Source organism: Serinus canaria, chromosome 1A (genome assembly GCF_022539315.1).
Source record: "Serinus canaria isolate serCan28SL12 chromosome 1A, serCan2020, whole genome shotgun sequence".
Taxonomy (NCBI): Eukaryota; Metazoa; Chordata; class Aves; order Passeriformes; family Fringillidae; genus Serinus; species Serinus canaria.
The window spans coordinates 43,592,721-43,881,078 of NC_066314.1; the positions used below are offsets into that span (position 1 = coordinate 43,592,721).

Here is a 288,358-nt window from a genome sequence, read left to right on the forward strand (position 1 = left end):
TGATCAACCTCCCATCTGCAACTTGGTCCTACAGCTCAAAAATGGCCTCTAACTCGTGGGGAGAGAACAAGCACAGCAGGTTGGCAGCAACAGTCCTTCAAATTTACAGAAACTCTGCTGATAAGATGCACACCTCCTGAGGCACAGGACAGTAATTTTCATACAGCTCTCCAGGAAACACAGATGAAGAACTCGAACCCTACAATCTTCAAAATGTGTAACATGAGAAGAACTCAGCTGCCATGGCCAGTTCCAACAGAGAAAAGGCACAACAAAGGCCCGGACACATTGTTCCATGCCATCAGGGGTCCTCAGCACTAAGTGCTTTGATCTCTGGGATTGGATATGACCAATTGTGTAGTATGGTCCTCCACAACATTCCTCTTTCTGAGCTGGAGAGATGGATTTGATGGGTGGACTGTTAGATGAGTAAGAAGGTAGATGGATGGTCACAACCAGAGGGTAGTGTTCAGTGGCTCAGAATCCCAAGGGACATCAGTGACTTGTGGGTCCATATAAAGAACAGCGTTATCATCTTCATCAATGCCATAGATGAAGAGGTCAAGTGCACCCTCAGCAGATTTGCTGATGACACCAAGCTGAGTGGTGTGATTGACACACCTAAGGATGGGATGCCATCCAAAGGGACCTGGACAGGCTCAAGAAATGGGTCCATGGAATCTCATGAGGCTTAATAAGACTGAGTGCAAGGTGCTGCACCTGGAGCAGCCCCTGGTATCAACGCAGGCTGAGGGATGGACAGATGGAGAGCAGCCCTGCTGAGAAGGACTTGGGGGTGCAGGTGGATGAGAGGCTGGACATGACCCAGCAATGGCACTCACAGCCCAGAATGCCAAAAGTGTCCTGGGCTGCATCCAAAGCACTGTGGGCAGCAGGGGAGGGAGGGGACTCTGCCCCTCTGCTCTGCTCCTGTGAGACCCCACCTGCAGGGCTGCATCCAGCTCTGGGGTCCCAGCAAAGGAAGGACATGGAGCTGTTGGGGCTCTTCCATGAGGTAAGACTAAGAGATCCAAGACTGTTCAGCCTGGAGAAGGCTTAGGGTGACCCAGCTGCAGCCTTCCAGTACCTGAAGGGAGCCTCCAAGAAAGATGAAGAGGGACTTGTTACAAGAGCATGTAGTGACAGAAAAAGGGGGAATGGCTTCAAACTGAAAGAGAGCAGGTTAGATTAGATATTAAGAAATTCTTTACTGTGAGGGTGGTGAGTGAATGAACAGGTTGTCCAGAGAAGCTGTGAATGCCCCCTTCCCAGAAGAAGCATTCAATGCAAGGCTGAGTGGGGCTTTGAGCAACCTGGTTTACTGGAAGATGTCCCTGTCCACAGAGGTGGCTGGAACTAAATGATTTTTAAGGTCTCTTTCAACCCTGACCATCATCTGATCCTGTGATTCTATGATACAGTCTCCAATTATGGAGCTAGGGGAGAGAAAGATCCAAGCAGCTCAGTTAGTGGAATCAAGAAGAACACAGAAATTCAGGGTCAGAGGCAGTTCTCAAATTTTTTTGTCTGGTAGTGATCCTCAGATGCTGAGAAAAAACTACAGAACTCAAGAACTTTATAACCCAAGCCTCATCTTGTACTCTCTTGGTGTCAGGGTGGCCTTGGAACTGCCACTGCAGAGTGGGCAAAGGCCTCCATTTAATCTGATCTTCTGGCTTGGCCAGAAGATCAGATTAAACTCAGCCTTGACCCCAGACTCAGAAAATACTAAATGCTAATGTCTAAAGAAGACCATTCTCACTAGGATACTTCTCTCACTTTAAGCAACGGGAAAACTCAAATTTGCAAAGTAATCATACAGGACTGGTTGGAAAAGAGAATTGCATACCCAAGGGCTAACCATAACAAAAAATAAAGACGTGGACAAAAGCTAAGAGGCATCTAGAATGCCTCCATCACCGGGCACTGATCGTGAAAGACGGAGGGGTACTGTGAAAAAGCAGGAGTATGCTGTCTTTCAATGCCTGCAGTATACACTTTGCTGTTCATTTTTCATAGTATAAAACAGCTGCTGTCTACCACATTATTGTTAGAATATAGTATTCTGTTGCATCTGCAAAACAGTCACTACTGACTCTTTGCTGCTTCTCTTTTGATTAGCTGCATCAATGTTAACATGAGAATATTTTAAAATGTGAACGTCCTTTATTTCCCTGCACTTGGGGTATGGTATCCAGTGTTTAATTCAGCAGGAAACAAATCACTCTTCAAAACAACAGCTAAAACTAAGCTGGGTCTTGTCTGCATGGAACTGGCCTTTTCAGGATGTTTGATTATGTATTTTCCATTTGATACGTGAAAAAGAACTAGCAGCAAAACACTGAAAACAAAGCTCAGAGAGGAAAGTTAATTTATTTGTCTAAAACATCAAACTAAGTTGAGATACCTTAGTTCAATCAAAGCTTCTTCAGTTTCCTCATATGCCTGAACTTCATAAACAAATATTCCAAGTCCGTCTACCTACAAAAATAGGATGGACAATTCTTGACCTTCTTCAGATATCAAGTTAATTTACAAGTCCTTGAAGACAGAAGAAGAATAGGAAGGGATCCTATATCCTAATACACTCCACCACATTCCCCAAGTGTACTGGAAAGGAGGAATATGAGCCTTCTTTGGAAAGGTGCATTGGAAGGCTTATGACCATCTCTTGGAGACAGGGTATGCATGTACATCACCATGATTGCCATGGTACAGAATCCTGGACTGCTCCTTTTACACACCATGCCCTATGATCTGAGAGTTGTAGTCTGCTGTCTCCATTCGCAGAATGTATGGGATGATGCTGTCAATCTGAACGTTGCCAATCAGTCCTGCGAAGAACAGCTCTTCAGTGATGGCAGCACTCATCAGCCTGAGAGCAGGCAATCGCAGAAGAAGTCTAGACAGTCTAGAAAACAAATTTGGTGAAAAGTGTTACTCAGCAAATCACAGATTTTGGTGTTGTTCTCCGTGACATTATTAGCAAAATAAGAGGAAAAAGAGACAAGGGACACGACTGGTCAAAGTTTGCTGTATCTAGTTCACAAAAGGCTTAAATATTTAAATCAGTATAGGAATAAATTTATGTTTAGTCATGTCTTGAACAGCACAGAAAATGTGCAAATGCCTGTCAACTACATGTACTATTTATGTTTGGATTTAAGACTAAATGAGGAAATATTCCAAATAGATGCAATTCAAATTGAATGTTACTTTTATTTTGGATATTTAGTTTTAGAAATTAATAATGAGATGAAAAATACTACACATAATGTGTATGACCACATGCAAAATATTTGAAGTGCTCTAAAGGTAATTCCTTAATTTTAATGAGGTAAGAAGAAAATGTATATATCTATTACATGAAAAACTGTACAAATCACTGACTCTGAAGAGAGAACCAAATCAAGTAAGCATCTGAGTTTACAGACCTGTAGGTGTCATCTGGATACGCCTTTGTAACATAGTCTTGGAACTCCATGTAAGCTTTTTCTTGAAATTTCTCAATCTGTACCACATTTTCTAGACCTGGGTGATCTGAAAAAAAAAAACCCTCTTCTTTGTTATACTTGTTCTACAGAAAATGAACTAACATCCATACAGACTATCCAGTTGCCAACATACTGAAATAATTATGTGGTAGCTGCAGCAACTCAGTTTTAGTGGTAGACACTACTTTACCTCCTTATATTTCTCTTTCTTTACATTTATATTTTACTTAACTTCCCATAAATAAAACCAGACATTTGAAAGAGTTCAAATAAATTCAGTGCTTGCAATGTTTATGTTAATCTTGGTGATACATCTCTGCTCTCTGTGTAGCAGTAAAACAGGATTGTTTCAACACACTACCTCCTGGAACACTGGATGCACAAATAATATTTAGGTGAAAAGTGAAGTATAAAATTAAAATCAGTGGAAGAAGCAGAGTAAAAAGCTGTGAACTGTTTCCTAAGACATGTAAAAAACACACTGAATCATAGAATACGCTGAGTTAGAGGGGACCCATCAGTATCAGAGTCCAACTCCTGGGCCTGCACAGGACACCCCAAGAATAGCATCATGTGCCTGAGAGTACTGTCCAAATGCTTTTTGAATTCAGATAGAACAGCCTGCTACATACAAGCCTTTCTCAACTATTTGGTGCCAAAATTTCAAATGTGCTAATCATAATTTTTAGCAGTGATTTGAACTTACTCAAAATGTAAGTGCTAAAATGAAAGGACATAACTGCCAAGTCACCCTCTGAAATTATTATGCAGTAATTCTGAACTCTCTACATGGTCTGTAATTTTGTTATCCATCTATCTGAATGTAAAAATTTTACTGTCACACTAGCATGACAAATCACATAGATGAAGAGTTGGAATTGATGTGCTAAAGGCATCACTTCATGCTGCTGCTTTTAAAGGCATGTCAGGAACACAGCAAGAAGTCAACTTCTGGAAACAGTAGTTTGAAGATCACTGCTTGTACACTTGCATCCATTTAGAAGGATGTCAAGTTGTCTTGGCACACCCTTTACACTAATCTCTTTGCCCAAGGCTGTCTTGTGGCAATCAAACAGCTGGCTTGGCACAGCTGAATCACCAGGGCTTACTAAAGCAGGAGATTCTGACCTTAGGGCTCTGCTGCACGCACAGCCCAGCCCCATCCTGCAGCACAGCAGTAAAATCCCTGCAATTATAATTTCTGGCCTGTGAGTCATTGCCAAGACATCCCTTCTGTTCAAGGTACCAAACATGACTTTCACGTGTATGAAGATTTTGTTATAAGGCTCAAGGGTCAAGAGTACTGACAACATATTGCCATTAAAGCAACTGCTCATTAGTAATGTGAATTTGAAAACACCAGCTAAAGAAAATTTCTCTCAATCATGTGACTGGACTACAGTCTTTTCCCAAGGTATTTTTCCTCCTACCTTTTGTGTTGTCAAATATAACTGGAAGGAGACAAACTTCAGAATAAACAAATAGGTAAATACTACTTTGCAAGTGCAAGATTCCTCAAGAAGTATTTTCTGGCATCTAACAGGATTGATTTTTCCACACAGGCCAGAGGATTCTATCATAAATCCTAGTGGACATAACTCTACAAAAATGGACTTGAGGTATTCTCCCACAATTTTGTTTCTTTCCTGAAGTAACCTCTGCCTGTTCTTTGTATAGGAATGCCATGAAAAGGATTATTTTGAGGTAAGAACACTTGCAGGAGAATTTTATCTCCTGCAAGTATTATTTATTAAAATTAAACCAGCAAACACCCTCTGAGCATCCACTTAAAGAAAAGTCTCTTCTGTAATAATGGTGTATTTGCAACTGTTCAATCCTCAGCAGAAAAGGAAAACTGCAAAGATTTTCAAGCTTGCTTAATACTGTGTTTAAACTTAGTGTGTTTAATGGTGAGTCCTGCTTATCAGGAAACTGAAATTGTTTCAGTGATGCAGTGAACTGTACAAGCAAACACACACAGAACCATGCAAGACTCTCCTGGTCATAAGGACTGACAGCAGGATTATGTTTAGAGTAAAACATCCAGGATCTGATTTTCTTTAGTGATCCACAATAGAAAAACATCACAATAGGAATTCCTCTGGAAATTTATCATCTTTTCTGAAGGGTTCTGACTCTGCTTATACCACCTTTCATTTGCATGAATGTTTGTCATGTCAGAAGTCTTCAATTATTGCTATATATACATAGACAGATAGATATAAAATTATATATATATAGGTAGATATAGAATTATATACTTAGGTAGCAATGTAAGATGCAGGGTTTTGTTTGTGCACTTTGAGAACACCATTAATTCCTGCTGATGCTGCCACTTTTACTGGTAGATACTACATATAGAAAAGACCATGCAAATCTGAGGGAAACTGCAAAGCAAGAACCTTACAATATATGAATTCTATCTATTAGAAAACCTGTTTAAAATTTACATTTTGGAAGTGTCCAAGTTCTAAAGGATTTTCTCACCTCAACAAATTTTTCTATGTAAGGGTGAACTGCAACTGAATGCAAAAAGAAAGTTCTTCTTGGACCTAATAAGCCTACAGAACTGAGAAGAACCAAATACCCAGATCTCCTCCACGTCCTACACTACTGACAGGGGTCATTAAGATTCTGTGAGCATTTTAACATCCACTCCAATCTTTTCTACAGGACATCAGCATCTACAAAAGGCAGAGCAACACGGATTAAGGAAGTTGCTGGTACTTTTAACACCTTCTAATGCGAAATGGAGTAACTGAAGAGTTACTTCCTAAATGTGAGAGTGAAGAACTCTTGGAGATAGAGGAAGTACTTGAGATTTGCCCATTTTTCTTTCATCAAAAGACTTGATTTGGTTTTGTATTAAATCCCAATTCTGAATGATGAATCTAAGGCCTGCAGGATACTGATATAATACCTAAATGCCTTTTGCGAAAAGTTAATTCTGCAACTTCCAAGTAAGAAAATTAATTTTGTATCTTTTTACATCCAGGCATAAGGGATACACAATGTAATTACTGAGTAAGTATCAACCATAACCAGAGGACTCTTTCCTCCTTACTGTAAACTAATCATCCAGAAGGGAAATAAAGTTATATTACCATCACTGTCTAAAGTATGCCTAGTAATGCTACTGAGAGTACATTAAGGAAATACTGTTTGGAAGACAGAAATAATAACATAAGTGAATGTTTGTAGTGCTCATTCACCAGAAATGCTATATGCATTGTCTGTGTGGGGGAGAGGTGATGTTTCTGTAATTCTGAATGTGAGAACTGATGCCTAGATAGTCTTTGTTATATTAAAATCCCAACTTCAATCCATCTCATCTGGATGTGCAAGAGCAACACTTCAGAAAATTTAACTGCAGGTCTTCAAAAAATGTACCCCAGAAAGGAGGCACAGAATTAAAAGCAACAAATAAATAAATGAAAAGAAAAAAAAAAAAAACAAAATAACCAAACCCAAAACAACAAAAAGCATGAGTGGCACAGCCACGAATAAAAATCTACACATAAAAAGAATCAAAGTCTCTCCCTGCAAAAAACATCCCCAAAGCAACAACAGTTGTTTACATTAGAAGATTAACCCTCCTCTTCCTACAGTCCTTACAAACCTTCCAAGATTCCTCAACAAATGAGGCAGTAACTGCATATAATGAAATAGGTATGCAGAAACAAATAGCACAGATGAAAATGTTACATTTGGAATGATTACATACCAGGACTGAAGAGGACGATTGCTTTCAAATATGCATATTCATATCCATCTAGACACAGTTTAACCATGCTGTTACAAAACTCTTGCAGTTTGAAGACATGCTCCATTACTAGTCTTCCTCTGTCTGTTGGCAGCTTATCTAAATCAAGACGCACATAAGAAAAATTCCCAAGTTAACACACATGCAAAAATGTGGTCCCACTGGAATTTGAAAAATAATTATTTTACTAGATTCAAACAAAGGGAAATCTACGCCATCTATAAATTCCTATTAGGTCTGAATAATCTTGACACCAGCAATTATGGAGTATTAACTCTCATTTTTTCCACCTCTTCCAATTAGGCTCTTCCTGCTAATGCTTCCAGTTATCAGGCATGTGCTAGAGCTTGAAATGATCAAGGAAGGAAGAGACTACTGGTAAGTAAAGTATACACTGCTACTGCTGACCTGTGCTCTGTGCCTAAGGATCAGGTGCCACATGGTAGGACAGTGTCCAGCTCCGTGGGTTGTTTAGTCATAGACCATGCCACTGCTGGGAAAGGAGAACTGTTCACCTCCCCTGATTTACGCTGAGGGGAATGTGGTTGGTGCAGAGCTGTCTCCGTTGAGTCAGCAATAGCAAAGCAGCCTGAAAACTCCATTCCCCGCAAAACCCATCAAACTAGAGTCTCTAGATTCCACAAAATTGGTATCTCTTGGAGATACTGCAGCTGGCAGACTGCACAACTGGTTCTTGCAGTGAACCTGGATTCCCATTTTAAATGGTAGAAATATGTATTTTTAATAATGATAAAAACTTGACTTACTATGACAATACCTTTTCTGGTAAACATACTTCAAATATTACATAGACTAAAATTTCCAGATCCCATTTTTCTCTTCTAGAGAGAATCAGAGATTTGTTAGTATCTGTAGCTGATCCAGCTGATCTCATGATCTCTATTTGATCCGTTTGTTTTAAGCTATTGTTATTTACAGGAGGATCTTGTGGATGTTTTTAAATAACAAAAAACCCTTGGAAATAATTATTTAGTTACCTTGTCATAAAAGAGGCCAATTGATATGTCCCTCATTTGAATGAAAAATATGCCAAAGATGCAGGACATTGGATTAGCAAGGAAAGAAGTATACTTAGTGGAGATCTGTTGAAGACATCCATGTAGACTAAAACTAACACATGGAAGTCAACAAGCCAAGTTATCTAAAAGAACTATATCACCAAGTTGGCATTCAGCTGCTTTGTGTCACACCTATGAAGAACAAGGACAGGTGGGTCATTTTTTACTTTGTATCCTTTATAGAGGAATCTTATTCATAGTACTCCTGTGTTCTTAACATTGATATTGCCCAAAATATTCCTAATTTGGGCTGTTGATATTAACAGACAGCAGAACACTATTAGACAATACAACACACAATCATTTTTTTAAAAGTGAGGTGTTGTTTTTTTATTTGGAGTGAAATATTGTATTATATATTATATATTACAGCTGACTTTTGCAAAAGTGCTAAAAAATTCTATCTTGGGGACTGTAGTTGCTAGTATCATTTTGTTTCAATACTAACATGAAATTCTTTAAACAGTAAATTTACAATAACAACTGAAGGATAAATAAAGAGCTTCTGTGCACTTCAAAACTCAAAAATATCAAGTAATTCCCCAAGTCTGGCATGTGCACAGTATACACCTTACCTTGTTGTAAACTGCCTTGAAGGTGATTAACAAAAGCAGCTAAGATCGTTGCCACATTCATAACTTGTGAGCATTGTGCTAGACCAAGCGTAAAAAGTTCATTCCAGCAGGATTTTACTAATGATATGCTGTTATCCTGTCTATTAAAAACACAATAATTTAACAAAACCAGCCATTTGCATTCACACATTTTTTTTAAATTTGAAGAACACTTCATAAAACATTAATCTAATTCAATCATTACAACCAACACCAAAATGAAGTTCTGATTAATTTTTCTTTGCATGCTGGAATTAAAACACCTTGTTTAAAGTGATTTTTGTAAAGCAATACATTTTTGTTTAAATGACCTAAAAGGAGACAGACTTCTATTACAAAAGCAAGCTGAAGTTACAGTAAATGACAACTGTCACAGTGTACTCCATCATGCTAGTTTTCTTAGGATTTGGGACAACATTTATATGCATGGACTAAAAAAGATGACACTGTTCCTGTATTGTGGATGTAGAACAGACTCACGGGTTTTGGTGGTTTGTTTTTTCCACTTGAAAACTGACAGGTTGGTATAATTTTTAATTGAAGATACAGGTGAAATGGAACATGTGTGATCAAGCTTCTGAGCTTCCTGACTGCTACCATCTGCATCCCTTTCAAGTTTGGAATAACATTTGAAATACGGGCTTCAAAGTATAAACACCAGTCATAAGGATTTATTTGCTGCAGCTTAAATTAAATATATCAATTCATATTCAGCCACTTTCATATTAGTAACCTAACTTTCAGTTATGCCAAGCATCTCTTAACTCACAGAGCTGAACAAGAGCTCAGTACCTTAGAAAGCAAATCCCACCAGAGAGGAGTCAAATTCAGGTACGACGTTTCACAGTTTTAGCCAGTGAATACAAATAATGGAAATTTAAAAGAAGTACAAGATCTATCAAAGAAGAAAAGCATATTAAAGCTAGGATTTCAACTACAAAAATACAGTGGAATGGATTTTTGACAAATGCAGATATAATCTTCAGGAACAGTTCTGATGATTTAGTGCAATACTAAGATGCCAGATGACTGGTGAACACAGACTTGTCCTTAACTGGGTTACAAAGAGCTTACTGAGAGCATTATGATTCAGTTCTTGTTATGGTAGATATGACACTGTACATGCAGCTTCTGCACATATTTGTCCATCTCCTTTAACATAATGAGAGGGACTGTACTGAGCACTATTGAAAACAGGGCGTCCTGGCTACTCCTCTGATAGATGTATAGAGATAAACATATCATCTACAGCATCTTTATGGCAGATCAAAGTTACACCAGAACCAGTTCTTAAGTGTGCTTAAGCAGCCTCACAAAACTAACAGGCTGTAACTAGCTTAGTGAAGGTTTCAGTATGAAACTCTCTTGTGAACAAAGATGCCCATGCAGGAAGATGAGCTAATCAATATCTGGCATCATTAAGTACATCATTAGGTCAAAGGCAACTATCCTGCTGTGACTAAAGGAGAATGTTGCCTGCGAAGGAAACAACCTAGGTACAATTATCCATCTTCCTTACAAAACCATTACTCATCATGCTCCATGAATTTCTCTTCAGTTTAAAAGTGAAATGAGTCACCCTTCTGAAAGCCAAAATTATAGGATATAATGTACTCTAACTATAAAGGCTGCATTAATGTCAAATAAATCTCCACTTGAAAATAGTTTGCATTTTAGGTGGTTCAAAGAAAAACTGAATTTATGTTATTTATATACTGTTGCCCATGATCTTGACTGGGTCTCTAAATGCTATTACAGGTGAATATTAACACTTTTATGGCAGCTTACTCTTCCACATTTTTTAAACAGAAAAATATATTGTGAAATAACAGATCAAAAGAGCAGATGCAGATTTTTCTAGCTAAATCTTTTTTGACAGAGGGGTCTTCTGTACTATATTTTATTTTTAAGAAGCAATTCCCATTTTCTGTTAGAATACCAATTTGTACTAATTTGCACTTGTCTCTCTGTAACAAAAACCTTTTGACATAATGTACTATGTTTATTTGCTATGCATTTTGTAATTCTGCAGGTCAACAATAACTACCAGAGTAAAACATCATATTTACCTATTTTTTTACTTCTACTATTCTTTATACAATATTACTTTCTCCTTCTCCAACACACAGGTTTAATTACACACAATACAGTATCTTTCCTTAAAAAGTGTAAATAATTTGGCTGAAGCATCTGAGTAAACACAAATGGTAATCACAGATCATCCTGCTTTTGACAGCTTTCCTGGAAAAGGGGACAATTCCTCATTTTAAAAAAGGAATTCTCTTTGCTGCCAGTCACAGGCTATTTTGATATTGAATTAAACAGAAACAGTGAGATGAGAACAAACTATCACGATTTATTCACCATTTGTGTCAGAGCTGATACAGCATCTGTATTTGTTTCATGTATCTTCATAAAATTACTTCTGAGTATAGGATAAATCAGTTTTTCCCATGCAGTTTGGACATTTTTTTTCATGATGATCAACAATGGACTACAAAATTGAACTTAAGTGATACACTGAATTCTGATGGAGAAGCAGGATGTTATACAAACTGTAAAAAGAACAGTTAGAACTACCTTTTGGTTACGGGAGACAATTATTTTTGGCAAATCTTCTGAAATTAGACAACTTCATTCTGAATGTCTGCTGAATCTAGCAAACCATTTTCTTCATGTAGGTTATTAAAGCCAAGATTATTACTAGTAAATCACCTTATAAGGATAAAAATTTTGGGGATTCAGACAGGACCTTCTTTTTGGTGATTGCCTAATAAGCATCAGGATGTAGCATAGAGGTGTAGCTATTAAAAAGCTGATAGAAATTCCTATTTTCTCAAAATATTTTAACAAGCAGCAGTGTGCAGCCATTTGACTGTTTTAAATCTACTCTTTTTTCTTACAAAACCCAACCAAGCCCTGAATTTGGACCCAAATTGGGAGTAGTTTTAATTCAGAAAATTTACCTTACAATTAAGATTTACAACAGTTTTAATTAATAGTTTTATATTTTTACAAGTCCCTGAAGAAGACAGCAAAAACCAGAAATTAAAAAGCACATATGCACAACGTAAGTGAATAAATGGAACACTTACCCCAAAGCTTGGAAAGATGGAATGGAACGTGCCCAGTGCATGGACAAGAAAAGCAACCTGGAGGCAGACTCACAAATATAGTGAACATTAAGATAATCAGGCATAGGAGAAGGCATGGTGAGCTGCAAAAAAAAAAAGTAGGAGGAAAAAAAGAAAAAAGGAGAAAGTTTAAGACAGTTATTTTACTTTCTTCATATTATGCTTAGGAAGAAATCAGTTCTTTGAGTTTCTTCTAAGTGAAAAAATAAAATTGTTCTTTAAATAAAAAAAGTATAATCCCAACAAAACTGAATGGCTCCCTTTTGCATTATTAGTCACACCATTACAGGCTGTATGTTAAATAACTACACAGCAACAAAAAGTTTGATTTGCTCATAGAGATTCATGTCTGGGACAAGTGGAGATGGAAAAACTCAAAACTCAACTTCTAAGACATTCGCAAAGAATAAGAGAGAAGAATCATTGTAACTGGAATGAACTTGCTTACATTAGAGGAGTTACAACTCCTGGAGAGAGAGAATGTGTGTGTGAGAATTCTAGTTCACAAAACTTTTTTTTTTTTAACTTTTAATTAATATTTTACAAAGAAATACAAGAGAAATCTTTTAGTGTTTAAGTAAAATACCTAATACACAGCTGCTCCCAAGTCCAAAAAACATAACCAACACATATCATAAAGGATCCTTCACAATGTTAGTAAGTAAAATTTATGATGTTACCTGCATATGTGAAGAAAGAGATTCCACCCTAAAAAGCTTACAATATGTAATTCTGTCTTCAGAAATTACTATTTTTAATATAATGTTTTGGCTAATGCAATTTAAATAAAAAAAACCCCTAACATTTGCATTACAGATGTTCATTTGAATGATCAAAAGAGATGCTGGTAAGAGGGGTAAAGTTTAACCAAATACCTGTTACTAAGTTTTCAGATGACCAAGCTTTTCGATTCATCCATGAAAAATAAGATTATGAAAAAAAAAAGATAGAAGGAATTCCTGCAAGCTTGTAAAATGAGAAATAAATCCCAAAAATATATGGCTAACTACCACAGCAACTGTATTTAAGTCAACTACTACCATGCTAAAATAGGGTATCTACACAAACAAGAAACTGACAAATACACTTAAAGGTCTCAAAATCCACTGCACATGGTATCAGATGCACCCATTAACAAGTGAGAATGTGGATGCTGACTCTGCTTCATGCAATGAAATGCAGACTCTGCTTCATGCAAATACTTTGTCTATGTAAATCCTTTTATACGGCTTACCCAGTATTTTTAAGGTAAGAAACCATAAAATAACCAGTGCAGCTAAACCACTGCAGAGTGCAGGACTTTCTCCCAAACAAAGAATTAACCAGTGAATAAAAGCAGCTCAGTAACTGGAAATTAATGCCAATACCTGAACAAATACTCCTCTAAGAAATTCCAAATAAAGCTTAGTCAGATTATTATTGTACATCACTATGTCAAAATAGTTATAAACAGTCAACAGCAAGAAAGTATTCAGTACCCTGAATGCTACATGAGCATCACTGAGTAGTGGCCCCTCTATTTCAACAATGTTCATGCTTGTTTCTCCACCAAGCAGCTGTGCACTGGTGTCAATGCTTTCAGAGTTCTGGCATGCCGTGCTCTCTCCTGGATTTAATGCTTTTGCAAGAGTATCAAATGCCCTGTAAGATCACAAACAAACAAAAAGCAAATTTCATTTTAGAGACCATTTCAATTTAAGAGGGACCAGCACAAGTCTGAAACCTGTATACAGAAGTCTGTTTCAAAGTGAGATTTGGAAAATAAAAGTCAGTAGCATGCTTTTCCTGACATTCCACTGAACTCTGAAACAAAAATTAGCAGCAGATCATGTTTACACTAGTTGCCAACAAATTCACAGTTTTGACATATTGGTTGTGCTGCTGAATCACAGTTTGCTTTTCAAGATCTCTTTAGTGATGTTCACTGAGAGTACTGGCATGAGCATTTTGAGGACATGATACCAGACTGCTGTTACAGTCACTTAGTGCATGTATAAATTTTACAAGCTTTTACTGATATGAAGCCCAAACTGAGTAAGATTTTTTTTGTTAAGTAATGAGTTGTAGTTCAATTTTTCAACCTTATTTGAGAAGTCTGCTTCAAAATATGTAAGAGAAAGCACTCCCATACTTTCAATACAACTCTTAGTACCCTCTGCTGCATGGCAATGACTCTTGGCTGTCACAAGCACAAATGCTAGAGGGTAGATGTCAGGACAAGCACAGATGTATTGCTCAATAATTGGCTGCTTGATAACAGGTGTTGTTTTTCTGCTCATAAATACACCTGAGAACTACAAGTGACACACCTTCAATCAAAAATACAGACTTGATCACTGCCTACAGACAGATGACATATCCTGGGAACAGCAACATTTCTATACAGTCTTGCATGAAAAAATTATGCATTGAGGCCAGAAAACTTTACAGAAGCTGATTATCAGCTTGTATGCAGAGCTCATTCTCAATTTATAGACATGTTTATTACCACAGTCTAAAATCACTGATTTAATGCCAAAATCTGGGCTAGAACTTGGCCAGCTTCTCTACCCCCACGCTCTCTAGCTACATGAATTCACTAACATGCTTAAAAAAAAACCAACAAAAAAACAAATGAGCTGTTTAACATAGCTACACACAACCAAATGAAATATCACAGGGAAAGAGCTGCTGAGGCCTCAAGGCTTGGGATGGTAAATGAACTATGTGTTGGTCCTCCCTAGCCTGTGTACCTTGATGTATACACATGAAGGTGACTGGGGTATAAAAGAGTGGACTATACAGACATACCTGGGCCATCTTCTGTCTCTGTATGCACAAAGGGAAGGCATGCATGGCTCAGCTCTAGAAACTATCCTATAGACTCCTGCTAGAAGATCTGAGTTTCAGGTCTTCCACAATTCACTTTGCAGTCTTTGGTAGAAGAGGCAAACACAGCAGCTCAGTGACAGCTGCTTTTAAAGAAGCAGGATCTCTGCAGGGTTCTTCATGTGGCAGGGACAGAAATTTAAGAGAACAAGACTTCCCCTTTCCCCAAAAGGTAAATGTCATATGCATCTGTCACTATTCTGTATTTATTCTAGCACAGGGTTGAAGTGCTAGAAAAATAGTGTGGGCACATACACTTAATCATGTCTGCCCATGACACTTTCCTCCCAAGTCACTCTTCATGTTGTTTTCAAAGAAATCTTCTCCCTCCTATCTCATAAACTGCCAGCAGTAAGCCAGCAGAAGTCAGCAGCAGCTTTGCTTCCTCACAGCTCAGTAACGTGAGTCCCTTCCTACACAAAGCCCCAACATGAGCAAGGTCTGTAAGGTAAAACACCACGAAAAGGAGAATCTAGAACAAAGCTTGCCTGGGAGCTATGAAAATCTGGTCCACAAAGTGAGAAAACAAGGCATAATCAACATTAAAATACATGGCATTGATATCCTTTGCTACAGATAATTTTGGTTCTCTTTTTGTCAGGCTCACTCATCAACAGACACATAAGACTGCAGATAAACTGTAAATAAATAATATCATGAAGGATTAGAGGACAAGGCACATAACATTACAACATAAAAGCAACAGGGTGCTTGCAGCAAAAGCTGTACTCTATGCCAGCAAAACTGACATCATAACTACTGCAAGCAATGAATAAAATACATTAATAGCATGGATGGGAGAAATGTGCTGTCTGAAGTCCCTTAAATTCTTCTTCCTCAATAAAGATCTGCATCTGTTAGATCATGCTGGCATAGGGCCTGACAGGGAACTTGGTAATTTAGAGAAAATTTTTAGTTTCTCTTGGAATAACAACTTCCCTTTCACAGCAGTATTTAACTTGGACCTCCTCACTGTACAGCTATTAGGTAACCTACTTGACAAGAGTACATTAAGTCAGAGCTCTTTCAAGCTCTCTGGCTGAGAGAACCAGATGCCTTTTCACAGACAGACTTTTAAAACTGAACAGAAACCCTGAAGCTGGTGAAAATAAGCATTTGGAATTGCCAGCAAATGCAAGATTTGAACCACTCTTTGAACAGCCATAGTATTGAATGATGGCTACCAGCACAAGTAACAATACCACTCACACAGCATATTCTAACATTCCTTACCAATTCAATTCATTCAATACCACTTACACAGCATATTCTAACATTCTTTACCAAGGAGGACACAGCAAAGGCCCAAATCAGCATCTATAAAAAGTCAGACTGGCTTTCTAAGCAGTAAAAATAAAGGAGCAGAAAAAATGTAATCTGCTTGCAATTACACAAAGCAGTAGAGACCACAGGGGAAATCAGATATTTCAGCTACTATATGCCCACCTTTTTCCCCTTAATGGATATACTCCACACACACTTTCAGAACAGAATGTAAAATGTACGTGGTGTGTAAAAGAATATTGCTGGGACAGCAGTCAGAAGCTTGCATGAGATGACAACCAAGGAAGAACAGGACTGTGATTGATGGAAAAACTGTGAATGTTCTGCATATACATCTTATACATATGCTCACCACAATGACTCAGTTAAAACCAGTGCTAAACACAAGTTTGTAAGATACTCAGTGAATGTATTAATATTGGTAGTGACAATTCTGTAACTTCTCTTGTGTAAGAGGAAAAAGCTTTTCAAGCTTTTAAGGTGATTAATAGTAACAAGCACTTAACACAGATGAGATCGCTTAAGAACAAGTTTTCCAGGATAATGCAAAGTACTAAAACTACAGTACAAGACCTAACTAAGGCCCACCTTAGTATGGCCAACCAAAAGGTAAGAAAATCAGCTGTAACATTTACACTGAAATTAATTTCAAGCACAAACAACTAAAAGGATTTATTTCTCTAATGGAACTTTCTTTTAATTTCACCTGGAAGAATCTTACAATATTTGCTTTCTACATGAGCTTACGCTGATATTACTGTTACTTTTAAAGCAGATAAATCTCCTACATTGTGATGATTTAACTAATTGCCTGGTCTGAATTGACAGAGACCTTCTCTTGAAAAGGACAGAATTTTTAAGTGTAACATGCCTTACCTTGTAACATCACTACTAGCTTGTTCTTCTTGCTTGAGTTCAGATAATGACGCATCTCCATTACTCAAATTTTCGATCATGGATAGCTCTGTACTGCTTTGTGACACGTCTTTGCATTTACTGAGATTTGCTAAAGAAGTCACCACATTTGCCAGTGTACTTAAATCTCCTTGACATGCTTCTACCTAAGGGGAAAGAACAGCTTTTAATTCTCAGATAATTGGCAGCAGTTAACCTGCAAGGGAAGAGCCTAGCTTTCACATAAATGAAGAAGAGAGCATATACAAAGATATACCTGTAAGAAAACTGCTTACAGTACATGAGTAACCCCAATACAGCAATCAGACACTGCACTGCATCTAAAATATGGAATATTTTGACATTTACTTGTAAAAGTAATAGCTATCTATTTCTTTCAGAAAGAATACTACTGATGGTAAGCAAGTGAAAAAGATTCATATCTCTGTGCACTAGTCTATCACCAGGAATATAAGACGGCTCTAGATTATATTTTTGGCATCTTCATTCACCATGTAAATGAGTCAGTAGTAGCAGGGTAGGAGAATGAGAAGAAGGAATGCACAAAAAGTCACCTTTATAAACAAGCATAAAAATAATTACGCTGTAGCCCTTTTGGTGTTGCAAAGGAAAAAAGTGATTCAGTACTGGCTAGCAATGCAGAGAGGCAGTAAAATGTGTTCCACTCTGTCCCAGGAAAAAAAAAAAAAAAAAAAAAAGAAAGAAAAGAAAAAAAGTACATTATTACAGACTAGTATGCTGCTGCCAACACCACACAGAGCAAGCAAAGCAAAATGCATGAAAACAGTATGAGGATGCTGTTGGTCACTCCTCACACAGGGTACCATTTGTTGTCATTCACCCCTAAAATGGGGCACCAATTTGACAACAGTCACACAACTGACACCAGTGTCAGCCCCTGGTTATATAAAAACTTCCCCTGACTGACGAGGACTCAAAAGATTAGCACCAAAGATGGTAGCAAGCATCAGCAGTTTATTAAAGCCTTCATACTCTCTCTGTTACAATCCCACAAGCAGCACCAAGCAATACAGGCTCCTTCCTCTCACAGCACAACCTGCTAGTTCCAATACCACCTCTCTCCTCCTAACTCTTCATACCTTTTCTCTCATGTGTATAACGCCTGCATGATTGGTCAATACACATCAGCATTCCATGCTTCTTCTCCTTCAAGGCTGTTCACCTGCCTTACAAGCTGCAACTTACCAGGGGCAAGACTGCCTGCAGCACTATCTCTATTCTCCTACAATCCATTCTAGCTGATAATTTAATGTCAGCTAGAAAAACACAAATGCTTCCTACTGTGCATATGTGAAGAAGCTACCACATGGCTTTGGTGGATCAGTAAGGGCAACAAAATGGAAACAAAGTAAAGACAGTTCACACATAAAATTGTCGATGAGACAGGTCTTATCAGCTTTGCCAAAAAAATAAATGATTCAGGAGAAAAAAATTGAACCATATTTACAAATGGCACTGTGATAGTGCCCTAAGAAGTATTGTGAACACCTCACTTTATTTGTATAAAAGAGCAAGCAAAGTGTCAGGATTACCCTAAAGCAAAAAATAAAATAATACTGCCCTTAAGGCTCCTAAAAATGTGAAGGAAGGGCATTTATTTCGTCGTGTTTTCAGTACTTTTACTGTGTGAGGCTAAGAGGATTCTTGTAAAGAGAAGTCATTTGTAGCAGTGGTGAATGTTGTAAAGCAGTCTTTTAAAAACTAATTTAACCAAATAGAGCACCCTTGTCTCCTTGCATATACAATTACAGCAATTAGCTCTACTTATTGTACCAGTCATATCAGCACATACCTTATCTGGAGTCATCAGCACAGTAGGTTCACTTTTTATTGCAGACGGATGAATGTTAACAAACATTCCTGATTCCAGCAAACCCGTTGATCTGACAGAAAACAGGACAAGTTTTAATTCTGATTAATTTTAATTTTTTTTCCAGAAAATAGAGATAGCCACTTCTGAATACAATTTACATACCTTGCTGTTTCATTGTCTGTTACAAAAGTTGGGGTTGCAGCTAATGGACTACGGAGATCTTTCCGAATGTAGATCTTTTCTGTAGAAGCTGCACAGTTCGAAGATTTTTCTCTTGACACTTCAATAGGTTTCCTCTCACACTGTACAGCTACAGAAATAATATCCAACTATTAAATCATCCTGAATTACAGAATAAGAAATAATACTTTTTTCTTTATTTAATATTTGTTTTTAATAATAATCCTGAAAATAGCTAATATATATATTAAATATATCCCATAATCAACAAGCTAACAAGTTGCATAAAACCAGCACACCAGCTTTGTGAGTTCTAAGTGAAATGATGTAGTAGTCAAAGTCTGAGATGGAACATATGCAACATTTTAAAGTGAAAATTAAGGGAGACATCCCCTCATTTTTAATTTGAATCGAAGTGGAAGCTTAAAGCTTCTCATTCTCTCAGTTTCACTATCTCACATTCTCACTTCCTTTGTAAAGGACTCATGGTATGTTTTTCCATGGATCATGGGTCTTTGTTGAACCCATGTAACTTCATTCACTTAAATAAGCTTCTCAAATTAGGACCTCAGGCAATACAGAGGGAAAGGTACATTCACAAAGTTGAGTTCAGACCATTTAAGATGGACAAGAAAAAAATCTGGACAAGAAAATCTGGACAAGACCCTGGCCCACAGTCACTGCCTTCAGAGAAGTGGATTTTTAATTTGAATGACTCATTGAAACAAGGTGGAATGAATTAGGGCTTTAGCCTACAGATGTATCACCTTGCTTTGAGCATTAAAATTAAACTTACAGTATTATCCCCTATGGGGAAAATGTGGAAATGTGAAAAATGTGTAACTTCAGATAAAAAATTAAAAACTTTTCAAGATAGCAGTAGACTGTGATGCTATTCAAATTTTTACACTGGTAAGTATCTTAAACCCCAAATGTTGCAATTTTAAGTATTGACAACCCACAAACAGTGCTTTAAAGGGTGGTAGATGGAGGCAAGTATTTCATCTTCCATTGTAAATGCTGTGCTCAGTAGCAGGGTCTCACTTTTCTGAGAAAAGGCCAAGGCTTCTTCAAGGGACAAATAACCCTCACTGAGGGAGCTACAGTCCAAGACCATGCTAAGTTTTCTTTCCCTTCCCCACCCCATTGAGAAATGAGACTTCTTATCACCAAACAGTCCTCTCTCCCACTCAGTATTGCCCCGTGACCCAGAGATTATTTTCCTGCCTTCTGATCCCTAAGCCCAGTGATTTTGCTCTGCTTAATAAGTCTTCTGTGGAGGGGCCTTTTCTTACTTACTGCCAGCTGAACTAGAGGGTAAAGATCCACTTTCACTGCCCCAGCTTTTCCTCCCTTTTTGAATTAATTTCCTCTGTGTTACTGATTTCTGCTGACAGAGGCAGGGCTGTAGGAGGAAATGTCCACAGAAGTTCAAGAGGGTCAGTAAAATAAGTGCAGGATGACAGAGAGCAGAGAACAAGACCAATACTGTATGTACTACAACAGTGTCACAGTATTAGGTCTGAAGAACTTTTTTGTGTGATTTTCTGTGTATTTAGTATTCTGATACTGCTGTGATATTGCACTACCACTACATCTAATGTATGGAAAGCTAGAAAGGAACTTGGAATCTGCAGGAATCAGTAAGAACTGAACGTCAGATCACTATGGATCTCTGCCCTGTGAATAACTGTCTCTGCAGAGCTTTGCCAAAAGTGAGCAGCAATCTCAGTACGGAAAAACTGAAAGGAAGGTAGAGTTCAAAAATTTAATTTACACATAAAAAAATTGAACTGCACAAAAAAATGCAGACATGTTTGATATTAGCCATGTAGGAGTAACAATTCATTCACTTCGATCACATGTGATGGAGCTTATTAAGCTTTTAAAGCAAACACCTGGAAGATTTTACTATTTCTGATACGCCAAACTTCCTTTAAAGGAAAAATATACACCGATTTTAAAACATATTTTAAAATCGGTGTATACAAAATAACAATTTGTATCCATACAAAGCATATCTTTTGTAGCACAAAGCAGCTGCCAGGTGAAGCAGTTTGCTCTTATTCAGACTTACAATCTTGTTTCATGCCAAAGGCGATGCATCTCTGCAGCCTACAGTACTGACAGCGATTGCGGTGGTGCTTGTTAATGACGCAGTCCTTCGTTCCTCGGCAGGAATAAACTAAATTCTTTCGTATGCTCCTTTTAAAGAATCCTTTGCATCCCTCACAGGTTACTGCTCCATAATGACGCCCTGGTTACAAAGGAACAGAAAATATGACATTAATTTTACAGTATCATATTCATTTTTTAGACTTGACATTTATTCAAGACAAAGTATTAGCTATTTTACCCAGAAAAGGAACACTTGTTTTTCCTCATGGGTTGTGGATCTTAAAATATACTGGGGTTATAAAACAACATAAAAAAAGAAAGTGAACCATTTTTCTAGTTCAAAGCACTTGTAAACAGGATTTTACAAACAGGCAAGTTGCTTATTAAATTACTTCCTTATCTGTTGACAGCAGTTTTATAAAAGGCTAAGAAAACAGGCTAGTAAAAACATAGCAAAAAAAATTTAATTTATAGATTTCTCTAGTAATTTTTCCTACAGACAAGCCCTGTGATTGCTCATTAGAAGTTCAGCTGTTGAAATTGTATGCCTTAAATCTAATGGAACCATGGAAAGTGCAAACATGGCATTTGACAGCATAAGGTAACCACTTCAAAGCTTTATTTTTACCTTTCATTTTCCTAACAGGGTAATGGTATGTCCCTAGTTCTTGCAGTAAAACATCAAGAATAATCTAGAATAAGTACAATTTTTTTTTTTGAAGACCAGTTCTGCAAGTTTTCTGTATAATATAAAAATTTCTAAGATATATTACAAAAAGTAAGTTTTATAATTATTTTAGAAGTAAATAATTTTGATTTTGCATAAAATTAAACATTAATAAAAAGGATTGCTGAAAGCTTGGCAGTTACAACAATTTCAATTTATGAATCCTTGAAATACCTATGGCACATTACAAAATAAATCACAAATATAACCTAATTTAGGAAAAAACATTTGAAGGGTCTTTCCTGAAGTTTCTAGAAATTCTGACAGGTTTTCTAGATTCCTTTATGACAACCTTTTTATCACTACTAAAATGTGAAATTTCAAAAGCATCATATGTATTAAAAGAATATTGTCTGAAACATTTTAGAGGCAGCTGGATCATGAATATTCATTCTGCCAAGTACCAGGGCTGCTTCTTCACCTACTCTTTTGATGTAGTGGGGTACTCTCTTGGATTCTGGCTTGGAAGTGTCTGCAAAGCAGCTTTAATGACAGTGCTTGTCCCAAGGCAGTCTCCCCAAAACCTGCAGCTGCTCAGAGGAACATGGCACTCTCCCCAGAGTCATTACCACTGCCCAGTATTCCAAGGCCAGCACAGGAGGAAAACCTCCTTGGATCTCCAGCCCCTTAAGGGAGAATCCAGCCCTCCTCCGGGGGTCAGAGAAGTTTTAACAATTAGAACACACTGGTCAGATCTTTGCCTTAGGTTTGGCAAAACTTTCCTTGACATAGGTGAGGTCTAACAAGTATTTAGAGCTTTAGCAACTGTATTTTTTATGTTAAACTTTGCCAATTTTTTGAAAAAAATATTTAATACATTTTACTTTCTAGCAAGTTTACTCCCTGCTGAAGGGAGACCTCATAGTGGTCTGCAGGTTCCTCACAAGGGGAAATGGATGAGCAGGCACTGACCTACTCCCTCCAGTGCCAGGACCCAAGGGATTGGCATGAACCTGGTCAGAGAGATTTTAGGTTATATGTTAGGAAAAAGGTTCTTCACCCAGAAGGTGGTTGGGCACTGGCACAGGCTCCCCAGGGAAGTGGTCACAGCACCAGCCTGACAGAGCTCGAGAAGAGTTTGGACAAGGCTCTCAAGCACAGAGTGTGATTCTTGGAGTGTCCAGTGCAGGGCCAAGAGTTGGACTTCAGTGACCCTTGAGGGTCCCTTCCAACTCAGGATATTCTATCATTCTATGTAAAACAACGACAAATTCTATCCACGGATACTAGAGTACCATTTAGTGAAATTCTCTACTGCATGTATAGAAATTTATACATGTATATGCATGCAAACTGTTACACCGCTTCAGAAGAATTTTAAACTGCTTTTATAAAATTGCACCACCTTGAGAAAAAGAAAGAAAAAATCAAATACCTGATGCTTTGTCTCCACACACAACACACAGATCAAACACTTTATTTAGGCCCTGTTCATTGGGGGAGTTATCCGTTAAAATCTGAAAAAAAGTGTGAAAGAATTTAATTTTTATTTTTCTTACCATCTAGAAATAGTAAATATATCTCATGCTAGTGGTTTTTGTCTAAGACAAGTGACTAAATCTACAAAGTATCATGTTTTCTTGATTACATCTAATGGTCTTCAAAGACATAAAGTCACTACCTGCCATGACACTGTGCTCTCTTTCAGGAGGGAACAAGAGTTTTATTTGTAATGCTTTTGAGAAGAATTCAAGATCTCATTTCTCTAAACACTACTTCTGCAAAATGGACTGACACTTTGAAAAACTTTTAGCATCTGCATACTCTTACTGTTTGTTCAATTTTATATTTATCAACTAATGGCTCATCGATAGTACAAAAGAGATGGAAGCACTGAGCAGATGGAACAAAAAACATTCCTTGCAAAGGCTACTAGACCTACACAGAGGTTTATTAACTTCTTTTTTTATAATACACATAAATATGGACCAAAAGTAAATGTACTCTGGACACAACCTTTAACTTCCAACTGGTATATAACTTGGCTTTCAGTAACAGTTTGACATTATCAAAATATTCTTGTCTTGTCTCATTCATTTCTCTCTGGTACCTGTAAAGCTTTGTTAAGCACATAATTTTAAAATCCGAGTACTATAGGGCAGGCATCAGAACATTCACTTAATCTTTGAAAACTATCCCACCACAACATAAATAAAGCACAGAAAAAATTCCATTTAAAAAAGGAACACACAAATCACACTAACAACCAAACATCATCTTGACATAGAAAAGAAAAAAATGTTCTTCTCATTCAAAAGAGAATATAGTTTAGAAGCTTGAAGAGTTGTAACTTCTACTGTGCCTGAAAGGGAAGCCAGACTCCACATTCTTGCTTTGCGTGCTCAGAACCTCTTGATAAAAAGGGAAGTAACCAAAACAGAAAGTACTCTCTCTTCCACAGAGAAAATTTAGAAATTGTGCTTTTTAGAGTTTGGAACATAGTACAGATGATGTATGTAGGAAAGTTTAACAAGCATCCTTTTTTCTAATTAGCCTTGTTACCAATACAGTCTCTGAGATTCATCTCGTATGTTTTCTTTAAAAAAAAAAAACAATTATATTGTTGCACTTTCGAAAAAAATTAAGATGATGAGTTAAAAGAATATAAACCTACTGATCCTTCCAAATTTCCAGTATTAATGTAATGTATTTTCATGATACTATAGAAAATATAACTTCTAAGTCCTTCCATAAATTAAAGGTGCACTGAAATGGGAAGTTCCGCATAAGGAAGGACTACAGAATTGGCCCATGAGGAGATAAAAACCCCAGACTCAGAGAACTTATTAACTGACCTTGAACATGAAGAATAAAAATTTATTATTAATATGAAAAAAAGCCACTGAAGTTAAAATAGATGATGGGAGAAAGGGTCTTGCCAAATGAGTCAATGTAAAGATAAGATGCAATAACAGAGAGATTTCTGAGAGAACAAACGAATGGGCATTTCAAGTGAAGAAGAAGAAGAACAGGTGAAATTGGAGACAGAAAGATCATTCCAGGGAGAAAATACACAAGATCCCAAAGGGATGCAGGTGAACAGCAAATGAATGGTACTCTGTATTTCATGAAATTTTAAATGGACAAAGGAAATCTCTTCCCATACATGTCAGAGGACAACAGAACAATTTAACTTGAGTGACAGAATACCCTGTTGCTTCTCAAACTGACCTATTTTGCCCAAATGATACAATCAGAACTACAGCTTTCAATTTTTTTTATAAAATTCCTCTTTTCCTGAATTTTGTCTTATAAACCAGTGTGGCATACTTCTCATCTCTTAAGGTGTCTTTAAAAATATTTTTTATGTGGACTACTCATATCCCACTGGTTTATATATTTGTGGAGGCTTACCTAAAATACAAAGTGTATGATAACACCAAGCAGGCTTCAGCACCTCTCAACAAGATTGGCTTTTGCTACTGGTCCCCTGTTCACAGTAATCAAATTCTTTAGAGCAAGGACCTAGGGTGTCCATTTGCAAAGAACTGTGAATTTCAAAACCAGTAGTTTGATATAATATAGAGATTCTTCCAAGCTTACACAACGTGTTGGTAGTGACAGTGGACTGGTTCACAGAAGAGCACAAACTGAATAGGTAAAGGGTCTGCAGCTCAAAAGAGGATTTTGTGGTGATCTATAAACCCCCCCCCCACAAATCCTTAATAGTATCTTCTAGTACAAGAGACACCTAACTAAACAATTCTCTCAGATGGTCAAATAATCTAACGTATTCTTAGCATACCATAGGATATTATACAGAATAAAGCTTACATGATCTATATAAATAACAAAAAAAGATTGTTTAACTTTAATAGCAGCTACCAAATATGATGGTCTAATTGCAGTCTCCAAATCAGGAGGCTGCTCTCTATCCTCAGCTAATGGTAGTAAAAGGATATCCTTAAAATTATCATTATTTACTTGGCCATCTTTTAACATTTTTTCTTAAGCAGCTGTTTATGGTCATAATGTGTAAGTGCTTGATACAGGACTAAATGGACTGCAGCTACCTGAATGTAGTCTGGCCTACAACTGTTGTATTGTAACAGCAGAATAAATGTGTCTGGGTGGGATACATGCAGTAACTGTACTTTAGCTGGATGCAGTAACATCCTACTTTTGACATTCTTCACATCAGTGCCATCCCGTCCCTGCCAGGCTGAGGATGTGGGACAGAAAGCTTGGAAGTTGGAGGGTGGCAACTTCAGAAGTGGCACATACAATGTGCATGGGATTAAGGTATACTGGGGACCAGCTAAGAGAGTTACAACCCTGCCTAGTTACACTACCACATTAGTAAACCCAAAATCATTAGTGTTATTTTCCTCACCCCCATGGAGCAATGTATTGCCCCACTACATAGTCAGAGCACTGCTGTGGACTACAATTCACACATCTGAACAGCAGTTGCAGCAGTGTGCAAAAAGGAAAACGAGCAAAGGGAGATGTTAAGCGAGAAGGACAATGAAGAAAAGTGAATGTTTTTCAACAATACGTGAAAACAGATGGAGAGTTAATGAGCAGAAATAAAGGACTGTTGGCGTGGCAGAATCTGGAAATGACAATAAAAATAACTGTAATCTTCCTCATGTCAATAAAAATAACTGTAATCTTCCTAATGTCATGAGCCAACATCTAAATTTTAAAAGCAAGAAATTTACTAAAAAATTTTTTTCATAATTTTTAAGCATCCACAGTGAGTCGTAGTGCAAGGAAAATTATACTTTAAAAAAAAACAAAAAGGAGAACCCAGACACACTTATTTGGAAATAAAACATCTTTTCTTATCCCATTTGAATGAAAAATATGAAATAAAGTGGATTATCTACCTGGATGTGTTGTGCAGATATATCAGGGGATGCAAAAAACAGTTGGTTGACACCTGCAGCATCTGGAGTTGCTAGGATAACTTTTCCTGGAGTGGAATCTTGTCTGGCAAGGATCACCTTGCTTGGGGTAGAGCCATCATGATTTGTTAAGATGAACTGCTTGCCTGCTGAGCTCTGATCAAGTGATGTAACAATCTGAATCTTCTGGCCCGTCTGCTGATCTGTGACAATCTAATAATACATTTACTCAATTGTTATGGTGATTTAACTTTTTGGACCCAATCCGGGCACTTGAAAAAAAAGGGATTTTGCCTTTCACATTTGAGAAGCAGGATCATCTTCCCCTCTGTCACACAAAAGCGAATTAAACTCAGGCAAAAACTTGGATTTTCACTGTATTTGAAACACATTTCAATCAAGGGTGTTTGAAGTCAAAACCTGAGCTTGTACTCAATTTTTACAACTGATGAATGTTTTTACAACACTACTGAAACTCTTGACAATTCTAACATCCAGAACTCAAGGCATGTCTGTAGCTGAGCTCTAAGACCCATGAGGTTGTAAGAAATCTTAAATCTTGAATTCACTGCTCTCTACATGAAGTGTTTGCAGCACCTCCAAGGTTTGGTTACTTAACAAAAAACTTCTTAAAACTACAAACGTAGATGTCCAAGTGAAAAAAGTAAGCAGCAAACAGCAGGAAAAGCAATTATATTGTTGCACTTGTATATACATTTTAGACTTCATTTTGTGGGGACCTTTTTTTTCATATACATTTCTAAATAAATTAGTGAAACAGAATCTTCTACCGTGCCTTTTTTTCTTTTCTTTTTTTATGGAAAAAGAACAGATCTACATGGTGGTATTTTTCCATTTTATCCCTGTTTTCAAGCACAAATACAGCAGAATTTTATTAAATAATCCTCTACTTTCCACCAACTTTGTCAGAAGATTATAATCCTCAGAGAATACAATCAAGATTCTATACATATTCCATTATAAATCTCACTTTTAGTCACTGCATATCTCCTTAAAAATGCCTATATGGAAAACTGCATGGTTTATTCTGAGACTAAGGAGAATTGTCCTACAAAGACTGTTTCCTGCAAACTATTTTGAATTACACATCAATAAAATAGCTCCTATTAACTTGTTTTTTAAACTGTAGGCAAACATTTATGTTTATCTACACATCCCTATTCATATCCCACATTCATATTACAGATATGAATTTTATTTTTATTACAGATTACATTTACTTAGTTGTCTAATATTTACCATAACTTGTTCCCCGTAACTGAGGTGCCAATATTAATTGTATTTCCTAGGTGGAGAACCATGGCACAAAGAAACTGAACAAGGCATAATTTCACATGAATTTTTTATCAACTTTGCTACTGCACCTTCACAACAGGCTTATTACTTTCTCTAAATGCCCAATACCTGTGTATAGTTTACATTTTAAAAAGATAAGCAGTGATGAGTATCCAATTTCAGCAGTTATAACACAATATTGCCACTTTCAAATATTCATAAATCATGAGTTTCATTGCACAAAACAAATGTGTTTCCTTCAGGTGGCCTTGTGCTCTTAACATTTTAACGGATCAAAAATCTTTTTCTCTACAATATATGACTAAAAGCAAATCTAAGACAAAAGTGCAGGTAAAATGATAAAATTCTAAATGCTGAAGAACAAAAATTATCATGGGATTTGGGGTGTAGGTGAGAAGACAATGCTAAAGCATGACAATAATTAATGACATAATAAATTTTCTGTTCCATTTTTTCATAAAGCCTCATGTCTGGGACCACATATGGCTACAGCCGACTATTATTTCGTTTTTAAGTTCCTTTAGGTTGGTCCTATATTCTTTAGAAGGCCAACTTCCTTGCCCTTTTCACTTCCCTTCACTCCTTAATTTCCTTTTCTTTCTTCCATTTTCCTCCATTTACAATCTTTATTTCTCCTGTGTAATTTTTGGCTATTTCCAAAGTAGCTGAAATTCCATTCCCCTTCTTTCCAAGCATCTATTTTATTTGGATTAGGAGAAATCCTATGTATACTATGCTCAACAGGTGCATAGATATACAAAAGCCAAACAGAACACTGTGCTGTTTTTTGAATTTCCAGACCTGCTCTTTGAAAGACACTCTTAACTAAAATCTGTCTCCCTATTGAATCTTAAAAGCACAACTCTAAGTACCCTAAAAAAGGTACATACTCCAACTAGTTAGCTTTACAAAAAGCACACCCAAAAACCAGCATGTCCCAAAGAGTAAAGACACAAACTTGAACTACAGCTGAAATTATTTTTGGGACATATATACTAAGTAATATTTTTTTCCTACTGTAGCCCAGCTGTGTAATTAAAAAAAAAAGTACTTGTAGATAAATATGGCAGGACAGTTGGCAGAAGGACCACTGATACTTCACCCAGTTCATTTCATCTTCTATTTAACAAATAGAGACTCAGTCTACAAATGGGTTCCTGCAATTCTAGGAGGATGCCCAGGCAGTTTTCACTACATGATATAGAAAGTATAGTGCTACATTAATATCCTCACAAAGCTATTCAACCTGCACAAGTGATTTCTGCACCTGACAAGCATCTGACAACTGACAGAGCCATAAGAGAAAGCAGTTTTAACAATTAAGCACATTCTTGACTGCAGCTGACCTCTTATGGCCATACACCTGCACAACCTCCACCTACACTGCAATGGGGACAGTGAAAAATGGAGTTCACCACAGCACAACTTGCAAAACATAAATGTCAAGGTAAGAGAAAAACATAGGCAGAGGGAAGAGGAAAAAACACTTATCTTCTCACCACGAATCCACCACGAATCAGTGACAACACATGATCTTTCTTAATAATCTGAAACTCAATATTGCTAAAACAATAATATTATAAAACAGGAATGTATCAATTCAGGATTGACTGCATAAAAAATACACTACCCTCATGTATTTCATATAAGCACCCTGATGATAATGGAGGATATTATTTTCCTTTATTGCTTTTAAGCCTTGTTCGTTAACAAGTTTTGATTTCCATTTGAACATCATTTCAATAAATTAAACACCTCAGTAATTGTGTGTTCCTATTTTATAAAAAAGAAAATGTCTAAACACAGACAACTAATATACTTGTTTATAACAGGTGCAATTTTGTGCAGAATGCCTGTTGAACAAACGTAACATTCAACTTTTCTCCCAGAAGAAATGCTAGCATTCCCTAAGAGTGACTAATGAAACATGCTTTAAAGAACCTTCTACTGAGGATTTTCTATTTCTTTGTTTCAGATAATTAGGTGCATTAAATAATAATAAAAGAAAAAATATTGATTGAAAATATATACTCAAAATTATTAAACGTAACATTTATGGTGGACACTCCACAGAGATACATTAATTCCTACAAACTACTTTGCTCTCACATAAATTCTTTCCTGAGCAAAGTCTTTATTACTAGGTTTGATGCTAATGATATGTTTGTAGATGTCTCTTGCAGGAAGGATGAGTGTATTGACTGAGTGTTGTTCCACACACATCAAGAGACAACAACCAAAGTGCTTACTACCCTTTTCGAAGACAGAATGGTGTTTAATTGATGAGCACAAATTAATTAATAAAAAGTACAGCTGTCCAGGAAGTGTAGAAACAGAGCAGAGGCAGCTGAAAGAATGAAGACCTACAGGATTGGTAAGACACATACCACAACTAGAGCACAGGTGGGGGGTAATAAATCTAAAAAAACCCCATCATGTATGGGGGTGGTTGTGAAGAGCCTTGAAAGGCTGAAAGCTCGAACTTAATGCACGAAAACAGGAGAAAATCAGAGGATAATGTTTAGAGTGAAGCTGGTAAAAAAAAAAAGCAGCCAAGATTATACTAGCAGCTGGCTCACTTAAATGTGTGCTTTTGTATGAACAACATATATCTGTGAATATTTTTTACATTTATTCTGCAGTTAATATTTTTCTCTACAATGAAAATTAAAACCAAAACTGACTTGCACTGACTTCTAAGACATGAAACTTAAAATTTCATTCCCCAAATGTTCCTACTCTCCATAAACAGATTTCTATGTTGATTTAAGTACCTACATTCCCAAAAACATCACTATCCTCACTTCAGCTGGAGGTTATTACTTGGCCAAGTTATGGATTATAATACCAAGAGATACAACATGGGTTGGGACAACCAAAAACCAGTATTCTTCTCAGACATTAAGTTTCTCTGCACTTTTTCATTACTTCAAAGATACAATGCAGTACATCCCTCCCTGCATCTGCTCCAAAATGTAGAAATCCTCCAACTTAGCTAAACTACCAAACAGACAAAATATTCAACTTTCAAGGAATAGTTTCACTTGCACAAAGTATTTTTCTGTTCAGTGATTAGGATTTTTGGGATGTTAAAATTCCTACAAGGGAAAAAGAAAAAAAGGAAAAAGAGAGGAAAGACTGGAATGCTGTTTTATTCCTGTTTTTGCTGAATATTTACATTAAAGCAAGTGACATGATGAAAACAAAAAAGAATTGCATGTGGCAAGTGGCAGAAGCAAATAGCTCATCTCTGCTTTTAAAATGCATCAGATGAAGCATACCTGTATACGCTGTGATAAAGACAGGCCCGAATCTGCAGGGACAATCTGTATTCGTTGTGGTGTCCCATCCATTAGTGTTTGAGTACCACTTTCCTGGGAATGTGTAACCTAGAAAGAAGAAACAAATGCAGTGGACTGACAACAGATATACTATTTTAATGGATCCACTACCTTAATGGATTAAACCTTCAGGTTTCATCAACTTCCAATTTCTCTGAACAAGGCCATGGAAAGTCTGACACTCTTATTCTATAAAAAATGTGAATGCTTGTAATCTAATTCAACACCTAATTTTTCTAATTAGAAAATTCTGATTTAAACCCATTTTGAAGTACCTTCCAATGTGAAATTTACAAATACTTTAGGTAAAGCAATTAATTGCTGACATGTCCATGTATACCAACTGAACTGAATACTTACAATTGTTGATGTTCATGAGACACAATACCTACCACCATAGCTGTGCTATGTTTGCAATAAATGTACTTAAATGGCTCACTTGAAGTGACAGAAGCGTTTTTTGTATGGAAATACAGCAACTGGCAGTTTCAATTCTGTTTTTCTGTTAAAGAATTCTATACTGGGGAACTATTAACAAAGGTAGGGAAAACTAATAAATTGTGTAAAGTTTGCAAACAGTGTATCTTGTATTAAAATCTCTGTGTGAATGCTCTCAAACACAATTCATGGAAGTGTTTTAACAATTACCAGTATTTTTAAAATTCTTCACAGCCTACAGCCAATGGCATATGGGGGAAGGCATTGTGTAATTCATTACATTATCTGTCATCAAAAATAAAGGACAGCTGCTATTTGTAGAGGCTCAATCAGAAAGGCCAGATTTTTTGCACTACAAAGAGAATTTCTCTTCACAGAGTTTACAGACACCTTCAAATTGGAATTTTTGCCTTAAATTCCCAGGTAACTCTGAAACCTTTTTGCTATTCACAAAACTGCCTGCAACATCCTACAAATTTCTATTACCAATAATTCCCGGTATTTACACCATTATACCAACACTTCTCTGCATCTTATTGCCCTCTGCCCCTCCCATTTAATATAGTGAATATATATATATATGTGGAAGTAAAGGCACTGTTTCGTAACAGTTTGTGAGGCTTTTTGTTCCTCCTGGATCTGCTTCCTGATTTTGCAACCATACCATTATCTAAATGCTAGTACCAGCAGACAAAAGCAGGTCAGAACACGCAGCTTGAGGTTGGTATGAGAGAAGGATGGGGTGGAGGGTAAGACTTCCCCTTCTAGCAGAAATACAAGCTCCCATCAGGCTATGTTGATTTTGAAATTTTGCCCAAAAAGGTGCTTGCTACTTTTGGTAGCAGTCTCATAATCTACTTGCTCCTCTGGAACAGGGCACCGATGCAGCTGAAAAGCAGCCCAGCAAACAAAGGCTATTCTTAGCACAGATCTTCACAGATCTTCTTCAGTCCAGTCTCCACAATGCTCAGAAGCAGATGCATCAGAGCAAATGAGTGAGGCTAATCTGCTGGGGAGATTACTTAAACTGCCAGCACCACCAAAAGAAATGCTTGTCAAACTACTGCCGAGTCATTTCTGGACACTGCTTTCTAAAAATACCCAATTTTTCTGAGTACAAGTACTTTTAAACAATATCTGCTTCTTTGCTTAAGGACAAAAAACTGTTCATCAAACCAGCAGCATTTTCAGTTCAAGAGAGGTCCTTTGAAGCACTGAAGTTGTGCATCAGCCACTCAAATTGAGAGGTACATGTGGTGATTCAGAAGCAATTAAAGTTTTGTGTGCATTTACCTTTGTTTTACAAAATAAGCTACATATTATAGAACTGCTTCACGTTTGCTCCCCTAAAATGTCATGATCCCCATGTACAACTACTTTTTAACCCCACAAAATGTCAGCTTGACAGTTTTACTTCTATGCATATTATAAGGGTTTTTTTTATTTCAGTTAGTATCGATAAGAGTAACTACAAAATTTGTTAAAAATTGTACTTTTTATATGTGTTACAGACTGTTTCAACAATGATACAGCTTTCCTCTGTTACAGCAAATTGGCAGGACTGTGGAAATTACTCAGCATATACTTAGTGTATGCAGCCAGAGATTAAAGAAAGAAGGCTCTTGGCAGACAGCTTTGCTACATGATTCAAGAAATGTGGTCTTGATATAGAAGTAGGAATTATCTTGCACTGAGCAAAAGATGAGTAGCAGATGGCAGAATCTGAGCAACAACAATCACTGCACAATGCCCCATACAGACATGGTTATATTTTGCTTCAATGTTTTGCTTTCATGTAAAAAGCCCTAAATTAACAAAAGTATGTTTGTGAACACCATTGTAAAATCGTTGTGGTAATTTTGTGATTTAAAATGCTTCATGAACAACAATTAATATTATTTTAAAAAAATCAAAATTTATGTACAAACCACTTCTGATCATTATTTCAATGAGACACAAAAGCATTTCCATTATCCTCAATAGTGGAACACTTTTTCCTTTCAGGTCTTCTTCCTTTCAGGTTCTACTCATGTAAATTTTTCTTGTAAATTTTATTAAAACTACTTCAACATTCAAGAATACTATAAATGCTAGCAAAAATACTGCTGAAGCTCTCTAGATCTTAAACTATGATTTTTCAGTGATTGGGAATGCCACTAAGCAATTATAGCCTGTAGGTAGGCAGGAATGTAAGTTATTGCATGGAGGCCCCTGTGAGACTGCTTTCCTTGCTGATTCCACCTTTCAGGCAGCACATTCATATATGGCATGGACCTCTGACAACAATTTTGGCTTAAGGAATCCCAGCTTGCACTGCCCTCAGGGATGCTTTTCAGTCCTTCCAACCATGTGCCTGATTGGGCTGCACCTCCTATGAAATAATTACACTGATCACAACCAAGAGAGTGACGAGCTTCCTCCCCTATGCTGCCATTTTTTTTTTTTCTAGTTTTGTCCACAGCATGATGACAAACAGAGCTTACATGAGCAAGACTAGCACAGTGAGAGAATAAGTGGCTTCGTGAGGACTGGGGAATGGTTAAGCTGCACTGCTGCCAAATACGGTGTGACCGTCTCAGACACAGTAAAACCTTGCTAAAGGACAAATCCTAATCTACACTGCTGACAAAACAACAGCCATGAAAACTGTAGAGCTGTGATTTCACCACGAACAGGAACAGCTACAGCTCACTGCAGCACTGCACCTTCACTCTCCCTGTTTTCTCCCCTGCCTTCCTTTGGCTACCAGCCATCTTCTTTGTGCTGGCTCTGGTAGCCACTGGACCCTTCTCAGACCCTACTCCATGCTAACCCAGCAGAAAACCTTCCACTTGTTTTGTACAGGTTATTAGCTTGCTGTTGGTGGGTAAATTAATAAGGAAAGAAACAGAAAAGGGACCCTCTCTCCCATGGTACTGAGATACGAAGTCAGCTCAGTGTCTCCTGGAACCACATTATGAAATTGAGAAACAACTCCCCAGAGGCTAAACACCCTCATCACACCATCGTCTGAGTGGAATGTATACTTCAGCTAGCTTTGATTAGCCTTGTACAGTCAAAACCAAACAAATTTTAAATGGAAATACAGCCCTACTTAGACCTCAACAAAGAATTATAGTCCCAAAAGAAAACTGCATTAAACATGCGTTCTTGCCTAATAAAGAAGACAAGTAATAACAAACAAACATCCTACATCCCATAAACCACTTATGTCCTTTGAGATAGCCTTTGCAGTACTCAGAACAACTCATATCAGAAAAACAAAAGCTGTGAGAATTTATTCAGAGTAGAATTAACCATCCCATCCCCCACTCCAACCTTTCCATCTGAAATCAATGCTGAGAGGAAATAAAATTACTTGAGAAATAAGTCTATGTCTAGACAAGAATTCAAGAGTGGATATTCAAGCTAAAAAATAACACTTATATAAGATAAATAAATTACTGCCTCTATCTAACTTAAAGTGGTGCTAATTTTAAATAGTCTATGCTATACTGAAAATTTCTAGATAATTATGTATACCCATATCCACACTCCCAAACTACCTGTGCATCTCTGGCAGTTCTCTGGCTGCAGTACATAGAATCTGCACACAGGTCACAGAGAACCAAACCTAGAAATTTGCAGAAAGAGGAGCTCAATCTTTCTTTTGGCATATAGCAAGCACATACATCTGAAAGTGTAGAACATGGCAAAACCTTACTAGTGAAACCAAAAATGACAAATGAAGTAATTGCATAGTTGTAAAGGAAAAGCTGTGTCCCAACTATTTAAACTAAAAGTTAGTAAAGCAATTACACAACCAGATGGCTCCCTGAAAACCACTATAGGCTCAGACAGCAAGCTGAAAAACTAGTGACTTAGTGGAAACACTGCTAGATTGTTGTTAATTTCTGTGGGGTGCACTTTGGCAAAAAAGGCTTTGCAGTGTAACTTTAAAATGGACATAGTAGGTTCTTCTGACTTCTGAGAGAAGTGTCCAGAAGCCTTGCCTGTATCAAAAATTTTCTTTTGTGATCTGGGCTTTGACATGTCAGTCTGTGCATTTTATTATTCAATTTCTCTTAAATAGGACTCAAAATTTATGTACCTCTCCCATTTGCTGTTCAAAAATTTGATGGGCCAGTTCCTCTATGGTTGCCATGATCTTTAATCACCAGAATTTCCTGTCAAAGAAAGGAAAGAAGATGCTTAACATCTGTAGTTTCAAAAGTAAAATATTCTGGGGAAAATATAGTTCACATAAGTGCGTTCACAGTTTTATGAAGATGACATCCCTGCAGAATTTAAAGTTTGCTTACACTATAAAAATAAATAATTTGCTATTTGAAAACCTTGTATTGTTTTATTAACTCACAAAGAGACTTCCTACTTTTCCTCTTCTGCTTTTCCAACAAGCAACAATAAAATCACTGTGAGAACAGGAGTCTGTTACTGACCATGATATCAGCAGGTCCATGTTTTAGATCTTAAAAAACTGGAACACAGACAGTTTTGGTTAATGCAAATCAAGAGGGGCAAATCTAACTTCTAGAGTCATATAGATTTTTTAGTATTAACAGGAGTGCTTGAAGGTAAATTTTGTGACTAACAGGCAGCAGTACTTGGGACATAGAAGATAAGTGTTTAAAAAAAAAGATGCTGTTTCATTATAAATACTGCAGCTACAGCATGAGCCCAAATCTTCCTAAGAAGAATTTTGTAGGGTTTAGCAGACACTGCCACATTAATGCAGTAGAAAAGATTCTGATGCATGCTTTCTTTATTTGTCAAGGCATACATTATGTATTATATTATTGAGATACAAATATTCACTAGGCACTACTTAAAAGGAACATTCACAAATTATAAAGCACCATATAAACAATTTTACAGACAAAAGCAAATTAAAAATACTGCAATAACTACCTCTTGTATGAACAAAGACACTAGTCTTACACTAATACTGGTTTTCATTCTTTAACTTTTCTGGAACTCCTAGGAATTACCAACTCTTCAATGAAACTCGAAACTTCCCCAATGAGCCATGCAAATAAAAAAATAACACTTTTAACTCAAATTTAACTCAAGCTAATTCTGCTCTTAAAATTGGAAAGAGAAATATTTTTTGACTAGAGCAAGAACTACAGGCCTTGGAGGTGTGCCCAATGGTATACTAAAGCCTAATTAATGTGTGAAAGGGGAAATACAGAAATATTTGTGCACTGTAGACCATTCTTAATCATTCACTAGCAAGCTGTATTATTAGTTAAATTAGGACAAAAGATAACAGGCATGCATATAGAGATATGATACTGAAGCTTATCCTGAAAAGCATTATCTCCTAGGAAGATCTAGGTGTCAGCATCCTTGCAGGAACACTCTATTAGCCCACTTCAGCATCCAGTAAGCTGCAGCACAATCACTATTGAAAGAGCACTTGGAATTTTCAAGGCAGGCAATGTGTCTTATCAATGTTTGCTTCTTTTAAATAAAATACTAGCAATAAAATATTGTACTGTTGACATATAGAGTGCCAGAAATGAGTGCTATTTCATTACACAGTTACAAAGAAATCACTTTGAGGTATTAATTTGCACCAGCTGGTTAGTTCTCCTAAATCAGATGCAACTGCCCTCAGACAAGATGTGAGCTAAGTAAAACAGCTTGAAGACTGAAAGTGATTTAAACTGACATGTTTCACCTTGGAGTAAAGCAGTGAAGGAATACATATGTAGTCAACTATGATGCACCAGTCGTAGGGAAACTGGCTCTCAGAGAGGCATAAAGCTGGCAGAGAATTTTTGAAACTTATCTAAAAGAGACTCATTTGAGCTGCACTTGCATGAACATAGGACATCAAGTACACAAACAAGACTGAACTCGTATGATGAAGAGGGAGCTGGAGAAAAGGTGGAACCTGTCCAACCTCTTCATGCTGTCTGGAACAAGCACAGGATGGTTCAACTTATGGATGCAGAACCAACTGTCAAAGCTACACAAATCATGAGTTTGAGCATGTGAGGCATGCACACAATGGAAAAGGAATGTACTCATTATTATTGTCAAGAATTTATATATTACTCACATGGTGTTTTATATTTGGACATTTGCACTTTCAATTTGCAAAGACACTCAGAAGCAGGTTCTTTTGTGTGTTGTTGCTTTATTTAACTCAGCGATCCCTAAACCAAAGGGCACTGACAAAATCAGTATTTGTAACGCCAGTACTCTGTACTAAAATATCTTAATTGAAATCACCTCCAATAAACCACGTAACTTTGCTCTGAAGAGCATGTATAACAGTGAAAAAAAATCAGCTTCAATATTTCAAGTATAAACACTTAGACAACATTTCATGTTGCAGATCTGGAGAGCTGAAATAAGCATTCCTATCCCATTTTCCATTTCTGGTTTATAATTTCCTCTTTTCATGTGCTAGCATACACATAATGCCTGAGAAATCAGTTCAAGCAACTGAACTGGCAGAAACTTCTTTCTTACTTGCCGAGTCAAGGAGTAATTTCAAAAGCAGTCTGAACAGAATTTACAGTTCACTTTCACGAGGGAGGTCCTGCTCACCCTGACCAAGCTGCAGTGGTCTTGGCCCCACAGTAGGAAAATTCAACTCACTAAAAGGAGAGAAAACTCAGCTGGCAGAAATGCACCATCTAGGTGCACAATGAACATCATCTAGGTAAGCACAATGAACTCGATTTCTTTTGCAGTCAGACTGATTCTATTGCAGCCAGAAGGGAGAATATGCTGTTAGAAGTTAAGAGAAGGAGGAAAAGAAGGACGATTCAAGAAGAAGGCAAACCTCCATACCATTGTTATTGGTGGGAATAAAGCAGGTAATTCAGTTGAACTGCAGCATGAAACTGTCCCCATTGCTTTTGGCCCAGCCTCCTGGCTGATGCGGGTCACTCTGGAGTCACACAAGCCCACAGGCACATGAGCAAGAAGCAAGGTCACCCCTTTCAGGAGCAGATATGTGTTAAGCTGTTCATCTTCCTCTGGGGACAGGGGAGCATGACAGGTCAAGGAGAACTAGCTACAAATTCTCAGCTAACTTTGGGACAGCTGTAAAAGGTTTTGTAGTTCTTATTTTGCTTACCTAGGGTATCTGTGCTAGACTTCACGTTAGGTATGCTTAATCACTCTTTAGATATCCCTGCAAGGAATTAAGCAGAAAAAAAACTGCTTCAGCTGTTTTTCTTCTATCATGTAAATTTTAAAATTTAGCACATTTTTCATCTATTTAAAACCTTATTTTCCTGAGTTACTCCAGCCAACACTCTCAGTGGCTAAATTATTTCATATTTTAATATGAAATATTAAATATATTCTAAATTCAAAGCTACCTGAAATTGAGAAATGCTCCCTAAACACCTCATAACCTTCATTTCCCAGCAAAGAAAATTACTTGGGGGATGAAGGAAAGGCCATGGATGTTGCCTACCCAGAGCTTAACAAAGCCTCTGACACCATCTGCCCCAGTATTCTCCTGGACAAACTAGCAGCTCATGGCTTGACCAGGGTTCCCTGGGTAGAGAACTAGCTTCCTAGCTGGGCCCAAAGTGGTAGTAAATGGAGCTCCATCCAGCTGGTGGTCAATCACCAGTGGTGCTCCCCAGGGCTCAGTACTGGGATCAGCCCTCCCTAGCATCTTTATCAATGACCCAGATGAGGGGATTGAGGGCCCCCTTGCTAAGTTGGCAGATGACACTAAGCTAGGCAGGAGTGCTGACCTGCTGGAAGGTAGGAAGGCTCTGCAGAGGGATCTGAGCAGGCTGAATCAATGGGCTGAGGCCTGGTCAACAGCAGCTGAATACAAGCCAGTGTGTGCCCAGGTGGCCAAGAAGGCCAATGGCATGCTGGCCTGGATCAGCACTGCTGTGGCCAGCAGGACCAGGACAGTGACTGTCCCCCTGTACTAGGCACTGGGGAGGCCACGCTTCAAACACCATGTCCAGTTCTGGGCCCCTCACTGCAAGAAAGACTCTGAGGTGCTGGAGGCAGTCCAGAGAAGGACAACAAGGCTGGAACATAACTTGGTTGTTCAGCCTGGAGAAATGGAGGCACAGCAGAAACTTACTGCTCTCTACAAGCACATGAAAGGAGTGAAGTTGCACCAGGGGAGGTTTAGATTAGATACCTGGAAAAAATTCTTCCTTGAAAGAGTAGTCAGACATTGGCACAGACTGCCCAGTGAAGTGTTAGAATTGCCATCCCTGGAAGTGTACAGCACCAGGCCTAGTGGCAACCACAGGGGCTCTAGGTTAACAGCTGAATTCCATCTTTTTTCAACCTTAATAATTCTAAGTATCATCAGTCTGAGTTTTGATCTTCAGTAACCGAAGTGATCTTCAAGGTGTTCTCATCTAATGTAAATCTTCTTGCTTTTGGAAATGCTCTTTTCCACGCTTGTCAAAACCATGCCACACACATTCAAAGGACACACCAGCCCACATATGAGAAATGTTTATTGTTAGTATAGGAAAGAAGAAGATGGAGTCAATTAATTGTCAGGTTTTTCCTTAGAATATTCTCTTCTCCTTTCAAAATAAATGAAACAAATCATGATAAACCAAATTTTATTCAGGTATTTAAGACTGATAACCACATTTTTACTTCCTTTCTAAAGTTATCTAAAACATTGAAAGGAGGAAACCTGGAATTCTACAAGACTGGAGACCACAACATAAAAAAGCTGCACATACTTTTAGGATCTGTTTTATAATGTCCAACAGTTAAAGAACTGTAATATTAGTTATATCATGACTAGAAGAAAGAAAGGAGAGCCAAGGCTCCTGCCAACACACAAGCATTATGCTGTTTACAAACACTGCCCAAATAATTTTTGCCTCATTTATATTTCACTTGGAATACTCCTGCAAAAATTATCTTCAACTGCTGCTGTTTCAACCAGCAAGCCTATAGCCACCTATAACAAGTACTACTCAACTGCTCTACTGGTTTCCCTTTTTCACATCAGACTAAGATCCTTGCTTTTACTTTTACCATAAAATTTCTGAAAAATGAAGTGGTAAGAAGTGCTTTGTCCCACGGCCATTTAGCCACTGACACCATCACAGCTTAAACTCTTACTTCCTTCTTTAACTTTCTACGATTATAATCTGACACACTGTAAAACACAGAACAAACATAACCTTTCTAAAATTTTCCTTTAAAAAGATATGTTGCTTACAACTATGTCAAATTAACAACATTAAGACTGTCAATATGATTAGACCACTGCCTCTGCAAATGTACAATACATTCTAGTTTGGCAGCCTTGTATTCCCCTAGTCTGTGATGATGCCTTTGTTTATTTTCTTATTTCTGAGAACAGGGAAAAATCCTCTTCTCAGAATATACATAGTACAGAAACATTTTGCTTCTATTGCTCTAGGCAGAGAGTAACACAAATATCAGCATCTGTACTTAGACTGATTAGACCCGCTTTACAAGGATGATCATTGCACTTGTTCTCAAATTTATTCCTTGACTGTTTGACAGCATTACGTGTCACATAATTAAATAAAAAAGGAGGCTGTTTCAAAAACATTTCAAAAATAATAATAAACAGATTTATATCTCTGTCTCTTTTCCTTACAAAAGTTCAATCCACCCATCCACCAGAAGCAGCATCTAAAAACAGGCATTTTTACAGAAGGAAGGCATTAGTCTTCCTCTTAAATATATTAAAGTGCATTTATTTCTTTTCAGACTCAAAATGCTACTAAAATCTTTTTGTCTTGTAAGTTACATATTGTTAGTTTATGTCCCTAGTAAATGAGTTAGTGAGCCTTCTTGACTCAGAATTATTTTTAAATGCATCACTATCATCAGTACAAACAGGGTGGTGGTGAATCTGGCACCATCGTTCCAATGGTGTTCCACTGCTACTTAAGATAAGCACTCTGTAGGCCACCATAGCAGTGGACAACTTTCATTGGCTTGCACCAATTAAACCCCTTGTCTCTACTTTTTCCTCAGCTTTTATGTGCCAGAGTTTTCTCAATGTTTTAGTCAAAATAACTTATGAAATACTTACATTTTAAAAGTATTTCAGGCTTACTTCAACTGAAATGCATCAGGAAACATTCCCACAAGAGCAGACAGCAATTTTGAAGGTTGGTAGTCAGAAGCACTAACCTCTCCACTAGTACAGTTAAGTTATACCCAAAAGACATCATCATTTAACTTAACCTTCTCCAGGGACAAAAGTTACACAACTTTAATTGTCCTAGTAGGAGGTTCCTATTAATAGTATTTTTAAATATTATATCCCTGTAGACTAAGGACTTTAAAAGTAGTACCAGGGAGTATATTTCTTTAGGTTTTGATGCTCAATTTGATATAAAAGACAACATCTCTCATTTTATTATATTACACTGTTGGTATAGCTGGCCCACTATCAAGTGCCTTGATTCTGATGTAAGGTCCTTTAAATGAGTAAGAACAAACCACATCAGCATGAAGACACAACATGAGAAAATTCTGTGTATTCCTAAGATCTTCAGTTTATTTTGGAAAAAAGTACCGCATAACCCTGACTAGTTTACTGGTACAAAACTAATGTCTGTAAAATTTTAGTAATTTAATTTACCTACTGGCACTGTTAAACTAGTTTGACTCTATGTATGGAATGAATAAGGATTCTTCTAATTACTATGTACAGAATGTCTCTTAATACAGGGGTCTTTCCTAGATGAAATCAACCTGTTAAACCAATGAAGTTACACAGGTATGTTCTAGATATTTTAGAGGTACAAGTACATTAACTAGTTATGACTGCAGAAGTTACTGTGAACTTTACTTTTTGTTCTTTTATCAATGTGCTGGTTTTGGCTGGGGGAAAGTTAACTTTCATCACAGTAGCTGGTATGGGGCTGTGTTTTGGATTTGTCATGAACACAGGACTGATAATACAGAGATGTTTTTGTTATTTCCCACAGTGCTTACGTGCAGCCAAGACCTTTTCTGCTTTTTGTGCTGCCACACTGGTGAGGAAGTTGGAGGTACATGGGAGATGGCTGGCAGATACAGGCAGGACAGGTGACCAAAGGTACATTTTATGCCATATGACATGCTCAGTATATAAAAATGGAAAGAGGAAGAAGGAGATGGAGCGCCAGCATTTGTCTCCCCAAGAAGGCATTACACATGATAGGGCTCTGCCATCACATCAGATACTCAGCCAGCAGCCTGCCCTGGAGATGGCTGAACACCTGCCTGTCAAATGGATACAGAGAATTATTCCTTGTTTCACCTTGCTTGTCTGTGTGGCTTCTGCTTTCCCTATTGAACTGTCCTTACCTCGACCCACGAGTTTTCCAGCTTTCACCCTTCCAATTCTCTCCCTAGTCCCATTGGTGGGTGAGCAAGCAAGTGGCTGCCTGGGTTAAACCATGATACACAGTAAAATACAGGAAGGTCAACACGACTTTTTAGGAAAGCTCAAAAAGTGAATATAACAGAAAACCAACTGCAAAAGAAGAAGAAACAATCTCTTTCTGTAGTCATACTACTTCAGTACTGAATGATTTCAATATACCTCAAAATCAACTAAGGATTTTAGCTCAGGTCATGACTTTGGGCTTACAGGTACTCTGTACCTTAAAATGGAAACTAGTCCTCACTTCCATTAGCAAACTAATCATATACTAATTAACAATTCAGCAGAGCCTGTGCCAAAGTTGTTTAATAAACTCCTACACATGAAACAGAATGCACTTAACGATCCCTCTATGATTAAATGTGCCTGAGTTAGTGCTTAAATTAAGTTAAAGACCCCCCAAGATTTCTTTATACATTAGAGCAGTATTCTGTAATGTTTTACAAATAGGGAACTAAACCAAGGAATTCAAACACATTTGTGGAACAAATGATGCTACTGTGTTCAGTGCTTCATATAGGAAAAACTCAATGAACGCAGCAAGCTAAACGAGCTGTTCTTGGATTATTGTTCTATAAACCACACTGTTCAAGAAGGTAGAACAGTTGGAGATTTAAAGGACTAAGATTCTCTTTATAAATGAACTGAGAAATATTTATGTGACCCTTCACACCCAGTTAGATACTGTTTTTTAAAATCACATGAGACCAAGATTTAGACATGGCATATATAAGGGGTAAGTAACAAGACAAAACTGAAGCAGCTGGACCTACAGGCAAACAAGGGAAAATGAGATGCTTGCAAAAGCATAAGGGAGTAATTAAAATGCACAGAGCAATACAGAAAAAGATGCATTTGTAGGCATGCCTGTGAAATTAATTTAAAATCAGTGCTCTCCCTACCTTTTCTTGTAAGCAAGTGCTGGGAAAACAGAATCACTGGGATAAATTTTCAGTTGACTAACAAATCATTTTTACAGTTTGGGCCACTAAAGGGATAATCCCACTTCTAGGCCTTGGCTTCTGCCTCTTTTATCATGGCAACTCTAGAACCTGCCCCATCAGCCACAGCTGAGGTGACTCAGCTCACTAGTCCCACAACCAGCTGGGAACAGGAGGAGAAAAGGCAAGGGCTGTCTGCAAGTGGAGTTTACTCACAGGAGCGCTGACTTCATGCCAGAGCTAGGTAAGGAGACAGACATTTAATCAGGTAACCTGCCCTGATTACTGTCAGCCACAGCCTGCATCTCTACCAGAAGCCTGCAAAAGGAAAAAATGAGAAAAAAACCCCAAACTGATTCCCTGCACCAAAGCTGAAGCTGCACTATGAATCAGGACCAGGAAGCTCATCTGACTGAAGACTTCCCCATTCACTGGATTAGGTTCAGCCAGGTGCATTCCAGCTGTCACAGAAAGATCACCTTAACACATCACAGCAAGGGCAAACCCTTCTTTCATAACACTTGGAGGCAATACATTCCCTATGGTACAATTACAGTATTTCATTAGAGTTAGCCCCACTGCTGGCTTTGTACCACTCTGCATCTGCCTTCATGGTTGTATAGCTGCAAACTCATCTTCTGACTTTATTCACCCTGCATCAAACAATCGTTACAACACAGGAAAAGCAAGTAGAACCAGAATGAAGACCACTTCTTTTTGGAAAAAAGCCCACAGTGTTACACCGGCTTATCCATAATGCCAAATTGCCCATTCAGGTGTTATGCAAGATGACCCTTTGGAGTATTGGGAGAATTCACTGAACTACAGCCACAGATGAGGTGGTTGATAGATGCATGAAGATACTCTACAGAAATCGGCAAACCTCTTCAACAATACTACTAATACGGGCCTTACAAACTTGCACATCTGCATATCCATTGAAACTTCCTTCAGATTAAAAGGAAAAACAAAACAAAAACCCCAACAAAGAAGCAAAGCCCTCATACAACAAATTGAGTTTTTCACACATCCTTCCAGTAAATCACTGTTGACATTGACCCATGTAAAATGTTCTGGGGGATGAACTGATCAAGAGCAGCCCTGCCAAGTACTTGAGGGTTCTCTTGGATGAGAGGCTGGACACAACAATGTAGACTGGCAGCCCAGGAAACCAAACATGTCCTGGGGCTGCATCCAAAAACACACGGCCAGCAAGTTGAGGGAGGGGATTCTGCTCCTCTGCTCTGCTCCTGTGGGGTCTCACAGACCACAGTGCTGCATCCAGCTCTAGGGTCCCAGCACCATGGAGCTGTTGGAGGGAGTCCAGAGGAGGTTGCCAAGATGATGAGAGGGATGGAACACCTCTCCTATGAGGAAAGGCTGAGAGAATTAGAATTGTTCAGCTTGGAAAAGAGAAGGCTTAGGGTGACCCAGCTGAAGCCTTCCAGTACCTGAAGGGAGCCTTCAAGAAAGATGAAGAGGGACTTCTTACAAGAGCATGTAGTGACAGGCCAAGGGGGAATGGCTTCAAACTGAAAGAGAGCAGGTTAGATTAGATATTAAGAAATTCTTTACTGTGAGGGTGGTGAGGGACTGGAACGGGTTGTCCAGAGAAGCTGTGAATGCCCCTTTCCTAGGAACATTCAAGGCCAGGTTTGATGGGGATCTGAGCAAACTAATGTAATGCATGGCACACCTGCCCATGGCAGGGCACTTGGAACTAAATGACCTTTATGTTCCCTTCCAACCAAGTAATTTTGCGATTCCCTGTTTTTTTCATTCAACTTTATTATCAACTACACAGGGTTAGATTTTGTTAGGTGGGTGTGGGTGTGTGTTTGTGAATTTTTTTTGTTCAGTTTGGGATTTTTTGATTCCTATAAACATAGGAAAGGCACTCTGAAAAAAATCTTCATATTAAGTCCAATTAAGAATCATGTTGACACACTGTCCTGCTAAGACTTCAAAGGAAACACATTACCACACTAAATAAGGTAGTTCTCACACCACAAAGTTACTGCTAAATTATAAACAGCAACCTCAACTTATTTGGAATGAAATAACCATTCATGAGGGCTCATATGACAATAGCAGAGGGTTTGGCATAAGTTTTTTTTTGTGGTGTATATTTTTCAAGTTTCCACTTTAACTTCTGACAAAGGCATTCAAATACTGAGCTTAGCCCAGTCTGGCTTACTACCAAGTTGAACAAAAGTAATTTAAGTTAAACAAATGTAAACAGACTTTTAGAGAAGGCCTGGCAAAGTCAACAAAATTAATCTAAATATTGATACAGAAAGGCAGTTCTTAGATCATAATCTTCAGGAAGGAATGCATTTCCTTTCAAAATCTGCAGCACTGCATCATCAGATACATGGGATTCAGACAGCACAAGCCATCTTCCAGTCTCAAAGAACTGGAATTTTAGAGAGTTTGGTTTTACAAAAAATAAATCCTTTGCTGATTTAAGATTTTGGAAAGTAATGCAGTGATCTCTGGAATTAAAAGCTGGTGACTGAAGGGTAAAAATATGGACAGGTCTGCATACACAAGAGTAAGAATTTAATTAAATGTACCTCTGCAGTTTTATCCATAAAATTCTACTGATATGATTCTGTTTTGCAGCAGGTTACTTTATCCCAGCAATGTACAGGCACAAGTTTAAAATGTTAAAAGCAGCTTGAAACACCGAGGCGGGGAAAAAAAAAAAAAAAATCTTTGCCAGAAAGTAACACAGGTACAGGTTAGTTTCCCCTGATGGCCACTGCTGGTTGCACACTGCAGCCTGTGTGTGACAAAAAGCAGAGAGCTGTGCCAGCCAGAGTCTGTGGGCAACCCTCCCCAGCAGACTGCTGCTTCACAGGGGATGGTAAACCCACCACAGGCTCCCTGATCTCCATCAGCCAAAATAACTCAGGTTAGCAAAGGTTACTATTAAAAGTACTTAAACCAGGATGGCTGCTGAAGCAGGACAGACACACACACCCTGTACCAGCTGCAGCACCTGCCAGCTGAGAGCCACACTTCGTCCACCAGCAGAACAAACATGGACAAGTTAAGATGCGACACCGTTCTAGTCCTTACATACAGTTAAACTCCTTATTTAAGCTTGAGGTATTGCTTTTTTCAGTTTTTTTTGACCCAAACATTAGACACAAATTACTTTCTTCAGGGAGACTGCTTTTCTTCTCTCCAAAGAAACTCCAGCAAATTCACTGGCTGCACAAACTTTAATTTCATAATATAATAAGCATAAAATAAATTAAAGCGAAAACTGAGTATAAGCACAGGAAACAAACTAATCTTACTATTGTAAATATGAGATTTCACATTATGGATCAAAGTCAGTTTTACTAGACAACCACATGAGCTATAAGCATTCTGTAGCTGTATTTCACAGGTGAGCTATATAACTGCATCCTACAATATAAGTGGGGTTTTGTTTGGTTTTGGTTCCCTGCACATCTGTCTCCTCCCCCTGACCTTTAGTAACAATACAATCATGAAATAATGTTGAAAGGTACTTCTGGAGGTCATTCAGTTCAACCCCTTTTCCCCAAAACAGTGTTAGCTTCAGACTTACACATGTTGCTTAGGGCTTTCTCTTCCCTGGCTAAGAACCTTAAACTGAAAAATTAAGGCAGGCTTTAAAAAAAGCACCAAAAACCATGAAAACCCCGAACAAAAAAAAACCCTCCTATCCCACCATCTAGCCTGGGATATAACTATTCTTAAAGACATCAGAACTCCTCTGAAACTTGTTCCCTTCAAGAGTACGTTTCACAAGAAAATACAACCAGTAAGAAAACCAGAAATATTAATCATAATTGAGGAGAAGAGTTTAAGCTAGCTAATTTATCTACTGTGAGCTTCTTTCTGTAATAAGTATTTTGATTTGTTGCAGAATGCAGCAGCCTTAGCAAGTGATGCCCAACCATTTGGAGCAGTGCACAGGAAACACAGAAGCAGGGGAGGACTGCACACCCCTGTGGGTGACCTCAGTTACCTTCCTTGATTACCACACGCGTGCACACATACAGCTGACCACCATCACATGAAAACACTTAGCCCTGTGATAAGAGAGCTTCAGCAATATCTCTGAGCTATGGAGAGAATCAGGCAAACATTTTACAGACCTTAAGACTTCACTCAAACAAACGCCCCTGAGTAAAGTTGTACAGCAAGGAGCAAGCCCGGGGCTAAATGCTCTGTTGGACATCTCATGTCACAGTTGCCAACCTCGGACTAAAGGGGGTGGGGAAAAAATTAATGGAATTATTTTTAGAAAAATAACTTACAGAAAAAGCCATACAAAATTAGCGTCACCAGATTAACCCTGTCTGAACTGGCACAGAAATTGTGACGTTTTCCCACTGATCAGATACTTCTATTTCTACTTATATAATGCTGATTCCAAAACCAGGAAGCTGTCCTATAGAAAACTACTTGCATTTTTTCCCCATCTTATTTTTTCATGACAAGTGTGGATGCAGCTCTTCCTGCTTTCCCAAGTCCACTCTGCTGACACTAGTAGTTTCAAATCAGAGATTTCATATAAGAATGAATGTGTAACTTGGTTTTTCAAAAATCATGTCCACACACTCGTCTTTCAGTGAAACCACTATCGAGACTTTTTTCCCCATCTTCTCTTACGTAAGTTCACCTGCACAACACATGGCATCTCCTCTATTCCCTTCACAGCCTGCAAATGTAAGCGCATCCTGGGGAATGCGGCCGCGCTTCTTATACTTAAAGCAATACATGGCAACAATGAAAAAATTAAGACTACACAAAGTCCGCAGCTTCGAAGAAATACTCTACCCAGCGATAAGGAGGAACAGAGACAGGGTCATCTGACCCAATAAAAATAATACCGAGTGTTATTCAGGACATACTACCTTAACCCAAATAAACCCAGAGAGCCGCCAGGGATATACAAGAAGGGTGAACCGGCGGGGCCGTCGGCAGGCAGAGAGTGGCTGGGGATTCGGGGAAGCTCAGGGTCACCCCCCGGGAATGCTGAGGCGCAGGGCTCGGGAAAAGGAGAAGCGTCGAGACCAAGCTATAGCGCAACGCCGGGGCCCTCCGTTCCCAGCCCTCCCCACCACCCCGGCTCGCTGCCCTTGCATCTCCCCTGCTCGCCGGTTCACGGGGCGGGGGCGCGGAGCCAGCGCCGTGCCCGCCCCCGCCGCGGCGCTCCGCACAAAATGGCTGCGCGGGCCCAGGGCCCAGCATGAGGGGGCATCGCCCATCGCCCGTCGCCGCCTCCCCCCGCAATTCCTCTGCCCGGCTCCCGCGGGAAGCGGCGGGTGGCGCCGCCCGGATGCGGGGCGGCGGGACACGCAAGCGGTTCCTGTAGGTGAAAGGTCGGGGGGCGCGGGGCCGCCCGGGGCCGGGCCGGGCCCCGGGGCGGGGCGGGCGCGCTCCGTTGCACGTTCCGCAGCGGTGGCGGCCGGGAGCCGCGCGGGCCCGCACCGTTACAGCGCGGCCGCCTCCGCTCCCCGTGCTCCCGCCGCCGGGCCGCGCCCGCTGCGGGAGGCGCCTCTCACCTGCCGGGGTCTGTCTCTCACCTGCGGGCCCGGTGGCCGGTCCGGCGGGTCTCTTTGGCTGCGGTGCGGCTCCGGCTCCCGGGGGTCAGAGTTCGCGACCCCGCCTCCGCTGCCGCTCGACCCCGCCCCGCCGCGGGCTCTGCGCCTGCGCAATGGCGCGCGGCGGTGAGGGCGGGGCCCTGGGCAGCAGCCGCTAACGGGACCGGGCCGGGCCTGGGCGCTGTGCTCGCCGGGCCCACAGCCGTGCGGGCAGGGCCCTGGGGGCACACGGGCGTCGCGGTTCGAACAGACCTTTAGGATAGCCCCGTCCAGCCGTCCCGCCACTGTAACACCTTAACCGCACCAGCCACCGCCACATCCCGACGCATCTTAAAACACCTCCAGGCACGGTGACTTCGACGTCCCTGGGCAGCCTATTCCAGTGTCCGATCGCCCTGACGGAAAAAAGATTTTTTTTTTATAATCTGGAAATCTCTGCTGGCTCCGCTTAAAGCCGCTTCTTTAGTTCTCTCACTACAGGCACGGTAGAAGAGACCAGTCCCTCGCCTCGCTATGCCCTTATAGGTAGTTGTGAGAGAGCCATGAGGGCCCCCCTAAGCCTCCTCTTCTTGAGACTAAACAAACCCAGCTCCCTCCAGCCTTCCTCATGAAGCTTGTTTTCAAGACCCTTCATGAACCTTGTTGACCACCTCTGGATGCTCCTTTTTAGAGTGAGGAGTCCAAAACTGAACACAGTTCTTGTGTTCTGCCCATTTAGTGGAGAGCACAAGTCTCCAAACCCCCACTGCAGCTCCCTGCAGAGAAATGGGACCAAGCAGCATTGAACATCACAGGTGCACAGCACAGCATTTGGGCTTTGGGGAGCTCAGTGGGCTCTCTTGGCTGAGGCAGAGCCGTAGGCAAGACTGGCAGATTGGGTCTGAAACATGCAGCATGATGGAGGCACATGCAGTGCCTTGCACAGTCACTGTAGCACTTCAACCAGCTGAGCCTGAAGGAGCTGTGCTTTGCCTTCGTGGCAGAAGCAAGTTCCATCCTTAAATGTCAACAGTGCCCTGGACAGCTCTTGGGAAGGCAATGGCCTGACTGCCAATGAGTGCCTGCTCCTGCTGGGGCAGTGCCACAGGAACAACTTGCTGCTGCTCTGGCTTGGTCTCAACATCTGTTTAGACCAAAGTTGTGTTAACTACTTACTTAGCTTTTGCTAATTATTTTTAATTACCTTGATTTTAAGTAAGAGATTTATACTTAAAATACAGCCTTTTCCTTCTTCCTCTTTCATCTGTTCAATGAAGATGGTCAAGTTGTGGTCAGAGATCAGCAGCAACTTTAAGATCATTTAGGTCACCGGGGCTGTATGTGCAATTTCATGATCTGACAATCATTTAGACCATTTAATGCAATTTCTACTGAATCAAATGACATAAGCATCAACATCTGAGCTGCAGCGATAGGAAAAAGCCCAAAGAATACAAGCAAATTTATGTGTTAACATTAATAAATTAATGCGCACTCTTATCTTGTCAGTTCCTATACTCTTCCCACTCCCAGTTCCTGGATACAAGCTGCACTTGGATCTATCAACCCTAGCTTGAGATCACTAGTTCAGTCAGTATTTGCAAGCATAGTATTTTGCTTTTTGATCAAAGACGTTCCCAAACACCAAATGCAAATGAACTCAGTGAAGAATTTTTAAGTCAGAAAAATTAACTTGCTAAGCAATTCCTTTAAGTGTCAAATGTTGCAGCACTCTCAATTTATAGTACTTGTCACTTCCCAAACTAGCTTGAGCTGCGCATCCACTTTCTAAATGATGGAGTTTAGCACAGTTTAATTTAACAATGCCAAGTAATTTGCACCAAATCTTATTTAAGCCAAGTATTCTGATATCCTCAGTACAGCAGAAATGTCACTGTAACTGGTAAAACATACTTTGGTTTTTTTTTTTTAACAAGTGACCCAATTCATTCTTGATCTGTATTCGAAGGCATGCCTCTGTAGCTGTGTCAGCCAGGATTGCAGGAGATGCATCCTTATCAACAACACACAGAAAAGCAAAACCTTTTCTGCTATTACTCCAAGTTTTCAAAAAACTGCTTTCAAACATACATTAGGAAGCAGCATAACTAACCTGACAGAAAAATCCCTTCCTTACATCCCTTCCTGCTAAAATACTTATAGAATTAAAGAATCATTTAGGTTGGAAAAGACCTCTAAGATAATAATTGAGTCCAACTTTTAGCCCAGCAACTGCTAAGACCAACACTTAAACCATATCCCAAAATGCCACATCTGCACACCTTTTAAATACCCCCAGGGATGGTGAGTCCTCTGCTTCCCAGGGCAGTCTGTGCCAGCACTTGGCAATCCTTGGGATGAAGAGCTTTTCCTAGTACCTAATCTAAACCTCCCCTTTTGCAGCTTGGGGCCATTTCCTCTTGTCCTGTTTCTTGTTATTTGAGAGAAGAAGCTGAGCAGTTGGCCTCAACCTCCTTTCAGGTGCTTGAAGAGATCAGTAAGGTCTCCAGACTAAACACCCCCAGCTCCCTCAGCCACTCCCCATCAGACTTGTGCTCCAGACCTCCCCCAGCTCTGTTGCCCTTCTCTGGACAAGCTCCAGCTCCTCAGTCTTTCTTTCAGTGAGGGGCCCAGAACTGACCGTGGTGTTTGAAGCGTGGCCTCACCAGTGCCCTGGTCCTGCTGGCCACAGCAGTGCTGATCCAGGCCAGCACGCCATTGGCCTTCTTGGCACAGCTGGCTCAATTTCAGCTGCTGTTGACCAGCACCCCCGGCTCCTCTTCCAGATACTTTGCCTGCCCCAAGCCTGCTGGGGTTGTTCTGACCCACGTGCAGGACCCAAGGCCAACAGAAGCTAGGATTCAGGCATACTTTGACTGACACAGCAGAACTACATTTTGCAAAAAGATGATTAATGTAACACCCTTTAACTGACCTTCACATTGGCTTAACCCCCTTAATGCTTTGGAATGATTTTTAAAGTAAGACTGATGTGCAGGTAATGGCAACAAATTCTGCTGTTTGAAAATCACTGAATACACAAATTATATAATACATAAAATCTGCAATTATTAAAAGAAAAGACACAGACTCAAATAATGTGAATTTATTTATACAAAAATGATGAATATCCACAGGAGTATTTACAACTTTAAACTGTTTTCAGTTACAAAATAAAAATTCTATTCTTCCATTTAGACAGTATGATTTAGGACTGCTCCAAATAAAATCCTATTTGAATGGTAAATAGGGGACAGCAGTTACAGCAAACAAATGCACTGAATATGTCTTTCCAGACATCTCACATTATGATGTGATAAACACAGTTGAGCAATTGAGTTTCCATGCACAAAATATTTATTAAAATGTGTTCTACAGCTGTTCAGATTGTTTAAAGTCCTTTGGGCACACAGTTTTAAGTTCAAGAGAATTCAAGATCCTAGAAGCTTTAATATATCTATGAATAACAATGTTAGAACTAATATTCAATGCTAATGTTTGTCTCATTAGCATTGAATGAGACAATGCTAACCACTTGTCTCATTCTACTAACCAATCTTAAAACTATAGATTCTAAGAAGAGGTAATAGGTGCCTAAAAACTTCTGATCTTGTTTTAGTGTTTAGCCAAATCAAGATGTGAATATTTTACTTTTGATGGTAGTGAATCAGATTGGGAGGTAGACTGGAGAAATGCAGCAAGTTTGAAAAGCAACCATCTGAAAATGTTATGAAAATGCTTATCTTGTGGGTTCTTCATATGACGCAAAGCACTAATGCAGGAGTAAGGAAAAGAAATATTCAAACACGTTTACAAAGACTATTTCACACAGAATGTGACTGCAATATGTACACTACTGTTTGTAAGGCTCTGTTCCAATCTATTTATGTCACACATTTTTTGATTGATCAACCACTTCTGGAAGTCCTCTGATTTCCACAGAACACTTTAAACTATTTTCTCCCTCTGCACCAAATCCTCCAGAGGTAGTTTGGCACCACACGAAGCAGAACTCGGGTACCTTACTCGGTGTGTTTTGACTTTTATTGCTCTGTTTTGCAACAGGGAAAATATCAAAGCATAAACTGAAATTAAATAAGCTTGCTCCTAGCCAAATTTCTGATTCATTTGCTGCTTCATGACTTGCCATCTTCATTGGTGTGAAGTCCCTACGAAAATATGAAGAAGCTCTTTCTTTTAAAACTATAAACTGGAAGAGACACATCACATCTATGTTATATTGATACCAGTCTTGTTTTGGATACAGTAAAAATCATGTCAGAATTCATTCCCTGAAGAGACATGGTAATAATTTACTTAGCTTCAGTCAGCAGTTGTTTTTGAAAATTAAGTAAAAGCCCTTTATATATAACAAGAGAAAAGTATTCATTTAGCACATTTGTATTACAATAAAAGAGAATAAAGGCTTTGATCAGACTCCTACTGCATTTCCAACACTATCTGGACAAATCTCTGGCATTCCTGAGGGAAGTCAGATCTACAGCCTTAAGTTCCTGATTCATAAGGTACTCTACTGAAATGCTGGAAGTCAATGAAATTTCTTATATAGTTAATATTAAGAATTTGACTTCCAAACCCACTATTAACTTCAGAGAAGCTCTTGGAAATTAAGCTTCTTCAGAGCTCTGTTAGTATCTTGGACCTGACCTTGAGGTATATTGAGGGAATAAGAGAATTTTGGTTTGCATTTTCATTCTTGGCCTTTTTGTGATAAATATTAACTATTCTACCATCTCTTTTCTTTCTGCTGTGAGGTCACAGAATAGCTATTAACAAAGAATTCAAACTATTAATTAAAAGTTAATTTCTCTTAATTTTGTTACCACAACTAGCTTGATTCAGGGGACTATAACAAGTGTTTCATACAATAAAATTAGCTGACTACATATGCATTGCATTTGACATTAAAATGGCTTTCTTTCATGTGGGTTTCATAGTTCTAGTTCCATTTATGCTATTACAGTGTTAACATTTTTTAGACGTTAAATAGACTAAATGCACCAGAATCATCAGTAAGTATTTCCTAATGAGGTATACCAATGACTTTCTTTAAGAAAAAAAAAACCCAAAACCCAAACACCTAAAGCTGAATTCTGTTTTAAAGTGTCAAACAGAACAAATAATATTGTAAACAAAAGGTATTTCAAAGAATGGTATGCATTTTCAATGCCTTCTGCACTAAAAAAGCTCTGTTGTCTCGGTATGGCAATTCCAGTTTAAACATAATATTTAAATATACAATAGTTTTAAAATTTTCAGAGAGGAGGGTGCACATATTTGTTTACTGTTCTTTGAACAATGGTTTATACAATACAGTGTTTCATAGTGTGTACAGAACTCATTTGACATGAAGTTTTAAAACAAATAAGATATCTCATATTTCATTATCAAAAATGTAGTTTTACTCTGAATTATTACTGGAAACATAAAAAGATAATTCATCTTGCAATTGCTGAATGGTAACTAATTTAGTCTCTTTGGCATCTGTAGTACTGTAACAGCTCTAGTGCCTTATCCCTGTTATTGCAAACTGGTTTTTAAAATATTTGTCCCTTTTCTGTTTTTTAATAATTGAACCGTATTTTGTTTTTGTAACACAGAATTTGTTGTACTGTTTTAATATACTGGTATGCAAGATTTCAACTGCCATTCAAGGAAAGGAGCATCAATATCAGACAACTTCTCATAAAGGAGCTTACATAGTCAACAAAGATCCCAAATCTGTGAAATTCCTATACCAATCTGTTCTTGCCAAATTGCAAAGTGAACATCAGCAACTCAAGAACCTATACACAAATCACGAGGAAATGTACAACTGCAACAAATCTGGTTCATGGGTTTGGTTTTTTATTTCAATAGAGCATAAAGTTCATAACCTGTTGACCAACAATCTGCCATTCTGAGGACACTTTGGACTTCAATGCACAAATAATTCTGCCCATTTAAGTAAACACTGGAATTTAATAAATAACACATTTTGTATCAACACAGAAATACATACAATTCTTTAGAAAAATATTATTTTACACTAAAAATGCAACAACTCCTAATCCTGACAAATATACAATTTTATATAGGTTGTGATGGCAGGATTCTGTTTTTTTGAACAGTTGCTGTAGTCTGTTTTATCACCATCCTTAGATATTTTCCTTTAAACTTGCAGACACAATGCTGACACTGCTATAATACAGTGCCTTCTTGAAAAGCTTCTATCCACCTGTTAGAAAATTAAACACTGTTAGGAAGTAGCTGATAAAAGAATAAATCTCAATGCTGTCACTAGCTGCAGATTCACACAAGAAGGAACATCATACATCCAGTTGGTCTGTGAGTGCAAATACCAAAGTCTATCCAATGAGTCCAGCCATACAAAGGTGCCTGGTACAAGGACATCTGACAGAAGCTTTTTTCTGTACCTCTCCCATACTGAAGTTACAGGCATGAAGAAGCGCTGAAGCTGGGAAATCAAATGCTCAAAAAGTAGGCTGTGCCAAGGTTCTGCATATCTTTAAAAACCCCCAATACTCCCTTCTCTTTTTCAGTGCAAACATGATCTGGGAGGAATCGGGACACTGCTGTAGCTGAGGCAGCCATCTGCATTACCCACACTCTCTGCTTCTGCAGCAGGTAAAAACCAAGCACTGGTGGGGCTGAGGGAGGAGGTCACATGGCACATGGAAAGGCAGGGAAGGGCTTAGAGGGCACTGGGGGAAGTCCCAGACAGCTGATCCAAGGTTTCTCAAACTGGAAATTCAAAGTTAATATTCAGATACTTTTACTCCTTAGAGCCATGGTTTCTTTTCCTACTTGGTTAGGAGGGTAATAAACATCCTCAGCTTCTCAAGAATGCAAAAATTAATGCTCCTGAAGCACTCCAATGCTACAGAACAAATGATTCTGTTTTCTAAGTGAGGGCTGAACTGTGTGTATATAAAGGTAAGACACCTACATAATAAGCATTTTTTTCCTGAGTGGAAATCTTGGAAGAACTGAATGAAACAAAGACTGTAATTATCTTTATCATGGAAATTCAAACTGCCTTGGTATTCACAGGGTATCTAAACATTAGTCAGAGATGCTGGCTCTTCCTTGCCCTGAGGATTTAATTTTGTAGCTGTGTGCATGTCCTTTGAATTCAAGCTTTTGGCACGAACATATTAATCATGACATGCTCACACATGTCTGCACACACAGCTCAAACATCTACCTTACTTTTTAGTAATATTTTAAGTATTTTCTATTGCCATGTATATATTAAAAACAAATAAAGTAGAATACAAAAGAAAAAAATCATAAATAGCTTAAGAATTGAACATAGCACTGGAATTTAAAACCACATTGAAAAGTAACCATCTGTTAAAATTTATTATTGCACTTAGACAAATAGATCAGATATTTCTTTGGTCCTGTCAGGAGAAAACAGTGTCCACTGATGCAAACAGGCCAAAGGCATGTTTTTGTTTTTCCTTTTAAGGCTGTAAAAAACAGCATTTATTCTGAAGGTTCAGCATAAATCTCCTAAGGATATTAAATACTTGGAGAAAGCTTGAAATTCAAAGTACTTAATCTTATTCCTAACCTCAGTAAAATACACTATGTCCAATTTCAAGCTTTCTTCTGATGAGAGAAGCCATTGTCTGAGTAGAAAAATAAACCTATTGAATGCCTGGAGGTTTTTTGGTTTGTTTTATATAGTACAAATGAGGACACAGCGGAAACAACAGGATAGTATCTTAATTAACAAAGAAGCATTTATGCACATCTGCACAAAATACTCCCAAAAATCAAATAAAGACTTCCAGATTTTCTTCTGTAGAGAAATGTCATTGAGCACATTCTCAGCTGTTCAAAATTTCCTGTTGTATTGGATACTTTCTTTTTAGAATGTTCCTATTTGCAGAAAACTAAACCTGCATCCATTTGAATGTTTAAGTACTAATAATGGACTTGTAAGTGCATCAAATCTATTTAATAATGTAAAATTCATTTGGGGAAATGGCAATGAAACCAGTCAGATAAGAGGTGTGTAAGAAAATTAGCTTGCATGTATTCCTTCTATGCTTGTTTCTAGCTTACTTTATGGATCATATGATGAATGTTTTCCACTGATTAATGACCAAGCTTCCAGGTTATTTATTTACATGAAACCAACACAATACATAGCTTGATAAATGTGACTCCAAGTCCAGACAGGACTTGAAATGAAACAGCTTGTGTAAATGCTCTTTGAATGCAAGCTCTGGTCTGACTGCATGCCTAGGTGCTCATGGGCATCAGCTCACACACTTCAAACCTTGGCCCCCAAGTTTTAGTGTTTGCTTTATTTTTTACTGCCATAAATTGATTAACTAATATGAACAGGTGGAATTAAAAAAGAAGCATATCAGTTAATTTTCTGGATTTATCCAAATGTAACATTCAATTTTCACTTGAGTAGGTCAGCGTGAGAGGAATGGTGAGGCAAAAGAAAGATTTCTCATTTTATCTTTGACTTTCTCTTTCTACACTCAGTCTTTTGCAGAACAGAGTCTGCTTCCTTCATTTCAGATGCCCTAATGAAACCAGAACCTTATGTTTAAATAATTTAAAACTTTCATTTACCTATGATATAATATGGACCTTTTATATATATGCTATATGTGTGAATATTAACATTCATCAGTTCTGAATTTTCTAGAAATATGTAACAGAAATAAATTGAAATAGTTTCTTACTTTTGAGCTGAATGGGGATCATCTGCCTTGAATATGTAAAATAAAGTGTTTTTGTGCAGTAAATGGAACACTCTAGACTCTGAGTTTTCACCTTTTACTTCACTGACTGTGAATCCAAGTAAAGGCTGGCTCTCTAATGCTGCCACATCCTATGTAACAGGGAAAAAAGGGAAAAAATACAAAATTAGAGCTTGTAAGACACACTAAGGCATGCATTTAGACTTCACACACCGTACCACTGCAGCAGACAATAGAACAAATTGTTATAAACATACACAAGCAGAATTCTGCTTTTTCTATTCTCCAGGGATGAGTCAGGGGACAGGAAATAAAACCTCACAGACTTCAACATCACTGATCCTCTTTTCATTTCCCTGATAGCATCTCCCTTGGCTTTCACTGCATGGTCCCTTCATTCTGCCTGGCAAGGACTTCTTGTACCAACAGGTCAGCCACCAGCTGGCAGCAGACCAGAGGCCCATCAGTGCCCTCTGCAGCAAGCTCAGAACTGAAGTGGGACGCTATTAACTGCATATGCTGAGTACGCTGAAAGGACAAGCTACAGAGGCAACCTGTGCTCCCAAGCACGGAACTCAAGATCCAAATCTTTAAATGGCTAAACTCATCTCTCTTTCTTTTGCTGGAAATTAACAGGATTGGGCAAAACAAGTTGCTGAGTGTTCACTAATAGTCAACTAGAAAAGACCCTTCCTCATTTACCTCAGTTACCTTTTTTTTTTAAATACTCTTGTCTTTTTATTAATGGATACAATACACAGCATTCTTGGAAAGGAAAAAAGAAGTATTTTTATCCTGTGCAAGTTCCAAAACAGTGGAAGGCATTGTAGGCAAGGTCCTGCAATGCTTATGAACAGAAGGAAAAAAAAAAATAGCTACCTCCCTCCCCCCCAAATTTACATAAACACTGACACGTCAGGTGAAGACTTTGGTAATTGCCTCTACAGTGAAACAGAATTGTTCTGTGACAGCAGCATTTTTTGATATTGGAAAAGAGTCATGTAAGGCTGAGTAATCTGTTTTACTGTCTCAGGTCTTCATAACACTAATAGGTGATTTCTTTACCATTGATCTTTCTATCACTTGGAACCAATGGAAATAGCTTAAGTGACCAAGGCAACACTGCACCTTCCCTTTAGACTCTCTAAATAATGTCTCCTGCACTGGCTCACCAAGATGAAAACTAAGGATGGATATTCCTCAGTTTACGAAAACAGGAAAGAGGTAATTCTGTAACTGTGAACTACAAACTGAACCTACTCTGTAAGGTTGATATCTCAGAGGAACAATGCAAAAGAAAATTTAAGGTGACTCACAGACTTTGCTCTTTTTTACTTCTGCCAATTTCCTTTGCAAAGGCCAGAAGAAACACAATGCTCTAAAATGATTTTCTAATTGATGTAAAAGTAATTGTTTTCTATATACTTATTTAAACTGTTTTTAGAACTACTTGGGTTGGGTTTATTTTTAGTATTGCCAATGCTGTTGGAAACAACATCACAGGTTTTAGACATAATTCCAAGTTCTAAAATAAACGTTGGCAGGAACAACCCAGGAAAAAATCTGAGCACAAATCAGGAAATAACTAGAGTGGGGGTAGTGTGGAGTGAAGGAGGATAATTCTTTACATGGCCAGGATAGGTTGGGCCTTACATTTTGAAAGAAAGTGAGGGATAGCAATACCTTAAAACAAGTGCTTTGGATATTTTGCTCTTGAAAGCTAGTAGTAAACTATAACAAACAATACAAAAACCTGAAGCCCAAGATGAATGCATCCATATCTGTTACAAAAGATCCTAAGAACATTCTAAGAGGCAATAAAATACATCCTCAGCACATGTTGGGATATTATATATATGTACCATATATACATATATATATGTTGAAGGTTATTCCACACTGCAATAGGGCCAATTATTCTAAATAAAAAATCAAATGCCCTGACATAAGATGCATTTCTTTTATATCAAATAACAACTTCAGGCTGAAGACAACAGTTTCAGGAGAAGTAAAGAGATTTAGCTTACTCCTTTTGTAAGCATTCAAAATACCTTATGGAACTGCAGAACAAGATAGTTCAAGATGCTTTTATAATGTTGCCTCTGCCACTAGCACACTAGTACTGTGATGTATGCAAACAGATCCCCCATATATTCAACTGACTCAGAGAATACCTGCAACTGAGCAATGGTGTGCAATGGAGAGGTAGTCAAAGCTAGATCTGGAATCAGAAACACCATAGCTATATCAATATATTATGGTATCAAGCTCACTGGGCCTTTTCAAAATGCATCACAATCAGATCAAATTGTCTAAGGTGATCTAATTTTATAGCTTTTTTTCTAGATCATTCTTTGTTACAAAGACAAGTAAGTATTATCATTGGATATTTAGTTTCTAATATGTGGTCTCTTACCTCACTAGCAGCATATGTGTATAGCACCTTATTTTTTATAACAAACCACAGGTGTTTCCATGGTTTCTTACTGCCCTTAGATCTGTGTAGGTAGCCACTCATTGTAGAGTCTTCTGTATTTGCTGAAACCTGAAGAGGAAGAAAGAAATGAATCAACAAACCCTAATTAGATTTCACAGTACTGCTATTTTTTAACAGATTTCCAGAGCCCTGCCTGTCAGAGATTGAAATTCTTACTTGATCTCGGGTTAATGTTGCTAACTAACTCAGGTAGATGAAAGAAAAATTATTTTGCCTGCTACCAGGTCTGGAAGAGAGGTTTCCAGTAAATGAAGGATGGAACTTAAGTTGGATACAGCAGGACAAGAGAGAGCTGAAACGTTGAGGAAAACATACAGCTGGAGAACACAGATTCCTCTATAAGAAGAATCATAGGATCAGAGTGGTTTGGATCTTTAAAGTCTTTGAAGAGACCTTAAAGATCATCTCATTTCAACTCCCCTGTCATGGGCAAGGACATCTTCCCTTATAGCTTAGATGGCTTGAAGCCCCATCTAGTCTGGGCTTGTACACTTCCAGGGATGGAGAGTCCACAACCCTTTTTTGGGGAACCTATTCCAGTTCCTCACCACCCTTATAGTAAAGAATTTCTTCCTGGTATGTAATCTAAACTTATGAAGGGTCCCCCTTGCCCCATCGCTACACGTCCTTGTAAAAAGTCCCTCTCCAGATTTCTTGTAGACCCCTCTTCTGGTGCTGGAAGGCTGCTCCAAAATCTCCCTGGAGCCTTCTCTTCTCCAGACTGAATAATCCCAAGTCTCACAGCCTGTTCTGTTAGGAGAGGTGCTTCAGCCCTCCCCCAGCTTAGGACCCGTCCTCTGGACTCATTCCAGCAGGTCCATGTCCTTATTACATTGGGGACCCCAGAGTTATACTGCAGGTGAGGTCTCACCAGAGCAGAGCAGAGCAGATCAGAGGGGCAGAATCTCCTCCCTCACCCCGCTAGCCAGGCTGCTTTGGATGCAGTCCAGGACACAGCTGGTTTTCTGGGCTGTGAGTGCAAATTGCTGATTTATATCGATCTTTTCACCCACAAACAGCCCCAGCTCTTTCTCCCCAGGGCTGGCATGAATCCATTCCCCACTCAGCCTGTATTTTTTCTTGGGATTTTCCCTGCAGGACTTTGGCTTGGACTTGCTGATCTTTGTGAGGCTCCCATGGACCCATCTCTCATGCCTATCCAGGTCCCTCTGGATGGCATCCCTTCCCTTTGGTGTGTGGACTGCAGGTGTCAGTGCTTGGTGTCATCAGCACACCTACTGAAAAATCACTTCTTCCCATTCCCAAGACCTACAGTAAGTATGGTTACTCTACCCTTCCTAATCAGAAACCAAGAGCTGAGTTGGTGTAGGAATCTTGTCATTGACTGTTGTACAGTGATAAATCACAATTCAGGGAAAAACGGGCAAGAAAGAAAGAAATTACAATTTTAACTATAGCTCAGAATCACAGTCTCACAGGTGTTCATGCAGTTTACACAGTGCTGCATTGTTCATGTCCCTGCCTATTTAAAACTAAGGCCCAAACCTCAGAGACACATTCTGACTTTTGATTCTAGGTAAGATGGTTAAAATAAGAATTTCCCCCCCCCTTAATATTGATGATATAATACCAAGAAGGTACCACTTTTGACCAATAAAACACGTACTTCTTTGAGGGCTGCAGGAATTTTTTTCTGCTTTCTTCCAGAGGGAATACTTTGCAATACTGTAGACAAGGCACTTGATGGAGATTTATGGTTGACTGGGGATCCACTCTTAGGAGTGCACTGGTTATCTAAAATGCACAGGATGAATATATTTATTTCATGTCACAGATGACTAAACACAGGCAATTAATACTTGGACTTTTATTCTTAAAAACAGCTGGCATTTTTATTCAGATTACAGAGTTACAATAGCAACACCTAATCACATGAAATTCATCACTGAATTAACTTTTCAGTGTTATCAGCAACACCATGAGTTAGAATCCCCCAAATCACAATCATACTAAAAAAACCACAAGAAGTTTAAAACTAAACAAATTGGTCTTGTTTGTTTTCAAAGGTTTTGAACAGCCTTTGCTAATAAAGAGGGTGAAAGTCTTTTTAAGTCTTAAAAAACACAGCAAATTTTTACAGCTATCCTCTATGTTTTCTGTACTTTATCTTTCAATTCTCCACATCTGTTAACTTCTCAACCTTATTCAATAGGGATGTTCCTCTTCCAGCACGCACACACTTCTGGATGTTCCATTTCCCAGCATTTGCTGTTTCTCTCCACTGCCACAGGCAGTTACTTATCTCTCTTGGAAGTCTTATGCAACACTTCACCTCTTCAAAACTCCTTTTTCTAGCAACACCCACCACCCTTTTTTACAGCTGCACTTGGAATGAGTGGTTTCATAAAGTCTACTTCTCGAGTTGGCCCTGAACTCGGTGATGCTCTGAGATAATAAGAGCAGGAGAGCAATGTGATTGCCAGCTGAAGTGCACCTGCTCCCCCAGCCCTTTTCCCAGCTTCAGGCAGCTGCAATGGCCTGCAGCACAGCAGCCTCTAGTGCCCAGCGCAGACACTTGCAGGTGGTTCAGACAGTGGCCTTCCCATCACCCCAGGCTCCCACTGTCATTTCCCAAATTATCCATGATGCTTTCCACATTCCCTTTGAAAATATCACCCCCAGTGTGCTGGGATCCAGAGCTTTATCATTTCACCAGGCACCTCAGATTTCCTGATACCCCAGAGAGCTCGTGTCACACTGGAGCCTCTGCTGAGGGAAGGGGACCAGAAAGCTCTTTCAGTCTGTTTACAGCTCATTTATGTACTTTATACTTGAGTATTTCAACTTAGTTAGCAAGTCTTGAGAGAAGAGACTGGATTCCCACCTCACTGGGAGGTGCTTCCTTTGATTTTACACTTGTTTCTGCAGAATGATATGAAGCTTCTTCAAAGAGATGTACTAGAATTTTCTCAAGATGAGGACACTAACCCTGGATCTCATCTCTAAGCAAATGTTACTACCATTAAGCTATCCAGCCATTGCTTTCCACAAGGCACCACATTCTCTGATAGTGTTCCAGTGAAAACTGCTCTAGCTGTGGTGTTTTATTTTGAATTCTGTGTTGCCAGTGTTCAGTAGGCAATGGTTAGGAGTTTGCTTTCAGAACTGAGGTACAGATATGCCAAATTCTTGAATACCATATGAGCTAAGGCTTGAGAGTGGCATGAGGCCAGTTTATAGATCTGAAGAGACTCACCTTCAGAAAGACTAAGGCCTATGTCTCTGCAGAGCCCCAGAACTTTAGCCATCTCAGCAGCTCAGCTGGCAGAAATGAAGTTTACAGACATACAAGTTACAGAGTGTAAAAGTACACATGAACCCTTGGGAGGTCAGGATAAGCTGTGAGGACTCTAATGTACACTTGTACTCTGTGATTAATGAAAAGCAATCCAACACTTGTTACCTCAAAAGGAAAGCAACATAAGCTACATGTCATTACCATAGGGTAAAGGCACACATGTTTCTGGAAGAAAGAGCCAATGTACTGCAAATTCATTTCTTAACTTGCTGCACAGAAGCTTGTTTGCTTAGACTCACAGGTGCTTATAATTTCTCAGGCACAAGCAGAATTAAGCACTCAAACCCAGCAGTAAAGATGATGCACACATATACCATGTTATAAAGACCACAAAAGTAAGACACAGTTTGTGAAGATTTTCTTTACCTTGCTTTTGTAGCTCCCTGAAGCAATGATCACATACTCTAGCTGGCTGGTTTTTCATATAGTCTAAGCCATGTTTGTTTGATGAACAAGCTTGACAGACAATCTGGAAACAAGATAGAAACAGATAAAAGCATTATTGTACATGATGTGCACCTGTAAATCACCAAAGACCCAAAGACATTCACTTCAGCACTTTTAAGCCCATAAAAACCTGAAATAGGCATTATTTTACAGTGCAGATGCAGATGTTTTAAGATCTTGGCTTTTTCCCATGTCTTTATGCTTAACATGGTGTCCTTTCTGCCTCTAAATGATAAAAATTTAAATATTAAAAGAAATCAGTTCATTAGGAGTCAATAAGCCTCCATTAATGATCCATTAAAAATAGAACAAGCCTATTGTGTAACTGAACTGTTTTGATTATCAATTTTTTGAAATAGCTAAAAAGCTATTGCTCTCTTGATGATTTCTTTACAATACAGATGCCTCAACTGCATTGCATTCTAACTATGTATTCCCACTGGATTAAAAGAAGAAAGATAAAGTTTATTAGATATAGCTTTCATAAATGTAAATATTAAAGAAGGTTGGTACTAACTTAAAATCAAAAGTCATTATTTATCTTACAAAAATTAGTGAGGAAGATACTTCATTTCAACTTACATTTTTGTGGGTATTATGTAACTGCAAAATAACCATAAAAGTACTCCAGAATGCAAAATAACTGACATGTAGCATGTTGAAGTTTAAATACTGGTCTGTCATAACACCTGTCCAAAAAACCCAAACTCCAGTCCCCAAACCAGCCCCAACATGTTGGTTCTAATCCACGTAATTTTGTCATAGTACAGGGTTGCTTGGAAGAGTAGTTGGGGTGATAAGGCTCCACCTGAACGTCACACAAGCGTGGTATTGCACTAAATAGTTATTTAGTTGTTTGCACTGGGTGTTTTGGTAATTTTCACTGTTCACATGATTTGTAGCCTATGACCTCATGGTCTTCCCCTTTTTCCCCCCCTAAATGTTAGCCCTGGTGGTCTCTTCCCTGGTCAGTCCTTCCTCCTGCCCCTTCCCACTTATATCCCATTAATTGTGGTCCTCCTCCGCCCCCCATTCCCCCAGGTATAAAAGTCCCCCACCACCAGGCCATGCCCTCTTTTGCCATGTGTCTGTCCATCTGATGTGTCTCTTGGAATAAAGAGAGAACGTTACCACGTGGAGAAGAGCGCCTCTCATCTTTTGCTTCCTCTGTGTAAGACCGTGTGGGCTGGGGTCAATAGCCAGCCGGAGTGGACCCCACCAGCCCGCTGAGACACGGTCTTACACACAAGGGACCTGAATGACCAACTGGAAAGGTAACCACAAAATCAGCCAACCTTCCCGCACGCCCTGCAGTGGTGCCTTCTCCATGTCAGCGTAAATTCACTCGTACAGATCATGCACATCGTGGCTCTCGTGTCAGGGATCCAGATGGGAGCCTTTGATCCCAGAGGACTGTCTTCTTCCTGTTTCTCTGCATCTGCCTGAGAGAACACAGGCACAATATCACACATTCAGTGAGGAGAAATAAGACTAATATTCATCAGTGATTACAAGATAATGCTAATGGTGTTGGAAAGCCTTCTCTGATGAACTGCCATGGTCTTAAATGTTATCTACTATTTCATCAGTGACCATTATAATGCAAGCCTGACAACAGAGATGCATTTAATGACATTCAAGCTTTACTAGCCTACTTGGATCAATAGATACTTTATTTTAAAACCTTTTAATTTCATCCTTCTGGGTACAAGGCTACAGAGAGAACTGTGAAAACTGACTTGGGTTTTTTTGAAGAAAATAATTTTAAATTTATGAAGTAAATAACACTACAAAATATTCTGTTCTACCATCTGTTCAATTATTTACCATCCTGCTTTATTATTTGTCATGGAATACCTCTTGTCTCTCTAAGCACCTGTCAGAAAACTTGATATTCAAAAAGGGAACAAACCAACAATAATGGTGGGATATACCTCTTCAAGACTTTTGCTCGGATTAAATGTGATTCTCTTTTTTGTATATTCTTCAATCGACTTGGAGATAGCTTCTAACCATTCATCTCTCTCTGTAGCAGAACTGTTGGAGTAAAAACCCACAAATGCAAGTTATTATTATTATTAACATTCTAAGAAGCAAGTGTTGATTAGAATTCCACTAGCTTTACTGAACATTGGAGTAACTCTCTCGCAATTCCAGTTTATAAAATGTCTACAATTCCTACTGCAACTGGCATTATTTTTTAACATTTGGCATGGTGTTAGTTAAATAACTAAAAAAGATTTGTCTGTTGTCATGTGGATTCCCTCCTTCCCTTTCCTCCTTCCAAAATCCCTGTGATTCTTTCAAGGCTTGTCTGTCATGGCTACCCCCTCCTCCCCAGACCCTTGAATAGCCTGAATAATACTTGTTTAAATGATGCTCCTAGAACAAAGGCATGGGTCTTCCATCTTGAAGGCAACCTGAAATTTCAGCAAGCCTTTTTTGTCCACTTCCTTCTGTCTCAGAGTGCAGATTGTTATACCCAACCCTGTGAAACTCCAAGCTTCTGTCAGATAAAACCACGCTGACTGCTCTCCTGCCTTGTGCTCCTAACTATTTGCTCCTACCAGGTCATGCTACTTTCAAATAATAATTTTTTTTCCCCAAACGTTTCCATTGGATGAGCTAACTCAAAGAGACAGACAGGTACGCTTAGTCCACCTCTTTATCCCACAGCTGGTGCTGAATAACTAATCAAATGCAAGGAAAGCATTAGGCATAGCAAAGGGAGCACAAGGAGTACCTGGTGCAGCAGGACCCTGCAGCTATACTGGATTATGTGCAGTGCCAAAGCACCTCCTCTGTCCATGGGCACAACACCATTTTCATAAATCTGTGCTGTTCCTGCTGCAAAGGGCAGCCTAGTATCCTTTCTCTCAGCCACTGGATCTTATTTTCACTCTTGTGCCAAAGCACACACAATTATGCAGCGGGCTGGATTGGAAAACAAATCCATATTAAAGCAAGCCATCCACCTGCCCTTTCTCTGGATCAATTTACCAACTAAATTACCATCACACAGCTGAACAACTACTTGTGTGCCAGCAACACAGAGAACGCTCTGAGGAAGGATGAAGCAGTTTTGCAGCAGAGGAGCAGCTAGACTAGGATGCCATGCCAGCTTAAAAAGGATTTCTAAGATTTAAACAAGAATCCACTCCCAACATTTTTTTCTATTCCCCACTTTTTAATTGGTATTGAATAAATTAATTTGTTTAAACCAAGGAATTGAACACAAATATATAAGAAGGAAAGTTAGGGAAGAGGTAAGCAATGACTTACACAAATAAGGTGTCTAACTCCAATTATTATTTAATGGTTTTTTAGGTGAATTTGGAAGCTTTTATAATTTTTGGACCTTTAAGGAAAATATTTTGAATGAGGGGTTTGAATGGGATGAAACTGAGTAATATACAGAATCAGAGAGGACAAATCTGCTAAAGTAAACACATAGGAAGCCTGTGAGGCATAAGCAAAAGAAAAAAGATCTAGCACACACAGCAACAAAATCAGAACAAAAGGAGAGGAAACAGGATACATGCAAGGGCAAAGCACTGCATTAGTGTCTGTCCCAACATCTCACATTCTGAGTGGAACATTTTGTTCAGTCTATTTACCTTTGCTTCCTCATCCAGAAAGAACAACTGGTCTGCATTAACTCGAAATATTCAGAACTCTAATCAACTCCTTTGGCTTTTTCAAAATCTGGTTAAATTTAATTAGATTCCTGTAACTGTAACTGTATTAGTTAATTAACTTGAAAGACGGCACAGATTATGCACCACCACCATTCCCACCATGTGGGGACTGCTCCATATGCAGCAGCTTGCACAATGAGCTACAGGCTGACACCCTTGTATTTCACCAGGAACCTCATGCTTGGTAGGCTTGCTAGTGGAGCCTTTAGGATTGTTTACAATCCTTCAGAATGGAAGACCAAAGGTGGTGCCACTGGCAACAGAATTGATGCAATGGTGTGCTGCAGCAAGACTGGCAGTTTCTGCTGCTGCCACTCCAGTCCTCCCCCACAGCTTCCCCTACTGCAGGTCCACTACTTGTTGCATCCTTACAAAAGTGATTTTGCTTATTAAAATTGCAGGAGTTTCTTGGCCTTTTAAAACATTATTATTTTTTATTTATTTAAGATTTAACATCACAGTAGAAAGCCTCAAATGGATTACAGAAAACCCCAGCAATGGCTACCACTGGCAAATGCATGTGCTGGGGGCACACATCCAGCTGCTCACTGCAGCTAAACAGCTCAGTGGCCCCAGGAGGGCACTGGGGAAGCATGTCCCTCTTGTTTCCAGGACAAAAGCCTTAGAGCACCTCTCCCAGCTGAGCCTGTCTTGCCTGACCATCCTTAGGTAGGACAGGAAGAGATGCAGCTCTATCTGCCTGCCGGGGTAGCTCTTCATCACCCTTATTCAGGGCCCAGACCACATCAGGCTGCCATGACTGCTGTTGCCAGGACCAAAGCTTTACTTCTCTACAGTGCTGTATCATGCAGATGCACTAACTTGTTTTTCTGATGAAGAGATTTCTAGTACAATACTGCATTATACTATGAAAAACAATTCACATTCCTAAAGATATTCCAGGAAACTGAAGACTCAACCCAGACTAGATAAAGTGCAATACTAATGCAGTCAGTAAAACTAAACTTGAAGTGACAGACTCTTGTCTAGGCATTAATCTATATTTCTGTTATTAACTGGTCTCTTTTTATTACTAGCAAATTTTCACCAGCCTAATTTTTTACTTCCTTGTCTCTGCTCCCAGGATCATTTTAGAATCTCTTCTTTGGTGTACACTCCACATAATGCTTATTATTTGAAAAAAACCCCATGGAAGTGAAATTTGTCTCCAGTGTCTTTAATTTGAACAGTTTTGAAATTAAGGTGTTTTTTGTTACCATATAGGACCTGACAAGCTGTTAGAATCAGGCATCATGCAAAGGAAGATGTAGTCTGGGATGACAAGATGTGAATTCTCTTCACATTTAGAATATTAATCAATAGGAACAACATAGCTGATTGGGAAAAATATATGCAAGCACCTGCTGCTGGTAGTGTTTTTCAATTGCTTTCCACCTATACCACAACAGGCCAGTTCTGGTGACAGACAGAAAACAATCTGAAAACTGTCATTTACATCTGGAGCCTCCAGCACCTCCTTCATGCCATGCCAATGCAACCTCTCTCTGTCCCTGCTGTCTAACTTAGGGCTCCTGCACAAGGATGGCTCCCAGCAAGTATAAAAATAATAGAGCTGAATGCTCCCAAAGATGCAACATCAACAACACTAAAACAAAAAAAACCCGAACTGTAGCAGCCTCAGTTGGCAATATGAGGTTAATTCCAGCAATTTCAAGGTTAAAACAAAAGCATGCCACAAACTCTGCCAGATTTGATGAGCATGTTATCTATAGGAGTCTTCCCCATGGACCAGCACATCTTTCCCAAGAGTTGCTTTTAAATCTACCACTTAATCAGTTCATCAAAAAGACTAGTCTATCCTGTTTTGTGGAAAATAGGTAGCTTGTATGTTAAGATGATAACATTTTCAGAAGTTCCAATTATTCTTTTACATTTTTTCAGAACAACTGAATTAAAAGTGAAACACTGTTTCAAGTTAAGCAGAGCTAAATCCTCATTGCCTGCTGTCATCCCCTGAATGCCTTCATGTGTCTGTGTGATGTCGAGTCACCAAGGCACCGAAGCAGCACAGAGCTGTTCATATTACACTGGAGCAGAACCCTACCCTAAACTGTGAAAGGCATTGTTTTCCTTCCCCCAATGTGCAGAAGACCTCTAAGAAATGTTTAACTTTGTTGAAGAAATACAGGATTACCCATTTCAAGTGTGTTGTTATAAATGACTACTGCTCTGACAATTGAGCTACTTCCTTTGGCTTCTTTGACAATGCTAACCTTGGTCTACCCCTCAGCTACAGATACTGCTATCTTTGTGCATTCTCCTGTCAGTATTTACAAGGTCACACAAAAAGCAGCAGTCTGCTCTTGCTCAGCTTTGCTAAACAAAAGAGAAAACATGTCTTTCTTCATTGGTATCAGCACTGTCACAAATGTCAGAACACATAAAACTTCAACTCAAGCACCATAAAAACAACAATGCACAAAAACAGGCCTTTGCTAAAGGCATCTCAGTGAAGGTGACCAGAGCTGGCTCAGTGACCATATATCCTTTTGCTGTTACTTAGAGAATCTGGTAACATAGAGCATGTCAGTAATTTTAGAACAAAAAAAATACTGAAAAGCAAAGCCTAAAATGAAGGAAATTGAAACTCTCTCAAGGAAAGGCAGTGCAAGGATAGTATTTCAATTTACTCAGAAGTTTCTGAAGGTGTAGCTAAGGTGAAAAAGAGCAACCAAACAATGGTTTTATTCACTTTGATTTACTGATTCCCTGTATTCTGTAATCACTCTAGCCAAGCGTAACTTTTCATGACAATAAGTGAAAAAGAAGCTCTAAAAAGCTTGTGTGGCCTGTTTGAAAACACACAGTTTTAAAATCACTGTTTATTGGAGAGATTTACCTTGCTGAAAGAATGAAGGATCTCTCTACGCTTTCAATGTTCAGTTCATTCTGATATGCTTCCTGTGTTGGCTTCTTAACCTTCAGCCGAGAGAGAAAACTTCACATTCAGACTGAAATGGTACTTTTGTCATTGCTTTAATTTTAATTCCTGGAAAATCTCTTACATCTTTATTGCAGAAGGGGAACACTGGAGAGAAAATACTCAGAAATAGGAAATCATATACCAGTCCAGAAAGCCCAGCTACACTAAGATTACATGCAGCCCATCCTTTTATTTCACTGGCCCTCATACAAACACTGGAGATGTACAGGGGAATGAAGCTTGAGAGCTGTCAGACACCTTCCACACAGGCCCAGTCATGTTGCCTTGAACACCTCCTGCAACTGGACAAAAAAAGGTACTGCTGCTGCTGCAGGATGAAATGTAGCCCACTGGTATACACCAGAGTGGGCAAGGGCTGCACTACCCTGTTGATCCTTCTGAGCTACCAAGTTTCAAACTTAAGGGGGATTAAAAATCAAGAGTGGATCTGAGCCAACGCAAGACATCGGCTGGCAAAAGAGATTTTGTAGCTCTGCTTGCAAAACTTTGGACCCAAGTGCCAGATCTGCACTGCAACTTGACTTGATGATTGTTTCTGACAGGACTGGAGACAATGATTCCCAAGGCAATGATTTGTTGTTCCCATTAAGTGTAATGTCAGTGACTGAATACAGCATGCATGTCCCTTATCATTGCCCAGGAGGCTCAAGGCTTAACTTTGATGCTTTCCACAAGGGCTCAGGAAGAAAAGTTGTATCTTCCCTCACAGTTAGCAGATCTATAAACCAGTGAAAATTGATCCACCAGGATCTTATCAGACAAAGATGCCTGATCTCTGTCAGCAATAAAAAGCAGTTAAAAGGCAAAAGTGAGGCAGTCTCCACAAAATACAATACAAAAAAATTAGTAGGCAGACTATTCCAGAGTAGGACAACACTGGGTGAAATGCAGCCAAGATGATCCTGTAGCAACAGAATATTTAGGGAAACCTAGATAGCAATTCCACAGGCCACATTATGCAAAAAATGTCAAGCCTGTAGGATTGTTCTGGAACAATGTAAGCATATTTAATATCTCTTGCCAAAAGTAAACACAGTTGTGTTTTCAAAATTTGAAGGTCTGAGTTTAGGTAGATTTGGAGAAAGGCTCACTTTAACAAGTGACTCACCTTCATTCCAGCCAACGACAGCATGTTGTTGAGTTTATACATCCCTGACTGAACTGGAGTAGTATACAACAGGGCATCATTGAACTGTAATACAGAATACTTTAATGACTAAAGTTGGTTAAAAGACAGATAATTTCAGAGGGATTTTACTGGAAGTACAGAACTTCTACAGCACTGAGATAACTGTCGAGAAGAGTATCTCCTACTTCCTAATATTCCACTTAGAATCCAAGAAACATTTTCATGTATGAATTTAGATAACAATAGGTATCTATTTATATCCTCCTTGTGTAAATATACATTTGGCACATGAGTCAGCAGTGCATGGATGTCAAAGAACAGGCTCTCAAAAGGACAAAAATGTTTCTGGTGTACACAGGTATATAGTATAGCAAACTACTTTAAAAGGATATTAGAATTAACCATTCCAACAAATCCAGAAACTAGGAGATAGCAGAATGGATTAGCAATTTGTAAGGACAAACTTAACTGTACCTTGTGAATTTTACCAGTTTTAAGTGCATCTACTGTTTATTTCCTGTTCTACCAGACTTGGATTCAATGAGTGCACTTACTGAACAGTAACTAAGATTTTTTTATTTTCTGTGCTGTTCAACACATGGATCCAAACTTCATTTACTCCACATAAACAAATACCAAAATCTGAAGTGTCTCTTAAGTTTTTGCTATGTGACTCTTTGCAAAATAGCCAAATGTTTAAAATGATTACTAAATCTTCACAACAAGATAAATGGAAAAATCACTGCGTCTAATGGTATGAATGCTGGCCTGTACCATTTATAAAAGCCCAAACCAAACAAAGCCCTTGCCCCATAAAACAAAACAGAGAAAATCCAAGATAGAGACACTGAAATTAGCAATATCTAGTTTGTGAAGCTTGAGATAGCACCACATTTTTGAGAGTATTTCGGTAACTAGTATAATACACACTCCAGGGAAGTATTTCTTCACACGCCTAGGGAAGTATTTCTTCATATCAGGGTAACTACAAGACAGGATTCAGCCAGGACTGTGGATCACTAATGCCATAAATTACAGGATAACAGCTGCTTTACTGTCTAAATAGAAGAGATAAACAAAAGGTTCAAGTGGAAACAGAAACTTCAGAGACGCACAGAAGTTTCAAAACAAAGCAGAGACAGGAAAAGAACCCAGTACTTAACTTCCACCCAGTGCTCTGCTCAGGATGCACGTGGGCTCCTGCAAGGGAAGGAGAGAGGAGGAGGGAGACGGGAGGAAGGAAAGGAGGGAGGGAAGGGTGCAGAAGCAGTGACAAGAGTTGAAGGTTCTAAGATCTGGTACAGCTCAGAGGGAGGGAGTTACTGTGCTACCTTCCACAGTACCCCAGATAATGTCTTCTCATTAAAGCTCTCAGATTTTAAATGAGCATTGTTCAAAATAGTATGCTTTAGTGAGAAATGATTTTCCATTAATATTAGTGCATATGCCACAGATAATATCTCTACATTAAAAGTGACTGAATAGAACAGCAACAATTAGTAATTTTTTCTTCTACCTGCAGTAATTAGTTATGTTTGCAGTGTAATGTTTTAACCACTAAAAATTACACTAGGATAAGGCACATAGCAACATACATAGCATCTTACCAGAAAAAACATTCTTGGCTGCATGACCTTTCGTGATAGCTTCATCAGTGTTCCCTCTTTCAAAAAGACCTAGTATATTAAAACAATTAATGCAAAACTTAGCTTTTAAGGGCACAAGTCATGCAAATGAGCTGACTTTTTTATAACTATTATCATGGTTATTAATATTATTACTACACCATAAGTGCTGCACAAGTTTTGGGATTCAGGGTTTGCTTTCTGAGAAAAGCTGTTTATCCTCATGTTTCTCTAAAAGTGAGTGTGGATGACTGCAATAGTTTTCTATGCTGCACGTGAAACCATGAGAAATAGAGGGTTAAGCTTGAGGACAAAAACCTGCCTGCAAGATCTGGCAAGGAATCATAATCTAGAAATTCTAAGTTTCTGTCAGATAAACATCTAAAAAAACCCCACACATAAGGATCAGCAGTATTCATTTGACTGTTAGATTCTAATAATGAAGCAATGGACCAATTTTCTTCTTTGTATATTCCAGGATCAGTCTTTGCTTGAATATCATCTTCACTTTCACTGCAATCTGCTGAATGCCATGTGGGGCACTTACCCTTCCTGGCTGTACGATCTCATGGTGTCCATTTAAACTGTATTGGATCTGCATGAGCTTCTGAAAGTTATCCTAGGAGGGAAAAAAGCACAAGGTAAGTAGGTAAGTACTTGCCTACTTGCCCTTGCATTCAGGATTTTTTTTTTTAAGGAACAAAAAAAAAAAAAAAAAAAAAAAAAAGAAGAAAAAAAGAAAAAAAGAGAGAGAGAAAGAGAGAGAGATAGATAGAAAGAGAAAAAGCTTTAATCAATCAGCTTCATACGGCAAAATACTTACTCCCTGCTTCATAATGTCATTGGCATGGTTTGCAACTTCTATAACAACAGCTAAAGCATCTGAAAGATGAAGGAATGATGTTTTGGTTATACAGACCAGTTAGCATTGGTATCATGTAAAGCACAGACACCATACTGCATTTCCACATCATTCCAAGATTTAAGGATCTTATTGTACAGACACTGCATTCAGGAGCACTTCCCAAAAATCCCAGAGTCTTTGCATCATGGTTTAATAAGTATGCTCTAGCAAATCATTGCTTCAACCAACAGCGTCAATTATTTCCTAGAACTACTCAAAATAGTCCATAGGCAAAGCTAAATTCCAGTTTCTCACACCAACAAATTACTTACTATACTTACAGCAGAAAAGTCAACAACATTTTAACAGATACTCTATAGGGACTAAGTTTTTGCCATTTTACCCAAATGCCATCACTGCCATTCATGGAAGACTACCTAGAAAAATTATATAAATCTTTGGCATTTCTGCCTTTAGTTTTTCTGCCCCTCAAAATAATGGTAAAGTTCAAATTTCTAAATTTTGAACTTGCAATACCAAAAGAAAAATAAATCTCTGGAAAAAAGTTACCAAATATGAGCAATTTTATTAAGTACTGATATTTAATAACCAGCAACTCAACTGCAAAATATCTAAAGGGGTAAGTGCAAAAAGCAGTTATATAAAACAATTATGTGAACACAGTGAGTGTTCAGTCCAAGTCCAAGGATCCATCACATACAAGGATCTTATCCAAAAACCTGCAACTTACTTAAGTTAGAAAAATGACACTAACAGAAAGCTAGAACAACTGTTGTGTTGAAATGTAGTCTCTAAAGCATCTAGCACCTTGTGAGTAACTGAACTACAGTCAAGCACTTCAAAGAAAGGAATAAATTTGGTTAGAAGTCCACAGAGAAGCCTACCAAACCAGGTAAAACCAAGGCCTTGGGGTTTTTTTTCCTAGCTAATCATTAGAGTATTAGTACTGCAGAATGCATATACTTCCCTTATTGTTGACTCATATTTGGAAAGGAAGTATGTGAAAAGATGGTGCTTTCTGAACTGAAAGGGTCAGAAGCTCATGAAGGCATATAAGAAACTAAACAGACATGAACAAAAAGCTCCTCCTAAGCCAACTGAAGGAGAATTTTTGTAAAAGATTGTCACAAACCAAGGTGATGCAAGCATAGAGTCAAACAGCTAAGACTCATAGCACATATCAAGCATTTGATCACAATTTAAGTTGAGATATAGATGTCATGGAACCAAGGAAGGCTGCTGAAATGTAACTGGTGGTCTCTTTCTAGGTAATTCTGGAGCTGCTTCAGACAAAACCCTCCCCAGCTCCCACCCATATAAAGAAGATGAAGGGAAATGTAGTTAAATTCACAAAGACAGGAGTGAGCACCTGATTATCTCTGTTATACTTTCTTTCATCTCTCAGTTACTATTTATATTAAAACTTTCAAATTTTATATATTGATTTCAAGAAAGATTGAAGAATTTTAGAGAAAATTATAAGATTTGCTGGCTAGTGAAGGGAAAGTTCCAGGATCCCAGGACTATTTATACAGCCAAGACTAAATGAATCTAAACAAAAACATAAAATAATCTATAGAGTCTAAGTGCATAAACAAAGTGCTTTTTGGCAGGGAAGAGCATTCCACTTATACCACTTAGCTGAAGTAATGTATTCAAATTAAGGTCAGCAAGAAGAATTGTGCTATTTGTGTTTTTTTCCAAGAGTATTAATCACAACCAAACCTAGTCTCCCTCTCCACTCCTACCCTTCCCTCCCAGGCTCTGCATTGGAATTAAACAACTAAGCAAAGCTAGAAGTAAGATAAGCTTAATTATTACAAGAAAGATCTCGGTGACTAAAGATTAGATTTTCTTTTCTTACCCAAATTCTAAGATGGACTACCAAATATGTCAAATGTCAAATTAACACTCAGGCATAGTTATAACTTAGCTGCAGCTTCTATCTTTGATATAAGAAGGGAGAGAAAAACACTATGAAAGATATAACTACAAAAATGAGAGAATCTTGAGAAACCACAAAAGAAGTGAACTATATATTTAGGTTGTTCTCTTTTCAAGTGGTCAGCTGTTTAACAAGCAGTGCAAGTATTATTTTGTTCACAGCTATAAGAAGTGCAAGATGAACTTCTCTATCTCTTGAAGAGCCATAATTTAAAATATTTTGGCTTGTATCTTCAACATACTCAAACATGTCTAAATGGCTTAAGAAATATATTTACTCATATATTTCATGGTATTGTACCAGCAGACAAAGCAAACTTGGCTCAGTGCACTGAAGGTGTTCATTTATTGCAGTTCAATCAACTGCATCTGTACAACTCTTCTAAAGGTAATGGACTTGCACAAATGTGACAGGATCTCATGCAAATGAAATGGAAACATGGACTGGGAGCATTTTTTGTACTGCTGAGGCATACTCTGAAGAAGGAAACAGCCTGAATGTACAATGCTTTGATATGCTTGTGTTAAACCACCTTAATCCTGCACTACCATGAAATGCATGGTCCCGTTCTCTTCGTCACCAACACCTTCTCATTTCCTCTGATCTCCTTTCTCCCCACATGCAGGCAAAAACCTTTGTGAGTAACGTGTGTTTGTGCAGCTTCTGACAACTCAAACTGGAGAACTCCTCAGGTTAAACATTACCCATGGCAGCTCCTTGATCTTGCTCACTTCTGCCACATGGATGCTTTCCCTGGCACAAAGAAGAGGAGGAGGCCAGAAAGGCTCATAGCCAGACAGAGCATGCTGCCTATTAAAGGTCTACAGATGCAAGGGACTGTCTCTTTCAATGGCAGAACCTAAAATATCTGTTTAAACTGCCTGTGGAACTTCACTCTTACCTCTTGGTTTCAATTCAAGCATGAGCTGATATGACTGCCAGCTCCAAAATTTTTGAAACAAAAGCTTGCAATCTCTTAGTATCTCTGGTGAGAAACTTAGAACTAAATATAAAACATTTTTATTACTGACAGTATTTTGCATTTAAAATCTTGAAACATTGGTACATATGCTGTTATTTCTTTGAAGAGACATTTACCTTGAGTATCCCTATAGTCTGCAGATTCTTCTAAAAGATTCTTTAAATAATCTGTATAAAGAAAAAAGAATATAGATATAGTTTTGTTAAATAAATAAACAACACCAGAAAGTAGTAAGCCCCATCTCTTTCCTGGAAATCTGCTGTTCAGATCTACTACCTAATTGACAAAGATCTACTACTTTATCTTTTAAACCTGTCAAGGTAATTACAAAGTGAGAAGCAGCATTTCCATAACGAAAGTATATCAGCAAAGAGGTTACTAAAACAGTGGTCTTCTCCACTGAAAAGCAATGTACTGTATACATTATTCCAGAAAAAACAAGCAAGTGAAAAATTATTACACACTCACAATCATTTACATTTCAGCTGATGTAAAAAACTTTTAAAGATTATAGATATTTGTCTGAACACCAAAACTAGTCTACAGGAGCTAATAAAAAAGTATTCCACTACAGAAGATCTGATGAAGATTAATATTTAATTTAAAACAACATACTTCCCTCAATGTTCAAATAGGCATTTTCAGTTTTCAATAACACTTGTAGTTCAACCACGAGATGGCACCCTTGATCCATTAAAGTCTTGGTAGTTTTAAAATCCATTTTACATCGCTAAAATTAACTCCAAATGTATGACTATACATGAAGACATCCCCCTCGAGTTTCCATTCCCTGGCTGAGTGTCTAGTTCATCAAAAAGTGCAATACTCTGTCAAAGATTAATATATATCCTCAGTAAAATGTCAATCATGTACTCTGCAAGCTTTGAACTTCTTAAAATGAAAAGAAACCAAACCAGAAACATTCTAAGAGATATATACATGAGATTGATAAAAGCGACAAATACTGATTTATAATCACCTTTTAAATGAAGTATTAATATTCTGGCAGAGCTAATGAAAACTAATTACATGTAATGTAGTAAGCATTCAATTTTAGCTTCTCAGTTGTACAAGCTTCATGTAGGAGGGAAATAATTCAACTCCCATATGTCTGCCCTACCCAAATTCATTCTTTTATTCAAAAAGGATCAGGAGCCAATTGTTCCTGCCTTCATAAGATGTCTTGCTTCATGCATGCCCCTCAGAGACCATTCAGTGTATTGTAATCTTTTCCTTATGCACAAAATTAAAAGGGAATTATAAAACATGTTTCTGCAGTAGAATTGCTATGAAAAGTGAGAGAACTTGTCACAGTTAATGAAAGCTTTGAAAAAAACAGAACTACAGGAAGAGAAACATTTGGCACTGACATTTTATTGTTTGGCAGAGACCTAAGGGAGGATCCAAGGGAGAAGCATGAAGAGCAGGTTGGGGTGCAGGAAGAGGAACCAGCTGGGAGGCAGGGAGGGAGCTCTGGGAAGCACGATTGGCTGGGCCATGGGAACACTCACAGCTTTCTGCTCTCCTCAGAGTTCTGCTTGATCATTAGCAGGATTTGGTTAGCATGTGATCTTTTAAGACAAGTCTGACCTGGACCAAAACTTTGTCTGCTGTACTCCATCAATATTGCATCCTTCAATATTGCATCCTTCATGTCCCTCAAAATCTTGTGCTGTAGTAGCTACCATCCATTCCAATGGAGTATTTAGGTGGCCACATATTCCATTTTAAAAAAAGTTAATCTTGCTTCACCTTGGGTTGTTCTGGTAAGAGGCTTGTATGGGGGGGGGGGGAGGGGAAATAAAAGGAGGTATTTTGAAAGGAAGTGGGAAGAGTTCACACCAGGTGTAATTTGGTTTAACCTGGAGGAACCTGTCACAGATACAACACACCAGTTGCCCTCTCCTGCCCTGCCTGTGGATCGGTGGCCTCTCAAGTTGGAGCTGTGCCATGCTGCTGAGGCAGAGCACTCTTTGGACTCCACCATTAAGCCAAGAAATTAAAGCTTTACAATTGCAACTTGATGTTCATTGGAGCAGCACAAAAGACTCCAATGGGAATATCCCAGTAGAAAAAATGAGTCCCTACAGCTCATACAGAAATAAGGCTCCCAAACCACACACTCACCTCTACAGACTGGGAACAAGAGGTAAGTGGGTATAATTTCCTCATCTGCAAATGTACAGCTGGCACTCTAAGACATTGTCCCTGGTACATGAAGACATCCAATTTAACATCTAAAGTAATTGCAGTGGAAACATAAAACCAGAGACCCAAGATGGGAACTAATTATTTCTTGGCATATTTATGCTTTATAACATGTTTCCCAAAACACCACCACTCAAACCCATTTTTGGATGGGTATTTGCTAGCATTTTAAATTATACAATCAGTGAATAGAAGAGGTAAAATCAAGATTTTAACATAACCGCATTAATTTAAAATTATGTATTTAAAACTGAAGGCAGCCTTTGTCTTACAAAACTGCAGCAGACAATAAAATGGTAAAATCCTGAAAGTGATAATTAGGTAATTTTCATCTTAGTATGGTAAGTGGTCCTCAGTTCACAGCTAAAACTCAGCTTCAGAGAAGCATCAGAACAGATATTTTTAGTCTCTTCTGTGAATACACACTGGAAATTCTGTGCTTACATCAGCCTTCTGGAGGTACTGGCATAAACTACACAGACAAGCTGATTTCACAGACATGAGAAATGTTGCAGTAAAATTTTTGCAAAAGTATTCCTAGATGAAATAAATACAGAAGTCAGATTATTAAGGTGAAATGGCATTTAATGTCTTTGGGAAAAAAAAAAAAAAAAAGTCCCCTCTGAAATGAGCTTTCATTGTTCAGACTAGAAAAACCTTAATCATACCTTCAGAAATTCTTAATTCTGCTGGATATCCTAGGCACAGCAAAAATAAACATAAAAGCACACTACAACTGTTTTTGTGATGAAAATTTCTGCATGCCTACTTCTACCTGACAGCAGCCCCCAATTCTCTCTTCCCACTTGCTGGGGGAAGTGGCTATCACTTCTTCTGCCTAAAATTATCTTCTGCGTCATTAACTACTTTTTGTCTTGGGTTGTCTAATGTAATTCATTTTAACTCAAAGCAATTGCTCCACCACATGTAACTGGCCTTGAGTCTGACAGTCTATTTCCAACCTGCAAAGCCCCAGAGTGCAAAAAGGCTAATTTTTCATCCCACTCAGCCTCCCCTCACTATAACCCAGTCAAGGATAATAAAAGACACTCTCTGCCAACCTTATGCTGTGAAAGAGGAGAGAGGCTTATCCTATGACAATCAAGAGCCTGTTCATATTGCACAGTCTCAAGTAATCTACTCAAATTAGAAGGTTTTGGGAGAAGTGAATCACCTACTTCATTTCTCTCAGAAATCAGAGGCCTGTGATTGGCCTCCCCCTTAAGCTATCTAATATTTGCTGTACACCACTTGGGGCCACTATGTGAAGAAGTGGAAGTCCACTTACTGAACTAGAGAAGCTGTATAATTAAACAGAACAGTGCTAAGCTGTTCATCTCCTTGGCTGATTTATGAGTCCACCTGCTCCTGCTTTTGTTAGCACAAAAGTAACTCCACTTCAAAGCACTGCAACAATCTTGTGATGTGACCGAGTAGCAGCAGGTTACCAGTACAAAGCTGTCCCACTGACACAGAACATCTAAATAGGAAGAAATCCCTGCTGACTCAGGCCTGACAGCTTCATTTCCTGGATTATTTTCATTCTGCTGCTCTTGCCCTCTTCCCCACAGATCCCCCCGCCCCACCTCCAGCCTAGGCAGCTGCTCCATGGCTACATCTCACCCACTGCAACAAAAGCTACAAATGTTTTGCATGTCCTCCAGATGTTCATACAGCACAAGCTTATAGAGGCATTGCTCAATATTACACAGAGCTGTTAGAAGGCAACTAAGCAGATGGATCATCCACAGAGACATGGAAGAATCAGAACTCAAGGGCAACATACATGCACGAAAGACTGAACAGGCTGAAAATGAAACAGATCCAAACATCCCTCTCCAGCTCCAGCATAATTAAATTCTTGGCCTGATCTCTTTTATTGTTCCCAGAGAACAAGAGAAAATTACGTTTCTAAATTTGCCACCAGGATGGCAATCCCATTCCTTTCAGCAGCACTTGCAGGTGTATTTACAGCTGGACAGTAAGGTCTGCAGACTGGGGACCCCTACAATAACCCCCATCAGCACAGGATGAGGCTTTTTTCAGGTCTAAAACATTCTGTCCCAGCCACAATGACAGCTCATCATCACGAGGAATCCCCCTTCAACATCTGAGCTTTGTTTCAGTGCCATCCATCACTCTGCTGTGTATATTGACAATGGCATTTGCTCCATCCTGATCCTCTATTCAACTAAACTCCACTTCAAATAAAACCTTTCAACTTACTCAAGGCTCCACTGATTTTGAAGTGTATAACAACCTATACCTCACCCTAAGTGAGTATCCTTTTAAAATAAAGCAAGTCCCCAAATGCCATTTTATGGGTTGATTTCATCAATTAAGTATCATTAAGGTTTTCCTCTACAGAGTATTCCATTCAATAAGAGTTCTCCCCCTTTTTTCAACACCTTGAGTTTAATGAGATTATTAAAATGAAAAAGTCAATGTTAATAACTTGGAAACTGCTCTATAACACTTAAGTCTGAATCTGCCACAGCATCACTAGCCTAAGTACATGCTGGGGAAATGCCAATGAGCTGCTACAGAGCCAAAAAAAAAAGGTCACGGAGCATTTTATTTTGCAGTTACTACATAAACAGAGGTTATTTTTAAATTGCTCATCAAGAAGCAATGGCTCTCAAAAACAATGCCTTAAGTATTTCCAAATCCTTACAGGAGCCATCCCCCTCTTACAACAAACAGATCTCAAAATACTTCACAAAGGAGGCCTCTGTCACTGCCCTCCCTTTACAGACAAAAATCCCCACTGCATCATGGAGATGACTTGCTCAAGGCCACCCAAACACGCCAGTGCCCGAGTAGGGTACAGAGCCCAGATTTCCTAGCCACAAATCAGCTCCTCAGCTGGCTCTGGTAGCAAGTCTTAAGCACTTACTGGTGTGCACTAAAAACATGTGTTTTGCCTTTAAAAAGAGAATGGATTTTACAGACAAAATACCTGGGTGGGGAAGAAATGGAGAAGCTACTTACAAAAGTTCACAGTTGCATAGATATCTTTCTTCTCCTTGCTCCAATTTTCCATACAGCCTTTTTCATTTGTTAAACCCCCATCACCCCAAAAAACCAAAAAAGCAAAACCCAAAGCAGAAGAGGAGTATTACAACCTTTTGAGGAAATTACAGGCTTCTACTAACACAGATTCAAGTGAAAACCATCACAGGTTTCAAGTTTTCTATTGTTGAATCTACCATCAGAACACACCACAGTGCTGTAAGCATTCAGACTTTGCTTGTGGATTTACCGCAATCAACATTAGCAAGAAAAGCCTCTAAACCAACGCCATGTTTTAAAAAGAGCTACACATACTGTGACATGTTTTAAAAAAGCCTCACATATCTGAAGTTAGATAAACACACTTTACAGATGGATACAATTGTCTGGAAACAGGTGTCCTGGGGCATGTGAAGACTGGCTTCTGAAGCCTGCAAAAACTTGACTGTACCTGTCAACAGAAGCCTGTACTGGGGAATCCTCTGAACTGGCTTGAGGAGATAGTGCTTGAGGGCCAGACTAGCACAGCGGGGGCTCATCTGAAAGAAACACCCAAAATAAATAACAATTCCACAGCAGTCAAAGGTTCCAGCAAAAGAAAACATGCCTCCAAACAACTACTGATTATACTGGATAAGCTTTTTATCTTTGAAAAGTGATACTGCCACAGTGTTAAGCACCACACTACAGAGCAAGCATTTCCATGTGGAAGCCAGCATGCAGAATTACCCACGCATGAAAGACACTAGTAAGCACTCATATTCTGTAGATTCAAAACAGGTGCTTTGACCTAGGAGGAAGAGAGGTGAAGCTTCCCAGAAATAAAGGAAGGAGGATAGCAAGGGCAACATGTTCCTTTGTGATTGCTGTCAGTGTTCATTAGGCAAAAAGGCAGAGAAGACAGGAGTGCTCACTGCAGTAGTTTTAATTAATCCACACCTCTAAAGACAACACAGAATTAAAATGCTAATAATCTTGAATTTGCATTCAAAAAAATCAGAATCTGCAACACTGCAGAATTCAAAAGGTCTTTTGTCTTCTTCTTGTCTTAAGCCAGGACTGCAGAAAAAAACCCCATCACCAAAACACAAACAAATTAAGGACAGTTTCTAAAGCCCAGTGAAGGATCACAACTGCTAAAAAGACAAAAGCAGGTTATACCTTAAAAAAGAATACAATACCTCGAAGTCTTTGACTACCGATGCAAATCCTGCGTTCTTCTTACACTGTTCATCTAATAATGCAACATTTTTATCAAATTCTTTGATGTAAGTTGAATACATCTTTAGATAGGGACCCTTTTTAACAAATATATCAGCAATTCTTTGATGCTCAAGCCTAGAAACAACAACAACAAAAAAAGATGCAATTAGAGCTAAAAATAGCATACATCTTAACCCTACAGCAAAACATCTCTGTTTTTCAGAGTAAGATGTGCTAGTTTATGCCCTGAACAAAAAGCCTACAGCAGATAGGTACCCATCTCAGTTGCTATTCTGAAACACCTTACTAGGCACACATCAACACACTAGAGTGAGATGACTTCATATACAGTCTTTTAACCACTTCATATACAGTCTTTTAAAAGGGTCTTGAACTGTTTGAACACTTTAGTTCAAGGTGAGAAAAGTCCTTACCCATTGCAGTGCCTTTGTCAGTGGGTTTTGTACAGCTCCACCCACCAGGGGTAACTGAGAACGGTCTTCAAGGGGATTGCGGCTGTCAATCAGCACTGTGCCTGATGAGCAGGTCTAAACTACCTCTAAAATGCAAACCAGTCTTCAGAACAGCCTCCTCTTCCCCTAATGAAATCAGTGCACTTATCATGCTCACACAGGGGCCAGAAATTTCAATTAAAAATGGAATTTCAAATAAAAACTGTGATGGCTACAAAAATGTACTGTCATGCCTTCTGGACCTTTTGGGATGCATCTAAATAACACAAAAGCACATCTAAATGAAAAATAATCTCCTATACTTTCAAAGTACATTCTGACATTTAGGAAGGTACACGAAACATAAACAAGAGTCAAACCACGATCACAGTCCCATAAGCCCCCCAGATAAAAGATAAATTTCAACATCAAAGGAGAGGAATCCCTTTATTGATAGTCACCAGTGAGATAATCGCTCCTCCAATTCCCTCAGGAGGTCCCGATTGAGCTCGTAGAGCTGAGGTAGGTAGTAGAGGATCTGATTCAGGATTCTGTCCTCAATCACTGGCTTCCCAAGTTGCCTGGAGGCATGCGCCACAGCATCCCGGAAATCCTGTGGAGTACAAAGAGGACAGAAACCCCCCTTGCCATGAGCAAACAGCCTTCAAAGCACCAACACAGAGTGTGCAAAGGAGTTCTCCTCACAGACACTCCAGGCACTGATCCCTATTACCAAAGGCAAGGCAGGTACCATCTGGGTTGTTTTTCGGCAGCTTCCATTTACTCCCCTGGGACTGCCTCAATCCTTTTGGTTTGACACTGGTACTTTACTGTTTTGGTCCTGTATGCAGAGTATAGAAGTTGTTCATTATGTTTACAACAAGCCCTTAAGAAATGTGTTAGAATTACTTCTGAGGACACTAAGGTAGGATAAATGAGGCTTGTACCTGCAAGGTTACTAAAGAAAGTCAGCCTAGAGGTTACTAAGTAAGTCAGCCTAGGGTGTCTTCTGGCAAACATGGAAGTCAAAAAATAAAACTTTTTTATCAGCTAATACAATCATAGTATCTTAAAAACTATCCTAGTGTTCATAACTCATCTACAAATGTCATTTTGGAGGGCAAAAACTAGGGTAAAAATAAATTACTATATGTAGCAGCTCTTCTATATACAGGGAAATAACATCTAATCAAAAGATACCGTAACAACATGGGAATCACAAGATTTCAAATGTCAGCAATGATCAAAGCCAACACTGACTGGTACCTTTGAGACATTTACAAGAGAGGAGGAGCACCCTACTTACTCTTGAAGGATCTTATAGCATTTTCATGCTATAACCAGCTCCCAACAGGACACAGCTGAGGCTCACTGGTCCTCATTAAACTATTCAAAATTAAAATCTTGATCCCACACAAATCAGCATTGCCAAGATTGAAACTCAGTATCCATTATTCAGGGTATATTTCCTACTCACAAGCAAACAAATCTTTCAAAGAGTTCAGCAATCTAGCATTTTACTTGAAAAACAACACTGTCTTAACAGACAAAAAAGAAAATATAAATTATGTAGTGTTCCATATTACTGTGTCTCACTTAAATTTGGGCAAAAAGAGAATTAAACAGCTCTTTTGGAGTTCGTAGCTAGCGAAACCTAATATAGCATGCATGATCTGCATGTATCTTGAAAAAAGTAACCAACAAAATGTTCTAAGCACAGTAATAAGTTATATTTTAAATGTGCATGAGGCCCATGCCTGTCTTTGGAAACCTGTAGGGTCCTCAGGTTGAGGAAAAAAAAGAAAATTAATCCCCCTTTTCCCCCTCCCTAGGTCTACTACTACAGCTCTTACTAGCTATCCCATCAGCCCAGCATCTGGCACTATTTAGGGTCTCTCAAACTGAAGCCTCAAGTTTCCCCTGCTCTCCCTCTTCATTACGTCAGCTCTGGCAACGTGAGCTCCAGACACGCTTTCTTGCTTTCTGACCCTGTGGGTCACAAAGGCTGTGACTGGGCAGTTCTGACAAGAAACTGAAATGAGATACAGGGCACTGGCTGTAACTGGGGAAGGCTGAGAACTAAATGCAAGGGAGTTAAAAAACAGATGGCGTTATTCATATGGAAATGTTCTGGTCTACATCCTCTGTGCAGACTAGTGACACATAGGTTAACTACCAGCTGCATCTTATAGGTTTTTCTGACCCTGGGGCATTGCTTAACACTGAAATGATACATGGAATTACAATGGCAAAAGCTCAAATGAGCCATTCTGGAGAGCTTCATGCAAAATGCATCATCATATTATGATAATATTCTTCCCCCACCCCCAATTGTATGCACACACAATGTACTGTATGCATTTTGCCATAGGATGAGACAAGAATTTTGTTTGAATGTCGTAAGGCAACTTGCACATTTTTGATGAAAAGCAAAGCAGCTTTGTCTGTACTGTAATCAACAACCCAGGCTTTCCCCTGACCAAAGAACAAAAGGAGAGCAGGGAGCCAGGTTTAGGCACCACTAGATAACACTGGAACGTCAGCTGTAGTTAAGAGCATTTATTTAACTTCCAGATACAGCATCCAAAGAGCCTGCAGGGCGTTTTCCAAATACAGATTTGGTTTTTCAACTAGCTTGACCAAAAGTCCATCAGCTTCATTATGGTTTATAGATTATGCCATGAAAGGCTCTATCATTGAAGGAGCCCACCAAAACCTTACTTCATCACCCCCTATATCCCCTTCCATAACTGAGTAAACTGAGGAAGTGCTGCAGAGAGGAAATACAGGGAAAATAGATAAACTGAACCTTTCAAATTTCCAAAGCCTGCAAAACAAGAGATAAATTTCAATGCTCTTTTTTAATATTTTTTAAAATTATCTTCATTACTGACTATGCATTTGTCACTGTAATCATATTAAGATTTATTTTTAACCTGGCAGTGGGTGTGAAGTAACTGTCATGCCAAGTTCATCTTGAGATAAACTCAAGAGCTGAATGCAGAGAGCACATGCCTGGGGATCGGGGGTGGGAAAAGAAAAACAAATGTAACAAGGCTGGAATTACCAGTGTTTACACTTGAAGGTACTGGCCTTCTGAGAAAGTAATTTCATCTCCAAAAGGACAAAACAAAGATCAGGTCTGTTTTAATTACCAGATATAAAATACCTAATTTACAAACTAACCCTGAAATTTCACCCCGAGGGGTGGAAAGTATTCAGATGACAACTTTTAATGCAAGTAGGTGAATGACTTAGAAATTAGAAACTGCAGTAAAAGTAATTTAAAGTACCAGCACCTAGCTCCCTCTAAATCTAAATCAGTTCACAGTTAAATAAAAGCAGAATTGCTCTTGCAAATAATATATACATTGCTCTGATATCTGTACATGCCTGCATGACGTGATTTATATTACAAACATATTTAGCACATTGTCCTATATAAAACTGCTGAAGAGCACTGCTTTCATCAGCCTGTTCAAAGGCAATCACCTAGGCTGTCCTAGAAATTATTCTGTTTGAAGCAATACAGCAATCCATTACAAGTGAATGTTTTCTAATTAAAAATGTATCTTTCAAATACTGAAATCTTACTCATAAAAAAAAAAAACCACTCTAAAAAAAGAAAAAAACAAATCCAAAACCCAACTTGACACACTTTGAAATCAATGTGCTTATTTCACTGAAAAACATTTGCAACTCTAGACATGGTTCATATGCTGCATGACAAAACCCAAAATATTATGCTAGTTATAATAAATCACCCCAGCTTCTTACCAGGAATTTTTTTTCCCTTAAGAAGTGGGGAGGCTATTGTACATTTTTTTAAATGCTTGTTTACAGTTTCTAGTTTTACATGATATCTTGGTCCAATAATAATCTTCTGATACCATTTTTTACTGCTTAGGTAAAGGTAATTGTTTTCACACAGCTCCTTCAAGAGGACAGCACACATTGCCATCCTTGAAAAGAACTTTCTTTCCAAACCAGAAACCGTTTTAGTCTATGCTAGGCTAAGACAGCCTCACACTGGGTACTTATCCACATGAAAATCTAGTCTAGGCATATTAAAGGCTTCTGAGCACATACTGTTGCTGAATTATTGTTGATAAAACACTTCCAACTTGAAAATGCGTAGGAAACTCTATTTATCCTGTTGGTATACAATCCCCTTATAGCTGTGGAGTTTTTCAACAATATTTGGGGAGGTTACCATCAAACTGCTTTTGTTTCCTTACACCACTCCTTCAATCCAGCTTCCTTGAACAAGCAAAAAATTGATATCTGATAATTCTGACCCTGTTCTGAATCATCTGCAATCAGCCCAGGCACTTCCCCTCTACAAAGGCCCTGACTCACAATTTCTCAGCTCTTCCCATCAGAGGATTCCCAGCCTGCAGTGATCTGCCCGTGTCAGTCTAAGGAGCAAAGGACAATTTTAGTTGTAAATCAGAAGAGGTACTGAGCAGACTAAACCCTTGCTCAGCTGCTGACTGGGTCAAGTGCACCTTCAGGTACAGAACAGTTCAATGAAGATAATTTCAAACAGGTGAAATTAAGGAAAAAAAGCATGTTTGCACTTGGGTGCTTTTCAAGGAATACACACACATAGAGACATCCTGTGGCGAAGGAGGAGGGAAGAGGAGGAAGTTTCACAACAGCCAGGCTGCTAGATGTGACAAACTGTAAACATGACTGCTTAGCAATACAGCTACAGAAGATTTCACAAATAGATTATTTAAAATATAAACAGGCACTCCTAGCTATAGTCAGACTATTAGCCATAAACTGCTAAGTTAAACTACAGCAACTATAGTTAATCAAGACTATGACTCAATGTGGATCAAATTTTTCAAACATGCCATTACTTTTGGTAAGCTGCCACACAATTCCACACCTTTTGTCTCATGTAATAAAATAATTTATAAGCCCTTAACAAAATAATGTATTTGATTTTTTTACAATAATCAATGATTTGACTGTGGCATATTCCCAGAATGCTATTTCAGGCAATAGGCTGGGTAGTAGAACAATACTTCCTTCTACACTAAAACAATTTTATTAGTCTTCTTAGTAAGAGGACTACAGTTCCAATTCATTGTCAAATGTCTTAGCAGTTCTAAAGTACTTCAGAGACCAAACATTTATCAACATATTCACCTCAGACTGGTCAAATATTGAAATTTTGCAGATGGAGGAAAAGGAGCTGGATGTTGAAAGAATTTTTCAGGGTCAAACAGTACATCAGTTATAAGACAGGACCCGAAGTCAGAACTTTGCTCCAAAGGCCATAGCTATTTTATTATCCATTACATTCTTCTTCCAAATCTACCATGAATTATTTTTCATAAGGCTTGGCTATAACAGCCATCAGTTTATATCTATCTATATATATACAGATACATAAAACTATATGTAGTTTCTATATTCAGAATTTTGCCATTTTCTTCTGAAAAATGGTAACATTAAACCAGAATTTTTCACTCGCATGTCTCTGGAAGGACACACAGTAGAAAACTATGCTTGACCTCTGATCTGCCTTCTGCAATAAGAGGTTGATCTTGTGGCTGCAGAAATGCTAAGAGGTGCCTGCTGACAAGCTCCTGCTTACTTGGGCTCAGAGTCCAAATATGGACAGAACAGGGGTCTAAGTCAGAAGCACAGATTTAAAGGCTCAGGCAAAAGCCCACCGGCTTTTACTCTGTAAGGAGTAATCTTAAAAAACCAAGTTCCTCTGCTGGACCAGAAGACTTGCTGCTTATACCAAAGCAGCAGGGAGGAAACAGAATCAAAAAGAGTGGAAAGACAAAAAGAGCGGAGGGTTTTGGCAAAAGAACAAAATTCAGAACAAAAATGTACCAAAAAATATGACAACAAACAACCAGACAGCTTACCCTCACAGTGCCAGGAAGCTGCTGAGGAGGTCCTCTCACTCATGCAGAGCAAACCATCTCCAAAGAATCCCACAACAAAGAAGTACAAAGGGCACCAATCCTGCCTTACTCATTTTTCCAGGAACACTGGGTGTTTTTCAGGCACAGGGCAACTCAGAGAGAAGTGATAAGCTTGTTTCTCTTATGTCACTTGTGTTTTACACCCAGCTCACTGTTTCTTTTTTCTGCAAGGAAAAAATAGTACTTCTCCCATATTGCCAACCCTGGTTCACTCTCAGAAGGCAATGCATGAGCCATCTCATAAATGTACATACAGAAGAGCTAGTCTGATCTAAGCTCCTTTGTATCCAGAAGTTTCCAAAAGCATTTTACTGGAATCTCACCCTAAAAGATCACTAACACAGTAACAGAAATACAGAGAATTCAAGATTACATCTAATGTTTGATTACATCCTCAAGCAACCCCATTTGCTGAGTCTGTTTGATACTGTGTGCTGTGTGCAAAGCCAGGTGAGTCCCTTATCTCTGTTATGACCAGCTTGTTTAGTATTTACAGAAGCACCACCAAGTGTTTATAATTTTGCAGTGTGTCTTCAACAGAAGCAGTCAGATGTACTTGTAGTGTGCCACAGGGTCCACACAGGCTGGCACTCTGGTATCTTGGAAGAGTTGCTCCACCTAACTTGACTTTGTCAACATAAAAGAAAAAAAATGCTAAAAAATTTCAGTGGTACTTGTAACTAGTTTGCAGTTACATTCCTACCTCCTCAACTGCTTTAGATTCCACTTCAAAGGCTCTAAGATGAAGCAAATTAAAAAGCTTTTCCGTACATCAACAGTTCTCTTCCTTAGCACCATGTGATGCATTTAGCTGGCATTGGAAAAATATACTGAAGAGAGTACTCTTCATTTTAGATCATTGATATTGGAATTAGTCACTAAATTTCAAGTGGAAAACCACTAACAGATGGCTCAGAAGGTGCAATGGAGCATCTCTCAATAAGCCAAATCTTTACTATGGGTAAAAGAGCCCAGTCTGGGGAGAATCTAAGTTCTAATTCAGAAATTTGTCAGAGGTTGCTTGACTGCCTGTTAGTAAGCCAAAGTGGTCAGTGCACATGAAATCAAAATGATAATTTTATCAACATTAAAATATTATCCATAGTAAATATATTATTAAATCAACTGATTTAATAATGTGTGTGAAAAACAAACAAATTCTCAGGCATATCACTGTGGAAACAAAAACTGGGTGTCTGCAACCTTTCTCAGCTATGGCAGTTCTTATTTAATGAAGAATGCACACACACAAAGCCTCAAAACCAGTGCCCTCTCTGACAAGGACACCCACCAAGGTTCCTGCTCCAGGCCAACTGACAAGTTAAGGACAAAGTATTTCCTAGCATACTCCCTGTTAGACCAGGCTGAATACATGCTGATTGCCATTACTAGCCAACAAAAACATTTCTAATAGTTTTTATTTGGCAGCTAGAAACTAGTAGACTGTCATGAATAGAGTTGCAAATTATCCATTAAAGGAAAAGCAAAACACATCCTACACCACTGCACATCTACACTGTGGGGAGAGCTTTAAGTTTATCCCAGAAACTTCCTAAGCTCTCTACTCTTCCCTTTTCCACATTGTTCTTCTGCTTGCCTGCATTCTCCTTACCAAGAGGATTTCTTCCAGTACTGCACATATTGCCTAAAAATCTGGTACACTGAAAAGCAAAGATACCTTTAACAAATAAGTTAAATGTCTGAAAAATATGATATTTTAAAATTACACAGCTTTAAACTTGCCTAAGACAACTCTCTTTCTTTTGTCAGTATTTAAGATTAAGTTCAGTATTAGAAACCATGTTGAATATAAATTATATATTGGCTGCATCTGACTGAGCAAGCTCATAAAAGCCAAGCTTGAACAGAATCAGAAAAACAGTTACTAGGAGGAAAGCAAAAGAGGAATCAGCAAAAGATGTGGTGACTTTTTTGTTCCTTAAAAAAAAAATCCCTGTATTACAGGACTGTATACAGCCATCTATAGGAGTCTTTGTTCCCAGTTTCACAGAACACACTTCTCAAGGGACTGAGACAGACCAATGCATCTGTTTGCAATATAACCACTTCTATTGCCCAAGGAAAAAAACCACTATGTTTGCACTTAAGAGAGTGACAAAATGGTACAAACACATATGATTTCAAACTTGACAGAAAACACGCAAAATAGAGAGAGAGAAAGAAAAATTCTTCATTAATTTCCTATTATCACCTTCAACACAGCATGTTTTACAGATGACTGATCTGCACAAACACAGATGAAATACTTAACCCTGGCTGTGTACAGCACATTGCAGGTACTACAATCACAGCTATTATCAGAAAGCAAATGTCTGTCAAGGAACTGCAGCCTCACAAAAATACACTGCCATAGTGATGGATGCACCATTAGAACTATTAGCTATTAATTGGATTACTTCAAGAATGTACCATTTTAATGTACCATTTCTAAAATAAATTGTTCCTGCCCCCCTTCACCATTTAAGGAGTTATTTTAAGCAAAATCTTTATTTTTGGTGCCACGTACATATTTATAAGCCAGTACAAGCTGGCTTATAAATATGATTCTGATTAACATAAATTGATATATATTAAATTTTCAGTATTCAATACCCACACTCAGCTGGAAACTGCATAAATTATTAAGGAGATCCAGAAGAAACCACCAAAATATTCATCCCTTATGTAAAATATAAAACATTAAAGTACAGCTTAGAATAATTTTTATATTTTGAATATGTAGATGTAGCAGAAAAAAGGCACAGTCACTACCATAAAACCTAAACATAAAACTTTAATAGATTAAACAAATAGAAGAGGAAACTGCTTTTTTTTTTAAGTACTTACAATGTGTAAGAGCTTTAGCACATCCACAAACCTATCAGAAAAGCAAGAAAAAGCAAACAGTTACATTTTAATTGCCCAATTAGAATAAAATGAGTAGTTATTAAGTATAGCATTGACACTTACACCTTCTCTGAGCTCATGATCTCCTTGGCAATGTGGTAAACCTTTGTTTTCTTTCCAGCTGCCTTACCCTGCAAATAAAATTACATGTTACACTATGCACCTACTAAAACAGTCATAAAGATCATTTCCACCTATTAGTTCCTTAAATTCAATGTAATTATTTGATAGTTACTTCTAAGAAAAATACTTCATACTGCTTTGAAATCTCTTGGCTTTGACACCTTCTGGTTTTTCAGGACCTGTGAGGAAATCAATTTAGCTCGTATTGTATCTGGAAACAACAATATTAGCTAGGAGCAGCTTTTCAGCCTGTCAGCCTTTTCTTTTAATTATGACAGGAAGCACTGAAGCCCATAACGAATTAAGTTCTAGCAAACAACAATTACTGGTTTAGCAAAAGTACTAAAGTACAGGTAGTATTTCTATCTTACTTGATTCTTTTCTTCTGATTAATACAGAAACAGTTATATTTGCAGCAAACTCAAATGTGTTTCAGGACTATCTTAAAAGACATTCACATTTTCTTTAGTGAAAAACAAGATGATAGCAGGAAAAAAAAAAACAGAAAAAAATCACATTGAAGAGAATAGCCAGTTTCTGACAATCTACTAATGGAGCTGCTGGAATACAGAGCAACTGTACTCTAAAGATGCAGAGATATGAGCCTTGTCATCTGCCTGAAACACTGTGGAGATGATTTTGGGTCTCACATGCACATTTGGCTTCCAAAAGACCAGTGGCACTCTCCAACCTCAGACAGAGGTAACAGGTATAACAAAGCAAACAGGGCAGGCACTGGGATGCAAATGTGTTTGCTACACTGTGTAACTTCCATGTAGGGTTTCCCTCAGATGAAACATTTTTCTCCAAAACAGCTCTCATGGTTTGCCATATGCTTCTCTGCTGCCAGCTGTAATCACGTCTATTGCACATTCAGGCTTTCATTTTAATGGGCTGCAAAGAAAGAGAGGATGAGGAGCCCTAAAACACCACAGGATACACAACTCAAGTGAGATGGAAGTCCTGGGAAGGCTGTATTGAACGTAGTAGTACAATATGGGCACTAAACTGTTTATTTGGAAAATCGGGTATCAGTGGTATTTTATCCACAAAACTTTGGTTCATAAGCACTAATGTTACAAGATTTCTCTGAAGATTTACTTCTTGAAACCTATAAGTTAGTCTCAAGGGCTGGAAAATAAACCATGGAAGAGATAGTAGTCATAGGTTGGTTTTAATGATATTGTTGCACTCAAAATAAAAAAAAAAAAATCTAATTTTTTCATTGGAATTTAAATGACACCACACCTAATTACTGAATTAAAATTAATTTGTAAATTAAATAATTTTGTGTAATACCAGATACATGCAAAATACATTTTTTATTTTATATACTATATAGATAGACATCTGCACACAGATCTGGAATTTTACTTATGAAATTAAACTTATTTCCAAAGAACACTGAGATCTATCCAGTGTGAGTCAATCACAGGCAAGATTGTAACACCTATTCTCAGGCCTCTGTGCCTATTTAGAAAGCACAGCTGACACACTCCCTGCAAGACTGAATTCACAAGTAAGTCAATTATGCAGAGCAAGGTATCTGCCATCACTGTAGATGTGTCAGATGCAAATGAGATGAAAATTAGTATTTTGAGAACAAGATGCTACTGCTAAACAATTACAAAATGAAATATCACAACCCCATTTGAAAGACTTTTCACATACCAGCTGGTGCTGAAAGGGCCACTTTGCATTTGCTCAGACAAAGATACTCTGGTTCTGAGAGTCTCTAATGGGGGAACCAAAGGGATACAAATCAGGCTCTCCGGCACAACACTGGAAAGAAGGCCTGCAAGTCCCCTAACAGACATAAAGCATCAAAACAGCCAGATGCCTGCAGTAAGGAAAAGTGAAACAAGCCCAGCTGATGAGCGATGCAGAGACTGCTTCATTCCCCTCTGCAGCTGCTCTCGCTGTGAGGAAGTTGGTTGTTAATTCCCAGCTGCCGCCGCACGTGCCGCAGGCAGCTGAAGCAAGCGGCAGCAGATGCCTCACAGCAAGGGCTGAATTACTCCATACAACCTGCCTGAGAACCCTCCTAAAGGGGACACTTTCCCTTGTGAAAGGCTGAGGGCATTTGCAGAGACATGCAAGGTAAGTTAGCTTCTATACAGGTAAAGTCTTGTTTAGTTTCACAGGAATGAGCTCTTCCATGGACCCTTTCCCAATTTAGTCCTCTCACTTGGTTTAACAACATTCAGGCCCAATATGCCAAGTCTTCTCCTCCAACACTAAAAAGTTTTTCTGTTTGAGTTTTTCTGTTTGTCTTGTTGGGGCTTTGTTTTTGTTTGGTTTTTAATTATTTTTAAAGAAAGGAAGCAGATATAACTACTATCAAAGGAAACAGCTGCCGAGACTGGTGCTGAGGAGAGGCGCTAGTTTACAGGCAGGCTGGTTTCAGAGCGTCCAGGGCTGAGAAGTAAGAACATGGGTACCCCCAAAGGGAGGGACAGGACCCTCATAACTTCATTCCATTCAGAGTAGTTAACACTGTCCTCCTGCTCCTCATTTGAAGAAGAGATAAAATTAAAATAAGGAAAATCATTCCAAGTTGGCACTCACAGAAGGTCAGACCTCAACCTCAACAGGCAACAGGTGGTTTACATTTGAAAATATCCCAACACGTTACAGCTAATGAAATACTGCAAGAGTGGGGAATAGCTTCAGAAGATAAAGATAAAAAGATACCTGTTTATCTTCTTGAGGATCAGTCTCCCCTTTACTGGAATCAGAATTTGTGTCATCATCTTCATCAGAACTGTTCATGATATCTTCTTCATCTGACTGAAGATCGCCTATTACCACACTGGGATGATCATGGTGCTCTTCTAAGGACCTAATATTAAAATATATACATCATACTTCATTTATGTAAAGAGCTTTCTGTTTCACCCCACAATAAATTATCTACTAGGTATCAGACACCCTGAAAACAGTAGTGGGTAGTCTGAAGATTATAACAGTTGGAGGCTTTTCCACAGTGGAGTCACATCTCTGCAACATTTTATATATGCTAATATTGATACAATGCTCATTGACAGCAAGCAAAAGCCACAGTACCTTTGGATTATTTTATTATTCACATCCATCAGAGTTTGCCTAACAACAATGTCTGATAAATCTATTCCCTTATTGCTATGTGCATGTATAGAGCAATGTTTGTACTGTGTGCAGGATAAAGATCATAGTCATTTTGTATCCTCTATCTCCCACCAGCAGGTCTTGTCCCAGATATGGTACTCACACTGGAGCTTTCTTTTTGAAATTCTAGTTGCATGTATACATAGAGGCCTGTTTCTCAATGCATATGCTAAACAACTGCATCAGTGACAGCAATATCATCACCATTCTATCCAACAACTCTTCTTAAAACCAGAAATGCAGAATCTTTGGCGATTAAGAACACCCATCCCCCCAAAACAGGCACTTTTTGGAGAGCTGTCAGAGCTATAAAACAACCTTGTTCTGCTGCTGTACAATCATTGTAGAGATCTCTTTTTATTAGCTTCAGCCACGTTTGTAATACAGGAATTGCATGAGACAGGCACACAATCTCCTTCCTCTAACTAGCCTTGACAACTTCAGTAGAGATTTAAGAAATGCAATTCTAGAAGAAAATAAAAAAGGGGGTAGGGAAAGATAGATAGGAAAACAGACTAGAGGAAACAGCCTTAAGATTTTGGAAGGTTACATGGAAACACACCAAATCTCTGGGAACCTACTTTTAATTCTTAAAAATATCTAATAATTTCCAATTACATTAAAGCTATCTAAAAATCACATAATCTGGGTTCAAATTCTGCAAAAAAATGCTGGGATGCCACAGATTTATTTTGACATGAGCCAAAACTGATTAGCTATCCTGCAAAACAAAAAGTAAATCCAGGAACCCTTGTCCATGAGCTGCTGCAGCCAGCAGAGATCTCACTGGGCTGACCAACACCTAATTTTATACAGCCAACAACTGCCAGGGCTGCACACTTCTCCATATACCTGGCCCTCTGCCTCCAGAGGCAAGGTATAGCTAGGACTCTTTTTCTCCTTGCTTTGAATCAGAGGAAAGCAGGGATGGAGGGTAACTATTCAAACTTACCACCTCTATCTGTGATAGCTACCAGAAAGAAAACCTGTCACCATGGATCCCATGGAAGGGTCTGCTAGCAATCTGAAAAGTAGAAGTGTTCCTCAGGGCTTGGGTTCAGTATTGGGACTGGCACTGTTAAACAGGTTTGTCAGTGACATGGACAGAGGGACTGGGGCACCCTCAGCAAGAGTGCCCAGCAGGTCAAGGAAGGGGATTCTGCTACAGCAAAGTCTTTATTACACAATGCTCAAGATAGAGTTAAAAACAAACAAACCAACATAAAAATGCTGATCACAAATAGAAATATATTTGGAGATAAAGATTAGCTGGCCTGTGGACAGACCTTGGTCAGCCATGAAGACATAGAAAAGATTAAAATAACTTGGTTCTATTATGACAACACAGGAAGGACTTGGGAAACTCCCAAGCAGTTACTGTCTCCCAGAACCAAATGGGGCGGAGGAAGGAAAGCGACTGTAAGGTCATCACTGAGTTCAACAAGGTCCTGAGCCAAGACTGCAGCACCCTGGGTGCAGACAGACACCCCTTTATTTGGGTTTGGGAACTATCAGCTTCATGCAGGAAGAAGGCAGCCAGCAGAGATGAGTGCTGATGACAGCAGCACACGGTGTGTGCCAGGGACAGCTCCCATAGCGCCTCCACAAGGTTCAGGAAGGCAAAAAAGCAGCTTTTTAGTGGAGCTTTTCCTGGAATCATGCTACCAGGAAACTAAGATTTCTTCAGTTATTCATTAACTTCAGCAATTCAGAAAACCCCTTGTCTAGTTTATATAAGTCACAGTCAGCTGAGAATATTTATTTTAGCAGATGCCATCTCATATTCTTTTATTATGACAAACACAAACATCTTTATTACATGAGTAGCATGACATGAGGTAGATATATGCTCCAGCTTTAGTCAAAACCTGCAACAGAAATTACTGCTGTTCCTTCCTTTACTAAATTACTCAGCTTTACCATCCACATCTGTCACTTTATCTCTGATCAAGGGTATTTTTTCCCCTACTGCAAAATATAAAGTGCTTTATCTCTGACCACACTGGAATATACTTTTTAGTCCATTACTCATTAATGTCTATTTTTGTTAATAGACATTTTATTGCCCTTTTCCCTACCCTTAATATTTGTTTTAATTGCCATTTTAATTTCCTTTAATTGAGATTCCTTCTCATCAAGAAAACATTGTTTTCACACCTGTGACATCACTGTTCTTTTGCCTCAGCATATTTTACTGGATGCCCACTCCCAGACTTTGTTGTCATTTTTCATTTAAACTTGTCAGGGCAGCTATGCCAAAACCTAGAAGTTTTAGAAAAATCTACGTTTTTGGAAGTCAGAAACAAGAATACTTCCAGGTGAAGCTGTGTTTTACTTGCACAAAACCAATCCCCTCGCCACTGAAGGATGAAGAACAAACTAGCTGGCTTGTGTTGTGTGAAGCATTTTTTAAACATAAGCTTAATCAGCTTATTTAATAGAAAGTTTCAGTAAAAAAAAATACTTAAAAATTTTAATAATTAACTAGTGATAATTAGGATGCATAGTAAGTGTCCACAAATGACAGGCACTCACTGTATTGTTTTTTTCTTCCTATAAATCACAATGTTTAAGCAGTAAGCTACTTTTCTGCCCTTTGTAGTGCTTATGCCCATACTATTCATGTAAAGGAAGCTATGACAGTTGAGAGAACCATATATAAAATCTTACACACAGTATCTACCCCACTTGTATCCTATATTTGCTCAGTTCACAGCACTCTGGTTGTTCCACATGATACATTATGTTGAGGGTTTTTTTAGTGGCATTTTTAATACTTTTTCCCTTCTTTTCTTTGCTTTTTAAAGAAAGAACACATTGGATGATTAGATGATTAACGATCAAGAGTCAGTTCACACTCAGCTATTTTCCAGAATCAAATAAGCCATCAGCTCAGGGATAGGATGCAATACTGGAGCCAGGGAGATATCACCTTTGTGGTGATATCTGCAGTTGTGTCCTCTTCTTCACAGAAAATGGGGACAGATTTCTGGGTTCATTTGTGTTTATCAGCCACGTGCTGAAGAACAGGCAATTCCCCTCGTACATTACACCTTAACCTTTGATGGTAAATGCTATGGCTTTTCTGGCAAAACAGAAAGCAGATCTGTATTTACTGATTACTCTTGTCTGCACTTTTACCTCTGAAGTCATCTATAACATAAGTGTATGTATGGTTCTCCTAAAGTTATCTCTGGATAAAGTGATATCCCTTGCACTTTAACCGCCTTTGGAAATAGTAGTAAATCTTTAAATAAACTGTCTTTTCTAGCACATATTAATCCCCTTTTCCAAAATACCACAAGCATGCAGTAAGGCTTATTTTAAGTGGCTCTTCTGATAGGTATTTTGGGGATACTGTGAACTGTCTCTATCTTGTTCCCTTTCATCATGATTCTTTGTCCTACCCACAGCAATACCCATAGAAACTTCTGCATTATCAGTCATGTGAAACACCAGCCCTGCCAACTCACTGTGCTGTGCACTGAGTAAGAACATCTTGCCATATCTTGTGAGCAAGTAATCTAAATATAGATGTGGGGCTTTTTTATTTCACACCTAAAATGAAAGAATCATTCGTTTGCCTTGGAATGAGTGGTTTATGGGATGATGCATTTGTGTTGTGCAGTATTTTCCTACTGCAATAGTAAAATGCTAATGAAATAAAACATGTTAGTCCAAGCAAGACATACAGCAAGATAAACTGTCAAAACTAAAAAATTGCCATCAGACTATTACCGCTGGGAATCAGCATAAAAACTACTTATTGTCTTCAAGAGATGACCAACACTAGTTCAGACTAGTTTATTTGTCTTATTATAGAAGCTTCAAATACACCTGTGGCTTCACTTTCAGACACTGTTGATTTGGACCCTCCATAGGGCACTATAGCCTGGAGTCACAATTAACATTTCAGTCTCAGTTTCCAACTCCTTTAGAAGGCAAATAGTACTTTAAGGTTGACTGAGATCATTCAGAAAGATTCTCTGTCACGAAATGCTCCAACATTAAGTATTTTATAGTATATTGGAATGACTTCAAGTGTTAGCATCACCATAACTACTAAAAAGCAAGTTTCCACAGCTCCAAAGTATTTGCTAAAATAGCTTCATCCACGCTACTGCTTTACACACATTTCCTTGTGATCTTCATTATTTTTAGATCTTTTTCCTACTTTCAGTAAGTAAAAAAAAATATGTAGGAATGCTGAATGAACAGAGCCTTGCACACAACACTCTGCTAAACTCTTCACTTCTCATCCTTTTGTTGTTTTAAAAGGAGTCTCTGGTATACTCAGCTTTATCTTTCTGTCTCTTCCTCCAGTATTTTATTGCGTGTTTTTTGTGGGTGTTTATGTTTATTTATTTTTAAAGCAAGCTTTCAACATGCAGGCAAAATTACACAAACTGAAGTTCCTACTCAACTAAAAAATACATGCCAGAACTTCAGAGAGCAACTTAACATGCCGAATTATAATGTTTAATCTCAAATTCTTTTAGTATCATTACAGCATTTCACCATCTTTTCACAGCTGCTTGCACCTCATTTTTCCCCAAAGAGCAAGCAACTATTATTAGTGCTTATCCACTTACAGTTTTAAACATCACCATTCCCTGCAATCAATTTTAGTAATTAAGGCATATTCAGCTGCTAGCTTTTTAAGACCTAAAAGCACACTGGATCTCTGTGAAGGCAATAGCTTATAACACTGTCATTTTTTCATAGCCACTCATACTCCCAATAGCTGTAAGCATGCCTCACCAGCTGATTCCCTCCAAGAACTCTAGTTGTTCACTTCTGGGAAAATGCAATAGTAAAAGACCTAAAGAAACAAAATGTTCTATAGAATCTTTTCTGTTTGGTTCTATCTAAATTCAGAGTCTCTTCTGAGGAAGGACTGTAAATATAGAACTCAAATTAATATCCCAAAACAATTTAGGAAGTAATTCCCTGATGTGGGTCCTCAAACAACAGAAGATGCCCCTGGAAAGTCAAAGCAAAAGCGAAATTAATGCTTGGTTAATAACCTTTTTGTTTTGTTATGAAATTTGAGTGAATTTGAGTGAATTTCTTCTGCTTTTGAAATTTGAGTGAATTTCTTCTGCTTTTATTTAATGCTTCTTTTTAAAGACAGTCCAGTGCCTTTATTATTTAATTACTGCAGGTTTTTGGAAAAAGAAAATCAGTTCTAGAAGCAAGCATACTTGGCAAAGCACTAAGATAATAAAGGATGCCAACCAAGATCATGTATGGGCACCTATGGAAGGTTTAAGAAAATACATTAAGAGATTAGTGATCAGCAAGATTAGTAAAGGCATCAATTATAGCACTTTCTGGATGAGTTACATTTTGCTGCAATACCTCCCATCCACAAGCAGCCTGAAGAAGTCAACACCAGCAAACCAGTCTAGAAAGCACGAAGATGAATTTCATATCACTCTAGATGCACCTGGAGCTTAATTGGAGCTTAATATTCACCTCTCGTTTGAACTTCAGATTCCCTGAACAACAGTGGCTGTTCACCATTAGAGCTAAAAATATCCCATCCCTTCTTGTCTTCATGTCCCCCTGCTTTTCATTTCTCCTTCAGGCACACTGGACCATGAAGCAGCAAATGAAGGTGAAATGCAACCCAAGCCAGGGGGATTACTTCTACAACACCAGTCACCTCTCTGGTTTAACAACAGACTCACAGATGAAAAAAGGTGAAGCTGATGACATCTCTCTTCTCTAGGGTAGTGGACAGTGTGAGAAAGGCTGCTGGATGCTGCTGCACCTCGCAGTGCTGATGTGGCTGCCAGCATTGGAGACTGGTTGCCTTACTGCAGCCAAGCTGCTTGGGCTTCAACTTCTCTGCCAAAAATGGTGCTTTTTCACAGCAAGAGAGCAAGATAGCAAGGTGTCCTCTCAAAAATGATTTTACACAACAGCACTAATGTTACGACATTTGTTCTTCTGCAGTAAGAAGTCAATGATATTAATAAGTTCTTCTTATATTATGACTAATAACAAGAAAAAAGGCAACTAGACATGAATTTTTATTGGTGTGATCCCAAGGAACATGACAATTGATTTTGATCTTTTTTTTCTTTATATCTTTTAAGACTAACTAAACAGATCATGCCTGTGAGATTCACTAGTTCCTTCTGCAAGCGAGCCTGCCACAGGTGGCATGGCAAGGAAGAAAACAGACCTCTACAAGGGTCTTTAAAATAAGAAAAGCACCACAAAACAAGGGGCAAACAAACCAAACCAATGAATCCATGACTATTTGCATTGCTTAGCTCTATTGTGCTATATTCTCTCCAGGCTGGTTAGGGAATTTTAAGGATTCAATTACAAATACAAACACTCCTCAAGAATCACAGCTGGAAAACAGAAACTACTAGCATCCAGCTGAGCAACTACGACTGAAAATAGTTTGTGCACTCCAGATTCCTTTTTCAAATTTCAATTTAGACTTCAAAAATTGAAACAGAATTATTTTAAACAATATAATATGTATTGTATGCACTCATTCGTGTCCAATTTTTTTACAAAAAGACAGGATCTTGATGACAGAAATACACTATCAAAATAAAAGCTCAATGCAATCTATTTGAAATGTATTTTCATTCAGAGCCATTTGCACTTTGAAAACCATCTGCTGCCTCCTGGGCAATGGGCTGGCTGCTGAGAGAGGCCATGTGGAAATGCCAGGAGTTTGCTCTTGCCAGGACAAACACCAACAACGACCCTCTTTGTCCCAGTCCTGACCTCTGGCACTCACTGGTTACACCTGGGACTTCTGGGCAAGGAGGATATCACAAACACTGTGAGAGCTGCCATGACATTTGGGCTGCTAGATCATGCCACTGGCAGCTCCTTCTATACTTGGCTGAGCACGTTGCAGTTGCAAACTTCTGCACCTGACTTGCTTGAACCAAGTTATCCCAGTGTCTGCAGCCAGCAGCATTTGGTTTAGCATTTGTTATCCTTAGGTCAAGACAGCACATACTACTTTCCTCAATGAGATGAAAGAAAAATACAGCTGACTCACATTCTAAGCAAACAACCAACAAAAAAACCAAACCAAAAAACAACAACAACCAAAAAATGCACCGATAAACAAACTGAAACAAAAATCCCACATCTGTCATATGTGCTTCACATAAAAAAAAATGTACAAAATTTATTAAGTAATCCTTTCTCTCAGTAACCCTATGTCAGGAACACTATCATCAATAGTCATGCCCATATCTCCATGGCACAATTTTAAAAAGCACAGTTTAAAAAAAGCTGCAAACTGATCTCAAATTATCTCCTTCTTTAGCTGTGATTTGCAAACATGAGCTCCTAAGGCCAGAGGCACCCAAGGATGGCTCACCACAGGCAGCCTCCCATGCTCACCGAAGTCATCTTCAGTGGGACCGTTTGTTGACAATTCCTCAGTTCCCTGGAAAGCTCAACATAAACACACATGCATGCTTCAAATGTTTCTACACTCACCACAGCAAAGCCACATTAGAAAAGAAAAGGGTAAGAAAGAGAGAGGTCTCACTTTAGAAGTCTGCAAGAAAACTGGTGCCCACAGTGGGACAGCTCAGTGCCTGAACAGCCAGGCACAGCTGACATCGGGACAAGCAGGACAGACACTCAGATTGGCAAATAATCCTAAATACTAACCAAGATCACAAGTGGGTTTCTATGGAATGTTTAAGAAAATATATCATGAGATAACTGACCAGCAAGATTATAAAGGCATCAATTAGTGCACCTTTTGAATGAGTTACACTTTGCTGCAATACTTCCCCTCCACAACCAGCCTGAAGAAGTCAACACCAGGCACATTTCCTTTCACAAGCCAGTCTAGAAAGCATAAAAACAAATTTCATATCACTCTAGATGCACCTGGAGCCTAACCCATCATAAATTCAGAACTGTCACCTGAACTTCAGACCTTCTGAACAACAGTGACTGTCTACCATTAGAGCTAAAAAATCCCCTCCCTCACTGTCATCTTCGTGTCCCTCTGCTTTTCCATTCTGCTTTGGGCATATTGGACCATGAAACAAAAAATGAGAGTGAAATGCAGACTGGGCCAGGACTCTTACTTATCTTACCCATCCCAGCAAAGGTGCCAAAAGGAGATGATGCCAATGTAGCAGACTATGATGCAGGAGGGTACAATGGGACAGTATCGAGCACTGGTACTGTAAAGTGAAATACTGTGGCAAAACCTAGGGATATAAACCCTTGGCTGGAAGCATGTAAAGGGAAAGGTGTCCCTGCACTGGTGCTTTCCATCACCACTAAATGCTGTGAGGGATTACCTGTCTCCCAGGGTAGATAAAGAGAATTTACAGTCATGAACATACTTTGCAGCATGACTTTAGAAAGCACAGTTTAAAAAAGGTGCGAACAGCTCTCAAATTTTCTCCTTACAGAGATTTACAGCAGCATTTAGAGCTTTTTGCCTTCCCCTATGATTAATTCTTGTTTCATAGGGAGATCTGCAATGCTCATGGGAAAGATCTTCGGAAGAAGCTCCTGGCAAAAACAATATGAAAAAGGACCAGAAAAATATGGCACTCGTTCACAATCAGGACCTCTTATTCTAACTTCCCTCAATTCACAAAACAGACCCTAGTGGGATGAAGTAGATTGGGAAACGATGGCAGAATCAGAAGAAAAACAACACTTCATTTTCCAGTCACACAAAAAAAGGAAAAACCACAAGTGAACTCTAGCACACACTAAATAGACTTCTAGTAAACTATAATGTAATTGTGACCAAAAAAAAAGTCAAAACAAATGTATCAAATAGGAAAGGGAAAACTTAGACCAAGTGAGAGCAAAACTGCCTATTAATACTCATTTCAAATAAAATTGACCTTACCCTGCCAGAGCTACAATGACATTTCAATGCATGGCTACTTCTGCTCACTATAATCACAGTTAATGCAAGGCCCTACCCAATATCTTCTCTATTGACTCAGCATTAGTTTTATGATTTTTACATGATTATTCCTGAATCAGGGCTCCAATATCTCTCTTCAAACAGTTGCTCACTCAATTTAAAAATAATGCACATCCTATTGCACTCAGGTTTTTTTACATACCAGATATCGAGAAGATGACAAAAGAAAGCTGAGTAACAGATTACTCAAAAGGCAGCGACCTCGATCTGAAATAAAATTGGAGTGGCTTAGTTCCTAAACACACAACTCTGCATGCACAGGAGCTGATGCAGCTTCCTGAACAGTATGTCAGAAAAGAGAGGATGAAATAGTTTGGTCAAGAGTAACACAGACTGAGAGTAAAGAGTAACTGAGCTGCTTGCAAGATTATTCATTAGACTTGTGCTATGTCTTCCTCCATCTTTTGCACAAATTAGAAGAATGGGATTTAGACACTCTTTATAAACTTTTCATCTTAGCTAAAAATCTGTACAGAACAGCCCACCCCCAAAAACACTGGGAAAAAAAGCAACAATAAAACTAAGTGATCTCTGAGCAGTTGAAATCACTGAGCCATAAGGCTCAGGTTGTAGCTTTCAAAATGGTAGATTTGGTAAAAACTACCTCTATTTATTTACATGCATCTTAAAGATTTCTTTAGTCTTCTTCTGCTTGAGTAGAACAGTTTTTCACAAGCACAAAGATATTCCAAAGAAAAATTAAAACTTGCATTAACCTTATATTTCTAAATGAAGCTTACTGGATTCTAGGATCTAAAATAAAACCAGCATTTCTTTACCTAAATTTTATCTAGTGCATTGAAACAACATAGCTGCACAGTTTTGTAAATCTCTTCATTAAAACATTTTTAACTAGGTCAAATAGAAATGCTGGGTAAATGTGGCATATTAATATCACTGTTGGCATTTAAATAAAAACTACGTTTATATTTCGATCACTTTATTTACACATTTATTTTGTGCCACCTAAAAATCTTACTGTTTAACACGTACTATTACATTAGAATGCAGTTGGAATATCGCTGTGCCACAGAGCTCCACAAGCACATTTCCTGAGCCGATGCTGAAAATAACCCACAGGAAAAGGCTGCTGTTGAACATATAAATGGGTCTTTCATCAATTCTCATATCACATTTGACTCTCCACTCTGCATCTGATGTATTCTCTAGAGCTACATTTTGCTAATTTATATCACGGTTGGCAAAAGGAGACAGAGCGCACACAGTGGGGGTGGGGGAGAAAGGCCACCATTGGTGACAAATATGCAGTGTTAACTGAGCTTCCTCCGCCTTCAAGAAAAGGAAATACATATGAAGAATGCCAAAATTAGGAAAAACACAAACATGGAATAAAAGAGGAAAGAAAAAGATAAAGCACTGCAGATAAATTTCCGAAAGTGCATGACACTTGAGTTCCTGTTAGCCACGACCAGGGGGGTTAGGAAGGAGCCTAAGGGACTCTTAGACAGCCTTCTGCTTCCTTCAGCTCCCCTCGGCACACTAAGCCACCCTCCAACTGAAGCCAAGAGCCAGAGCACTGAGCTGAGGGCAACGTCACCGGAAGGACAAGGACATCCTTGTATTGTACCGGGACAGCAATGGCAACACAAGTTGGGACATTTTTGCTATCTGTGATGAGCACTTCTTCAGTGGGAAACAAAGGATAGCAAAGTTTACCCTCAAAATGGCTCTTTTAATGCCATTTTTAATATGGATTGCATGTGCATCAAGGTTAATATGATGTAATTTTCTAGACTGCATGAGACTGACCAAAGTAGCCACCAAATCTTTTGGAAAGCAGATGAGGATTCACCCAGCAGCTGGGCAGTGCTCACAGCACTGCCTGCCTCATCACCACTGACGCCACCTTACTGCCTCTCATAAAATTAAAAGATAACATCGAGAATTGAAACCACACCTGTTTTTATGTAGCACTTTTAATACCTCCTGATAACTTACAAGACTTTTGCTATTGTACCTCCAACTCTGTCAGAAGTTTTCCTGGCCATGCAAGCCTTCCTTCATCCATCTCTCTCTTTTACCAAAATCAAGAGGGAGCCCTTGAAAAGAGGGATTAAACAAATATCAAAGACAAAAATTCTTTTTCACTACCATTTGGGGATCTTCACAATCATTTCAATGTCATAAGACATTTTAAATCTTTTCCTGACTGGATTGTACACCAGAATATCAGTACTGGAAAAAGAAGTTCTCCAACTTCTTTCTCTCCATCACTGAAGATGGAGACAATCAGACCTCAGAATCTCTCCCACTGTCAAAACAGAGTAAATCAGCACATCTCAAAAACATATTTGCATGAGAATGTGTCAAGATTATAATAAAGTTTCTATTTATTCTGATATTTTAAAAATCTTAAAAAGAGGAGGAGGCAAGAGTGGGGAAGTATCAGCATAGTTCTACCAGTTTGCTTTTGGAGATTTGAGTATTTTTCCAGAGTGTCTATTTTCTTCTTACAGTATATGCATTTTATTTCAGGTTGTATAGCAGACTACACTGTAAAGCTGTATAACTGAAAGACACTCCAATGCTAAGGAAAACTTCTCTTCACGACTGAGAAAAGGAGGGAGGGGAAAAGAAAGGCAGGCTCAAGGAAGCACAACACAAAAAGAAAGCCAGTGATAACACATGACCAAGGATAATGAAGCCTGAAAGGAAACCTAAATAGCCTATTATCAAAACTACTTCATTAAAACCTGATGGGCAATTGCAGGGAAAGAATTTTATGTACAACCAAGGATGGCAGAAGCCAGCTAGACACATGGGCGAGATTGGAAGACACGGCAAAACTGCAGAGCTGATGCAGAAGGAGAAACTGACCTTCTTCAGATCAGAAAATAATCTTTGAGAAACAGATGAAATATTAAAAAAAGATATCTCTACATACTTGGCCTCCACTTATCAGGAAGTTATATATTTAAAAAAAAAATTCAATAAAAAGAAGACATGGGTATAACACATCCAATTCCTAAAATGTATTTTGTGCATTCAAAACTCAGCACAAGGGTTTGAACTTGCAATATTCTAAATGCTATTTAGATCTTGCAGTCTTTTATTAATTTAGTGTTTCTGAATGGGAATTTTGCAATTGCAAAAAACCCCAAAAAACACACAAAACCCTCCTACCACAACATCAAAGAGGAATGTGTATCAAAGCAAAGTGCTTAACGACACAGATTTCAATACAAAATTCAATATTCCAGGAAGGTTTTCATGGATACCTAATTGACCTCTGGGGACTCAGCCCCAAAGCAGAATTTAGTACAGAAAACTAAACTTATATTTTGCATTGACATGCTCATTTCTAGAAAACCAATGGATTATTCTAAATCAGCAGGTGTGGGTAAAATACAAAGTCATATTTGATTACACCAACATTGAAATCATAAAGGATTGTTGTCACATGGTACTCCCCCCTCTCCAGGCCTTTCCAAAGAAAAATCCTAGCTGGAAACACGACACAGTCGTAAATAAAATAGCAGTCATGTACATTTGCAACATCTTCAAGGAACACAGTCAAAAGTAGCCAGTAAATACAGTATGCTATTCCCAGAAGGCTGAAGGAGTAGACTCACTCAACCTAAAATACAGCTGCCTTGCATAGGAAAATGTAATACCAAAAGGAAAACCACAAACAAAACCTCAAACAAACAAACAAACAAAACCCCAAACCTACAAAAAACCCCCACAAAACCCAGCAATCCCAGAGAGCTGCATTTCCTGTTATCTGACTGGATAATGATATTTAAAACTTCTTTTACATTTAACAGCACATTTTCTATCTCACAGCATCTAGTCTTCACTCACATTGCTTACAGAGTACTCATAAAAGCACATTCATCTAAGTTATCCACTTTAAATTGGCAGTTAAACAGGTAGGCTAGACCAAAATAAACTATCCTTAAACACCATTTTGAAAGACTTCTTTTTTGTATAGTGGGAACAAAACATAGACTATCTGCTCCCAAGCTATTGACACTGTTTACTTTATTGAGAATATTTCCCTGAACTACTTAACAAAAGCCTAATCCATTCTGACTCTCTGCAGCAGCTGAGAGTTTCTGTTCCACCTCAGTGGTTCATACACCAGACCAGGACCCTGACTCTCTTCCTTTCAAAGCCAAGCCTTCTCTTTCCAGTAGAAAGGAGGTTGACATCAAATATCTCAGAAATTAAATCCTGACAACTGCTACCTACCATTAATTACCCAGGCCTGCCACTTGCATGTAATTCCCTATGGGAAGGCTCAAGCAAACAATACACAGCTGAATTAAATGCAACACATTAAGTTCAAATAAAAGTGTCAAAAGCTATGACCATTCTCCATTAAAGCATTCTAGTTTCACCAGATGGGATTGTGAGGAAATTCCTCTGTAACCACCAAAGCATTCAGTACATTATCAAAATTTTATTTCTTCCTCCAGAAAGAAATGTAGCATGAGCTGAAGACACCACTGAACTCTTCTAGTAATGGCAAGACTGGCATTCAGACTTAATATAGTGAAAGTGCTATTATGACTAGAAGTGTGGGCTATTGGTCTGAATTTCTTAGAAGAACAATCTCATCTGTACATTGGTTTTAATCATAAGATAATTTGCTTTGAGATCCCCATTAGCATGCATTACAGGAATTTGTGTGCCACAATCTAGAGTGCATGTTCTGACAGGCTGGGGAAAACGCGAGAGGCAATTATTTCAGTAACAACTGCAGCACTGTTTCTCTGACTGGTTTTATAATACAGCCTGGTCCAGGAAATGATAAAAAGCTCTTACAGAACTATGCAGAAAGGGTAAGACAACATTGATAAGGAAGCTTCAAAGGATTTGAGATAATACTGGATGGGAAAACTGGAGAAGCTGCCTGCCTGGCCTGTCTGGGCGAGGACCCTTACACCTCCCAAGGCAGAACCAAAACGAATATTCATTCCTGCTGTCCCAGCAGCACTGATCCAAGTCAGGAGACTACTGTACTGTTATGTCCCCTTTTTTTTCCCCTAGGGATTTCTTTATTCTCTGAAATCTGTTGAAGTAACTACAAGCATTACTTGCTTCCTAAGGCAGTTTCCGACTATTTCATTTGATTTAAAATAAACACATTAATGGCTCTAGTTCTTGTTTTCTATGGGTGCTTTTTAAAGAAAAACAACACAAACCCAGCCAAGGACATCCAATTTAGGGAGCAGCTTCAGGTGTAGGTGTGTCAGAGAGACCACTTAAACCCTTATATCACCATTGGTACTGGGGGAGGTTTGTGTGGAGAGGGAATAACAATAAATCTCACACATTTAGCCAAATAAGAAAACTACAGAATTTCACTTTCAGGAGCAACTGCAATCTCACATCTACTATGCTTCATACACCAAAACTATCCTCCTCCTAAAGCTGACAGATATTTGCCTGTATTCAGAAAAAAACAACACAAACCAAAGCGAGTCACATAAACACATGAAATGCATCCTTATGCAAGTTTGGTCTCACCCATCTTAGGTACACCAAATTGAGGAAATACCAAGAGAGCATGGTCAAAATCCCTGAAAGATGCTCAAAGATTAGACTTACACAAAAAGCATACACTCTGTCAGGAGCTTAAAGTATACCAAAAACAAAACTAAGAAACACTCTGCTGTAAACTATAAATATATTCAACAACCACTTGAATAAATGTAACAGTGCCTAGCCCATAACTAGAAATCCTGTTTTCATTACAAGGTTTCACCCTTCCCAACAAACAGACCCATGTTGATAATATTAGCTATAAAACAATTAACATAGGATGCCCCTTAAAATATTTGTCTCTTCCTATAATAAGAGAACACAGATTCTTTGGAGCATGTGTTTACTATACACACATCCAAAAATGAAACAAAACTTAGTAACTCTCAGTGAAAAAGGAAGTTAAATGTGACTATCTAGAAGCTAATTCATTTATTCTTGTAATTTATATGTTCTCAATAGTGTGAAGTTTGCTGGGGACTTTGAAATATACAGGCTGCATATTTGATTCAAATCCTTATTGTTGGTTTGAGATAAATCTTTAGGATCTGTAAGATAAACTGATCAGCTGAAGTTAAGAAATTTCACGATACCGTGTAGAGACAAAGCAATGCTTTACATGTTACCACACTGACAGACACATTAAGTGATGCTGTTCAGAGAGAGCACATGACTCTGGCCACTCCCTGTGGCTTATTTCTCTTCCCAGCATCCACCACAGCAATATTAAAAGGTCTATTCCTGCCTACTCCATTTAGCAGCCGTTTTGGACATAGAATCACAAAATCATTAAGGCTGGAAAACACCTCAAAGATCATTCAGTCCAACTCTTAAACCAGCACTGCCAAGTTCATCACTATACCGTGCCCCCAAGTGCCACAGACAGACATTTCTTGGACACTTCCAGGGACAGTGATTTCACCACTTCCCTTGGTAGCCTATTCCAATGCCTGACCGCCCAGTGGATAAGTTTTTCCTAACATCAAATCTAAACCTCCCTGGGACAAATGGAGGCCATTTTCCTCATATCTATGAACCTGTCCAATCCCTTTTTAAATCTGCTGACACTATCTGTCTCCACTACCTCCTGAGCTAAAGAAACACAGCAGCAACCTGCAGAGTTACCAAACCCCATCATGCTAATATTCTATGAGTCACACAGAAATTGTGCACCACTACCACCTTTGCTGGGAGCACAGACAGATTCAGAAGACACACTGTTTTTAGAGAGAGGCAGTAGCTTCTGTTATACCCAAAAAAGCTTTCCAGACCTCATGAAGAATTTGCATAACCAAAAGCTTGTCTGCTCTTCCCAGCTCTATCAACAGATCTAAAAATATATTCATTCCCCCTACAAACCTAGCAACTATGCACTCTGGATAGTTATTCCAGTTCATTGTGAGACTGGTAAGGTTTATTCCTCCCCATTGAAGTATTCTTGAATACAAATACATGACTGTATCTGATTTGCTTTAATTAAACGTGGAAAAGTTTCCCAAATTTTGAGGAATATATGAGGAATAACTAGCTTACTTTTCCTTTTGACTCACTGCCAAGTGCAAGGAGTTTTCAAAACAACAAAAGCCTACAGAAAGACATACAGGAACAACTGTCCTGCTGACATTTAATGGAAGAGGTACGGCCTCTCAAGTTGTCATTTAAACATATTTACAACCAACAGAATTACAATGCAGTGGTTCAACTTCCCTTTTCTCTTTATTTTACCTGTCAAGTCTCCAACGCCTGCTTGTAGCTTCACAAGGCTCCTCAACTTCATAGAAGTCAGTGCTCTGGTCTTCCAAGCTGCTGGAGTTCTGCCATTCCGAGCAGAGATTTCTCCTAGCACCCATAGCAAAAGGCAAGTTCTCATACTCAGGTATTTCCTCATAGTGACGCACATTCTCGTACTCTGGATCACAAGTGCTGGTTACAGAATTCAAAGGCATTTGGGACAAATTCTCTCCCCAAAGTCCATGTCTTTCTAAAGACTCCAGCCTTTGGTTATTTCGCATCTCAGGCTGACTTCTGTTTCTCTGCCTCTTCTTCTGTAATGCTGGACTACTTATTTCTACGGAATGCGCCTTGGCAGATTTAGCTTTCCTTTCACTGCCTACAGACCCTATATTAGTGCTGCTATTTCCATACCCATTCCCATTGGAAAGGTTGGCAATAGCACTCTCCACTGACTGGCTGCCTTTAGACAGAAATTTTTGGAAGTCACTTTTCTTTAAGCAAACCGACAGTTTCATGTTCAGAAGCTTTTTCAAACTATTTTTCTTGTGATGGTCTTTGCAGGGCTTGTCTGTCCTGTCCATGTCCACAGCAGAGAGAGACTTGGCCCTAGGCTTTGTCACAACAGTCAAGTGGCTGAAACTGGTGGCAGTTTTTAATGATTCAGAATTTCCTGAAAACGGAAGAATAGGATGAGGTAACTTCCAGACAGGTTTTTCAGAGGAACGTTTGGGTATGTCACAAGACGAAAGTGCATTCTGCTCCTTGGCTCGTGGGTGTGCAAAGTGAGATCCCTCTAGAAGGCTGTTCGATTTGTCTTCACTGGAGGTGTAAGAACTTTTGTCCACAAGCTCTGCTGACGCAGCTTTTTTCAGCAGGCCAGCAGCTGGAAGGCCATGTCTCTGTGGTTTCTTAGGAATAACTTTTGGGGAAGTCTCATCCTTTATTTTAAGTTCCTTATTTTCCAAGTTTTGTGGCGAAACATGGAGGCTGTTGGCAGCAGGTGATTGACTGCTTGCCAATTTGACCTGCTTTGGCAAACTCATGGACAGGGTATCACACCTGACAAAGACAGTCCTTTTGTCCACACCATCTGGCATACTGCTGTCATCTGTTATCTCATCCATGAAGTTATGGTCTGCATTTAAAGAAGATTCAACATGTCTCCTCAAATCAGGGCTTCTGTGTGAAAACTGAGGCAAAAGATTTTGTGAAGCTGACTCTTTCACAGCAGGCTCCTTTACCTGAGACATTTTTTCTGCATTGGTTTGAGTTACCTCACATTTTTCAGGATGAAACACTTCTGCATTATTATTATTATAACAAACACTTTGACCAAGGACATTAATTCTTGCTGGCTTTTTTAAGCTTTGGTCCACAACACCATGAGAATCTTTCTCTGAATTAGATGGCTCCTTTGTTCCTTCTCCTGCGCTGTCTATGCCATCCTGACGGACTAGACACGCAGCACGTGTCTTTCTTGGCTTAGGGACAGGAAGAACTTTGGAACTCAGGACTGAAGATATTTCAGGGGAGGCTTTATCAGCATCTGCTTTCATCCCTACTTCACCTGAACACTTCCTATTGCTACTTAAATTTTCATTCTCTATAGTTTCCTTGTCCAATGAGGAAGAACAACTGTGATTATTTTCAATCAAACTAGGACAAATTTCAGACATCTGAAACTCATCAGCAATAATTTTACCATCAGCATTTTGTTGCTTCCCTTTAACTACCTCAGAAGATGATGAAGATTGTACAAGTTCCATAAACTCTATTTTAACATTATTCTTGGAACTGCTGCCATTCCCTTTGTCAAATTTGTCTGCATACCTGTGCCTCACAGGACTGCTGTTAGGAAACACACCATGAGTTAGGACATCCTTAAGTTTCTCTTCCAAAATGCTGGCTTTCAAAACCACCTGACTTCTACCTGCTGATTTTTCATTGTGACTATCCCCCAGAGACAGTGCATTTCTTTCACCAAGCTGGATATTTTCTAAGGTGTCAAAGTGCTCAAGAATAATCTGAGTTTTACAGGTGTTCTCTCCATTTCCAAGTTTATGAAGGCATTCAAATTTGCAAGGTGACACAGGTAGAATATAAGCTGTGTTTCCAGTACTCCCTTCTGAGGTTTCATTTTTATAGTTCAAACGGTCTAGAGTTTGAGAAGAATCTTCCCTGTGCTCCTCAAAGCTTTTTGTGCTTTTTTGTGTAGATGATGGAGGTTTAACTTCGGGGATGGAGGAGCTCTTGAGAACCTTTGGTTTCGGTGCAATTGCTGGCTTGGTTTTCCTTGCTGCTTGTATCCCACCAGAAAGCACAATATCAGGCTTCGGTGCAACAGGTGGAGGCACTGCCTTGTGTCCTAGGACAAATTTTGGTTTGGGGGCCACTGGTGGCTTCTTAATTTCTAGGAAGGAGGGAAAACAAAGACTTTAGTCACCATTGCCCACAGAACAACTTCACCTGCAATGCAGTGGTATTAAAAGTTTTCTAACATTTGTGGTCCACAAGAATTCAGTGTGTGTATGGATACATTTTTCTCTTAAAAGCATGCCTTCCTTCTCTAACACCTATTCTTTACCAGTTGCCTTTCTTTGTTTAAATAGGCACATCAAGGCGTGGTAGGGAAGTTTTCAAAGTCTTTTCATAAACAAACAGTTTAACATAATATTAGTACATTACTCCCTCACATGCTAAAGTCTGATGCCAAGAAAAGCAGAGCAGATTCACCTGGTTCTGCAGTTTTAACTGTAATACCATTTTAAAATGTTGCAAGTATGTTAAGTGCCACACAGACAATAAACCACAAAGACAATGGCACAGCCAGAACAGTGACCAGGGTAGTTCAGTCCCTTCCTCCACCACCTTGAAAAATGTGTAATCTAAAATACTTCATTCCCTTCCTTTCCTCTTCAGACAATACTGAGATGAATTACTGTACCAGCTGCAAAACTGGCACATCACTACCAACAGTTCAGTTAGTCTGTGGTATGAAGTTAATGCAGTAATTTGGAGCAAGGCAGTACCTTTCTATTGTAAAGCACTATTTCTGTGACTTGTGCAAAATTACTCTTCCCAACTTGTCTGACCTAGAAACAGTCACCACTATTATGAATTATGACCCACTTGGCACAACAAGATGACAAACCCTGGGGAGAGTGTACAGCACTCAAGAAAAGGAGCTCATGAGGAACTCGGAGATTGTGGAGTTTTAATCCTGTTGTTTGAGTAGTTTGGGGGCTTTTTGTGTTGTGGTTGCTTGTTTTTAAAAGTATGTCTGAAACATTTGAATATTTCAGGAGACTATTTATGACCAATTCATTTCCATATGCTGAAATATTTTCAGATTTCTAAGAGCTTTGAGTGTTTTTTGATATGTGCAAATTTATAAAGTAAACAAGTTTCTCATGCTGTTTACGTATTACCTCTGTATTTACTACCCTTATTTTGATCAATATTTTAGTATACTTTCAGTAATTCATATACATGTTAAATAACAACCTCGAGAAAACACGTTGGTTAATGTTTCACATGCAAATAGATAGGGTAGGCCATTGATTTATTGTTCCCTCTGAAATGTGGGTTTGGTGTCTGGTTGTGTTTTACCACCATTATTACAATAGATATGCACTGTATCTTAAGCTCTAGCTTAGATTAGAATGAAGTTTCAAAGTTCAGGTTTGTTTTGTGGGGATTTGTTTGTTTGAAAGAAATCTAGATGGGTAAAATTAAAAAAAAAAAAAAAAAAAAAAAAAAGGACAGATGCCCTCAGTCGCAACTATTTCCTAAGCAGCAAGCCACTGCTCTAAGCAGAGAGGCAGAAACAGTAAAACCATGTTTTTCTAGGACATGAATCACTAAATGGTACCCAGACTGCCTCTACCTCCAGTTAGAATGGCTGCCCTTGCTGCCACTATATTAGTGAAGAGATAAAACTCTGATGGCAGAGGCTCTCATGTCTCTGATGGCAGAGACAGCTTTTAAGAAATTTTACAAGAGGGAATCCAAAATTTCTTTCCAAAGGTACAGCTCCATATAGCCACTGACAACAGTGACCCAACTGTGACTTACTTCTAAGGCTATCCCATCTTCTGCATCCCATCTAAAGGCAGGTTTCAAACACACAGAGAAATGAATCAACAATTTGCTAGGAAAAAACAAAATTAACTCTTTAGGTGGGTAACTGCTGATCCTGAACAGCAGAAGAGAGCTGTACACTCACTTTCAGACAAGTCAACTACTTATTCAATTGGAATATGAAGTGATGGCAATAAAGGAGCCTGTGTTCCATGGCAGAAAAACAAAGAAGGGATGCCCAGTTTGTCACAGAACACAACACAGTAGTAGACCTGGGCCATGTTCAGTAATATTTACTAAGTTATTAAAGCTCCCTGGAAACAGGAGAAAGATAGGCTGCTTTGGAACCCTTCCTGATGCCCAAGTGAGAGAAACAGACTGACAAAGATACAGGAGATTAAACACTGGCTAGGTAAGCAATATCCTGTGGATTATTTTTCCCACGCACAAACTGAAGTTCATAAATCTTGCAAGTTTCTCTCTCTATAGTGGGAGTGCCTTACATTTTAGATACCACCAAACTAGATTACTCTGCAGGGCTTTTAACTAGTATTTATTAGGGAGCACACTCAGAATTACGTGACACCATTACCTGAATATAAACTATCAAAACCCCCCATGGTTTTATTAAAACTAAGGCACGAAAATGTAAAGAAAAGAAAAGCAAACAGAACAGTCTGTAAGCCAGTGGTGGAAACCTGGATAATGAACAGAGCAGAAAAATTCACTTCTGATAATAAGTGCAATTCAACATGATTTCTGAAGCCTACTAGAATTTTTCAAATTACTTCAATGTTAAAAAGCATTCAGGCAGACAGAAGAGACCAGCAAATTGTGTGGGATAATAAAGACACCACTGTCTGCTTTAAACTGATTGCACATTACATCTAGAGTAGATATGGGTCAATGTACTAACAGGCACATTACAGTCTCGGTATCCATACAGATCTGCAGTCAACCATCAGAAAGGAATGTGATGAAGAGCCCTTTCAAACAGAAATGTGATGTGAGAGGAAAGGCTCCAAGAAGGAATGCATACCAGTAGTTTTCCTCAACAAAATATCTTTAAGTTTCTGAAGAATACAAGCAATGAACTACTTGTAAAAAAATTACAGCAGCTGACAAGCGTGAAAGTATAGTAGATTGACATTAGAAAATGAGAATTAAAGTTCAGTTACTTATAAACTAATTCAATTAATTGTTGGATGAAAAGCACAATTCTACATAGCAGTGCTCTAAAAGGGACAATTTCCCATCCAGAATAGACAAAAAATCTAAGTAGGAGGCAACTGTTATATATAAAGGTGTAAGGAATGACTGGAAGTCATATGAGAATGACTTTTTATTAAATGGCAAGCATTAGCAAGGTGAAAAACAATAAATACATTCAAGGAAATGTTAAAGAGCAAATGCATGGGATAGTTAATTGTTTGGACAGTGGGCTTTTTCCTGGTGCCATATGGAACTAGCTATTCACCTAAGGACAGAGATGGCTGGTTATGCTTAGGAGAGTAAAAATTGAAGAGAATTTGGAAATCATTGCACATAGTTGTTTTATGAGAGCTCCCTATGAGAGCAGGTCTGAAGCTAAGCAGTAGATAATCTGCTAAGTATAAAAGATGAAGGAAGTTGAAAATATTTCTGTACATAGCACCTACTAGACTGAAATGCAATGTCACCTTCCAGCAATCTCAGAAATTATTACATGAGCATCCAAAGTCTAAAAAATTATGCTTCAAATCCCAAGGAAGTTCATCCTGGTTAATTTAACCATGAATTTAAAAACTAAGATGGTAATAGAATATATACTTATGCACATGTGAAAGGTTTTGGGTAACAGATGGCTCTTGAATCACAAAAAAAACCCCAAAACCAAAAAAAAAAACCCACCTAACCCCTGATGAGATTCCATAGCTGACTACTGAGGTTTGACATGTTCAAACTAGAAACAAAGCTCTAAAATTCTTATGAAACCTAGAGGATAATTAACTACAGAAATACCTCACCTAGTGTTGTGGGGGAGCCACAAGCACTTACAGGCAACCTAAACTCACTTTCTGACATGTGTAGAATTTTCAGAGGTAACATTTTTTTTTGACTGGACATTGGATTGTCTAGCCTGTCATACTCAGGAAATTAGAGAATCACTATGATTTTCCCCACTCCCACCTCCAACCTTAACCCATTTCTCAAAGAGAATCCCTGCATCCAGGGATTCCAGTAATAAATGCAAATCTGAGTAGAAATATAGAATTTTATTTGCATAAACAGATGAAATGTTTAGGAGCCAGAGAAACTGTCAAAGAGATATTCTCCAACCTGCTTGACTATGCAAAGGAAGAAATCCATAAATAAAGTGACTAGCAATGCTGCCATCACCAACAGGAAATCTGCTGCTCACACAGGAACAGCCAATACCATGCTCAGTGCTGAAGAAAAAAAAGTACTTAAAAATACCAACACCTAACCCCCTTAGAAAAAGTAGATTTAAAAGGGCGTTCGCTTTCTAACAACAAATTGCCACGAGCCTCACCTATGCAGATCAATGCATGTGCTCTCTGTCTGACTTCAGGTCACAGCACAGAAACAGACATTTATCTCTCTGGTGAATTACATCCTTCAGCATGCTGAGGAAAAAGCAACACCCATTCTCATCCTGCTGATCTCCTGTGCGACCAGAACTTGTTATTGCCTGGCTGGTAAATGCTCCTGCTCTTCCTTTGATTTGTTTCAGAGGAGGATGAGGACATCCTGAAACAACTTCTACTCTCAATCTTTTGACCCTAAAGTGCTGCCCATTTCTGTTCTTCAGATGATAGAATTTGACAGCTGAGAATGTCACTTAAAAACACATCTGTATCTTCTCCTATGCACTATCATGAGAATGAACAGAAAAGCCAATAAGATATTGCAATCTTAAGCATTACTATTACACAGCTTTAAATCCTTCTCAGATTTTTTATCTCTTGTTCTTTTCCCTGCCCTACATGGGAACAAGGAGAAACAATGATTTGTGAAGGTGAACTGAGGCAAAAAAAAAAAAAAATCAAATAGAACTACCCCATCTGCAATAAACCCTACTGTTGCTAAAGGAGTGTTTTTCCCAGGTAATTTTTATGCCAATACCTTTGAGATCATGTTAACAACTTCCATATTTAGGAACAACAAAAAAATAGGGACAAGTCATGTTGGCTTGCATCTGTCCATGAAAAGGGGGCAAATGGTTCTAGGCACTATCAAGCTGATATAACTTGATATTCCTTTCCTTACAATGCTTCACATGAGCAGAGATTCTCCTTGTGGTACTCAGGATGCCCTATGGGACTATCTCAAGTCACTCGGGTAGGATCCTGCAACCTACCCTAAAGCATTGCCCCTTCTGAACCACAAAAAGTAGGAAGAAAGTAAAAAAAAAAATTAGTGGCATCAGATTTTGACAGCAGCTCAGCCTAAGCTCGAGAAAAGGGTACACAATCAAATTACTATGGGGTAAGCAAAGGTGTGAATTTAACAAATCAGCTACTTTATAGAAGCTGGTCACATGAATACTCTTATCTTACCACACAATATATATGGCAGTTTATTCCTTTGCTGTACCCTAGAAGGTTTATTCCTTATCTGAAATGTTAAGGTTACAGATATTTCACATACTACTTGACAAATCTATTTCACACACACTAGGAAAAGAAAAGGGCTTCTAACAGCTACCACGCAGCAGCTGGCCTAGAGCAAATATATGCATTGGCTTTCTTGTGGCACCTTGTTTGCATATGCACACTGTGTTCTCAGATACAGCAAATCACATCTGTAGGCTATACATGAAAATAATGCAATGCCCAGAAGGTATCTACCAGGAGACCAATGGGCTGTTTTTTCTCACATGAAGGAATAGCTTGCTCCAACAGCCAGTTTGCTGTTCCTGAGACTATTCTGGGCACAAAACAATACAACTCACAGTCTTGAAACAAGAAAGCCAGTCTGGCTTTTAAAGAACATGTAGGGAGAAAGAGAATTACTGCTATGTTTGAGATATGCTGAGAGATTATTGCACTAGCACTCAACACACTGCAGAAAGAAACAGCAGCCTAAATTTTAAAGACTCATTTGAAGGCTTTTCAGGTTCATTACTTTGTTTTCAGTTACAAAAAGAAAGTTTCATTAGGTAAAGACCTCAAAAAAGTATTGTGAGATCATTAATTTATTTCCTGCAAATGTTTATTTATTTTCTCATTATGGAGAGACTCTGATTTTCACAGGTGCCACAATGCTCAAAAGAAACAAAAAAAGGAATGAGTCATAACATCCCGGAAGATAACACATGTAGTTTTTAAAGTACAAGGGAAAAACGTGGCTTCCAAGCCACTAGTTTTAGAAAACATCCTAATTAAACTGCAAAAGGAAAGCATCAATTTCAAAATCTTGGGTTGTTCACTGACTTATGGAAATAAAACAGGAAAGTTAGGGATAACTTCAGAGCAAGGACAAGAGATGAATAAACAACCTTTTAAGATCACATGCAGAGACAGAGCTGAGTAACTCTAATGAGACTTGACACATTCGAGGGTTAAAGGGACATTAAACGCTGCAGGCCTCATTTTTTTTTTCAATCCTTGAAAGCAATGAAGTTTGATTGGAAAAGTCATGATGATTTTGTTTATTCTGTTCCTGCTATGGTTTTTTCCATTTGAACTACATTTCTGACATTAAAATACATTTTTCTCATTGTTGTTGTCAAATCCAATTTCAAGCCTAAGCTATACATTCTGCCCACATTAAATAAGCTCTATAGATTCACATATAAGGACTGTTTCTTCAGCAAGAAATAATAAATGTCAAACTCATAACTCTGAGCTTTTGTTTTTTCCTTTTAAAGGCAAAGCACATACTTGAAGCCAGCATATTACTTTCAGGCAGAAATGAGTAAATGGATATTCATTGACATAATATATATGGTGTGTATATATGTAAATATATCTTGGGCAGTGCATGAGAAAGCAATGGCACGAGTATAGCTGTAAGTGAAGATTGAAACCAACATAGGGGTTGATCACTACAATAGGATAACCTTCAAATTATATAGAAGTGTTTTTTAAAAGTGCTATAGACCCTTAGCTGCAATAATTCCAGACTTACATACACATTTTGAAACATGTAAGCAACAGCTGTGGCAGAACTCCATCACAGAGTTATGTTAGTTCTGGACTGAGATGTAACTGAAACACTTCTGTAGAGGAAATAGAAAAGATACATAGCAAGACACTGAATATGCACTGCATTATTTAGAAAGGCAGAAGGTAAGCTGGAGCAAGCTTAAGGCTGGGTTATCAATCTCTTCTGGAACTTCTGGCTTTGGGGAGAAGCTGTGTTTGGGGTTTCTCCCCATACCACAGTTCCCTCAAATAACACAGTATCTCTCTTAGAGAAAGCCCTGCATATCAAGCATACACCTGCAGATGTTACTTAAAAAGAAAATTAAAGCAATACAGATGATGGTGTACCATGCTGTTTTGTCCTAAAGGTACATTAAAAGAAGACCCAAGAGAGGCACTTGGGTCCCTCAAGTCAAACTGAAGGAAGGATTTCTAGGATTTCAAGTTCCACCTGAAGCCTTCACAGACAGTAACATTTTTACAGAAAAGCTCTATTACCAACCAGTTTTCAGAAAACTGGCTTACAGAGCACAAACCAGAGTAAGAATTGAATTCACAATTAAGTAATTTCAGTGTAGGAAACAGGTTCTACAGATCACAAGACTGAAATTCAAATACAGGAGTTGTTAAGTTTTTATATGAGCAATAGCTTTATAAAGAATGCCTGTATATTACAGGCACTAAATTCTGCAGCAAATATCAAGAGAGGTACATTAAACCTTCAGATCTGTCTTTTGGCACTCTTCAGCCTTTTCATACCTTAACTGAAATGTCAAAGGCTGTCATGATGCTGTCAGCAGGATCATGAATCTCTAATCTTGTTTCACCTGTTCCCCATGTATTTTATCGTCACATAATGCATCACACAAAATACTCTTCATTCCCTCTTAAATACTCCTCATCTTCCCTCTTTCTGGCCCAGTACTTTTTATGCCTCCCTCTTGAAAAACTTGTTGAAATTTAGATTTGCCATGAAACTGTCCCACTTTCTCTTCTGATATTCCTCAGTATCTCTTTTTCTCTTTTGCTTACTTTATTCACCAGAACCCCTTTGTTCTCACCTTCCCCATAAACATCACCACAATGGACACTTAAAACTGATTTAGTCACACCACCTAAGATCTAAAAGTCCTGAAATCACTGTTTAGTACTGAAAATCTACCCAACTTTCTGAAACTTAGTACCGTATCAAATTTTAACAGCCCAGCTCTTGAGCACCCCCTAACACTTATGTGCACAGCTGTTTAACTCTTTAAAGATCAGTGTGAACTGCACAATCAGCAGCACTACTAAAAACGGGAACATACAATGCAGCTGGTTAAGCAGAGATAACCTGCTTTATTACATGCTTCTCAAAATCTAAACAAAATCAGTCTGTCAAACATATTTAAATGGAAATGTTTTAAATGAAGCAGAAAGGTGCATTAAATCGCTTTTCATTTTCCAGTAAATTCTGATTAGCTGTGAGAGTTCGGATAACTTAATTAACGCCGGAGTCAACAACAAGTTGACATACCTGAGAGGCAAACACTGACAACTGGGTAGATATTTTCGCTTGATAACTGTGTATTGCTTTTGCTTTAGAACACCCACCACCCCAATCCTTACAGGAAGCACTTTGCTGCTTCCCGTTTAACCCTACAATTAGCTGTGTTTCCATCCAATACATCATAATTTACACGACATGTTTTCTACGCAGAAACAACTCCTGTTCTCGTCTTTAGGCAGATAAGAAAGGAATCTACTAATCTAACAGATGCCTGAACAAAAGCGCTAAGTTAGCACACCACCGTGCAAGCAAATATAAATAGGAGCAATTCCCTTAAACACGGGGTGCTCTTGTTCTCAACCAAGAATTTGCCTTGGAGCTCTTTTAGTCATTAAACTGGCAGCGGTCAAGAAACGGAGGAGGAAAGGTAAGGAAAGCACTGAAGTAGGTCAGTTCCAACCCGCAGCTGGAAAAGCCAGAAGCGAACGCTTTCCAGCACCCCCGTGGGGATCCTGCGCGCAAGATCCCGGCCAAGGCAGGTACATCCCCGAAGCAAAGCCGCAGCTGACAAACTCTCGCAGCTCCGCGGAGTCAGACGGAGCGACAGCCCCAGCGCCGGTGCTGGTTCTCCTGCCAGAGCCCGGCCCCCAGCAGGTTTCCCCCCCCGTGAGCTCATCCCGGGCGCAGAGACCCGCTCAGGACACGCGGGGCGGCGAGCGGAGAGCCCGGCGCAGCCCCAACCCCGTGCAGGACGTGCCCAGGGGTGCGGGGAGCCCGTAGCGGACCCCGGGAAGGGCTGTGCCCCGGGGAGGGCTGTTCCCCGAGCCGGGTGCGCCCCTCACGCTCCGACTGCTCCCCGCCCGCCTCCCCGCGCTGCCCCCGGAGCGAGCCGAGCGCGCAGCCGGGACGGGGAGCGCGCCGGCGGCTCCGGCTCCCGTCTGGCGGCAAGAGCCCCTCATCCCCGCGTCCCCGCCGCCGCGGGGCGAGCGAGGTGACGCTGTCCGGCCGCGGGGGCAGCCGCGGCCGCCGGCTGGACGGAAACCGCCGCTCCCCAAAGTTTCCCCGGACACTCACCGGCGGAGCTCATGGTGCTCCCCAGGCGCGGAGCCGCGCTTCCCCTCGTCCCTTACGCCACGGCCCCTCTGAGGGCCGAGGAGAAGGAGCCCATTGTTCCCCCGCGCCGCCACCCAGCCGGAGGAGCAGCCGGAGCAGGAGCAGCTCCCCCCGCCCGCCACCGCCGCATCCCACCCCGCGGCCGCGGCACACGGAGCGCCCTCACACGGCGCCCGCCAGCGCCCCCTACTGGCCACTCCTGCCGGGCCTTCGCCCCTCCCCGCCCCCGCTGCCTCCGCCCCCGCCCCGCCCCCGCCCCATCTGCCCCGCCCACAGGGCGCCCGAAAGCGGGCGCTCGCTATGCTTTCTGGGAGCTGTAGTTCTCCCCGGAGCGAGGCAGCGCCCAGCGGGCGGGGCGGGGCTGGGCGGTCGGCGGCACGGCGGACTCGGTTTCCCAGCGTGCCCGCAAGGAGGGGGTGGCATGGCGGGCAAGGATGACACCGGAGTTCGACGAAGAAGTGGTGTTTGAGGTGGGCGCGGGGCGACCTGGCGCGGGTTGGGCTCGGGTGTCTTCGTCCTTCGTTGCGCCACGGCCCCCAGGGGCGGTGTGCACCGGGCGGGTCGGGGGGGGGCGAGGGGCGCGAGGCGGGCGCGGGGCCCGGCCCAGGGCAGCTTCCGCCGCGGGCGGGCAGCGTCGGGCGGGACCGGCGAGAGCGGCGGGTCGGGGCGGTGCTCGGCGTGTCCCGCGTCCCGGAGCAGCCCGGGGCCAGCGCCGCGCCCTCCGCGCAGGCCGAGGGCGGGACGGCTCAGCGGGGCCGGGCGATCCTTTGTGCGGCGGTGCCGCGCTGCCCGGCCCCGCTGTCGGGCGGCCGCGGTGGGAGGTGTGGCGAGGCCCGTGACGGTGGGGGTTCCCTGAGAGCCGCCCGTGAGCGCCGCTCGGGCTGCGGAACGGCGCCCGGTCAGCCGAGCTGAACCGCGGGGTCAGCGCGGAGGGAGTAAAGAGCTAAATTCTGCTTCTGAGTGGGTCACGCACGTAAAAGGTGTCTTTCTGCACGCACACAACTGTGCAGTGAGCACTGAAACCGCTTTATCTCCGTAGTGTTTGTTATTACTGGATTTACATAAACCGTGTCTAGTTATATCACGTCTTGTTAGAGCCACAATATGATCTTGGCCTTATTGAAATAACAGTGGCTAAATATATCAGCTGTTGCGGTTTGGTAACAAAATCCAGTCTGTGCAGCGGGTAAGTGTAATTGTATCTTAATGGAGGACGCACCTGGTGTTGCAGGTATACAAAGTGGTTATAGAGAAATGCTGTCTTTAAAATTAGTAATTATTATAAGTGCAGTAAGGCTTCTCCTTCAACCAGGATGCAGAACACTCCTTACATAAGCAATTAATTTTTCTCAGCTGTGTAAGCAGTATGTCGTTAGTCTTTGGTCCATACCACAAAGTTTTGTGTTCATCCACAACCAACCTTGGATCCTAACAATAAGATTTATTGTTTATGTTGTTGATACATTAAATTGCTTCCATTCATACTATAAATCTGGGGTGAGAATTTATTTCACAAGTATAATGCCTGCTCTCTGCATTTCTATCTTCAGTAAAAGTGGTACTTGTTTTACAGTTTCACCGTTCTTCAGTTCATGCAGCAGCTACCATTTTGATTGAAAAATTTCTGCTGCATAAAGAGTAAAAGATCTCCTTGCATATGCTCTTCATTATTATCTTTGTTTTCAGAAAGGATTTCCATCACTAATAAAGGCTCTTGGATGCATTTACTGTACCAAGTGTTTGTGTGTGTGTGTATATATCCATACACTGAGTGACACAGTAACATCTGTTCTATATTTTGGTCCATCATAATAAAATCAGAAAAGCAACAGTAGGACAAATACAGGCTGTTTGGGTTGGCCGATTGGCTGGACTACAAAACTGCCAACTCATAAAAATGGGTAGTGTGAAATACACATCAAAATTATCTTCAGGATACTCAGCAGGGTTCATGCTATTGTAAAATGAAGGCTCCACAGAGAATTATGAGCATACTTGACACACATGAGCCAGAGATGGGTATTGGCAAGGAGTCACAAAGTATTGGGGTAGTTAATGTTACAACATATTAATTTTAATTTTTGTTTTCTTGGCCCCCACTCTCTCCCACTTAATTATTTGCCATTTCTGGTAAGCAACTACAGTTTTTCTGCACCTCAGTAGGTCACTTCCCATGTTCTTCAGCAATCACTGTTGCAAGAAGGCTTTTAGCATTTAATATTTAGACCTCAGTTGCTGTGAACAGCAGCTTTCTCTGTGCATTTGGAGATCCCTTCAGCAAGATACCAATGGATGTTATAAGGCTAACAAATGTGTAATCAGGAAAGAAGTGTCTTTCATGTGCCTCACACTCAAAAGGATGGAAGCAAATAGGATATACTTCATGTGTTCCAGGTTATTTTTCGCATGTTTTTTGGATCATAGCTCTGTCCAGCTGGCCCTGAAGACATCATTTTGCAGCATCAAACAGATGATGGCCTGCTGATAAATATTTCTGAGCTTCCAAGGACCATTCATTTTTCTCACTATCCAAGTATCTTTTACATTAATTTATCTTTGAAGGCAAAGAAGCACAAACTGCATTCCTGCTTTGGGAGAGCAGTGTTTTCCATCAAGTTCAAATGCCACTGCAGATCATCATGACTGAACAATAGTGAATGATGGGCAGTTACTCTGTCCACTAAATGCTGCCATATTCTATCAATTTATAAATTAATTCCTGCAGCAGCCAGCAATTTTTATTCACTGACTCAGTAGTCCCAGCACTTCAGTTCTTGCATTTGTTACAAGCAGTTGCTCTTCTAATTAAAATGCTACAAACACAGTGGGAAGAAACAGAGCTCCAGAAACACCAGAGGTGCCCCTAGTATGTTGGGCCTGAGCTTGTCTACCCAGCAGCATGACAAATTAAAAATCGTGGCAGTGTAGAGCAGATCGTACTAAACAATGGAGGAACAATAAATGGTGTGCTTTATTAGTGTTTGTCTGAATTTATTAAGGGAGATCATGAGATAACAAATTGATGCTAAGTTGCTTAAGATGAGGCTTTTTACAAAATCTGGAAGACCATCATGATGCAGTTACAGTGTATCTTGGAATCCTCTGCAAATTTTCAGCATTTTGTATATTTGTATGAGACTGAATTGTATTAGGTTTTTTTATTGTTGTGTGGACAATGTGATCTCCTGCTTGTTTTATTTTTTTTTATGTTTAAGTTAAAGAAGCTTCTTGTTCAAACTAGCTAAATTTCTGCATCATTATGCCAGTGGAGGGACTGTGTCAGGACTTTGATGATTTATAACTGCCACCTAATTTTTGACTGGAAATTTATTCATGCCCACTTCATACCTACTTGCACATCAGCTAATATTTTCCATTATCTTATATAGTTCTTATCTGTCTCTAGAATTTACAGAATCACAGAAATATTTAAGTTGGAAAAGACCTCTGAGATCAAGTCCAACCTTTGACTGATCACCACCTTATCAACTAGGACCATGGGCCAGTTGATTCTTGAACATCTCCAGGGATAGTGACTCCACCACCTACCTGAGCAGTAGTGCTTAAGTACTCTTTCTGTTAAGGAATTTCTGCTGGTGTCCAACCTGAACCTCTCCTGGTGCAGTTTGAGGCTGTGCCCTCTTTTCCTGGTGTTGGGTGCTGGGAGTAGAGTTTGACTTCGATATAGTATGATAGGGTAACTGCTTGTATGTGTCCTTGATTTTATCAAGAGCTTCCACATCATTAGAGAGTTTGCTTCTATTAGTCCCTCTGTGTAAGGTCTTGCTGTTGTCTGTTGTTAAATTGCATGCCATTAACAATACCCACTTAAGGTCTTCCCATTCCTTTTCTATTATGTTTCAATCCTTTTCTGCATATATGATGTTCCTTGGTCTTATCAGGAAATGTCATTAGCAAGGTTTTTGATATAAGTTTAATTATGGCAAATATCAAAGCTTTTAAAAATGCAAAAGCTTTGACCAAAGACTCGTTCTTTATGAACTCCATTAGTAACCTTCTGATCCAATGGCTTTCCATTCAGTGTAGACCATTGTTATCTCTGCCATCAACATACTTGGTTCCTTTCCCATCTTTCTTATCTAACTGATATGGCACAGTATCAAAAGTCCATAACCATACAGCATAGTGTAAAAAGTTGACATAAACTTCCTGCATTTCCTTTATCTAAAAATTAGCTGTCTTATCGAAGAAAGATGTCAAGTAAGTTTGGTACAATCTACCTCTGGTGAACCAATGTGATATCTTCTTTGATGATCATTTGTTTTCTTCTTTGTCTTTGAATTTTGCAAGAAAGAATAATTATTCTCAGTAGCATGCTAGCTTTTGATCAAATTCATAGACCTGACATAGTCTTGATTGCTTTTCTTCCTTTTAAATATAGGCACTATGCTTGGATTTTTTCTGCTTTTGAGTTTATAGATTTATCAAAAATCCTTTCTGCTGCATCTTTTATCTCCTGTGCCCATTCTTTCAGAACACTGGGATGAAGGTGATCCAGATACTGCATTTTCAGCTTCCAGTTTCTGTTTTCAGCTGTGTAATTTGTCCTATATTTTAATGAGTTTGTGCTAGCTTGGGTTTCTTTTTTTTTTTTTTTTTTTTTTTTAACCTTTGGATAGATATCGAAGCTGTGCTCGCAGAACCACAGAATGTTTGATATTGAAAGGGACCTCTGGAGGTCATCTGGTCTATCTTGCTCAAGTAGGGTCATGTAGAATTAATGGCCCAGGGCCATAATCAAGGATAGAGAGAGATCTCACAATCTCTCTGGGCAACCAGTGCCAATACTCAGTCACTCTCGCACCAAAAAAATTTATTGATGTTCAAAGGGAACCTCATGTGTTTCAGTTTGTGCCAATTGCCTCTGGTCCTGTTACTGGGCACCACTGAAAAGTGCCCATTTCTCTCCTCCTTGCGCTCTTTCTTTGGATATGAGAGCCACCCTGAGGCTTCTCCAGGCTCACCAGTCCCAGCTCTCTCAGGCTCGCCTCATGTGTGAGATGCTCCTTCCTTCAGTTTCACCCAGACCATTGTTGAAATCCCAGAAAGTGATCCTTACTGTGACAGAGCAGTTCTGGTAGAGGGGTTGTAGGTGACCCTTTCTTTTTCTGTTTTAATTCTGTGTATTTAGAAGAAAATTACTCAGACTGCACAAATATATGATTTTGACACACACAATACCAAACTGCCACCACCTTAGATTTTTAAGGGCTTTTGCATATGTAGTGTTTGAAATACAAGGATTTATATCAGAATTATGTACATGTACAATTGTGCAATGCTGAATTAATTTCATTGGCATAAAATTTCCATTTTTAAAATTTTTAATTAGGAAAGAAATATTTTCTTACTTGAGACATTGCTTTTATTCATACATGAGTCTAGTGCCATTCCTACAACCAATTCTGTCCATATTATTTACTTAATATTGCTATTCATTAGCTATTTCAGTACTGGTAGAAATTACATGTTAAAGTGTCACTGACATGTTTTATGAAAAATCCTTTCCTTAGGATTTTTCCCCTCCTGAGAAACTGAGAGACCTCAGGAACAAACAGTAAACAATTCTTATCTGCTGCTGTGGAATGCAACGGGGAATCTGTGATTGGCCTCCTCAGGATGTTTCCAATTAAGAGCCAATCACAGTTCACCTGTCTGGCCGGTCTCGGTCTGGGAGAAGACCTTTGTTTTCAATTCCTCTTCTATTCTTAGCTTAGCCTGGTAGTGAAATCCTTTCCTCTATTCTTTTAGTATAGTTTTAATATATTATCTATCATATAATAATAAATCAAGCCTTCTGATACATGGAGTCAACTTTCTCGTCTCTTCCCTCATCCTGGAACCCCTGTGAACGAGACGACATTAAAGAATAGCTGGCTGTGTGTCATAATGGTTGTATTACAGTGGAATCTAATGTTTTATTCTAGATCTAGAGAATCTGATCATTACTTAACTCCAGACTTTTAAATTTGGAATTGTTTGGCCCAGTAGAAGTCCCAGACTGAACAATACCATATAAATCACTGCTTATTTAGGCATCAAACCAAGATGCTGCTTGGTGCTGAGGGGCACAGAGGATGCCTGCATGTAATGTTCTGATCCACAGATTTCTGTAAGATTGGAAAGATACCCTAGGAAGAAGCACCACCATTTCCCAGCATGATACACTGTATACAGAACAGGCTTTAGCTAATACATTTCCTATACGCCTACAACAGTAAGACATGTCTAAAATGCGGTATTTCTTAGAATATTGGTGCATCACTAAACATTCAAGTCCTTATCTGAACCCTTTTAAACCATATGTTTAAAAGGTTGAGCTTTTATCAAAACACTCAGTCATGTGTTTTCACAAATGTTTTTTTCACCTAAATAGTCTGTTCTAAAATAATTTTGTTTAAAAAATTAAACAAAAACCAAGGAATCTAACCTTAGAAACTTCTTGATGTGATGAGAATTTTAAGTCACTTTTATTCAAAAACCTGAAAAATTTAGGACTTGCAAAATAATAGTTTTTTTGTCAGGCATCAGACTTGTAATGCTGTATTCTAAAAAATAATGTCTCAAACACACATTAGGAAAAAGAAGCTGAAAACCAGCATTCACACACCTTCAACAGTACTGTCAGTAATGCTCTGTTAGTAGGATTTTTCTCACTGAATAGTGGGTGAAGTAAAGATGTAGTACTCTTATTTTTTATGTATGCATACAATAAAGCCAGTTCTAAACTGTGGCTGTGTCAAAGCCACAGTTCACTTGTCATTCTAAATGAGCTGGTTTTGGGACTGTGCTTTGTCTGCTTGAAGTGTGGGCTGTTGGCAGAAAAAGATGTTTGGGCTTCACTCCTCTTTTGCAGTTTATTCACCTCCTCTTCCTTATGCAGGCACCTGGATTTGTGGGTGATGCTGCACAATGGCTCAGGAGACTGATGAGACAAACTAACTTGGCTAAGGAAAAAAAGCACCCTCGTTTTTTTCCTATCAGATTGTTTCCGTGTCCCATCTCAGCACTCGGCTGCATAAATTAGAACTCAGGGTTCTAAAGTGGTACTGCAGCTTTCAGCTGCACCCAGGGGTAATGGCAGATGAAATTGACCATGTGAATGCAGCCTGGGGAGATGCTCTGCTGAGGATTGCAGTGTGCTGTTCAGGCACTTGGGCTGGTGACGGATGGACTGCTTCAGATATTTTGCTTCTCAGCGTTTTGCTAAGTTGAAGGGGAGGACACTGTGCTCCTTTTCATCACATGACTGGGGGCAGGTGATACCACAGAGAAAATAAAGTGTAAGCTTTAAACTGTGAAGAATAGTCTGGTTGTTGAAGAGGCCAAGTCAACTCAGCAAGCATTTCTGGATATCAGAAGAAATAGATTAAAGTATTATATGGACCATATAGTGTGTAAATCTATACTGCCATTACTATTTTTAATAGAAAATTTTAAGATGAATGTACACGATGATTCAGAGTAAATTTTGAAGTCCGTTTTTTAATCCTCCTCTGTCTTAGCTGCTCTGGAGTCATGTACAGAGGGTTACTACTGCAGTACTCCTTTTCAAGTCATGAATCAACTTTCTTGAGACACTGGAATAGAAAGAATTGCTCAGTATAGTTTTCTTTCAATCTTCATAATGTGACTGCCTTTTGGGTCTTGAATGCCTTTCTCTTCAGTATAGATGTTTGCACAGTGTGTTGTCATTAGGAGTAAGAATTGACATGATCTGTGGTAGATAAGTTGATTATTTGGAGCTAATGTTTTAAAGAGGTTTCAAAACTGTATCAGAAATATTTCACTAGTTTACCAGTCGGGTGTGTTAGTTTAATTAATTGAGTTTTGAATGTAAATGAAGGAGTAAATCTTCAGTGAGTTAGTGACTGGTATAAAGCAAAGCAGCCTTGCTGTATCATCAGTATCATCAGCCTAGTCTGATGAGTGACTTCCCACCCAAAACTCCAGGTGCAGAGCTGGCTGGCTTGTTACCTTGTCCTTCAGGGAAAGTAATGTTCACTGCTTTTACTTGCAGTTTTTCCAGTATTTTTCATCTGTCAGAAAGGACCTGCTCAGCTTTTCACCTGCATTTTTTTTAGGTCCACTTTTGAATGGGTAAACAGTGCAGAGCTCTCAGTGAATTTCAGTGTTTTGTCTAGTATGTAATGTTTTTTTCTAATGCTTTTCCACTATGGCAGTAATGTGCAGCCACCTGCTGTAAAATGCAAAGGAAAGAGAATTCCCATGTCAGAGATACAGTGATACAGAAATATACACAGGCTGTAAAATTTCCCAAACTCCTGAGGACGCATGAGTCCATGCAAAATAGGTACATATCATGGAATCCCAGAATATGCTGAGTTGGAAGGGACCCAACTGGGTAATCGAGCCCAACTCCAGGCCCCATGCAGGACACCCCAATAATCACCTCACAGTCCTGAGATCATTTCCAAATGCTTCCTAAACTCAGACAGGTCTGATGCCATGGCCCCCTTCATGAGGAGCCTGCTCCAGTAGTCAGCCACCCCCCCAAGGTAAAAAATTCTCTCCTGATACCCAGCCCAACCTTCCCCTGACCCAGCCCCATGCCACCCCCCCCCATGCCAACTCCTGCCACTGACCAAGATATTGTGCATCAAAAAATATCTGGGAACAGTAATAGATTAATGGCTTTGTAGTAGTTCTCAGAGCATACTTTTAAAGCAGATGATACTGTAGTGCTGGAGAAACCATGGTGTGTGCTGCTGTGGCAGTGAAAGCAGAATAGGAAATCTAAATGACTCTCTGGCTGCCTTGAAGTCATTGTCTAATACCAGCCGTGTCAGCAGCGCCTGGCTCTTTGTCAGTCAGCACTCAGGAGGAGGTGGTTACCAGCCAGGAGAATATGACCAAGGCTTTTAAGCACCGTTGCTTGGAAAGTCTTATTAATGGCTGAATATGAGATCAATGTGCAATAATTCTTTCAAGCAGCATCTTTTTAAAAGCCTTTAGCAATCTGTCATCTTCGTCTCCCTCCTCCCAATTAGAAAGCCACATTAGTCAGGAGAAATCGCATGATCCTGGGAAGTTTCAAACTGCATCCGCTGATGCTGGGAGGAAAATGCCTCTGTGCAGGGACACAGGTGCAGTTACACTGACAGCTTCTTCTCATCCTCGTCTCGGATCATCCTGGCGGGACAAGCAGAAAGAAACGGGGAGGTGGGCGACATTTTGTCAGGTGCATGGGAGCAGTACCAAAGAGAAAAATGGAATACGCTCTTCCAGGAGACAAAGATCGCACTGTCTGTGAGTGTTAGCTCAACTTTTTCAGATCTGTTGTGAGAGAGGGGAAGATTTCAATACTGGTAATTTGTTCTGAATTTAGCCACCTGTTCAGCATACCTTAGCCTTTGCTGTCATTCCGGTAGAAATGTTTAATCCCTTGGGGTTTTAAACTGATAATTCATAATTGTAGTTATTTTGGAGGTGGCTTAAGCTCCCACAGTGATTTTGGAACACTGGAAACCTCAGCTTTGAACAACATCCATATTTTAAGAGGAGATATTTAAGCCTTTGTCCAATGTCATTAAATACTGCTTATAAGGTTAATCTGTTTAATTAGCTACTAAGTGGCAAATTGTGCCATAGTAAAGAACAAGGGTAAGGGAAGCCCCTGTCTTTATTGGAGAAATCCTGAGTCATTTACTTCATGATGCATCAGCAAAAATAATTGGGTGTGGTTTTGATTTTCAGCTGCTATTGTAACAAGGCTATAAAAGCTAACAGTGTCTTAGTCTCTGATACGTGCATGCAAAGGTTTTTCTCAAAATGCCTCAGATATTTAAGTGTGGTATCTGTGCTTGCAAGGCTGTAATAGATGTAAGTATTAATCTATCAAAAGCAACTGTTTTCTGAGGCTAGGGAATTTTCTATTAATACAGCCTTTCCATCACATAGTAGTAGGCAATGTTATGTCAGATTATATTTTGGTGTTTGCCTTGATTTTGATTTCTAAAAAAATTTTACTGTCTTATAATTGCAGACACAATGCTCAGTCTTCAGTTTAGATTATGTTTTTTCCTAACCCAGCTCTATTAAAATAAATATTGCTAGAATGTTAAAGACCCACAGTAATTTAGTGTACTATTCTTTAATCCTGCAAAATATATCTTGGGTTTAGAATGAGTCTCAACCACTTTCAGCATTGAAAAAAGAACTGTAATTAAACATATGTTTGTGAGTGAAATAATTTTTAGCAGTATGGATCTAAAATAAATATGCTTATGGAGTTGTCAATGAAGAGGAAAGGATTTTCTTTCTTGATTCTGTTAACGGGAGCTTAGATAAACCTATACCGTACTGTAAATGGTTACAACTGAATGACTTTGCACTATTACTGTAGGGAGTTAGAAAAGTCATAAAAAGATAAGTGGTTTTTTGTTGGTCTCTGCTGAGTCCATAGAAAACTCTGATTCTTCAAACTTTCAAAAACCATGTTCCTGCTCAGTACATCAGCTGTTTCTGACTATCTCGCTTCACTTGCTAACAAGTTTTTTCAAATATAATCTGCATAAAGTACAGCAAAGAAGAGTGGCTTTTAGTCTTCTTTCTGTTCTGGATCTGTTTCATTTCCAGCACTCATTTTGAACAATTAAGATAATTTTTAAAAATGCACTGGCCGTAAATGTAATCCCTGTCTCCTGTGTCTCAGAAAGTGACTTCTACAAAGCAGCAGCAACTTGGAGGAAACTTTAGGAATAAATAGAGCATACTGCTGAAAAACCTTGTTTTGGTATCAATTACTTGAGATAATATTTCCTATCAGTAACTGATAGTGTGATGGTAACGTAATAATGAGCTTAATTATTTTTTTTAAATTTCCTCTCTACTTTTTACATTATTCATTACCATGTCATTCTGACAGAGAAAACTAGAAATAAACAAACAAACCTGACTGTCTAACAGGAGTAATACTAACGATTCTAGTTATTATCTAAGTTGAGAGTGGTTAAAAGTAAAAATTCAAAAGTCCTTGGAATAGATTCCTCTAGAATAATATGCTGTATTAATAGGAAGATGAGATTTTGTATTTAAAATTCCCTCTTTGTGCCATCCACTGAAACAAACTTGCTGTCCCTTTACCTTACATTCTAATGTAAAAGCTTTTTCACAGGTCTAATTTTATTTTTTTTTATTACCACCTATTACTGCTTGCAAGGATAAACTTAATGGTGTATCCTGAATTTCTTGAAATAAAAGTGTAGCATTTATATCACATGCAGAAATGTAAAAGCTGTTGTGGTTTTTTTTTCCCTTTTTAATGATGGACTGTTGTAAAAAGGAATTTATGAATTCTGAGCAAAAAAAGTTGGGAGGAAACAAGGCAGAGGCCTCCTATTTTCCCCAACCAAGAAGTGTATTTTTTTGATATCATCATGATATTTGCAGGTGAAAGCAGCTGAGCTGACAGTGCTGATGAACAACAGCATGAGTTGAAACCAAGGAACTTTTCTCACATTTAGAAGTGCATGTTCAAGAATATGTGCAGGTCTGCAATCTTTTTTATGGAAAAGAAGGCTTTTAGGAGTGAGAGGTTTGGGTAAGGATCTAAGCTAAAAACTTAGAGCTATAATTTGTGATACATAAGACACATTATGAGATTTAATTATGGCTTTCAAAGCTTTGTGAGGATGAAACATGCTTTGTAAGCAATAAGTGTAGTACTTCTGTCTCTTGTACTGAAACACAGTATTCAAAATAGGATATTTTAATGGTATCATATTGCAGTTGTATAGTAGCATAATTAATAATTTTCTGATTCCTTGATAATATTGGAAATTCTGTATGAATTTCCACACATAAAATCTACCCTTTGACTTTGAAAAATTGCTTTAATGGATTTTCTAGACATTACTGACATGTCATGGGAGATATTATCTCTAGATTGGTGGAGACATCCTCCATTTTTTCCTCTTTGATTATAGGCAACCATGAGTTATGCAGACCACACAGCTTTGCAAGTGACAGGCCAGTAGGAAATGAAATACAATAAATAAATAAATAAATAAAGTGGGTTTATGTTAGCATAGACTAATGTTTATATGCCATCTGTAGTATTTCTAATAGGAGTGTAATCTTCAGATTTTTCTAAGTAAAATGTGAAATTGCCTGTGCTGTACAAGAGACCTTATTCTTAATAGATGATTTTTGTAATTAGTTTGTTAAGATTCCTTATAATCTAATTTCAGAAGGGCCTCAGCCCAATTCTTATTCATTGCTTTCTTTACCCACATCTTGCATGTTTCTAATGAATTCAGAAATGGGGAACAATGGTGGTTTTACTTACATAAGGAATTTTAGTCACAGCATAGCTCTTGGTCATTGAAGTTTATAAAAATACAGGATTCCTCCAATATGCAAGTAAGTTCTGCTAATAATATTTCAGAAAGAGTCGAATAGACACAGCATGTGGAACCAAAGAAATCTGTAAGAGGAAGATTTTGTAGCCTGAGTACTTTCTGAGAAACTGAAAGAGAAGACCCAACTGAAAGACCCATTCTCTAATTAAAGGAATAACATTCACATTAAATTTTAATTAATTTCGATTTCCTAAGCTAATAGTCAGAAAACTGATTTCCAGTTCTGAACAGGGATAAAAAAAGTGTAAATTTACCCATTACAAGACCATGTAAAAGAGCCATCTAAGAGTTAGTCAGAGGGGATTTATGTAAGGTCCCATATTCTACCTTAATTACAAGAACAAATAAAATTATTCTTCCTAGCTAGCGGCTGAAATCTGAAATTTCATTAATATTTGCAGAGATGGTGTATTTTTTACTGTTTCTGTAGAGTAGAAAATCTACTAATTACAGTTAGATGGAAGATTGTGATGTAGCTAGGCAACCAGAATTGGGCATTCTTACTATGCCATATTGCACTTATTAGTGATAGCTTTCCAAATTTTAGATAATTCAGTTTTCAGTGGATAATCTCTGTCTGTCTCTACCTCTCATTCTGCCTTCCCTCATCCATTTTTGTGAGGAAATGGAACTAATCTAATGGCAATAGACCAGTTTTCTTGATCAGCTTTTAAAAATTATCTCATCATGAACCCCAAAGAAAGGTGCACCCTGAGATAATAGAGAAAAACTCCTTGTTATTTTTGGGTTGTTTTGCCAGCTGTCTGCATGTTGGTGAGTGCCAATAAAGTGAAGAGCAGTCATGTGTCATATAATGGCTGGTGCAAGTGTGGTCAAGATGATGATCAGGTTTTCCAAGAGCCTAGATATGATTTCCTTGAAGTTCCTGGAGTGAGCCTTATAACTATGATTTTTGAAGGAAACATTCTCTCTTCACCCACTGCTTTGTCTGTGTCTTCATCTAAATGGGGAAAATTCCATGCTACCCCAAAAGTTCTTGTGTGGAGGTGTTCAGGTTGTTCCAGGTGTGTTGGCAGTGCACAGCCTGGCTCTGTATGAAAGCCATTTTATGTATATCCGTGCATATTCTCAGTTTCGTCCTGAAGTTGTTAAGTGAATTTCACAGGGTCTTAAATAGAACAAGTATTCTAGTCTATTATGTTTTCTCCTCCATTTTAATTAAGGAGTTCTGGTAAAATAGCATGTTCTACTTAGAGAGAAACGGCTGGTGCAGAACAGCACAGTTTAATTAGAGTTGGATGCATTTTGAAAAAGTACTCAACCATGGAAGAGGGTACTTAGAGAAAACATAGGACTGTGTCATCACACTGGGAATTTCTCACAAGGAAATGAGTCATTAACCTATCCTAGTGTTTTGCACAATCATTGTTATTGTGGGTGTGATTGTCTGTACCTGTGAGTTGGTATGAATATTTAAGTTTCATGTAATGACTGGATACTGAATCTGTTGTGAGTAACTGAAACAGAGTAAACACAAGTATGGTATTGCATGCCTTAAATAGATAAGAGGGATTTAAATAGTACTCTGGTGATAGGGTTAAGAAAAATTCCTGAAGTTAATTTATTCAGCTGGTATGCATGATGGCTTCCAAGTTTTATTTCATGGCAAGCAGCATTTGAGATTTGGCCATGTTGGTACATAGTCAGAGTTAGGTGATCCCCTTCACAACTTGCACCAGTAAGTTAATGATAGTCAGTGTAACAATTAATGGTAGGTGTTCTGTAGGTGGTTATTTCTGCAGGCCTCCACAACTGTGCATCATTTACTGTAAGGTTTTTACTTTTTATATACAGTATTTTGGTTGATAGTATGTTAAATTTGGATGTTGGTGTCCTTTCTAAGCAGTTGGCTAGAGTTTGCATACTCTTGTTAATAAAATTTTTCAGAGATCAAAATTAATCTCTGTCTAACTGGGCTGTACCAGACAGATTGCTGAGAGTTTCTTTTAAAAATGAAGTCTCTTTATGTGTCCTGAGTAGAACTGGAGTTATCCTAGGTATTGTTTTCATCAAATGTGCCCTAGATACTGCCATATGTAGTTGTTAACTGAAAAATAACAGTTAAGTAAATCTAGGTACCTGGTGCAGATAACAAGAAGATATTTCACAGATCTATATAGATAAATATCTGATAATTCTAAATATCACTATTTTCTGATGATCAGAATTCCATGCTTTTTCTGTTTTATTAAGGACTTTAAATCATTTGTTTTGCAGCAATTTTAAGAAGATGAGTTGGGTTTTATTTGTGTGCTGTGGAATTTTTTTTTTTTTAAAGCCACAACACTGGTACCATCTTTGAAGAGAGCAGAAGCCTTTTTCTAATTTTTTTTTCCATTTCTCAATCCATTCATTGCTCACTGTGTGGTTGCTGAATTCACAGTGGTGTTTTGTGGGAAACACAGAATGATTTTTAACACTGTTTTTATTTCTCCTTTTTCTTTTTATAACTGCCTTTTCAGAATTCCCCACTGTACCAATATCTGCAGGATTTGGGGCACACAGATTTTGAAGTATGTTCCTCGGTGTCACAGAAGGCAGAGCAATGTGCAGCAGCAGAAAGCCAAAGGGAGCAGACTGTGCGTGCTGCCCAGAAGGTGAGCAGTTTCCTGTTGCTCAGAATTTATCTTCTCACAAGAGAACTGCATTGCTTCACAAATAGGAGAAATCAGAACAGAGAGAAATCACTTCCTGTAATTTAAAAATACAAAGGCAAAAACCCCCAGACGTCAGCCTGTTATCATATCTGGAAGCTGTGGTTAATCAGTATAGTTTGGAGTGTTTCTTTGCACTTACATAAGCTAGGGAAGCAAGAAGCTTTGATAAATAATTTTTTGAGTGTTGAAAATTATCTTATGTAGTGGATCTTATTATGTTAGCTTAGCATGACATTCTGGGAATAGAACCTGTAATTTTCTAGAACAGAATATTTATAGTTTCCAGCACTTCCCAGGCATTCAGTTGCTAAGTATAGCTTTGTCTGTGACAAAACATATTAAGAAAGAGGATTTCTGGGAAGTAGAGATGCAGTAACCAATTTGAATGAGATAGTTGATGTGGATAGCTATTGCATTTCTAATAATGATTGCTTCTATCACTGGTCACAAAACAAGGCTGAATTTAAATCTGGATTTAGCTCACCACTTTCTGTATTTTGAGCTACCTTTAAAAGTATTCATGGAAATATTAGATCTCTGACTTTTGCTTTTCAGAGTTGTCAGCTGGCACTCACCATAACCCTCAAGAAATCACCCGAAAATATGTTTTCTCTTTAAAGTTAATTGCTGGTTTGTGGTATGTTTACACTGAAGATACCTATTCTGACTTAGTGTAGGAAGACTTTGATTAAATGTTTATTTATTTATTTATTTAATATTTACATTTTTCACTGTTAATTAAAAAAAAAACAGGATGCCATTTCATTGGTTGATAATCTGTTGGTCACTATGAAGTAATGCATGGACTGTCAGCTATATTATTTTGTATAGTTACTTTTGTGGCAGTCAGAAAATCAGTATGATATTGTGTTTGTGTATAAAATTTCCCCTGAATTTTACACAAAAGTGCTGTGGGGTCAGGAACCTGAAAAGTATTAAGATATACTGCTTTTAAAAACCTCAAGTATTCTGTTTTTTTCCCCTCCCTTCCCCTCAAGCATTTTATGCTTAATTTTATTGTGTTGACAGCAATTCCTCCAGTATTGTGTCAGATGTAGAAGTAATTTTTCATGGTTTGTCTTGCAACTTGAAGGGAGTGGGTGTGTGAAAATGGGCTGTCCATTTCTTACAAACACTAGATGATGTTCACATTGTCTCATCTCTGTCTAGACAAGGATACATAGTGGAAATGAGGAAGAAACCTGCCTGTAATTTTTAGTGATAAATTGTCAGAGGTTTTTCCTGCTGCAATTCCAGTACCAGTTGGGAAGAGTTAACACTTTTCTTTTGTAACCTGATGTCAGAAAGTCTGTTTTTGTCATTTGATTTCTGTGTCCCATTTTGGTAGGGTGTCTCAACAGGAAAGAAAATGAGGGAGAGGCAGTTGGCCACACATTTAGCAAAGTAGACTGGATTTAGGAGGATTTGAGGCTTTGTTGCAACTTTTTTATGACATACAGACAAATAATTTGCATTCCTATCCAGTCATTTCCTCAGTTTTACATGAGACTGTTACCATTTCCCTTCTCTTCTCCTTCACTGGCCTAGTCTACTGAAATGATAAAATGTCTGGAAAATAAATGGTTTCTGACTTCTGAATATGTACCTACCCACAGTCCTAATATAAAGTGATCTTCCTTGAGGCTTGACGTAACTATGATTACAGGGAGCAGATGCTGTTCCACACTGAGTGATTCCCAGTATGTGTATATCACTTTCCTTCTGTTCTGAAAAGCAAGTTTCCAAATGCCTTAGACACTTTATTAAAATAAGAATGTAAAAGCTGGAGTATTGCCTTGCCTTTGAGTTGAGATTGTTTCCTCCTCCTGTGTTCAGTCAGTGGGAACCTTGTGCAGCTGTAAGCAGGTGACACGCAGCAAGAATTTGGCAAGAATCCCTGCTTTGGGATCTCCAGAGACTGAAAAAACAAATCTGAGGAGAAAAAGAGGTTCCTAGTGACTGATACAAATATTTCTGTTGTGTCTTGCTGTCCTGCCATGCAGAGTGTGTGGTTCAGGCCTAAGGAAATGCCAAGGCACCTGTTGAATTTGAAGCACATCTTAAATGCTTCTCAGGATATGTCGTTTTGGTGGTTGTTTTTTGGCCTTTTTTTTTTAAACTGGAAGACAGTCTTAATGAACTGTGAATTAAAAAGCTGTAAAGGTGTTTTAAGGTTGTGTTCTAGAGGCTGATGAAATGCCAAGCTCCCATCTGAGGGATTATGGAGATGTGACTTAGCATAATAATTATAGGTGCAGTGTTCCTGGCTGTGCCAATCTCTGGAGAAAGTTACAGCTATAGTCCTGATCTCATGATCACTTGATACTCAAAAGCACTGTTAGTAAGAGCTCCTAGACTTGTTTTCTGGAATTAAATCTCATTTGGGTAATTCTGCTTGAACTTTACAGAATTTATTGCTTCCCAGTTACAGGTTTTTTTTTCTCAGCCATTTTCCTAGACTGCTGTGCATATCTGAATGTTTAAATTAGTTATACTGTCACACCTTGTCCCACCTTAGATATGATGATATTTTGTCATTAGAACAGAGCTGGTTCTGGAAGCAGCTTCTTAGAATTGTGTTGGGGCTCGCCCTGTGTAGCTGTGCAGGTGACCTGATGTGGGATGGCAGAGGGACCAGTCCTTTGCCTTTGTCTAGGGCTTCCCACCCACTTCATGCAAGGTATTCAGTGTGTAGCACTATCTTCTGAAGAATTTCTCTACAAAAGAAAAATAGTCCTTAGAATTATTTTTTAGATTCAAATCAATTTACCTAAAATGTGCATGTACTATGCTAATATTTTTTAAATGTTAGGAGTTATGCATCTTTGTTATTTAGTTTACAGAGAGTTTGACTGAGTGTTGTTCTAAAGCTGTAAGAATACTCTGGAAGCATTGGCAACATGACCTGACTTGTGTGTTGGTGAAAGTAGTTTTACTTGTCACTAACACTCCCAATGGGAATGCAAGCTGTGAGACACTGTTCCAAGGATGTGGATAATTCAGTGTGTTGCTGTGTTGTATTGGGTCACAGCCCAAGACAGTGGGTTGTCTTGTTTTGTATTTTCAAGCACTGACTTGCCTGTTGAGTGTTTATGCAAGCTCAGATCTTTATTTTTAAGCTAAACCATGGAGGAGAAACTAAACGATTGCTTATGTAGCATGCTAGGTTTTTTCAGTAACTCCACAGTCTAGTTTAGTAAGGTGGTAGCAGTGTAAAACTATCCTTGGTGTAGCTTTAAATGTTCATTATAAAAATCCAAAGACTTACAAAGGCTAAGCAGTTGAAAATTACAGGATTCAAGAGGCATATTCTTAAATTAAATGGATTACTCTTTCTGTACCCTGCTTTCAATGTACAGGGAAAAGTACTTTTCAGTGAAATACCTGTCTGAAATTCAAAGGCAGAGTAAGAACTTTGTTCATTTAATTTCCATTTTCTACAAATTGTAATTAGAAAATTTTGTTTCCTGTTGCACTGCTGTGCAAGAAACTTGAAGGATGATCTTGTGCTGCATTTAGTGACAGTCTTCTGACTTATGTAATTGCCCTTGAGCAACATCAAAATACAATCACTTGGATTTATTCCATAGTCTTAAGTGTGAATTGCTGGGATAGCTCCTCCTGCTAAGCCACAATGATGTCAGTGTTTCGGGAAGAACTATCATTATGAGATCCCTGTTACTGGTTTGCCTCTTCACTGACCTATAAACACTTCCTTGTGGCATAGATCTCAAACTCTAAGTGTACACAGAAAGATGAGACATTTGTTAAGAAAAGCTTGAGTTAACTTACTTAAATGGGCACCAAAATAAGTTATTTCAAAAATTGTTGAAGCACAAGGGCTTTAGGATGACAGTTCCTGATGTTAAGGCTGTTCTGCCCTGCCTTGCTGCATCACAGTGGTCTCACTGCCTTTCAGAAGGCTGCAAGGCTGCTCACAGGTTAACTACAAAACTCTGAGCTCCTCTTGCTTGGGTTTGTTCTTCTATTTCCCACTTGTAGTTCGGGGTAAAACCAAGAAAAATACAAACAAGAGGAGAACAAAAAGTGGGAAAAAACCCAAACAAGAGGGAGAAACAGAAGCTGTGACCTTTTATACATTGAGCTGTTAGAATCTGTATGGGTTTTTTAATTATTATTTTGAAACAGTATGCCACAAAATGTAGGCACTTCACGATTAATTTTTTTTTACATACATTTTACCTGATTGTATTACATGTCAACAGCCTGAAGACTGAGATGGGGCCTCAGAATTCATGAAATATATATAACTAAATATTTTGGAAAATACTTCCTGTCAGTTCAGTCTGAGGAAAGTAGATAGAATGGTGTATCAAAAGCTGTGCTTTTTTGTTATTGAATGGCTGCAGACTTAAGCAAAACCAGGCATCTATTCAGTGATAATCTGCCATGCATCTTGTTTTAGGAAGATACAGGAATAGAATGTGTGATGACTGAGAGGGAGTACCTCTATTAGTGGCATCTGAAGTTACATTTACAGCTCAGACAAAAGTGTGGATTTAGTTTGTGTGGAAAGCTACACAGAGACAAAGTACCTGGTAGTGCACACTGCTGTAGACTGGGAGTTTTTGGGGAATTTCCTCCTCTTACCATCACTCTTCCTGTCTCTCTTTACAATTCCTCTGGAGTTGTGCTCAGGCTGCAGTGGGCTGCTGAGGAAAGGTTGTCCCTGTTCTGGTCTTTCACTTCTCTGCAGCCTGCCAGTCATTTAACCTTTGGGGTTTTATCCTCCAGGAGAGAGAAAGTCTTTCATATCAATGCAGTAGCTGCCAACTTGAGATCAATATAATCTTAGCTGTAGTTATTTTTAACAGAACAACATAACAATCCATTATGCTCCAAATAGGTGGGGTTACTGAAGGTTTTATTTTATTCTCCTGTTCACAAGCAAACTGACGGGAAGCAGATGTTCTCTTAGTGTGCTCTGAAGTTAGGCCAGACACAGTAAGTGAAACTTCCTTACAGGTACTTGGGTCTGAATTAACAAGAAAATCAAATGCAGAAGTAAAGGATTTGTCTGCCGTTATTTATTTCACTTTGGCTTTGGTTTTTGGTTTGTTTTTTTTAATTGGAATAATTTCTGTTCCTTTCAGCAAGGCATCCTGTCAAAACTAGTTGAGTTTTTTAGAAGCTGGTTTCCTTTTCCACAGTATAAGAAAAATGATGACATACTTCACCGGCTGGTAAGTGATCACTTTTTTTATTTTTCCATTTCCTTTCCTAATCCACAGGTCTTCCTCTCCTCTGTATCTCATCCTCTGAACATCATCTTTGGTCTCTATTGTTGGTTTTGGCTCTAAGAGTATTACTTATTCTTTAGATTATACTAATTCTGGTTTTCAGTTACTGTACCAAATTTGGCACAAAAGGACAGGAACAGTATCAGTAGCCAGGTTAAAGATGTTCAAAATGTGGAAAATAATAAAATATGTGAGAAATTTAAGAAATTATTGAAAGCTGAAATGAGTTTAATTGCAGTGTAGGTGCCCCTTTGGTGGAAGGCAGTGGGGAGACTGAGAAAGTCCTCATGTTGTAGCCTAGTGCCTTGCAGAGACCACCTAAGACAGAATGTTCTAGAGCTTCAGCTGCATATTGCTTCACCCTCTGTTTCAGCTTGTTAGCTCAGGCACAGCACCACCACAGTGCAACTCTACTGGCCCTGGACCCATCCTGGCCTCTTTGTTTCTACACTGCTCCCTACAGGACTTCTGCCTTAGGGAAAGGCAAAGCTAACTTTGCTTGCTCTTTCTCTGTAGCACCACTTTCCAGTCTGGGCTTGTCTCAGATCTGCTTTAACTTGTACCCAGCTCCTTCATGCTCCTAGTATGGCTTTCAAATGTCACTTCAGACTGTTCCAGAGTCTAGAATTTTGATTTCTTTTTTTCTACCACAATGTAGGGATGATGGCTTCAAATGGACCTTCAAAAGATAATGCTGAGCAACATGAGGAGAAGTTAGAATTTTCCATTTCTCACAGAGTTCTGCTGTATCTCAGTTCACCTTTATCTTAGGAGGACATAATTTCCTCTGAAAATCTCTCATTAGTGATCTTTGATTGACTTTTTTTCTTTCTCCCTCTTCCCCTATGAATCAAGAGTATTAACAGCAATTTTTAGCCTTACTTTCTTGAGATGGAGGCATAACCAAAGAACAAGGAAAACATGTTTGTGCTGCTGCATACTCCAGCAGAGCACTGAAATGACACAGGATGCGTCAGAGGAGGGCAGAGTTTCCTCTTGCACACAGTCCTGAGAAAAATGTTTCCATTAAAAGTAGAATGAAAGTTATCTGAGGTGACATCTGTGCATGGAATTAAATTTCTAAGCTAGCTATCTTATGGTTTCATAAAGAATCTCATTCTGTCAGTGACAGAATGAAAAGATTTTGTACTGTGAAATGTCACACTTGTGTTAAAAGCTTCTATTAGAGACTTTTCAGAAATATTCTCTTTTCTCTCCTGTAATTAGCTAGATTCAGGGATGCACATGTTCAGTGTTTGTTGGGTTTTGTTATGACATTCTTAACTTGAAGCAATTACGGTTTAGTGCAGTATGCAAATAAAAATTTTAGGGGGCTTCTCTGATGGTTATATTTGTCTTCATGAGCTCCATATTTATCTTCAAGAGCTATCTTGGGGCAAAAGTAGCAAATGCTAATGGCGTCAAATTCGCAACAATGTAACTCCCTAGAGTTTGCCTGAGGTTTAGCAGGTGGGAGGTCTTCAGAGCCCCGTGATATTTCATGTTTGGATGGAGTTCCCTTGGGAAAGGTACAGAATCCTGCAGGAGGGTTCTCCACTGCCTTGGCTTGGGGCTTCGATCCAGTGACAATGCTGTTATTAAGTGTCCACAAGTGACGTTTGTTGACTAATTAGCAATGTCTCTCTCTAAGTTTTGTTTGTTAATGATATAAATTATGTCATGGCATTTAAAAAAAACAATTCTGTTTTTTTAAGTGGCATACTCTGTGGTGTGTTTCCAGTTATTTTTACTATCTGGGTCAGATCACAAAGTCAGTGTGATGCATCCTGCAAGCCCAAATTGTTAGGTAGTGTGTGAACTTTAAAAGTTAAACAAGTTTAATAAAAAAGTAGCTACTTGTGATATATCTGAAACATTTCCCTGCCCTGGGAACAGATTGTTGTCAGTAAAGTGTAGGGTGTGTGGGTGTTTTCCTTGTTCTGCTAACTTAATTTTAAGAATTTGCATATTCTTTACTAATACCAGTTTTTTCTTCTGCCATTTGTATGTGGCAAGGATGTTGGATTTCGATTTGACACGCTCCGTACCATCCTGCAACAGGAAGTTCTGCTGCAGGAGGATGTGGAACTGATTGAATTCCTTGACCCCAGTATCCTGTCTGCAGGGCAGTGTAAGCAACAGGAAAACAGACAGCTTCCAACGCTACGCTCCCTAGCAACTCCTAATATTTGGTATTGTATTGAGGATATCTACCATTATAGTCACTGAGAAACAAGCAAAAAATATATTGTGCGTTCTTGATATAAAATGCTACATTAAAGTAACTGTATTTTTTCTCATGTCCTTGAGTCTTTATTCTCCTGGTCCCCAGATTTTTGTATAAGCAAGATTTTTCCATTGGGTATTTTATTGAAAGAGTTAATTTTAATCTGAAGTAACTGCATGAACATGAATGGATACTCCTGACTAATATATTCTATAAGGAGGAACTAACACAGTTGATTAATTCATTAATTTCTGAAGCTATTTAGAGGTGATTTTGATAATGAGACATGAGTGTGAATTTAAAAGTGTTTATTTTGGTGTGGTCTTTATAAAATATGTTGTGTGTGGGGCAGCAGTATCTGAACAGCTACCACCTGTATCTAAAAAATAACAATTCCAGTGGTTGTTCTGACAACCACTTAGAAATGTGGTAAGCAGTAGCAAAAATATCACATAATATGGGTCAGTGCTATTTTCTCATATCATATATACCCTAAAAAAGTAGACAAAATTATATATAGTCACACCTCAGCTGTTTAAGTTGTGTCAATATTGATGCTCTCTGTCAAACAAGAGAACTTTTGAACCAGATTTTTCTGGTCCTAGCATTATTCAGTTTCTTTAACTTTCAGCTGATAAAGTACACTTACAAAATTTGTGAATGTTGTTCACCTTCCAGATGACATCAAGTTTGTGTTGTCATAGACCAGAGGTCAACAGTAGCTTGGAGAAATACCTTGAAAATGATAGAAAATTCAATAAAGACAAAAGTTTAATGCTACACTTGGGAAGGAAAAGTCAAGTTAAGAAACACCAAGCAATGAATAACTGGGTATGCAGTACCACTCCAGGAAGGGATCTGCATATCTCTGGGATGGAATAGTGTTAGGATATGTACAAGGTAGTGATCAGTCATCATTTGTTCTGTTCAGAAAAGGGAAGGATATGTAAGAAGAGGAAGAATAATGCAATTAATCTGCCAGTGATTCAAACTGGGACTTGGGGGAAATCTTTTGATCTCTAAGCATACTCAGGAGTTGGAATACCCATTACATGGGTTGTGGAGTCTCCATTGTCATCTTTGGTCTGTCCATGATGATCTGGGTTAACCAACCAGAAGCTGAAAATGAACAAAGTGAGCTGTTAAATCCCTTCTAGTCTTTCATTGTTGTGATTTGATTTATTTGTGGTACTTTTTTTTTTAAATGTGCCAAGGAAGTTAGAGACTGTGTGTCTGTCCCTTTCAGAGGTAGTTACATATTTGGAATATTTTAACCCTGGACTTTTACTGAAACCTATCAGTAGCCAGTAGCCTTAAAGAGTTAACACTTGTAAAGCTGGTTGAAATTTGACCACAAAACTGTCCAGGATATAGAAACGCAGAGATTGTGCCTTATTTTAGAAACTGAAAAATATTCCAAGTCTATACTTCCAAACCTAAATGCAGGATACACAGCTTTAAGGGATGAAGGAAAAAAAAAATGTTTTCAATGTTTTCACTGAAAACATTCTGGAAAAGTATAGTTGTAATGCACCTTGAAGCTGCTATCCCATCCATCTCCCTGAAGAGTGTGATTGTTTTACAAAGCCGTGTAATGATATACATGAAACATGGTGTAATTTTTAGCAGCTACTTATTTATGTTGAATTTTTAGAGAAGTAAGTAACAACTTTATAAGCTTTTTAAATGTCTTTGAGAAGTAACCGAGATACTAGGAAATCATTCTTTACAGATTTTCCAAAGGTGCCAATTTTTTTTTAAAGATTATTCAAACCATCTTTATAAAATTGTGTTAGAAACTAGTGGTGCATTGGTGTCTGAGTTAAATGAGTCAGACTCTAGAAAAAACACAGCTGGCACTTATTGAGGGATTTGCTACCAAAAGAAACATGCCCTTCCCTACTGTACTCTTGAACCTGGAAGTACAGATATTACAGTTCCTACACGCCCTGGTTTATAATGCTGAATAGTCAGGTTTTTTTCTCTTTTAAATTTTCTTTTCTATTTTTTTTAAGTCATGTAAGTGTGTAAGAGAAATTGACCTTTCAAAGTGGTACATTACTCTCCTACCCATGCTGTGAAAAAGCTGAAGAAAGGTTTCCTTAGAGTTTACCAGCCAAGTAATATCATGTACATATTCATCTAAACCTGTCACAAGGGGTAGTTTTCAGTGGTTACAGCTCCCATCAGGACCTACATAAAAGCCCCACAGTAAAGATCTTGTAATCTCAAATGTAACTGAAAACTTGATCATTTTCCCACCTGTTTGCCCTGAGTAATGTGTGGTTGGTGGTACTGTCTCTGTTTGCAGGGATGTCTCGCTGTTCCTTGCCTTTGTAAGTGCACTGCTCATGTTTCCTTCATGCTGGAAGGAATGGTCGTGGCTGCTGTGCGGACCCCTGCTGCTCCTCTATGCAGCCTTTAGGGTGTGGGGCACCTGGAGGACAGCCAGGCTGCAAATGTCCCTGCGCAAACACTGTACCCAGCTGGAAGAAACAGTGGCCAATAGCCGGGCCTTTACCAACCTCGTGAGGAAAGCTCTACGACTCATTCAGGAGACTGAAGTGATTTCCAGAGGATTTACCCTGTGAGTCTGTATTTCACTTTACTTAATACACAAATCCATACAAACCAGCTGTCTTCTAAATTTGTCTTGTTACACTGTCTCCCATAACAAGTGGAATTACTGAAAAACATAATACTTCAAGGTTTTAATTTACATGAAGTGGTATAATTACTATTCATACTAAAAGTAGGAATTTAACATCTCAGTGTTAAAACCCCGCATCCTGAAGGTGAATTAAGTCTCACAAAACTCATGCCTTTGGAATTGTGTCCTGCATTGCTAGCAATGAAATATATGAACAAATGGACTTTGAACTAAGTTAACTATTTTGGAGAGTCATTTAGAGTTTTTTATTTTACATTACCAAATTGATATATATAAACTGATCTGCAAGTAATCACTCACTCATATTTTATAAAACAGGATGACATGAAAACCATTCTCTTTTTATTTAACAAATATATCTGAAGTAGTGAGAACACAGTAATTAGCAAAAACCATCAAACATTATTTCCCACCTCAAGTAAAGTTAACATTAGTATTTTTTTCTTACATACAGTTGTTGAAACGTTTAGATTCTTAAATTATTTAGTGTTGAATTTGCCTCTCTTCCACTTAAGGGATGCAAAAATGTTTCTGATTATTCAGCTCTTGTAGTTACTTGATAAGTTTTGCTGATTTGCTGTGTGAAAGGACATCAGAAAGTGTTCAGTGTATGCAGTGATTCCAAAGCCAACAGGCCTATTTCTTTGCATTCTCATTGCCATGGATGCTTTTGCATTGTAACCACCTATGATGAATCTATGTGTGCCAATTCCACTTAAGGCTAAAGGAGGTGGGAAACACCAACACCTAAAATACAGTCAACTTCTTTGTAAAAAAATCACAAGTTCCCTTGTGGGCAACAAGGTGTTTATCCATGCCAGAGCAACTATTCTACATTCAGACACATGTTCTTGCATGCAAGTGTGCAACTTTAGACTTAAAATTCTGGATTAATTTTTCAGCTTGAGATACCTTCAGCATATTTCACTGAAGAAATGTTTCATTCTGCCTTTGGAATGCATAAGCATGTCTTCAGTCTGCCTAGCTATGTGGTTTTTGTTTTGGTCTGGATTTTTGCTGAAGAAGCATATACTTGAGCAATAGGCAGTCTTATCTTTGCAAACGGGTTCTTAAAAGAAATTATTGTTCAGGCTTGTCCAAATTACAGATGAGAAAAACATTTGGATTTTTGCCCAAGTTTAAGCAAACGAACTTGTGGTCAATGTCTAAATTGCTGCTGCCTTGTTCTTTTACTACATATCTTAGATAACAGAGTAAGAAAAAACAGACTGGTCTTTAAGCTGATGCTTGATCTAATAGCTTCTTTACTTGAAACTTTGGCAAGCTTTTCAAAAGACTTGGGTATATGGATGGAGTGGGAGAAGTTTGACTGTGCCAGCATCCTCACTGGAACAACTGTACAGTATAAAGTCAATGCTGTACAAGTTATGGTTTGGTTTAGCCTAGAGGAACTTCTAACTCCAGAGTGTCCTTTTCTGCATCCACATATGCAAGAGATGCTGCTGCACAGGGCAGTGTGAAATTCTGTGTTTTGGGTACCTCTTGGAGTATGATCCAAAATTCTAGTTTTCCTTTTTTTCCTACAATTTTCTACAGTAAACCAGCAGAACAAAGTTTAGTCTTTTCTCCTGTAGTAAGGTTACCAAATCTTAGTGCTTTTTCAGAAGGAGTCTCATGGCAATAGAAATAGTTGCATTTGAAAAGTTACTGAGTATCCTCTTGTATTATTCAGCATCCTTGAAGGAATGAGATTTCAGTGAGGTAAAGCATCCTGGTCAGTGTTACATGTGCAGCTGTTTTAAGGTACTGCTGACTCAGCATAGGCCTGTGCATTGACCATATTGTGAGTGGAAAGATTATGAAGCTGTTATTTAAATAGTGCCAAGTTCAGACTTTGGTTGTACTTAGCTAAACTCTGACAGGGCAAGTCCAGTTCAGCAGCTTTGGCCTGAAGTTCCTCATGCTCCATTGCTGGTTTTCCTCCCCATGACACCATCCATTGCTGTTCTCATAGGCTCATTTACACATCCATTGAGATATCTATGGCTTTGCTTTGTTCTACCCTGTTAGCCCCTTATTAATTGATACTGGACTGTCTCTGTAAATGGTAGATTATTACTGATGAGGTTTTGGTCAGTTCTCTATAGGTTAAGTGGTTTATTACTGTGTGGTTGTGCCTGCTATACTCGAATAGATAGTCAAACATCCTTTTGTTTTCATTCCCCTCCCAGTAAAACTGACTGCAGCCACAGGAACCAGAACAGGAATTAGGTCAAGAACTAAGAACTTGAGCGGGGAGCTTGGATTAGATGGCCTCCAGTGGTCCCTTCCAATCTTAACTATTCTGTGATTCTGTAATCCTATCAGGCTTCTTTTACATTAGCTGCTCTCAAAGACAACTTGATATTCTGATTCCAGCCTGGCCTTTGGAAGTGTTTAAGGCTCTGTTGGAATCAGGTGTGTCTGCATGTTACCAGCTCTGTGATGCAGAGATGGCCAAGACCTCACCTGGCTGGTCTGGATTACAGAAATTGTGTAGCAAAGGTAGGGCAGTGCTCTACTCAGGCAGAAGGGCAGTATTTCTGTCTAATTGCTTCATTTGCAATTAGCCAAATGAAGCCTGATCACAGGTTGCAGCCTGGAATTTCTGGAGGGTAATGAAAGTATGCCCATTGTCTTGCACATCATAAAACAAGAACTGAAGGAATACATATTGAAAGGCTGCAGCAGTAAGCAGCAAGTGTTTATTCCCTTGCTTGTCACAATTAACTTCTTTTCCAAAATGATTCAAGTTTAAAATACGTTTTAAGTCAAGTTAAAATAGTCAAGTTAAAATAGTTTAATTCAAGTTTAAAATACGTTTTTACTGTATTTTAAACTTGAATTAAGCTCTATGAACTTAATACATATGGATGTATATTAGCATCTTTAGAGAACTGCTTTCATGGTGAAGTGCAGTAATAGATTTTTATTAATGTGTTTATATAAATTTGTTAAAAGTTGAAAGCCAATTTAAGATTTGGTTTGTAAAATACATGTAGAAATATGTTGTTGTTCTATACAGTAAAATGGGTTTGGAGCTGTAGAAAAGGGGAAATTCACCCTTAAACTTTTCTTTGCTTCTTGCTACTTGTGGCTAATATGCAAAGCTGATAACATTTTGATAACATGTAAGTCAAATTAAAATACATAGAGGATAAGAAAAAGACTTTTTACAAGGGTGTGTGGTGATAGGGCAAGGGGGAATGGCTTTAAACTGAAATAGGGCAGGTTTAGATTAGATATTAGGACAAAAATTCTTGACTGTGAGGATGGTGGGAGAGATTGTTCAGAGAAGTGGTGACTTACCCATCCCTGGAAATGTTCAGGGCCAGGCTGTATGGGGCTTTGAGGAGCCTGGTGGAAGGTGTCCCTGCCCATGGCAGGGGGTTTGGAATTAGAGGATCTTCATGCTCCCTTCCAAACCAACCCATTCTGTGATCTGTGAAGATAAATGAAACACTAAGAATTTAGGGATATGACATGCCTGACAGAAAGACATATAACAGTTTCTACTAATTAAATTAGTCAAATAAGGAAGATTTTTTTTTATATAAAGCACTGAATCAATCCATTCCAGAAGGAAGGCAGATTGTTTTACTGAATACTGGCAGTACGTGCTGTGCATAAGTTACGCTATATTTGTTCTCTATAGGAGTTGGAAAAGCCTGCATCACTGGAGTAGAACATAGATCCCTTTTTTTATGGTAGAAGAATTTTGCTCCTCTTCTTTGAGCTTTCTTCTGACAATTCACATGGGCTTGGGTCTACAAACTGATGTGAGAGTTTATACATAAACACTTCCAGTTGTTACTTCCAAAAGCTAGGGAAAGGTTAGAGATTGGCATGTACTGCATTACATGCTGTGTTCCCTAGTGAAAGATACAGCAAGGCTAGCATTTTAAATTTACATTTAGAAATGGAAATTAACACAGTTTTGGGTTTTTTTTTTTCAGATTTTAAAGTCGTTTATGAGATGTTATATAAGCCATTTTAATAACACATAATTTAAAATGGTATGCAGATATTTTATATTGTATTTCAGCTAGCATATTCAATATATGGCAATATTTGGCATGAATCTGCTTGTGTTAATGGTGTTAAACATACTGATATATGGTTCCAGCCTCGCTCACTGGGTGGGCTGCTCTGGTTTTCGTATTTGATAGTGATGGCCACAAGCTATTTCCCCTCCCAATGTGCAGCTAAGCACATGGAGTAGGACTGACATTTTCCTGGCAGTGTCAGTCTGCTGACTTGGTCAGCTTTTTAGTCAGATGGACTACAGAAATAGTTACCAATGCAGCAACCCACCTCACGCTTGCCAGGGACCCTGTATGCTTTTCCTTTTTAAGTGACTGCACATGAAATCACCTCTTCACTCTGCCCTGGGAAAGGTGAGAGCAGAAGCAGGCTTCCAGTCCCCAAACAAGAAATCACAATTGATTGTCCTGTTGTCCAGATCATGTTCATTCCTGAGTTGATTCTAGTAAAAACAGTCCCAGCAAGTAGAGTGCACCTAGGCTGTTTCCAGAGTCTCAGTCACAGGTTTGACATCAGATTGCACATGAAAAGATACAGCTGGAGCTTAAAGTTCCACAGACCTGTTCAACGTTCACCCAGATCACAATTCATTTTATTTCCAGATGAGATGATTTCTTACAGTGCTAAAGCCAATCTGAGTTATATTTTAATAGGCAAATGACATTGTTTCTTTTAAATGGTATATTCAGCTGAATAGCCAGACACCAAATGTATTTTCCAATACGCATGTGTGGTGTATACATGTCATTTGTTTACCTGTCAAGACTCTCACAAACACAGCTGCCATTCATTGCATCATGATGAAATCTAGGTCACCTCTCAAATAGTATTTTTCTTCACCTAGAAAATTTTCTGCATCAGGAAGGTTAAAAGAATATAGTGTTTTTTATAGAAAGCTTTGTGTTGGCACCTTTTTTCTGCAAAAATTGTTGAAAAACATAATTTTGGATATAAAGAGGTTTATGTTAAATACACGTTTATTAAAACTTCCAAAGCTGACAGTGGGCTTGTAATAGTTTTGTATCCTGATTGAGATAATGTTATGTCTACTATTACTACACCATTTTGGAAAATTTTAAAGAAAATAAATGTGCTCAGGAGTTTTTCCACGGCTTAATCTTAAATATATTAAGGCTATTTACTGAGGAATCTTGGCTGCTGTCTGAAATTTTGATTAAATATGTCATTGACCTGATCAGGGTTTAGTCTCATAGTTACTGAGCGATTTGCAAAAGCTTATTAAAAAATGAAATAGGAAAACTGATGTACTGTTCTTTAAAAATGCTTTAGGACATCTGTACAGTTGTATCACATTTTACTTTTCAAGTTTGCTTGACAGGGTCAGTGCCGCTTGCCCATTTAATAAAGCTGGACAGCATCCTAGCCAGCACCTGATTGGCCTCCGGAAAGCCGTGTATCGCTCCGTCCGAGCCAACTTCCGAGCTGCAAGACTGGCTACTCTCTACATGCTGAAAAAATATCCTTCCTCTAAAAACCCACCTCTTCAGCTAGTCCATGTTGCCTTCTGGCACTTGTGCCAATGGTGAGAGTCAGGATGTCTAGAAACATACAGGATCTAATGAGGTACCTAATCATGGGAAAGAAAAGGTGGCTTAGTAAATTTGGGCTTGTGTTTGGTTTGGAACGTGCTTAGAATGTGCCTTTTTCTGTACTGTGCAGTGTGGTAAGAGTCAGTGTGCTGAAAACATTGTATCATTATTGACACCCGTGCTTTGGTCTAAATGCTGATGATGTGTTTCAGAGCCCTTCAAGATTTGGTTTTATAATTCCTCCTAGCCCAAAATATCCCTTGCACCAAAATATCCTCTTCTCTGCACAATATGGCCTTTCACTCAACATCCCTGTGTTCAAAGGTAAGTTGGTTTTCTTCTACCAAATTAACTGCAGCAAATTAAGCTTTTCTGTTAATGTATATCTCAAATATGTTGGAAGGAGATCAGTCTGATGAACCTGTGACAGAGAGTTAAAAATTTTAGGTCACAGCTTTATTCATGGTTGTACAAATTGCATAAATTTGATGTTATCATTCTCACTTCTATTCAGTAGAAGTAGTAGTTCAGCAATATTTCTTGTGGCTAGTGTACCCTCTTTTAGTTAGATAGTTGCCTTCAGTGAGTACAGTTAAATAATTTTGCCCTAATTAAAATTTGTTCCCATGTAGAAGAGAAAATATGCAGTCATATTTTAGCCTTATACCTGGCAGTTGTGTCAAACTTGGTAGACCAGTGATTTAATGAGATGGAAAGTCATATTGCTTACATTTTGTGTGGAGAGACAGTTGGGTACTAGCAGAAACAACTCAGCATTTGCTCACACCATTCTTGCTCTGATTTGTTCATGTCAGGAAGAGTGCATTGCTCAAAATCACAGAACAAAATGCTATAAAAAGGGTATTTCTCTTTTAATTCAGAATCTAAGATTACAGCATTATGCAATAGCTGAAAGCCTAAACTAGGAATTAGGCACTTTGGGTTAAGCATTTACAGGATGTCGTGCAGACCAGTTCAAAAGCTCTCTGCACTGTCCTCCACTGAATTGTGTGGTAACTCAGACAGTGCTTCCCTTGGCAAGCTAGCTGCTTAACTCTTTTATTCTTAAGAGCCTTGTGGGTTCTGCATCATGGGAATCTGATGTAATTATATACAAGCTGGATGGAGGAAATCCTGTAGCTTATGTTACTGGCTGATGTTAATAATCTCATCCTCAGCTCTGCAGAATGGTCTGATTTGATCTATTTTGATAGGTAGGACTTGGGCATTGGACCATGTAAACTTGAAAAGCTTGGATTTTGTTGTGAGGTGATGTTCTTTGCTGTCAAGGCATAAATAGTGTTATTTTTTTATTAATGATAAAACCAGGCATTGGACAGTAGTATTTTAAACTGATATCTTACCCTGTTAGAATGGAATGCCTATAAAATGCATTCTGTGTCTTTGAGATGCACTGGGCACAGGGACATTTGCTAATTTCCTGTAGTAAATCTAGTAAAAACTTGTTCCATCTCCTCTGTAAAGGTCTAGTTATTGCATCATGAAACTGTTAGAAAAACCCATACCTTTAGCTAGGGAGAGGGAAAGTTCATGCAAGAAAACAAGTAAGCTAAACAAAAAGTAGTACCCTCTTGAGATTATAAAAGCCTAAATTGCCAAGCTGAAATATCTGAGTAGAGACACTTGGGCATTTTTCAGTGCCCAAGGTTTCTTCCTAGACCAGCCAGTTTATCACATTCTTAGCTCACCCCTGGTGAGCAGGTGAGAATTTGTAGAAGGGCGGCTTGGATTTCCCAGGGATCCTGTGAGGCCCTCCTGTTAGGTCTTCAGATGGGAATGTGCTTTTGAAGACTAAAGTATGAATGTTAAATTGTTACATACAGGGATACATTAGCATACTTGTTTTTCTACAGGTAAATAAGAGTGTCTAACCTGATAAGAGGTTAGACATTCACTGTACAGGTATTTTATTCTGAATTTGACAGTTCATTATTAAGAAGCATTGCCTTCCCTTCTCTCCTCTCAAGCTAATAAAGCATGTAAGTTAAACAAATGAATGAAATATTTTCACAGAGACATAGAAAAATTTAACTAATCTAAGATAGTTAGGCTTTAGTATTTTGGCTTTAACAGAAGTCAGTAGGGTTAAAAATACTACGAGATCAAAGTGCATGAAGGAAGTGTGTTCCTGTATATAATGGTGTTTATGTGTTTAAACTTTGTAGATGTTTGATCCTTAGGAAGCTAATGGGGGCATGGGATCAGTTCTCTGCTTTCATCTGTCAGATAGAAACGGGAGTGGAAGGGATGCAATAGAGGAGGGCAAGGCAGGAGGTGCAGGAGGCCACTGGGAATCCCTGGCTGAGACACAGCATGGGTAAGTGGCTCCTTGGTCAAACCTCACATTTGAGATGCTGCCTGGAATTTATTTTTAGCATGACTTAGGAATCCATGTGTGTCCAACTGCTTTTTGTGGCGTTCATACTGTTGGAAAGGCCATGTTGCAGGAAAAGGCTAACAAGGAGTACAAGTAGTTTCTAAGATAGTGGTCCTGAAGGGCTTTGACCTGACTTTTCAATTTCTGATGGAGTTCCCATCCTCATCCTATGTGCTCCCTCTGCTGGGCATGCTGTCAGATTAATTTAGAGTCACCATTTATGTGAGGCAGCTGCTGCTGGTGACAACAGTAATATTCTGATCCTAATTAATTTACATTGCAGGGATTTGTTTGAACACTTAATAAGGGAGGGAGAAATGTGGGGTTTTCAGATCCTGGACACTTTGCTTTAGTGTTTCCTGAGACACAGAATATTACTTTTTCCTGAAATGTTCTTCTGCTTAACTGGTAAAAGTCTCTTGAGCAAATCAGTTTTGCAAGTTCAATCCTATAAGAATTTAGCACATGGAAAATTTGGGTGTGAAAGTGGATGGAACTCGTAGCTTTCCCCAGAAAACACATTAGATTTACAAGAGACAAGTGCTTCTAATTGGCTTTATGTGCAAGAGATGAGAACATTCAGTTTCTAGATCAAACTATAAATGAAAAACAAATATATTAAATTGAGACCATGTTTTCATTAATGCTTTACAAATATATATATATTTCTGTGAAACAGATGTGATTTTGTACTAATGGCTACAAGTTTATGTTTCTGTTTTAAAATGAATTTTACTATTTTGTGACTGGGTAACTATCAGAAAACATGCAAAAATCTTGAACTGTTTCTCCCCAGCCTGAGGTTATCCTAAAATTAGTGCTATTTTAAAATAAGTACTTCCTATTCTATGAATTGCTTTTTCTGTTTTCTGGTATCAGTTATATTGGGCTTGCTTCCTACTTTTTAAGCATTTTTGAGGACTAGAAATGTACATTTTCCTACTGAGATTTTAAATGTGCTGAATGGTGTTGATAGATACCAGTTTACCACTCATCCTGCCAAGATCATAATGTCTTTACAGTGATGTAATCAATAAAGTTAATGTTATGACACAGCCAGGGAGTTTCTGTTCTCACAGAGCTCTCTTAAATGTCAAAGACCTTTTACTGTAAAGATCTCTCTGAGCAGTCCATCCACAGACAGACCTCTAGCAAATTCACATCCTGAGCTTAGTCTATAACACAGGCTACCTTTAAAATTTAAAGTTGCACAATTGATCTCTTTCCTCTGTCAATTTCTGGTTTAAGATTGACATGAACTATGTCTTGGAAACTCAATATTTAAAAGTAAGCTGTTTCACTCATTCAAAAGGGATGCAGGGATTTTTCATCAATCTACTATTTTTCTTTTTGTGTGTTTGTATTTTAACATAGGTATTTTGTCAGTGTCTTATCTCTCATCCTTCTAAGAGCCTTTAAAACTTGTGCTTCAAATAAGGAGTGCGAAACAGGATTCAGGTGGATTTGGGATGAAAGTATGTGATTTCATAAAAATTGCCTGAAATATGAAACATTATTATTTCTTTCCTTTTCTGTGTGTTTAATGCAAAAGTGGCTTTGTTTACCACCTTAACTCCAGCTAAACTTACCCTCTGAACTCAGAGAGTGACAATGTGACCAGCTACATCTGTGTGGTCCCCTTTAAGGAGCTGGGCCTGGGACTGAGTGAAGAGCAGGTCTCTGAAGAGGAGGCACACAATCTGACTGATGGCTTCAGCTTGCCTGCACTCAAGGTAAGCTCTTCTAGAAGGGCTTAATGCATCCATGCAGGCTCCTGGTGAAATCTTTCTGTTGTTATGAAGTCCTGTGGCTTGTACATCCTAGCCTGTAGCAACACACTGAATTGAGGGTAAGGTGTAATCAGTCAGGCTCTTACCATGCGTTTCTACCTTCATCAGCATTCACCTGATTTCTTTGTGCATGAAGAGAAAGAGAAGTTACTCAATACAACATTAGGATATTTTTCTGCCAATTGTGGAAGTCCAAGTCAATGTTCTATAATCAGTTTGATCAATCCTCTTAAACATGATGTTTTGCTCTCTGATTTCACCTGATCCCAGCTGAATAAAATAATTTCTGCATTTGCACTTAATTCTTTTTTTATCTAATCACATGATGTGAATAAAAAGAGAGACATCAAAAATTAAAAATTAGTTGTAAATGCCAAAGGGAGTAGCTGCATTTAATCACACGGAGAAGCAGAAATCATAAGCTTGGACCACTGCTGCCATGAGCCAGTGTGGTTCTTTGATCCTTGAAAAACTTTCAACTGAACAGAGTGCCAACCATTTATTGCCCTTTTTATCTATTTTGTTTTGAGATGTTAGGTTTTTTTTATTTGAATGAGTCAACTGGAAGGAAGATCTAATCTGAATGCAAGCCTTCTATACTCTAATGACCCTCTGCCAGGGCAGTTCCCCTTTAGCATTGTCTTTTTAATGGAAAATTCCATTATTATATGACTTTTGTTTTTCTCTGGGGTTGGCTTTTGTTGCATTTTTTTTCTCTTAATTTATAGACCTTGACTTCTTTTGTTCTGACAGTAAATGGTACCAGTAATAGTGATTACTAAGCTTTGAGGCTTTGTCTAATTAGCTTTAAGCTAAGAGCTACAATAAATAGCAGCTTTTGGGATTTTTTCTTCCATTTCATTAGCTGAAGTTCTAATTGCAACCATGTAAGCCTGCTAATTTACCCACTTCTTTTTAAGCACAAGGAGCCAGTCAGAGGTGCCCAAGCTTATAAGCTAAGCCTTTGGTTTACCTGCAATTTGCAGTTATTTAACTGAACTCCGTTTTAGTTAAACTGGTTAGGAGGCTTTCTGGATACAGTTAAGCTCACAGCAACTAGAAAATCTCAATTTATGGTAACTCATAAAAGCCAGCAATGTAGGCTGGGTGTGGTATAGCAGAACCAAGCTAAATTAACATAAATCAGTCCTAAGCAGATTCCTGTGTAGGTATAACATACTTTGAAAACCTTGGGACATATTTATGTTGTGAGCCCTGAGTGTATATGCAGTTCTCTTTGGTTTTGTTTTTTTCACTTTGAGAGAATTTGCCTTTATAATAAAGTGCAGGTCATGCTAAGCCATATGACAAATGTAGCATGTGTCTTTTGGCTACCTTGTCCTTGAAGTAAAGCAATTTAAAGAGTGAAAATTTTTCACTTAAAAAAAATCTCAGTTTAAGCTGAGGAGAGCCAGGTGGATATTTTGTGTCAGCAAAGATCATCAGTAGTTACTGGCAGAGCAAGCTGCTTGCAACCATAAATGTATCTGGAATTTCCTTTTCAATTGTCATTGTGCCTTTTTTCAGGTAGGTTTTTGATTATCAGTTCCTGAAGTCCACTGTTTCTGTATGCTACTTTTTTACTGCCTGTGATTTATGTCTGGTGGAAGGGATTGGTCTTTTCTGCTTCTTACAGCATGAGCTTTTGATTTTTTATCCAGGGCACCACACGTTCAGGGACACTTGAGTGATTGCTGCTCATTTGTTTGCTTTGTATTTTTGCACCCAGCCAAATCAGTCTTGCATGTGTACCCCAAATTAATTTAATGTCATTCATGTATTCTTTTTTCTCATGAGCATCTTTTGTAAATTGTGATTTCTTTTTTCTTTTGGAATACTTTCTCAGTTTGCATCCAAGTATTTTTGACGTGATGAGTAAACGTTTTGTCTTCCTTGGTCTGGAATGCTTGCGAACAAGTTTCAGTCTGCACCTCGTAAGCACCTAGAGCTGATCCCTTTTAATAAGGGCCGTTATTGCAGAGAGAAGTATCATAACCTGTCCTTTTCATTTTAGACATAAAAGGTACTGCTGTACTGTCATGATCTATTGAGCAAACTTCTCTAATCTAAGAAAACAGTTCTTTTCGTTTCATTGGAAGTGGAAGTTCTCAAGAAATTGGAATTTTGGACTGCCTTGCTCCCAGATGGACTGGCCTCTTTTGTACCATATATAACATTGTGAATCAATACATTTCTTAAAAGACTTTCCATCCTTAGTAGTATTGGTGGAATTTCTTATTTTGGCTGAAAAAAGAAATAAGTTAGCAGCTCAGCTTTCTTCAAATATAGAATATTTTTTTGTTGAAGTACAGTGCAATTAGGCTCATGTTTCAAGGTTGGGTGTGGGGCAATGCAGTAGTTATTAGATTGTAAAAATGACAGCTCAGCCTTATAAAGGGAAAAATGTCTTTGCTGCCACTGGAATTTTGGCAGCCCTTTATGAGCTGTAGGGTATGTGGAGATTATAGCAAATAATGAAACCGGCCAACGGGAATATGAGGTTTTGGACTCTGACAACTTTATGAGCATAATTGCATTTAATATCCTTCATCGAGGAATTAACAGTCACCTAAGGTTCACAAGATCTGAACCTCACACGCTCTGGAATACCCTTCAAAAACAGACAGCGGATTTTTGCAGTTTTTCAAAGTTCCCGTTGCCGGCCAAGGAATGTTTTCCCATGGTGTATCCGTACATTTACTTTGGAAGCTGACGGCCTTCCCAGGTGCACGGAGCTAACCCTACCCTGTTTTGCAGGTCCTCTTTCAGCTCTGGGTAGGGCAGAGTTCAGAATTTTTCAGGAGGCTGGCGCTGCTGCTCTCCCCGGCCAACGCGTGCCCCGAGCCCTCGGCGTGCCCGGAGCGGCTGCCTCACCACATCCTGCGCGACGTGAGCCAGGGCCTCCCTGACACGCACGCCGCCTGCCTGGCCGAGCTCCGCAGGAGCTACGAGTTCTACCGCTACTTCGAAACGCAGCACCAGGCGGGCCTGCAGTGGGCAGCCAGGGGCAAGCAGCAGTGCAGAGAGCTGAACAGTCTCCAGACGGCGGTACGCAGCTTGCAGCTGCACCTCAAGGCCCTGCTCAATGAGTGAGTTTACACGTGAATTAACAGAGTATGCAGAAGGCTTTGGACTTAAAGTTCTTTGGGTTGTCAGTTTGTATCCCCAGCTAAAAGCAAAAAGGTCTTTGTAGTCATAGCCATATTTTTACACAGTGTGGGCTCAAAAGTTTACTATGAAATCTGATATTTTTCCTGGGTATTCTTTGAGTATCTGGTGAAAACTTGAAGATAAGAAGCACTAAGATTTTGCCTTGCTTTTGTGACTCCCTTATAAAAAATATAATTATCTTCCATTGATTTTTTCACATATCAAATGCTTTATAAGAACATTCAGCTCATAGTAACTAACTAGTAAATATCCTTAAAGATTTGTCACTGCCTTGGTGAAACAGTTGAGACTGTCCTATTCCTTTAATATTACATATAAGAATTACTATAACAATTGCAGGTAAGCAATGTATCTTGATGTAGAAAAAATATTTTAATTTTAAAAATTTGGGGCATCTTTGAGGAATTGACTGAATTGGGTTCTTAAAACTTGAAGGAAATAAGAGTATATTACCTGAAATGATTGAAAGAATGATCAAGTTAAATATTTATTATTACTTACTGCTGTTTGTCTCCTCATTACTTAGGGTAATAATTCTTGAGGATGAGCTTGAAAAGCTTGTTAGCACTAAGGAGACACCTGAGTTGACAACAGAAGCCCAACAGGTTCTGGAACAAAAGCTAAAGTTTATTCAGCCTCATATCCAGGCAAGCAACAGCTGCTGGGAAGAAGCCATTTCTCAGGTGGAAAAAATGAGTGGAAGAAACCCAAATAAAAAAGGTAAATGTGAGAGATTAATTTAGCAGCTAATGGGATACACTTCAGAGATTAAATGGTCAAATGAATCAGTGACAGCGTTCAGCATGTGTATCAGAATTTTAGCTGAAGAAGGTCTTAAATCCATACACTTTGAAAAACTGTGTCCTTATATCAGACTTTTTCATTGTAATGGCCTTGAAGCTTTTGTTTCAGCAAAAAATGCAGCCATGCTAACTCAGTCTGTTAGACCTGTGGATTCAGATGCTTACATTTTCAGGTGTAGACTGATCATGGCTTTTTGCCTTTGATGCATGAATCACCTGTGAAGGAATAAGATTTTAATGAATTGCCCTCAAGATCTTAATTTATTTACTGCATTAAAATGATGCCATTAATTGAAATGATAATGACATTGTCATGAAACTTTTTTTACAATCACATTTCCTGGAACGTTTCAAATCATGGAGGACATGTTGAGCATATAATACCCATTTACCTCCTCTTTCAAAGAGAATGAGCTAACCTTTGGTGTTCTTAAAAGTCTTAGTGAGCAGCATATCCCAGCATTTTGTTTGTTGTCCCTCGCACTGGGGATCTGTACTGAACATGCTGTTCTTGTGAAGCAAAACCAGCTTAAATAACTGAAGTGAACTCAGGCTCTCCTGACATGGAATTGAACCTGTAATTTCTAATCTTTCTTTTTTCCAGGAGCATTTTTACTGTCCTAGGAAGGCACAGCCCAGCATCTGAAAAATGCTGGTAATGGAGACTGCACTAGGAAAATTGGAGGGGGGAGCTTGGGGTATCAGCAAGTTACCTGTAGAAATCCAAATCTGAAGTGCACTATGCTCTTAATGATGTATGGGTGGAATATCCAGTAGATGGATAAATATTGCTGTGGGCCTAGAGGCAGGCGGGCCAAGCTTGTTCATGCTTACATCAGAACTGGGAGGCTTCTTGCAGGCTCTGTGCAGGTCCAGACATGGTATAAACAAACTCCTGCTCTTTGTCTGATAGTGCAGTCTTACAGCTTCCCCCTCAGTGCTGTGTAAAACAGCCTGTGAGGATGTTAGATGTAGCCTGATATATTTGCATGTGCTGACCTATTGTGTTTTGTTGACACCTCCACAACCTGCAGTTCTACTGATCTTTTTTTCCCCTTTGCTTAAAAGTTCTTTCTAGACTGCACACCATAGTATTTTTAGATTATTTAGTTTTATTTTTACTTAGTGTATAAATTTCTCAGCAGGCCTTTTTATTATAACTTGCTTCCTTTTAAAGTTCAGTACAAAAATAACCTTGTGTGTGATCTAGAAGGAAGTGATTGCGTGGGAAATAAAAAATTAAATAATCCTTCACTTTTGCTCACTGACTTTCCTGGAAACGTGCTGGGATTGAACCTCTATTTTGCAGCAAGTTTACTGAACTAATACACAGGAGCTACTTTAAATTATTTTGGTCATTGAAAACTATTTTTATCTGACAACATTTGACTTTCCTGATATATTTCTAAGCAATCCAGCTTCTGTGAGTTGAGCTTGTCAAGCTGTACATGAAATCAAGTTGACTTCTTTTGCTATCTTCCTACAAACTTTAACAGCCGGTCTGTCAGTCATGTTAGGTATTTACTTGAATAAATTCTCTTTTTTTTTCCCAATACTTTCTGAAAACTCATTGGGAGAAGATACCTTCCTGTTGAATAAATATAACAGCTCAGCACAGCTTATACATTTATGTATTACTATCCAAAACTATATCTTTTGACAAGAGCTGTTTCAAGAGCATTTTGTCTAAGGGGATGCTGAGCACTTCTGCTGCCATAGATGTTTAGTTCAACTAACTAGTTCAGCCAGTAGAGCATCTGTATAAAAAGGTTAGTCCCCTTGAACAAGCAGTACATGCTTCTTGCCCTGAATCATTATATGTCAGAGCTGGTTTCTTATAGGTACATTCAACAGCCAAAGCAAAGCCTTTCAGAGTAATAGATTGGACACTCACACCTTCCTGTCAGCATTTTGTTGGTGGTGACACCAGCATGTATCTTATATTTTAGCATATAGTTCCTTCAGGGAATGCAGTTTGGCTTCTTCCTTTACATGATATGGTGTATTTCTAGAATCAGTGCCTTTACTGACTCACTGATCCTGTCAGGTACAGAGCAGAGCCTCAGAACAAGTGGGCTTTAGCACATTTAAGGGAATTCACCTCTATTTAAATTCCTTGGGCAAAGATGGTTGTATCTATCATTCATCTACATATACATCTTTGCTCATTTCCTAGAACTTTCAGCTTCTTTTCTTTATTCTTTCATGTTTTTTCATCACTGATAAGGTGTATCACTTTACTTCAACAATTTAGGCATGTAGTAATCTACTGCTAGTATTACAGAATACTAGGGTACTCTTGAGTACTAGAGTACTCTGGGGTTAGTTACAGCATTGTATCGATGATCTTTGAAACAATGGCCCTCAAACTGTTTAAATTCCATCCTTTTTCCTTTTAAACCATCTTTGCAAATGTACACAACTTTTTTTAGATATTCATAAGAGCAAGGCTGTGGTTCTCTGCTGCAATCTCACCATCCCTAAGTGTTCAGTGTATAGATTAGAAATGGAAAATAGGGTTAGGTGGGGCTTGGCAAGGTCATTTAAACCATTTCACTTCTCAAGGGTAAATTAGTATTTGTGAGTAAATGTTGTTTACCTCTTCCTAAAAAACGCTCTTTAGAGACATTTTACAGTATTTCCAGGCATCTATTCCAGCACTTAACTCCATTACCAGTAGAATGTTATTACTGAATAGAAGTACCTCTTGCTGCAATTTAAAAGCAGTACTTCTGCTCCCCCCACAATGGAAATCCATTTCCTCTTGATGGCTCTTCTGTTCTCAAAGATGATTATTATGCTTCTTTCTGTCTTCTCTATATGACTCCCTATGCTTCTGCTCTTCCCTGATGACTGTACTTTATTTAGTCCTCTTTATAATTTCCAGTGTTTTCCTCTATATTGCCTCTAGTTGGCCCACTGTGTTACTGAATGAAGGGGCCCCAGACTGGGCAGTATGTTCCATCCACAGCCTGAGCAGTGCCAGAGTAAAAATGTTATTTCATGTGTCTAACAGTCAATGCTGTTGCTTGTATGTACTAGTTTGTAGTTTGGATTTTTGCTTGCAGTGGGGTAGAGTTGATGGTGAGGCTCCTCACCTCTTTCTCAGTGGTGCTCCCCAGTCAGTTGTGATTTGTGCACTTGGCCATTCCAAAGCACAAAAATTTGCAGCCATTGTCACCAAAATTCTGGGTCTGAAATCCATTTCTACCTGGGTTGTATCTCTCAATTTCCAATGTTATTTTTTATTCTAGTGGTGCCCTTCAGTGTTCTTGCAGATTATCCCCAAATCAGCAGATTTAATGAGATGCAACACTTCTCTTTCACCCATTGGCAATATTGGAGAGTATTGGACTTGAGACAAATCCTCACTCAATGTATTCCAGTCTGAAAATGGTAATCATGCTGTGATGATCCAAGAGGCTACCCTATGCACCTAATAGCAACTTTTTCTGGCCTTTGCATTTTCCTTATAAAGATGTCATGACACCATGTCAGAAGTCTTACTGAAAACAAAATACAGGACATCTTTGGTTCTTTCCATACGCAAGACCTGTTACTGCATTGCAAAATTAACATCTTCTATTTTCAACAAATCCATGCTGGCTTTTATTTGTCTCCTTGCTACCTCACAAATACCTTCCTGTAAACTTTCTTTAATTATTCTTTCCAATAGTTTCCAGTCATTTGAAGCTGTTTTATCTATAATTTTTTTTAAACTTCCGAACCAAGTCTCTTCTCCGGTTTTACTGATTTTGCTTACCATCTGCAGGTTTTCAAAGTCTATAAAATTTCTGAGATTTGTTAGTTGAAGTGGTTCAGCACAAGTTCCATTGGACCCAGCTTCTATAAAAACAGCCAAGTTACTTGAGTGCTGTCTAACAGTTTTTCAGTGTAACCTAACCAGCCTTCTCACAGTTTTTTTCATGTATGCAAATCCTTTTTATGAAAATACCTGGACCCTGCCTGAGTGAGTCAGAAACATCATTCAATACTCAATTTTATTTCTTTTAAATCCCTTTTCTTTTTTCCCCTAAAGGCAAAATTGAAGTTTCCTGTGACAACCTACAGCATACTACAGTACCTTTAACACAGCCTGCCATATACATAGAAAACAAAGACCCAATCCCTGAAGAGCAGGTAAAAAAAAAAAAAAAGGATCATTTTAAATAATGATTGGGGATTATTTGCTGTATCCATCCTTTTTTTCAGTTGCTTGTGCAGTGACCTTGTTGTCTAGCCAAGACAGACAAGTAAGTGGCCAGTACCACTTCAAAATTGGACTTGTTGAAAAAATTGTGTACATTCCTTTTGCTGTTCCATGGGGAGGTATTCCCCATCCTGGAAAAAAGAGCTCTAGTATTCATTTCACATATATATCATTAGAAATGAGTGACCAAAGGAGAGCAGCAACACAAGTCATAGAAATGAAAAGTGAGAATTGCTAAAAGGCAGTATATGAAATAGTTCTACTTTTGCTGGATAAACAGACACAGCTGAAAAAGTGACAACTCAAGCACAAATCATCCTGCCTTAAGTTTGCTTAGTCTGCATTTTTTGATGTCTTTTTACTGTAACACTGAACAATTTTGTGTTGTTAGAGGAACTCCTGGGTGATGGTAGGGCTGTCTTAAAGAGAGGTGGGCCTCCTCCATCCCAGAACTGAGTGGGAGATGTATTCTGAAAGCAGAGTGAATACCCATGCTCTGCTCTGTCCCTCCCTTGCTTCTCCCCCACATGTATTCTCTCTAGCTGTTTTTTCCATATCAAAAAGCTGGGACTAATTATTTTATTGAAAATTTGTTATAATATAAATGCTGCTCTGGTTTTTTATGCTTGTAATCCAGTATATTTAAAATTGGAAGAGAAGTTTGCTATTCTCAATATCCTCTTAATAAGGATTTATGTAAGTTAAATTAGCAAGATGCATGACTACCAAGAACTGGTTACAGTGTAAATTTAAAAAAAAAATAAACCCACATCAGCATTGCTTATTTCCACCTGTAATTACAGAGGAATGGTCTCCCATTTTCAAGGTATATCACTTGTTCCTATTTGTGTATGAAGGTAAATCTTGTTAATGAGTCGACTTGCTCCAAATCATACAGATACCACCAAGACCACTGTCAGGTCCACTGGCTCTGCTCAAACAGGGCTCCATCCTATTACTGTGGTTGGTTTGTGTTGACATCACTTGATCATGAATGAAATTGTAGGATTGAGTGCACCTGACAGTGAAGATCAAGAGTTTCTTCCTTTCTTTCTTTAGGAACTGGAAGCATATGTTGATTATTCAGATACAGATAATGAATACAAAAGGGAAGATTTTTACTGCTTCTCCCAAGAAGAAAGAGAGAGGCAAGAGCGAGAGAGACAGGAATCTAAGAGGGTGTTACAAGAATTGAAATCTGTACTGGGATTCAAAGCTTCAGAAATTGAAAGACAGAAGTGGAAACAGCTACTGTTCAGTGAACATGGTAAGCATTTCTTTTGCAAATTAATTCCTTCCTTAAAAAACATGGGTGTCTGTTTGCCATGAATTTCTGACTAAGTTGGAATTCAGACAGTGCTTAGCTGTAGTAGTGTCTTTGATAGAGCTGTGTGGTTTTAGTTGCCATTCCATCTTTTTATATTTTAGCAGTCGTTTTACTATATATTGAAATGAACTCATAGAAGTGAGAATTTGGCTTTAAACAAAACACTGAGCTAAAATATTAAACACACAAAAATATTAAGACATAAAGAAAGCTGTCAGGATATAAACCATGCAGATTGAACTGACTTTCTTTCATGGCTTTCCAGTAAATAGGAATTTTTATCAGGCTGCATAACTAAATTACTTTTCAGAATTTAAAGAAACCAGAAGAAAAATTATCCTGGACCTACAAAAGTATATAGGTTAAACTGAAGAGCTAGACTTTGAAATCTTATAGAAGTAAAATAGTAAAACTAGCTTTTGTTTCCATGAGAGAGTGAATACAGAATATGTTCACCAAAAAAAAACAAACCAATCCACAAACCACCTTAGAAGAAGAGTTCTTTCAAATTAGCCTTTACTAATTCTGAGGACTGCTGGGTATCTCCATTCACTTGCACTTGAAAGCAGGATATGAAAATTTCTCTTGCCTCAACAAGACAGTTTGTCTGTTAAAACTTAATTCCTCTCACTGCTTGTGCTATTTGATTTACTCTCTTTAAAACTGGCAAGAGTTTGTCTGTTCCTTTTTCTTATTTTCATTTCTTCCTCTTAAAGACAGGTTAGGAAAAGAATTCTAAAAAGTTCCATGTTCTATGTTATGCAAAACAACCCTCAAGTCTGGCACCATATCCAAGGTTTCTGCCTCTGATAGTGTCTACCAGAAAAATGGCCATGGACTGCAAATTTTCAGTAATATCTGTTCTTAGCAATTTCCTTCTTTATATCCATTAAGCTACAACTGTGGTTAAAGAGATTATTTGACTATTGGTACTGATTTCTCTTCTAGTTGTGTTAAAAACCTGAGACATCAAATTGCACCAGAGTTTGCTCAGGAGTAGGATATCTGTATTTCTGTTAAATAAGACACCACACAACTCTTCACATAAATTTCTTCAAATCTTCCTTTCCTAACTGTTGGAGGAAAAAGTGATCCTACCTCCAGTTCAAGTCTTCACAGACCTAGTGAAACTCTTGCAGAAAGAATTTTTGTCAGAACTTATCATCATATCCTCAGGCCATCTCTGGCCATAGCTGGAAAGAGTCTGCTCACTCCTGTAGTTTGCAGTAACTGTTCACCAGAAAGCCTTTGTGGCTCATGTTGGTTCCTTTTCCTTTCCTATTACATTGGTTTAAGATTAGAGATAAAAGGGTGAGGAGGGAAGAAAGTATGATTTTCTCCAGCTGCGTAGGACTCATCATTGATTATTTCCATCCTGTACAAATGTGGAAAACATGAGGGCAGTTCAAGAAAGTAATTAATATTGTCTTCTGTTGGCTCAGATTGTGTGTGTCTAATCTGACAGACTGATATGTACGCCTGATATAACATCTTCTACTGATTTTTAAGGAAATCCTTCAATATTTCTTCAAAAGAAACACAAGTCAGTAAATATTATATCATGGATCCTGGCATATTACAGTTTAATTTATCCATACACAAGTTAGTCCTTCAAGAGACATTTATGTGATCTGCACTTTCCACATTTCTGACTTGCCTCATCTTGAAGATTGAAACCCAGAAAGGTTCATATTCTTGTCTCCATCGGCCCAAGCCAATGGATGGCCATGACACCAGTTTTCCATAGTCCTCTTGAATCTTGCTTTTACAGGACAATCAAATTCCAGAAATCCTGTGTTTTCCTAACTTGTGATTATTGTGGAAAAAGATCCTGAAATATTCAAAGGCTTTAATCTGTTAGTGAAGGCACCCAGCTAGCCATTCTGACTTATCCTAACAAGGACATGAGGGTTTTTGGTTCGTTTAAGGAGGGGCTGGTGAGGGTTTCCACATAAGAGGTCAGCTCCAAACAAGCTGATATGTCTTAAGAGCACAACATGAAATCAATTGGAGATGATAGGTTGGATTCCAGAAGAAAAAAAATATCATCTTAGCAGAGCACTAGACTAAAGCAAGTTTTCCAAGGCCCAGTATCATGGTAATACTTCTTACAGTCTGGGTAATAGGTAGTTTATGGGAGTGTAGGTAAGCTTATGTTTCTGGTCCTTTGGCCTCCTGTTGAGCCACTACATGGAAGTGCTTTTGAAAAGGTCTGCTAAGTTTTAGTAGCTTCATTTCCATTTGTCAAACACTGTAAAACAACTTTTCTTCTGCTGCAAAATCACTTCTAGCCTTTCCCTAACCTCTCCCCTGCAAAAAAGTTCATTCTGTTGGTGGTTGTGTTGTATCCAGCTGTTTCCCCTTCTCCCACCTTGTCCATACAACAGTTGTTATATAGCTATTTATCAGATTTGGAAAGCCATGCTCTCAAAACAGATGACTTTCACCCTGTTTATTAAGTCATCAACTCCACAAATTGGCCAGCTACCAATCTCAAGTATCTATTTTTTGAGAAATTTTGCCTTTCAAAGTATTCTTTGGAGGAAGTAGGCAAGAAGTTTGCTCCCAAATGATAAGATTACTTTGCATATTTCTGTCTCTTCAAGCAAATGGGCCGAAATGAGTCGCAACATATATTTTACCAGACAGGGAAAGAACTACTCCATAAACAACTGAGATGAGTCTGGTGCAGTGCTCCTTTGGTAGATCAAGTTCTAAAGCAAACAGTGCCATACACATTCAATGCCACAGTCTTTCAGCATGCTAATGACAATAGTTATCAATGTGACAACCATAATGATGTGCCTGCCTTCAGCTAGCTAAAGTAATATTACTGAAATAGGATGCGGTTGAAAAATCCTAATACCGTAAATTTTGCTTCCCGTGAAAAGTTTGTGTATTTCCTAGAGTTATTTTCATCTCTGCTTGCAGGGGTAAAGTCAGAATGGAATTAGAAAGGGAAATGCAACTTGGGAATCTGCTGTTGCCACTCTCATTTATGTTCGTGCTGCTACTATAAAGGAGCTGCTGCAGTTTAGGGAATCTGTTACTTGGAAATGGACATTATATCGTTTTCTTAAAATGAAAGCCGCCTGTTCTTCAAGGAGCGATTGTACCAAGTTACACTAACCCTTAACACTGGGAGGAGAGACTTCCTGGCAAGCATCCCGTTGCTGGCAATGGGACTTGCTGCTGCTACTTACTTCAAGAAAGGCTAAATTAAACCACATTTTATTTGTGAGGACACCTGACCTGACTGTGTGGATATGTGTTGTATTTGTACATTGTGCTGTATGAGATCAGATATTGCCTGTAAGGACTCTTTCATGTACCAGCTGTCTTTAGTGGATTAGATAAACTGTTGTTCACAAGAAGACAGTTAAATCTGTATGCACTACAGTGGTTCTACTTGGGTTTTGCTTTTAGAGTGAATACATCCTCTGTGTTTGATGCTGGCTTTAAACACCATCAATTTTGTGCTGTCTCTTCACGTCACAGATTTTAAGGAATAGTTACAAGTAGCCGTCACATTTCACTTCAGCTCTGTGATTAGAAAACACTTTTAAGTTTTGGTGTGGGTTGTGTTTCTGTTGTTTTGGGATTTTTTAAAGTAATTTTAACCCTTATAATCTTGCATCTTTTCAGGCAAATAAATTATTTATATATAACAGCTCACTTTTAGTTATCATTTAATGTTTTCCCCCTTTTTAAGCTGCAGTGAAACCCTTGTCTCCTGTAGAACCAATGAAGCTACTAAATAATGTGGAATCACATACGAATTCAGATACAGAAAATCAGGACTGCAGCCAAAGTTGTGATAAATCTGAAGAAAAATACTCTAATCCAGAAGTGAATGCTGCTGATAAAAGCAGGACAGAATATTTGTATGAAGATCCTGAGATGGAGAAAAACAAAGACAGTATTACAGATAAAGTTGTTTCTACAGAGGCTGAAGGAAGAATGTATTATCAGTGTGAAGGGGATGCCGAAGAGCTCAAGCCAAGCAGTGTGGATGGAGTAGAGGCTTCGCAGCCTCCCTCTAAGGATGCATTACATTCAAAAATCAAGGATAGGCTGGCCCAGCTCCACATATCAACAGATTTTAACTTCACATCTGGTCTGGCTGCACAAGTTGCTGCCAGATCTTTCACTTTTACTACAATGCAGGAAGAGACTTTTGGAGATGATGGGGAGGAAGAGGAGGAGGAAGAAGAAAAGACACAGGAGAATGAAGACCTTGTGGAGAGCTGTGAAAATGAAGAGAGAGGCTCTGAAAGTGAAGGAAAAGTATAAGTCTGAGCTGAACTTTATTAAACTAACAGCAGGCAGTTTGATGAAAAGAAACTGAGGTGGGGGGTTGAAGCTGAAAATACTGGATGGAAAAAAAAGGAGACCTAAATATAATACATCATGTTCCCTAAGACTGATACACTAAATAGGACTTCTAAGTATTTTGAAAATTTGCAGGTAAGAGAAGTTTGGGCTACATCCAAGAAATAGATGGCTGTCCCTTTTTAAGGTCCTAGTGATGGGGCTTGGAATTTACCTTTTGTGTTTTTGTTTTATTTATTTATATTATGACATATTGTAGTTTTTCATTTCTAAAAAGAAGGAAAAACAATGTTTTGATTTACAACAGACTCCGTTTTTTTCCTCTCTGATTCTTTTGTCATGGTATTAATGTTTGTTCCAACAAAAACAGCCAGGACATTTCTTTTGGAAGAACCTGAACCCTGTGATCTTCCCCCACCACTTTTGTTTCACTTCTTGTGTCTGCAGTGTGTTGGCTAAGCCATGATAGGCATTTGTGATTCTTCAACTAGTGATGTGGCACCCAGCTAAAATGTAGAATTTTAAATAAAAACTTGAAAGAGCTAGTATTTCATGTGTCCTGGGGTATGGGGCTGAAATAGTATACAGTTAGTCATGCTTCATATTAAGGTTTATTTAGAATTTTATGAAGGGTTAATAAATGATGTCTATAAGTTGTAATTCATGTTAGACAAATGTGTTGTAAGTAAATTTTAGGGAAGGTTATAAGCACACCAGTAGAAGGTGCTATAGATAGCTAGAAGCTATCTATTGGATTGACAGAGATGAGAAGTAAACACCTATTTATGAAGCCAGCTATTAATTGTTTGTTAACCTTTTGTAAACTGAACCTTAATGTAATTGTTTGATATAATGATTGACTGTACATTTTTGCTTATGTCCTGAAGTAATTTTCTTAAAGGAAATTATCTGAGAGCTTAGAAACATACAGTGCTTTGTTTGAACACCATACTTGCTTTTCACTAATGTTCTTTCACTTTTCCTTAGATCACAACTTTAACCTGTGGGATTAAGAATCCATGAGAGAACTACAGTTGTGTATTTTGTTTCTTGTAACTTAGTTAACTGATGATGAAGTCTGGATGTTTGGTATGAGCTTATGCAGGTTGCTTTTTTCTCTTTGGTGGTGTTACAAGGAGCAGGAAACTGATGCTAACTTCACAGAGGAGCTGGTTAATGGCTTCATTGCCCTCTCTTCCTTTTGCTCTCTGACACAAAACGAAGCAAAGCTCCCGTGTCTAATGGCGAGAGCACCACTTCTTTGTGTGGAGTACTCTACTTGGACCCAGATACACTTCCAGGACAAAACACTGCATCAGTTACTTAGAGTATTTATTGTGTTTTGCAGATTCTATAGAGTAAAGGGCTTTTTAGATGCTGGTGGTGCAGAGCAATATCTTTCCTAGGATGGTGTCATGGAAAGTGGGGGAAGTAACACCAGTCAGCAGGTTAGGATGGAACTCTTGATGTTCAGAAAACAAGTGTTTTCTTTCAACTCCCTGGCCTGTATTAGTGATTTTGCATGAACACTGTGAAATATGTGGACTTCTTCACAGATGGTAAAGAGGGAAATACCAATTGATAGAGAAGGGAGTATGACTTACAGTGTTCTTTCACTGTATAGTGCCTGTCTTCTCCCTCACACACAGGTTCTGGGAAGAGAACGTGTTGCCGTTTTTCATTGACCAGTAACACTGTGTTCTGTGTCCTTTATTTTGTGTAAGTGACTGGAAGCTGAGTTGTTGATGTCTTTAGGAGGTTGTAGAAAAAAAAATCAGATGCTTTTCATAGTGTATTCAGAAGATAAGCCTCCTCTTAGTGGTAGAGTATATTCTTCCATAACTAAAGATTAGGCTAAGATGATGAAACACTTTTGTTTTCTCTGTGGTAAGCAATTTTTTTTACCAAGTCTAGAACAGCTGCTTTGGATAGATTGTGTTTGAAGCATTGTCCATGCTTCTGAAGAAGTCTTCCTCATTCTTAACTTGAGATCCTCACAAAGTGCCCAGATATTTTTTGTTCCTAGCTAATTGTTCTGACAGCTCAAATGTATCTTCCATCAATATTTTTCCATGAACTCTCCACCATCATCTCATGATCTGATGTTGTGTATCCCAGAAAGGGTACTCCTGACCTTTTCTATAGGATCCAAATCATATTTACAATGTGTAGGATTATGATACCAACCTGGAAATATAATCAGATTTAGGATATTAATTACCACTGTGCTCACAGTTTCATATGAAGTCAGTAGTAGCCTGAGTTGCATTGGTACTGGAATTGGTGACAGATCTCACATTTATAAAAGCTGCTATCTCTTTATTTCTTTGCTGCAGTCCTTAGTAAAAATCCTGGAGAATTTTCTTTGCTTCCTCACTCAGGGCCCAGTTTTATTATATGCTGGTCTTGGTAATGAAACTGGCCTAAAAAGCCCTGTCCATTGTGAGTTGTTCATTTTCATCCAGCAGATGTGTCCACACGGGGTTTTGTGACCATGTTATAAACCAGTTCATGAGTCCACCCAGGTGAAAAATTCACCCTTTTTAGGCTTCTTTGCTTTTCACCATTCTTATTGCAGCAATGCAGTAACAGCAGTTACCTCAGAACAGCTGTGTCAGCACATACTATGTTGCTAGCCTGAGACTCAGGATAGCCCACATTTACATTAGTGGCAAAGATGGTGTAGTGTGAAATTACAGCCCTGACATTAGACACAGCTATGATCAAACGATGACTTTTTGGAGGAAGTTCTGATCCTACTTTGAACAAACAGATTTTCTACAAGCAATTTAACTGATTTCCATGGTCTTTCTTAATGCAGTCTTAGAAGTTGCCCATATGAACACCTGGACTCACTTGTTTTCTCTGCCTCTCATCACCTCTGTAGAAAACAGCCATCAGGTCATTTATTTCGATCTATTTAATATTCTCCCTGAAGAAAAATATTGCTAACAGTGTACAGCACACAAAGCCTGACTTCTCTTGATTTGATAACCAGGTTCCATCTATGTATGTCATACACTCTGTTATGATCCAGATTTCCTCATAATTATGTCATTTGAAATGACTGTATATACATGCTGTAGGTTCCTTCATGAACCTGACAGATTTCTTGGCATAATTTATTGCTGCCTTTAAAATAATGTTTATGAACACACTGAAGTGTGCATTAGCTCTAATGAGTTGTCTTAATATATTGAGCATGTCAAGGTCTGCGTGCCATTCTGTGTTCTTTGGCTCATTACCCGAGATAGGGATTTTTGTGAAAACAGAACATTTGCTTCTTAGAGCTTTGTAACTTTTTGAAACATTTAGCAGGAAGTCCATCCTAAATTATGGGTTATGACTAAGAATATCAGCAGCCAAAATCCTTTGTGAAGAGCAGAGCTAACAATAAATGCATTTTCCCTATCCCATTTCCAATTAGTAGTCCTGTGAAGTAAAGAAATAAGTAATTATATAGGGTTAAATAATTTCTTCTCCTTCTACCTGGAAAGCACTCCAAAGACAATATTTGCTTCTTGGATTGGATTACAGCTTAACGCTACATCTTTTTATATCACTTCAGTTTACAGCTAAAGATTTAGGTAAAGGCTTAAATCTAGGCAAAGATCTTGATTGTCCCTTTTGTTAAGTGTATGGATTCATGACAGAAATTACATGGTTAGTGTCATGGAAGCAAATGTAAAGAGTTACAGATAATAGAGCATCTTTCAGATGCAATTAAATGTGCCTCTGTCAACTACAGGCAAGATTTGCAAATGTGAAGGCTTTTGCCATCAGTCATAGAAAAGAGACAGTTTTACTCCCAGCAGAGGATTGCTGGACATCACTGAATCTTGCACTTAGATTTTTAAGTGCAAGATGGAATCTGGTAGAGTAGCCAGTTTTACTGAGATTTCAGACTTTGTCCCGAGCACACCTGCCTCCATTTGACTGTTTGTTACAATATTGGAAATTTTGGAAATTTTATGGTTTTTTCAGAAGTGCAAAATTTGCAACTTTCTCATTAATTTATATGGTTATATGGTGGACTGTGTGGAGTTGTTTGCCCACACTGGATTCTGTAATCTTGTAGGTTATCCCTTTCTTCTTTTTTTTCCTTTTTTTTTTTTAAGAAACAAGAGGACAAGTACACTGAACTGCCCTTGACCTTTAAACTATTTTGTGAAAGGTGGCTGTAGTTCTGCAAGTGGCTTGTTCCCAGAGCTAATTGCTTTCTAGAATTAACAGGCTTCATACTGTCTTATCTGAGCAGAGTGTGAGAATGGCACTTGGTCAGTGTAAAGGGCCAGGCTGCTCTGGGATCTTGTCTGTGACAGGGACTCAACAGATGCTGAGGGAAGACTGTTGTGTAGTGATATTCTCCAGACTGTTCCTCAGTAATTTGTGGCTCAGGGACTTCTTGACCCAGTGGTGGTGGATGTCACCTTAACAGGTTCTGATGGAGTCCTTCTCCATAGATTTGCTCAGGCTCATGTTTGGTCAGTTATTCCTAGTTCCAGTGCCAGTATGTAGTCACCTTTACATCATTACTGTCTTGAATACACAAGAAGATTTGTCAATAAATTTCTTTGATGTTCTACTTTCCTCAGTCATTCTGCAGAGGTCCTGTTTTTTCTGCCTTTTGTTTGCTTTCCTTACAAATCTCTCCAGTTTTGGATGTATAATGACCAAAGTGTCGTGCACTCCATACTAACCTCAGCAGTGCAGAGTACAGAGTAATAATCACCTCCCATAAAACACCAAACCATTCAAATATATTTGAGTCCATATAGAAAGAAAAATCCTTTTAGATCTTTTAGCTCTAGCTATTAGGATGGCAAATGAAAATATTTGGTCTGATGGAGGAGAAATATTTATTCACTGTCAGCAGGATTTGGCTGGACAATGTTTTTCTTTGCTAACAAAACAAAAAGTTGTTAAAACAAAATGATCTCCCAACAGCTGCCACCTGGTCTAATACAAACTAAAGATGCCAAACAACACTTGTTTAAACTTCAATTTGACTTTTCAGAGCTTTTTTGGTCTCTGATGCAAAATATATTATCGCACAACAAACATGGCAGTGGATATATGTATATCAGAGATCAAACCAAAGGCCTCTCAACTAAAAGCTAATTTTTAAAATTCTTGGTGGTGTGCTTTATTCATTTTCTCATTATATTTAATTCCCTACTGTAAATGTGTTTATTTTGCCACCTGGGATTTTAAATGCTAAAAAACACATCTGATTTATTCGACTTGCAAATTTGTGCAGAAATCAGATAAGAGGTAATAGTAATGTGTGGTAAGACACAGTCATAGCAAGGGGTAAAATCTACCTCCCATGAACTTTCCTTTGTAGATGGATAAAGCAATGTGGCTTGAGCTACAGCTGGATATGAAACTGTTCTTGATGTGCTGCCTTCCCTTTCACACTGCTGTGGCTCAGGTTATCGGCAGCTTATCAGGACACAACTTTGCTCAACAGGGTGAATGCACTGTTCGCCCATGTTACACTTTCTGTATCAAACACAGGATTCTGAAAAAGTGACTACAATTTAGTAGACAAGGAAAAAGTTTCTCTATTACAAAGTGGCTTATTGTAAAAGGGTTGAATGGGACCAAAACTTGAATACTTTCATGTGATCAGCATATTTTGACCCTTGTACCTTCTCAGCCTTAAATCTTAAAAGTCTCATGGACAGTTTGCTTTAGAGGATGCAGTTCTATGACAGCTTAAATCACTTCATGGCCATGAAATCCCAGTCCCTCCTCTAGGCTGGCTTTTGTAAGCACTCAGTGATCTCGGATATGGGTAGGACTTGAAGTGTATTAGTGCTTTGACTTGCAGCTGGCTTCCTCAATCCTAATGAGGATGATGCCACTCATCACTTTCCTCACTCATTTTGATTCCTTTTGTTCTTGAGCCCTAGGCTGCCCAAGACCATTTGTGTCTTATTCCCCAAAGTTTTTAGGAGCTGTTTATGATACTGCCACTAAAACTGAAATTATTGTGCATGTATTTTCTACTTACTCATTTCACCCTTCTGGACCCTCTGACATCCATGGTCCCCTCCCTTTACCACACTCTTAAGAGGTTCAGATTTTAAAATAACACACAAATTCTTTTTACATGTATTTGTAACAGAAAACTAGATCTAGAGTTATGTACTGACTTTATCATTTGAGAACTGAAACAGAAGGCAGGCACCATAACTGGGGGACATACAGTCAAAACAGAATTAATAATGTATAGCAGCTCAAATTTATACCACGTTCTTGGTGTATATTGACTCTTATAAGTAATTCCGACTTACTGAAAAACGTTTTAAAGTTGCATTTTAAAAATAACTGTAATTCTATTACAAGGTCCCAAAATAAGTGTCATTAGTTGGCTTGATTTGTGCTCAAATCTTAATATTTAAAGATTGCTTCCTGACCTTCTCCGGCTGCATGGATGGGAACTGAAAATAATCTCAGATTTCCAAAAGAGAGAGTGACCAATCCTTTCTGTTACTTTGTGCTAATAAAGAAAGGTCCATTCCTAAACAAACAGAAAGAGAAATGTCAGTGCTTAATATCTTCAATAGCTATTACTGACAGAGAATCATGCATTTGATCTCAATAGAAGCACCATAAATGCAGGCTATTTATAATGTTTGATATCTGTGTTTCAATAATAATAATAATAGGCTTTAACTCTATTATGGGATAAAAGCCAGAAATGTACAAACTGTCCAATAGATCTTTCATCCAAAGGCACAGCTGGTGAAATTTAAACAAGTTCGTGTTGGCTGTTCCTGCACTGCTCAGTATGACATTGCAGCCCAAGCTTTTCATGTCCCAGTTTGGATGTTCTGTTAGGGGTGGTCTGCAGGCACCTGTGTGCTGGAGGTCCGCAAAGCTTGCAGTGATCACAGAACAGTGCTGAGGGAAACCTAAATAGGAACAGGATGCTTCACAAAGATTTTGGGTTTATTGTCTGTCTTCCTCTGTTGCAGCATCCATCCCGTATGCAATCCCACTTGCAAACTTTTTCCTTCCCACCTTTCCTTTTCATAGGCCATACAAACAAACTGGGAGGGTTTTATAGTTTGTTTCTCACCTGTGGGACTATCGGTAATGCACCAGGTAAGTTATCCCCAGCACAAACTTAAACATTAGTGGCCAAGCTGCAAAAGATGGGCCCTGGGCTGAAGAAGCTCTTCTAGTTTGACCACTTCTGCAAAGGGTTCTCCTGAGATGGGTGACCACAGCAGTGCTGAGCTAGGTGCAATGACTCTTCAGGTGTCTTTCAAAGCTCCAGTTTTTACTAAGTCTGACCTTTTCTCTGATTGTCTCTCTCTTCCCTCTTAGTTACCTTCAGCTCTTCCCCAGTATTCTCTTGCCAGCTGCTGAGGAATTTGGTCACTTTTTTCCTTCAGTTCTGAGGCCTTTGTCTAAACTTTATGAAATGATAGGCTAGAAGGAATCCACACCAAGGTCCTGCTGTGCATTCTCAGTCATAAATTCATCAACAGAAGGGTTCTTAGGGCTGGTGCAATGTCTGTCCTGACATTCCTTCCAGGAAGCTCTGACCAACCTTTCAACTTGGCCTCCTGTTTCTTCCCGGACTTCAGAACATTCACTCCCAGGAATTTCCTTCCCTTCTTAATGATTGTAAGATGCTAATGCCTCCTCAGCAAGACTGACCCTCAAACACATGTTATTCGTTACATGAGCCTTACTTGTTCTTTCCCATAGGAGGGTGGCATAGTCATGGATGAGTCTGCCTTCCCCTAAACAAGTTTGCTGCTTTCAGCAGAAGGGTCTGAACGAGTACTCTCCAGCTGCTATGTCAATGTGCTCTGGCTTCACAGCTGCCTGATCTTGAGCTCAGGAAGTGCTGGGATCTAGCAATTGTGCTTAAACCTTTCCCACTGGTAAAGAACATGTGTTTTCAGAATAAAAATATTAGTAAATCTCCCTGAATGAAACAATTTTTAATTTTTATTGAGGAGCATAAACAAATTATTTCTTCATTTAAGGGGTTTGAATAAGCTTTATAAATATATATGTGTGTGTGTATATACATGCATACAGATATATATATGTATATACACACACACATACACACCCTTTCATGATGTAAATGTGTATTGCCAGATGTCCCACTGCAAGGCTTGTCTAGCAAAGAGGTTATATTTTTTTCATTTCAAACCATCCCATTACTTACTTGAAAGGTAAAAAAAAACTTAATTCTTGCTGTCCAAAGGCAAAAGAATTGTATTCTACCAAGCAAACTGTGGAAGTATTTCAAACCTGATTTTATATATTTTATTAGAAAAGCTGCTTCACTTTGTTTTCACTTGTCAAGTCTTTGTACCCGAGCTGCTGTGAGTGCCTGTATGACCATTTGCCCTGTCTTAAACATGTAAACAAATACATGTTCCTCAACATCTCCTGCCTGCTAGTCCTAGCATTTCCCAAAACAGGGCCTAAAAGCAGCATAGATTGCCAAGGAACACAGGGAAGGGAAAGAAAAGAATCTTGATAAGCTGCTTCTTAATTGGCTAATAAATGAGAACTAAAATATAAGAGGAAACGTTCAAAAGAACAAACTGCAGCAAGAGACTTCTGGCAGGGCTACAGAGGGAAATCACATGATATATTCTGAAGTTTGCAGACACTGGGAAGTATCCACAGTTTCTTGTCCATGTGGAGACAGGAAATGCTCACCAGACTGGTAGTCTTCAGCAGCTTTTTTTTTTTTTTAAAGCCTCTATTTTATCTATGTTTCATTTCCATAGAAAGACTTGCTGCTTTCTGTGCTGTGTGCTCAAGCTGCGGGTAATCAACCTCTGCATCTCTTCCTTTAAGTTCTGTGTGAAGTCAGTCTCCTTCCTTCCACTGCACTGAAAACCTGTGTGCTTTGGCTCTGCGGAGTCTCCCCTGCACCCGCCCAGCCCGTTGCTGATGCTGCTTTAAACAGGGTTCATTCGATCAGCCTCAAAGAGGTTTAGATCAGCAGCTCCTTAAAGCAGGTATGAAGCCTAGGGGCTGGCTGTGCTAGGGCTCCAAGAACTCAGATTCTGGGTCGGATGTAGGCAGTAGCAGGAAGACATTCCTGGAGGCTGACATTTTGTTGTGGTAGGGTTTCCTGCCTATGATATTTCCCCAAATTATTTTGTTTCTCTTTTTTGTATTTTCATTTACCTCCATTCTTTTGGCCATGGATATGAATCTGGACCTGAAGTCTTCTTTACATATTTAATCATGTACATCACCAGGATTATTTTTAAGCCATTTTAAAATTTGTGCCTGGGTTTCCCCAGTTTCAGAAGTAGTTTTCTTAACTGTAATGCTAACCACTATTAAAGTCTTTTTGGTTGCTATTATTTCTTCAGCATCTGTAATAAAATTCTGCCTCACTAATGCCTGTATCGTTTTTTCTCTTTATCCTGTATCCCTGACAGTTGCCTAGGTGGACTGGATGTGGCTTATCCATCCTCCAATTAGTAATGATTGAATGGAATAGAGAATGCTTATACAGGGATGCAAAAATGCTGTATGAGCACTTTGCTTGATTTTTTTTTAATACAGAATTTTATTTATAATTCCACTTTCATCCTGAAGATGGAATTAATTTTAAGCAATCCTGGCAATAGTTTCTGCAGTATTTTTTGCTGACTCCTTGGTACAAGCACTTTAGTAATGAGCACTTGCTACTCTCTCCTGAGTGATGACTGAAGAAAAAATGTTTTTCTGTGTCATATGCTTCCCATTGTACCTTCCCCTCATCCTTCAGAGACCTCTGTGCTGTGGCAACAGTTGGCAAAACTCCTTTTAGCATTACCTAAATGCCTGTGTAGGTGGGGCTTTAGGAAGAAAATAATGTGTCAGTTGAGGACACTGGTAGCAGGTAGATCTTTAATCCAGGAATGTGGCTTAGGTGCTCTGCAGGAGATGTATTCTACTTGTGTGTGACTCCTAAGAGACAGACTTCCTTTGCAGGCTTCAGAAGTGCCAAAAGAGCAGCAACAGGACAGAGTCACTCCTTTTATCTGGAGCTTTTCCGTTCCCTGGTAATGCTTAGACTTTTCTATCAGAACTCATCAAAGGCTGTGTTCTGCTGCTGTTAGGAGTTGTGGCTGATGTGCACCTCTTCCTGTAAACATTCCCTGATTTGGTTTTAGGGTTAACAGCTACTGACCACTCTTCTCACTTAGGTATGACCCACTCTCACCTAATTCACATCCCCAGGAAGGAAGGCTTAAAAGGTTACTGGAAAGAATGGAAATAATTTGATCATGAAATGCAAGAGGTGAGGCAGGAGTATTTTTTCTTTTGAATCTTGCTGCCAAATTGGTGCATAATTCGTTGTGCAAAAGGTCTTGCTTACTGTTTGCTGTTTTCAGGTTTGTGTGTTTGTTTTCATATGGAATACAGAACAGATCCAATTGCTCCTGTTAGAAGGAGATGTCAGTCTACCAAAAAGGATTTCCTTTACTTGGAGACTTCTTGAATGCTAAATTGCCTGTGTGTATACTTCATAATGTACCATATGCAAATATTCTTCAGGAATTGATACTACCACTTCAGTCAATATTTTCTATGTTAGAACTGTATATTTCCTATACTGCCAAGAATGTATATATATCTATGAAGACTTAAGATTGTATCTTTTTGAGCAAGCCTCTTTCTTCAACCATCTGAAACTTTCTTCCTGTTTCTCAAGTTTTCTGCTAATTTATTAGACTCTTGTGTTATATTGTGTACTTTTGTATCAGTTGTATTGCTGTATTTCTTCTTTCTCTCATTAAAACCTGTTCTTCTCATCCTTCTACTGTGCTGCTTCATATTGGAAGAACTCACACTATATCAATTAACCAGCTGTAGTGTAGTGGGTTAGCCTGAGGTGGATCCAGACCAGTCCTAAAAAGCCAGTCATTCAGATATTATATTGTTCCACTGATCCCAACACATAATCAGCTTTATTGTATTAAGCTTAATTTTGCAGCACAGTCTGTACTTTTGTAATATAGTAAAGAAGAAACCTGGAATGGGACTCTCAAGGTATAAACAAATGGACGAGTACAAAAAATGTACTGAATTATGAAGCCCATAACTCTTATGGATGGTTGCTTCTGCTTACATTCATTAAGATATTCCTGAAGGAAGCAAATTTTGAGGAGAGATTTGGAAAAGGATTCCAAGGGCTATTTTTTCCTAGAAATATGGCCATCAAGTTAGTCAGTTATCTGTGCCATCTCCATGCTTAATTTATCTTACAGGTAAATGAAGAGGGAAAAAAATGAATGCAGGTTAGGACCTGTTTGCTTACTTCCATTAAAGAGACAGCTGATTTACAAACAAGAAAATTCTGTCTCACAAGAAATCACTCCATGAACAGATAGAGAAATGATAGTGCTTTTTTGTCTTCCCAGTGAAAAGCAGTATTTTCAGTGTTTCACTGATGCTAATTCCTTTTTAGCAGTGCAGTATGTTCCCTAATCTGGAGCTCTCAATAGGCTCTTTTCCCCACAGTATGCAGGAGGAAAGAGTTCAAAGGTCCTGTACAGTGGGCCCAAGGTATTGAAAGAAAGTAAATGAACAGAACATGCACGTGCACCTGTGTTGAGTATCCAGCAATTTTTGGGGCTTGGAATTCAGCTGTCAAGATGGGAAAATACCAGAAGCTTCTACTCTTGGAAACTTAAGGATGAAGTTAATCTCATCTTTAGCACCATCTTTATAATTATGGCAGAGTATATGGAAATAGCTATGTCACCTAGCCTTGGTTTTTACACAGACTCTTCATCGCCCTCTCCTTCATTAAAACTATTTCTGTGCCACAGCTGCACCTGTGCATGAAAGAACCCCATGGAGTGACCCAGTCCATTTAAGGATTTCTTGTCATGGTGTTGTGGTAGCAAGAAGCAGAAATGCACATGTAGAATAGCCATGCTGGTTCTGATCACACCTGACATGGGTTATATGTAGGTTTAGATTAGGCAAATGCCCGTCTGTGCAACTGCATACATTTGCTATTTGCTTCTAAAGTTGCATTTAGGGATGATACCACAGTGGAAAATATTAAGGAAAATTCTAGTGTAGAGAAGAACTAGCACAGGGAATTCCACAGGCCACTGTAGCCTTTTCAATCACTCGCAGAAGTGCTTGCAAAAACACCCAGCCTAAAGCTGATCTGTCCAGACTTCAATCAAGAATGCTTGACTTGGAGAGAAAGCATGATAGGCCAGTAATTAATATATTTGAAAATGCTACTGTTAATTATCTGTTATATTTAGTCCCTGACTTCTCTATTGTTTTGTGCACACATGAAGCGACAAGCTTCCTTCAGAGATGAATGGACTGCAACTATAATATGTGCCATTGATAGAAATTAAATACATCGTTTTGTTAAGTTAAAAAGAAGTCAAAGAAAGAGACATTCCATGACCTGTCTAAGCTAGCTGAGAGCAGCTCAGCAAAAGACTGCTCAATTAATTTTGGCCTATATTCTGTTATTCTTTGTTGTCACTGTTATCACCTGCTTCTTAGCTATTAACAGTAGCTTAATAGATCAGCAGCAGCAGCATCATTGCCTGCATGATCTATTGGTTAAACCAAGAATGGAAAACAGTGATCTTTGCATTCATTCCAGGCAGTCTTGAAGTTTCCATTTGATTACTGGTTTGCATCAGCTTTAAATTGAAAATAAATATATGGTTCCCAAAAGCCATGTAGTAAATAAATTGCAGAAGCTGCAATTATTTCCTTTTCCTGCCTATCTTTATTTCTGCTTTGAAAACTTCTGTGAGAGAGCCAACTATTGCAGGACATGCTTTAGCTCCTGGGAATGCTCCCTCCCTCCAGTAGCTGTATGCTCAGTATGCGGATGTGAGGTGTTTGACCATCTCCTGCTATTTCTCTAGGTTATGTTTCTAAAGCTTCCCTGCAACTATTAATGAAATTAAGAAGCTAATTGCTAGAAGACAGCTGGCAAAAGTAATTGCTCCTTCAATTGCAATAAATTTTTATGACTAGTGACAAAATGTATATATAACAGCCCATAAGACAAGTAAGTCTTGGTCAGACATGCACAAAGAAACAGTGGATGAGCCCAGGACCTTCCTCTCTTTTCTTGTTTCCTGCTTGACAGTAACTACCAGTAAAGATTCTGTGACTCAGCAGCTGGGTTTAGACAGCCCAAACTGTTGAATGGGACAGAAAGGAACACACAAGATGGATAACTTGTAAACACACCAAAAATTTCCAAGTACTTTAATACTGACACTGCTGTACTTGCTGCTCTGAGTCACAGTGCTTTATATATAAGAAATTAAACAAAGAAGCCAAAAGTCTGACAATGAAGTTATTACAACCAATGCTGATGGACAGTAAAATACCTGAACGTGAAATCACTTGGAAGTAACCCATGTGATAATCACTCTTTGTCTTAGCTATTTTTTAAGGTCTTTAGTAGACTGGCTGTACCCAATGATAATAGAGTTGGCAAAGAGCAGCTTTCCTTGGATGTACATCTGCCAAAGAAGAGAACAAAAAAAATGCTGAATTGGCAAGAGCAACCTCTTAGTCTAAATGAAGATGACAGATTGAAAAATGAAGAGGGTTGTTAGGTAGCCTGACTTACAACTTTATTATGGTATCAGCTTTCACCATTCACGACTTTTTTGTATAAAATATTTTATTTTATTTAAGAATTAAAAAATAAATCTCAGATTCTTCTGGTCCTTCCAAGATTTCCAAAGAGCATATGGGAATGTACAACACAACATTTGGCATGCTATTTCATGGACTATCAAAACCCACCATCCAACATTTCAGTTTAGGTGTGTCATAATATGACATATTTGAAGATGAACACAATAAAGTACCTTAGACGTAGGAAAAAACAATTGTTTGGGTTTTCTCTTCATATGTTAACAATTTTTTAAAATTTGATTTGTTGTTGTTGTTGTTTTGTCATTTTACCAAGAAGGAGTAAAGTAGGATATCCTGCTTCAAAACTTTTGTAAGTAGTAATGAACTTTCCTGTTTAAATACTGTATCTCTTAGAAAACTTCTAGAGAAGAAAGGTGAAGAGGTTATTTTGACTAGTGATTATAAACCTATAGGAATTAACTAGGCTTGATATTCAAAGCCATAAGTTTTCAAAATGTGGGCAAAATCTGAAACTTTTGTATTTTTTCTCCCTAGAAAAGTGAACCACAAAACTAAAGCAAATTCAGAGCTGTTCAGAAAGATCCAGAAACATTTTCTTACTCTTATGTCCACAGTTTTGAACTTGATTTTGATTCTGAAGTGAATTTCATGATGTCTCAACCATTGTAATATTTCCTGAAGGTGGTATTTATAGATTGCTGTCACATCATGACATTCTCAACAAAGCAGATCAGTTAAAAGCCAAATTCTGTTTTGTGCTAGAATTCTTAAACAAATTGAGTTAATGATGCATTTTGTAGTAAGATGTCAACAAACTAAAGGAGGCAGCCTTCTGGATTTTTAGAGTCTTTCTATTCACTTTGGGTTTTATCACAGTATCACACAGTAGTCTATGTCCCCAGATTCAAAATTACCAGAGCAAGTTCAAATAAGATAAATAATTTTCCAACATATGGCAAAGACTGTTCCACACATATGGATAGATAAAACATATGGATGATGTCAGACTTAGGACTTGAAGAAAAGCCTGCTGAAATGCTAGATACAAGAAGGAAGGTGAGAGCAATAGACTTTTCTTGGTCAGTGACATAGCTGGGTCAGATTTATGGTGACATGAAGGCCCATGTCATTGTTCTGGCAGTGTAAAGGAGTCTTTGTTTCAGAGGAAATTGGCTGAATTGAATTTTAAACTGGAAGGATTTTTTAAGCTGTTGTACTATCCAAAGCTACTTAAGTTGTGGGATGTTCCCGGTGTTAAACATGGAAACCTCTGGCTTACTTCAGGGAAGCTCTCAGCTTGCAGGACTCCATGAACACTTCAGGGTAAAGCATATTCAAGCAACAATGGATGTATTGTTCACTAGATTGAAATCCACAGGACTATGAAATTGCCTTCATCTTACATTCATGCTAGTATGTATGTGTTAATCTGTAATATAACCAGTAATGAATGTAATATAGAGCACTGCTTTTACTGCTTTTACTTATGGGTAATTGAGAGGGGGGGAAAAAGCATTTTTCAGTTTTATAGGCAAAAATTATTACAGTATTGTTTTATTCAACTCTGAAACATTTTTCTTTCAGTTGAGTTACTACTAGTTACTATTACTACTCTTTACTATGAAGAGCTTTATTTACCTGTGTGAGAGGAGCGCTCAGAACAGTGCAGATTTGGAAGTGATGAACAGTTACATCAACATAATTCATGTCACATTACAGCAAAGGTCCTTGTTTCTCTGTCTTCTTGTTTAAATTCACTGCTGGGAGCTGTGTCAGCATCATAACAAAGGGAGTCCTATAAGCTCTCCTTGGGGTACCATTTTGAGTGTACATCAGCAAATGGAAATGACAACTAGCACTTGACTTCAGCTACTGATTCTCTGGCTACATGGACCCTTTTATGTCTGTGTTCTTTCCCTTGAGGCAAATTCTTACTCATTTATTCTAATTTTCCTGACTATTTCTTGATTTTCATATTCTTATTTCATTCTCTTCCTCATATCTTGTACTGTTTCTCTCCCTGCTTTGTTTCCTTTTTGATAATGCCTCTTCCTGCTTCCCATAACTTCTTCCCCTTTCCTGTCATGTATTTCATTACACAGATCATCCAGTCTCTTCGTTCTCTGTCTCTTATCTTTTCCCTCAGTTCTGCATGTTCTTTCCTTGCCTATGGTGGAAGCACAAAGAACATGAGAAGAAACCCCCAGCCACTTCCAGCCCAGCTTACTGCCTCTGCTCCATACACCAGGGATTTGCACTTTGGCTTGGTCCTCATGTGTAGTGTTGTCCAACTGAGCCTTTCACTGCCACATGGGTGAGCAAGCCCAAACACTGCTCCCATGTTGGTTTTGTGTAACCATGGGATTTATCCTACTGCCAAAACATGGTGGGGTGCACACTGGCTGTGTTGTTGCATTCGGAGTTCTGACAGCCTTTCAGTGTGGTTGCTTTCAGAAGGTTGCTTCAGCCTTTCAGAAGGTTGCTTCCCCACCTAACAAGCAGGTAGGGAAGCAACCTTCTGCCACTGTGGGATTGCCTACAGAGTGCTTTGCAAACAGCACTGCTGTTCTCTGATACATGTGGTCCATCAATGTACAAATAAAGAGGCTGATAGAAGGGGTAGGTACCTCTGTTCCAAAAATGATCTGATGCATGAATGCACACTGCATTGAAACTTTTCTAAGTGAATATAAATGAGAAGGCTGCCTCTGGCAATCATCATCGCTGTCAGAGGAATGTAACCCTTTCCATTACAATTCACCTGGTTGATTCTGTGTTGTTATGACATTGAGGAATTTCATTATTCTTTCCACCAAAAGCAATCAATTTGTGCCTTCAAGCATAAAATTCAAGTATGCTTGAAGCTTTGCTTTGCTCACATGGTATGTAAATGTTACCAGTCAAAGTCTTCCAGTGTTCTTCAAGTTCCTGTCACCCTTATTACAGCCTTCTGTAACACATGACTATCACAGGCTGGCATTTTATGGCATAAGTAAAAGTTTTACCTTCTACAGGACACCCTTCTGGCTTCCTTCACCTCTAAAACACCAAGAACTTATAAAATAAGAAGATTCATAAGCAAGCAGCTCTCAAGGTCAACTTTTCTCAGTAAGTATAAACTGGCATAGCAAAGCTTTTACTCCTACTGGGATAAATTTAATCCAGAGTGTTTTAAACCCAGGTTTTTAGTAAAAGCTGAGAGATAAATTTGGATGGTGACATTCTGGGGGGGTGGGGGTAGATTTTTTTCTCCTCTCAGAGCTAAACACAGTTCTGGCAAATAGCCCCAGACTGAAATTCTTGAGAGAGTCATAATAAGCAAGCCAGGGCAAAGAGGAATGTTTTTTTCTCCCTGACTAATTCTTCCACATAAAAAGGTGGAAGGTCAAAGATGAACTTTAATACTAATGCAATTCTGAACTTCTATGCAGTAATCTGTCAGAACATTAAAAAAAAAAAAAGTCAAAATAAAAAGTGTTTTATTGTTGGCAACACTATGTTGGTTTTATAAGCATATATATCTCCATCCTGATTTCTTTTAACCTTTGGGAGAATGGGAACTTTGAGATATTAAATGCAGACATTTAGCAATGCACAGTAGGGGTTTTGTGAGTTCAGCCCACCCCATGCTTTTCCTCTTATGTGCCCTTTTGCATCGTTCCAGCTGACAAAAGGAGTCAATTAGGGCCTGTCTTCATGTTATCACCAGTTCTCTTTCCCTAGCGTTTTTTGACCCAGACGGTCATTCTTGAGGTTAATTTCCTTCTGCCTTCTGTCGAGGAATATTTCATGTGGATTACTAAACTTCACATGCTCTTATCATAAAAACAATTTTGTTGATTCAAACTGCCCCTTAGAGAGGCAACTGGACAAATACACATGTGGATGTGCATGCAGATTCAGATGCTCAATTAAAAAAGATTTGCTCATGCTGAAGTTTATTTAAATCTAATCACTATAGCTGAAATACATTTAATGAAAGCTTTGTTATCTCTTCGGGTTTTGTAGGATCACCCTTCTTGGGCTGGTAATGTAAAAACAAGATAGTTGAGCTGTCCTTTTCACATTATAGATTATCTGTGCTGGTGATGATGGCATACAACTTTTAATCATCATGGGGTGTGCAAATAGCAATCTAACCTGGGAAATACAAAGTATAACTTTCAGTTCAGCAATGCTGGAGTGGCCAAATGCATATCAACCAGCATGAATCTGCAGGAAAGCAAGGGAATGGCCAGAGCTCCAGAAAACATGACCAACAAAGAAAGGTTGCATAACCTGGGCTTATTTAGTTATACAGACATGAAGACTGAGTGCAGGAGTACAGTTATGGGAGACAGAAAACGACATAAAAATATGACTTACTACAGAAAGAGAGAAAACAGTCTGGTCTCCATGTCTATGTAAATAGAGCAAGAAAGAATAGGTTTTAACTATAGGAACTAAAACTAGATAGGAAAAACTGCCAAGCAATGAGAGAATAAAGCATTCAGATGTATTTTTGTAAGGTCTCACTGTAGATGTCTACAAGCTCTGTAAGGACTGTACCATCTCTTGTCTTTGCAATGCCACTGACATAGCTGATTTTGTGCTGGTAAAAACAGCAAGGCTTGATGACCTCTTCAGATTATTTCTAGACTATGGAGGCAGTTAAGAACTGTCATTACCCCTTTGCCTAAACTAAAGGCCTAACTCTGAAAACCAAATTGCCTGTTCAGTAGGATGACATTAACAAAAATTCATTATTGATTCATGGCTGCTTGGCTGAATAACTGGAATGAGATAGTGAATAATGTAATGGTTAATAAGCAAACAAGTACACTATCACCACAAAATAAACAAAATGGCTTTCTTAATCAAAGAAACCAAGAGTAGAAGCAGCACAGATTTCCCTCTGAGTTCCTGACTGGCCTTTTCAAGATATCTTTTGTGAACCATAAAACTGTACAAAGAATTGATGTGTGTATTGTGAGGTTCTCTGTATAAATAGAGGATTCCACATCCTGGGCTTATTTCTTAACCATTACTTTTACTGGAAGAAAATTACTAAAAACACTGTCATCTTGATTATCTGCAGCAAAAAATGGCAGAAACTATTTTGAATTATATTCTCAGAAGACTCCCAATCAACCCTTCAATCCAGAAAAGTCCAAATTCACTGGCACAAATTCCTTCCATGCTATTGACAAGCTGCTGAATCAGCTCAAAGCATTCAGCCTGTCTCGCAATGAGTGCATTTAAGAAGCTGGCAAGGCCGGAAGGCAAATGCAATTGTGGAACCCAGCCTTCCTTTTAAGAGTTTTGGATCCTGAGAATCAGCTGAAATGAAATTAATTGGTGTTATTTTCCCTCATCTTTTTCAAGGCAGTACTCTATTTTTCAAGGGAAAAGTGTCATGAAAACCTCACCTATAAAGTTCCTCATGCTGATAAATTAGCTTGGCTGGTACAACCAGTTATAAATGTGTACTGTGCCTTATCACTATGCTGTCTCCATATTTTCAACCTAAATTCATGTAGGAACAGCAATGAAAAGTTACCAGTGGATTTAATGAAACCTTGGTTAGGTTTCCCATCTCAAACCTGCATGCTAGAACACTGGCTGAGGATGTGGAAGTTTGGGATTGGTTAAAGTCCGACTGGTTTCACCTGACCTTTTATGGGAGTCTGGTACATATTCATATCTTGGGGTAGAAAGCCCATGGATTCCCCTACTCTTCATCCTAGGCTTTGCATCTATGCTTGGATGGCTGATTTCCCACAGATGTGTAGAGATTTCACCAGGTAATGGCAAATGCAGCAGGTGTTACTGAGGGCAAGCTTTCTCCTCTTCCTGCTTTGTTTCCTTTTCATTTTTCCTCTTCCGGCTTCCTCTCACATTTGGTGAGCTTGTGGTTGGTTTTCACACTTAGCAGGTTGCCAGTGGCACAAACCAGGCACTCTGCTGCTTGCTGGAGAGGCCTCTGTCATTGTTTGAGATAAATGGAGAATCTGGACTAATGGACCAAATCCATCTGTGCTTACACTAAGTAAACACTAAGTAAGTGTCAGTAACTTTCACAGCCCTTGTTGCTTTCTTCAAGCACGGGAACATGTTTCCAGGCCCATGGATATGGTTAGATTTCAGGTTGCTTTCCCCTCTCTATCACATCATGGTGTCAGTTTGACATGCTCCAGAAACTGGAAAATGCAGTTGTTGAGATTTGTGCTGCTAGAAGTGAGTCAGTCATACCCAGAGGTGATTACACATCTAGAAATGTAACCATCTAATGCCAGTGCCCCTCAGCCAGCTCTCATGATATTTAACCATTGTTCCATGCTGTGTGGCACCAATGGGACAAAGAGGTACCTTGGCTTAAGTTCACTCTTAAACTGGAACAGCACTGTGTTTTGCATGTGTGTAACCACACCATGTTTTATTATTGTAGGGTTCATATGTTATCCTTGTCATTTCTTCACAAATAGCAAATGATTATCAAATTGTAAACTACACAGAAAAGGCATCAACTTTGGAAAAAAAGAGGAATGAAAATTCTATGGGAAAGAAAAGTGAAGGGATGTTTGGTGGTTAACTCAGCACAAACAATGCTTTTGAAAAGGCACTTCTTTCAAATAAAATGTTGGTTCCCTTCTGCCTCCTATCCCTCAAACACACAGCTCCCTAACATTTTGAAAGCACGGGAATTAAGTCCTGGCTGAAGATCTTTAGATGGGGGCAGGGGAAGAGAGTGGGATTGTCCATATGGCAGGAAGTACATGCCACAATCAGGAGAAACAACTGCCCCTGGGAGCAACTACGTTATTGTGATGCTTCTGTAAAACCATTTCCTTGAGGCATCAAGAGACTATATAGAGAGCTGTCTAAAGGCAAATGTTTAATATCATACAGCATTTCCTTCTTGCTTAACATGTGCATTAAGACTTGAACTTAATTTTTTTTTTGAGGCTATGAATTCCTTCTCTCAAACTCATTTGTATTTATTTAGCTGAACAATAATTTTAGTAGGAAATTAAGGATGGACTCTGTCCTAAGTGTACTAAGGGTAGCCTTTTAAATTATTAGACACAGAGACAATTGTGTTTCATTTTGAAGGGTTTTTTTTCCTGATCATCTGAGGAAATTCCGAGGACAAGAGGAAATTAGTTATCTGCCTCCAGAAGAAAGCATGTAAAATTAAGTAGGTTTTTAATCTTTTACACAGTTTGAGGGAAACCTTCCCCTCCTGGGAACATTAGTTTTGCTTCATCAAGGCTTTAAAAATTAAATATATACAAAATTGTTTTATATATTTTGCCAAGGATGACTTCAGAAGTAAAGAACCTTCTTCTCATGAACTCTGTGCATTTTCCTCCCTAATCCTAAAATTTTACTCCAATTAAAGCAATAACCTTGCACATACTGGTATAAAAACAAATGTGCAGGATTATACCAAAGGCTCATTTAACTTGTCTACCATCCTGTCCCTGTGAGTGCCTGGTAAGTGGGGGAGGAATGGAATAACATTTAAAAAAAGAACCTTCTTTTTGTGATCCATATGAGCCATAAGCAGTTAACAATTCGGTGGACTTCAGTTACCAGGGGATTAACAATTTAGGGATTTCCTCAACCAAAAGTTGTGTCTGGGCCATGACTTTTCACAGTTGCCAACAGAGCCAGCACTCAGGAATGTATCTAATTCCATTTTGAGCACACTTACACTTTTGGCCTCCTCAACATCCTGTGGCAAAGAGCTCCACAATTTAATGATGTGCTGTTAGAAAAAGAACATTCTTTTGTTTGAAATCTGCTGTTTATCTCTTCCTTGGTGCGTCTGATCAGTCTGTGTGTTCAGAAACAATCAATAATTATTTCTAATTCCTTTGCCACAACATTTTTGCTTTATAAAGCTCTCTCTTATCTCATCTTAGCCTCTTTTGTAAGCTACCTTATTTAGTCCTTCATTATATGAACAGCCATTCTATATTTATCTCCCTCATTGAGATGTGATGAAGACAGTCATGTGCTGTGTACCAGAATCTCAAGAATGTTTTTATTATCCTTTGACTAACATTGTACTTGCATTACAAAGAATGATCAAAAGTTTTCAGGGATTTGTCACTGAATGAGTCTTAGATCTCTTACCTCAGTGTTAAAAGCTATTGTATCCATCTTTAGGAATAATTCTGAATCTTTTTCCCTATGTAAATTACTCTGCACATAGTGACTAGCAGACTACTAATTTCATACACCAACTGATTATCAGTTAGTGAGTATTGCACAATGCTTCTGGAGCTGTCTCTAACAAGCTTTGAACATTCCAGACAATCAGGCATGACCAATTGATCAATCAATTTTGTCATCTCTGGCACATAACAAATTTTTCAGAAATACAGAAAAGGGGAATTGCAGTCTACCCTAAATGTAATGATTTCATTCTTTATGACTATTACTTTTAAACTGCAATTGGGCCAGTCTCAGATCAGTAGACGCTGTGCTGTTGTTCAACAGAAAAGTACCATAGCCTATTTTAGAATCCAGAACTTCTGAATATTATTTATTACTTTGCTTTTGAGCTACTCTGGAGTTGACTGTGACCCTTTCCAACTTGTGACTTCTGGCAGAGTTGCATTTAAAGCTTCTTATCTTTCTTCTGGTATTTGCAAGTCACTACTGTATGCAATAACACAAGGAGAACTGGAGCTGCTACTTCAGGCAGGTTTCCTTAGTGTCCCCCTATCCTCAGAGAATGCTGGTATACTGCAGTACGGCTTTGGTCGAGTGTTAACAACAAGCCAGTCCTGGCTTGTGTCAGTAACTTTCACTGTTCTGAACTGCTACAGCTTTTGGTAGCATAAAGCTGTTCCCGCTGAGAACAGGAACAACTGGGTAGGTCTGTCTGGGAATTGCTTGAAGATGGGTTGAATACTCCCCTGGAAACAGCAGAAAGAGCCCCCTTTGTATGGGATGTTCACTCTATCAACTGAAAGGCCGCAGGAGGGGTAACCAGGTGAAATAGGATCATGGGCTGATTATTTACCATGAGAGACATTAAGAGTGTTGACAGGAAGGACTATTAACACATTCCTTCTAAAAACAAACTCCATTCTTCCTTAAACAACAGTTAGTTTCTTGTTGAAGCAAAAGAACCAGCCACCTTGCTTTTACCATTCAGCTTTTAAAACAATTAAGACCACGATGACAGACTAATTAGGTTTTAGGTTTTACTCCTCATGCATCTTTTGTTTATATCTGTATCAGAGGAGGACTAAAATCGAGCATGTACTGGTGGCTAATCTTTGTAGCAGTGAATAACAGGTAAAGGAAAAGTGACAAATCAACAGCAAAACCAAACCAAAATGTTGCCTATATATGAGAATGTTTTAAATTATTTTTAAAAAGTAGCATGTAAGCTGTTCTAAGGATTAATCGGTTTACCAGCTGAAATAAAATTGCATGTTATCATGATCTTTGTTTTAAAACTGATAAATTATTTCCATGTGGGAATGCAAGAAAGGTAATATGGGACAGAATCAAACTGCATCTCAGTAATTTATTACCTGAGACTCAGAGCTGTTCGCAATAATTTTCATCAGCCTGTGGATCATTCATAATAAAGCATGTCCTTTTAATGAGTTTGCACAACAGGCCTTCAGTTCGTCGAGTGTTTTATGGAGTATTTTCTCACTTTGTCTCCTTCCACCTTGTCAACAAAAGGTAGTAGTTTTGGGAGATGTTTTAGTTTTTTCGTTTTTTCCCTGCATTTTGGTTTTCCTATTAATTTATCTCACTTTCCCACCAGACAGAAAGGCAATGTTCCTAGTGTTACCAGGAAAAAAGCAGCTCTGTGGTTAAATCTCCTCCAGATATGTGTTCTGTGGTGCTATGCACAGCTAGCAGATGTCAGATAGGCTGCTGGTGTCACCCAGTGGACAGAGAGGCTGATCACACATAGGTGTCATGTAGAGAAATTTTTCTTTCTGTAGGAATAGCTTGTTCCTGAGTGATTAAAACAGCCTTAATTTTGCCATAGCAAAGATGACAGGATATTTTAAAGTACCTCTGTTCTACTGCCATGGCCAGTACTAAAATGTACAGAGCAAAGACAGGAAGCAGTGAACATTCCGTTCGTAAGAATTGAGCAAATAATAACCAAACAACAATTATTGGGTGCTCTCTCCTACTGGGAGAAAGTAATTAAAATAACCAAGCAAAACAGTGTTTGTGCTGGTGTTTATGGAAAGGTGTGGGGATTATCAAAATCCAATTTAATGCAGTTCTGTGCAATGCAAAACATGATTGCATTTTTGTAGCCTAATGATAGCTTGCAACAGAGGTAAACAGGGGTGAACAAGATCTGGAGAATCCTCTCCTCACAGAGTTACAACAGTAATGTATTTCACAAGATGCAATGTATACCTTGCATGCAAAACTTCAATAGAATAAATCACCTATAAATTAATCTCTTACAAAAAAATTCTAGTGTTTCCAGATCATGTATGAAAACTAAATATGTACTTAAAACTAACATCAGTGCATGTTCCATCTTACACTTTTTCCTGATTTGCGAATAGTACTTTTCAGTGTTGGAAAATGGAAAGTTTCTTATTTTTTAAAGACTAAAACATGCTGTTGAGTGCTGTACATCAAGACTTTTTGCCAGAGAGGAAGCAGAACATATAGATGGCTAGATCATATAAATCATATTCCTTTTCTATAACTGTGGCAACTGGCATGTGCTTCTTGCCCCTTGCAGGTGGAATGAGAATGACCGGATTCATTGAAATTCCTGAACTGCTCATAAGTAAAGAAGAGTCAAAGCTGCTGGGACAAACAGTCAGTACTCCTGAAGAGGAAAGATGAACATTCTGCTCTCCTGATGGCTCAAATGCTCTTAAAATGCAGTCACTCATTTGTAACCAGATCACAGAAGTGGCATTGAAAGTTAAATATTGACTGCAATTGTTTTAAGATCCCAAAAACCTGCCAGGAGCTATAGTAGGTCTCTTTTCTAGCAAGGAACACTTACAATCTGTGAATGCATCTGCAGAATTGATATCATATGTGAGGGGGCGAAGGGAATCCAGACAACCCAGAAGCAATAAAGGAAGTACAATTATATCATTAAGTAGGTGGTACATTTTGCTTGACCAATTAAGCTAGTAACATTCCTTCTACATCATAAGCCCTTATGAACTCAAATTTCTCTTTCAGATCAGATAGCAATGGTTATTTACACTGTAAGTTTGATGACAGGAGTTTCTTAATGTCTCAATTTCTCTTTGCAAATCTATTTAACTCTTCCTAGAATTAACAGCTCCTCTGATTTATAAAGCTGGACTTCAGAGTTGAAAACACAAGGGAGGTAGCTAGCCCCTGTGCAACTTTCTTATGGATTTGTCATAACCCTCTGGACCCCAGGCTTTCAAAATCTTATGCTCCTACCATTAGTGGACAGGGGTCAACTGGACCAACAGTACCAGCACTGTGAGCAGAGGAGGCAATACAAAAACCTTTTTTTCCACTTATTTCCCAAATAGGTTTTTGGGTCAGGCTTCCAGGAGAAAGGAAAAATATGAAAATTTACATCTGAAAACATCCTTACTTTCTTCCTCTTAAAGGTAGATATTTAATTCAGATTTAGCCCTTGATTCTTGGGCTAAAAATCCTTTTAGTGCTGAAATGTATGGGAATTCCCTCAATGACTTCATGAAGGCCAGAAGGTCATTTCTTCTATGCTAACATTTAAAATGCAAATCAGAAATGATAGTGGCTGATTTCTCAAGAACTGGGAAAATAAGACACAGTGAAAGAAGTAATTTGAATGCCTTAATTGGTACTGAAGCTCCATGTATGCAGACTCAAATCCTCGTAACATTAAAATTTCAGTGCAGCTCCACTCGCATCTAGTGGCAGGTGGAATATTTTGAATACAGAAGTCACTGATGTTTACTGTTGTGCCCTCTGTGCCACGATGATAAAAATGCCTGTTCAGTCTCTACTACCTTCTATCTCTTCTACTGTTAACTCTATTGAGAAATTTTCAGGTAACAGACAACATTCAGGGAACATCGAACAAAAAAACCCCATTCCTTGTTTTAAAATGTTCATCATATTACTTATCTTTTGCTTTTCTGCCTTTCCAAACTTTAACTTCCTCAGATTTCCAGTCCTTCTATATACAGACTTACACAAATATACTTTGTGCTGTGTATTTCCATAGTACTTGGCCATGTGAAGGGGTGATGGTGCCTTTTAGTAAGTCACTGATCACTAAGTTTATACCGTAAGGAAAATGATCTGGTTTGAAATTTTCTAGCAGTATGCTTCTGTGTGGAATGTTTTTCCACTCATTTTTATTAGAAAGTGCTGATTCCTGGAAACCAAAATGTTTCAATAGCAACAAAAAGATAGTTTTTCACACTGCTACCAAATGACAGATTTCTGCTCAACTGAAGCAAAAGCCTCTTGTGGTTACTAATCTTTGGGTCCCACAATGCCACAGAAGTTGCACACATACCACAGAGCTTCCTGGTACTCTGGCAGAGTTCTCAAGTTTTAGGGCTCTCCTTTACATCAAGCAATTGTTCAGGGTTACTCCCTCAGCTGTTTCAGAAAACAGAATGATGTGAGGAATTCATCTAAGCTAGGAATAGCAATTTACTCCATCTTCAAAGATAAAAATTGAAGTAATATTTCTTTTACAGAAACAGAAAAAATTTTGGTAGGAAATTCTAGTATTTCTAAACTTTTGTTCTCCTCTGGAAATATATTTTTTTAATATGAATTTCCTCATTTCCTGTAGAACACAAATTTGGAATGGGTGCCAGTCATTTCTAATGAGACAACTTTATAGACAGTTTAGCAACCAAATAAACATAGAATTTTATAAAAACAAATCTCTTTAAAATCTTTAAACATGTGTTGGAAAACTATCTACCGTCTGGTAAAACCCACCTGAGCACAAGGCATACCTCTGTTTTTGTTCTTCCTGCATACAGCTGCTTTGTTTTGTCTTCACAAGTGTCCTTGTTTATTTTTGAAGATGAGACAGACTGTTTTGATTTGCTCCTTAGTGGACATTTGATTGTTAATGAGGCGATCATACTCCAGGTGTGGCAGATAGGGAATCTGATGATTACTTCTGCTGCACATCTTTCCTTCCTTTCCCATAATTCTGCGAAGCACAGTAGGTTAAGCAGCCTGGGATGTCACCCACAGCTTGTCCCTGCCATGAGAAAGAAAAAGTATCAGGGAGAATGTTACCAAGTTAGAATAACAAATAAATCAAGTACAGATTGAAGAGTAGCAGAAAATTGTCTCTATAAATGAGGCCTAGGCCCAGTCATCCCCTATTATTTAAGGCGTGCTGTCATCTCAGCATTTCAGGTGTTTCTTAAGGCCTGATGCAACCAGAAGTGCTGCAGATCTCCTGGCTCCTGCCAAAACAGCCTCTGAAATCCAGCCAACAGGAGAAAGAAGGATATGCTTTAACTAGATGAGCTAACCAGGCAGGCTTTGGTAGCAGCCAAGAGCAGACTTCAAAGGTTACTCCCTAATGATTTGAAGGTCTCGTAGGCACCTCTTATCTCAGGCAGTTGATTGCGGTATACTCATTTTATATTGTGAATGTGCTATATATATTGTTATTATTTGTCTTTTATAAGTGTGGTGAAGACTAATTTGTTTAAGAAGTCTTTTGTAAACTGGGGGGATTCTGTAGGTTGTTTGGTCCTGTAAAGCAGGCAGCAGGAATGCCAAGATCCAGAGCCTTATCTTTACACCTCCAGTGAAGACATCATATCATCAATAAACACCTGCCACTCTGCTCTTGTTCACTCCTCTCTTGTTCCTTTAATTTTGCTCATTTTTAGACATTGTGGAGTTTGTAAAAAACCACTGTTGCAATTATTCACCCATAGGAAAGGTATCAATAAAAGGAGACTTGCCTCAAAGGCATGAGGGAACCTTGAGCCCCCAAAGATGCAGTAAGAAATCATGTCACCGTGTCCCATTAGAAGAAACGAAGGACAGTTGAGGATTGCTTAACTTTGAAAAGCTCCTACTGTTCTTACCCACACACAATTCATCCCATGCAATGGTGTCATGGTTTGGAGGAACAGGTGAACTACTTAACTATATGCAGAAATGAACTGCTAGAAAACTCTTACCAGCAGTGTTTGCATTGGAGCCATCCTTGTCCAGCCTTAGTTTAGATTCCTCACTGTGAATTAATGGCATAGAGCACATTCCTTCTTTTATTTACACAGAGCCCAGCCATAGGCAGCTTCTCTGATGTGATGTTACTTTCAGTAAAACAGAAGCCCTGCATGAGAAAACAATGGTAAGTAAGGGAAGGTTTAATGGCAAAATGAAACAGATGAGCAACTTGCATTAGCAAGATGTTCCATGTCTGGGTGAAGTCAGGTTTCAGAGGATTGCCAAGGGTATTGCAAACCTCTTTGCTTTAATGGATTGAATGAAAAGACATTCATCTGAGACTAGCAGATTATTTAAAATCAAATATAGACCATCTTGTACTTGTAAAGGAAAGGACTCAGGAAAGATACTGTAAACAATATTCCCTCTGTTCTTCTGGCTGCCCTTACACATTTTTAAGAAGGCAAACAAAGTAGTATGACTAGGACTCTAAACAAACTCTGAGAAAGCAAGTCTGATGCTCAGATTTTCTGTATATTACACCTGTCAGGTGGTGGCACTTGAAAGGGCAGAGCATCAATCAAGCACAAAATATATAGGGCTTGGGTCTTCATAAATGCTGGTTTAGAGAAGCATTGCTGTCAAACAGTTTTTTGGAGGCAAATATCACAAATAGTATGTGATATAATGGCTAATAATACAAAAAAATTAATCCTATTTCCTAAAATAGTATTTAAAGATGTAATATGGGCATTTCTCCAAACCTTCACAACTGCAGCTTCATTGTTGTTGTTGCTTTTAGAATGTCATATGAAGTACTGAAAAAAAACACGTCATGAAAAAAGAGTGTAAATTCTTTCTATGTGGTGTAAGTAAGCAGTCAGAAAAGAACCAACTAGTGACCAGGGGGAAACCAGTGATTTTATCTCTTCTCCTTGTCCCAGTCATTCACCTGACAGGATAAGAGTATGGTTCCTGCTACATGCTGTGAGGAGAAGCATCTGATCTATAAGGAGAGGAGTTTCTTACTTGGGAGCTTGGCTGTTCTCTTTCCTCTTCCCTTGTGATCTCTGCATACCTGAGGTAATTGAGAGAGCATCTGCAGACTGAATGATGCCCTTCCTTAAGGGCTGCAGAGGAAGGTCAGACGTTTTCTGAAGGTGTATGCAGCCAATTCCCAAAATACACCACCACTGCCAAAAGCAGTGACAAAGTAGGCCTTGATTTGGGAACTGATAGTGTTTTTGCACTTATAAATGTAATTCTACTCTGTGATACAAAATGGAGAGCTAATAGTGACTGTTAATCACACAATTACAGAAACACAGAAATTGTAACTCTCTTTTTCTTCTTTTTAACAAAATTTTGGTTTGCATGCCAACATTCTGTATTCTCTAGAAGTGTTAGAGATTCTACCATGTGACAGTGTGACCAATAATTTAAGTGCTGCAAATACTAATATTTTTCAGATTTGCATCTGTGAATTACATCTTATATAAGTCCTTTCATAAAAAAATTAATACAAAGATTCTGTTGCTAAAGATACTTAAGGGCTACATAGCCAAGAATCAGAAGAATTTTCTCATAATGAATTTTCTCTAATCTCCTCTAAATTTCAATTTTTCCAGTAGTTTGTCCAAATAACAGCAGTTTTGAAGGAAAGTATTTTCTGCTATTAGAAGATATGGATGCAAAGAACTATTAAATGACAGCTCATGGCAATATATCTGGTTTTAATGATCTCTGATTATGCTACTTAGGGCATAGAATTGAAAGGATTAGCTGGTATCTAAAGGTGTAGCCCAGAGCAAGATATGAATTATGTTGCCTAGTGCCCAGATTCTCATAATCATGACCATGTCTAGTGTGGGAGAGTCCTTGGGGTGCAAAAGCCTCACAGACAGATGTGCAAGCAGACACTAATGGGACTCCAAAAACAAGGGTACTAATCTTAGAATCCACCTCTTGAAGAAAGACAATCACCAGCTATGCTTAAATTTAAAGAAATTATTTATCACTCCTGTTAAGATTACTCATTGATTTTATTGTAAGGCAATTAAATATTTGCTGGCTTAGGAAGTTTTGCTGTGTATTTTCTTTAACTGTTTGGATTGCTGACAACTGAAAAAAAAATAGAGCTATTTTATTGCTATTAAAAAAAATGATTATTTTCTTTTTGGAAAAGGAGAATGTTAATTGAGAGATTCTTTCTGACTATAAGAACCACTGTTTAAAATTCAGAGGGAAAATATCAATAAGAAACAAAGGGCAGAGAACAAAGACAAATTCTGATTTATCACAAAGTTTAGACCATTTTTGGTGTTTCCAGCTAATCTATCATCAAATAACAGTTACAAGTATTTAAACGCCACTAACTACACACAGTATTATAATGTAAGCAAACATCACCTTCTGTATCCATTTTCAAAAACTAAAGTTTAGATTATGAAATATAGTTTGAATTTTTGTTTCCAAACAAATAAAAGATAGGCTAGATTCTGAATATGTTCATTTACTAGTTTATCTTCCCTCATTTAGATTGTTTCCTTGCCCATGTAAGCAGAAAGCTGTGCAAATGAGAAGTCGGGAGTTTTTTTGCTAAATATATTGGTGTTAGTAGAGTAGCTTCATGGATTGTGTTCTAAGCTACACATTGTGGACATCTTGCAAGGTGTCATTTAATAACTGAAAAACTGAATTTCCCAGATGTTCAGGAGTAAATCAAAATTCCTCTTCAAATGAATAAGATGTATACATGCTATCTATATGCAATGCATGCGTTTACCTTTTTTAGGCTAAATGGTTTCATACATAACAGGAAGATGGAAATAAAATCTAAATAAACAGAAATCTATTTTTGTTTTACTTGGTTCATAGATTTCTTCTGCTTTTCCAACTGTTTCGTAAATATATTTTTCCTGACTGGCAAATCACTCAAAAAATGTATTTCACCAAAACATATTTCAATCTAACTATAAGACAGCCTTTGTCATAAAGATGTAGACTTTTGGCTGGATAGTTAACCTAAATGGGCAGACAGTACACCACATAAAAGTGAAGACCAGAAAAATATCAATCAGGATTTCTTGGGGCTTCATTCAGTCCCCACCTCCTACATCACAATAAAGTATAGCTACCTCTGAAGGGGCAGTGAGTATACTTAGTATTTTCTCTGGCAGATCAGAGAATTCTAGATAAACTACAGATAATATTCAGCCATCCTTTCAGAGGAAAAAAATTATTCAGCTGTGTTCTGGCTGCACCTAAATACACTGGATGTAGGGTGCTAGAAGCTTAATCAAAAATTGTGAAGAGAGAATAATTAAATAATTAAGGAAACTAGACTGAAAAAAAAAGGCAGGAATAGGAACCTAACTACATAGAAATAACTGTCCTTTTGGGCCAGATCTATAGTAGGTGAACATTGGCATAAATCCACATAAGTTTATATTTAATCTCTAGAAGCTCTTAACTTCATCAATCAGTGGTAAGGCAGTTAGCACATTTAAAAGGAAACAAATCTGGGAGGTGTATTAATGGGGACGCTCATCAATTCCAGAGTTTGCAGTGAAAACAATGTTTTTAAATGGCCTTCAGAAAATGCAACCCTGTAGCAGTTACAACACACCAACCCTTCAAACTGGAAGAGCAGCACCCAGCAGCAGTGCCAAAGAGGAGCACACGCCTTCATGTTGCTACTTGTAGAAGAAGCTAATTGCAAAGAACCCTGTGATGAATTCATTAACTTTAAAGGACTAAAAAAGGTCTACTAACTCCAACAAGCCTTCATATTTATGTTCATATGGAAGAAGCAGACTGAAGTTTCAAAGAGTGATCCAAGACAGTTGGTCATAGGTGAGGAAGTTATCAATTACTCAAGGCTGAAGTCTACAAACAAGTTTTAGTGCTGTCATTCTCAATTAAATCCTGCAAAGTTAGCTTGTAGCTTAAGAACTGTGGACAGAGACAGCTCCCAGGCCTTCGTCTGATGACTTCTGCCTAAAGTAAATGTACTGAAACTGTGCATGCTTTGGAAGGTGGTGCTGCATAGCAGGAAGGCCTGACCTTTCCCAGCCCTCAAGCCAGGTATACTTCTGAGGCAGAGACTGAGGAGTCAGGCATAGACAGAATTGGGAAGCTCTAGTCCTTACATTCGCTTTAACTACAGTGGGAAGGATTTGGGTAGTGTTTAGACCCCAGTAAAAAAAGTAACATTTTAGTACATAAAAAGTTCTTTCTTAAAATTGTCCTCACTAAAGCCTTTAGCACTGTCTGTGCACATGGACCACGAAGAATGCCCTGGTGACACCAAGCAGGGGTCTTGGAACTGTTGCTATTTAATCCAAAAGTCAGTTTGCACCAGCCTTTTCCAGCCTCTGACACTCCTACCCATTCAAATATTATGTTCAAAAACTAACAGCTTTACTACACTCATTAACATTTTTATATGGCTTCTAAAAACATCAAATTAATTTAACATATTTGTTAAATTCTATGATCTGTAACATTATGTAATGTGTATTTGATAACACAAACTCTTTCAATAATTATATGCTTTCAATTTTGCAGACTTAGTAAAAACCAAAACTGTAGATGCAGCATGATATTTTTGAGTACCATGAAGATTTGAATATGCCTGCAGATTTTACAGAATAAACAAAAGTCAGTTTGCAGAAAAAGAAAACCAAGTCTAAGTAAGAATATTTGCCTATATGAAACAATCATGGCAGCTCTTCAGAATTTTATTGCCATTTATTTGATCAGCTGCCAGCCTGGTAGTATGAGCCAAGTAAAGAATTTGGTATGGGTTTGGATACCTGTCATTCTGTCAGGGCCTTATGTAGGCTTTGAATAAACTGCTAGGCATAGTGCCAGTAGCTCTGCAGTGGGTAGCAGGAATTTAAAAAATCACTGATCCAACCCATGTAAATAATGGGTCTGTTTACAAACTCCATGCCTGAAGGCAGGCTTACTGACCAGGGTCACAAATGTTCTGCCTCTGTTTCTGGAATTTTTGCAGTGTGTTAGGACCACCTCTGGTAACTAAAAAGCAGTGAGAGCCTTTTCATGGACTTCAGTGGAAAATGGATGAGGCCTGAAGTAAGGCAAACAACTGCCTGGTAGTGAATATGCCCAACAGCAAAACGAGGAATGGTTCATTTTCCTTGTTCATTTTCCCAAGCTCAGAAAAGACATTTACAAGATGCTTTCAGCTGGGAGGATGGACCTCTGTTGAAATCCTGAATTAAAACAGTTCCAGGCAATTTGCTTTTCCTTCTTCTTGCCAAGATGCTACTTGAGTAAAACAGAAACAAAGATACCCACTCATGTAGGTGCTGTCAGGAGAGATGTTCTTTGTAAAGAACAGGTTGACAAGAGAAGATCTTCTGTTCCTGGAAGTGTCCAAGACGGGGCTGGATGGAGCCCTGAGCAACCTGGTCTAGTGAAAGATGTCCCTGCCCATGGCAGGAGGGTTGGAATTTGATAATTTTTGAGGTTCCTTCCAACCCAAACAACTCTCTGATTCTATGATATGCTAAAGAAATACAAGCATCATGTTCCCTGCAATTAAGACACCTTAGAGAGAAGATGTGAAATTAAAAACAAACAAAAAAAAGAAAAAATATTTAAGAACAACAAGAAAAGTAAAGCAATAAGTATTACCTGTGCTATACCTGGCTGGGCATGCCTGCCATCCCAAGGCCTTTTCCATTCTCTGACCATTCATTTGTATTAGTCACCAGACCTCCTTCCTGATTAAGCATCACTGTTAGGCTGCTGCTGTAAACAAGCAGAAATACGAAACCTGTTTTTCCTGGTGTGTCTTAGTGAAGCCACGAAATCCAAGAAGCTCTCTTTGATCTATGAGTCCTTAATTAAAGAGGCACTTTGCATATCTGCTCCCTCATCTGACTTTTCTCATGGTACAGGCCTGTGAGGCAGGTATCAATTTTTATCCCTGTGATACAGACTAGAGTTGGCTTAAATTCTTGGTTTAGTAATTCAAAATAAAAACTAACCATTGTTAAATGCTGTGAAATTAATGCCATTTCCAATTACTAGTAAGTTCCTAGGAGTTCTAAAACACTGCAAAATCTATTGTAAAATTTAAAGGAAGGGAAAATAGGGTCAAATAGCATGTAGATGTAATGTATGTGTGAGCCCTCAGCTGGCCGTTTCAGGAACATTTTTATGTCTCTATATTTAATATTTATTAAGAATAACATGGATGCTGATAACATTATCCAGAAGAAAAATGCTTATGTTCACTTCACAAGGTCTAGTGGGCCTGAATCTTCAGAGGAAATCACCTGTGTGCTTGCTTTCCCACAAGAAGGGATCTGTTTTTACAGCTGCATTTGAAATTGAGACAGAGGATATAGAAAATACCAGTGTTCATCCTGCAGTTTAACAACAGACCCCTTTAGACAGGAGACCCCCTGTCAAAATGAAGAAAGCCATATCCTTCTATACAAGAACGATAAGCATCCAAACAAATCCTTGCAATTGTTTTAGCAAGATGGCTTAACACAAACCTAGTAGAATGAATGAAACCCAGTGAAATAAATAGAACCAAGATGAAAATATAAAACCATGAGCAATATTTTTTAAAACAGGCTTTTCTTAAAACAGGTATCTACTAAGATCTCAAAAAGACAATCACAGCCTAAATTTCTATCCTTGTTAAAAACAGACTAGAAAATGGGGCTGGAAGAGATGTACAGATGCATTCAACTAGAGGAGCCAAACAACTGCAAGTATTTGGTGGTGGTCACCCACAAATATGTCAGTTCCTTGTTGTATGCAAACTTTTCAGGGTTAGGTCAGTAGCCCCACTTCCTCCTTTAAGTTATGCCAATTATTTTTAATATGAAAAATCATAATTATGATTGAAGAATGCATAGAACAAATAGCATTTCATCAGCTCTTTTTATGACCTACATGATGCATTGTGCCTCACTGCATTGTGAGGCACTAAGAAGTGGTGAAGGAGACAAAAGTGTACCTGCAATTTGCCCCTATGAAATATCCATTTGCAGCTCATGTCATGTATTCCAGGCACCCAGAAGGCTGGCTCCCAGTTGCCTGCTGGTCTCCTTTGCATGTTTAAATTTTCTAGTAAGCCAAAGAGCCTCCTGTCCTCACAACAAAGGGGAAGTTCAATTTTCAAAGTGATTTCCATCTAGCTTAGCAATTTCAATAACACAGTGCTTTGAGGCTGCATTTGACTCCTAGAAGAGACTTCTAAAGGGGACAAGGTCCTTCACCTCCACATTTCTTCTCCATGGTCCTTCACCTCCATCTGACTTGCACACAAGATAGATAGAAGTGGGTTTTTCCTCTTCCCAAGTCAATATTCTCCAATACCAAACTCTCCATGGACTATTCATCTGTTTGAGCAAAATTCTGGCCATCAAAGACTGTGCCCAGTTTTATGTTTGAGTGAAGAGGGTAGATGAAAAACAGTCAACCAAAATAAACCCAGCGCATTGTTAGACACCCAACTAAGATATGACTCCAGGATGCAGAAAAAAAGGTTGCACAACATATCACATCTCTCATGTCGATTGTTGTTTACATTGTTCATGTCCTTGTATAGCTTCGTGCTCTCTGCACTAATTTGCAGCTTCAATGAAGTGCTCATAGTCCTACCTGCCTGCTAGGGAAGGTCCAAACGAGGTGCAAGTTCCAACTATAATGAGACATGGATAAGGGCTAAATATGCTGGTATAGAAACCCCCCATGTGAGGGGGGTTTGGCAAACAGCAAGATGCTCAGAGGACAGCTAAAATGAGAGTCGAGGAGTTATGATTTTCTAGTATTATGGCTTCTGTTACATGCCTCTGAAAAGAACACAGGGACCAACACTCTCTATCAGCTCTGTATCCTGGGTATTGGGTCCAGGTGCATATAGATAAGTGAAGCCACTAACCTCATGTCCTTCCTTGAACAAGCAGGTTGGGAGAAATGGAAGATGAGCAGAGCCCTCAGCACAAAATCCACCCAGTTGACTAAGCACACCTTCCTGATCTCCCAACTCCCTCCCCAAGCAGTATCAGCCTTACATGGCAGATTTCTGTTTTGTTTCCTAAAGACCTCTCTACAGGGAATTATATGATTTTGCAATCTTTTAAATTGTGTTTCACATGAGAATCCTGAGGAGCTTTGTAAACATTGATGGTAAATATTATTCAATACATTAATCTCAGACAGAAAGGGATCTAGTAAGATGTCCAAGATCATGTAAGTCGCCTGTGGCTAAGCTGGCACCAGAAATGACCACACTGACCTACACATGCACAAAGCAGACATCCTTTGATGTGAGAGGCAGTCAACTTTGAAAGTCTATTTGATATTTTTACTTCACCATCTTGTATTCCATATACCTGTTGTGCAGCTCTTCTTTAGCAATTGCTATTGCTTACTTCATCCTTCTAAAAAGAACAATAATTTAAATATTTTTAAATTTCTTAATCTAACAGCCAAATTTATATCTATTTCAATGCCAGACTGATCTTGAGAAGGAAGCAGAGAGGGTTTGAGGCTGGCTAAACTAACCCAAACCTAGGAGGCATGTATTTAGTCCTGCCTTTGGCTGACATCTTTTTCAATCAGCCATTCTAAGAGCACTGTTCTACATGTATATATGGGCACATGCCTCCAGAACTTTTATCTGTTAGTCCTGAAGCAGTTACAAAAATGTGCAGGTCATCATAGTAGTATTAGGGAAACAAAACCACTAAAGGAAAAAAATGAACGCAGAAACTGGTCAATTTTGAGGTAAGCTAATTAGGTAAAACATCAGCTGATAAAAATCAAAGTAATGTTATTTTTTCAAGCCAATCTTTCTTGCTGTTCCAATTTTGCCATAAAATATTGCTCAGTATAAACTTTTTGCTGACCAGGCTAAGCACAAATATTTAAGAACACTAAGCCAACTCTCATGGCACTAACACAGGACAGCATCAGCATATAGCACTACCAGAAACAGCATTTGACTTCCAATCTGATAGGCCAACAGGTTCTGCAAAACCTTGCAAACATGCTCAGGTCCTATGAAAGGGAACATTTTTGCTTGTAGGGAGACCTCATGATCTATTTGTGCCATAAAAGTTATCTTCAACTAGATGATTAAAGCATCTGACTGCAGAGCTTTGGGGAACGTGGTAATATGGAAGATCCCAGAGCAGTTGCACCACAGACAGTCTCAGGTATTCTCAGTGTTTGGATGAGCTCTGTGCTCTTCTTAAAACAATTGACAGTCAGGATGCAAAATCCATGAGGGTAAATGACAGATACATTTCAGAGAGCTCTCTAAAACAGGTAATTCTAAGACATGGTATGTCTCATAGGTGGGAAGACAACAGCGCTTATTTAAATAATCAGAAAATATGCTGTTTCCTGTGAAAGCTCCAAACAATAAGGGTTTTGTTGCTCTTCTTGGCTCTGCAAACACATTACATAGAAATTGGAAGGTGACATACAGAGGCCAGCCAAAAAATGCAAACTCCATGTTTTGCTGCAGCATCTAATCTTTTGGACCTTGGGCTACTCAGCTCCCCAAGGAATCAAGCAGTGATAATAACCCATTTCATGAGGAATAATATGCCAGTGTACTATATTATACAATACAATGTAGCATATACACTTCACACATGGAAAACTGCTTGATTTTATACAGCCACTTACCACTATACCTTTTATTATGAATGATGATTGTCCACGTAAGATTAAATCTGAATATGCATATAATTTTGCTAGTGCACAGGAACTGTCAGTTAAACAGCAAGATATAACAGTAAAAATTCAGAAACTGTGCTGCAGAGACAAAATTATACAAGTTAACTTTAATAACTTGTAAGTAATTAATACTTACAATTACTTATCAGCAAAGATTTTTCATTTAAACTGAGCCTGCTTGATAAATTTCAATGTTTCTTCCTTGGAAAATTGATCAGACAGTGTAAATCTTAACTATCCTGATACCTCCTCCATTCCTTTATACTATTTAAGCACTCTACTTGGTAATCAGAGAATGGATGATGTATTTGGAAGCTACCATACATTTTAAACACTTGTCCAGTTCTGTATGGGGATCCTCCAGGGTGTTAAGGCTATCTTATACTATGATAGAAGGCTTAAATATAAGCAGCATGAAGAAGTCTAGAGCCTGTCCTGTAAGACAACTGGGGTTGCAGCTGCACTATGGCAGGAATATTTTATTTAGTAAATTATTCAGAAACAAGAACTTAGCGGGTAAGAGTTGTAGACACCGAAATCCATTACCTCCTGCTCGTCATTCCCTTTATCAAATCAAGAAAATAAACCTGTGATGACAGACTAAGCAAATGGGAGCTCCCAAGAGACAGGAAAGGGTATGGACAGGTTAGTGGAAATTGGTTGTCTCAACCCTTTACGTGTTCATCTGGGATTAAGAAAACTCCAATAGCTGCCAGACTATACAGTGCACTTGCAGATGCACTGGCAGAGTGCTGAAAAGAAATGTGCACAATCTTGAGATTGCTGACACAGAAGAGTAAGAGGCTGCCTGTGAGCACAAGAGCTAAGGCTGGAATCAATACTCTTGCAAACTTAATAGCTCAGAGACAATAAGAGCATGCAAATTTACACCAGAGCATTTCAGAAATTATTTGTTACGGCCATAAAAAAGTGGACGCCACATTTTCAGAAAACAACAGAAGAGATGGTCTCATTTAGTTCAGTTCCCATTTATTTGGTTATGGAGCTGATCCTCCATGCTAGGATGCTGGATGTCTCTGCAGCACTTTTAACCTTCACCAGCCAAGGAATTTCAATTCTGCAGCCCCAGTGGCACCTGACCAACTTCATGGCCAGCATTAGAAAGAAAATGAACAAATGCTTTTTTTGGTTTTACATGGCAATGTCCTTAAAGAAATCAAAAGATCAGTGCAGAGTAAGCAGTTCTTCCCTTCAGATCATCAAATCTGTCCATCTTTTAGGCAGAACCAAACTAAGATATAATGCCTTGTGAAGAACTTTTTAGCTAGTCCATTAGTTTTCTCATTCAGAGCAAAAGTGGAATTATGTATAATATATGTGATCAGATGGTTTCCAGTAGGAAAAGGCTTAATATAATATCTGAAAGCAGTTAGTCACCCTGTATTATACTAGCAAAGAGTAGACCTGCAGTGGCTCTGTAGAAGACCTTGTTGGCAGATGATCAGAGATAATCAGAGAAAGACTGGATATTTAACAAAAATATTTTATCCAAAAATCAAGGAGAATTATTGTTTGACAATTTCTCCCTTATGCTAATCCATACTTCAGTTAAATCAGACATTCAGAATAGCTATTCAGGTATTGCATAATTCTAACCACCTCTGCTAAGAGCCATATAACTCTTACCTCTTTCTTCACAGATGTTGGATGAGAGTGAGAAGCTGATTGTGATGGGTGCCTGACTGGCACAGCAGGAGCTAGACAGGAAGAAAACAGATTGCAGTGCTTAGGATCATATATTAAAGGGCGAGTCTGCTTTCAAAAACATAAACCCAAAGGTGTTTTGGAGGTGTTTTTTGTTGGTTTTTTTTTTTTTTAAGAGGAAGACTACAGTAGCACCTAGAGAGCTAGAATGGTCTTGACCCCAACCTGTGGTTCTGCACTGAGGATTACTTACACTTGCTGAATGAAATGCTCTGGATGCAAATATTTTTGCTGGCGCAATATGTTATGACTCTATCACTCACCTTGAAAGAGGAGACTAAAAATGCTTTGATAAATGGTTTGAAACATTGCCCAGTTTCACTGGCTTTGTTCTTCTAAGTGTTTGTACCTCTTTCTTCAGCTGCAAAGTTATTTCATCATGTCCTAAAACACTGCTATGCAGAGAACTGCAGTATAACAAGATATAAAGTTGAGCATGTTGGATTAAGCAGCCAGCTGAGAGTGTAGACTTCACAGAAAGTACTTTCTACCCTTTGGAGACATTACAACACAGCACATTTACACAGCATGACCTTACCTTTACTTCTGAAAGACATGTTTGGTGCTGTCTCAGGTTTTCTTCTTTCCTTTGTAGTGCAGACTGGTAAAGCAAAGCTTTTCTTGCATTGTTCTCTTCCAATGGCAGTGATTTCACACTCTGTACCTTTGGATTCAGGAGCACCACTTTCAACCTCTTCTGAGACTTGGCTTCACTTGGTTCCACACTTTTGCACACTAGTGACTTCTAGGGCTAATTATGGTAATCAATCCTCACACTGAGCTCTCTCCAGCAACAGGTTAGCACGTTACCAGTCTCATACCCAGCAAGGAGCTGCAATTTCTGTCCAAGTTCCTGCTGGCGGCCATGGACTAACTCAATATGTTCTGTGGTGAGTGCTCATCTACCTGTGGGATCAAAGATGTTGGGCAGATCCTTGGGTTTGAGCCCTTCATAGAGGTTTTACACAGGGACACATCATAAAACTGGATATTTTTATTTTCTAGTTGTATCACTCTTTAAGAAAGCATCTTCATGCCTTTCGGAATGCTCCTCTGTACAGATGACACTCCTGCCTTGAATTGGGCTGAGGAGAAAAAAAACCAACTGCATTATTCAGCGAGACCAGTCCCATTTAAAAACCCCAGAAAGCAAACTGGTTATCTTTGCTGCCACAGTCATATCTGAACAGGCTGGCAGTGTGCCCCTACATAGCTGAGACTGAGCCACATTTCCTCCCAAGGAAGACACTCCTAGATCAAGCTTAGAAACACCTGTGCAAAGCAGCATGAGGAGATTTAGTGCAGCCAGTGACAAACCAGGATCCCTGCTGAAGCGCAATACAATGTAATTTAACATGGTATTGATTTCTCCTCTCCAATGTAAAATTATTTACTCTTTCTCCAGAGAATGATAACCAAATAAATCTAAAATTTTCCTTTCTTAAATGTCACATGCAAAGAACTTTTTGATGTAATAAAACTTGGAGTGTCTAAAAACGTTTTCTCCAGCAGCTACTCATTCTATCTATCCTATTTACTGTTGGGGTTTTTTTTGTTGTTTTGGTTTTTTTTCCAGTTTGGAAACTGCGATTTTCTATTGTTTTGAGAGGGCCATATTTATTATAATTAAGAGGCTTGCCAATGTGGAAAATTTCTTAATTTTTTTGAGTTTTACAATCTAAATTACAAAGAAAGTTTACTAAGAAAAGTCTTAGTCTTCAAGCCTCTAAACACAAACAAGCTTTGCTGTAACCACACGGTTACCCTTTCCAGTTTCAATGGTAGCTTCTTTCACTCTCTAAATGCACACAAGTAAGCTCATAAACTGAAACAATCTGGAGTAAATTTCTGAAATTCCAAAGCAAGTTCAGCAAAACAAGGTTTGTCCTTGGAACAAACACATCAGTTTAAAGCAAATGTGATGAGATCTGAACTTAAAACCCAGTTATCCTGGGGAGTCACACCCCAGAGGAATGCTGTGAACACTGGCTCCCAGTACATTAGTCAGCAGACATGAATTTCATGAAATCCACAGAGCTCTGCACCCAGCAACGTGCTATTGTTCAGTCCAAGCCAAAACAGTAGAACAAAGCTATTCTGTGGCATTATATAACTAACTGTTCAAAGTTTTTAAGTTAAATATATTAAACTCATGAAATGCTGACAGCGGAAATGAACATTAGGTATCACAGCTCAAGGAGGTAGGGTTAGATGTAGGACACTGTCACCTTCCCACTTTCCTCTCTCTGCTCACACTGCATGGCAGAGTGCCAGTTCCAGCCCAGTGCTGCCCCTGTCTCTCCTGCTCTGTCCTGGCTACATCTACCCTGGGGGTAAGTTTTGTGCTTTCCTTGAAAAAGTAGCTGACAGAATCTTCCTTGCTCCCTCCACTAATGGTGTCACACCATTACCTAGCAGTAAAGCCAGGGAGAACATCTACAATGAAATACAAGAACAGTTCTGGTTTTTTGCCTTTCTCTTTCATTCTAGTTTTCACCTACAGCAAAATGAACGACTGTTTCCAATTTAAGACTGGAGGAGGTGTGAAGGTGAAATAGAAGACTATCCTGAGCATAAAAGAAAATACCTGGTGAAAGAAATATACATGTACTGCCTCCAGCACTGCAGCTGTAAACATTACTTCCATTACTCTCCAGAATGCAGAAGGGGTGGAGCAGAGAACCCAGAGGAAAGCTGCTAGTCAGCAGGCTGTGGAAAAGAAATTATTAGTGTTTTTCACGCTAAATTACTTTCTGTGCGAGGTCTTGAAAATTTTCTTCAGATAAGAAAAGAACAACCTTCACTGTGTTTATATAATTTAATACATCAGTGTATTAAATTATATAAAATGGATTACAAATCTCAAGTTCAAAATTTAACTTCCTGATAATTTAGGTTCATACCACTCTAAACTAGGGTTTTCAGGAGAAATTACCTACAATTATTTCTGAGGCTATACAATGTCTCAGTTTGTTATCTGAAAAAGACTGCTTCCATCTGCAGTTATGGCTCAGTAAGTACATCAAGAAAGATGCTTTTATTAAAAAAAATAATTTTTATGACTCCATCATAAATACCAAAAAAATTATTTAAAAACAGCAGTCTAGGGTCTCGGCTCTCTGTAGCCTTTCATCCCTTTCCAAGATTAGGCACAGGCACAGAGATGTGCTGTCAGGGAGACATTCACTGCAGCATGTCCTAATGTATGTTTCTGCACACCTACCTAATGCAATAGCTCTTTGTCACAGAAATTTCAGGAGTCTTCCTGAGGCACTGACATATTTTGTTCACATGAATTTTGTAGTTTAAAAGCAATTTGAAAAGTAAGCTCTAAAGAAGGCCATAAGCTGACTTACTTTCATATTTCACAGCATGCATCTATTGATGCAAACTGAGAAGCATTTGCTTTGTCCCAGTCTGAGTACACACTCAGCAGACTGTGCTTCTCATGGTGACTTTCACCACTCAGAGAGGTGAAATTTGCTTCTTTTCAGAAGCACTCATACATCCCTTGAAATCTGTCCTCCAAGGGACACAGATGTTGGGACACCAGCTGAGGCAAGGCAGTACATTCGGATTACAGCTGACAGGCTGTAATCTAACTGGTGTTCAGCAAAAAGAAAAAAGAAAAAAAAAAAACAATCACTAAGGAATGTGGAAAAAAGACCACAGTGAACAGAGTTAAATGCAAATTTTTTGTCTGGTTTTGCCACATTGACCTTGCTACTTCATCTAGGTCAAAAGAAAATTTTAGAGATGACTGAGGAAGTACAAGAATCCTTTGTCCTCAGCAATGGGTGACAAGGAATATCTTTCCTTCTAGAGTACATAAGACATATTTGCTCTCATGCAGGAAACATTTCCTTGTCTTCTTCCAGCATTTAGGCCTAATATTAAACGTCTAGTCATAAAAATTTTCCCATTGACTTCAGTGAATTTTTACAGCAGAGTAAGGACTATGAGTTTTGGCCCTGAGCTAGGAAAAAGAGTATTAAAGTGTCATAAACACATAAACGGGGGCATCAGTCCCAGAAATACAAACAGAAACAAATACAACATCCCACTGTTCAACTCTTCTGGGGGCTGATATAGGCCACTTACTCCCTAGTTGTCCTTGCACACCCTCTTTCCAGGATTAAACCACAGCTGTCAGAGACAGCTCCCCCACTCCATTCCATGCCATTTCTTGACACTTACATACAATTTGAAAACAAAACATGAAAGAAAACACAACATGCCCTAAAAAAGATCATAAATTTGTTTGCTCGGAAAATAGTGCAATTGGAGCAATCTCCTTAGAAGAAAAATAAGAGGAGGTGACTCTCCAAGTTGTCTTTCAGAAAAGTGTTTCAAATCCTGCTGAATGTTTTGGACTGCATTCAGCCCTTCCCTTAATTCCCCAGCCACTGCCTGCCTTTGTCTGGGAGGTTGGTTAAGAAAAACAAATAGTGAGAAAACAAAAACCTCCAGCTCAAAATGGTACTCACAGGTCTCTCCTGGCCTATAGCCTGGCCAATACTTTCACCTTATCATGCTGTCTAGTACAGCATGCAATTGGGGAAAATAGCATCCATTAATATAATGTGTATTAAATGCTAGGAACAGCTGACTGGCAATAATAGAGGAAGGACAAAAAACTCTGAGCTGGCAAGGGCATTCTACAAGGTGTGTCTCACTCTCTCTGCATCCATGAGCTTAGATCCTCTTAAAAGCAGCCAGATGGGGAATGTGGAACCAGTTGTCAGCCTGTTCACGTTAATGCTTGCTTTGTCAGTGCAGTCAGGCCAGCTTCTTACTCCCACTGTGCAATTTTTTTTATAGAGCATCCCTATTTTTGCACATTGGTTATCATGCTATTCCCCTCTTAGTTATCCATATTCTCTTATATATGGTGCTAATTCTGGGTCTGGAAGCAGCATAACCTGGAAAATGCTTAACTTTGTTTTGTCCAATGCGCCCTCTCCCCTGAGAGCCTGATGAACACAGCCTGGGTCCAATAACACCATCTCAAACTGTAGAGACACTCAGTTAATCCTGCTTTTTCTAGCTCACTCACAGTTTGCTTTCACTCTGCTAGGTTTTATTACATTCCATGCTGAGTTAAGTGTGACACCACTCTACAATTTATTTTCAGTCTACTTTTTTAAAGAAAGGAGGTTTATGTGAAGGTTCATTTTCAGACAAAACTGGTGGAATAACACACCCAAACATAATGACACTTGGACAGCCTTTCCAAAAATCGTCAGCTGAGTAAACAATAGCAGCTCAAAGAAATGTCCCCACCTAAACAGAGACAGGCCAAACTGCTGAACCATGTGGCACAAGCCATCTCTCCCTCTGTGTTGAGTGTCACAGTGACTATGAATCGTGGCAGAGCCATTCTGGGGTGGAAAGAAATAATCTCTGAGAAAACTGCCTCTGTTAGTTCAGCTGACCACAGAAACATTTACTCTGCTTGTGATTTTTTTCCTCTGATGCATTTCCAGATCTCATGATTGCAGCTTCTGCATGAGATGTGTTCTTGTTTTATCTGTCTCTGGCCCATATCTCTCCTTCTGTCTTCTCTGGGCTTCTGTAGACTTTAGGGACTCCTTTATCTGTCACTTCACTTCTAGAGTCAACAAAATCCATTATCTGGCAACCTGTTTTGGCACAGACCAGATCAAATGGAACAGGAGCACAATCACTCTTTTTCAAGCTTTCAGAGGTGCTAGAGGGGTCAGAGCAAAGGGTAGAGCAGTCTGATGTAGGAGAGACTAATGGATTAAAGCAAACCACAAAAATCACTGCTGTCAGATATCCTGGGACCATTACAGTGCCCAACTACAATAAACACACAACAGGAAGGTGTAAGATGAGAGATCAAAATGGAAAATTCAGGGAATTTGATCATTGATGCTCCCCCTTTCTCCTGCCACCATCCACAAGAAAACCCCAAACCAAACCAGCTCTGTAGATTCTGCTTCTACCTCATTAAAAGACTAGAATAGAAAGCAATAAATCCAGAGTGTTGAGGCAGCGTTAGTGCACCATTTCATGTCATCCATTCTCAGTGTGAGAGGAGTGGATGGATATCATGCTGCCATGACACTTGCCTGGAGCAGGATGGACTTTGATCAGTACTAGAGCATTAGTTTAGTCCTTTTGAGTTCTGCTCTTGCTGGGAATTGTATCAGGTCAGGAGTGAGGAGATGCCCATGGGTCTGACCCAGGAAAGGGGCAGACGGAATCAGCCAGCCTCGGAGGGGCCAAGGGGGCAGAATTTGTACCTCAGGGAGGAACCAGGCATTACCAGTTTTCCCAAGCAAAGACCTGCCTGCAGAAGCATTTGAAAACATAGCTACGCAAAACAAGGCCCGGTTTTAACCTTTACATGTTATAAATTATTATGGCACTATACCAAATCATGTTATGTTCAAGTATACCAAGGAGGAAAAGTATTTTCCAGCCAGCATGGTTATACTAGTAGAAAACCTGTGAGAAGTATAAACTCAGTAAATGAATTTTAAGGATTGGGCTGATTTAATACTTCACTAGTGGATGTTGGCAAATTTGGCATTTTGCCTTGCTTTTCTAGAGTAGTAGAAATGGGACAAGGCAGTGTCTTTATCATGTATTAGAATCTTCCCTTTTTTGCTCTTTGTGACTTGGAACAAGTGATTTTTTTTTTTCCCCCTTGTATTATTTTCATTCTGTACACCAGTTATCTCTCGTGTTAGTCACATTTTCTCAGTGGCCTCAAATGGCAAAACCTTAACAATCTTACGCGCTGTAAGGGAACGTAGCAGCTGTTCCTTCTGAGGGAAAGGGCTGTTTTTATAAGATTCCTTCTCTCCATTTTTTATCGCTCCGCGTAGCCGGCAGCGGCCTGGACCCCGCCCCCGCCTCCCCCTCACGGGCCCGCGCGCGCACCCCGGCGGCGGCGCGCGTGCGCGGCGGAGGGCCCGCCCCCTCCCGCCCTCCCGGCGGAGTCCTCCGCCGTCCCGGCGTGCCCCGCGCGTACCACAGAGCGTGGCGCCGGCCCCGCCGCTCTCCCCGGCTCGCTCCGTGCGCGCGAGGCGGCGCGGCCGCGGCGACATGGCGGGCGTGGGGCGGCCGGAGGAGCGGGAGCAGCACCTGAACGGCGAGCTGCCTCCCGAGCCCGAGGACAGGGACGGCGCGGCCGGCCTCGGCGCCGAGGATGGCGCCAAGAAGAAGCGCAAGAAGAAGAAGAAGGGCAGAGCGGGCCCTGCAGGTAGGGGCCGGGCCGCTCCGCGACCCTGCGCTGACGGGCTGAGCGGCGTGCGGGGCCTCAGGCCGGCACACCGGGAAGCGGTCGCCGCTGTGGGCGGACGTGGGTCGCTCAAGGGTCCCGGCGTGCGGGTTCGGGGCGCCGCCGAGGCCGCTATCCCGGCCCCTGGCAGCGGTGTGGGCTGAGCGGGATCCCCGCGGTTCGGAGGGGGCTGGCGGTGCCCGTAGGATGCTTCTGCCGTTCGGCCGTGGCCGGGATGTCCTCCCCTCTCCGATGTGCGCAAGAGAAGCCACCGCTTCCCTCACCCTCTCCTATGCCCCGAGGGGAAAAAGGTGTAAGACTGCCGCTGTAAAAGTCATCCCGCCTGATGGAGGCTCTGCACCCCTCCCAAGTTCTCGGAGAGAGCTGGAGCAAGTCTGGGCAAATAGCGTAGAGGCGCGATGGTTTGGGTTTGTTTTAGCAGGCCGTCAGTTAGCCATGATCGTGCTGTGCGTTTATAATTATCTACTTCACGCCCATATTATCTCACAAGAGCAGGTTGCTGCTATGGGAAGAAGAATTAGTTACACTGGCAGAAAAAAGTAATCAGAAGTGTCCGGCTAATCTACCTTTATATGCAGGTTTAATTAACAGCACCCGTCACTGTACTGCCCTACAGCCTTACACTCTGGGGCTGCTTTAAGAGAGAGAAAGGCATTAGGTGCTCAGGTGTCTGTGGGATGAGTACAACATAATGTTTTTATAAAGCTTTGGGGGCTATTGGTTACTAACTTGGAGCTAGTGTTTTACAGTAAGTCATACTTTAACTTTACAAACAGGACAAGAAACTGATAAAGAAATGGAAGGTGCTCTTGATGATGTAGCAAAACAATTGGACAAACAAGCCCTGGAGGAAAAAGAAAAAGATGATGATGATGATGGCAAGTATAACTTACATTTTCTCTTAACATTTCCAGTTTCAACTTCTTCCGAGACTCCCTTTTAACAGACTGTTTACAGATGTCTTGGTATGATTTTGGTTGGGTTTCTTTTTGGAGAGGTGAGATGGAGCTATCTATAGTTTCTACTTTTTGTCAATGATTTTGCTGTCACACAGGTGTGCATATAAAAGTAACAGCAATACAGGCTTTGTTAAAGGTTTGTGTTTTCAAGGATCTACTTGCTGAAGGGGAATGTTTAGTTTGAGATTAGATAAGCTGTAAACCATTCTCACTTGCATTACCACGGCCAGTAGACATTTATGTTCCAAATTATGTCTCTTATTCTTGGTTTAAAACATACAGAGAAAATTTTGAGGGAGCATTTTAATTAATAGGTTTTATGGTCTTTACCAGTGGCTTGAAACCTGCTCATCTGTAATTATAATTTTTCATTAAAATTGGATTTGGGGGAGATTAATCCATAAGCAAGACACACATTTTGTATGTTGTTTGTGCTGTGTAGCTGCTTTTCTAAGCCAGAACCTTGAAAGGTTCTGTATTGAAATCCAGACCAAGTCCATCTTTTCTATAGGAAAATCCAGTTAAGATGCTGTATTTCCTTTGGTTTGACAGATGTTTAAGAAAACACATTTCTTAAAGTGGTAATTTTGTTTCATTTTTCTGAATTAGTATATGAAGTTGGCTCAGCACTGATCAGTCTGCTTAGAAATCTTATTTCACTTGTTGGAATTTGTGATTCCAGAATGTCATTTTAATGAATTGGGTATGGAAGTTTTAAAAAATTCAGTCAGAGTGCTGAGACATATTAAGTAACAAATTTATCTTTGACCATTACCAATCTGCAGCATCAAGTTTAATGCACATGCGCTGCACAGAAATCTATTCTTATGGCTTCTTTTGTGGTATCTTTCAGATTATGGAGTTGAAATTAATACTATATGTGCTTTAGGAAGAAGTATTGAGGAGGGTAGTGAATACAATGGAAAGAAATCTTTGAAATCATAGAATAGTTAGAGTCCTATCTCAGAAGAAATAAAAATGATAGTTGCAGATCAAATGCTGTGCTCTCCTACCCTTTTAACAGTATTAGTATTTGTGTTACAGTACTAGAAAGCATTAAACAATGAAGTGATGCTATGACTGAATTAATAATCTCTCTTTTTTTCCACTTATTAGACTTGGATGTCTTTTTAGTGAAACTGATACTTTTGCAGAAAAGTTATAACTAATTGAAGTGTTTTGAAGACAGCTGTGTTCTTGCCTGTAGTGGCTCTCACTATTCACCATCTTAATTGTGTAGCTTCAGAATTGTTTTTATAAGACATGCTGCATTAGATTAAAATCAATAAAATACCTACTCCCTTTTTCCTTTTTTTTTCCCCTCTTGATAAGCCGGTAACTGGATGGCCTCAAAAAGGAGACTCTATAACTTTTGAGCTCTAGGAGAGATTAGCAAGTGCTCTTTGGATTTCCCTGGCCACGTTGAAATATGCTCATATGTAAAATTTTTGCATGATACTGTGCTAAGTTATTAAATGGCTATACCAAAATGATATAAGGTTGGACTTCTGTTTTGCAAAGACCTGAAATTGCTTTTCTGGTGACAGTTTTTTTCCTAAGCAGCTAAGTAACCTGAAGACAAACAGTGTTGGTCAGATGCAGTAGTTCTGTTGCTGGCAGCACAGTTAGTCTGCAGCAGTCTTCAAGGACATGAAAGCATAGACAGGGCTAGTTTGGCTTGCAGTTGGCAGTTTCACGTGCAGTGATGTATGAAAAAGCTACAATACGCAGATAGCAGCAGCAGTATTTAAGAAATGCTGATTTCTCTTCAGTTTAGGCCTAGCATTTGAAAAAAAAATTCAGAAATCTCTTGGTGAATGAACTGGAGTATTCCTAATTAATTTCTTTTATGAATGGTTTGGGCATTGCTCAAGGTCAAGACAAATCTGACAAAGTTATCACATTTTAAAGAAATTTATATGCACTGGTAAGGATTTTTGGTTGCCTATGAAATACAGATTGATGAAGAATCTGGTAGGTTGGGGAATTATGTTGTAGATACAGAGTGTTAATGTTTGCAATTTGTTACAGAAACTTAAATTAAGATACTTAATGCCAAAATGAGCTGGGGAGGGGCAGGAGTGACACTACTGAAATTTGCCCCAGCTGCAGACTTACAGTACTCATCATGGCATAAAATTGCTGATTATATTGACCATCATGAGAGGCTTGAAATCTAGTGACTGGAGCAGCTGGTCAGTTTTGGTTTGGTTTTTAAATACAAGCTTCTGGATAAATACACTCAAAATGGAATGCTTTGACTTGATTCTAGAAGTTCTTTTAATTTTACTTCTTACTGTAGTTGAAAATGTTCTATATGTAGATGAGTAGTACTTGTCTACTTTGAAAAGAATTTGTGTTTAGGACCAGAAGGTTTAGGTAGCTGATAGTACCTGAAGTACTGAGTATGAAGTAGGGATTAGATGTTGCCAGATGTGAAGTTTGCAGGGTTGCTGTTATGTCCCAGATGTGCCTGTAAATGGTGTGGCTGATTCTTGGTGCTTACCTGCTGTGCTCCCTGGAATCCTCCCACTGGTATAGATTTATATGTTTTGGGTTGGAAGGGACCTTTAAAGGTCATCTGGTCCAAGCCCCTGTAACGAGCTGGGACATCTTCAGGCAGGCAGATCACGTTGCTCAAAGCTCCATTCAGTCTGACCCTGACTATTTCCAGGGATGGGGCGTCTTCACCTCTCTGGGAAGCCTGTTCCAGTGTTTGACCACCCTTGTATCTCACACATTCAGTGCTTTTGCTGAGAGTGTTGTTTGTGACCTTCCCTGTTATCTGCAGATTAAATTTACCCTGGCCTGGAGTGCTGTCGTCTTTACTTCTTTGGGGTCTTTACCTTTCCAGATGCAGTAAGATTTTTTAGCTGAGGCATCAGAAGATGGGGTGGAAGCAGTAGTTTCTAGCTTTTTGTCAGCTGTTACGTCTAATACAGTTCTCTCGTGTCCTTTAACAATTCCACACATCTATTTGCCTGAATTGAGAGCAGAGGAATATGAGGTAGGACTTTCCGAAAACACTTGACCTGAGATCTCTTTTTTCCTCAGTTTGGTGATAGGTTTGTTGTCAACTTTCGAAACTATTTTCTTAGGTCTGTGCTTGGTGTAGGGACTGAAAAAGCTGATGGTTTGGTGGCAGCTTCTGGATGTTGTTTTTTAATCCATTCAATTCTGCTGTGAGAGAAGTGTTTCCAGATAGTCCAGATGTTTCTGTGTTCTATTCAAACTTTGGTTCTTTTAAGATTATTTTATGTTCAGCTGAGCACTTTCTTTCCTATAGATGGAGAGGGTGAAGGAGATGGAGCAACTGGGAAAAAGAAGAAGAAGAAGAAAAAGAAGAAAGGACGTAGGTATCAAGCACAAAAAGTGTGTGCAAGTGCTTTTCTTGCAGCTGAAACAAATTTAGGGGTGCAGTTTGTGTTTTTAGGCTAAGTCTGGCCAAGTTGTCTTCTTTCTGGTATCCCTGAATGCCATTGAGGGCATTCATTGGCCTTGAGCATTGGTTAAATAGTAATATGAGGGCGTTGTCATACAATGCTGTCTTGGTAGAAGCCCAGATTCTACTTAAAGGGATCTTAAATAACTTCTGCTGTTCAACTTTTATGGTTGAAATAAGAGGGTTAGTATTTCCAGAGTCCCATGTGTAACACTTTCTTATACTCAACAGCTAAGGTCCAGACAGATCCACCTTCTATTCCAATATGTGATCTATTTCCCAGCAATGTATTTCCAAAGGGAGAAGAATGTGAATATCCACCAACACAAGATGGGTGAGTGTTTTAAGCTTAAGGAAGAGATGCTTTCATTTTGATGCACTGAAAAAAATATCAATGTGCAACTAAATGGACAAAATGAGTAATGTACTTTGGGGTTTGCCCTTTTTTCTTTAACTAGATTATAAAGGAACTCAATGAATACTGGTCTTCAGGCCAGAAATGTTTGTCTTTCCCTACCCTTTTAATTAAGGTGTAGCCAGTATGAGCAGAATTGCTGTGAGGCAGGATGCCCTTCAGACCTATGGTACTGACTTTCAGTAGGCAGCTTGTAAAAAAAACTTTGTCTGAATTAGAAGTGAGTGAAGGTTTAAAATTCAGGGAGATGAGCTACTGTTAGGCAGCAGTTTTGTGGCCGTTGAAATGCCAACTTTTTGTTATTCATTTTTTGGTAGAGACATGTCAATCTCTCCATTTAATTTAAAAGCCTACATGGTATATTCTGTACTTTGCTTTTCTTTCTTGGAATTAACATGTAGTTATTGTAACCTCACCTGTTTTTGTAACTTGTGGTAACGTGGGAATAATGTGCAATTGCACTAAACAAACAACAGCTTCCAGTGGCTCACTGGAACAGAGATCTGCACCCTTATGTTTTTACAGGAGACTACTATTTCTTTGTACATTGTTAGAAACTAGGACATACCAACTTGAATGAGTTTTCCTGATTTTTTTTTTCCCTCTATGTGAAGTGTTGTGGAATGTCATATTTTACCTGGGAGAGACCCAGGATGCATGGCACAGGATTAGCTTGAATTGTATGCAAACTTGAATGAAAAGACCAGGTATTACTGAAAACTTTTAAACTTCCCAGGAAATATTGAATCAAAGCTCTGAAAAAATAGTTTAAACCACAGGGAGAGAGTAGGTAGATATTTGTATGTCTGAAAGCATTGTCTAGATTTCAATGACTTTTACTTCAGAATGAAAGTAGTCTGAAATGTTGTTTTTATTGGTTATTTAAAGTCAATGCCTATTTCTCATGGACTGTAAGTAAAATAAGTAAGAGAAGTAATGCTTCCAGTACCCCCTATAAATTGTGTTCAGGTAATATAGTTTCATTTTCATGAGATCAAAATTTGCTTTAAAGGAAGCTTCTTCGTCTTTTTGATTTCTTTAGTTTGAACACAATTTCTAAGAGCAGCATTTTCATCAGCATGCTAATGAAGTGCTTGCATAGTTCTGACAGGCTGATCCAGGAGTCATTGTTTAATGTTTAAGAGTTAAGTATTTGACCTGGGCCATGTTCATAAGAATATGATTTAAACCAGGAAATTAGATAATAAATAACTTAACCATGTACATAGTTTATTAACAATTAACACACTTTTTTTACACCTCTAATACATATTCAGCTATTGAAGATTAAAATATTTTCTCTGGTTTAACTACTGTTTATTGAAAAGAAAAAGGATAAAAGCCATAAAAACAAACCTCCTTTCATAACAGGATTTAAGTGGGGTGTCTTTTCTGTACCTGATGTTCTGCTATGGAGGAAGAATATACGCTTCTAAGGAACCTGAAATAGTTTCCTCATGTAATGTGCTTAAGCAAATATGTGCTTAGTTTTCTTCCTAATTTAAATATTCAAATCTTGCTATGCTACTTTAGTATTTCCTAATATAAGCCACTACTTAAATTAGTAGCTGACATTAATGCCAGGATATTTCATATTCTGAGTAATTCCTTAATTTTATATATTGGTGGAGCATTTTTGTGCCATGTCTTATTCATGCTGAGGTCAGTAGGGTTTTGCCTTTGTTTTTTTTAAGAGTTGCACTTCTATTCTTAACTGTGAATGTCACGTACTTTCTAAAGTTACCTCTCATCAACCCACAATTGTGTATTTTGTGTGATAAGTTCAGCTAGAAGTGGGTGTCATTCAAATTTCAGCCTAAAACAAAAGGCAGATAATCAATACTTCCATAGACAACAGACTAACAGGTTTAACATTTTTATATCTCCAGTTGTTTTGGGGTTTAGTTTTTTTTGGGTTTTTTTGTTTTGTTTTTTTTTTTTTTTTTTTTTTTGTTTGGTTTTTTTTTTTTGTTTGGTTTTGGGTTTTTTTTTTAAAGCTTGTGTATTTTCTTGCAGATGTGGGAATTTGAAATGATACAATCAGGAGGGCAGAAAATAAATAAGAAGTGTTTCATGATACACCAGTTTTGTTAAAGTAGAATTAAGGAATTCTTGACCCTGCCTACTTGTTTCTGCCTCTTTGCTGTTACAGAGTCACAGACTAGTTTGCTTTGGAAGGTACCTTGAAGATGAGCTAGTTCCAACCCCCTGCCATAGGCAGGGACACCTTCAACAACTTCTCTGGGAGCCTGTTTCAGTGCCTTTAACACCCTCACAGTAAAGGATTTCTCCCTAGCTTCTAATCTAAATCTACCATCTTTCAGTTTATAGCCATTACCCCTTGTCTTGTCACTACATGACCTTGGAAAAAAGCTCTCCCCTCTCCCTTTCAGGTTCTGGAAGGTGCTATGAGGCCACCCCAGAGCCTTCCCTTCTCCATGCTGCAGGGCCCCACCTATTCTCAGCCTGTCTTCACAGGAGTGGTGCTTACAGCCATGATCATCTTCATGGTCCTTCTCTGCACTCAACGAAACAGCTCCACATCTTTCTTATCTTGGGGGCCCCAGAGGTGAATGTAATAGTCCAGGTGGGGTCTCACAAGAATGGAGTAGAGGGCAGAATCACCTTCCTTGACCTGCTGGCCACGGTGCTTTTGATGCAACCCAGTGTATGACTTGGCTTTCTGGGCTGTGAGTGCACATTGCTAGGTCATGTGGAGCTTCTTGTCCACCAACATCCCCAAATCCTTCTTCTCAGGGCTGCTCTCAATCCATTCTTCACACAGCCTGTATTTGTGAGGGGATTGTCCTGACCCAGGTTGCAGAACCGTGCACTTCGCCTTGTTAAATGTCATGAGGTTCACACAGGCCCACCTGTCAAGCTTGTAATGGTCCCTCTGGATGGCATCCCTTCCCTCCAGCATGACTGGACTATCTGAGGGAAGATAATCTGGGGAAATTCTTTTCTGGATTTCTTTGATCCTTATAATCTAAATTACAGTGTGATCCTGTAAAGATTTGTACTGGTGAAGACTGCAGGCTGTAACTGGAGTGAAAAGCTGCACCAAATGGTTTGGAGCAAGAGCTGAATTTCTTCAGCTGACATGTGACAGGCAGCACATTAAGGAAAAAAAAAAAGGCTTGTTAGGTCATGTACCTGTGGGAGGGCTTGATGTTTAGCATGAAGCTTTCATCTGACCAACTGATTTTTCATGTGTCCTAAAGTGCTTAGGCCCTAGCAGAAATTCTTGCCTCCCTCCCTGAGCTCCCAGGTGGCAGTAGCTTTTTCAGCAAATTGCTTTGGGTCTGATACAGTGTTTTAACATGTAGAGGCGGTTCTGTCCCCCAGTTGACTTGTGTGAAGTGACTATATGCTGAAATACAGTAAGACAGAGTGAGGATGGCTTCCTGCCAGTTTGCTGGAGTTTGCACTCAAGTCTGTGACAGATGGCAGAGCAGCTGCCCAGACTCTGTCAGCAATTCTTGCTACCAAGGGGTGTTCGCTGCTGGAATCCAGAACAGTCTGAAAGGATCTTTGAGTCTCTGTCCCCAGTGTTTTTCTGCAGTGCACCTTTTCCATCTTCAATGACTGCTGTGCTGGCAGAAGTCCAGTTTTCTTGTGGCAGTGCAGGAGCCCAGGTTTTACAGCACGTTGCTTAATTTTTTTGGTAGAACTTACTGGATTGAGGCAAATTGTAAGAGTAGTATGTGTGATGCTTGCTATTGGAGCAAGAAAATTGCTCAGAAAGGTAAATGTGGGATTTCTGATTTACACTTTATCTGAAAAGAAGCAGAAAGTTCAATGGAAACAAGCAAAAGGGTCTCAAAATATTTTGTATCCTCTGATCATCCTGAGAAAGATTTATGGAATAGCCTGTTATCCTCCTTGATATTTTCAATTATTTTTAAATACTCAGTATAAATATATATACTTATAAATCTACATATAAGTATATATTCTTAGTTTAAAATGCAGCAAAACTCAAGGGCATAGTCTCTTGATTTGCTTGTACGTGGTTTTTGGCTGTAAGGAAAACCCAAAGCGGAGCTAAGATACGTGTCTGTGAAACAGGCAAAAACCTACACCTTTGGATTTCAAAAATTATTCCTTTACACTCTGTGTACTCAGTTGTTTGCTTAGAATCAACTCATTTGCATTAATTTGAAAATTGGTGTATTTCAGCGTCTTTGGTCCATCTTGCCCACCACCCATTTTCTTTGAAGACCCACCTGCTAGCATGTGTAACTGTATATTGTTCTAGTAGTTTTTGTCTTGCGTAGCATGTACAGAGTTCTTTGAGTCATCACTAGGGTTTTTTGCACTATAATGTGGCTACAGCTTCACCATTTGAAGGGTTATCTCTACTTTGTAGTCAGAGAAGTCTTCTAGCTAAGTTCTTACAGTTGTTGGAGTACTTTAATTATGTTTTTGTTAGTTTGCTTTCATGGAACCATAGTTGCATTGGATTTTGCATAATACAGAATGTATTCAAAGCTAATCTTATACTTAATTCTGTACTAAAAAATATTTCTGTATTTGTTCTATGAACCTACCCAAGAGCCTGAATGAGTGGTGCTCTCCTGTAACAAATGGTCATTCACCATCCAGCCCATATAGAAAGTAACATTCTGGCCTGTGTCATACTTACCATGCACTCTGTTAGGTGTTATTACCTAAATATTCTGAGCATGACTGAAAATAATACTGGAACTGCAAGCTCTTAAATTTTGGAGGTGCTTATTGTCTGTGTCAGCAACAGTTTCTGGGCCAAGCAGCCACACTACAGTGCTGAGGTTCATCTCTACACAGGAACAACGCTGTCTGAATGAGTAAGAGTGTGAAAAAAATAAACTTCTTGCATGAGTAGAGCCTGATGCAGTTTTTTGCCCTGCTGAACTTATGGTGGAATTGCAGGCATTAATATGAATTTTGTACTCCTGTTCTGCATCTTTGAAAACTTGGGCATCCTTCAAGCGCCCTGCTTGTCTGGGCCTTTGGTAGGATGTTACTGCCTTTCACAGCTGCTAGTCTGTGGTACTGATAGATTTTTAGGGTTTTTTTAATAGGCTTCCTTATTCTGGAAATTGTATAAATCAGGATCGTTTCTTACACAGGGGAATGTAGATCTAACGGGTTAATAAACACTTTGCAGGCTTTAGACAGAAGTCGTAATGACTGCTGTGGTTATACTAACTTGTTTGAAACATTTATTTCATTTTCAAGGCGAACTGCTGCTTGGAGAATAACTAGTGAAGAAAAGAAAGCACTAGACCAAGCCAGTGAGGAAATCTGGAATGATTTTCGGGAGGCTGCAGAGGCACACAGACAAGTGAGGAAATACGTTATGAGCTGGATAAAACCTGGAATGACAATGATAGAAATCTGGTGAGGACACACATCTTCTGGAAGACCTGAGCTGTAGATTTTTCTTCATTTTCCAGAGGGGGAGAGATTTAGTCTCAGTTTTGTGTGCTTAATTCACTTTGTGTTTTGTGTAATGAGTGTTGGGGAGATTTATATTTGAGGTACACAACCAGTGTTGCCACTTATTTCCTTTAAGTTTCCCCTTTCATTTTTAGCTTATGCAGCTTTACAGGGCCTGGATTATACTGAATTTTAAACTAAGCTTTCCATGATGTTCGTGTACTTCAATTATATGCTTCATTTAGTTTTCAGTGCCTTTGCTACTCTGCAATGGTGCTGGGGAAAAGCAACAATAGCAGCACTACTGCTGCTGCTTGCCAGAATTGTCATGAAATGCCATGAGGACAGTGAGATGCAGTCTGTGCTGGGGACTGGACAAAGAGGCATAAAACCAGCATGGCTGTGTATTCAGTCCAGAGCAGGAAGGTTTGGACTATGTTTAGTCAAAGAAGACTAAACATAGTTTAGTCTGGTTTCTGGTGGAAACACAATGAGGTTTTTTATTCCTAGTTAGTAAGAAATAACTGAGCAAATGGATTCAGTTGAATGTGAATTTCATTAAGTTTAAAGAAAGAATTAGCCTGGACTGATTTTTTGACTCTTCCAACTATTACTTTTTCTGTCCTTCAGTTTATCTAGATTGAATGTCTACTGTCCAAGTACTGCACTGATCCAGAACAGTTTAGCTTCCAAAATCAGGTTCTTTCAGCCTGGTGTGACTGAGGACTGTGCTGTCAAGAGTAGGATAGTAAGAAAGCTAATGAGAGCTGATCCCCAAGGTAACTGTGCAAGGATAACAGAAAGACATATTATGCCATGAGGGAAAGTTGAAGAAAGGCAGCTCACTAGTCTGGGTGAAACAAATCTGTCTTAGTGAATTATAGAGTTTGGCTGATCTAAGCAGTCATTTTCTCAAAACATGACTGTTCTTCCTAAAGTACCTCAGACTATGGGACCTTGCTGATTAAAATATGCTCCCTTTTTTCATGTTTCTCTGGCTTTCTTAAAATCAGAGTTTGGTGCACTGCAGTGAGCTGCAGTTTACCTCATTCACTGACACTGAAGGAGAATGCACCATTGGATGTGTATTTGTGGATTTCCAGTAGCTAGCATCTTGAGATTAGACAAAACCAAAAAACAAATGCTAGTCTCACAAGGTTTTATTTTATCATAGTTACCACTCTGGTTTTTTTTTTAAAAGTCCTTTTATAATCAAAGTTTTTTTAATAAATAAGAGGCTTTACCTCCTTTTTCCCCACCTCCTTTTAAATCACAGTAATTGTAAAGAATGCATTTAATTTGCCTAAACTTTGGTTGTCTAACCTCTGCTGTTCAGGAAGTATGGGTTAAATGTAGCTTGTAAGGATAAATATGTTAAACTTAAATTAAAAAAAACAATTGAGAAGGACTTGTTTTTGCCCAAGAAAGGGTAGAGGAAACAACACAAAGAGCTAAAGATTGTTGTGCCTATGTTTTTCAGCCTAGAGTTGTCTGTCTACTTAGCATACAAATAGTTTGGTTTGTTATAAAAACATTTGCTTTAATATTTTTCTGAGGTTTTGTCCTTGCATTGATTTATTTGAAGTAATCATAAGAAATCCTAATGACAACTGTCCTATTCTTTTTTTTCTTCTCCCTCCCCTCTGCCTTTCAGTGAAAAGCTAGAAGACTGCTCACGTAAGCTGATAAAGGAAAATGGTTTAAATGCAGGCCTTGCATTTCCGACGGGGTGTTCTCTGAATAATTGTGCTGCCCACTACACTCCCAATGCTGGAGATCCAACAGTCCTGCAATACAATGATATTTGCAAAATAGATTTTGGAACACATATTAGTGGTTAGTTTTCATTTATTAATTAAAACTTGGAGAATGTTCTTCAATGCAAATACTATGAAACTAACTAACTTCTGCTGGTTTCAGGTCGTATTATTGACTGTGCTTTTACAGTCACGTTCAATCCGAAATATGACAGACTATTACAAGCTGTAAAGGATGCCACAAATACTGGAATAAAGGTATGATCCTTATGTAAGTAATTTACAAAGACTTTTTCAGTAGATGTTGTGATTATTTTCCATTTATATTTGCATTTTTATTTTCAGTGTGCTGGAATAGATGTACGTCTCTGTGATGTGGGAGAGGCCATACAAGAAGTTATGGAGTCTTATGAAGTTGAAATTGATGGCAAAACATACCAAGGCAAGTTATTTTCTTCATATAGGGATAGTTGTTTTAGAAGTGTGTACCTGTATATAAAAAATATATACATATTTATTTCAACATAGGATATTGAAAAGACTTTTCTGCTAGAAGTATGGTATGAGTCTTGCATAAATACATATTTATGGCTGGCTTGCCTTTCCTTTGGAGAAACATTCTTGGCTTATACATCCAAATATTGCATCTCTAACAGATAAGATGAATACTAAACAACAGTTTTGAACTGTACAGATAGTTTGATACTTGCTGTTTAGCTTTATTAATAAGCTTTCATTACTGTTGGAGTTGCTGCTCTTTACTAATGAAGCCTTGCTAAAGCATACCAAACTAACCTGTGTCTTGGCTGGTGTTTGTTCAAGATGCGTGGATAGTTCTGTGTTAGGTTCCTCTGCAGTATGATGACTCACTATTGTACTTTTAATATGGGATAACAAACCAAATTGCCTTAAAGGGTTTAGCATTTGTTAGGAAATTGCCTGTAATAGTCGTGTTCTCTTCCAAAGTGAAGCCAATCCGCAATTTGAACGGACACTCCATTGGGCCCTATAGGATACATGCAGGAAAAACAGTACCCATTGTGAAAGGAGGAGAAGCCACAAGAATGGAGGTAAGTTGAGTTCTTTATTCTTTCTGTTAAATTTCCCCAGTATCATTGCAAGAATAGTATTTCTGTGCACTTTTGATTTGTGGTTTTTGTGATTCTGGTGAATCATTGCAGTGGAGTAACTGCTGTACTGTGTAACGCTCCTGTACAAGGAGTAGTTCTGTCTCAGTGGCTTCTTCATTTTAGCCCTGGAGTGTTCAGGTATCTAACACTACCTGAAATTTAAACCTTGGAATACTGCTATTTAAAAAACAAACCACCAAACAAACCAAAAGAAACCCACCACTGTTGAAATCTGAATGCCACAGTAATACTTACTGATACTCCTGCATATTTATTTGAGTGTTGGAATGTTGAATTCAGGAACATTGATGAAAAGAAAAGAAACTTGAAAAGGATTTTATATTTAGTGCTGAACTGGAATTCAGGAAATCAGAGTTTTCCTGAATGACTTGCAGGTCATTCATACTCCTTGTTTGTTTCTTCTGTAATGAAATCATCTCTCACTCAGGTAGTTCTTGATAAATGCATCTGAAGTGTAGTTTTGGATAACTTTTTGTGAGTACTTTTAGATATAGTATTTTTCTTGAAAAACTTCCAATGTAGTTTTTCTCTGCAGATACAAAGTAATTAAGTGTATTTGTAGTTAATGTGAGAGGCTAGTTCAAAGCTGTTGTTTGGGTTGTGTTCTGGAGCAGGGGAACAGCAATAGCTGTACATGATGTGACAAAGTACCAGTTAGGAAGGCAGTATTCAAACATGGAACCTGAGATTTAGCCATCATTTTCACTGAAGCTCTTGTTCTCATGAGATAAGGTTTAAAAGATGGGTGGTGAGACAAGAAGCTTTTTAATTTTATTCTAAGCTTCATCACTAATGATCCTCAGTAAGTCTGTCAGGATAAGGCTTGTAAGAGCTGAATAGGCACAGGTGTGGTCTGGACAGGATTATTTTTTGAGGTAGGCTCACTCTCATCACCCAGAACTTGTATCATAGTCATTGACCTATGATGTGCGCAAAAAGACAAAGTTTAAACTATGTTGTCTGTAAGACTGTGCAAAGGGATTAAGAGTATTGGAAAAGGAAGATAGAAAAACTTGTGTGTTCTTCTTAGTTTGACTTAGTTAATGGTTTGGCTTTGGGGAGAAGACTTTTTCTAATTTCTTCAGCTTCTGTAGGTTACTTAGGACGCAGTCGATTCTACATCATTAAGTACGGTGAGTCTGACAATGAAGAATGTGAAACATAGCCAAGGTCTTGCTGTACTGTGCTAATTATAGTATCAAACTGCAATCCAGGGACTTTTTTGTGACTAACAGAGCCTCTGATGATCCTTATTCAGAAAAAGTGGGTTTTAAGTGAATCTTGTGGCAGCATTGTATGGGGCTTTTTGAGGGTTGGTTTTTTTAAATGAGTCAGTTGAATATTCAGGGACATCTTCAAAAGTTTGTTTTGAATTTGAAGCCTATTGCTGCTATTCATATGGCTTCTCATTCTGGGCTGGTGACTTTAAAAGTAGCTTAATAAAATAAACAGTGAACTCCTAGTGTCCGTCAGTGTTTGATACCCCTGGCTTGTTAAGTCCCTGTCACAGTCCTGCTGTTAAGGATGTGTGAGTGCACTTGGCAGAAATGAGTTTGTATAATGGCATTTCAATATGTTCTTGGCTAGAATTTTGATAATGCCCTTGCAGATATGTATCACCTTCATTTTTTGAAGAAATTCATCTTGTGGAAGGAAAATGAGCAGGTTAAGGGTATATACTAGCGCCTGTTACCAGAAAATTCTTGCAGAAATTGAGCAGAAAGTTCATCAGTGCAGTAAGTGTCTGTAATCAACATCTATTTGCTATGTCTGAACTATACATATCCTAGGACTTACACCTGAGTAGCATAGGAGAAGTACTTCCAGGTAACAAATGTCTTTTCTTAGCTATGTTAGATATATGCCTTGACAATGTTTTAACTGCAAGGACTTTCAAAATTGTGACTAGAAACATGCTGATGCTTCTGGCTTGAAATAAAATGCTAGTAATGTAAATAGTTGATGATTTGGAGATACCTGTAACTCTAATGTGTGAAATCTCCATGCTGAATTTTTTCTGCATTGATTTGACAATTGAATCTATACACATTTAATTACATGTATTCAGAAGTGTAATACTGAGATGTTGCAATATGAAAATGTGACATTGTGTCATTCTGATACAACATGTTCCTTTTTTCTCTCCTTAGGAAGGTGAAGTGTATGCTATAGAAACCTTCGGTAGCACCGGAAAAGGCGTTGTTCATGATGATATGGAGTGTTCTCATTATATGAAGAACTTTGATGTCGGGCATGTGCCAATAAGGTTGGATTTTGTTAGGAGTATTTTGATAAAGCTACCACCCCCTTGGGATTCAAATTTGATACAATGCATGTTCTTCACCAGTTAATAAGGCTCTCAGAGAACTTGAAGGGCAGTACTAGCGATATTGTTACAAAATACACTCTTGATTGTTAATGTGGAATAACACAGAATTATTTCCAAAAACCTGAAAATTGAGAAAATATGTTTTCAGAATTTTATATTGTTTTTTTAACAATCTTCCTATCTTTTTTTTTATGATTAGTAATATATAGACTTTATTTGTGTATTCACCTGCGTATTAAATGTATAGTGGGTTTTTTAGTCAATATCTGTACTGTGGTTGTGTGCTGCAATCTTTGTCTTACTGCTGTTCCCAGAATCTATTAAGCTATTTGTGCCATCTATTTTATTTTATGGATATTTTGAGAGTTTTGAGTTTTTGTTTTAGTGCATTGCTGTAAAATGAAGAAATTCCTCATTTTTGTTTTCACTGGGTTTGCATTTTGTCATTTCTAGGAGTGCAACATATTTTCTGAAACAAAAACCACTTGGGTCAGAAATATAGCAGGCAGACATGCTTTCCCTAGCACATACTAGGAAGGTGAGAGAGGATGGGAAGAATTAGACTAAAGATCACAAATGAACTGCTTGACTGCAATTAAGCTTAGTTCTTAGAAGATCTATAAATATATATATTTTTTTATGCCTGTATATTATAAGAAGTATGAATAAAAAGCTTACTGAGTATTTACTTCAGAAGTGAAAACTCAGCATTTTAAACCACCAGGCTTCTGCCAAAATTAGTTCAGATTACCGACCACTCTGAATCAGGAAGAATTCTGGTTTTCTTTATAAAATGAAATGTCCTTTTATTTTTTAAGAGAGATTTCTGTCCCTGTGTTTAGTTTAGCTTGCAGGTAGGTTCACAATCTGTTTTGAAGGATACCTATTTGCAGGCAGAAAGTGCACTTCATTTTCTAAAGAGAACATGTGGTTGATGTACAAAGACATCCCAAGTCTAGGCAGTCTGAAAAGACCTTGCAGTCTAACCTTGTTCTTAGTTGGTGTGGTTTATTTTTGTAGTGAATGCATGCTGGTGATACCTCTTGTTTGTTTTTTTCCCTCCAAGGCTTCCAAGAGCGAAACACTTGCTAAATGTTATCAACGAAAACTTTGGTACTCTTGCCTTCTGCCGCCGGTGGCTGGATCGCCTGGGGGAGAGCAAATACCTGATGGCACTGAAGAACCTGTGCGACCTGGGCATCGTGGATCCGTACCCGCCCCTGTGCGACATCAAGGGCTCCTACACGGCGCAGTTCGAGCACACCATCCTGCTGCGCCCCACCTGCAAGGAGGTCGTCAGCAGGGGCGACGACTACTAACTCGGAGCCACCTCAGCACCTTTATACTCCAGGCTTTCTTGGAACATACTCTACCAGAATTAATTTGCAACACATTGTCTGTTTTAACAGTGGACTGATGTTAATACTTTCCATATTTGGAAAGGAAGGAATTTAATCTAAGGCAAGTCTTCTAATTGTAACTAACCATGGAAAAAGCTTTCAGGCCTTTAGAAATATTTCAAAAGTTACTTATTTTTTCTGTTCAGGGAAATATGTGCTATAAAGCTCAATTTTTAGTTTGGAATGAGTTATACATTTTGTTCTGAACATTTATGATAAAAGATGCTTTTCAAATATTTATATGACCATATTCCTACTTGAATGCTTTGAATGACTACACCTGATTTCTGCGCCCCAGTCCTCTATGATATTGCCTTTTAAACTTCCTGGAATCCATTTTGTAAAAAATAAAGATAAATTTTCAAATCTGAAAATATATATAATTTTTAGAAGTCTGGTTATGATTCTGGTCAGGAGTCCACTGGGAAACTGCTCTATTAAATATTTTACAAACTTGATTTGCCATTTCTTGTCTTGAAACTGGACCTTGTCTTACCCTTCATATGGAACTTGTCCTTTCATGCTTGTTTAAATAGTCATGTCAGTGATGGGATACAGGGCAAGAAGTCATCAACACTTCACAGGACAAAATGTGACAACTACAGTTAAGGTGTGTGGTAAGGGTTTTGAGTGTGCTAGTCTTTAGTTTAGACTTCAGCTGTATTAGAACATGTCAAATGCAGCTGGTGGTCTCTGCTGCTGGTGGCATCAAGATGCAGCTTTGGGCTGAAGTCAACTCAGCTTTAGTGTATGTGCCTATATAATCTTTGCCATTGGCATACCCTCCTGCACAGAGTCAAATTTCATGTGATTGCCTGTCTTTTTAAAGTTCACATTTGATTGCACAAGTGGTGGGGATGAGGAAAACTATTTTTGAGTGTTAAAAGTTACTTCATGCAGACAAAATAATCTGGAGTATTTGATGTTTTCTTGACATAAAAAGTCATTATCTGACTCCTGCTGCAGTGAAATCTGACTGTTGAATCTCATTTGTAAAGGTAAACTAAATCCCATGGCTCTGCAGGCCTATATGCAATATGTCTTCCAATGCTGTATCTTTACCTCATTATTTGCATATTAAAATTTTCAATAGTTACTGGTGATAAAAATGACAGCTCTGTTAATAGGTCAGTAACAGTGCCTTAAACGTAAGTGCTTAGAAAACAGATTATTTACGTGCTCCTTTATTGTCAGCCTGTCTCTGTAGAAGAGTTCATATTAACTTACTTAAAAATATCAGTTCTTTTCTCCTCTGTCTTTGGGTGAAAGCTGCATTTTTGTCCTTTTATACCTGATTATGTGAGCTGCAATTTAGAGAGAAGCAGTGTCATGTACTGCCTACAGTTTAAAAATAACAGACCCTGGTGGGGTTTGTACAGCAATTACAAGTATTGTTCAAACTCAGTACTGTTTAAACTTGTAGAAATGGATGAAATGGGATACTGAAATGTGTACTTATTTCTGCTGTTGCTGTTTGGGAATCTTGGCATCCCAGCAATGAATTTTAATTCATGCAGCTGTGTGGTTATGTGTCTCAGCTTCCCAAGAAACAGTAGCTAGTGTGGGTGCTTGTGCACTGCAAAGTGAAAACTGGCACTTGAAAGAATCTGTGCTGGGTTCATTGCTGCTGCTGTTTTTATCTACGAGACCATACTCTTCTGCATTTCTTGATGTGACACATCAAGCAGGTTCTTGTAGCCTGGCTGGCTTCCAGCTCACCTATTTTTGTACAATGTCGCTAGAAACAACACAAATTGTTTTAGTTCTTGCCTGCTTATTGGCAATTTCCAGACTTTTCTCTCTAGAAGGCGCCTGTTTAGTAGTAGCTCAGTGGGACTTGGTATTGTTTCTACAGCTTAAGGCTTTCTTAACTTCACTGATAGTAACTTTAAAAACCTTTGGTTTTACAAATCAATTATGTATTTTCTTTCCTTTATTTTTTGGGTTTTTAACCTGAATATAATAGAGCTAAGCTAGCAGAGCTAGTTTGGACTATAGCCTCTTTCTACTTTTTAATTTGCTGGCTGTTAGTTCACACGTAGAGGCTGATCAGCATGCGTAACAAGTTGAAGTAGAAATGACTCAGAAAAATACTTGCAGAGTGTGATGATTATTCCTCATAAATTTAACTGGGTGTTTCTGCATACAAGCATCCTGTGCTGCTGGCCCTCCTGCCCTCCTGGGGAGTAGAAAAGGCAAGCCCTATTTCTATCTCCTTAAAATAAATAAATTTCCTACTGCTCTCATGCTCTTCAGGCCGCCTTTTCCTGCTGCCCTAAGTGATAAAAGTCCTGGCCATGCTGTCTGGTAAGCGAACCATGCTCTCTTCACTTGACAAAATCAAAAGTTTACCAAAAGACTTTTGAGCCAGATGTTGAGGTTTTGTCAAATACCCAGAAGATAGGGTCTTGTTTCTTGTATATACATTAGAGTATGTGCAATTGACCTTAAGTGACATGTCCTTTTGATGAAGGCATGGCCTAAGATTTTCCTAATTTTAGACTCAACTGCCATGCTTCTCCTCTTAGATGTGGGTAAGACAGGGCTGGTGGGTCCAGCAAACACAGCCAGGAGAGTATAACCACAGCATTTCAAAGAGGAGGCTGAAATAGAGCACGAGGGAGGCAAGTGGAGTTCCTGTTCCAGCAAGAGAACTGCTGCTGTGTCTTTTTCTGTGGTTGTCATGTTTGCTTCAGTGTATCACAATACTACTTTCAGAACAGTACCAAAACACAGTAAGATGGTATGCAAACTTAATGATGGGATGTGTAAACATAACTGGAATTCGTTAATTTGATTTTTATAGCTTGTGTTTGTGGAGATAAAGGAATTTTGCCAAAGCCTACTTTCTTCCAAAAAAAAAGAGTAAGGCTTTTCACTGTTATTTATTTCCTAGGATTATGCACTTTTGGTACTTGCCATCTGTGGGACATCAGTCTGCTGTCCAGAATGGGAGGTGGGCAGTATATTTTCCTCAATCCAAACACTTTCACAAAGGTGTGTTTAGAGATAAAGACCATGTAGCTTGCCAAAAGCACGGCATGATCTGAAGCAGGTGATATTTTTTTAAAACTTATGCATAGTTATTTTTTTCTACAAGGATTCAAGAGGCTTTTCTGTTTTTATAATTTTGAATGTTTCAGTATGTTTAAAGTAAAAGAAAAAAGACAACTGTGCTCTCTTTTATCATTTTTGACTTGTGTTTTTGCCATGACAGGCACCCAACTCTTATAACTTAAAGTCATACTCATTTTAGCTTTGCTTTGCATTTCTACTGATGCTTACATCTCTCTCCTTTTACAAAGGTACAGGACTCTAGGAAAAAACCCAAAAGTTGTGTAGGCTAGTCAGCAGTTCAGATGAAGAATAAATTTTTTACCTAGTTGTTTTGGAAGTGCCTGTGTCCCCAGTTTTTGAAACTACAATTTATTTTTTTTTTCTTTCAGTAAGGCTAAATCTCTGAACCCCTAAATAGGAGAGGACTCTGTAGAAGCCTTCTGTACTACTAGAGAAAAGTGAAGGTGTGTTCTGTCAGGATGCACAAATCAATTACCACCTGGGACTAGAAACTGTTACTGTTTTTCAGTTTAAAGGGAGGCTGCTTTGGCCTGTGCGCTACATCCCTGAGATCTCTCAGCAAGTTTGCAGATGACACAAAGCCGGAGGAGTGGCTGGTAGGCCAGCTGGGGGCACTGCCACACAAGGGGAGCAGGACAGGCCCAGGGAATGAAGCAGGAGGAACCTCATGCAGCTCTACAAGGGGAATCACCACTCCTGCTCCTGGGCAGGAATCACAGGCTGGGTGGGAAGCAGCTGCCCAGAGAAGGACCTGGGGTAGAAGCTGTCCATGAACCAGTAACGTGCCCTCATGGCCAGAGAGGCCAACAGCCTTAATCTGGTTAAAGGGTGCAGAGCTACTACTTGAACTAGTTAAATATTGAGAACTGAAGAAGAAGCTGTAGAGAAGAGCACCTGAATTAGCTCATCCTTGTGGAGGACTACACTAATCATCTCTACCCGTCCCACTGCCTTGATTAGAAGGACTAGGACTCTTTCTCCTCCCCTTCTCTTGTTCTATCCAAGAGGAGCAATGGGAAGAAAGCTGGATTTGCTTTTGCAGAGCTAAAGACGTTTTTCAGAGAAAGCCTTGAGACTTAGCAATCCTTGCAGCAATGCAGGGCAATAGTTGGAAGCAAAGCCTAGGCAATCTTTCTAGTAAAGATGGCAGGGTAAGATTCCTTCTAAGGCACTTGAAAATGTGCTTTATAGTGATGATTGAGACTAACTCTCACACCCAAGTTGCTCTCTACTTGTCCAAAGACAGACTCATCTGTTAATGCTTGAGTCTCTGAAGACCCCTATGGATCTCCTAAGAGATGTGCTTGGAGGAAGAAAAAGTATCAGAAGCCTAAAAGGGAAATTTTCTGAACTACCTGTAAGTAGAAAGTGGTTAAATTACGAGCATTTCCTCACCAGCCAGGACAGCAGACAAAAGTATTTGAAAGACTGAACAGCCATAACAAGTACATTTGTCAGATCACTCACTTCAGCACGTGGCTTTTGGCTAAAAAAAGAAGAAGGAAAAAAAAAACCAATAACAAAACCACAAAAAACCCAACCAACCAAACAATTCCCCAAACCAACACATGAACGGTTTTGCACTCTTCTTAAAGATGAGCACAAGACCAAGAAGTTTGAGATCTGAGGCTCCTATGTGCTTGCTGTAATAGGGCATCTTTCAGAAACAAAAATGATAGCAAAACCAGCTCAAAAATCACTGACAGATGGCCAAAGCAGTTGTATAGTTAACACCTTAACTCCTGCTAGACAAAATCTAAAAATAAATTTTAAAAATGTAATGATAAGGTAGGAATTGATTCCAGTACACACAGGCTTTTCTGTCCATATCAAGGCATTTTATTGAGGTATAAACTTTGCAGAAGATGAGGTAACAATTTGCATAGGACTTACACAAAATAACTTCACAATTAAAATTTAATTGGCATTAACTACTGTATGTGGAGGATTGATAATTCCTGCTTGTTAAAGTCTCCTCACTGCACAGTTCTGTTAATGCTAGTGGTAGGATCATGTAGTATAAGGTACAGCAGTTGTGGGTAATGAAACCAGTCTGAGAATGCTTTCATGCAAACATTGCAGCTGCTTTTCATCAGCTGTTTGTTCAGGGATGACTGAGACAGACAATGCTTGCTGCAGCTTAAAGTAAGCTGGCCCAATTCAAGAAAAGGGATGCTAATGTTCTTGCAGCAGTGACAGTGGGGTGAGTAAGTGTGGTTTTATTGTACAGGGGGTTACTGAGCTTTTTACTTGTTTAAGAAAACTTTTTAAATTTTTGGAATAAAAAAGCCCCTGGTTGTTAAGTTACTTTGAATTTGGCACTTGAGTTTTAAGTTGTCAGGTTTGTTAAGGCTAAAACATGCAAGTCTTGACAAAGATACATCCTTGTGTTATTAAACACTCCTCTTACACACTTACATGAAAATAACTTCATGCTCTATTTCCTCAAGTTCAGATTTTAAGAAATTCCATCACTGTATCTTTAGTATAGCCATTCAAGCTTGCAAAATAATTTCACAGAAAGTTGTCTACAAGAAAATTCAGTTACTATCTGACATGTTTTAACATTCCTTGCTGGTGAATGTCAATATTCTAAGACCTAGTAGCAATTCCTGCAAGACAGTAAGAATCACGGTATCATTAGAACTATACTATAAAATGTACACAAGCATATACAGAAAATCAACCAGACAAATATCAGTTGCCCATTGAAGTAAATTTTCTAAACCAATTCAAAAACATTATCAAAATACAAAACCAGCTTAAAAAAATAGCCTGAGGTAAAAGTTAAATGCACATAGCAATCTCTTCTTTAAAAAAATAGCTGTATTGAAATTCTAGGTACTTTGAAAGTTACTTATTGTCAATAAAAACTTTTGCTAACCATTGTAAAGAGTACTTCAACTAATACAAAACTATATAAACATTGAAAAAGTACAATACTGTACTTCCTTTTAAAAATACATAGTTATGACAATTTAAACTTTTACCATACAAGCAGTTAACTGGCTTTGGATTAGCTGCTACTGTTGTCCATGCAAGAGCCAGCTAATTCTGGGTGCTGCTGACTTTCAGCTGTGCTAGGACAAGGGCCTCTGCCATGTCCATTTGCCTGAGTAAGTCGTTGGCTGTAAAACAAAATGTAGGCTTGAGCCCTGCATACTTCTTCCATAGTGCACATGTTGAGTTTTGAATCATTGCAGTGTACCCAAAATCCTGCAATAAGGAAATATACCAGAAAAAAGAAAGTCATCAGGACACTGATTTTAAGTAATTGAATCATATTTAATAATTAATTACTGTTTGGTCCTATTTAATGAGTTGTGGACAAACAGTAAACTGTTTCAGTTGATCTGGTTTATTTACCTCAATGTTTTAAAAGCCTAGCTCAGCTTCCTCAGATTTACAAGAGAGTTTATAGCTAGAACACATTTAACACAGCAATACACAAACTGAACTCCTGCTCTACAGAGCTGCACTTCTCCTTTCAGGCAGATCAGCTACAACTGATTCCCTTTTGCTTTTGAGAAAAGACTCTTTGTATCAGTTTAGAGTTAGGAACACCCCTTTCTCCCTCACTGCTCATTTCCCAGCTGGTTCCTACCTCCTTCAGAATTGTAGCAGTAGGCAGTGTAGTGCCCTGAGCCAAATCCTTTCCCGTGATGCATTACCACAGCGGACAAGTCGTAGATGAAGCAGTCAGGCAGGAGAGACTTGAGGGATTCCCTGCAGCAATAAGGCTCCATGTTTAGCATCTGATCAAAACTAACATGTACACCAATCTTCTCACGGTGATTGCGTCCTGACCACCTGGAAAGTGAAATCAAATGAAAACTTATGGTTTTTTTAAGGAAAGAGCACAGCATTCTGAATTATGTTTGAACACAACATAATATTTTCACTATTATTCTGTGCACAAAAAAAAAAAAATCTCGGGTTTTTTTTCTAAGCTTCCTCTTTCACTTCTTTATTTCAAGGCCTTTTAAATGTGTTTAAGGTACCTACTGTTCTCGTCTTCTGAAACGTCTATCTTAAAATCTGCACAGTGGTGATTAGGAAGTATTTCCCACCTGCTATAGCTCCTTGGTATTTCTCATTTATTCTATCTCATTTTCAGTTTCCTTTGTATGAGGGACAGATGGTACGGATGTTGTGCTAGGAGTTCACAGAGATGCAGTGTCCCCTTCTCTGAGGCTAAGTATATTTATGTATTTGGATACAGGATTGTGATCTGAGATTTCCACTGAATACAATCCAGGTTTGTGCATTTGTGACTATGAGCATCCTACTCTACCGCAAGATTAATTTTTACCAAGAGAGTTCAGAGCAAGGTTAGTAGGTTTTGACTGAAAACAAGGAAAAAATACTTTTGGTACTAAAGTAGCAAGTATTGAAATCCAAAAAGTTAAAAGTTAAAGTTTAAATTTATAATATATCTTACTGATGTTTAAGTGAACAAGGAAAATAAGTTTCTATAACTTCATTTCTCACCATACTAGTAAAGGGAAATGAAACTGATGCTGAAATACATTGATCCTAAGCAATGGTAGAGCAAGACTGAATCTGTCAGTTTGCAACACTTTTTGTTGTGGTACTACTTACCTAAACCGTTTAAGGTGTAATCTGAGAACCTGAGGTAGTCGACACACCATAAGCTGCTTCTGAGCTTCTGTGAGTATAACTGGTTTAGAAGAAAACTTCCTTCGTTTTGCTGGGGTCAAACACACAGTTACACAATACAAATCTTGGTAACAGCCTGGAATTTCAGTCTAAGATTTATCCACAGAATTTGTGCAGACCTAAATATTTATGGTACATGCCTCCTTAAAAAGGATACGCTCTGAGAGCCTTTTGCAATGATTATTTTACTATGCAAGTAAAAAACACTTGTGGTCACTTACATTAGTCACCTTAATTTAAAAAGGTGATGGCTTCTTCAGATGGGAGCACTAGAAACCCCATTAGTGTGTCATGAAACTGTATCTAAATGAAGAATCACACTTCAAAATATCTTTTGAAAAATTTAATCTTCTAGGAGGCAAGAAACAAGTTGTCAAGTGACCACAGCAGGATATAAGAAGGTCTTTGTTTGCAATATACTTTTAAGACTTCTATACCTGCACTGTCAGTTTATATTTTACACAGAGAATGTATGCGTGAGTACATACTGCCTTTACTCACTGTTGCACTGATCACATGCATATATCTTTCCTTCCAAAGCTTCAGTTTCTGTAAACTTGGCCAGCATTTCTGTCAGCAGACATGGATACTGAGATGACATCTCCTTGCCATTGCAGTGATACCTCTCGGGAAACTCCAGGGACAGGTCCCAGAAAGGTTCTATGGTGTTTGATTTATTGTCACAGGCAAGGCATGTAACCTGTAAAAAAGATATTTCACCAGCTGCTTACACTCAAAAATGTACTTTGCTAAACATGTACCAGAACATAGCTCTAAAAAGAGATTCTTTTTCCTAGAGATAACCAAGGGTAACCAAAGGCAAGCCAAAGTAATTTCACAACAGAGATGATACACCTAATTTCATTTCTCTGAAGCAGCACGTCCAAAACCGTTATCACAAACAAGTAAGCGTTCTTATGTTTTACTGAGAAACAAAAACAGTTTCAAAATGTTCTGTCTGGGACTGTCCAAAAGAAAGCAGCTGGTGAAGTCTCAGGAGTCTTTTCTCAAAAAGGAAAATTTACATGAGAAATTATAATATAGGTTAATTTATAAATAAATTCAAATAAATCAAAACCACACACACACACACAAAAGAAAAAAAAAAGGAACAGCTGGGGATTTTAAAGTCATATCCTTCTTACTTTGTAAGTCTTCCAGGGAAGCCTGGATTAGGAAGTACACTTCTTCAAAGAAAAATTAACAGGTAAAAATAATTTATTTCTTCTTTCAGTAAGTGGATCCATCGTCACACTAGGGAAAGGACAAGCAGTAAGACAACATAAATAAAATGTAACGAAGTGAAGTGAGTCAACCTGGAAAATGCAGATACTACAGGCAGGAGACAATTAATTTATTATAACATTCAATACTTAGGAAAATTAGTTAAAAGCAGTAGCTCTTCTAAGCTGGAAAGACAACACATTAGGTGTTGCATGCTTCCTATTTAGGAAAATGCCACAAGTTGTTCGGAACAACTAACACAAAGACATAGTAATAAAGGAATGAAAATTCGTGTGATATCCAAAAATTGTTATTTCACAGGGACCCCTTTACACTGCTGCTGCTCTACACAAATTTAGTGTAGTTCCCTTCAGTTTGGTTAGTAAGCCTACACAAGTGTGAAAGTACACTCGGTTTTATTCAGATGCTCCTTTGTTTTCCGCTGAAGGTTTGCTGTTAGGTGATTATTCACCATGCTTTGGTATTTCATGATCATTTATATAAGGCCCTATCTATCACCTCATGGCACTCAGTATCTGCAACAGCTTATACTCCATCTCTGCACTAGCCACTGAGGGCACATGTGGATTTGTGTCCCAGCATGAACATTCAGCAGTGCAGTTAGGAAAGCTGTTAACTGCTTTAAATTCTAAGATGAAAATGCCACTGCCTTGTTCTTAGAAAACAAAACTTCAAAACTTACATGGCAGAAAAGAGGAAATCCTTCTGTTTTAATTTACACTGTCAGGAGCGCCTTTTGCAAGTGCTAACATCTGGCAATGTTTCAAAGCCACAAATTATTAGTAATTCAGAGCTGAAATCTAGATATGGGAGACAAAATGGTATGTTTGGCCACAGTTCAATCACACTCCAGCTTAATCCAAGAATGACCAATAAATTTCTGCTGTACAAATGGGTAATTTTGTTGGGCCAAAAGTTTATTTAATTGATGAGTTACATAAGAATTTGTTGTGCATGAATGCACACCTAAGATTAAGGAGCTAAGGATGTGAAACACACGTAACTCCAGTACAGATAATTTTAACACATTTTGAGGTTTTAAATTTAGTGTATTATATTAATAATCTGGGTTAAGATCTTCTTCCCCAACTAGCTAATGAGTACTATCCCAGAGAAAAAGACATGAATAATAGACTCAGCTTCCAGTTTTTCCTAGTCAAAAAACCTGAAGAACACAAACAGATGCAATAAATCTGCTTCTCATCTCATCATGCAACTGTAAAGAAAGCTGATTGTGGGGACAAAACCCTGTACTGATACACAGCTGCACTTATTTCCTCAAATTCAAGCCAGTCCTCACTGCAGCAGAGTTAAACTCTGGGATTTCTGTAGCTGCCAGCAGCGCGGCAACGAACCTGACACACCCGGGGGGCAAGAGCACCCAACCCCATCAGCCCCTGTGCGCTCGCTGCTCCTCCACGAAGTGGGAAAGGACAGCCAAGCACGGCTGCAACAAGGGTGGAAGTGTTTTTCTTAGCCAGGCCTGGGCTTACCAACTGGCTTACTCAAAAAGCAGGAGGATTCCCAGCCTTCTGTGGAATTCATCTGCATTGGTCTGTCCACTGGCATTGGCTTCGTGACATTCCCATCACTCTTCTTTCTGTCCTAAATAGCACTCCTTTATCTCAAAACTCCATTATCATTCACACAGTGCAACCCAGATTTTCTTCCTCCATGAGGGGAGCAGAAATTGTAAAAACTGTTCAAAAGTTGGTTGGATTTTAAGAAACACAAAGCAAACCCCAAATACGAACACAAGGGGCAAAAACTTAATGCATTTGTCCAGTGTAACTTTGTGTAGTATAAGTACTCACAACAGTAATAGGGCAGTCTATTATAGCAATCTGGTTAGTGATGTCTATCTTTATGATTATGCTTTATAAATTCAGGGTTTGATTCCACCTTCCTTTTGTAATTCAGAACTGCTATTATAAGAAGCTTTGATGCTGTCATCTATAGCAAAGCAAATGAAAAGTTCACACTAGAGCAAAGTAAATTACAGATTTTAACTAGTCTGAAATCTCTACCTTATGTTCTGCCCTGACCACCCTCTCATGCCTTGAAACACTGGTACTAAATACAATTGTTTGGTTTAAGCTTAGTATTCAATCATGGGCCAAAGGCCAGACTGAAAAGAGCTGGATCAAATTGCTTGATTCAAGCTAAGCATGGAGACTACTCAGACAAGCATCATTGTGGCCACAATAATGTGACAGACAGCCACTGCCCTGGATGGCATTCAGTGTAAATGCAGCCAAAGAAAATAGTTAACATATTGCTGCAGAAACAGCCAACTTCATCATCAACTGTTTTGCCTATGTTCCCTGCACTTGCATGGAAGAAAGAAAACTCTTAACCACCTTTGCCCCAACTCTATTTTTTCCTTTGTCATTTTTAAGAAGAGTAAAATAGCCAGTCCCATTTTTGTGCTTTCACTAAATGAGACATATATATAAGGATTAATAATTCAATTTTTGCACAGGAAAGTAATTGAAGTTGAAGGGGGTCTCTGAAATACAGCTAAAATTCAGAATTCATATGACAGTATAAAAAAAACCCAGCTGAACTTTTTAGTGATAAGCATACAGTATCCTCAAAATGATCTTTCTCTTTTTAGCAGAATAACAAAGCATAACCACAGGTAACTGTAGTCCATGATTCAATGGCCTCTTATAGATTAATTTAAAATGTTACTTTCATCTAGCTGGAAAACAACTTGACAATCATTTTGGAGGTCAGGCTAAACACAAAAACACAAATACTAATGCCAAAATACAGAAATCAGTATATATGACATCAACTGGTTTAAGTGCAAATTGTCCCATTACCTGCCTGAAGTTCTTTTCTTTCTAACAGTCTGTTCAGTGGGAGACTTAATACCCAGCAGTACTCAGATCACCCTCAGCATTCTCCCCCAAACTCTTAACTCACAGCATACTACCCAAAACTGAAGGCTTTCAAACAACTCAAAAATCACATTTCCCCTTTTCTCAGACAATCTGTCCTGAAATATGCTTTAAGAATAGTTTACATACTACACTGGTCAGAACCTACTGCTCTCCTCAAGACCTGGCATGTTTGTTTCTCTGATCACTGCACACTGTTATGCCATGCTGAGCAAGAGCAGGGAGAAGCATTTTGCTCAGATTCCATCTTAAAAATGATCAGGAAGTAATCAAACTGCTTAGGAAGTTTTAAGCATGCCTAGAGGTATCAGAAGCTAGTTCCTACCAGGCATTGCTATAAAAAATATTGGAACAAATTTTTCTGAACTCTGAGAAGTCTGCAGAAGACACAAAACAGGAGGAGTGGCTGGTAAGGCTGGCTGGGGGCGCTACCACCCACTGGGAATGGGACAGGGTCTGGGAATGGGAACTTATGCAGCTCTGCAAAAGGAAACACCTCGTCCTGCTACTGGGCATGAATCATCCAGGCACCAGTACAGGCTGGGTGGGAAGAGAGGACCTGGGGGACAAGCTGCCCAGGAGCCAGAGATGTGCCCTTGTGGCAAAGGAGGCCAACAGCCTCTGGAGCTGCATTCTGCAGAGCATCACCAGCAGGTCCAGGCAGGTGATTCTTGCCCTCTCCTCAGCTCCCATACAGCTGAAGTGCTGGGCCCAGTGCTCAGAAAAAAGGGAGACATGGATATGCTGGACTGAGTCCTACAAAGGGCCAGGAAGATGATGAAAGGCCTTGGACATATCTGACATTTGAGGAAATGCTGAGAGACCTGTTCAGCCTGGAGAAGGAAGCTCAAGATAGATTTTATCCTTGTACAAGAATTTCTTTTCATATGATTTCTGAGTACATGTGGCACACAACAAAATCTGCTATTTCAATTTCTGGATTTTAAGAAACACACCTGTCCCCTTCCTTGCTTAATATGGACAAAGTTGAAATAAAGATACTTTAAAAATTGTTGCATACTGTGCTTTTAGTTAGTACCATTTAAAAAAACACAAACCAAAACACTCTTGAGACAACAGCTAACATACTTGAGCTCTTGAAGTGTACTTTAGAGATCAGTGAGCCAGTGTGGATCAGTTTACCACTGCCACATGAGCTCACAGCACAGAAGTTTCTCCTTTCCCATTGAAGGACTGAGGACAGGAGACAGTAAGTACCTTCCACAAGAGTACAAGCACTGAGGAAGTGAAAACAACTAGGGTTTTGATAGACATATTGGGATCTCCTCAGAGTCCCAATGGGTTTGAGAGGTATGAGCCACTTTCTCCAATCGCTAGGAGCAGGAAGACTACCTCGTGAAGACAGAGCAGAGAGGAAGGGCTTTGCACCCACAATGCAGATCTTTACTTCTCTTAGATGTACCAGGTATTGCAGTTTCACAGTACTGCAAAGTAAAAAGCTGAAATCCTGAAACAAGTATTAGAATAAACATAAAATAAAAAAACAGAGGCAATTTGCTTATGCTGTTCCTGGAGTTACTTTTTCTAGTTATCAAAAAGCACAAGATTCTCAAACACTCAGTTCTCTGCTTTCCTAATCTTAGATCCTAAATTCAGTTAGTGCTGAACTAGGCAGCACTTCAATAGCAACAGACTGATGGCAAACTCAGGATTATGACTTCCCTTTAAGATAAATTAGAACTAGAAGAACTAGGGAAAAGTGGAGCTGCACATGTGAAAGTAATGTGATACCTAAGTAAACACACATCTTATCAGTGCTGTAAGGGATCCTCTGTGTTCTTTATCAAGAGTAGCTCATAGTATTCCTGAGGTTTGAAGGTCGGGAAGATTGACTTCATGGCACTTGAGTATCTCACAGAATCAAGTATCTTGAACTTATATTTTCTGTACAAAGGGCCAGTAAGTATGGTAATGTTTTAGGGATTCTAAAATGGAAGGCAACTGCACACAGAAACACACTTCCCAATTCCCCTTTCTCAATGAAGTAAGACATAACTTAACACTCCAGAATAAAATCCCGTCTTATTTTTAATAAGGGCAGCTGGGAACAGCTCCAATTATCTTCTAGAGAGAAACTGTAATACTGTCACAGCATTACTATATTTATTTTAATTCCTATGTTTATCACAGTTTTACTTTATCTTGTAGGTAGATAAAGTTAAGCATGTAAGGATTAAACATACACTCACTGCTTTTAAGAGCTGTCCAAGATGCACTGACACAGCAAGAAGTTTGGGGTTTTTTTCCAGCCCTGCATGGGTGTCTCTTGCCTTTTCTGTTAACTTCATTAGAGCAGTTCTGACAAACGCCTAGTGAAATCATGATGTAGGAATCTTACTGAGGAAAGGAAAATAATTGCCTAACAGAGTTTTTAAGAGTTCATCTTTCTATGTGCAAACACCAAGGACTAAATCATTAAAATGACCTGAATATATTTTACAAGGAAGGAATTTAAATCTTCAGGGCTCACCTTTTCCTTATAATATTTATCATGTTCAAAACCACAAGTACAGACTAAACTGAAAAAAAAAAAGGAGTGGCAAAAGACAAAGGGAACACTGGGAGGAGTAAAGTGTTGAACAGTCCATGGGAACTACCTAATGAGCCAGGGAGAAACTACTAGATAACAGCCTCAATACTCTTTTTCTTGCTCCTCTCACTTCAGCAAGGCACTCTTGAGTTGATCAAGGCTGTATTCTGCACACAGACATGGAGCAGCTGCAGTAAGAGCTGTATGTAGCCACAGAAGTCAGAGGATACCTCAACACTGCCTAATTCCCTTTCTGGTTTACTCAACAGTGTGAAAGTGAGGATTTTTTCTTTGTTTTGTATTGGTTTTGGTTTAGTTTACTCATTAGAGAATTCTCACTACTCCTCTCCTGGTCTCAGGAAGGTGGGAGGGTTTGTTAGTCACAAACCTCTCCATATAAAGCTAAAAATATGTGAAAGTAGTTACTACTGAAATGACGCCGTGTCTTTAGAGCCTTGAAAATTCTTACTAAAGCAATGAATCCTGTAAGGAGGGTTGCAATGCAAGAAAACCTTGTCACTTTTCCTAAAAAAAATAACCTTATTTTGCTGGCAAAATTGCTACTTTGTAGAGGAATGGAATTTTCAAACAAAAAACTCCTTAATGACATAATATACTAAACGCTTCCAGTTGTGCAACACTGATACAAGATATCTAGTGCCCAAGGAAAGGAAGTGCTCCTGCTCTGGGCCAGTCAGAAGGTAGCTGGTGATCCAGTTTCATTGATAGATCTAACAGTTTCCAGTAGTTTCACAAAACCTAAAATGACTGAGGGCTGACATATGCTGCAAACAACCCTGTCACCTTCCTATGATACAGGGATCGTAGCAGTAAACAATCCTACCTTAGTCAAAAAACACTTGGATTTCCAGTTTTGCATATTAAAACATTAAACCATCAATCAAATAGTCAGAACACCAGGAACAGACATTTTTGTGTTAAGCCTTTTCTTTACACACAATATTCATCAAACACTTCCACACTCCCTCAGTTAACATGTTCATGTATACTACAAATCCATTCCAGGAGCCAGGAACTTCCCAACTTCTGTTCCTGCTGCAAGTGGTTAGTTTTTAGATTAATTCAACAGAAACAAGCATTTGTTCGGTTAGTATTCAGACATTTACACACACTTTTGGGATATGCATAATAGCAGTGAACACACTGAAATCACTTAACAATGAGCTGACAAGTAGGGGGAAGAAAAAAGGAGTCATGCAGAAAGAAGGAGAACCACCATTGCCTCCACCCCACAAATTTGGTTCCTGTGTTGACAGAGCCTTCTGTATCTTTGTGTTGCAATAGAAAAGAAGTATTAGTATTTCTGAGCATAAAATCATGACATGCAATTACTCACTGGTAATCAATCTCCAATTCAAGCTATTTAGTAAAACAATATCCTGTTTGACAGCCATTACCTAATCAGTTCTACTTACACTAGATTAACCTTCCTTAACACCTTTTATCTAGTAGCACTATAGTGATAAGCCAGATACTTGAAATTGTAAATTTTTCATTCCATCTCAGTAGGTAGAGAGGTGTGTTTTAAAATAACAAATATAAGACTTTTATGATTAACAGGTGTATTGAGTTTGAATGGCCTAGTTTTTGGTAGCAGGAGGGCTACAGGGTGGCTTCTATTCAAACTGCAATATTTCTTCTGAAACCGTGTAATATAATCTCAGCATCCCCCCTCAACAGTTATAAATGTATAAACCTTTGAAGTATGTCCATACCTGACTGACTAGAGTAAATCCAGAACTATAAATCATTAAACACCTTAAAAAAAAGTAATCATAAAACATACCTGACTTAATAACTGTCCGTGAAAAATGTTGTTAACCACATTCAAAACCTGCTTTATAAGTTTTCTTTGAGAAGCAGGGATGAGAGCTGGGTATCTGGTCCCTGTAGTCTCCAGTTCCTGCTGTACTTTATCCAAAAGTTCACAGAGAAATTCCTGAGCATCTTGTTGGGCATACCCTCTGAAGGCTGGAATTAGTCTCCACACAGAATGAAGCATGGCAAAAGGAGACACCAGTGCCCATTTGCCAGACCACATAACCTGGAATAGAGTATGCAACTCATGACAGAGAGAAATATGCTTTGAACTGGGCTCCCTGGGCTGAATAAGTTCCATACTTTTTGATGCTCCTCCACTTAATCCAGAGGATAAACTAGGCCGCCTCACAGAATATGATCCCTTTACTTTCTCTTGGTTTTCATTCACGTGTAATGTTGAGGCAGCTATTGACAGGTGTTTAGATGAAGATCTTGTTTTACCATTGCTTGCTGTTGCCAGCAGTTCCTGAGTTTGGTTGAGATCAAGCTTTAAAAAGCATTCTCGAAAAATAAGTAAGTGACTTAATACCTGCAGGACAGAATTCATATAGCATGTGTTTCCCAGATTTCTCAGTCCTGTTACTCCAGGAGTCACTGTAGGCCTTCGTTTAATTGGAGAGTCACTTATTTTTTTCCATCTCAGTTCTTCTGAGGTATATGTTTCTTTCAACTCTGCCAAAAATTCCGCATTCTGTGGTGTTTTTTGAGGGCGGGGTTCTGGTTTTGAGGACATTCTAATCTGATTTTGTAAACGACTGCTCTTTCTTGGAGGCATCTTTTCCATCTCTGCTTTCAGCTCACGCTTTCGTTCTTGTCTCCTCTTCCTAGCTTCATCCTTTTTTAGCTCTGCTTCTTCTTGATGTCTTTCTTCTTCCAAAATCCTTTTTCCGGTAGGCGTCAATTCAAGCCACGATCTGAATACTTTGCTGAGGACCGCACGTCGTCGGTGCCAGAGAGCCGTGAACATCCTGTCCTCGTTCCGAAGCGTGGCTTGGGCACCGCCGTGTGCAAGGTAGGAATCATCACTGGTACCCATAGAACGCAGAGTCCTCCCACTTCGGGTAGTGCACTCATAGTTTTGACTCTTGATTGCACTTAACGTACTCCGCAAGAGTTTTAAGTCGCCGGTGGCGTTGTCATTGAGAACATAATCGTCGCAGAGATAGCAGAAAACGTACAGCTCGTTAACCTCCAATGCCACTGGGTGGCTGCTCTCCTGAAAGTGCTTTAGTGCATGCTCTTCGATGTATCTCCCACACGCCACGTGCGAGCAGCTGAGGCACGCCCACACGGACTCCGTAGTATTGCAGTCCATGCAATGCCATTTCTGAGGGTTGAGAATGGAGTGATCTTGGGCCAGTCGCAGACGTCCTACGTGCTTACACTTATCCATTGTTAAAACTGAAATTGCAGAAATATGCTGGCAAAACACATCATCCAAACTATTTTCTGCCCATGATATTTCAATCTGCAACTAAAAAAAAAGAAAGTTATAGTTCATAAATACCCAACCGTATCCCTTTTACAGGAGTCAGTGTACCAAATTCATATTAAGATAACAATCACCATCATCATCCAGCTGAGTCCCACCAAACACGTGAAAGAAATCAGTCACTTGGAGCCACACACATACTCAAGACCTTCAACAGTAGTTCCACCTTCACACTAAATTGCCTGCATACCACTGTTTATATTCCCAGTGCTTTGTGGCTCAGGACTGAAGCACACTAGGTACACTTTAGGCCTGGTTTGGCTTTTTTTTATTAAGGGACACTGATTTTGTTAAAAGATCCTGTTACAGAGTTCCCACTTAAGAGTGGAAAAGGCTGTTCAGAGAAGCTGTGGATGCCCCCATCCCTAGAACTGTTCAGAGACAGGTGGGATTGGACTTTAAACAACTGCATGTCCCTCCACACAGCAGAGGATAGGACACAGGATCTTTATGATCCCTAGAAACTCAAACCATTCTGAGATTCCAAAATTCTCTTATTAATTCTACCCCAAGCATACAGGTGCAGAAGTGCAAAGTTCACTTAAATTTATTATGTTTACACAGTGCCAACAGTTCAGACAAATGAGGCTTTATACAGCTCAAACCTTTAATTAATCCATACGTTTAATTAAATCACGGCTCCTCTGTGCCCATTATACTATTTCTATAAAAAAGTATCTTAAATATCTACATTTTAACACATCATCCCAACACCTCTGAAAGAGTAACTCAGCAAAGCAGAACTTGATTTCTTACAACAGCAATACCAGGAGGTATTTACATAAGTTAGCACAAACTTTATAAAACCTTTCTTATTCAGCTCTTTGAAAGATCATCTAAAAATCTGGCTAGCAATGGCTTATATGTTTTATTAAGTTTGTATGGCTGCATTTATTTGTTCAAAGCTGCTGTTTTTGCTTCTTCCTACAAGGTGCATTTACCCATACCAGACAGTCTCTGATTAGCAAAAAATTAAAGAGACAGTCATTCATTCTTGTTTTTACCATTTTGACCATCTCATTAAGATACAACATCTAGAGATAAACGATAACAGTGCTATGATGCATCAGGAAATTATTACATTTGATCTGGGGCAGTTGTGCCCACCACATTGCTGACCAGAAGGGCCAAAGAGCACACAGCACCAGTACCATTCTGCACAGTGCTTGCCAGATGAAACAATTGATTCACCTGAGGAGTTCAAGGCTTTGTCAAATATTCAGTCTATGCCAAGTGAGATGAGTTTGCCATTGCAAATACATGCTCTGGACCCAGCTTAGGCTGTACAGTATAAAGGTCGTGGATTCTATGCTTTACAGGTGAATAAACCATACTACAAAAATATTGAGTGATTTACACTACTCTGGATAGAACAAAAAAACTGTATTCCTGCTATTAGCCTTAAATATGCTAATATTTATCATTTTCTACAGTTCTGAAAAACTGAATAGGTTTCTCAATATAGAACAGATGTTTAGTGTAAAATAAGCATTAGCTGAAGGGAATCCTAATGTACAATGACATGACACCACTAAGGAAGGGAAACAAGTAAAAGGTTGCAGATGGCTAGAAAAGAAGCTCTAATTTTCATCTGGTACTTGGATAAAAACTGTTGTTAAAAGATTCAGCCAAAAATGGCTTTGTTTGGTTAACTGGCCCATGGCTAGTGCCTTTTCAAATGTTACAATACAGATACCACCATAAGAGCTGTAATAAGTCTCTAAGCACATAATCAGCACCCAGCATTGCATGTTTGTATAGAATTTATTCTGCAACGAAGAAAAGCTTGACTCAGCTGTAGAGAAACCAAAAAACTACACAGTTTTACATGCCCCTATTAATCTCTCACTCATTCTGGCTAAGAGATGTTTCCAGTCCATACTGACTGCACCAAAGAACTTCAGGCACTACAAACTCTGGGGAGCCATCCAGCAGCTCTCAGATCAAGCACCAGCCACAGCATATTAGGGGGGTGGTCGACATCTCCTGTGTGCTATGGTCAACAGATCACAAAAGTAAGGGCTTGCTTAACTCTTTCATCTTGCTTGCACCCATAACATTCACTCCTTCTAAAAGGCAATCTTACCTGCAGGCTGCTAATTAGATTCTTTTACAAATAATTGTGCACAGTAAGCTTGCTTTTTATATTGTCTTTATAAATAAGATCAATAGCATTATTTCATGTCTTCTAGTCTGACAACGTCTTTTCCACAGCAAAGGGGAACTTCAATAACACTATAAAATTCAGGATAGTAATATGTATGTAAAGTGTGCTGCAATAATTTTTTATGGTATAGAGAATTTTAAGGGACAAGACTTCTCTTTGTTGTTTTGGACTAACATATATAGATTCTACTGCATAACATAGTAGTAACAGTCCTTTCCAGCAGACCAGAAAAGAACACTGTCTTCCCACAGGGCTGTCACACACAGCAATGCTGTCAGTCACAGCAATCTGAGGGGTCAAACTCTTTCTGGGTTTGTTAAAGTCACTGCATAAACCTCGTGCCTTATTTTTCCTTCCTTTTAATACTATATGAGCAGATTATTTTTCTCACACTTTTAAAAACATTTTTAAGACTAAAACTGCTTACATGCCTCGGTGTAAGCAGATATTGGACTGAGGACAAAAACAGTTCACTGATTTCTGGACAGCCACTGTGTAAATCAGGACTGCACATTCAAGCTCTTCATGCAAAAGCAGCACAATTCTACGAAAGAGCAGGATCAGCACCTCGAAAGGAAAAACCTAAAGCCCCAGCTCCCCCACCAGCAACCAAGTCAGCATGACATTTTCCCACCTACGTTGATGTGTGGGGAAAAGAGACAGGGTGGAAGGGGGAGGGGGGAGGAAACATGTTAGCATGGGAGAAGTCTTTCTTTGGAAAAAAGTGAAGAAATCAAAAGCAGTTTGGTCAAAAAGACAACAATATCTGAAAACACTGCAAAAAAGCTTAAAGTACAAAAGTGAGACCAAGAAAACTTCAGATGAATGTCAAGCAGCACACTGACATAATCAATGCTTGAAGTACTGAGATTGCATCAACCCACAACATTTAAAAACTGTACATTAGAACCAAAACTTGGCAAAAGATATCAGGATAAAAAACAGGAGTGAAGTGACAATGACGGAAGAAACAGGAAAAATACTGCATACTCATTCCCACACCTGAAAACTGCAGCTGGAATAAAATAGTACATTCTAATGCTCCGATGTTAAAACTCCCTAAAGGAAGTTATTCAGCCCTAGTTTCTGCATTCTTCTCTCCTGAGGTTCAGTTCTGTGCACACACACAAAGAAACTTTGAATTAGTTGACCAGCACTTCAGAGATCAAGCCCCCCTCTGTGTTCTTACCACAGACCTGAGCTGAAGTAGTAAGCAAAATAAGAACTACTAGCATATAGAATAGTACTATTGAAAGCATTAAGTTGTCTGGAAACAGAGAGATACACAGAAGTTTTTTCTTGCACCGAAGTTTCACAAGCTAGAAACGAAGATATATAGAAAAGGATTTTTTTAATTACACCATATTTCAGCCTTACTGACAAGCTAATTCCTTTTGTTCCACTCAAGAAAGGCTAGCAAAATGTACATTTTTGGGTAATTAATGAGCTGAAAAAGCACTTGATGTCAAAACCAACTTAGAAGTAATGAAAATTGATTATTTTCTTCCATTTCTGTTTCATGTAAAAAAAAAATTAAGATTTTAATAATTTCAGGGTGATTTTCACAGCCGAATTTATAAAACATAACTATAAACAAAAGGCTGTATTTTACCCTCAGTCACTACTTGCGTAATTAATTGCCGGACACATAAATGAGATGTCTCCAACATTAGACTAGAAATGCAGTAAAGAATTTTACAATTATATATACACACATGTGTGTGTGCTCTTGTGTCCCATTTATATTCTGGCTTTTAAACCAGATGACTGTTTACCGATTCTCATCAGGTTCAGAGTACCTGCTGAATATCTGAAAACACAGGAATCATGGGTACTTAAACAACTCAAAAGTTTTAGATAACAAATTCAGTAACTAGAAGGCAGATACACTGCTTTACTGCTTTTTAAAATGAGTTTTCTTCAAGAAAACAACTCAACGAAACTTATGTGCGTAACTTCCAGCTGCAGTACAGTCCTGCAGGCGTAACAATTTAGACTTGAAATCAAAGCAGCACTTCAAAAAGAAATTTTGTGAATTATTTCCGATTTCTAACAGAACAGCCTTTGACAAGAAACCCCCCAGTCTTCCTTCCTTGGAGCCATGCCATTTAACTTTTTTTTCTCTTTTTTTTTTTTTTTTTTACCACCTAAAGAATGTACATCCAGCGTGCTGCCCAGAAGTGGCCGTCTACCCCAGGACACCACAGACAGCGGTACAGCTTTACATTCGATGTCTACTACTGCAAATAACCGCGCGTTTCCTCCAGAGGAGACTTGACATAAACAACATAGATTGAAGCACTTTCACTCAGGCACCAAAAACACGGCACTTCTTACTGATCTGAAGTTACACTTGACAGTTCATCTCGTTTAAAGAAACGAGCATCTCTGACTGCTCTGACAGCTCCAGCTCTGACAGCCCTACAAGTACAGACACCCCCACAAGGCTGGCCCAGGGCCCGATCCCGCAGAAGGTCCGGCGCTCGCCGGCGCACCGCGACATGGCGCGACTTCGCCTCGGCCACAACGGGCAGGAGAGCAGCGGGCCCTGCTCACCGCCGCCCCGCGCTCTCCCTCACCTCGACGTCCTCCGGGCCCCTCAGGGACGCGTAAGACAACGGGCCCCGTGCAAGGGTTCCCCACCACACACCGAGCGCGGCGGGAAGGCGGCAGAACCCCTGCTGCCCGATGGGGGTGGCCGGTCCCAGGGTCCCACTCCCCCGACCCCACGCCGCGCCGTGCGCAGCTCGCCCCCGCGACAACGACCACCTCCTCCTCAGGTGTCCCTCGCGCCGTCGCTACCGTCCCTCCCCGAGGAAAAGGCGCCGGTGTCTCCCGCCCCGCGCTCCCCTCCGCCGGGCACCTGCTCCCCGCAGGCCGGCCCCGGGTGGGCTGGCAGCGCCGCCGCACCGCTGCCGCTCCCGCCCGCCGGTCCCGCACGCACCCTTCACCCGCCGCCATCTTGGGCGCCCCGAGCCGCCGCCGCCGCCTCAGAGCGGCCCCTCCGCGACGTCAGTACCGCGCGGGGCCGCCCCCGCCCGCCCCCGCCCGCCCCACACCCCCGCCCGGACTGGAGAGCGAGGGGCGGCGGGGGGGCCGCGGGGAAACGCGCGGCGGAGGCGGGGGAGCGCCGCGAACATCTCCGCACTCGCCCACCACCCGCACCCCCGCGGCCGCCCCGGGCCTTGCCGCCGCCCCGCACCCACCTGCCCATCGCCATGTGCCTGCGGCGCGTCTGTCACCAGATTTGTAGTGGCAACCGAAATCCTTCCCACGTCTCCTCCCACCTCCCCCGGCCTCCCCCGCCCGCCGGGCCAAGCGGGTCGGTCCCGCAGGGCCGGACGCGGGAAGCCCGGTGGGAAGCTCCGGGGGGCCAGTTCCCGGAGTGCCGAGGAGCTGCCGCTGCCCGGGGCCGTGCCCGCGGGGCACCTGTTTGCCCCGAGGTGCGCCTGTACCCAGCCAGGAAGGAGCGGGGTCTTAGGCCCCCCAGAAGTGGTGTCCAGATTTACTTCCTACGTTTTCACTCGTGATTTGTCATTGATGGCTTCATCCTTGTCCAAGCAAAGCACAGAGGGAGCTGCGTGGGCTGAGCACTGCCCTGTGCCCCAGGCCTCGCCCGGTGGCTCCCTGGCTCGCAGGTGCCATCAGGAGCCATCTCTGGCCTGGGCGCTGCCTGGACGCGGCATTCACACACCGTACCGGAGATCTCAGCCCATGGAACTCCTTCATATCATATCTCTGTGCGTGTTGTTTGTGGAAACTTCTGCAAGGCAGCTCATGTGATAAAAAAACCCAGTCTCTTATCAGCTCCTTGTTACCCATGTACATTTTCAGTCTCAGGTTTCATTACAGGAACTTAAATTGGCAAAACTTGTAAACTCACGTCCTGCAGATGTCCTGGTTTTTAAATTTGATGCTTCTTTACACTGATACTTTTAGAGCTAAAGTTTCTGAAGTGTAGCCAACTGTTTTTATCTGCTTTCCAGTTCTGCCGGCGCTGAATTGATTTACACTTGTGCATGCCTTCTGCTCTGCCCTGTGTACAGGCAGGCTACGTTTGGGGCAAGAGGAATCTGGTGAAACCCCCCCTCCGACCGGGCAGCATCATGTTCTGCATCCATGCTGAAGCAGGCTGGCTTGTGGTTTATGTGAACCTGCTCAGAAAGTCAGTGTGTGGTGCTTCTGGCCATTGCAAAACGTAGTTTGGATCCGTTATGCATTAGGATATTTTCATGGCAGCATCAAAATCTCGCACATCTGTTTCTGCGTTTCCAGTTGTGTCATCAGAGAAAATGTGTTTCAGTTTAAATGTTTAAATCTATAGGCCCGGGTTGCCTCAATTCTGTTCCAGTAGTGCATTCCCATTCTTTCTGTTTCTGATGAGGCTGCTGAGATGGTAATAGCAGGATGTGGCCAAAAGGCACAATTCCATTTGTCTTCAGGGTCACTTTATCATGGTGCTTTCAAAAGCTCATAAAAAATGTATACAGATAAAGCCACCAGGCTTTAAATCTGTTTCAAACTTCTAACTTTAAAGTGAGAAATACTGTTGCCTAATCAAAGTATTTATTGGAATTGTTCATGCTTAGTAATTCCACGCATTTGCATATCCCTATTAGGTGTTTTAAGATAACTTTAACAATTTTCAAATAACTATTTTGTTAAGTTCCTATCTTCATCTTTAACACCAGCAGTTTCTTCTTGAGTCATGGTTGGCAAGCTAACCCTTCTATGCTTTTCCTTGCTGGAATCCTATTACATTCACTGTCAGGATCTCAATCCAGTTCTGTGTGCTTGCCTGAGCATTGGTTAAGTGGATGTTGGATCTGCTGTCTGGACCAGACTCGCCATCCCCACTGCAACCTCTTCAGCTGCCTTTGCAGGCTGCTCTCCCCAGGGCTCCTCAGCTCCAGGAGCCTCTGGAGGGGGAGTCCAAGTTCCTGATGCCTCCGCACACCTTGGAGGTCTTGTCCACGTTTCCAGGTGAATGAAGTATAGGTGAGGCTCAGGGTATTACCATCCAGGGCACTGAGAAAGAATCCCAAATCCTGTTTTTCCTAAGCATCCTGAGGAGACTTTGATCTGGGCTGCTCACAGGAAGGCTGAGGCCAGCAATGCAAATGAGAAATGGTGGCTCTCAGCTATGCACATACTTACCCCCACTCCCAGCTCACTCAGACACAGCCTGAGGCCTTGTCACCAGCTCTCTTTATATTCTAAATGGCCACTTTAAGCAACTATTTCCAAAGTGATTATGACCTCGAGAAATCTTTTTTATTTATGGCAATTTTAAATTTTGTAGTCTTATCATCTCTCTAACACCCCTTTCATCAAATAGGCCTGTACATCCAAAGCCTGTTGCAGTGATAGCAGAGATTTGCCATGTCTCTGCTGTTTCTGCAAGTATCTGATTTATCACAGAATAAAGTTAGTATTTTTTTTTAATTTTCATGTTTGTGTGTGGCCTCCCTGTGTTAATGGGCAACATTTCAGGTGATATTCACTAAGCACGTTTCATATCTTTACTGTTTAAGGCAGACTTCAATCTTTGTTCCTGCCACATTGGCTAATCCATTGCAAAACATTGATTTGGAGCTGGGATTTGGCTTTGGCATAACAAGTAAATCACTGAATTGCTACGTGCTGCTCTTACCATATCTGCTCTGCTTCCTGTGTGCCTTTAGTGACATCCCGCTTAAAATTTTTCACCTTCCTTTAACCTTTCTCTGAGTCATGTATTTATTCTTCTAAGTAACATCCACTTTAAAAACCTTCAAGGCTGATCAGAGAATTCCTGAGCCTTAGGGACATTACTTAGACTCAAGTAATTTCCACCATCCAGACATTACAGCTAGAATGTTGTGATTTATTGAGACAGACTGAAATTGATTTCCCAAATGTAGTTTAATTTAAAATTCATTGGGCATTTATAAAAATGGATGACAGATACAGAATATATTGTCAAGAGGCAAGCAAATGTAATAAATTCCTATAAGCACTAAGTAACCTCCTATGATGTGTGAAAACATTCTCTGGAGGGGAAAACCACTTCTAACTGAAACACCACCTCTGACTTAATGTTAAAATGTTCCAGTATAGCAAATAGTTTTAATGTGTTTTAAATGGTTACTAGAATTATATACAACTACTGCATTGATACAACTGAAAAAATATTTACTTAGTGCATTTGACAGAAGGAAGCATCATAAGCTATTATTCCAAGTGAGGCATCTAAACTTTTGCTAATGTATAAAATGTCAAATTTTTGGCAAATATAAACGTAAGTATAAAATAGTAATACCTTTTGATACTCAAGAAGAACCAATTGGTAGGCTAACCAAGTCTCCTGGGTCCATCTGAAAAGAGTTGATGTGATACCAAGTGTCTTTTACTCCACTAGGTTTGGGTCTGGTTTTAGGGTTTGAATGCTCAAAACTGGTGAAAAAGGAAAGAGATAAAATCTTAGGCAAGCTAAGAAAGGAAAGCAAGCTTTAAACAAACAAAGAGTCATCGTTGGCTCTTGCTGGTGTGAGCACTTTTACTTGTTTGCAGCTCCCCAGTTAGGAGTGGTGCTCATGGATGTCCCCCATGAGGTCACTGCTCTGGTTCTACTCTGCCTGCACCCGCACTGCTTGCACCAGGAGCTGTCTTGAGGTCAAGCTGCTCCTGTATGAAATTTCTCCTCCTGTAGAGCCAGGCAATCTTGGTGATCAGGAAATTTCTTCTGTTGCCTTTAAAACAGTTCAGTCATGTCCTGTGTAGATGTTGGCAGATGGGCCTGACTACATGGAGTTAATTGCGCATCTTAGGCACAAAAAATAGGTGACAATAGGGAAACTATAGATAATAAAACACAAATTTACATATGTTAATATGAGCAGCTTAATGCTTTCTAGTTCAGACCTTGATGAAAACTTTTTTTTTTTTCCAAAACTGTGGGAACATTTTAAAACAGTGCAAAAAGAGGTGAATCTTGGAAAACAGACCTCAAAGCTCAAAACACATATGCACCAGTATTTGCCTCTTTGGGGAGCATTTGCATTCTTACCTTCATGCAACATCTGCAGTGGGAGTTTGTTGTGTTGCCATGTTTATTAATACCAAAAAAACCCTTCAGTTTATCTATAAACAGATTCAAGGCTCAAAGAGAAATTCTGAAATAACAGGATTTTCTCCAGCACCTGTGAAGCTTTTGTGCTGCAGTTCAGTTCAAGATGAAGACTCATCCATCTTGGTGTCTACATATGAAAGAAGTGTTTTAATTCCCAGTAGGGCTAGGGGTGGGTGGCAGGTGGGGGAACTTGTGTAACATATACCTGAGGTACTTCTGCAGTGTGAGATGTTCAAGCAGGGCTGGCCCACCTGGGATGTGACCTGCAGTACTGAAATGCTCTTCTGGAGAGGCAGCTGGAGACGAGAGCGGCTAACCTGTGACTTCTCAAATGGTGCTGGTGCTGAACTGGGCACTGCAGCTCTACTTAGGCTGACACTTAGCAGGGAGTTGATGGCTGGTTCAATGAATCTCTAGAATGCAATCTCCTTTAAATCCACTCACAAAGAGTTCATTTAATTCTGTGAAAATCAAGTGCCACTTGAGAGGCTGAGGGATGTCCTTCCTGGTCTGTGGGCATCAGTTCCCATATGTCCTGTGCCATATCTGCTGGCTCTGGAAAGGTGTCTCAGAACCTTAGGGGTTCTCACACTGCTTTAGATGCCATCTTGTAGGCAACTGAATAAATCTTTGGATCTCCACGGCCTGTAGCAGGAATGCAGACATGCTTAGTTGCTTCAATATAGGCTCTACGATGCCTCTGGGCACCAAAGGCATTCTTGGAGTCTGACTGGCATGAGGGAGAGTCTGAGAAGAACCAAATCTTCCTGGAGTTGCCTGTGGGCCTGGGCACCTCTCCCCAACCTAGGTGCTTCAGGGGTGACAGGTGCCTTACTTATCCTTAGGCAATTGAGCCCTGCACTAGCCTGTGTAGGGATACTTGTGTTTGGGTGTCTGCCCATGTACTGGACCCCACCCCTACTGATTTCATCAAACTTCAGCTGGGTCCAAACACAGATGTATTTTGCAAAGATTCATTTTTCAAAAATTAGGTGAAAGTTTGTGATGATTCCTGAGTTTTCAAATAATCTTCAGATTTAAAAGCAAAACAACAAAGAAAAAAAGTTGTAAAGTGTACATATGACATTATGAATCACCAGAAAATTTTCCAAGACTTTTTATACTTTCCTTCATAAGTATAAAGAAAACAGAAAGTACTAACTTTAATACTGATTTGAGTGAAAAGTGTCATTGTCAAGGTTAATGCCATAATTATTCAATCCTTCTTCCTCCCATTTGATTTCCCTTTTTACTTCTTCACATTGGCTTTGCCAGACAAATGCAGTCAAACCTATCTCCGTGGGTAAAATGGTTTGAAGGCCTATTAAAAGTGCTAAGTACAAGAAGATACTTAATGACTTTTTATGGTCGTTGGGGTTTTTTTGTGTTTTTTTTTTTGCTTGGTTTTTTTTTTTTTTGCTTAGTATTTCTCATTTTTAAAGAGCTTGAGATAGAAATGAACATTTAACAAACAGTTGTTTAGGCATGTATGTTGATTTTAATTGAAAGGTCTGAGACTGTAAGGTACCTTTCCATTATTAACTGTTTGGCTTGTTGTCCTTGTGGTGCTGGTGAACTTCTGAGTTCCAACTCTAACACAAATATTGTTACTAAAATTAATCAGACAGATCCTGTTTTTGCCAATCTTTCATAGAAAACAGTTAAAAATGCACTGGAAGTGTCAAGAGGTAGAATTTAATGGAACAGAATTGTATAACTCAATCTTCCCACTATTTCTTGTAAAAACTAGTGTATGGGGAAAAACATTTTTAATTTTCAGACTCAGGTGTTATCCCTTATGACAACGAATCCAAAATATACTGGTGAACACACCTTTGTCAATATTTTCTTCACCTGCTCTAGGAACATACCACATGATGGATATCCCATTTAGTTATACATAGATTTGAACCAACTCTGAGTCTAGACAGCCCAAGATTTCTTAGTGATGATGGGGTTAACAAACAAAGGAATGTTGCTCCAATTAATTCTTGATTCAAGGACAATGTTGCACTCCTATCAATAAGAAGGAAAGATAGGTGCTCTCCTCTGCAGAAACCTTCATATTGTGGATTTTATTTGCCAGATGAGAGAGTGCTCAGAATCTCTCGCATTTTCTCTTTCCCTGAATCCTATATTCCTCTGCCTTTTCTCCCCATGAGCCTGGAGAGTCATCGTCCCACGTCCTTCCCAGAATACAAAGCACCCTCAGTGCATGACCCCTCTCCTTGGCCAAATGCTGAGTCCTTTTCTTCTACTCTAAGAACTTGTTCTGCATGACAGTGCTTCTGTCTTTAACACGTCTTTTGTGTAGCAGGTTCTGCCCTAAGATTTGCTATGGATCTCCCATCGAGGTCAATGGATGTGGGAAGTATGTCTGCATAACTCAGGCCTGCTTTACTGTAATTGCAAAGAAAGGCGAAGTGCTCAGATGTGATAAATGTGACATTCTCCACTCTGGATGCTGGCTATCACAGCTACTGTAGCTCACTGGCTCCTCAGAGAGACTGAGGGCACAGCTTGCTTTCCCCCCCAGCCCTTCTCCTACTCTCATCCTCCACTGGAGCATCCGTGCAGTCACACAGAGGGTGACTCTCTCACAGATGTCTTTATTCCGCCCTCCTCATCACCAGGGAACAGGTCAAAACAGATGCAGTGATGGGTTTGGACTTAAATGGTTTCAGGCCAGAGAGTTTGCTTCAACCAACCTGGAGACTGAGCTTCAGCTTATTTCAGAGGTGAATGCGTATGTCCAAGGACTTTGGTGGGAGCTGTGTCTGCAGATAGATCTGAACCTGCAAATATTCAAACTAGCAAAAGAAACTGGACTTGATTTGGCCCCTAACAGGCTGTGTTAGGGGCCAAACACAGCCATTCAATTAAAGAAGCAGAAGAAGAACACGCCTGTCTATTTGGTTTCCTGCAACACGCTTTTTTTCGGGTTAGTTTTCTAGCTGCGGTGTTGATGGTGTGTTATTCCCTTTGATTTTATCTGGTGTCCATCTCCATTGCACTGAGGTCGGACTGTACCTTCTAATACGTTTTTAAAACTTCAATGAGCTTATTAAATAGGGTTCTTGTTACTGGGTCAGACTTTGCTCAGTATCTCAATTGAGAAACAGCTCTTTGCAATACCTCTGCAACTGGAAAAAAAAATACCCGTAAAAAATTAGATTTGGGGGAATTCTTGCTGATACTGCACCACATGGTACAATGCCACTATTTCTGCCTTCAGATGTAAATGCCTGTGCAAATGCTGCTTTTCAATTAAACTGTAGTACAATTCGTTGAAGTTTAGCCAAAGAAAGCCTGTGAATTGAAACACTTAAACGATACATTAGGATTTAGTTACAGACTTTGCATTTGCTTTCTCAACCAAATGTAAAACAATTGTTTAGTGGCCCATAGGAGAGAAGATTTTACGTGGGTTTTGTTTGAGCGTCAGTGTTAACGATCAGTGCTCAAGCGTTTTAGATTTCAATCTTAAATTAGCAATTTAAAGACAACAAAGAATGATTTTCATGCTTGTCAGTTCTGATTAATGTAACATTAACCCCTAGAGAACAGTATATTACTCCAGTACTTTATTTCAGCTTGCAAGAGACCAGTTCTGCGAAACAATGAAAGATTGTTTTGGGCTTTTAATTTTTTTTTTTTTAACTTGAAATGTAAAGATAACACTATTGCTGTTATCACGGTTTTTATTGTCGGTCTTATGGTTGTTATCTTCTCAGGTATGTGACAACGAGAAACTTCCTAAGTCACACCTTTACCAAGTTAATACTATTTCATTGCTTCCTACAGATCGCGGCACTGATTTTGCTGCTGTCGTGTGGATCCTGCGTAGCCCCCAGCTTGCTACCTGCTGATCTGAGCTTTCGAGGGCAACAACTTCTGGCAGCATGCACAGGAAATTTATATGTCTCTCCCCTGCTGACCAAATTACAGAGAGGAAGCGAAACCAGAATGTGAAAGTGGCACATAAAATAAGGGCAGTTTTCCTGTAAAAGCACTTGCTTTTTGATAACTACCTGTAAACCCAAAATTTGTCATTTTCCTACCTGTTTCCTGCTTGTCATTTTCCTGCCAGAACAGCAGTTTAAATGGTTGCTTTTAGTTATCCATAATTCAGAGATGGTGAGACAAGCATATGAAGAGGATGATGGAGATAAGGAGAGACCAGGAAATAACGAATTTGCCATCGGGGTAGATTAGGGTGTAAATGGGGGCCCTCTGGTTCCCCTGGTCCCCTGCCCACAGTAGTGTCCGACAAAAACCCTGCCCATATGAGACAGCAAGAGATCTGACACAGATACAGTCCCCCAAATAAACCAATGAAAACCTGGTGACAAGTTTGCAGTGTGATCAGTCAATTCTCTGCCAGACATTGTTCCTCTTGCATGTTTATACGAAGGTTTTGGAAAACAGGAAAAAGCAGTAGCAGTAGAAGAAAGAAAAAAAAAGAAGAAAAAAGAAAAAAGAAAAGGAAAAAGAAGGGAAAAAAACAAAAAAAAACCAAAACAAAAAAAAAAAAAAAGAGAGAGAGAAAAAGAGAAAGCCCAGGAAAGTTTCAGCTTCCTAGTCACAACAATTAAACAGTTTTGTATAGAAATGTCACCAGACTTTCAAATAATTCAAATGTGTCATGGCTGCGACAACTCTTACCTAGAAACCCCTCTGTGGGAAAAATAAAGACCATAAAACCTTACACAGAAAAAAATTTGCTTCTTCTACCCCAGCTCTTTATACCTACTTGTGCATTTCCAGGGGCTTGTTTTGTTTCACCTCTGTTACTGCCTAACACTGGGGGTGGAGAGCCAACAGCTGCCCTGCATGAGCCTATCACACAGCAAAGAATGCAGCATGCACTCTTTGTGCTTACAAAATTTCTCTTGACTCCATTGGGAGCTTGAGGATCTGCATGAACTACAAACCTGGTCTTGAAGGATGATTTATGCTTCATATATTTATTTTCCCGTGGTATTTGTGTATTTGAAAACTTTCACAGGTTTGGATGGAAGATGAGAGCATGCCCACAGATGTGTTCATGTTTATGTCCCACAAGATGACAGACTGATGGCAGCATCCTGCTCCTTTAGGCATGGGAAGAATGCATAGTAAGAGGAAGTTCCTACAGTGAAAAGACTGCATTTAAATGGATGATACAGACACAGGGGATAGGAGAGGAAGTGTATGATATTAATTTACTGTATTTGTCACGCCTCTTGGACTGCTTCACCTGCATGGGGTTAAGTACCAGTAAGTTCTTCTGGGTGAAGGTTGGGAAGCCTTCTGGTGAAGGCTTGCCAAACCTTGAGGTGTCTTTCAGAAAGCCCTTACATAAAGAAGAAAGAAAAAAAATGAACATCTGGAAATATGGTGGAAAATTACTGATGTTTTCTCAGAGGGTGGAAATTCCCTCCCCTGATGACGGGAGAGGCCAGGAAAGCAGAGTGAAGGCTGGGCTTCCCCGTGGAAGGAGCTCTGAAATCAGCCTCTCTGCCCACCCAAGCCTTTGCTATGAACAAGAGAAGGGAAGGAGAAGGGTAGCCAGATCCAGGAGCAGGGGTGCTCCTCAGCCCCCAGGGTGGCCCCTGACTGTAATGCCTGCTCCCACTGTTCTGTACATGAAGGCACACTTCTTCCTTCCTGTAACAACTTATTTTTTAAAAAACAGCATGCCTGATGCTATTGTAATAATAATGGCAATAGAATAATTTACATTTATGCATCACTTTTTGTAAACTTTTTTGAGGCTTCACTTTCCTCCGCTTTTTGTTGCTTGCAGGGAAAAATGTAAAAAGAAAGCCTTGACTTTTGAGCCTAACCTAGGATTATGACAACTTCTAGTTATCCAATTCTGACATTTAGGACAGTTTACTTCACAGTCACCCAGTGCTGTTGAGGCAAAGTTTCATAAAAGCTGTAACTGCAATTACAAAACAGTTGTGACACTCTAGTTTACGTGGAGGAGGAGATGATGTAATTTTTGTGGTTCTACTGCCAGATTAATCAGGAACCAGGACTCACTGCAGACTTAGTTGTGCTCTTTGTGGGCAGTGAGAAATTCAAGCTGTCTATTAAGAAATTACAGCAAAAAATCCACTTCTGAAAAAAAATTCACCTAATATGGGCAAAACTACCTCCTCAGTGTACTAGAGCCTGAAGCTATTCAAGGAAATGTCTTTCCTGTTTGTTTACTTCAAACCCTCAACAACCTTGTGGACTTACTGCCTGTATCCTTTCTCAGGCTTTTTGGGGGTTTTTTGGGCCCCACCACACAAGTGAGCCTTTTATGAAATAAAGGCGAAAAAATAATGCAATAAAATGGGAGAACAAGATGGTGAATTCTCTGCTTGTTGCAAAGAGCATTTGGCAGGCATGACTTTAGAAACCACTTTGATTTTCAAAACTGACTAGATTTCAAAGCCATCATTCTGACTTCCCAGGCTTTTCACCACAATTAATCTTTTTGGTAGGCCTCTCCTTGGAGCATGCACTGACCTAGGAATACAGCACTGAGCTAGGTCCTCCTATACACCTCATGAACCCCATTTCAAATGTCTTTTTTGTGTTGGAAAGTGCTTGTTCTCCAGACTCAGGGCAGAATGCTTGTCACCGACACAGAGCTGTTGTCTTGCCACTGTGTCCAGCAGGGACTGGGCCATCACAGTCATAGATGCTGCTACAGCAGGATGAAGAGATGGTCCCTCCACTGAGGCACTTAGAGCAAATTAGAAGCAAGGGAAATAAAAATCAGTACAGACAGGGAAGTAGGAAGAAAGATGGAGAAAATAAGACTGCTCTTGCATCCCAGCTAGGCTTGTAAGTCCTTGGGTATGTCAGCAGCAACCTCTTGCAAGTAGCAGCAGAAAGGAAGTTGTTGATAGCGTTCACCACAATGCCACAGGCATGTCCTGCTCTAATTATAGATGCTGGGGTGACTTGGACATGACACAAGGGACACCACATGGACTTGCCAGACTGCTGCAGTGCAGCAAATTGCAATGTCCAGGCCTTAAATGGTGTGGTCACTGGTGATAAGAACTGGGGCTTTCCAGTGGTGACCACTGTAATAGTTTGTGGTCAGAAGGATGGCAACCACAGTGAAAAGCTTTCAAATTGTTATTTAAAACAAAAGGTAAAACCAGCAGGAGTCTGTGAGCATTTGCAAAGACATCCAGACTGTTGTAAGGAAAACAAGGCAGTCGCTGAGGCTGCAGAAAGTGCCCATTTTAACCAATGTCCTCAGTTAACAGAGCTATTTTTAAAACTAAAAAAAACCCTCGATTATTTTTTCCTTGCAATTTTGTTAAACACTGACCAATATTTTTCAGGAAATCCAGTCTTTGCTGTCATTTGGTTATAAACTAACCCCTAAAGGTCCTCATATACCTCTGCTCTCCCTGGTACATAAGCCCGGGGGCAGATCTGTACAGGCTCCTCTGGGACAGCTTTAGGAGAGGATTTACTCCCATCTCATGGGGAAAGGATGCAGTCCTTCTGGTGTGTTTTCATTTGGAGCTCTCACAACACCTCATGATTCAGATATCTTGGATGTCAGCATGTGTCAAAAAATTGATTAAACCCAAGCATTGCTAGGTGAGGCTGACCAAAGACAGATTTGGACCTAGCTGGTCCAGATGAGAGGTTAACCTGGAGCGAAGGCAGCTCCTCATCTTCACAATGAGTGGCAATCACACAGCACTGAGTTAGCCTGTTCACAACTTAAGAATTTTGCGTGGGGTTTTCCTGCTTGCACCACACCCACTTTATTACTGGGAGAGAATGGCGATAAAGGAATTATGTAGTCAAAGGAATCATGTCACATATTCAATAGTTTTGATTATTTTAAGAACCTTTTAAAAGTTTGCTTTACTCAGGACACCTTGTGCACAGTTTCTTCTCCCTCTCTGAAGAAGCAGGAGGTATGGGATGCTGCATGCCCTCCACAGAAGACTCTCACAGACTCCAAGCTGCTCTGTCAAGGATGAGGGAAGATATACATCATGCTGCGTGTATGCAACCACATGTGGCAGAAAACAGCTGGGAAAAACTAAAACATGGATTCTGTGCCTCAGCCTGCAAGATTCCAAGGGCAATAGGGAGCTTTTTTAAAGGATCACTGAGGCAGTGAAGGCCTGGGAAAGGTGCCTGGCTCAGGGACTGTGGCAAAAATGTGTTTGGGTCCTGTGTGCAAACATCAGGGTTTGCTGGATCTGGGGGTGCCTGAGGACAAGAACCAGGAAACAAAGGCCACTCACAGCAGCTCTGGAGGAAACAGCTGGAAAGGGAACCACACAGGACTGTGCAGAGTGTCTTTTGGCACCAACACAGCCGTCCTTTACTGTGTCATGTTCAAACCTACTCTTGTTTGGGGGACTGCAGTCTGGGCTTCATGCACCGAAGCTGGCAGCCTGGAAAGTAGAGCCTCAAATGTTACATTCCCTGTACAAGGGGAATGAAGCCTGTGAAAGCCCTTGGGCTCATGCAGGCCATCATCCAAGATGGATAAGGCAGTAAACATGATGATGATCATCTCCACTTGATACACAGGAAAGCAGATGGCTGAGGGAGAGAAATTACTTATTCTCAGTCACTACAGGGAGTGCAGCCCCATTTCCCAAGCTGAATTCACAGGTAATTGAATGTCTCCTGGAGGAAAAGAGTTTTCACAGCAGGGGCACCTGCTCATAAGAAAGGAATCAGACCTTTATTTATTTTGCTTCCTCACTGGTTTCATGGGTTGACTTTTGGTCTTCTGGCAACTCTGTGCTTTCTTGGTTATAATCTACTAATTTTGAGGGAAGGTATTTTGCTGACATTCATACAACAGAACTGTTTTTCATGTCAAATCCCTAGTAAAGTTTTGAAGTTGCTGTTTTGTGGTTATAAATGAGCTCCCTTCCCTGTCCATGCAGGACTGTAATGCATTAACCAGGTGTGACTCCTGGTTTTGCCATCAAAAGCACAGGGTATTGATTTTCCAGATTGAATATCTGAATGAAAGAGGTCACATCGAGGCTTCATAACTTCAGGCAAGGTATGATACACTAAGAGCTGTAAGCCAAGTGGGACTGAAAAAAAATGTTGATGAGTCAAGGTTCTGCTCCTGTACTCCACTTACCTCACTATCTATAAATCAGCTGTAAGAGGAAATAACTTTTTCCAGAGGACTGTGTGGTCATACAGGCGATGTATGTGCCTTCCCCAGCCTGTAAGTTGTTGCCATCAGGAGAGAGTTGGACAGAGAATGTAAATAGACACACTGGTGCTGGATGGAGAATGTAAATAGATCTGTGGATTAAATAATCACTAGTTTTGCCTGGTTGGAAATGAAAGACAGTTTTTCTCCAGGTCACTGTTAGAACAAGCAATGCTGCCACTATAGTTTCCTTTCTCTGCCTGGGAATTTGAGCAATCGGCAAGGGTCTCTTCACCGCAGGTGACATCCTTGGTGCATTTCCTTGTCACAAGAGCTACGAAAGACCCAGGGCACAGTCCTAGAAGAAAGCAGCAGTGGCTCAAGCTGACAATACTGGGGAGCAGAGCAGGTTTTTTGGGCTTCCTTCCTGAGCCAGACCTTGCTACCAACATGTCACCTGAGCTACCAGTTCCTTGCTCTCACGTGTACAGACTGCTTTCTGCTACCTCGATGTCTTTATACCCGGGTGGAGGCCCCCGAGGTGGCTGGCTGGCTGTGGGACACCCTCTGCTGGGGTGGATGGGGAAGAGCCGGGCACGCTGCAGCGCCCCAGGCCTGCGGGAACACCGGCCGGGAATCTCAGCGCCCCAGGCCTGCGGGAACACCCGCTGGGAATTACGTTGCCCCAGGCCTGCGGGAACAGCGGGCGGGAATCACAGCGGACCGTGGTGATTGCCGCAGAGCACGGCCCCGAGTGTCCGTCAGTCACCGCAGTGAGCACCGTGCGGGCTCAGGCGGCAGGGAAGCGCGCTCTGCAGCCCTCTCTCTGCCATTCGTGTAGACTGCATGTTTGAAGTAAGTGACTGCTGTTTTTTTAAGGCATTTGGACATTGAACAGATTACATGAATGCACGAATTAGGTCAATTCCTCTCCGCCCTTGCTCTAAAATGGTGAGAAACTCCTTTGCCATGTGCCTTTCCTCAGTCACAGAGGAGGCCACCGTGTGTGGGGCAAGATGAGTTCCCTGCAGAGGAGCAGCCAGGACCAAAATGGGCAGAGCAGCCTCGAAGAGCTGTGTTGAGGGCTGCAGATTACCCTGCCCGCTTGCTCATTTCCACCCATGCAGAGCTCTGCAACATTCACACATTTGTCCCCAGCCAGCTGAGCACAAATCCTTTAAGATCCTTTTGGTGGCCCGTAATTCTGCTGTCCTGGTTTTCTGGAGCTGTCTGCAGCATGGCAGAGCTCACCTGTGGCTTCAGCAAAACCTTGTCACAGCTGGCCCTGGGTTTGAGAAAATCCTCCATTTTGTAGGGATTTGGAGAACACGGAGAACCTTCATCCTGCGTGAAAGACACACTTTGATCTCTAATGTATGTGAAGAGCAGTGTGTAGGCGTGTGTAAAGCACAAGTGTGCTAGAAAACTTCCTGAACACACGCACCAGCTGGGCATAATTCTGCCAGAGGAGGAAGGATGGGCAAATGCAAGGGTACCAGGTGTGGCCAAGCTGCTGATCAGGGATTGGCAGTGCTTGGGACTGGCAGGATGACTCGGCGACAGGACCTGTGTGGGACAGAACTGAATCAGGCAACCACGGCTTCTTCCAGCTCATTGTTCGGTAATTTTTAAGACTATACTTTTCAGTAACTGAACTTTCAAGACCTTTGAAAAGCCTAAGAAAACTTACAGTTTAAAATTTTGCCATAAGAGGGCAGTCTGAGATAACCACATAAGCAAGTTACCTTGCAAGGACCTGAGCCTTTCTTCCTAAAAAAACAAAAAAAACCCCAAACCAAACCAAAACCAAACAAAAACAAACAAACAAAACAAAACAAAAACAAAACCAAAACCAAAACAAAAAACAAACAAACAAAAAAAAACCCAACAGAAACCCAAAACCAACAACAACAAAAAAACCAAAAAACCAAAACACCAAAAAACTGATAAGAATCAATGACTTGTCTCAAGCTGAAGTCTTAGATTAAACTATAGAAGGGATTTTTGCAACATAGAATGAGAGTAAAAGGAATCACTTGCAGTAAACACAAATTTCTGTTTTACTGGAAGAGACAAAATGTCTGAACTTAGGAGTCAGGGGGTTGAGATTTCTTCTTTGCACAGCTATATTCTACTAGGAACACAGGTTTTGAATTTCCTTTCAGTGGAAAAACCATGTGGTCTAATGTGGGCAGTAAAACATGGCAGCACATGCTCATGGTGAGAGCAGAGTAAGTGCAAGACAGGGATGGGGCACTATGGCATCTTTAGAGAAGTGTGGATAAGGGGCTCTGAGGTCTTGCTGTTGAGAAGGCTAGGTCCTGCCAAAATGGGACTGGCAGCCATGACCCTCCTAGCTCCTGCTGAGTTTCTCCCAGTGCACATAATCTCTAATGTTGAAAATGCCAGCATGGTACAGGACTTGGAAAGGTTGCCTGCTGCTAGTCTGATTGCTGGGATCTGGAAGACAAATCCTCTTTGAGCCCCAACTTAACTTTCTGTGGTTCTGGGCAAGGCACTTGTGTCCCCTTAGCATAAGCCCCTGATGAATGGAGGCAGGATACTTCCCACAGTGCTGTTCAAAGACTGTCTCTTGCAGAGTGCCTTAAAATGCTGCCAGCACTGCTCTTCCATGTCAGATATTTAAAGCACTGGCATTCCAGCCCTGGGTTGCTGTTGTTGGCCACTCCCTGGCACAAAAAGTGGAGGAAAACAAGATTAGAACTGCAGTGGCTGCTGCCTCTCAAGGTATTGCTGAGGGACTAGGGGAGCAGTGACAGATAGGACAACCCCAAGTCTGGCTGCAAGCACCTCAGGTCCAGAGCTGGGAGAGCTATTGGGATGCCACCTCTTCTTCCTTCCTTTCCCTGGGCATCATGGTAGCTAAAACATCCTTTTGCTGCACTTTTTGTCCAATGCTTTTTACACTTTGTTAGCTCAGACAAATTAATTTGCTTCATGGTGCAGCTCAAGGGCAGCTGTTCAGCCAATAAAAAAACTAAAAGAGAGCAAATGTTGTTTATGCCCTAGTACCACCCTGCAAGGCAACACCAATCAAATTTGGCCCTTCATGCAGGAAAAAACATGAAGGGAGGCAAACACCAGAGAGGGCTGGTGGCAGTGTGATGCTGGAGCACAGAAGCAGGCTGCATTCAAACCACAGCAGCATTCAAGGGTGGGAGATTGAATCCCTGGCCTTCGGACACAGGGTGTGAATTGCACTCCAGTGTCCTTGGCAGACCCCTGCAGTCCCTCTCCTGCAGTGATGTGGTGACATAACTTCTGGTAATACATTGTTCTTGTCTTGAGCTCAATCTGTGCAGTATAGATCAACCAAGAACTAATTTTGTCTGAAATAAAGTATTGGCTTGTATGGGAATGGGCAAGGTTATAGCAAACTACAACTGGACTCGGCCATAGCTTTTGGATGCAAAATTAACTCTGATTTGATTTCAGTAGTTCCAGTTAAAGGTGTTTGCCGTGCATTTTTCAATGTTATTTTTCAAGAGTGGAAACCAAAAGTATATAAAATATTTGCTAGTCCCTCCTCAGGTCTGCTTTTACTATAGCATATAATGCACAGCATAAATTGTTAAAAGTAAACCAGCAGATAGTCAGAAATAACAGCCTGTGGGAGGAAAGAATTGGAAGCTCCCCAGGATGATCCAGTCCCAATAATCTGTAAAAAAGTTCCACATGGATTTCATAGATGTGCTAAGAACGCAAGCAAGCAAACAAGCTTTTTTTTAAACTCATGTTCACAAAATGTAATACTTAATAAAACTGCTCCGGGGGAAAATCTATGGTAAATCAATGCACACCCCATCTCACTGTAATTACTGTGTTAAATGCAATTAAGTGTTTAACTAGTAGTTAGATAGAGAGATGATCTTGCTTTTTATGAGTATGAGACAGATCTTTAATGAAAGTGATCCTTTGCCATTTCTGTTCACATTTAAACTTTAAAACTGAGGGGACAAGCAAACAGCTTCACAGTCCAAAGAGAGTTTGCAGTTTGCTATAAATGCACACGTAGGCTTCATAGGAGCAAAGTGAACTCCTCAGCTGTATATGGGCAGATTCCTTAAATTAGTGCAGTCATCCTCACAGAAGTAAAAAATGGACCTGTCATCTCTGAGAAGCAGTTAGTCCACTGCTGTGCTCCCATGGGAAAGGGAAAGGCAATTTTCCCAACAGAAGGAATTGCTCCGTAATGTGAGAGGTCATTGAAATGCAAGTAACAAACCAAAACAGATGAAATATGTGCAAAGTAAATAGATCAAAGACATTGAGATAATTAATTATCGGCGGTCTAGTTCTCAGAGAAAGACGATTCATTCACAAAGACGCCACTGTACTCGACACTTCCCAATATTGGTGTCTACAGCACGCATTTACTGATCTTTGTTAATGAGTAAAGACAGAATTATTATGCCAGATAACTGTCTGCCCTAAAAGTTTCTGTTCTGTTACCATAATGCCTTGGCCTACAAATAAACTCGGCTACATTCATAACATTTTAGTTTAAGAGTAGGTGCCAAGTCCATTTTTGTGTTTACTAATGTGGAAGTTTTGATCTCTATGCTAATCATTTGTGAGTTTACATGGACATTTCAAAAGAAAGCTCAATGGTGTTTTGAACTCAAATTCTCTTAATTCTTAGTGTCTGGGTACCCTTCTTTTTAATCCCATTAGCACAGCAGGAATATTTCTGCTGCAAGGATAGCAAGTGTGGAAAAGATCAAGTCCTTTCAGCCAGTCCTAGTGCTGGCTCTTTGGCTGCCCACGCATTGAGATGGCTCTCTTTCCCTGAGGAATAACTGGAATGATAAATAATGGAGTGAATTTTCTTTTGTGCTGCACACCCTGGTCTAATGGGGACCTGAGCACCTTGAAGACACAGCAAAGCTTGTGGCTACAGGGCTATTTCTGTGAGGAGGAGTGTGATATGAGCCAGGGATGAGCAGTAAATGGTAGCTGCCCTGAGTCTGCAAACCCACAGGTTTGTCAGGTGGGAAGATTTGCTGGGAGCTGGCAGTAAGCTGAAAGGCAGCAGGAGTAAGAAGAAAAAGGTGCTGATTGCTACCCAGGGACAGCACCTACCTACCTTCTGCAGAAAACAACAATAGCTTGTTTGAGTTGTTGGGTTTCTCTCTTTGAAGAGTAATGTTTGAAGCATCCCAGAGAAGCTGCGTGTTTCTCAGAGGTTATCTGAGGGATGCTGAAGATGTTCCATCCTACCCATTCCCAGCACCTTTTTTGTTGTGACCTTCAGCCTCTAATTTTTGCTCCTTTAATGGGCAACTGAAGGCACAGGGTTTGAGGTACAGACCCTGCAACCTGTCCCACTCCTTAAAAGAAAGCAACGTGCTTTCCTGAAGAAAGGACTGTCATAACACAGAGGAGTACAGCTGTGGTGCAGAGGTCAGGACAAGTGATAGGAAAGGTCTCTCATGTCTGTAAGTGTTAGCAATTTGGGACTTTCTGCATCGCCCAGAAACTTTGACTCCATGCCATGGTATTGTGGGGCTGCCTGGAAGATGCATGGTGCCATAGCCTGGGATTTCACCCTCTCACACAGGATCTCTGAGCCCACTAAGGGACAAACCAGGTGACTCCACTAGCCATGGCAGGAACATTATTATAGGAAAACAAAGGAGTGAGGAGGCAGCAGCTATGTTCCCCAAACACCTAGGGAGCAGGACTGGGAGAGAGGCCAGGAGGGCTAAAGAGGTTGGAGGAGTGGGGTGAGTGACGGGCAGGACCTGCACAAGGAGAAGTGGGGACATCTGGGGAGAAGGAAAGTTCTGAAGTGGCTTCAGGAGCTTGAGAGGGCTCTGGGAAAAGTGGAGGTGCACAATACCATGCTCCAGTTGGCTGTGGACAAGACTGGGATGATACCTTGAGGGAAATGGAGGCATATGTGGGATGCAGTGTTGGGTGGAATAGTCTTTCCTCACCCTCTCCTTTCTTTTTTAGTTTCCAAAAAACATGTCTGCCATCACCTGCATGGATGCATGCTTGTATGAATGGATGGATACATAACTGGCAAGGGGTGGCTGGTTCATCCTCTTCCAGATTATCCCCCAGACAATTGTATCCCAACTGACCATGTTGAAACCAGATGGGCTCTCAAGTCTGAAAATTTGTCATGGATTCTCTCTCCCTTCTAACAGCATCTCAGTAACTATAAAAATAATGTGGGTAAACCACTCTCTATTTATATGAACATGGGGGATGCAGCTCATCAGTTGTTGGCCTTTGGGCCAAAGACCCCACCATTGTCAGCACACCTCCAGCTTTAACACTCTCCCAGAATAGTGCTCTCCCACTTAGTTAACAGAACCTAAGCAAAAGGGATTTAAGGAGCAGCAAGCAAGTGATAGGGGGCAAGTGTGAAGGCTTAGTTTACTTTGTTTAGCATAGACCCTTAATTTTAGCCACCACAAATATAATAAGGCCTTTTCTTTATTTATCTATGCAGCCGTGGGGCAGAAAGAGCTGAGCAGCTTAAAAGACCTAATCATGCAAGCAGGGTTGCTGTGCTAAGTCCTCTATTTACATACTGCGAATGTGTTTCATTCACATTAATGCAACGTGAAGGAAAATGGATGCGAATTCTGTGTCTCCATCTCTATGGAAGTACAGAGGCTGGCAGAGCAAACACAGGCCAGTAATATTGCTATTTTCCCTTCCACTAAATGGAAAACTCATCTACGCAAAAGGGCTGAAAGTGTTCTCTAAGCCATCCCAAACAGAACAAAATTTGCTCGTGTTCTGTGGCTCAGGGACTGCTAAAAATTTTTTCTGTCATCTTCCTGCCTGTTCTATTTCAAGCAGATTGAATTCCCAGCTAAGGGAAAAGCAGTTTGACATTATTAGAATTTTTCAAGAATTCCTGCTCCTAGTCTCTTGCTTGTGCCAGGCAAATTTGTTTTGCTGAACTTTGGTATAGTTTATGTGGAATATTTCCAGGCAGACTTTTGGGCTGTAGGTTGGTGAAACCTTGCTACAAGCATTGAAAAATGGGAAAAACCTAAATCATCTTTGCAAGGTGCATCTCTGAAGTTGTTTTTCTGTATCTATGCACCTTTCTCCTATTGATACCTGTAAGCCAGAAACAAACTGGGTTTTTAAGATAAGAAGAATTAGAAGTATAACTTCTTTGCCTCCAGAAACCTGTGGCAGAACTGAGGGATTAGTGCTGCATGTCAGGGTGCCACCTATTCTCGGGGGTGCTCCAGCAGCTGAAAGTGCTGTGGAAACCCTGCCCTAGGGTCATGGCCAGCTCTCACCAACCTCCCCCCCAGCACCTGGGGCCCTTCAGCAAATTCTGATGAAGTTGTGACAACCTTTTAGCTGGCCTTGCAGGTGCGTTTGATGCCATGCAGAAGCCCAGAGCAATGTGCCCTAGTCATGCTCCACCCCTGTCGCTATGGATGCTTGAGCCAGGGCTCCGTGCAGTGCCTCAGGTGCTGTTGTGGGAGGACAAATCAGTAAAGCCTTTGCTGCTTCTGCATCCTGTCCAACAGCAGCACCTCTTTCTCTCCAACTCCATAACAGACAAAAGTACTCAGTTAACAGCCTGTCAGTCCTACTGGGTGCTGATTCCTGAAATGACACCTTTTCCCACCGTCCCCACCCCTTGCCTGGAGTGGGGTTTTTTGTGAGCTGTAATCAACATAAGGATTAACCTGCACCATGGGAGCACCTATTTAATGATATACTTTTTTTAGCTGTTTCTTTTCGTAGCCAAAGTGCCTGGAGAAAGGCCAAGAGTGATTCTCAGGCATCTCTCAGCTGCTGGGCAATTCAGTAAATCTCAGGCATCTCTGAGCTGCTGTAGGAGAATCACGGGTAGGGGAGTCAGGGAGGCAGAGGATCAGTTGTATCTGGCTCACAGATTTACAGTCACTCTTTCCAGGAACACATTCCTAACTACTCTGGTTCAAAAAGTGCATTTCTTTGTGCAGCCATCATTGCTTTCTAGCTCATTTTCTGATTTCTGTCCTGGCTTGACTATTTAAAAGGAGCATGCATGCCAAGAAGTCACTGCTGGAAAGCTGTGGCCTTCCTTCTTGTCTCTCAGGGACTACTAAGGCACCAGAGACCAGAACACGTTTTTCCTACTGCACTAAACATTTTGAATGTATGCTAAAAATGTTAATACACTATTGAAGGGCCTGGAATTTTTCCTTCAGGTGTGATGCCTTTAGGTCATTTGTGCTTCACACACGATTGCAGGTAAGGGCTTGTTGCACTGCCAGAAACATGCACTTAATGAAGAGTTATTCACTGTTCTATTATAGTCAATAAGAGAGCTCAGCAGTCACTCAGCTTTAACATACCCTACTTTTTCCTCAAAAGCTTTGCTCTGGAGTCAGAGCTGCTGTGAGGCTGAAGCAAGTGGTCCATCTTTCCTTTGAGGAAGGCCCTAAATGGGTGCAAACACTCCAGGACCAGACTGGCTGCTGTGGGCTCCTGCTAAAGCAGCCAGGAGATGTGCAGGGAGCAGGAGGAGATGGCAGCAACAGGAATGACCCCAAGGAGGAAAAGAGGGCACTGTAGAGCACCAGGAATAAAACCTCTTGATACAAGGAATGGTGGAGTCATCCTTGCTAGAGCTGCACAGTCACAGTGCCACAATTCAAAGCAGCAGGGAGGCTGCCCAGGAGGCTGGGTATGTCCCTGGGCAAAGAAAAGGTAGGTGTCCTGTGGGTGCCAAATGTGGCACCTCTCACCCAGGGGTCTGGCAGGGAGCCATACATCCCTGACACAGCCTTCAGGGGTCCAGTCAGTCCCTGTGTCCCAGTGAGACCGTGGGATGCTTCACACCAGGAAAGGTTAGTGGCACAAACCCTTGTGCTTGGAGAAGCTTCTTACTGCTCTCAACAACTTTGCAGAAAGTTGTTGGCTATAAGTTGGCTTCTCAGGTAATACCCCAGTGGAGTGTCCATCTCAGGGTTCCCTGGGTGACTTAGTGTTTCCTTCTGCCTAGCTTTGTCATCAGTCATGGTGTGACTATTTCATTCTGATGGCATGTTATTAGTTAAAATAGTTCCATACTGGCTCACCTTTTCCTGAAGCCTCAGAGAGCCAGCAGGCTCAGTTCTCAGGAAGGTGCTGATCAATACCTATGGATAAGGGCTGGTGTTCTGCAGTATACTTGAATCAACATCAGGTTTCATCTGGGTTTCTCAGTTTAGATTTAACTTCAGGCAATTTGAAGATTTTAGGGTACCAAAGGGCACATTCCCAGGTAGCTGCACTCAACACAAAGGCACAGGTTTTCTTACTGTATGTTGGCAGGGTCTTGTTGTGTATCCATAGGCAGCATCTTGAGGCACAATGCAAAGTCAGGGCCTCAGAGTTCGTGAAAAAAATTCCTTTTGCAAGGAGATGGCTTTGCAGAAGAGAAGGATTTTGGAGGGGATCACTAGGCTGAGCTGTATGCCTGAACCATGCTGTATCCTCAGACCTCACTGAGCTGGCTGGGATGCGAGTTCTCCTCTCCCACCGCTGTCCTCACAACCTTGCAGGACCGTGCCCGTGTTTTGGCTCCTGAACGCGTGGCTCCAGCGTGGCCGGGCGCTGATCCCAGCCTCTCCAGCGAGCAGAGCTTGTTGTTCCGCCTGTCTGCTCGCAGCTTTCGCCTTTCTTCTGTCCTCTTGCTATTCTATCGCTACCATAAAATGCAGTTCTGACCTTTTTGTCCTCAGCAAGCTATTCATTTAAAATACAAATGCTGTCCTCAAACAGCAGTCATTAATATGAGGCAGCAAATTCTTTTCTTTGTTCTTTATTGTTGATTTCCCCCCATTGGGAAACTGGGTGGCAGGAGAACTGCATGGCTGCAGAAGCAGCTTGCTAATTGCATACTTTCAAATACTAATTTGTATGGGTTGGTTTGGTTAAAAAGGGGAAAAGAAACAAGGCAGGGGGTGATAAAAAAATGTCAAGGTTATAAACTCCACAGAAGCTCTCTGGCCTGGAATTTTTATTAATTCTTTAAATGTAAATTGCAGGCCCACGGCTGCACATCCATACCTCCTGCAGAGTGCCAGGTAGTGTGGTGCAATTTGCCCTGCAGACCTTCAGTGCAGCAGTCAAGCTGAGGAGCTGAGCTCTGCCCTCAGCTGCCCGGAGCGAGGCCGGCGAGGTACCAGCCAGGAGCCATTCCCAATGCGGACGTTGCTCCCAGCTGGCGCCTGGCTGGCTGTGGGCAGGAGCCAGCCCCTGGCCCAAGTGGGGTCAGGCGTTGGTGGGCACAAAAACATCTCTGCCTTTATGGAGCTGAGGTTTGGAGTGCTGGCACACAGAATCACTAGGTTGGAAGAGACATTCAAGATCATTGAGTCCAACCCAGCCCTAACACCTCAACAAGACCAAGTGAGAAGTGGCACTCCACCACCTCCCCGGGCAAACCATTCCAATACTTTATCACCCTTTCTGTATAAAACTTTTTCCAACCATTTCCAACAATTTCCCTTGGTGCAGCTTAAGACTGAGTCCTCTGCTGGGAGGAAGAGACCAACCTCCACCTGAACACAACCACCTTTCAGGGAGTCGTAGAGAGTGCTAAGGTCACCTCTGAGCCTCCTTTTCTCCAGGCTAAACAACCCCAGCTCTCTCAGTCATTCCTCAAAGGGTTTGTGTTCCAAGCACCTATCCAACCTTGCTGCCCTTCTCAAGTCAGCCTTGTGTCCGTGATGGTCTAAGGGAAGAGGTGAAAGAAGGTACTCATTGAGGAGGGACACTTTTTACTAAACCAAGAGGTATAGCTGGAAAAAAGGCAAGTCTTTGAGCACACCAGCTTAGATTGCTGCTCAGAGATCCCCCAACATGCATCCCCATACCAGCCAGTGAAAGTGCTTACTAAACATGAACTGTAAGCTTTCAGTATTTTGTAATGTGCCTGGATGATTTGTATTGGAAAAACCCCAAGACTTACAGATATTCAGCTCTTTCAAGCTCTTGACTACCAAGAGGTGGTTATTATTATTTTGAGTGCTTATCTTTTTTGCCCACTTTTTGGCCATACTTGATGTTTTCGTACAGATTCTTCCTTGCCAGCAAATAATGTTTGCTATTTCTCTTTGTAAAAGGATATTTTTAGATGCTGTCTTCGGAGAAGCTTACAGTGCCCATGCATGGTACTCATGCATAGTGGGGACATTTCTGCCTGCAGCAGCCATCTCAGTTCCATTTGGACATGATTGTCACTTTATTTCCTTTCTTGTCTCTGTTTCATGCATTTTATTGTTTGGAGAAGCTCCCTGTGCTCACCCTCAGCACCAGTACTGCCCTTGCACTCAAGAGCCATGGCAGCCAGCAGCCCCTGCAGCCTGCAGAGATGTTTCCCCAGCACAACTGCTGCCCACACAAGGCTGCCCCGAAATGTGTGCTGGACTGATGTGAATGTGGGAGAAAAGCAGTCCTGAGGGGCCCCTGTGCTGCTCCTGTGTGAAGGATGTGACAGAAGCCAGTGCCAGGAAGGACCTTCCCAGGGCAGAAAGGGCTGGAGGGACAGGCATGGCACAGGGATCTGGAATTCACTGTCCCCCCGAGCACGGCGGGCAGCATATCAGCAGCTAAAGATACTGAAGGGCTCCAAGGCTGTGAATGCGAGGGAGGCAAAGTCAAGGAAAAAATTTATTAACTGTGTTATTTTGTGTCTGTTTGCTCAGAACAGTAGCTATCTCTGTTTATTCTCTCTCTTGTCACACAATGTGGATGTGATACAGAGTCAAAATGGATTTTATTGTGTATTATTTGCATTTAAAAAAAAATCCTTCCCAGTATATGCTACAATAGATCACTGTTATTATTTCCCTCTCTGTTTAATAAAGTTATCATGGATGCATGGCAGCATCAAGGGAAAAAAGCATGTGGAGGCACCAGCTCTCTCAAAAATAACTTGTATTTTGTTGCTGAGAAAAGGTCAGAATCATTGGCCAAGTCCCACAGCTCAAGTGGGTTTGCAGTGGAAAGCACCGTAACTGCCTTGAGCAGCAACAAAACCAATATCTAATTATAACGCATGCAAATATTTTGTTGGCTGGGAACTGATACCTGAAGGTTGTTTCTCAGTTTACAAAGGGGGAAAAAGTGGATCCCTTAACAGGAATCTCAATTTTTTTTGAGTTTTGTGATGCTTAATATAATTGACCAATTGACTATTTCCTTAATGGTAACAGAAAGGATGAGTCAGTAACCTTTATGGCTTATTATTAAAATAGGGTTTAATCAGTGAATGGCAGGAAGAAATTTGCAGTGGAAGTAGTGCTTAGCAGCTTGTGAGCCATTAGGATAAACCCACTTGGCTGCAGAGAGCGAGGTCTGTAGCACCTCTGGCTCGCAAAAGGTGACCCTTTCTGGCTCCCAGATGTCTGCACACTCAGTGAGGGATCCCCCCTGCCCCAAGCCTACAAGAATTGGCCTTTGGTGGGCTCCAAAGCCATACTTTATGTTTTGTGACAGCTTTCATGGGTGCTGGAAAACAGAATCACACAATGGTTTGGGGTTAGAAGGGACCTAAAGGATCATTTGGTTGCAACCCCCTGCCACGAGCAGGGACACATCCCAATACACCAGGTTCTCAGTGCCATCCAACTTGGCCTTGAACACTTCAGGGATGCCAAGGTGGGACCACAGAGTTTGAAGTGCCATATATTACTGGTTCTCAGCAGGCTTGTTCCATGGCAGCTAATCTGTCACCAGCAGGCTGTGAACTAGCATGCGTTCCTTGGCACTGGAGTTCCTGCAGCCAGGCAGTGGCTTCTGCCTCCACCCTGTGGCACCTGCTGCTTGACAGTGGCCTGCTGGTAGAGGGGATGGGCTGCAAAGCCTCTGTTAGGACTGTGGAAATTGGGAGGTGTGGTGGTCTTACTATGTGAACACTGCCAGCCATGAAGGCCCAGCTCCACGCTGCTCCCGAGTAATGCCAGGGAAGGAAAACAAAATCCTCCAGGGAAGACAAAGGGGACAGTGCTTCTCCCCCAAACTCTGTTTTCCCTGGAGCCCTCAGACACTGCAGTCTTTTGGGAGACAACTTCTTTGGACAGCACTTAGTATAACCCAGCACCAGCTGGGTTAGTATAATCCACCAACAGAGTGCAATTCTGTACCACCTTAGGAGGGGGAATTGGGAAGACATGTATCTCCATGGGCTACAGATAATTAAAATGAAAATGTTTCTTCAGTTTAATGAAGAAACATTCATAACATTACAGAAACTGTACTAAAATGATAGTAACACGCATATTCCTTTGACAACAAAGCAATAGGCTTTCTTTGCTAAATTTACTCAGAAAAAATCCTTCCTTAACATAACATGGAAGCAAAATCCTTGCTTCCCCAGGTGGGGGGAACTTGGAGATTACCCATGTAGGTCTATTTTTCAGGATGCCTTCAGATAAGCTGTTCCTCAGAGTAAGCTGCACTGCTAACACACTGCAGGAAAAATAAGAGTGCATGAGTTGTAACATGAAGCAAGAAATTATCGTGGTTGTGGGTTCGAGTTTGAAGCTGGCATCCAGCTGGCAAGACCAGATGACTATTAAATATGTCAACAGCCCCAGATGAATGCCAGGATAGCCTTGTGAACAGGAACTCCTGATGGTGTTTTTTCTTGTACTGTTGCTATTTTAGTTCTTTTTGATTTCTCTCTATTTTGGATGTTACTCAGAGGATAAAAAAAGACTCTGCTAGAGAAATCAGAGTCCTGGAAGGAAAAGAATGACCAGCTGGGCACTCCTCCTTTGCCCCTGGCTAGTACAACTGCAGTGTATTTGATTTTTTCAAGTCACAGAGGGTTTAAATGACAGGTATAGCATGGCCTCAGTGTATGTCATCATCTGCTGGGTATTCAAGGATTTCTAAGGATTTAAGCTTGCCTGTTGTTTGAATACAGGATGAGCAGTGATTTCTGTTCTTTGGCATGTGTTGTGTTTCCCTGAGGGTGGAAAGAGAGACTGGAATTTAAAGTGATTCTCATTTATTTAGTATTTCCCTGTACAAAAGCAGGGAGTTTTCCAAAGCTGACTGGAGTGCAGTCATTTGTGGAGAACAACCCGTGGCTGCTACCTGGGTTAAGTCGGCATGTAACAATACCTGTCTGCCCCGTGAATGTCAGACAAGGCTGTCATAAATCTTGAAGGTCAGGCAGTAAAATTAATAGGAATTGCAGAGAGCAGGACCTTGTCAGCTTCATAATAGTGCTGTGGGTGGGAAAAAAAAAATCTCATGGTTTCCTTCAGGCTTTCGGCAACCCACCTACTGATGCTCAGTGGTCATTATCCAATTATAAGTGCTTTTGGCTCAGAAGAATTCAGTGGTTACTGCTTTTAGCGTGTTAAATAGTCACCAGCATGGAGCGCAGGCAAGGGAGCAGACCCCGCACGGATCGTCCCCTCCTCTTGCCGTCGGTGTGGAAGCTCTTTGCAGCACCGCTCGAATTTTGTCATTTGCAATAATGCTTTGTCATTTCAGCGGCCACCGGGGCGCAGCGGGGCCCCGGCCTCTTCCCTCTCCTGCCTTGTCCAACTGATCGCTATCTGCCAGAGGTGGGGCGTCCTGTTTATGTCCCCGAGCAGGACCGGGAGTGCTGGCCCGTCCCACGGGCACCGCCACTGTCCCTGGTCCCTGGAGTGCTGCCGCCGGGGCTGCTCCTCGGAGCGTCGGGGCAGGGCTGTTTGTGCTAGCCGCGGTACATTGTATTTACTGCGCCTTTCGGGGTTTCTGCCGGTCACCCGCCG

At 39.5% G+C, this 288,358-nt stretch overlaps 5 protein-coding genes and 2 long non-coding RNA genes across 21 annotated transcripts; 3 read left to right on the plus strand and 4 right to left on the minus strand.

The window, feature by feature from the left end:
• Positions 1-2,354: 2,354 nt before the first annotated feature.
• Positions 2,355-49,952, minus strand: NR2C1 (nuclear receptor subfamily 2 group C member 1). Of its 6 annotated transcripts, XM_009086657.4 has the most exons (16): positions 40,094-48,378; positions 39,053-39,109; positions 36,047-36,122; positions 31,459-31,566; positions 26,843-27,073; positions 23,386-23,467; positions 21,243-21,422; positions 19,148-19,295; positions 18,965-19,055; positions 17,113-17,297; positions 13,563-13,725; positions 12,046-12,167; positions 8,912-9,051; positions 7,219-7,356; positions 3,435-3,540; positions 2,355-2,911 (listed from the first exon to the last, which is right to left on the minus strand). In XM_009086657.4, exons 3-16 carry the CDS (start codon positions 36,098-36,100, stop codon positions 2,737-2,739), a joined length of 1,923 nt encoding a protein of 640 aa, XP_009084905.1. In that variant the 5' UTR covers positions 36,101-36,122; positions 39,053-39,109; positions 40,094-48,378; the 3' UTR covers positions 2,355-2,736. The 6 variants fall into 6 exon arrangements, with proteins under 6 accessions (XP_009084905.1, XP_030093786.1, XP_050838287.1 ...); XM_030237926.2 differs by lacking the exons at positions 39,053-39,109; positions 40,094-48,378 and adding an exon at positions 49,851-49,951; XM_050982330.1 differs by lacking the exons at positions 39,053-39,109; positions 40,094-48,378 and adding an exon at positions 49,179-49,323.
• Positions 49,953-52,938: 2,986 nt separating this feature from the next.
• FGD6 (FYVE, RhoGEF and PH domain containing 6) lies at positions 52,939-125,279 on the minus strand. 3 transcript variants are annotated; one of them, XM_018910097.3, is made up of 21 exons: positions 125,076-125,275; positions 113,274-115,692; positions 96,626-96,773; positions 93,872-93,939; positions 93,749-93,779; positions 85,409-85,560; positions 84,474-84,630; positions 83,744-83,831; positions 78,189-78,239; positions 75,104-75,162; positions 74,828-74,899; positions 74,263-74,331; positions 72,635-72,718; positions 71,422-71,501; positions 66,798-66,900; positions 66,159-66,305; positions 64,783-64,885; positions 62,725-62,852; positions 61,017-61,145; positions 58,583-58,731; positions 52,939-56,085 (listed from the first exon to the last, which is right to left on the minus strand). In XM_018910097.3, the coding sequence occupies exons 1-21, from the start codon at positions 125,086-125,088 to the stop codon at positions 56,049-56,051; spliced, it is 4,287 nt and encodes a 1,428-aa protein (XP_018765642.3). In that variant the 5' UTR covers positions 125,089-125,275; the 3' UTR covers positions 52,939-56,048. The 3 variants fall into 3 exon arrangements, with proteins under 3 accessions (XP_018765642.3, XP_018765643.3, XP_050840376.1); XM_018910098.3 differs by lacking the exons at positions 52,939-56,085; positions 58,583-58,731; positions 61,017-61,145; ... (2 more) ...; positions 66,159-66,305; positions 66,798-66,900 and having other exon boundaries at positions 71,482-71,610; positions 125,076-125,279; XM_050984419.1 differs by lacking the exons at positions 52,939-56,085; positions 58,583-58,731; positions 61,017-61,145; ... (3 more) ...; positions 66,798-66,900; positions 71,422-71,501 and adding an exon at positions 71,622-71,807 and having other exon boundaries at positions 125,076-125,279.
• Positions 125,280-125,451: 172 nt separating this feature from the next.
• On the plus strand, positions 125,452-178,094 carry VEZT (vezatin, adherens junctions transmembrane protein). Of its 4 annotated transcripts, none has more exons than XM_030237888.2 (12): positions 125,452-125,584; positions 140,002-140,136; positions 145,311-145,400; positions 147,474-147,649; positions 149,996-150,271; positions 155,727-155,876; positions 159,933-160,080; positions 162,895-163,226; positions 163,835-164,028; positions 168,151-168,251; positions 169,381-169,588; positions 173,361-178,094. In XM_030237888.2, the coding sequence occupies exons 1-12, from the start codon at positions 125,549-125,551 to the stop codon at positions 173,939-173,941; spliced, it is 2,427 nt and encodes an 808-aa protein (XP_030093748.2). In that variant the 5' UTR covers positions 125,452-125,548; the 3' UTR covers positions 173,942-178,094. The 4 variants fall into 4 exon arrangements, with proteins under 4 accessions (XP_030093748.2, XP_030093749.2, XP_030093751.2 ...); XM_030237889.2 differs by having other exon boundaries at positions 155,739-155,876; XM_030237891.2 differs by lacking the exon at positions 173,361-178,094 and adding an exon at positions 172,580-173,298.
• A 16,683-nt stretch (positions 178,095-194,777) lies between these two features.
• LOC108961599 (uncharacterized) lies at positions 194,778-207,554 on the minus strand. The gene is made up of 3 exons (XR_001989945.3): positions 207,434-207,554; positions 201,781-201,935; positions 194,778-200,837 (listed from the first exon to the last, which is right to left on the minus strand). It is a non-coding gene; the product is annotated as an uncharacterized LOC108961599 (long non-coding RNA).
• Positions 207,555-220,237: 12,683 nt separating this feature from the next.
• Positions 220,238-237,843, plus strand: METAP2 (methionyl aminopeptidase 2). Its single transcript, XM_030238037.2, has 11 exons — positions 220,238-220,469; positions 221,285-221,386; positions 224,754-224,819; positions 225,141-225,243; positions 230,548-230,709; positions 232,403-232,584; positions 232,669-232,763; positions 232,851-232,947; positions 233,472-233,575; positions 235,807-235,922; positions 237,052-237,843. The coding sequence occupies exons 1-11, from the start codon at positions 220,313-220,315 to the stop codon at positions 237,302-237,304; spliced, it is 1,437 nt and encodes a 478-aa protein (XP_030093897.2). The 5' UTR covers positions 220,238-220,312; the 3' UTR covers positions 237,305-237,843.
• A 5,039-nt stretch (positions 237,844-242,882) lies between these two features.
• USP44 (ubiquitin specific peptidase 44) lies at positions 242,883-260,626 on the minus strand. Of its 5 annotated transcripts, none has more exons than XM_018910094.3 (6): positions 260,553-260,626; positions 253,653-255,161; positions 245,645-245,843; positions 245,066-245,174; positions 244,068-244,273; positions 242,883-243,679 (listed from the first exon to the last, which is right to left on the minus strand). In XM_018910094.3, the coding sequence occupies exons 2-6, from the start codon at positions 255,078-255,080 to the stop codon at positions 243,480-243,482; spliced, it is 2,142 nt and encodes a 713-aa protein (XP_018765639.1). In that variant the 5' UTR covers positions 255,081-255,161; positions 260,553-260,626; the 3' UTR covers positions 242,883-243,479. The 5 variants fall into 5 exon arrangements, with proteins under 5 accessions (XP_018765639.1, XP_030093641.1, XP_030093638.1 ...); XM_030237781.2 differs by having other exon boundaries at positions 253,653-255,155; positions 260,553-260,617; XM_030237778.2 differs by lacking the exon at positions 260,553-260,626 and adding an exon at positions 260,291-260,369.
• On the plus strand, positions 255,169-268,517 carry LOC108961561 (uncharacterized). The gene is made up of 2 exons (XR_001989901.3): positions 255,169-259,955; positions 268,262-268,517. It is a non-coding gene; the product is annotated as an uncharacterized LOC108961561 (long non-coding RNA).
• Positions 268,518-288,358: the final 19,841 nt, after the last annotated feature.

Excerpts from the sequence above, each read along its gene's own strand:
- VEZT (XM_030237888.2), top strand. The coding sequence starts at position 125,549 with ATGACACCGGAGTTCGACGAAGAAGTGGTGTTTGAG. Across the intron at positions 147,650-149,995 it reads CTAGCAACTCCTAATATTTG|GGATGTCTCGCTGTTCCTTG; the intron begins GTATTGTATTGA and ends CTCTGTTTGCAG. Across the intron at positions 168,252-169,380 it reads ACCCAATCCCTGAAGAGCAG|GAACTGGAAGCATATGTTGA; the intron begins GTAAAAAAAAAA and ends TTCTTTCTTTAG.
- METAP2 (XM_030238037.2), top strand. The coding sequence starts at position 220,313 with ATGGCGGGCGTGGGGCGGCCGGAGGAGCGGGAGCAGCACCTGAACGGC. Across the intron at positions 233,576-235,806 it reads GAGAAGCCACAAGAATGGAG|GAAGGTGAAGTGTATGCTAT; the intron begins GTAAGTTGAGTT and ends TTCTCTCCTTAG. Across the intron at positions 235,923-237,051 it reads GTCGGGCATGTGCCAATAAG|GCTTCCAAGAGCGAAACACT; the intron begins GTTGGATTTTGT and ends TTTCCCTCCAAG.
- FGD6 (XM_018910097.3), bottom strand. Across the intron at positions 93,780-93,871 it reads ATCATGAGCTCAGAGAAGGT|GTTTGTGGATGTGCTAAAGC; the intron begins GTAAGTGTCAAT and ends CTTTTCTGATAG. Across the intron at positions 85,561-93,748 it reads TGCTAAAGCTCTTACACATT|GATTTCCGGGATGCTGTGGC; the intron begins GTAAGTACTTAA and ends TGTACTCCACAG.
- NR2C1 (XM_030237926.2), bottom strand. The coding sequence starts at position 36,100 with ATGGCAACCATAGAGGAACTGGCCCATCAAATTTTTGAACAGCAAATG. Across the intron at positions 21,423-23,385 it reads GTGTGGAGACAAAGCATCAG|GGCGTCATTATGGAGCAGTA; the intron begins GTATTTGATTTT and ends CTTTGTAACCAG. Across the intron at positions 12,168-13,562 it reads ATGCTCATGTAGCATTCAGG|CTCACCATGCCTTCTCCTAT; the intron begins GTACTGAATACT and ends TTTTTTTTGCAG.
- USP44 (XM_018910094.3), bottom strand. The coding sequence starts at position 255,080 with ATGGATAAGTGTAAGCACGTAGGACGTCTGCGACTGGCCCAAGATCAC. Across the intron at positions 245,844-253,652 it reads ACGGACAGTTATTAAGTCAG|GTTACATGCCTTGCCTGTGA; the intron begins GTATGTTTTATG and ends TCTTTTTTACAG. Across the intron at positions 245,175-245,644 it reads TGCATGTGATCAGTGCAACA|CAAAACGAAGGAAGTTTTCT; the intron begins GTGAGTAAAGGC and ends GTTTGACCCCAG.